This window comes from Barbus barbus (genome assembly GCF_936440315.1).
Source record: "Barbus barbus genome assembly, chromosome: 34".
NCBI classification, from domain to species: Eukaryota; Metazoa; Chordata; class Actinopteri; order Cypriniformes; family Cyprinidae; genus Barbus; species Barbus barbus.
Window position 1 is genome coordinate 9,608,540 of NC_136762.1, and position 288,358 is coordinate 9,896,897.

At 37.6% G+C, this 288,358-nt stretch overlaps 5 protein-coding genes across 21 annotated transcripts in view; 2 read left to right on the top strand and 3 right to left on the bottom strand.

Annotated features, from left to right (window-relative positions):
- Positions 1-38,575, top strand: part of LOC306853891 (RNA-binding protein Musashi homolog 2-like) — a 274,331-nt gene extending 235,756 nt beyond the window's left edge. Inside the window, exons 11-15 of one of the 17 annotated variants that reach the window (XR_013782779.1) lie at positions 24,283-24,328; positions 24,372-24,462; positions 29,590-29,744; positions 33,974-34,050; positions 36,394-37,493. Coding sequence is in view for 16 of the 17 variants with exons in the window: in XM_079391558.1 (XP_079247684.1) it covers positions 13,236-13,358; positions 24,283-24,462; positions 29,590-29,744; positions 33,974-34,015 (500 nt within the window). In the remaining variant the exon portion in view is untranslated. Of the gene's footprint in view, positions 1-13,235; positions 13,359-24,282; positions 24,463-29,589; positions 29,745-33,973; positions 34,051-36,390 lie in introns of all 17 variants that reach the window. The other 16 variants (XM_079391568.1, XM_079391567.1, XM_079391558.1 and 13 more) reach the window with 16 other exon arrangements.
- Positions 38,576-71,450: 32,875 nt separating this feature from the next.
- On the bottom strand, positions 71,451-98,139 carry LOC306853805 (nitric oxide synthase, inducible-like; the record flags this gene model as incomplete). The annotated part of the gene is made up of 24 exons (XM_079391457.1): positions 71,451-72,262; positions 72,426-72,620; positions 73,007-73,155; positions 73,257-73,378; positions 73,470-73,557; positions 73,689-73,899; positions 74,602-74,768; positions 74,851-75,038; positions 75,278-75,356; positions 75,710-75,830; positions 75,924-76,098; positions 76,183-76,232; positions 76,445-76,549; positions 79,093-79,237; positions 79,403-79,485; positions 79,637-79,831; positions 80,400-80,501; positions 80,592-80,766; positions 82,477-82,616; positions 82,917-83,058; positions 83,168-83,259; positions 83,347-83,509; positions 83,748-83,896; positions 97,957-98,139. 24 exons carry the CDS (start codon positions 98,137-98,139, stop codon positions 72,224-72,226), a joined length of 3,258 nt encoding a protein of 1,085 aa, XP_079247583.1. The 3' UTR covers positions 71,451-72,223.
- Positions 98,140-120,495: 22,356 nt separating this feature from the next.
- Positions 120,496-194,895, bottom strand: LOC306853895 (serine/threonine-protein kinase NLK-like). The gene is made up of 11 exons (XM_079391580.1): positions 193,307-194,895; positions 167,609-167,738; positions 167,325-167,380; positions 149,471-149,577; positions 148,878-148,963; positions 146,244-146,453; positions 144,616-144,717; positions 128,179-128,265; positions 127,438-127,636; positions 126,237-126,330; positions 120,496-120,736 (listed from the first exon to the last, which is right to left on the bottom strand). Exons 1-11 carry the CDS (start codon positions 193,780-193,782, stop codon positions 120,682-120,684), a joined length of 1,602 nt encoding a protein of 533 aa, XP_079247706.1. The 5' UTR covers positions 193,783-194,895; the 3' UTR covers positions 120,496-120,681.
- An 8,991-nt stretch (positions 194,896-203,886) lies between these two features.
- Positions 203,887-215,667, bottom strand: LOC306854252 (FMR1-interacting protein NUFIP2-like). Its single transcript, XM_079392111.1, has 4 exons — positions 215,429-215,667; positions 210,816-212,498; positions 208,802-208,834; positions 203,887-207,452 (listed from the first exon to the last, which is right to left on the bottom strand). Exons 1-4 carry the CDS (start codon positions 215,571-215,573, stop codon positions 207,400-207,402), a joined length of 1,914 nt encoding a protein of 637 aa, XP_079248237.1. The 5' UTR covers positions 215,574-215,667; the 3' UTR covers positions 203,887-207,399.
- A 9,431-nt stretch (positions 215,668-225,098) lies between these two features.
- Positions 225,099-225,905, top strand: LOC306854051 (class A basic helix-loop-helix protein 9-like; the record flags this gene model as incomplete). Its single annotated transcript, XM_079391838.1, has 1 exon — positions 225,099-225,905. The coding sequence occupies one exon, from the start codon at positions 225,099-225,101 to the stop codon at positions 225,903-225,905; it is 807 nt and encodes a 268-aa protein (XP_079247964.1).
- Positions 225,906-288,358: the final 62,453 nt, after the last annotated feature.

Consider the following 288,358-nt stretch of genomic DNA (forward strand, 5'->3'; position numbering starts at 1 on the left):
AAGAAGGGTGTTTCAGAGGCTATAAATCCACGAGAAACGCATCTAAAGCTCGGTGTCTCCAGAGGAGCGCAAGTAGAGGTGGTCTTACAAAAGATAGTTTTACAGTGCGACCCTGTTGTTGTTTTGCGTTTTGTTTATTTCCTCCATTTGATCTCGCCCCACGTTGGGCGCCGACCGCTTTTGGTTTTCCAAGCGGCGAATCATCTCTCCCCATCTCCGTTCTGCCGCGATTTCTGGCATTTGACGCGGCTGGTGCTGATGAAAGCTGAAGGATGTTCCAACGTCAAGGTCGCCGCCCCTCTCGGCCCAGTCAGAACGAACAGAGTGTTAGAACACCATTCTTTAGCTCTTATTCCTCCGTTTATCCCTCTGTTCTCCTCAGGAGGAAGAACAGGGAGAGCTGGAATTGATGCTTCACTTTTGATTAGGGCCCAATCAGTTATGCAAACACGGAGGCTGTCAGGCACAGGGCCCCTCTCCATTCTCCACGGCGCAGCCCTCTGCCGGCCCCGTCGTATAGATAACACGACCGGGCTCGCAGGATATTGAAGTGCAAACAAACAAATAGATGCTGCTTTGGCTGACCAGAGACACTCTTTGTGTGGGAGGCGAGGGAGACAGAGAAGGAGAGGAAATTGGGAGATGACAGAAAGAAGGCGCGAGTGGCACTTGCTGAGGGAAGGTATGATATGAGCCCTGTCCCACACAATTTCTTCTCTTTGACCCATTGTGAGGAGAGGATCATAAAAAGAGGAGAAAAAGTGAGTGAGAGAGAGAGAGCAGATGAATAGGCAATAGTGAAGTCTCCTGCAGCTGCACTACCCCATTCAGCTCATCACCCAAATTAGCTCTAATTGAAAAGGCTGCTTATTAACTCAGTAGGCACGAGGTAAACACATTCACCACGTTACATGTTCAAAACGGGGACCGCTGAGCCGGACACACACACGCTTTTTAAAAACGTATCCTGATGTGGGCTGCGGTGGGCAGATGTTGCGTGTGTTTATGGAGTGCATGGTGGCAGAGGTCATTTTGGAGGTCGTCTCGTAGCGATAGATTAGACAGCCTGTCTGATGCGCCTTGCCTGCGGTAATCACACTGATGACTCATCTGCTGTTCCCCACAGTCAGGCTGAATCCCTGTCATATCCCTCTCTGCACTGCAGAGGCGGTTTAACCAGTACGGGTTTAATTATTAGCTTGTATCAGATCCACAACTCAGACACTGCTCTGAATGGAGCAGCTTCTTTTGCCTTTAGGGAGGTGCTGCCAAATGTCGCATGACAGCGCAATCACAGCGTATTTGATGTTTAATATACAGTTAAGTGAAGAGGGAACTGGTCAGATTTCACTGTGGACAGGCAATTACTCTGGTGTCCTGTAGCTCATTGTTTGACATGGTTAATTAAGAGATTATAAAGCAAAAGATGATCAAACTACAGATGTAGATTTACAGATCCGGTGACTTAATCTGTCGAGTGACAAGCTACATTTTGTCTTTTGCTTAGTTTCAATTTCTTGGGTGTCTAAAATCCTGCTTTACACAGCAAGTTTTATTTTATTTTATTTTGCATTCTATTTAATTTATTGTTGAATTTTGTATTGTGTGTTTTTATTTAGGATATTTCATGTAATTTATTTTTTATGATTTTATTTATCCATACATTATTTTATATACTTATTTTATGTTGTTATATATTGTGATTTTTTTTTTTCCAGTTTATTTTATTTTGTTATTTTGTATATTTTATTTTATTTTTATTTTATGTTTTTGTTACGTTTTGTTAGTTTTTATTTTATATTTTTCATAATAAATAAATATAAATATATATATATGTATTATTAGTCATGCAGAATTTTCACTCGGAGTATGAAAGTTATTTGCAGGAAACGCCAGTCAAACTTTGCTTTCTAGATCATTTTTCATAAACTTTATAAAACTTTTAGATTACATTTTGAAAATATCTGAAGAATGGAAGAATAATTCAAAATCTAATTGTCAGCAATGATGCAGTTCTTGGCATGCCTGCTTCAGCTAATAGCCACTTTCTGACATGTCAGCTGGGGCCACTTCTAGCTGTCTCTCATTCCTCTGGCCAGATCATCTCTGCACTTTAGCACTGCTCTTATGCTGCCTTACGAGCACTAATGAATTCAGAAATCTGCAGCACAGCCTTAAAAAATGTATATGGTTAAATGTACATTACTACACAATTAGATTAGCATCAGCCCCCTGCCATTTCTGCCTATCAAACCACAGATCAGCCCCCTCTTTCACACTCTTCAATGAGACATCCAGTGCCCTCAGATGAGCTTCTTAAAGAATCTGGCTTGATGAGAGGGTGACTTTGCCTGCCCCTGCTGGATTAATCCCTGTGCCCCTCTACCAGAGATATAGTATTTGTCTGGCCAGTAATTGCCCTCATGAAGGAGGCGGCAGACTGCAAAGTAGGGCGTCAGGCAGCCAGTAGACCTGTCCCTGGGCTGCAGTCTCATTATATGTGCTCATGCTGATGGCAGTGATTGGACCTGAATCCAGGGGGCCGGGAAGCCGCGGGGGAGGCAGACCGGTTTGCTCTAGCTGTATGAGGTCTCGCTGATGTCTCGGCAGGTTCTGACATTAGCAGGCCGACCAGATCCGGATCTTTCAAATCCCAGATGTCGTGATCTTCAGCGGAGTGACAAAGTTCACCGCTCGTGCGTCGTTCACCCTTTTGATCTAACTTTCTCATCTGAAGTTGAACTTTAGATCCTGAATTAAGATCCTGTTTGCCGAGCACATGGCATTACACATTTATGTATTTAACTAATGGGCTGGTTTCCTCACTGGACATACATCAATATGACATTCAGAGCGGTGACTTTGCCCTATACGTTCCCTGTTGTATTCTTAAGCGGTAACTTGCATTTTCTTAGCTAAAGCCTTACAAGTTATATTTATGCAGTGGTGTCAGCCTGTTCCTTTACTCTATTTGTTCTGTGCACCAGAACTGATATGTATTTTTTTTGCTGCTCATTACCGCTTTGAAAAATGTCTCTCTTTTGAGTGGTTGTAGGTTTTATTGCCTCGTGTATAGCGGCATCTTCTCTGAACTGCCTCCCCTGGCGCAGCTTCTTCCCCTGGGTACAGTTACATTCGTCTTTCTCCAACCCCTCCATCCCCCATTTTCCTGCTCAGAGTGCTGTGCTTTGTGTAGATTAAGCATAATATGTAAACCAGGTAAGATGACTTCTTGTATGCAAAATTTTAATAACTAGCCTAGCTTGTAAGGTAGATATCCACTTAGCTTTTATGTATCCTTTTCTGATTTCACGTGATTTGACATCTTTTGTGATGTATAGTACCCAGCCATACTGCTGTTTTGTGATGCTATTCAGAAAGTCCTCCTGGCCTATTTTATACAGGCCTGAGATAATGGATGTACTAGAGAAATCTGGTCATGCCTTCTACCTTCAGAAATTGCTCTATAAGATGCACTATTAGTCAGACACAGCTTCACACCTTGTATGTGATGCTCCCTGTGGCCGTTCATATATTCCAGTGTTTTTCCTTTTAATGTGCTTCTCAGATCAATGAAAACATTGCTTGTGTATTTAACCTCTGTTCATGAGTGAACCATAGTACATTTTCTCAACCACCAGAGTGCATAGAAAACATGTTTTTTTAATGCCGTGTTGTCAATGCCATATTATATTATGCTCACAGTGGATTTGGGGGTTTTCTAGCTGGTGTTCTCTGTTTCTAAGCAGTTGTAGGATTGGTCTGTGTGGTTATTTTTATACATCAACCTGTGAAAAAAAAAAAAATTTGTACAAATGTGGGCATGATTTAAGGTATCGTTCATGTCCCTAAACAGTGTTCAAATCAGCGTTTGTTTCAGTGCTCATGCTCCTGGACGACAGCAGTGTAATTGTTCTGTAGCCGCACTGAATGTGGTAAACGGTGGCTTCCACCACACTCATCTCGTCGAAATAATCACAGCTAAATTCACACCTCTCCGCCACAAGCGGCCAAACCCCTGCAGCCGGTATTGACCCACAATTCTCACACCTGTAATTCCCAAAGCCGCAGACTCCAGATCTGCGGCACATCTTCACCATCAGCACCCTCATTAGCCATGGATGTGAGCAGGAGAGCGTAATACGGAGGAGTTCTCTGCTGGCGAATGCCACTCGGGCTTGTGCATTTGGAAGCCTCATTGCCCAAGCTCCCGGCAGCCTTTGATAGCTCTGCAGAAAGGCCCTTTTGATAGTAATACAAGTCAAGGGCTTCTACTAGAGAAGCATGACTCACCTCTCGTTTGCCGGATGAAAAGATGGTCTGCGAGATTGCTCTTTTCTTTTATCCACCTTTTTTTCATAAGATGCTCATTTTAGCACACGCATTTCTAATTCATTTCTCTATTGAATGTCTTTTATAATGGCTACATCAACTAATAGCGCTTTTTGAGTGTGGTTGAAAAGCAAGGGCACGGTTCCTGTTCTTTGATCCATTTTCATCAGGGGTTTAAATGATGTTCTGATACATTCAATATCAAATTCATCAGATGTATTGCCATTTCTGTTTTAATGTTAGCAGCCCCACTAATCTCATTTAATGGCCATTATGACTTAATCATGATCGACCGTGTCTAATTATTTAATGTCTATGACTCACAGATTCAGAAAAGAAAACAAACGATGCGCGGTCCAAACTGGAGCGTCTCCAGAGGACTGCTGGCAAGAACAAACAGGCATTAGCGATCGTAAAATAAAAATTGCGCATTCGTAAAATGTACAGAGAAGACTTCAGGAGGCAGAGAAGTGAGGGGACAGCAAGAGGAAATAGCGTGGGAGAGAGAGAGGGGACGAGTGAGGACGGCATCTCCTCCTGGGCTCCGGGGTGGAACAGATGTGTCCTTGTCCCTCCTCCAGGCCAGTCCGGCCCAGCCGAGCACAGCCACTGACAGAGCAAACAGGCTGGAAAAATGGGTAAAAGTGGAAAGCTAAATATTGGCGTTATGTCCTCGGTAATAGAGAGGCCATGAAATTGATTTGATTCTGCCAAGCTGTTCCTGGAGGATAACACTCAACCCTCCACCCCAAGCTCCCCCTCCCTCGCCCCACCGACCCTCTTCAGGAACAAAGCGCCAGAGAGATATGTGAATTAATCTTCTTAATGTGCGGTTTCTGAGTAGGTAATTTGTTGCCAGAACTTTCTAGATCTCTAGCACACAGGTATCCGCAAAAAATATTGACATCTGCCGAATGAATGTAGGGTGGAGAGGTACCCACTCAGAAAAAAAAAAAAAAAAAAAAAGAGTTCAGCAGCACCACAATTAACGTCAGTATCGACGGGACACAGCGGGGTGCATGTTTACCATTGTCTGAGAGATGTTTTACTCATTTTGTTCTGAAGAGGCTGATAAGTGGGACTAAAACTAATATTTACAGGAAGTGAAATGCAGCCTCTCAGATGAGACCAAAAGACTCTCAGTTTGATGTTGCAGAATTAACTTAGAGGATAGTTAAACTAAAATTTAAACAATTCTGACTCGCCCTCCTGTCATCCCAAACCTGTGTGACGTTCTTTCTTCTGTGGAACGTAGAAAGAAGATATTTTGAATGCCAGTGGGGTCCAAACAACTCGAGGAAGAATAAATTATTTTGGGGTGAGCAATTCTTTTAGGTCACATTTCACTCTAAAAAGTAATTCATTAATCATTATTAGCCTGAAAAGATTGATCAGAAATTGTTTATTTTGATTACAAGAATAATGATGAATTTACTTGGCTTGCGCTGTGATTGTGTGTGCTTATTAGAGGATTGTATTAGTTTAGCAACATGCTAACATAAGAGTCTCTCATGCACATAGCTGCTTGTGTGCTGCATGGAATTGCTGCCTATGTAGAAATAAAAATGTGCCATTTTATTTATTTATTTATTTATTTAATTTCTGTTTAATTAGTAACTTTTTATATACAGGTTTTTTTTTTTGTGACGCATTTGTTTTGGCTGTGGATAACAGGTGCATAACTTGTTTGAAATATATTATAGATATTTAGTTTGATTTATAGTATGAAAAAATTTATTTACACTACCATTCAAAAATGTTGGGACAGATATATATACTGAACAAAATTATAAACACAACACTTTTGTTTTTGCCCCCATTTTTCATGAGCTGAACTCAAAGATCTAAGACTTTTTCTATGTACACAAAAGGCCTATTTCTCTCAAATATTGTTCAAAAATCTGTCTAAGGCTACGTCCACACGGAGACGGGTTTCTCTGTATCCAATCTTTTTTTTTGCCTCAAATTCCGTAAACACGGAGTCGTCTCAGGAAATATCTGCGTCCACACGGAATCACTGAAACCGACTGAAAACGATGTAGTACACATGCCAGACCAATATGTGGCGCTGTAATTCTGCTACAGAGATACACAAAAAAACAGAGAAGAAGACTTGGACCATGTGCGTAAACCTTGCGCGCTGAATATAAACTAACACACAAAGCAGAAGATTTTGCTTTAATAAAACTAATGAGCTCAGTAGGTTCTGCAGCATGAACACAGGCACGTAGTCTGACATTGTTGTTGTCGCTGTTATGTGACGTAGCGGTGTCTGATTAGGGGCGAGACGTGGGCTGATGACGTCATCGTTTCAGAAAATATACGGATTCGCCGTCCACACGAAAACATGAAACCGGCATGAAATATACTTTTATATAGCCATAATTTATCATTCAATCTTCAAATGTACAATGTACAAACAACATAAAGACAGTATATATTTAATATTTCTCTAATAGCATCTTTTTTATGATTGAAAGCCTGCATCACTGATATCAATACTACTGATGTCTCTCTAAAATTGTTTTTTCCCCTGAATATTTAACTGTAGCCATTCAGCATTGCAGTATAATTGAGAGTTATCAATTTTAACATTTATTAGACTTAATTTCTTATTTAAGTGATCTTAAAACAATCTTCACATGAACCTAAATGAGCGGACGAGTTGAATCGGGTGTTTTAGATGAGGGAGACAGTGCTAGGGTGCCTCAGGACAGTTTTTAAAACCATTTCAGAGACATGTTTTTAATGTGACGTATATATAATAACATAATGCATGCATGCACAGATTTAAGGCAGCTTTAATCGCCTTTTTGGTAACTTCATGCCTTAACTGACGGCATAACTACGACATTGCATGCACGTAGTTTCTTTCGTTGTTTGATATGAAATGATACAGGCTACTACAGCGCGCCTTTTCCGCGCTCGTTTGACTCGCGCCTGACACGGAGGTGAAGTTGTCTGAAACGTCTCCCGTTTGGGAGATTATTATTATTATTATTTGTTTTTTTTAATTAATTAATAGAAAATTAAAAGAAATACAAATTATTACTTTTATTTAGCAAGGATGCATTAACTGATCTTTATAAATGCTATTGTTTTCAACTTTCTTGTTGTCAAAGAATCATAAAATAGATAAATTGTAAAAATATTTCAAATTACCTTTTTTTATGGTCAAATAGCAGAAGAGGCTTCCCTTTAAATACATTGCAAACCCTTGACATTTGAACTGTTGTGTATTTTCCAAAAAGTCTCATTACAAGATGTGCATTAATTGTACTATGTTACTCACAACACTGTTTATAAGTGATGTAAGCTCCACATATTATCACACATATGCTTCTGTCTTTGCATCGTGATTGTCAGGTTGTCTCATACATGCAGCATATCAGGGTTTCTGCATGTTCTTTCAATGCTGTGAAAACACATTGTCAAAGGCGACAGTGACGCTCTTAACTGAAAGCAACTGTTTCATTTCACATTTAACACTTGCTGCTATATAGGCTGTACTTTCATTTATCTGGATGTTAAGCGCTCATTGCCATTGTTCAATGCTACAGCTAATCTTGTCCTAAAGACTTCTTTTTGATTAGGCATTAGCGGCTCATGAAAGGTTATTAAGGCCACTAATATGAGGGTTTGGAGGGCGTCTGTGCTGAAGAATAGGAGGGAACCCGTAAGAGACAGGGCTAATTACCATCTATCCTTCTATGTGAACCCAACCATCTGCAAGTGTCACCCACTTATTGTCTATTGGCTTTCAATCATAAACGGACTGCTGCAGCCAAAGATGTGTGTTTTAATTAGAGAGCTGCTCTATAATTATATTTATATTATAATAATGACTTTGACGAAGCGTTTGAGTGGATGTCCTTCATTGTTCACTAAAATGATAATATTTAATTATGATGTTTGAACACTGCAGATTTGAGCAAGCTGAGTGGTTCTCTTTCTTTGACATGCACATGTGGGCACGCCACCACACACACACTTGTGTGCTCCCGCGTTCTAGCTCTCTTTTTCAAACACAAATAAATACAGAAGACACAAGTTCTTGCCGTGTACAATAGTTACGTAGCACTCATTTTCTTTATTCTAAAACCTGAGCTGCCTACTTGGGCATCATAAGCCTTAAAGTAGTAGTTCACCCAAAAAAAGAAAATGATGTCAAGTTTTATATATAAGAAGATAGTTTAAAAAAAAATATATATATATATTGTATGGGCAAAACAATTGAAATATTCTTCAAAATATCTAGTTTTGTGTTCCACAGAAGAAAGAAATGCAGCTTTTCAACTATGTGAGGATAGAATATAAATTTTCTATCTTTTTAAAATGCAGCCTCCTAAGATACTTAGCTTTTTCCCAAATTCTATTAAATTGCTTGTTTTAATCAATATTCTTTCAGTTCGATTGTTTTACTCGTTATTCCTGTCTTCCATCAATGATTTACTATTTGTGACATTAGCTTAGCAACATGCTAACATCATGTTAGCAACTCTATTGGAATCAATTGTGAATCGCTTTTAGTGTTGCTAATTGAGTTTCTGGCTATGTAGAGCGTTCCAAATCAGTCAGTTATGAGTTACCATGATGATTAGAATGCAGCCTCAGAAGGCAGCTCACTATTTAGGCAATGAGGCAGCTCACTAGGCTTTGGAACAGAGCTATTGTTGTTAGTGGAAGGTAGTCATGCATAAAACCATTAAGCCAATGTCTTGTAAACATGAATCTTGGACTCTGCAGTCAATGTATTTTCCTACAGTTGGTTTACTCTCTTTCGCACACGTGCATCGCGTCCCCTTCGTCACTGCCATAACATACCTGTTCCCTTCCCCTGTGTAACGCATGCTTAAAGTGAATTAAAGGGCACTTGGAAGCGAGCAATTAATCCCTGATGCCTAATCTCGTAATAACACCATAAAGAGCCACTAAACCGGGAAGGAGATGAAGACACTTTCATCCAGCCCTGCTCACAAATCACGGCCTCCGTGCAGCACCCAGAGCCGGTGTGGCTTTAGCATCAGTTCACACTGCCTGGAGACCAAATTATCCTCCTGATTGATTGAGTTTCAAGGCATATACCGGAGGACGATTCGCCTGCTCGGCTTTACGACTCTCCGTCTCTGTCTCGCTCCCTCGTTCTCCCGCCCAAACATGAGCGGCAGCGCAGAGATAAGTGACTTAAGTGGACTACAAAGTGTCGGGAGCGTGGAGCCATTTCCATATCGCCTTTGTGCTGCCGATGCCGGTCATGGTTGGAGTTAACCCTATAGTGTTGCGCTGGATCATCTTTCTGGCTCTTGCTGGATTTCTCTCTGCCTTTATGGAATTCAAGCTGCGGTTTCTGACTCGCCCCCCTGGTCTTGTGTCTCTTTTCAGCTCTTGTTATACCGTGAATTTGTGATTTGTGAGGTCTTATAGAAGATGGAGCTGCATGAGTAGAAAATTCTCATTTGCTTGATGGAGTGTTTGGTGTGTTGTAATGCTCAAGACAAAATAAAAGTAAAATGACAAATTTGAGTGAAAATACACAGGTAAATGGAGAGTGTAGGGCAAATGGCAATAAAAACGCACATATTTTGAAATGCTTTTAATTTTCATCGAAAGGTCACATTTTTCTAATGTGTGTGTTTTTATATATATATATAGATATAGATATAGATATAGATATATAGATAACTCAGTTTTTAACAGTTCTCAGAAATCCATTTTTTTTAATTGTACGTTCCAATTAATCTCAATCAAACTGCAGTTGGGTTATTTTGAATAGGTTCAAAAATAACCAAAAAACAGCTAACTAACACAATAAAAACATGATAACATAATAAAAAAACATGATTTTTGATAATTTAAAAAATGAAGTTATCTGGGCTTTTTTATTATTTGTTTATTTGAATTTTTTACTGTAATTATAGCCGTAGTTAAATTACTCTTCAAACCTTTGGGCTTGGTAAGATTTTTTTAATGTTTGGGAAATAATTATTTTATTTTTCACAAAGGCTATTTGATCGAAAATGAAATAAAAACACTTTTTGTTTTTATGTAATTTATTTCTGCAATGGCAAGGCTGAATTTTCAGCTTCCATTACCTCAGTCTTCAATGTCAAATGATTCTTTAGAAATTCTTTGAATATTTAATGCATCTTTGGTGAATAAAAGTATTCATTTCTTAAAAAAAAAGAAAAAAAAATCTTATCTGACCCCAAACTTTTGAACAGTAGTATATAATAAATTTTAAATAAATGATCATGATAATTATTTTCTTTATAGGATGTATTATATACATAGATGCAAACTCCTCACCTTTAGGTGTAGGGATCTAACGATTCACTCAACTCACGATTCGATTCACTTTTTTTTTTAACAAAATGAGATTTAAGACAAATTAAATGTGTCATTTTATTATTGCTTGGACAAAATGCTGCACGTTTCTTTGTGAAATTGAAATATAACACTATAATAATATATTAATATAGCACTTGCATATTATTGCTCTTTTGTTGGTTTTGATCGCTTCTGTTGTCCTCATTTGTAAGTCACTTTGGATAAAAGCGTCTGCTAAATAACAAAATGTAAATATGATGTAAATGTAAATAACAAAACAAAATTGAAATTTTAAAACAAACCCCAAATCAAATAAGTAACAAATAAAATAAATCTCTTCATATAAACAAAATAAGGCTTTGTCTGTGCTCTTTCCATTTAAAATTAGAGGCAACCACTGCATTTTAATCATGATCCAAACAAAGATGCTGCATACATGCAACATGAGCAGTTTTTAATCTAAATTAGATTGTATCATTTCGAAATTTGAACCAAAAACAGAATGGTCTGACTTCAGTTTTGTGACAAGGGTAAATAAAGAACTGGGGCCGGTTGCATTACTGTTTAGACTAGTCTTAAAAATTTTGTCATCTAATTTTCTTTCCTCAAGACTGGTCATAACTTTTTTTAATTCAGTTATGAAAAGGTAGATTGGTTTTATGTGTACGGGAAAAGTAAGACTGATTACCCCTTGGCCACTGCTAGTTGGTCATACTAGTTCTTAATACAGTCTTATCATGGTGGCTAAGTTTATGCAACTGACCCCTGGATGTTTCAATAAGTTTTGTATAGTATTTTCTTTACTCTTTACTTATGTCTAAAAAGGGAAATATTTGATGTATTTGAGGTCAGAGATGTGGGAACGGTGAAGAGAGAGAGGGCCAAGATTTTGCATTTTAGGTCAGCATTGCCGTCTAATCAGCCAATATTGTCTCATAGCTTGAATAGCACTTCATCTTATATAACATGGGATTTTGACCAAATATATGGTGGATGGGTGGGGGGTGAAAATGTAGTTTTGGATATATAAGGTAATAAAAATATATATAAAAAAATACCTTGAAAAAATACCAAATGAGCATGTAAAGCATATATCTTTAAAGGAAATTCTGTGTGGAGCATGCAATCAGCATGCAACCCCCAATCTCCGCAGTGTTCTCTCCTTTTTCCCCCTTTACTTTTTGCATACGATTGCAATAAAGAATACCTTTGCATAGACAGGTATCAAGTAAAGCTTTACTGACTAGACTTTTCATATGGCACTGATGTCAAAACCTATCAACAGGACATTGATATAATGTGTCATATATAGCTTACAACCCCTATCGTATTCATACCAACAAATAAAGGGACTTATTTTTATTATTATTATTTTTAAATCTAAATCTTTTATTTATTTTTATTCTATTTGACAAATGTCAGGCCATTGAATAACTGTGTGTACTGCAGCATTATATTTCCACCATTAAAGCATTCTAGTCCCTTTGCATTTCACATGATTGCCAAAATCTAATAAGTTTATCACAGTAACTTGACCGCACAAGCTCAGTAGCATATCTGAAAGTCTGATGCTCGGCCGTGGCCCTTCCGCTGTGTGCTCCAAACAGATAAGTTAAGGAGCAGCGTGGTCACCCATGCAGAAATACCCATAGTGCATTAGGGCCACTGCTGTCTCCTCCGCACTCTGAAGATGCCCACAGTACACAGTGCATTACAGCAGCCTGCTGAACCTGCACAGACACTGCAGCAACTTTATGAGTCAGTAATGTTGTGAGGTAGCTTGATCCTGCTTTTTTTCTAATTTATCCTCTCCTCTCATTTTTCCCTCTCCTTTTTTACCCTCTCCCCTCCTCCCTTCACTACTCTCTATTTCCACCCTGTTCCTTCTTCTGTCCACTTGTGTCTGTGCCTACTTTTTTTTTGGTTTCTGCTCTATTTCACCTTTTTTACCATCTTCTCCTCTCATACCTTCACACTTCAAAATTTTTTGCCCTGTTCTCCATTTTACTTTCCTCTGTTCTATCCTCTCCTTTCATTCTTTTGCGAATGCCCATTTTCCACTTCTTCCATTTTTTTATTCTCACATCTGCTCGTTTTCTCTCCTTTCCACCTTTTTTCTCTCTTCTCTTATTACTTCTCTGCTTAATTTTTCTACCCTTTTTGTTCCCTCTTTTTGTTCTAACGTCTCCTTTTTTCCATCCCTTTTTTGTCTTGTTTCTGTCTCACCACTAATTCCTCACTTTTTGCCCTGTTCCCAATTTTTTTCTCCTTTCCTCTCCTCTTTTCTCATGCCTATTCGTGATTGTTTTTTTACTCCACTTTGATATTCCACCCTGTTTCCACACCTGTTCTTCTCTTATTTTCACTATTCCTCATTTTACACCCTTTTCCCTCTTTAATTTTTTTTTTACTCTCTACTCCTATTCCTTCACTACTCCCTCTTCCTTCCTCTCATTTTCCATCCTGTGATCCTCTCATTCCCTCTCCATTCATCTTCTCCTCCACTTTCCTCTCCTCTTTCCCCAATCCCATCCCAACCACCCCCCCCCCCCCCCCCCCCCCCAACACCCGCACAGGCTTCCCGGCAACAGCGTACGGTCCAGTAGCAGCGGCGGCAGCAGTGGCGGCAGCACGAGGCTCAGGTAGGGGGGCCCGTGGAAGAGGCGGCTACGCAGCATACCCTCAGAGCACAGGGCCAGGTAAACGCTCTGGCCGTAGATCTGTGTGACTGCTGCTCTCTCCATGCTGCTCTTAACTCTAGCCGCCTCTGTCCTCTCTCACACACTCACACATACACACAATGAAGTTAGAAGGAAAGGACAGGACTCAAGGCTCCTGCCTGCTTCCCCTCCTTTCCTGTTGTAGATGTGATTTATGAAGCTGGCAGAAGTCGCCCCACTAGCTGATGGTCCGAGACCAGGTTTTCCCCCGTTTTCTTAATTTAGTTAATGTCAGGATTATTGTCGGTGGAACTGGTAACAGATCAGGGCGCAGGGGCCGGCTTCCGCTCGCACAGCCATTTGTACTTTACTGTAGCTGCTGTATTTGTTTTGCTAAACACCCCCCCACCCCTACACACACAGATGCGCGCAAAACACATCACACATGGACTTGCATGAATGAGCCTTTTCATTTCTCTTGGTTTGTCAGTTTTCACATTTAATCGTTGGTGCTCTCGGCCGTTAATGCCTCCTCTGTCATTCGGACAAACTTGGTTCGCCTTTGACTAGAAAACACAGAGAGTGCACATTAAAAGTTCCCAGTCGCTCCCTCGTTCTGCCGTGGTTATTGATCCGGAGGCTGGATAGCTTAATCTATCAATCTGACTTTGTCTGTAAGTCACAAGGATACTTAAATAAATAAACAGCAGGGAGGAACAGCCCTCGGCCTTCTCGCTGACGTCTGGCCTTTAGCACAATGGGAAATGATGGCCTTGGCTAATTGGCCATCAGAAAGCGATGCCGTAACAGGTGCAGAGTTTATTTACACACATCCACACTGATACGTTGTCCAAGCACGGAAAAAGGCAAACATGCACTTTTTTGCTCACATGCAAGCGTTTACTGCATATTTTGACTCGAGTTCGCTCCATTGACACCTGCTCTCCGGCAGACAGCTATCCACCCCTGTGTAATTGGCAGACAGGCGTAAAAGTGGCTCGGCACACGGTTTGAAGGAAAGCAGTCGACAGAGCGTGAGCCAATCAGTCATGCCTCTCCACCCAATCAGACGTGTTTGATTCTGATTAGCACTCGGCTAAAGAAACCAACTTAGCCTGAAAAAAAACAGCTCTCTGCATCTGCATGTGTGTGAATTACGCCAGACTTGTTTGGAGCGGGCCTCTGAGTTTAAAACGAAAACTACATGAGAAATGACTCTCATGCGATGGTGTCTCCAGACTTTTAAACAGCTCATGGTCATAGTTGTCAGCTCGTAAAAGTTATACTCGAGGCTGGCATTGTGAAATTCAGATCCAGTGAGCTTGATTTTCATTTGAACATTGAAAGCTTGTGTTATACTGTGTGTTTTGGAGAGGAATGTGATTAGGTAAGGTCTTGGCCCACTGGACCAAGTTTATTAGGCCAGCGTAGTTATTTTAGCACCCTCCCACCCCCCATGGCTAGCGTCTTAAGCTGATGGCGCAGTTGCACTCTTTTGTGACTGATGGAGTCGCTCCATGGTTGCGTTGTGACAGAAGTGAGAAAGCCATTGAGACAGAGCACTGACATTTAAGGATGACCTTTTCCGAGAACCTCATCATCTATTACCCAACTGATCTCCATTGCGCAGCACAATTTATACACCCCTGCTGTGCATACATTTGCTGCTAGGCGGAGGATGAGATGTGTTTGCGTGCCGACTGTCAGTCAGTTAACTCCTGCTCAAACCTGCCGGCAAGGGTACGGTGAAAGTCAGAGGCTTCGCTCTGACAGACGAGCTGTCGCACTCTATTCTGCGGGGTTCTCTGGTGAAATGGTGACGCCGCAGACGGCTTTTGCAGATCATCTTCATCACTGCATAATCTCCGTCAGTCACCCGAGAGCTGTTGCACTTCCTGCTTGATGCAATAATTTAAGTATTTAAATCAGAGGTTCTCAACCTAGGGGTCACAATTCTACAGTATGTGGCTCACCAGAGATGCAGGTAAGGTCAAAGAAATATAATATAATATAATTGAATATATTTTAAAATGTAATTTATACCTGTGATGAAATGCTGAATTTGACACAGCATTATTTGTCCAGTCTTCAGTGTCACATGATCATTATAAAATAATTTTAATATGCTGATTTACTGCTCAAGAAACATTTCTTATTATTATTAATGTTGAAAACAGTTGTGCTTCTTAATATGTTTGTGGAAACTGTAAAAGATTTTTAATTTTTTTCAAAAGAACAGCATTTATTTCAAATAGAAACCTTTTATAATATTTATAAATGTAACTTTTGGTCAATTTAATACAAGACACAGAATAAAAGTATTATTATGTCAAATTTAATTTGAAATCCTTAAATGTGTAACTTTAAGTCTGTTATGTGGGTGAATTGTGGTCTCAAGAATCTTGAAACAAAAAAAGGGTTGTGACCTAAAGATTGAGAACCCCTGATTTAAAGCCTGATATTCCATTAGATCTGAGTCATCCAGAGCAGCTTCTTTTTATAATTATTTATTGGCAGTAAGGTAATAAAATGAATGAGATATACTTTAGCTAGGCTAAATGGTGTGTGTAATTTGAATGGTTTTCGTTGGTTACCGACTGGGCCTCTCTGTATCAGTTTGGCCCATGAAACAGATCATCACTTCGTAGTGATTGATCATTATGCTTCAGTTAACAAGGACAGATCAGCAGATATTTTTTTATGGTCTGGAAACATGTTAATTTATTACGAGCTACTTTTCAAATTGGTTTTGCGTTTTAAACTGATTGCGATTTGTTAAATGTACATAAATTCACTTAGAGTCAAGATATTACAGCATGTTTGTTAAAGCTAGAATATTCTGCGGAAGCTCATGAAATGACATGTATCTGCACCCCAGATTTCATCTAGCACTTGAAAATGGCATGTTAACTTTTCATTTGTAAATCAACGATCATAAAAACACCCACAAACCAACCCAGTTGATGTGTTGGTGTATAGTAGCACGCTGGGCCGATGGTCATGTTTCTGTTGTTTCTCTCTTGTTTGGTTTGGTCCTGCTGAAAGCCAGTGTGTGTAAGTCAGAGACAGCACCAGTTGACTTCCTCTCTCCACAATGTCCTCTGGTCACACTCCAGCGGAAGGTTTGTCCCTGCTCCTGTACTTCCCCCTTCCCTTCTTCTTTCTCTTTCAATCTTGTTCTGTTCTCTCATTTATGTTTTCTTTATCTTGGGTTTCAGTATTATTTTTATACCATTTTCCTTTTTTTGGATCTGTTTATCATATAGTGCAACCTGCAGTGCTTGAAGGGATAGTTCATAAAAAATATTAAATTATTTACTCACCCTCATGTTATTTAAACTATATATGGCTTTCTTTTTTCAGATGAATACAAAAAAGAGAAATTAACTCTTTGTCCATGCAGTTACAATGTATGGGTACTGAAATCCTAAAGCTCCATAAACATAAGTGATTTAAAAAAAAAACCCTGTGCAGTGTTATGTTAGTATTATATATGTTCTATTACAGTTTTAGTTTTTTGTTGTTGTTGTTGTTGTTGCTTTCATTTTAACTTGTTTTAGTTTTCAAGGCATTTGTTATTTTCATTTAAAAAGTTTAAATGAAACTTTAAATGATTTCATCTGTTTATTTTTTATTTCAGCTTTGTTTCAATTTAGAAAAACAAAGTTTTAAACAAATTTTTTTTAGTTTTAATAGTTTTAGTTGACGACAATAACCCTGGATTTGTGATGATTCATTCACAGTCCAGTCAAACCAAATTTGTGATCCTTTTATGGTGCTTTTCCATCCTTTTTTAAAGTGTAAACTCTCCAGTTCTCATTCACAGTCTTGGAACAACATGAGGGTGAGTAAATGAAGAAGAAGTGTCGTTTTGAATAAACTAATCCTTTAACACTTGTCAATACTTCATTCTTTATTCCACCCACCTTAAATATATTTTTTGTTCTCTCTTTTGTTTATTCTAGTCCTTTTCTCGTTCTTTGCCATTCCTCTGCTTCTTTTTTTCTTGAACCTATATGTGTCTGTTAGTTGACTGCATGCCTCTCTAGTGGTTCTGGTAGAAACTGTAGATTTAGATTTGAGTAGGTGGTCATGTCTATTAACTTGTATTGGGAAGGAATGCATTATGTCTATCGTCTTTTGTCTTCTGATGCCAAATTTACTATTTACATGTTTTGGATCGAAAGTACTTTTTCTCATTCATTCCCCTTCAGCTTGAGGAGGAGGAGGTGTGTAAAACAATATCTGACTTATTGAGATCTCCTGCAGCATGTGTCAGAATGAACCGGGTGTTTATAGAATGACATTCTGGCAGTGCCGCCCCACTTCCTCTTAGCTCTTTGGCAAACGGAGAGAGATGACTCACAGGAGATGCAGAAGTTATCTGACACTGCACATCTCGCAAAAGCACATCCTAGTACTGGAGACCTGACAACCTCAGCACCTCGGTTCACCTGGGCCGGGGACAAAGGGCCATCGGTGACCCTGGGGTGAGACTTGTCCCTCCCAACTTCTTTCAGGCTCTGCCATCCCTTCCCTCCCTCCATCTGTTCTTCTTTCCTTCTACAGAGAGGTGAAAGTACAGTGTGTGTGCGCTCACATGTGAGTTAGAGAAGCGGGCGGCACAGAAAACCTGTGTCACTCTCCATTAACTGTTGTATCCTGACAGACAGGCCCCGGACTGCAGCTGTGTCTGCCTCGTTCGCTGTGGTGTCCACAGGTGCAATCTAGGCCAGGCCGTCTCTACGGTGCCAGCCACCCAGGCTGCAAATATGAAACGCACTTCATACTTGTCTGTCACGCTCCTGATGAAGATAGATGTATGTTTTCACCATCTTGTGGCTAGCTGTCCGCTTCTCCACTCCACCTATGTGCAATGGTATGAGCGCTAGTCACAAAACACTTTTTTTTTCCATCTGTCGGGTATGTAATTTTCTAAGATTTGCGAGCTTAAATGTTGAAACATTATCTGTAGACAATTTATGCCTCCTTCAGCTAGCAGGGACGTGTTGTAATGATAATTACTAAAATATATGACTAGAAAAGACCATCTCTGAATGGAGAGTGATGCTTTGTGGAGGCAGCAACGAGCAATTGTAATTCTTTAAAGATGACATAGGTGGAAATGAGGTAGCTAATTGTGGACGTTCGGAAGTTTCGAAGCTAATTCACAGGCACATTTGACAAGTTTATTGACACCTTGGTAGAGGATGTGTTAGAGAGGAAGAGTGCTACCGGCTTTATTCAAGTGGAGAGAGATTGAGAGACCGAGAGATAAAACATAATGTCTCTGAGTATGGAATTGCAAGGTCAGTGCTTTTTATAGAACGGCAGTCTGTGTTTTTGTTCGAGTGTACGGATTCCCTCTCTGCGACTGACATTTCTGCCTGGAGTAGATGATTGTGTGAAATGCTATTTCCAAGGCAGGCCGCAGTCCTTGAGCTTTTTTAAAAAAAAGTGTTTGAAAGTCACATTGCAAAATGTCAGCTTTTCCATCGTCCCCCCATGAAAAGAGTCTGTAAATGGCAGTATTTCGCTAACATCAGCAGGCTAATTGTGGTAATAGACTGCTGACAGGTCAGGTGTGAGCCGTTCTGACTGCACTGAGCCTGATCCAAGCAGAGAAAGAGTGTTTTTTTTTTCTCTCTCTCCCCCACCACCACCTTCTTCAGTAGCAACAGTACAAGATGTTAAATTGCAATGCAAACACATTTTAGTTTTACTAAGACTTTTCTGCTGGACGAACAGAATTTTATGTCAGTGTCTCATTGTGAACTCATCTCAATTGAATCATTGTTTTTTTTGCCAAAAGGCCTCAGTAAATGTGGTCTGATTGATTTGGCTTAGTGAATTGCTTCTAAGATCTAAATGAAGCAGAAAACAAGGGATTAGCATACAAAAACATAATTTTTTTTCTTTGCTTTGTTTGTATTTGGGTTTGTATTTTTTTTTTTTTTTGCTTTCTGTTTAGCATTTCATTCAATTTTTTTCGTGATTTTTTTTTTTTTGCTTTTAGTTTTTTTTATTTTATTTTGTAGGTATTTTGTTGCTTTTTGTGGTTTATATTTTTTTCTCTGCTTTTTATTTGTTTTGATTTTTTTTGTAATATATTTTGGCATGTTTTTTTGTTTTGCATATTGTTTTTATTGTGTTGGTGCACTGCAGTATGATTTTGCTGACTATATATGACAACATCAGATGTTGACAGATAATATCTGTCACAGTGTTTTTCTGTGAATAGCACTGCAAACATAGATGTATCTTATTCCTATCTAGTGCTTTAGCACTGTATTTTCCCTACAGCCTTACAGATCAATACAAGCAGGCCTATGGATGATTTGGCCAAAAAACATGTTAGCCAAGTAGATGTTCGTGTACGAGGAAAGATGACTGCCTGAGGCACTGTAGTATCATCCTTAGGGCTAGCATTCACAGTTACTGTCCATTTTGACAAATAAGGAGCAATTCAGGACAGAAAATCTCAGTTTGATACAAGATATGTTTAACCAGAAATGAGCCACTTTATATTTTATTACTGTCAAAGTCTTACTCCTTACTTGTGACTCCCACGTTTTTAGTGTTAAACCGACTGTATAATTAATTTAAAATAGCTCTTAATTGATTTTATTGAACTCATTATATTGACCACTGTCTTAATATTACTCTGGCTGTCGACTGATGCAGTCCTTAATGATACTAGAAAAAAGACTATCCTCCACTGTGTTGATGCATGTAGCGGTGACAAATTGCCGATCTCTGTTCATTAAACAGCTGATAAAAGGGCCTCTTATTTACGTATTCATTTATTTATGTATCTGTTTCTTGATGCTGCTCTGACATATAGTATGTATAATAGCACAAAGCTGGGGGGGGGGGGGGGGGGTGTTGGGGTGGTTGTGGAGAGTAAAAAGCAACCAGTGCTTTCATCTCAGCAACAGCTCTGAAGCACCCAGATGGGCCTCGTAATGGTGCGGTTGACAATCTTCCAGAGTGCATCCATTCTGAGCTCGCTCCCACGTTGGCCCCCCGTCCCTCCCCTAGCTGGGGGGGTGGGCTCAGTGCAGATGTTGCCCAGACAAAGGCACATCTGGATGACCTACTCCCAGCTGTTCAGACACGACCTCGGAGTGTGTTCACGGGCCTCTGTGCGGCTCACAGGGGCGAAATGATGAATAGACGAGGTGCTGTTGTACGCCCACCACGAACGAAAGCTTCACATTTCTATGCCGCTATTCATCAAGTCAGTGGAAGTGAGTTTACGCATCTATCTCCTGTCAACGATGTACGCGCTCCCCCCAAACCTGCCATTATAGAGTAATTAGATTTCTCTTTGAGCAAAGGGGAGAGGCCTGTGGTACACAACAGTTCGTTATTTGTTTTTGTGGAAGGAGAAGAGAAGATATTAAGCTTTTTGTGTAGTTTGACTGTGGGGTTGCAGTTAAAGAAAGTGTTTGCAGTCCCTATTAATGGAAGGACACACATAGACGCACACAAAACTCACACCCTGCGTCCTCGCTTCATCCCGGAGTTATTCACAGAGGCATAAAACATTCCAAGTGCTATTCTCTGTCTGATTGGCAGCGTACAATACCGTGGAACATCACGGAGGAGCCATTATTGTGGCAACTTTTGATGTTTAAAAATGGCAGTGTTTAATTTAGCTCCACTTTTTTTCCCCCTCACTTCCACTTGGTCAAAGTGAATCATTTGCATGCGCTCAGAGAGAGAATTAGCAGGCGAAGGTAATCAAGCAGCCCTATTCCGCCAGATGGCTTTCTCTATAGACAGTAAATGGGCACTTTTTAACTGCGTTTTATTCCATGTTTCTGCTTCAGATAGCACTGTCATTGGACGTGATCTACCTGGATAATAAACGTAATTTCTGCAGGCCGTTATTAGATAAGACCTTTCCTGCCACCGAACGAAACAAACAGCTTTTCAGGTCTAATTTTCTATGTCAGTGCAAACAAAGAAACCAGGTGTGTTTGTTGTATGTGCAGTAATGTCGTATTTTGCGTCCCGCCGTTCCCGCACCACAGAAATTAGGCGGAATATTTATGCAGATTGCGGCAGAACCCAGCCATTGTCGTGCGTGGCGGGCCGGGGAGCGTTAGACATAAAGGACGTCTCTGCGCCCCCCCTTTCATGGTGGGGACGAGGCAGGACGTGCTGCATGCGCCTGTAAAAGGTCTTCATTTGTTTGTTGTTAAAGATCTAATTTGGAGGATGAGGGGAAACAGGCAGCTTGTCTAATTAAGAGGTGCGTCCAGGGTTCCCTTTGAACCTCTAGGACGCCCATCCATTAGAAAGGCCCATCAAAAATGGATTCAGCCTAAGTGCATTTTTTGTTGCTTTCCTTAAATGATTAAAGATGTGCGCATTGGAGTGGGCTTTCCTCTCCTCTCCAGGAAGCCGAAACACTTGAAGATTCTGAGCCATACCTCAGGCATTTCCTCTGTTTTTGCGCAGTTAGCAGGAGAGAGCTTGAACTTTGGGATGCATCTGTGATTTATTCGCATTTGGGAGTGTAGGTACTGGCAGGACGGGGATTTTCATGCTCGTTTCTGTTTACTGTTTGTAAGCATCTTTCCAGTGCTTGTGCCTATGAATTTCTCCAGTCTGTTTTGGCAGTCTCTGAAACGGAATGCAAAACAGGAATTTGCAACATGCATTTTTATTTAGCTTTTTCTTGGAAAGACGCCTAAGAAAGGTACACTACATAGCCAAAAATATGTGGACCGCAAACACCACACCTGTATGTGCTTGTTGAACATTTAATTACAAAACGATTGGCATTAATGGGGAGACAGTCCTTCTCTGGTGGCAGGGATTTGACTTTTCTCAAAGGTCATCAATAGGGGTTCAGGTTTGAGATTTTGTGTAAGCCAATCAGTTTACTCCACACCAGAGTCCTTAAAATGACATTCTTATGGGCGTTGCTTTGGTGCACCTCATTCTACTTTATATGTTTGTGTAAGGAGATTTCAGTTTGTAATGTTTATTTGTCATATTCATTAAGTCAGTTTTACTCATTTTAATCAGTGAAAACAACATTTTATTTGACCAGTGCCTAATTAAATAAAATATTCAAACATTTATGTATTAATTTAAACATATCAACATGAAAATGGTCCTTGTGAAGACTTAAGGCTGACTTAATTTGGTTTAGTGAGTTGTTATGGAAAGAGTATATTTACAGTATTTACTTAAAAAAACCCTTTGTTTACAAACTTTTTCGTTACAGATTCACACTGGTGTCCATTAGGTCATGTAGTGCATAAGCAATAGCAATACATCTTTGGGTCTTTAATAGATGTGTTTGGTGACCAAAAATGTAGCCATTGATGTTTTTCCATTAGAGCAAACTCAAGGTTTGGGCTGAGGTGAGCAGTCAGCAGACTAGTGGTGGATAATTAATGAGTGATTGGAGAAGGTCAGAGCAGCGCAGCTACAGCTTGTGAGAGAATCAGCTTTCCTTTCTCTTTTCTTTTATTTATATTTCTTTATCTCTCCCTCAACTCTTCTTAAATCTAGGCTGGCATAGACCTCGTTTGTTCTGCTGTGTATATCTGAGATCCTCTAAAACTAATTAAAGCAGAGGAAAAGGAAGAAGAATCGAATGTAGTATCTCACCAAGGCTGCTCTAATGAGACGCTCTCTGGGCTGATAGTTTGGCTGATATAAAATTCTAGAGGGACAATATTGACTATTTATAAACAGTTAGTGCAGGTACACTCGAGTTCTGTGAGTTCTTTCCATCCCTCTCTTTAACACCTTCCCTCAAGTTCACAGTTCCACGTCTGTAACAACAGCAGGCAGTGCAGGACGGGGTCAGCTTAATTACACCCCATCAGCTATGGATCATTTTCAGGTGGTCTTCTCAGCTACAAGGTTACATCATCTCATATTTGTCTGCTTTTCACACAGAGAGAGGGACAGACTTGAGTTTGGTAATGTAATAGTTGTTTTTCAATAAATTTATGTTTGCAAGCAACATTTTGAGAATTAGCATATCATTTTATTTCTATATTTATTTGTGTACAGTAGCCCCAAAAATATTTAGATGCTGAAGTCACACTATTAAATGTCTGAATCTTATTGCATTTATGTATGAAAAATCAAACAAAGTAGCATCAAATAATTTTGAGAAGTATTTAATTTAATTTTATTTAAAAATAAATAGATATTCTGATGTCTATTGCAATGACATTCATACATTTCATTAATGTGACCTTACTATTCAAAAGGCCACCGTATGTAATATTTAAAAGCATCTTTTTATTCATAATAGTTTGTTAAACAAATTGATACACATGTACTCACACACAATAAAATATTCTTATATTTGTAAATATTTTGACATATTAAAGAAAAATTAACCTCTATAAATCTCATAAAGAGGATGAAATGATTCAATACATGCTTTGTAGTTTGATTAAAAGTGTTAACCAAATAACAAGAATACCAGACAGTAGTATTCTAGTTATTTTCCTGATTGATATATTTGTGAATGCTGACTCCAAATTAGCATTTCAAATGATGAGTGTTCCTTTCTCAGAACATCTATTAAGGTCAGTCAGTTTTTATGTAATCATCAAAAGTTTATTTTTTTTTAAACCATGGCTTCTGTTTGCTTATTTGATCTGTTGTGTGTCAGTACAACAGTCTGTCTGCAGCAAACCCAAGTATTTATAGTATTATAGTGTAAAGCGGTGGTCTTCACACACTCACAGTCACATTCATACACACAGTCACACAGAAGGGAAACAGCAAGATGTGGCTTTACAAACTCACCATCTATCTTCCCAGTGCACGCTGTATTGTACAACCATGCAAGTCAGATACTAAGCATTGCCTCATAACATTACTATGCAAAGTCCTATTTCCCCCAATGATGGAGTCCCACCCCTCCTCCTCCTCCTCCTCCTCCCTTCCTCTTCCTCCCCTGTACTGTATCTCCCAGGCTTCCCCGATTACGGTTTCTATTCCTCGCCAAGCGACCAACGGGGGCCCCCCTTCTCCTTTGCGGACTATGGCTCCCTGGGCCCCCAGGCGGCTCAGCTGCTGCAAAGCGAGCATGCCACATCAGCCTGCAACTCCCCTCTCCAGCACCTGGCCAGCCCGGATCAGTATAAGAGCCCAGGTGTGTACCCGCCTCTCCTTCATTCAATGATTTATTTGATTCATGCCGTTTATTCATCACCCTGCCATTCATTAAAACAAGAGAGAGAGGGGGGACAGATGAGAAGGGAAAGTGAGGGATTTGTGCATCCTTGCAGTTTGCTGCATGTTGAATTGTGGTAGCATTGCCATATCCTGTGGATTTGAGTGAGTGTATATAGGTGGCCGCTAATGCGTATGTACTGTCGAGATGTATGTGATTTGGCTGCGGTCACAGTCCCTGTGCAATTAACCAGAAGATGCAACATATGCTTGCCAGTTCTTATCTCCTGCAGTACATACTCAGACACGTATATATGTATTACACACCCATCGGCTCCATACCACTCAACTGTCAGCTTGCTGGCATGTGATAAATGGTATCCAAACATCCGACGTCATGTACATGAGTATAAAATGACAAGCCATTTGTTGAAAGTTGATTGTATCGCTTAGTTGCCGCATTTGGACAAAGTATCACATATTGAGATGTATTGTTAATGCATCCCTTTACTTTTTGTTCAGAATGTTCATCTGTGGGTGAACTAACCTTTTAAAATAAATGAATGTCATTGCAGTACATACAAAATGACAAACCAAGTGGCATTTATTCTAAAGACGGATAGAACAAGCACTCTTTTCAAGCAAAATATTTCATAAAAATAAGTTTGTGAGGTTTTAAATGATAATTAAACTTGAAGAGACAGAGTATTTGGGTTCCATAGAAGTTCCATAGAAATCTCAGATGAAGCAAGAAAAAAATCCCCTTGGTTTGCTGTTTTGTTATCTATTGCAAATAAATTCAGGCATTTTAAATGTGGCTTAAGTGTTAAAATTCGTTTTGTGGCCACTGGATATAGAATTACATAAACTAATAAGTGAAAATGGGAAGAGTGTGTAGCATGCATGAAAAGCACATTTAAAGGGAAGAATTTTGCTATTCCCAAACTCTTGGCATATTTTTTTAATGCTTCATGGTAGTGCACCACTGAACTGACGTCCGGCCTTCTGAAAAAAACTGTAGTGCTCCACTTTATATTCAGTAGCCTGTAGTTCAAAGGAAGGCAGTCTTGAGATTTTGGCAGTAAACAAGACACTCAAAAAGAAAAATAATGCCATCAAGAGCCATGATAATGACTAATAAACTGTCTTGCAGACAATGAGGCATGTGTGGATTAGGCAACCACGCCAGCAACCAGACTATTTCTGGTTAGGGAATGCCAAGGAATGTTGACGCAGATTGTAATGTTCTCTACAGTTCTTTCAACCATGTGAGCAATATACTGTACTTAACCTCCAAGATGTGTCCTTTTTGCCAGCACTTTCCTTTTCTTTCTGTAAATGAAAGTTTAAATCATTGCATGATCTTACATTACACATAATAGGAGTTTTTTAGATAAATTAGTCATAGTTGGTAATGTGTATGAATTCGTTTCACAGCAGTATTGACCTACAAAAACAATTTCCTGATCTGTTAATGAGCACATACCCATTGATGGCTTCTGGAGATATAAAAGACAGCGAATCAACATGTCTTATTAGCACTGGTCTATTGGGAATACCGAAGCCAGTCATAGCTCAGGATGTGATGCTAACCAGGGCTGTCACTTACAGTGTGCTGGTTTCCCCTTCTTATTTTAGAAGCCTTTATTCGTGACAAGGGAAAGGTTGATTTGAGTGTGTAAGCTTTGATCCAAATCAGTCCAAAAATTATTTCAAGATGGAAGTTAACACTTAGTAGAACTTTTTAAGTATGTCATTGTTTGTCTTGATGCCGCGAGGCTTTTAAACTGTGCTTGCTCAATTCCTGAACTATTGACCACCAAAATGTTGCCCCCACATGATTGTAAAGCGCTTTGGGTGTACAGCAATACACAATAAAGCGCTATATAAATGCATCATTCATTCATTCAAAATCATTTTAATCAGTATTTATTTTTTTCAGTAAACAGAAACAAACAAAAAAATCTAATAATATATTATACTCATTTATTCTCTTTAGCCTATGATGTTGCCTGAGAATATAGGGGTTTCTTAGTTGTTTATGGTTTATCTGCATGTTTTATCTTCATTTTATGAGCTAGTTTTTGTTTGTTTGTTTGTTTTTTGCTTTTTATATCGCTTAATAATGTTTACAATTGTTCAGCAATTTGGAACAACACCTGTTGTTTTTAAATGTGCTTTATAAATAAACATGAACTTGAACTTGAATTTAATTTACCTGAAAAGAAAAATGGTAAAGAAAAAGAAATGTTGCTGTTGTTCAAAAACAATATGTTTAATTAAGTGTTTCCTTTTTGGTCATATTATTATTATTATTATTATTTATTTTTTATTGTTATTAATATGATTAAAATCATGAATATCAAATTTTTTTTTAAGATTTATTCACATTTTAGTAATAATAAGTGTAATTCAGGATATACTATTATGTTATTTATTATTCTTTTATTAAAATAATCTAATTTTTAATCTTATTTATTTTTTTCTATTTTTTAAGTTTGCTTCTAAAGTAAATGCATTCTTTAAAGATGTTTTGGTATTTTTACTTTTTTGACTTGAAAACAAGACAAAAATACTGATTACTAAATGATTTACCCATTACTTTCCAGGACTGTATTATTGGGTCAGTTTGTTGTCCCTTGCTATTTATGCATCATATTTTGCATCATAGTGGGCTAGCTGCAAACAGGTGGTCCACTAGCAACAGCCATTTTCCCTTCCACTCAGATCTAGCAGTGGATATACATGCTTTCCCATCATCCCTAGAAGTAGCTGATGCTATTTTGATACGCTGACATTTAGAAGTGAGAGCTCTGACTGTAGAGCCGCTCACCTCTCCTGTTGTCTGTGTTCTCATTTGTGTGAAAAGCAGACGGATTGTGTGAGTCTGCCTCGTTCGGTTTACCCACGGCGGCATATTGCCCCCTATCTAACGTATTTGCTCACTTATATGAGCCCTCCAGGCTAATATTCCATTCACACAGATATCTTTTACCCTCCTGAGTTTTTTGGAGGCTGCTGCAGTAATAGACTCCCCTTCCAATGGGCGCTGATCTGAAGGCCTCCGCCTGTGGAGGAACTTGATTTAATATTCGCTTATTAATGGAAGTGTCATAGAGGGCCGCGTGTAGGAGAAAAATTGAGCGTGGCACAGCAAGGGGCCTCAAAGTTTCTGAGAGCATTCATTTAATTTAATTCATGCATTTGTTTTTATTTTCCTTAATTCGCCTCTCAACAGCAATGAAATGGAGGAGTCATCTGCAAATGACAGCAGCCATGGCTCAAGTGGTCTGATATAATTAGTCTAATTGTAATTTTCCCTCCAAAACCCCCGGTCCCTCATTGCTCCTTTTGCACATTTGTCAGTATTTCTGCTTCGTGGATTTTTGTTTAGGCTCAGAGGTTCCAACTTCGGCAAACAAACTTTGCAGCCAGGATCCCTACATCTGACAATCAGTGTTATTTTAGTATTATTTATGTGCTATAATATGTATTATTTTTAATATTACTATTAATATTGTTATTTGTTTATTTTTATTTCTGCTTTAGTTTTAGTTCCGGTTTAGTTTTTATTTATTTCTGGTTAGTAATCTTAATGCTTAAACTTGTTACAGTTAGTTACAAAATGTTTTTTTATCAGGTTAATTTCAGTTTGCAAACATTTGTTTGCCAATTGAGAAATCTTACCCAACTTAAATATTTCTTTCTAACCTTAAAACTGTAATTTGCATTTTTTTATTATTATTATTAAAATGTTTTTCAAACTTTTGACAATTGGATAAACCGCTAATAGCTGAAATTTGTTTGATTGTGTCTTAGTGAAACTGCATCTGTCATAAAAACATAACAGCACATCATTTCTCATATGTTTGTTTTGTGTTTTTGAATGTTAGTTGTAGAGACAACTTTATTAAAAACTTTGATAAACTTCTGATTCCACAACTTATTTGAAGTTAACATGTACGTGATTAGAATTGCCCATGTCAGTTACGTCGGTGAGGGTTAAACTATAATTTTTACTATTTGACTTAAAATATATTTTGTTGAATTTATTAGCAAAATGTCCCAGCAACATTTCATTTATTCACGAAAGTCGAGTTTTACTTGCAATTTGTGCTTGGCAAGTGTTTAATTTCGTCTCCCGGGCTTCATCTTCAACGGTTTCTGCTTTCAGACTCAAATGTAGCTTCAGCAAAAGTAAAGTCACGCTCGCAGTGGAGAGGAAACTCCATGATTCAGTCTTCAACGCGTTTTACCCAAGACACCCTCAGCAATTTCCTGGTTTCCAGGCGGCTGCTAGGCCTGATAGCCCCCTGACGCTAACTGCCAGATAATCACCACCGTATATATTTAAAAAAAAAAAAAATTGAGGAGGAGGAGGAGAGAGACCACTTTCTCAATGCCAGGTGTTGATTAGATAGGGGGTGTTGTGGCAAAATCCCTTGTGCAATTTTCAGAAAGGGACTGGAGAACCGGCAGTCAAATCTGAAGGAGGATGGGTGTAGAGTACTTGATATGAGATTGGGGGGGTGGGAGTGTACGAGAGTGGAGAGAGGGTGAGGTTATGATAATGAAAGGAACCTGAAAGGAAGCGATTCATTCTCACTCACACTTTTAAACATCAAATATGCCCTCAGAGGAGTAAAAAAAAAAGCATAGATCTCCATCACACAGCAGTCCAGCTCACCTAAAACTTACCTGAGTAGCATGCATGTCTTGTGAATGCTGGAAAAATTTGTCCGACACACATAAGCGTACTTGCATCTGCGTGAATGATGGGATGTATTCCTGCAGTAGTTGCTAGCTGCTAAGTATAGCTGACTAGTTTATGTTATGCAATGTGTGTGTGTATGTTTATGTGCAAGAATTAATGACTAGCTTCTTTATTTTTCATTTCATTCCTTTTGGATGAACCATAAAGAAGACATTAGGCCTCTATTCCTGAAACACCTCAGGCAGTATAGACATACACACACAGCTTCCTTTCAAAATATGTTTTGTGCTTATAGTGCATGCTTGTGCTAAGCTTGTTAGTCGTATTACATACCAGCAGTCCTGACTAGCAACCCTGCTCACATCAATGTTGGCACGGCCGCTTCTCCGGCAGGCACCAACCCGCCCCGGCCTGGAGCCTTTCCTGGCGCCAGCAGTCCCGGGCCAGTGGCTGACCTGTACGGCCCCACCAGCCAGGACTCCGGAGTGGGCAACTACATTAGCGCTGCTAGTCCCCAGCCTGGCTCCGGCTTCGGACACAGCATTGCTGTAAGTACCCTATTCACCTCCATCACTGTTTCTCTGTTCTGTGCCATCTAATTCATTCCCCACCCTGCCCAAGTTAGCGCTATTAGACTCATGTAGCTGCTGTTGTAGTTTTCAGAGAGTGAATATTCTTTGCCATAGTTGGAGTGGAAAAAGTCCAGATTGAAAGTTCCTTTGGAAACCAAACAATTGACTCAGCAGGTTGATAAAATTCCTAGTCAACTGAATTGTGTTGACATTTAAACTACTTGAATATGTTGAAGCATCAAGAGGGAATTCACTAAAAATAACTTTTTAGCATTTTTATATTGTAGCATATTTATATCCGTATTATAGCATATTTGCACTTGATGTCAGATTTGTTTTAGCCCTCAGTTCATGTAATTGTGTAATAGTGCAAATACACCCACAAAATGTGCGCAATACAATTTGCATGGCACAATTCACCATTTTGCAGTCCTAAATCCAGCAGAAAAAATTCCTTTGAAGCATTTAGTAGATTTTGTTTAGTAGATTTGACAAATAATTACAAAGAAACAGCAAGAAACACTTTGACTTGTATTTTCTTCTAAAACATACTCTAATAATCTTTATTTATAACTTTTTTTTTTTTTACTGTATACCTAACTTGATCCATGCACCATACAAAATAAAATGATATTTAAATAGAATCCTGTTGTAATTTGCATAGGAATGAGGCATGCTTGTACAAAAAGAATGACAATCATTTAAATACACTTTTTTTCCACCGAAATACCTTGCACAAAAGTGGTGCATCTTTTTAATGAATTCCCTCCACATCATTATCTACTAAATTAATTAGCTAATACATTTTAAAATTGAATTTGTCTTAAAGGAACAAACAATTCTAACACAACTAATAGGACTAAAAGAATGTGCGATATGCAGGTATGTGAAATCAAAAGAAGCAAATACAGGTGAAAAAATTAGTAAATAAATCATCTCAGATGTATTAGGTTGCAATGGGTCCAAAGGTGTGATAGATGTGCATGTTTTACCCATACTAATTATCAGGAATAAGGCTATAAAAATGTCTCTCTTTTGAAGGCTGAAAAATGTGAAATCACGGTCTCATTAGTGCAAAGCAGGTGCCCTGGCAAATAGCTCAAGTTAGATAGCGATGGTTTTTAGCATTACTAACATTTCTGCATTCCCACCAGCATTCCTCTCTCTGTCAACTTCAGGATAACAAACTGTGAACTTGTACAGGCTGTCAGCAGCAGTGTGATGTGTCAGTGTGCTTTTGTTCATGTGCCAGCCCGGAGGACAGAAATCTCACAATTAGTTCTTCTCTCATTTTCAACCCGGTATTTTGTTTCCCGCGCACAATGGCTTTTTTATTTTTCGAGCAGATGATGGGCATACCAGAGGCAGCCTCTGAAAGGTCCCCCACACAAAGTGCATATGTAAATCAATAAGGCGATAATCAACTCTTGTGAGAAACCCTGTCATAAGAATATGCTGTCTTGCCCTTTGAAGCCATAGGCATTCATTATTCCTTCCGTGCATTAGTTTTTAACCTTTAACGGAGCAGAGAGATGGAGCAGGAAGAGAAAAGGAGCAGGGCCGACTCGCAGGGGGTTGATGAGGGAGGCCACACTAAATCACAAGCTGCCGAGGGAATTACCAGCTCCGGCCGTTTTTTGAACCACCGTCCAGATCTGCTAGAAAAATGAATAAGAGCCTTTGTATGTGAGGACACTGTTTATTGCTTATCTGCACACACCTCTGATTCATTCTGCTTTCATTGCCCCTCCAATCTCTTGTTTGTGAGGAAAAGCAAATTACTTTTTTTCTCTCTCTCTCTCTTCTGCCCTTAAGTACAGTTTTCAAAACAGACCGGGCACTCATTAAATCTAAACGGGATTTTCAGAATAACAATGTCACCTTGCGCTTGACTTTCAGATGGAGTTTTTCTAACCTAAATAGAGTCAAATTTAGGTTGGCCTCAAACCCTCAGAACATCTCAATAGTGACTGACAGTGTTCTAGAGGAAGAAAGACTTTTTTCTTCAGCTGTCTGACATGAACTGCTGTTTCTGTTAGCCTCTGTAGCGTCCTCACAAACTGAAAAGCTTTTTTACAAAAAATGTATTTCTATAAATGTATCCACCATTTTCTTATGCCCCTTGATACTTGCGAAAATTATGGGAGTAATTTCTGTTAAACTGTAAAAAATCACCCTGTGAACAATAATTTTGTTTTAAACTGAGTACATTAAGGTGACATTATTCTACTCACCCTTCAACCATTAAAAAGGAATTTAAAATTGTTAAAGCATTAGCAAATGACTTTCTACAAACCACGCATAACCCCCAAATCTCGATTCTTTCTGCAGATATATTACAGACATGTTAAATATCACTGTGGTAATGTCTATATGTTGCCATAATCAAACATTTTCATTAACATTGAGTGATAGTATTTCAAAGTGATTACAAATATTGTATTTACCTGCTTTAGAAACATTCCAGTAAACACTGCTAATAGGGATTAGAAGCAGAAAGGGGAGACAATTACATTTGAAAGCATACGTGTGAAAACAAACCTGGAAAGAGACGTGAGGATTTTTGGGCAGAAAAATTAGCTTCTTAGTGCATTCCAGTGAATTATTCATGGGATGTATCGTAAATTAAATCGGGAGAGCAGACCACAAATGTGCAGTGTACGTTGTCTTTTTTTAATATTGTTACAGCGGAATAAAAGGGAAGAAAATAACCTGGAGGAAAAGAATGCAGTGGATTGAAAAGAGCTCTTGCCATAGATATTCTTCTTATACCAGGTCGCATTAAAATAGCAGGCGTTATGTTATTCTTCTGACATCTGAAAATAGAATATGAAGGAAAATTTACAGCTCGTTCAGTCAAACTGTCGGATAAGGATTATTTGTAGTGCAACTTTATGATTTGAAATATGTTTCAGTCTTTTTGAGTCAAACGCCAAACCGGAAGTGCCTCCCATAATTTAAAACGCAGTAGGCTCTTTAGAAACAGGTGGATGCATCTGGCTAATGTTTACACTCCCCAGTGTTTGGACAGGAGCCTGACACAGGTGAAGTTCACAGTTCTCCTGCTCAGATTGAAGCTTATATGTTATTTCTGACAGCATTTGTCTCTTGCTTATGTTTGCTGCATGAATTGTGATTTTAGATGAATTCATTAATGTTGTTATTGTTGGCATGAATGTAGAAGATTACAATATATGCAATTACTTGATCTTTGTTGAAAAGCATACTTTCCATTCTCTCTTGTTCTTTGAAACGTACATATTTCTTTCCATTTTACTTTATTTTTTGGCAATAAAAGATTTAAATGGGGAGAGCAGGAACAAAAACGCTTTTTGTTTGTTTTGTTTTTTCTCAGAAGATTTTTAGCCTAAATTAACCTCAAATATCTTTGATTGCCAGCCTCTATTAAATTTACCTAATTGAGATGGATAATATTAAACAACTATACATTTTCTGCATCATTTGAAATGGTGATACAGTTTGTGATGTAACAGAAAATAAAAAATGTAATTATGTGAATGATTCTAATTGTTAGTCTACTGTATTATTCTTTTCTCTGTTAAGTTTTATAAAGTTGTTTTATTATAATATCTAGTAGTAGGCTAGTAGTAGTAGTAAAAAAATAAATTAAATAAAAAAATGAAAAACAGGCCCAAAATGTATCTTTTAAAGGATTGTATGATTTGGTTTATTGTAAATATAACTATGATCCTAAAACCATAAATTACATTTTATTTTTTTATTTTAAGTACACTTTTAAATTTATTATAACTTTTTTTGCTTAATTTGCTTCCACGCTACTGTAGCTCTGTTGCTCACTATATATATATATATATATATATATATATATATATATATATACTGTATATATAGCAATGTTTCAGTCATGCAATCTTTAAACGTCTGGCAAAGGTCACAATCCTTTCTATACGATTCGATGTTTGATAAGTTCATTCAGGTGTTAAAATATGGGCACAATAAGTGTATTGTGCATTAATTTATGACCTGCTACAGTTGTTCTTGCTCTCCCCTGCTGTTCACCTAGATCAGACCGAGGAAATGATGTGGACTGATCTTTATAGTTTATATAACATTCATTCATGCTAGCAACGCATGCAATGATAAAAATGACTTGCGAGTGATAGACATATTAGCCTTTTCACTCAGAATGCATACTGACGCCATTACTAACTGTACACTTTTAGGGTCCTTTGATTGCGACAGCTTTTACAAATGGATACCATTGAAACCTAACAGGTGGTTGGTTGCCATCTCATTTGAGGTAGATATCCTGTACCATTTATGTAATATATATATATATATATATTTTGATTTGTGCCTTCATAATTATGTATCTATTCACTACTATCTTCCTGTTCCATCTGCCTATTGATTTTGATTCCCTCTCATTTTGATCTTAGATGAGTTTACGTTGAATCCGTATAGTGCTTTTATTTTTCATCAGCACCATAGGCTTTTACAGGGCTTTTACATCTCAGACAAGGAAATTTAAACTTCATATGCAACAACCTGGTTTTCAGAAGTCTTCTTTCTCATTTGAACATGTATTTTATTATTGGTTCCACATTTTGAAGCCCTTTGAAAGCCTTTAAAAGTGTTTACCGCTTCGCAAACACCGTAAGTGTGGCGGCTACACATTTCCCCCTTTACTTTTTTATCACTAGTTCCTCCTTTATCCTCTGCCTGCCTGTCTGTCATTCGACTGTTCCTTTCATGCATGATGTCTGCGAGCGGGTCTACTCAAAACTGCGCAGTTGCTTTCTTTCACTGCCAGAGTTGTATTGCGACAGCCACGACACAGCACGCCCGACGCACATCGACTCATATCCTCTATGAAGTGCTGTATTTGGATATTATGCACAGGTGTTGCGGCTTTGATTAGTGTGCACCTGGAAGCGAGCCCTCTTTGCTGAGAATCTGTTGACTTAGGTGCCATCTGATGTAATTCATCAGGTTTTTCGGATAAGGCGCTGTTTCCGTAATCACTGCACTTGTATAGCTAGGTCTTAAGGACTTAAAGGTGATTTTGAGTATATGCTGAGATGCCAGATATGGCTAAATCGGTGACAGCTCGCTTATTTAAATGCAGTGTGTGTGGATAAGTGGATGCGCATTTATCCGGTCAAAATCCTTCCCCTATACTTGGTTAATATTTGCACCCAGACTGTTTTTTTTCTCTCTCCTACGGTGAATCATCAAGTGCGATTATGCCAAACTCTGTGGCTCCGTGGCATTTACCTGTGACCTGTCGTCTGGATAAGAGGCCTGTGGACTGCGGTTTGTTGCCCATAATCTTCCTAAAGAGCTTCTCATTTTGTCCTTGAGGCAAAACGGATGATTGATTTAATGAGTAGGTAGAATCGCTCCATCTGTATGGATTCTCCAAACGTTTGATTGAAGTACACGTCAGCAGTCAGAGAAAGCAACAGCAGCGGAGAGATATTGCAGAAGCAGGTTCTTAACTTGTCATTTCCTGGTTGGATGGACATCCAAAGAGTTTCTGCATGCTTGATACACTAACATATGTGTTATGTCGATGTCTGAACCCCATGTAGATAAGATGTGTTCGCATAAAAGTGCCAGTGTGTTCTGTATCTGAGCCTAAACGACTGAAGCTGATAATGAAAAGATGCTGACGGTGAAGTGATTCTGACTATATAACATCTCTACATCAATTTAAAGCTGTTGGCAGCAAACTTTCAGCCGGACTGAATCAATACATGGTTTATACTAGATTTACGGTGTAGGATTGGAAGCTTCAGTTCATCAAACACAATGTACTTCCAAAGCCAATTGATGCTTTTAAAAACCTTGCTTTTATTTGAAATTCATGTGAATTGTACAAAATGTCAGAATTTATAAACTACAAGCTGAAAGTTTGTGGTTCACCCATTTAAAAAAAAAAGAAATAAACAAATACAGTTTAAAAAAAATAAAGAAATAAATAAGGTTTTGGAAGTAAAATTAGTTTTCTTATAAAAAAATATTAGTTTTGAAAATAAAAATGTGTACATACGCTATTTACACTACTGTTCAAACAAAAAGGTAAGTTTTTTTTCCAATATACAGTTAAAACAGTAATATTGTAAATTATCGTTACAATTTCAAATGAATGTTTTTAGCTGATATTTTTTAAATGTAATTTATTCCTGTGATGGCAAAGCTGAAATTGCTTTACTCCAGTCTTCATTGTCACATGATCCTTCAGAAATATGCTGATTTGCTGCTCAAAAACATTCATTTATATTATTATTGTTAACAACAATTGTGCTGTTTAATATTTTTTTTTTTTTTTCAGTATTATTTAATGAATAAAAAGTAAAAAAATCAGCATTTATTTAAAATGGAAATATTTTAAGTTATAAATGTCTTTACTGTTTGACCCCTTACTTTGAACAGTGGTGTATTTGTTTACAAATCTGTCATTTTAGAATGATTTTTTTTTTCTTCTCATTGGAAAAATATGTATTTGGTAGTCAAATGTGTTCAAACTCGTCAACTGCAAGGCTCAGATGCAGCAGCACACTTTACACACACACACACACACACCATTTTACTGAAAGTATGTGTGAATTTTGAGCAGCTTCTCTGTTTGTTTCAGCAGAGTTTATCAGGAGGCCCGGGGAAGACTGGCCGGAGTTTCTAATTGGTTCTGTGTACAGGTAAAGGCCATTAAACTTCAAGCACTACAGCGCTGAACGGGAATCTAAAGCTGAGATGGCGCCACACGAAGAACAAACCGAAACGTCAGAATCATCTCAGAAAGAAGAAAAAAACAACTAAACAATCTGCTGTACTATACTGAAATCTTGGCTTCTGAATATTTTATCCTAGTGTAGCCCTGACCTTGAATTAGGATTTTTTTTTTTCTTTACTGTTTTTCCTTTTAGAAGCATTTTAGTCATCTTTTTATTGTGTACGCGTTGAATCAACCAACGTTTGTTTGAGTTTCTAGATGTTCTTCATTGTTCTTGAATGTTCTCTGATGAGCGCGACTATGTAAACATAAAATGTCATTTTTTGTTTTGGTTGTAATATTCCAATAGCAGTTTTATTTCACAGCCCTCGTCTATCACGTTTCATACAAGCAAGAAAACGGATTTAAATGACTCAGCTTGAAAAGGTGACATTTTTAATTCAAACCTAAACCGCAAATGAGTGGGTAACTCAAAAAAAATCTTAGTAGCTCCGTTCTGTTTATTGTGATGTCTTGTTAACCATGATTACCTATTTTGGGCAATAAGAGGACTACAATATTTTCACAGTCCTTTTTTATAAATGTAAGTTTTGTTGTCGATGAAAAAAAGAAAAGAAAAAGCTTTCCTTTTAATACTTTGTGAAATGAGATTTCAAAAGAAAAGAATTCTGAAACTGTATATATTATTCTCTTCACTGCATCAAACTGTTTCTGAGAGAGAACCATATTTTTGTGATGGTGTCATAGAGGTTGTATCGTGCGCAAGCCGAAATATGTCAGTGCAAAAATATCTTCGAGGCTCAATGCAGTAACCGAGGTCCATCTGTAGCACAAAGGCCGTGATTTACCCCAGTACGGACGAAACTCAATCGAACACTGTTAGCTCGCTTTGTAAATACCGTCGGCTTTACAACTGTGCAGGTGTCATACCAGCATATGGATTAGATAGTATGTGCACAGCTTACAAAGAGAATATACTTTACAAGGTATACAGAAATCAGCATCGTAACAAAAGAAAATCACAACAAAATCCGAAGCACACATGAACTATGATTTCAAACCGTGTCAAGACATTTCATCTTAGCCTTTCATTTGGCTTTTTCCCATCGAGTGTCGAGATTTTTACGCCAAACGATTCGAATAACAAAGGCAAATCAATCATTTGTACCATTACCTCAGTCCTGTGAGAATTACTTTAAAGGAGATTACAAATTAATTTATTTTAGCCTGAGACAGATGTTGAAAAAGATATTAAAGTGTTGTTTTGAAATTAAGTAAATCATTGCACTGTGAGAGAGAATTTATCATTTTCTATTTGCACATGTGAACTGACAGTCTCTAACGTGGGTCATGTGAAGGACCGCTGTGGAAGCCGTTTGTTTCTTTCCACACGGGATAACACTTACGAATCTCGAGTCTTGGCTTGCATTGATTCGAAGACTGTACTTTTAAATAATCTCTTTCCAGGGATTTTATTCTAGAATATCAAGAGATGACAGATGAGTTTATTGGTAGCAATAGTTAATTTCCTCAGAAACACTGAAACTGATTGAAACCAGTAGCTGCTACACACATTTGTTGTACATGTGGGGACTGGATTTGATGAGACACAAATGGCATTTAGAAATATGAATGATATTTACAATATGAATTGACTGATGTATGCTGTTATTCGGTCTTGTTGAAAATGTTTTATTTTCGTTTATTTAATTTTCTTTTCTTGTTCATTTCACTAAACTAACAGGTGAGGCAGAATGCTGGATTCTTTCTCAAAAAGGAGATGTGATAAAAGTAATATGATTTAAAAAAAAAAAAAAGACAAGACAAGAAGAACGTTGTGCTAACTGTGTGAGCTGTTTTAAAAAAGACAAACATACAAAAAAAAAGAAAGAAAGAAAATTATCCCGAACATGTTTTGAATTTAAATAGGGATGGATTTTTATCAATATTTTTGTGGATGTTAATGATTATACTAAATATAACTGGCAATAATACAGATATTATGTACTGTATTTATCAATTGTTTCTCTTCATTCCCTGTCACTCCATTCAGTAATCTTATGTTGATCATTGTATTTTAGTAGTGTGTAAAAAAGAAAAGAAAAAAGAAAAAAAACAGGAATATGACTTTACCTTGTAAAAGAGTGCTGTCTTGATGCCAGTGTAGTGGTCTATACACTTCTTGGTTGGTATTTTTCACATTTCCCCCTCTCATTCTCCTTTTGTCGTTTTGCCCTTTCTCTATATCTCACTCTCTCTTTAGTGAGTAGTCGTAGGTGTTATGTACTTAATGTTAAGATGTAGAGGTATTCATTAGCAATCGTAGGACCAGTAAGGATAGAACTTTCTCTTTATAATCATTTAAAGACAAAAAGACAAAAAATGCTGAGCGTTATTTTCATAGTAATATTTCTTTCTTGGGTCTTTTTTCTCCTATTTGTTCCACTGTTTTGCTGGTCTCACATGGTTTCAACTAACCAAAGCTCTCACTGATGAAATCTAGGAGAAAGAAATTGCTGTACGACAGAATTGTAATCAAGGCATTAATTGGATCCCCACCCTTGAATGTTTTAAAAGGGGTGTGCCATACTACCTTAAATGCTAACGCTAGATATGCAAACCGTTTTACTTTCATTCTTTTTTTAAGAGGGACACAGGCTATAATTATGAAGAGGGTGATTTTATTACATGAATGAAAAATGTTTAGTAAGTTCTAGCAAAGTATTGATGATGATATAGGCTAATCATTATAGATATGGATAAAACTGTTATAGCTTTTTAATATTTATACTCTTCAAAAATATCCCAGTGGCCTACGGCGCTACTTTTTAAATTATTTTTTAGATGCTCCTTTTTTAATTAATTTTATGCCTAGATTAATACATACATACAGTTTAGAGTCACCTGGGATATACGATATGATTGTTTTAGTACTTTTTAATTGCATTGCCAGCTTTTAATTTTAATTCAGCATCTACGTTCGATACCAGACAGCATGTCACACTAATTAGCTTGACTCTAGTGTAAATCCAGTGTCACTCTGAATCTGTATTCCTGAATCACATCAGTTCTCAGGGATATCAAACAAGGGACATTTTTATGCTACTAGTGAGTTACAATCAGCACAACTTTTAATGAAAGGTGTCTAAGTAAGTTTATTCAATACATCTGAGCTAAATTTAAAGGTGCTGTCAGAATGAACCGTGCACAGCGTTTTCTTACTGAAGACATCTTTTTAAACTGCAACACTAGGTGTTCTTAGTTGGATGTCTCTTTCTTAAGAAGTTGAGTATCCAGCATCCATTTAGATGGTCCGCGATTAAGCATCTGAAGGCAAATGTTTAACAGCAGATGAAGCACATTTCCCCTCTGCTGTGACTCTTGATTAAAATGAAGGCTGGCAACCTTTTTAAACCGTTTTTTCCATTCGCATCCGTTAGCTTACCCCGTTTTTGCGTAATTTGGTCTTGTAGCTTGGACTTTAAGGTAGCATGGCTCTGTTGCCATCATTTTGTTTTCCATGGACAGCAGTTTACAGCGGATGAATGTTACACATCTTGCTAGACTAGTTAAATCATTGGAAAATTGTTGGTTTAAAAAAAAAAAAATGAAAATGAAAAAAAGAAAATGACCTGGAAGGTGTTGAGTGATTTTGGGAGTGAACTACCGTATCCATTTAAACTTGAATTTTGCGGCAAGTGCTAGGCAATGGCCAAAACGATCATCCCACTAATAAAGCAGCAAAACGTTCTACACTGTAATGTCTAATGTACATATACAAGATATATATGTATAGTGTATATATCTCTTTGTTAAATTGTTGAAACTGCCTCATGACTCATGGTAGGTGAACTGATGCTAGTGCACACTGTTTGTTTCATTGGCTGTTGAATGGTGTCGTGTAGGAGCTGCAGCAGATGTACCTGGAGGCCCGGTATAGTTTAGCTGCAGAATGTGTTGTGTAAACCTGACGAGGACGTGTAGCTCAATGGGGACGGTACGGTCAATATTGGTGTCTTTAGATGGAGGGTTTTATTTTTTGACACTCGTCTCCCATTTTCTCCTGAGGCCTCGGCCTCGCTGATTGCCTTGCCCATTCCTAACACTTGCCCATTTTTTAATGTTAACGGACTTTTTACCGCGAGAACTGACTGAACGGACTGACGTCTGAAAGCATCTTTCAGGTCTTCTTGTATGGCTTGCTCAAGCCCTGTTGTAAAATAAACTAAAGTGGATGGGGGTCTCTCACATCTCAGATGTGGAAAGTATAATTTTATATTTGTATTTTCAAATAATAATGATAATAATAATAAAAAATGTTTGTGAAAGGTTTCCATCCTCTACTGTGGTCCAGAAATCAATGTGTTTGTCTGGAAAAGATTAAAAAAAATAATAAAAAATACAAATAAAATAGAGTTTTGAACCATTTCACTCATGGTTTTTATTTTCAACTTTTTTCAAGCAATTGATTTGTGATTCAAAAGAAATGAATATACCTGCAAAAGATTGTATGCCAGAACATGCACAACGATTAAAATGCACAAAGTTGAATACAGAGCCCAACAGCTCTTGTGTAAGTTTGTTTTCATTCTCACATTTCTTTACATCCGTAAATTGTACATTGTAAATCGACTTGTTAAAGGCTACATACATTGTTAGATATATATTAGATAATTGTAGAAATATATTTCATTAGAGTAATGCTTTTCCTCTGGTGGGTCATATATTTGTTCTGAAAGGGGCACAGGCATAAAATAAATACAATTCAACTGAAAAAAAAGGTGCATGTTATTTAACAACATAAATAGACTTAAGAGGAACAAGTGTCTTTTGTTGATTTCCAAGTCTGCCCATTATTGTTGTTTTTTTTTGGCACCAATTCATCTTTTACTTGGTAGAAGCAGCTAGATTAGACAGATGCCAACACAGACAGAGTTCTTGACTTGCCCTCATCCTTGATAACCATGGATAAAACTATGCAAGGTAATACAAATATTAAATACAAGTTCACTTGCCAAGAGGATAAACATGGTTTCTGAACACATTATGTGCGGTGAAATATTGGCTGCCATGAGCACAAAACCAAATTCATTTGACATTTAGAAAATAAACGGTCCAACTATAATAACTATAAATCACACTTCTCTGTTGTTTATGCATTTATAACATTTTAGGTTTTGAAATTCTGCCAATTTTTTGCAAGTAATCTTGCATATTGTTGGGCATATACAGTTCATGGTAATATTAATATTTTTAAATGTTTGGTTTTATCAGAATGTTACTACTTAAATAATCTGGTACTGTGTTGGATCTCCATTTGATGTATATTTTATGAGCCTAAAATATGACGATTGTTTTAAGTGAAAAAAAAGTCATAGCGATCTTTATAAAATGTTTTAAAATGAGTGTAGTGAGACATTAAAATTGAATCACTAGAAAAATGTGAAATCCTTATGTAACACCATAGAAAAAAATATGTCGATCACACTTTATATTAGGTGGCCTAAACTACTATGTACTTACGTTACTTAATGTACTTATTGTGGTCACATTGTATTTCAAAACACTTTTGCTGCTATTGAGGTGGAATATGGTCAAGGTTAGTGTCAGTTTTGGTGGTATTGTGTAGGTTTAAGGGTGGGTTAAGGTGTAAGGGTTGGGTCAACAGTGTAATTACAGATGTAGTTTTTAAATATATAAGTACAATGTAAAAGCATGTATGTACACAATAAGTGCGTTGTATCAAATTATTAATTTCAATGCAAGTACATCGTTAAGGCCACCTAATATAAAGTGGAACCAATATTTCATAGTACAATTGGTTCAAATAAAGCTCAAGAGGTGAGAATTTTAAGTTGATAGCCTCAGACCATCTTAAAAAATAAAGTCTGTGGCTTAGAAATCTCTGCTACTGAAATTACACTGCTAAATGTTCTGGTTGTCGAATTGTTTTCAACTATAACAATAGCTACATCTCGATTTGAACTGTTTTTGTCTTACATTCCTAATTAGAAATGTTTTAGACTGCAGGATAAAAAAAAAAAAAAAAAAGACTTAAGAAACAAATAGAGGAATGTTCAGGGGGAAAACATGATTTCAGAAACTACACCCTTTCATACATTTTTCCCCAAGACGTACTGTACACAGAATCCAATCAGACAGTCCTATTGTTGTGTGGTACGTTTGTCTTCCCAGAGCCTAATCAAGAGGTGTTTCAAGCGGGATGAAAAATGCAATGTGTGCAGGCTGGCAGAAATTAATGTCATTTTTAATTTGAGTCGCTGTCCCATTCTCAAATGTGAAATTGCCTTGCTGAATGTAAGGTGTGACAGCTATTATAAATGTGTGGAAATCCATCTTCCACCCTGCCTGCTCTCCTCTCTCTCTCTCTCTCTCTCTCTCTCTCTCTGAGTCCTGGATGAACAAGCTCTCTTCATACAGTCACTATCACTGTAGCTGTCCACCCACACACTTCACTGGAGCCCTTGGATAGTGTCATGACTCATTGTGTTCACTGTTTGCCAGGAGAGAAATACTGAGAGAAATCTCAGCTTCCCTCTTATCAGGAGACCACTTAGACAGGAGAGCTGCAGCACTGCATCCTAACCTGTTCAATAGCAGAAAAAAATGTGATTCTGTCAAACAGGTCCTCTGAAAGTGCGTGGATCTCATAGTAAGGAAGGGGTAGTCTCTTTGTGTCGTATATGTACTTGCGAGCAGGTGTTTGCCATTTGTATGGGAAAAGCTGGTCATTACCTTAGTATAAAGCACAAGTCCCAGTGATGGCAGTCGTGAATTAATATTAAACCCCACCCGATATACGTAATATGCTCAAGTTGGTCCCTTCCGAAAACACTCTGTGTACATCGTGGTGTCACAATGGGGTTAATTGTACCTGGAGACCCTTGTGTCACGATGCCTAGCAACAAAGCACTGGCGTAGGTATCAGCTGACTTAAGTACACCAATTAAATCGTTTGAAAAATGACTGCAGGTGTCGGGAACGATCTCCAGAGAACTCATTTGGAGAGTTCTGGGTTCTCTGGTGTATATTTAAGACAAGAGCTGCCCTATCTTTAAGGTCTGCCGGTGTTGTTTGTACGGGCTGAAAAATATCACCGGCTCCCCTCTGCTCGCTCCCAAAGCCTCTCCGAGAAGTGTTTCAGTAACTCACTTTGCTTTACACAAGGTTTTTAAATACACAAGAAAGAACTCAGAGGGGGTTTCGCCGCTACTTCTTGTTGGTGTTTGTTTAACTAGGGATTTTATTACGCGGTGCTCTGGTTCTGATTGGTCAATTGCAGCATTCTAAAGTTGAATATTATTTGAAATAGTTCCAGTCCTTGAATTTGATTGGCTGACATAGAGCGTAGCCCACTGTGAGAGAGTAGTCCAGCATCAATGAGACTGTTCACTTTATAAAGGCCCATTCACAACAAAGACTGCAAGAATTAGTCCACACCACAGCTGATACAATAACGATACAGAGAAAATATATTGTTGGATATATTATTATTTTCTGAATAGTTTTTTCAGCTGATAAACTATAAAAACCTTTACATCCATTCAATTAGAAGTTTTAAAGAGCTCAGGAATTTAAAGCCGCAGACCTCACTGTGCTTAAAATATTGTGTAGACTCTGTTGATAGTTATTGTTCCTGGTGTGATGGGCCTTAAAGGGTTACTCCACCCCAAAATGAAAATTTTGTCACTCACTTACCCCCATGTTGTTCGAAACCCCTAAAAGCTTCATTCGTCTTCGGAACACAATTTAAGATATTTTGGATGAAAACCGGGAGGTTTGTGACTGTCCCATTGAATGCCAAGTAAATGACACTGTCAAGGCCCAGAAAAGCTTGGGGGTAAGTGATTCATGACACAATTTTCCTTTTGGGGTGGAGTAACCCTTTAACTCCATATTTTCACATTCAAGTGGTGGCTGTAGGTACTCCTTCAGCACGTTACATTGATACACCAGTAGGTGGCAACAAATAAGCATCTTTATGAGTGTAAATCATTCAAAACTGATTCATTCACAAATAAAGTAAGTGATGGTTTTCATGGGTGAATACTTGAATCATTCACTTAAAAGATTAGTTTAGGAATTAATTCAGGAATGGAACAAGTGACTTGTCTTTACGAGCGAATCATTTACTTAAAGGTCCCATATTGTCAAAACTGAAATTTCCTAGCTTTTTTCATTATAACAGAGGACTAGGGGCTATGTAACTACCATATAAGTTTCAAAACAGTCAATCCTCAGTAAAGTGCACACAAGCCTACATAGACCCAATATGGCCTTTAAAATGTATGTTACTCCCTATCAAATTCCTGTTTATTGAACTGTTCTATAAAAGCGATATCGCGATCTGTTGACAGCCCTTTTGCTAGTGTTACAGTAGTATTACTTAAATATAATGACTATTTCCTACTTAGCTCTTTACTCTCATATAAAGTCATTTCAACTCAATCAATCATGATTTCATGTCCATATGTAACAGGTATCTGTCTACTAAGCAGAATAATGTACAATAAATTGTACATTAATGTATAATCAGCCGATCATTATCACAAAATAAACCCCTTCAGGGAGACACAAGACTCATTCACGCTGTCAGGGTTTATTTTGCGATAATGACCAGTATTATATAACAGTTGCGGTCCATTATTTGAATTTCAATGCATGATCAAACTATAATTAACAGCAGGGCCTCTAATCACTCAGCAGGTGTACGGTGCTTGATAAATGATCTTATTGCAGTGTCACTGGAAATGCGCAGGCCAAAGTTGTAAAATCAGATCGTTTCCACTAGAGTTTGTCCACCCACCATGCCTCTTCATATGCACAAGGGAAACTGAATTTTTAGCAGATGACACTTTATAAGTGGGTTGTTGATGAAAAATATAGTGGTGTCCTCATCACTCGCTCCTCTCGGCTGAGCAATCGATGACCGAAAGAGTTTTGCGACTTTCACAGAATGGATATCCGCAATCGTTTAAGGTGTCAGGAGCAGCGTGAGGGTTCGGATGTGATCACACATTAACATCAAGTGCGATCAGGGAGACGGAGACCGTCCCGTTCTGAACGAACCCAGACAATTTTTCAGGATTAGAAACCTGTTCAGCCCCTTGTCTTTGCTGATGAGTATTTGACTTCTAACTGCGAGACATCCCAATCATCTCCACTCCCCCAATACTCCAATCAGGGCCTCATCAGCATCTGACACTACCTGTCATTAACAAAGCTCTCTAATTACGAGCCAATCAGCCCTCTCAGGAGCCCTCTTCTGAATGATGTGTGTTTAAAGCAGGAGCATGCGATGAGCTCCGATTGCAGGAGAGGTGTGATGTTAGAGGGGAGAACAGCGTGCTTACCCACCTAGTGTACTAGCACTCAGACAGATGGAGGGAAATTAAATCGCTCCTGACACTTTTTATAGTCACACAGTCATCTGCCTCTTAACGTCAAAGAGAGAGGACGGCTTTTTCTGAGGCATTATGTATGTCACTGAACAGTTTCCAACAGTGTGTATACATGTATGCAAAATTTAAGCCTAATTGGAAATGACACACAATAAAAATTCTTAGATTACTTAGAATACTTTTTTTTTCTTCTTCAGACATTTTCATCTTAAGCTCTTTTTTCACTCATTATATAATGTTTATTAATAGCTTTCAATACAATAATTAATATATTTATAATGGATTATCACAGTTTTATAGAATATTTGCGCTCAGAACAGGACAAAAACAATCAAATCTATACATAAAAGGCATTGGAATGTAAATGAAGGCAAAATCCACCTCTGGCACAGTAAAGCGTCCAAAAAACACGTCCAAGTGCACACACACAGCAGTGAGTAGTGAACAAATGCACACACACACACACACCGTGAACACACACCCGGAGCAGTGGGCAGCCATGCTGCGGCGCCCGGGGAGCAATTGGGGGTTCGGTGCCTTGCTCAAGGGCACCTCAGTCGTGGTATTGAGGGTGGAGAGAGCGCTGTACATTCACTCCCCCCACCTACAATCCCTGCCGGCCGGGGACTCGAACCTGCAACCTTTCGATTACGAGTCCGACTCTCTAACCATTAGGCCACGACTTCCCCCTCTCACGACTTCCACGACTTAAAGGCTCTCAACCTCTAATAAATCCTCTCAGCTGGCCATACTCGAATCATTCGGTTATGGTTAAATGAGAAATGAATGAACATGAATGTCAAATAATTCTTAGTCGGACTAATTGTGAAGCTATTCCAACTCTACGGAAATTGTAGGGTTTCCGGTGAGATGGGGAGGAGGGCTGGGTTTGCTCACAGGTAATTTCTTAATTTGTGTGGTTTCATTATGCTTAAAAAAACCAATCTCTCTCCTGTGACTGTGTCAAATTGACTCTGTACGGCAAAATGCACTCATCTGCATAGCTGTCACAACGGCTCATAAGATCTGGCACCCAATAACTTCACAATGTGCAGAATTACCGGTGTCACTTTTAATGTGACATAGCAATTTACATCACACACCGTAGGGACACGTGCACATTTCAAGCGGTTTGCATGGTTAATGGCTGGAACGTTATTTGCATTATAATTTGGTGAGTGTGAAGTGTAATCAAGCTACATTGACTCTTGGGGACTGTGGTGGCACGGCGGGCGACGTCGCAGCAACCCGAGAGCAGCGCTGCTTGGGCTCGCATGCAAATTTGCTGTGTGTGGCCAATCTGATGCGCCCCTGACTCGGGCTTAGTTTGCATATTCCACAGTTGGCATGTTAGACCCCACAAAGCCCCTCTAGCCTCTCTTCAGCACCAGTGAAATAGTATGCTTGCTGATGCGCTGGGAAACTTCATTTGTAAGTTAAACACATTTAGATCTGCTTGATACAGAAGAGTTATTTTCAGACTTTCCTAGATCGCTTATGTGAAAGCTGTGTGATGTTGAGAAAAAACGCTGACTGAAGACTTGTTCATTTCCATATGCATTTAGTTCTCATGTCAGTCAACGTTCGTGACGCTTTGTATTAACTCAGCATGTTTCTAAAGAAAGTGGGGAGTCACATAGCCTCTCTTGAATGAAATAACAGTAATATTTTTGTAGATGAGTATCTTTACCAATTATAAGCACAATCCATAAGCATTCTCATTCATTTCAATAGCAGCCGCTCGAACCACCAGAAGTGTGTGATTTGTAATCTGATGTATTTGCACTGTTTTTGAGCCAATAAAGGTCCGTTTTATGCTTGTAAGTGTGGTAAAAAAAAAAAAAAAAAAAAGATTTTCAAATTAAATGCTGCTTGCAAATTTTAAGGACATGGCTACTTCTGAATGTTTGAATGATAAAGATGGTGCAGCCAGATGGTACAGCATCTACCAGCAGTGGATAAATAGCCAAATCTAAACACTTTGGGAAAGTCAAGTATGCAATCATCTGAATATAATTACCTGACAAGAGAGAAATAAATCCTTCCTCTTATGATGTTTCATACACAATTATACATCCTCATAGGTAATCGCATCGCAACCAAAATCCCTACCCAGACTGAATTTCCAATTAATTTGCAGATGTTAACTTTGGGAACAAACAGGTTGCGTTTAGTAGGTTAGGTTATAGTAGTGCCAGGAATCAACATACCGCCCCATTACTTACTGTCACATTTTCTGTATCGCATAGGAGTCGTAATGGCATTACTTTGTTCTTGGCTTAATAAAGAATAAAACAGACAATCAATAATGGTGTTATTATGCACTGCACGGCATTAGAAAGCACCCATCAAAGTTTTCACAATGAATGATAGCATGGTTTATTTGCATTATTTGTTTTAGCACCCGAATCTCTAAAGGAATTATGCAAATCAGGTAACAGCACAAACATGCCCACAAATTCAGTTTTGACTGCAATTTGGGAAGCACAACACAACTCTTACTACGATGATATGCCATACTTTATTGGGACTGGAAATACTTGGAAAGTGTGGTGGTGTGTTGGGGTAGGCCTATGTTTATTTACTGCATCATTTGTTCAATTACTGCAGACATGATTGCTAGAAAATGCACATAAATGACCATTTTAAACCAAATTTAGTTTATTACCTGCCTTGCGCTGGCAGTGAAGTGCTAGTTTTATGTTTTGCGAATAAAATGCAATCTATTATAAGCACAATTTAAACTCAAAGGTGGCATGTTTGTGCTGAAATGAATGAAAATGACTTTAAATTTGAATGTACCACAGCGGTATTTAGCGCCCGATTAAACTGGACTGCAGATGATTAGTGAATAAGACGCAGGTTTTTGCACTAAAATGACGTACTGTAACCATTTGGTGAATTTATTTTAATTCGACATTATGATTCACCTACAAAATAAAATATTCCACTGGTGATGAAACAAAGCAAAAAGACTGAAGAAAGAAGTGGGTGTCAGTTAACGCTCGGCAATCAAAACAATCCAGAAAAACAAGTAAAAGAAAATCAATTTACACAATCTGCAATGACAGAACAAGCCATTGCCTAGGCTTTATGGAGAGCTAAAAATGTATCCGGAGTAAATAATTCAGAAGCCATTAGTGATGCTTTGTAGTTGCATTTATAATAAGAAAGCGAATGCTTGCGCGAGTAAGACTCTGTGGAGGATAGGATCCATGATTGGACACGTTTTTGGCACAGTCAACAGCCGTTGTCAATGTGCACACCATGTGTTTATTTCTATAATGAGATCAGAGAGTTAAATATTTGGTATTCCGCTCGTATAGAACAGGTTGCACAGTGTCACTGTTAATTAAAGGCAGTTTCTACTAATCCAGCAACGCTTCCTGAATAGATTTTGGTTGTCCCTCAATTAAATTATCTTGAGCACTGATAGTCCCTCTCCCCTCTCGCTCTCGTTCTTTTTCTCGTCTCTGTCTACCCATTTCTTCTTTTACCACTCAGGGTATTAATCATGTTTGGCATTTGATTGCAAGACTTCAGGAATTGCTGACACAAACCCAGATCCTTTGTCATGATGCTGTTTCTCTGTAGAGATTTGCCACATTATAAACTGGTCTCAAAGGAAAACATAAAAGCTAATCATATGACATGCTGTGTATCTATCTAGCCGTCTTTCATCTATCAAAGTCTCTATGTAAGAGTATCCAACATCATCATTAGGATAAAGAATGGAGGAATCAGTATTTCACAATCAAAGGATTTGGGGAATGTGATGCATTTTGTAGCAGAGTTTAGCTTTGTACGTCAAAAGCCTAAATAATTTATGCGCTGTACAGAGTCAAAATATAGTTGATCGATATTCCACAAGAAATAGACGCGCTAAAGTGAAGTTGGCAATTATAGAATGAGTGTTTGGGTGTGTATATGTGTGTTTGCATTACTGGGTCTAAACAAGGTGGTGCGTTACAGGCTTGACTCTGGACAAGTTAATTGAGTTTGGAGAAGAGACCATGGGTCGTGTGTTTACAATAGCACTCTTAAGATGAACTGTTATAGGAAAGAAAACATGCCTGCCAGGGAACAGACATTTGGATAGACATAAACAGTTTATTTAGAAAGCCTCCACTCGGGCCAAAGTGCATTATATTGACAGCTGTTATAGTCTGAAATTGAATGCAATCTGTGGAGCAGTAGACGCATAATGCGTCCATGGAGTTTTTTAAATTCAACAGCAAGATTTTTTTTGTTAACGTTCATATGAATGTATAAAGTAAAGTGTGTTACATCCTGAACTTTGCATAAAGCCTTCACCAGTTCATTTTAAATTATCCTGATCAGAAACTACGAAGTATTTTGTATGTGTATTATATATGATATAGATATATGCTATATAGATGGTATAGATATGGTATATTTAAACTGTTATATGCACATACTTTTATATTATTGCAAAATATTTATATTTCAAATAAATGCTGTTTGTTAAAGAACACTTAAAAATGTATTTGCAAAGCAGAAAAGTTCAAGTTCTTTAAAGAATGTTCATTTATGCACTCAATACTTTGTCAGGGCTCCTTTAGCGCAAACTCCAGCATCAGTGAGGAATGGCATGGAAGCAATCAGCCTGTGGCTCTGCTGAGGCACCTTTTCAGCCTTCAGCTCGTTTGTATTGTTGGATCGACGGTTTCTCATCTTTCTCTTGAAAATATACCATAGATTCCATATGGGGTTCAGGTCAGGCATGTTGGCTGGCCAATCATGATAAGTAGCTAATATCATGGTCAGCATACCACTTGGAAGTGGTTTTGGCACTGTGGGCAGGTCCTGCTGGAGAAGCAAATCAGCATCTCCATAAAGCTTGTCAGCAGATGGAAGCATAAAGTGCTCCGGCTGCATTGACTCTGGACTTGATAAAACACAATGGACCAACACCAGCAGACGTCGCGGCACCCCAAATCCTCACTGACTGTGGAAACTTCAAACTGGACTTCAAGCAGCTTGGGTTCTGTGCCTCTCCACTCTTCCTCCAGACTCCAGACACTGATTTCCAAATGAAATGCAAAATTTAAATTGATCTGAAAAGAAGACTTTGGACCACTGAGCAACAGTCCAGTTCTTTTTCTCTTTAGCCCAGGTAAGATGCTTCTGATGTTGTTTCTGTTTCAGAAGTGGCTTGGTAGCCCTTTTCCTGAAGACGTCTGAGCATGGTAACTCTTGATGCACTGACTCCAGCTTCAGTCCACTCCTTGTGAAACTCTCCCAAGTGTTTGAATCAGCTTTGCTTGACAGTATTCTCATGCTTGCAGTCATCCCTGTTGCTTGTGCACCTTTTCCTACCCAATTTCTTCCTTCTAGTCAACTTTATATTTAATATGCTTTGATACAGCACTCTGTGAACAGCCACTCCTTACAGTAATGACCTTCTGTGACTTACCTTCTTTGTGGAGGGCGTCAATGTTTGTCTTCTGGATCATTGCCAAGTCTTCCCCATTATTGTGGTTTCAAAGAACAAGAGATACCCTGAATTTATACCCATGAGCTGTAAGCTCTAATTATCAAAATTAAAACAAAAAAAAACTTTTGAAATGTTTTACTTTACATGTTATGAATGTAAAATATATGAAAGTTTCACTTTTTGAAATAAGTTACAAAAAAAATTAAGTTTTTCACGATATACAAATTTTTTGAGATGTACCTGTATAAACATGATTTCTGAAGGATCATGTGACACTGACGACTGAAGTAATGGGGCTGAAAATTCAGATTTGTCATCAAAGAATAAATTACATTTTAAAATATATTAAAATAGAAAGCTGTTATTTGAAATTGTAATATTTCACAAAATTGCTGGGTTTACTGTGTTTGTGAACAAATAAATGCAGCCTTCATGATCATGAGACATCTTTTAAAAAAATTATATTTATCTCATATTTACACACACACACACACACATATATATATATATATATATATATATATATATATATATATATATATATATATACATACATATTTACAAAACATTGCATGTATTTTGGATCACAAAAAAATACTGACAATTACAAGATATTTAAGCATAAGCATTCCATTTAAAAATCAATATATTTTTTTTTTTTTACATTTTCTTGTCTGATCTAGTCCCACGTTTTTCTCCCGTGTGTAGCCACCAACACGCACCATTGCCATTAACCTCACCCGCTAGTCCCCTGTCCCTTTAACCGCGACACAAATGTCACTCCACGATGAGATGGGCCCCAAAGATTTTGCCGGCGGCATCAAAACAAATTAACCTTCAGATATTTCTTCGATCCAGGATACACCGCCGAGCCTTCACCCCTTAAGGTCTTCCACCCTCCTTCATGTGACCAAATGTAATCTTTCGCATTTCATTTGCACGCACATTATTATTTATATCGGCCAGATTTACTGTGGGCGATGGCACAGATTGGATTCTGGTCAAGGGCTCGGGCAGGTTGTGGTGGGGGGTTGGGGAGAGGCTCAGGTAATTATAATGGAAATGAATGTGGGTCTGGGATGAGGCAGAAGCTCGGCTGCTGGTAGGGCTTTATTAAATATGGAACCGCTGTGATCTGATCAAGGCCCTGAGGATATTGACCGTCTCGGGAGGAGATAACGGTAAAGAGGGCAGGGGAAATGACAAGCTGATGGATGTATTATTTGTGTAAAGGTCTGATCGACGAGGCGGGTGATTTGTTTACGGAGGAGGCATCAGCACGTTCAAATTTGATCAACCCAACCTCCCCCCCAACCTTTTCATGGTACCCCCCTCTATACCCCCGCCTTTGGCTCGGTGCTCTGAAGAGGAGGCCACAGGTGATCATCAAGAGCCAGACGGCATGCATTACCTTTATGAATAGAATATGAATGTAAAGCTCTAGCTTTGTGGAACAGACGTCTCCACTTTTCTTCCAGGGGTGATGCTGTGAGACGAGGGTCAGGGGAGTTATCCTAACAGGTTCTACCACTAAACCATCACAAGTTGTTTTATTTTGTTGTGCCTTACATTAAATCTGATATCCAAATGTAATCTATGTATACTACTAGTCAAAAGTTTGGAATTTGTAATTTACCAGCTGATGAGCTGTTTTGAAAGAAGGCTCACCAAGGCTGCATTTATTTTAACTGTTTTCTATTTTAATATGTTTTAAAATGTAATTTATTCCTGTGATTGAAAAGCTGACTCGCACGATCCTTCAGAAATCATTCTAATATGCTGATTTATAATATGCTGAAGGATCGCATGACACTGAAGATTGGCGTAATAGCTCCTGAAAATTCAGCTTTTCATCACAGGAATAAATTAGATTTTAAAATATATTAATATAGAAAACTCTTATATTTCACAGTCTTACTCATACTCTTTTTAATCAAATAAGCATGCAGCACTGGTGACCATAAGATACTTTTTTGAAAATAATTTAAAATCTTAATTATTTCAAACTTTTGACTCAGAAAAAGCCAGATATTTTAGTTATCTCACAGCTTGCATAAAAAGAGCGCTGCGGGACAAAGTGATTAAGGTTCAAGCTGCAGATGAATTGATGACTCCATTATGGTCAGGCTCATTATGGTTAAGAAAATGTCACAGGTGCAGAAATTACCATTAAGATTCAGTGAAGTCAAACATGTACTTCTTTTTGAACAAATACTCCGGCTGTTGCTCCCTGTAATTCAAGCGAGAGCTGGACTTAAAAAGGAAAAATGTATTCCCAGCTCAGCGTAGTGTGTCGGGCAGACACAGGTCAAGCACTCATATTAATAAAACCCAAAGGGCTCTTGGCACCTCTCCTCCTCTACTCCACCCCAAGGCCAGAGCAGCCATGTTCGTGCAAGAGGGAGAGCAGAATATCTTTGCTAAATCTGATCTTGTTAAAGGCCACATTAAATATTGATCAACCCTGAAGATACTCAATGAGTCTAGTTCTGCAGTCTGCCGGTGCCAGAGCCAGAGCCAGCGTGAGTTATGATCGGATGTGATGGGCCGGTTTTCGATACCGTGTGGAAGTCCAGAGAGAGGGATTGCAATGAAGATAAACGTCAAACCACAACAATGCATGTTGAAAAGTTTATACCAATCCTCTCTGGGCCTGTTCAAGAAGAACACTGTAGAGCTTGTAAGTCTTTTTTCTTTTGATTTAAATGGTTTTACTTAGACTTTTAATTCTTTTATTTATTAAGGATATCTATAAAGGAAAAACCAACAACATCTGCAATATAATTAACTCTAGAATTACCACAAAAAAAAAAAAACATTTTTGGCTTGTACGTCATCGTATATATACATATATATGTATATACATGTGTGTGTGTGTGTGTGTGTGTGTGCATATATATATATATATATATATATATATATATATATATATATATATATATATATACAGTCATGGCCGATAATATTGGCACCCTTGGTAAATATGATGAAAGAAGGCTGTGAAAATTAATCTGTATTGTTAATCCTTTTGATCTTTTATTTAAAAAAAATAAAAAATCTAACCTTTCATTGGATAATAAGAATTTAAAATGGGGGGGAAATATCATTACGAAATAAATATTTTTCTCTAATACACATTGGCCACAATTAACGGCACCCTTTTATTTGATACTTTTTGAAACTTCTATTTGCCAGTTTAACAGCTGTACATTTTCTCCTATAATGCCTGATGAGGTTAAAGAACACCTGACAAGAGATCAGAGACCATTCCTCATCCAGAATCACTCCAGATCCTTTAGATTAACAGCTCCATGTTGGTGCTTCTTCTCTTCAGTTCACCCCACTCATTTTCTACAGGGTTCAGGTCAGAGGACTGGAATAGCCATAGCAGAAGCTTGGTTTTGTGCCCAGTGACCCATTTTTGTGTTGTTTTTGAGGTTTGTGTTTGGATTATTGTACGGTTGGAAGATCCAAACATGGCCCATTATAAGATTTCTAACAGAATCAGTCACTTATTGATTTTTTTATCTGTTGGTATTTGATAGAATCCATGATGCCATATGTCTAAACAAGATGTCCAGGACCTCCAGCAGAAATGTGGGCCCACAACATACATACAACAAAAATACAGCAGTATATTTATTTGTACACATGGGGTACTTTTTATCCCTGTGTTCACCAAACCCATCTTGAGTGTTTGCTGCTAAAAAGCTTTTTTTTTTTTTTTTTTTTTATCTGACCACAGAAGCAGTCCCATTTGAAGTTCCAGTCGTGTCTGACAACTGAATATGCTGTAGTTTGTTTTTGGATGAGCTAGGAGAATTTTTCTTAAACCCTCCCAAACAACATGTAGTGATGTAGGGGCTGTTTGACAATTTTTTAAAGGTGTTCTGACCCCAAGACTCAACTATTTTCTGCAATTCTCCAGCTGTGGTCCTTGGAGAGTCTCAACTCAAACTCTCCTCCTCACAGTGCATTAGGACGATATAGACACGCGTCCTCTTCCAGGCAGTTTCATAACATTTTCTGTTGATTGCAAATTCTTAATTATTGCTCTGATGATGGAAATGGGAATTTTCACTGCTCTAGCTCTTTTCTGAAAGCCACTTCACTAATTTGTGAAGCTCAATTATCTTTTGCTGCACATCAGAAATATAATCTTTGGTTTTTCTCATTGTGATGGATGATTAAGGGAATTTGGGCTTTGTTTTTATATATTTATATTCTCCTCCTATTTATATTTATGTGAAACAGGAAGCCATGGCTGGATAATTTCATGTTCATAATCACCCTGGAGGGCTCAAAACTGTGAATATGAATGAGAATATACTTCAGAGATATTTTACTCATAAGAATTTCTAGGGGTGCCAATAATTGTGTCCACTGTGTATTTGAGAAAAACATTTATTTCATAATGATATTTCCCCCCATTTTAAATTCTTATTATCCAATGAAAGGTTAGATTTTTGTGAATTTTTTAAAATAAAAGATCAAAAGGATTAACGATGATTAATTTTCACAGCCTTCTTTCATCATATTTACCAAGGTTGCCGATATTTTTGGCTATGACTGTATATTTATATGTGTGTGTGTGTGTGTATGTATGTATGTATGTATATGTATATATGTGTATATATTTTTTCATAAAAATAAATTCAATTAAAATTAAATGTAGGTTAATACGTAAAAACGCATTTACATTCGTTTTTCTAGTAAAACTTTTAACTGTTTTATTTGAGCTCTAAAGCTGTTCTTATTTTTAGGTGTTATGTTGTCATTGCAACAAAGTTGTAAATATGGATATAACTTTGCACATACATTATAAGGTTAGTAAGTGATTTATTCACTATAAAATCATGTTATCAGGCATATTGTTTACCTCTTGTGGCTACACTGTTGACATTTACAGATTGGCCCCATTCACTTCCATTGAAAATGCCTCACGATAATCCAGATTTTTGCTTTTTTTAAAGAAAAGGAGATATGTTTTTGTAGAAATTAGCATTTTGCCACAAGCCCTGTCAGTTGAGCTTGTGTTGAACATACAATATTCCTTTAAGCGATTGTGGTTTCATAAGCTTGAAGGGAAAATTCTGAGCTCTAAATCAATCCTCCCACTCATAAAAACTTCTTAAAACATCTATTGCTCAAAGATAAGAAAGAACAAGTGAACTCAGAACTCATTTCCTCTTATAAAAATACTGTACACTTATTTCCTTGCCTGTAATACACCACTGAAGTCCAATATATGAATCCAGCCACCCACATATGTATGTAATATGTCCTATATAGTTGGGTTAGCAGAGTAAGCTCCTCATCAGGCTAATGGGAGTCTGGGCCCCTCAAGCACCTCCAAAGAGCAATCAGAGGGAGATGAACACCACACTTTAGCTTCCCCAATGAAGGAAACAATTCTCTCAAGTGAGCCCAAAATTAGTTTATGTTCAGTGTGCGAAAGAGAGCGTTTTTTTCCTGGATTGGCTGAGCGACTGTCTGCGACCGAACCTGCTTCCCCACCTGGTGATAAACACTCGAGACAAGAGAAGTGTGAGGACAGTAAGAGAAAGAGTGGAGAAAAGCTCTCTAAAAATACCTGAAAAGTCCTCCTCAAGTTGCAGCTGTGAGTGAGTTTGCTGTGAAGCTGCACATTTTTCCAGACTCATTTATCACAGTCAGCGCTGAGGAGGCGACCGGATGCCATGTTGTGTCTGTTGTATTAGCAAACACGCCCTCCCCCAATCGCTTTGTCCTTGCACTTGCAAAATGAGGGAAATATGGTAAAAGATTGAAATCTGGCACTGTGTTCTCTGGTAATACATTGCAACAAGATCTTTTCGTGTCAGACAGTGATGTTAAGTCTTACATTATTATGTAAGTATTAAACATGATGACCTCATACAATTACTTAAGGAAATTACATTTAAGAAACTTACTTTGTATTCAATGTATACATTTTTGTTAATTTATGAAAATCAAACCCATGACCTTGGTGTTGCAAGCATAATACTGCTGTTTTATTATAAACAGCATTTTTACTATTTTGTATTGTTTTTAATAATTATAATAAACTATACAAAATGCATGTATATTCATTCAAATTTTAATTTGCATAAAGCTAAATAATAATAATTAGTATAAGTATTATGTATCATTACATTATGCGTGCTGATATTATTACCTTATATTGAGACTTATTTTATATTATTTTAAACAGCATTTTACTAATTGTTGTTATTAATAATATTAATAATTTAACCTGTGGATATGTTATGTAAATGTAATTTGCATAAAGCTGATTTATTTGTACTTCTGAAAATTAATGTCACATCATCACTTTACAATAAACAAATGAAAGCAAAAAGTAAGACAATAATAATTATAAATCTAAAATAATAATTATAAAAAGCTTAAACTCAATAAAATGTAGTTATTTATATAAATTTTTAACCTAAATGGACATGAATTTTACCAAATGATCACTTTAGAACCATATTACAATCATATACTACAACTTTTGAACTGCCCACACTGAAACTTAGATTCCTTGGTTTTAACGTACTTGGTGTGTTTGGTATGAAAACTGCTACCAAAAAGCCCTAAAGCTGTTCATCTTCTCTCACACACAAATGTTCCTATTCATCACTCCACTGCTGTGCCCGTCCTATCAGGTGGGACACATGTCATTCATCATTTCCATGGCAACTGTCTCTTCTCTGGACAGCTTTGCAATCAGCAACCCATCAGACCTTCAACGTGCCTCGGCCTCTTTTGTCCCCGTCTGCTCGCCATCATAGCGCGATAAGATTATCACAGACAACCTCAACTTTGCACCAGTGCTGAGAAGAGAAAGGAGGAGGCGGTTACTCTTTTATTCATTTCTCTTTCATACTTTATCCGTTCGGCCCACGACAAGCCTTTTCCTGTCTTCCTTTGCCCTGCCTACACTGAAGGCAAAGCGGCTGAACGTGTGATATGTCAAGACAGGGCCGCCTCTTTGACTGCAGACAGTGACAGCCAAATACAAAGGCCGTCCTGAATTATCTGACAATAAATCTGGGAGATTTAAGGCTTGACATCAACAGCACTTAAAGGAGAATTATAACAAAGCAAGGACACAGATGTGAAAAATGGAAAAACATGCCGAACCGATCTGTACAAAGAGCTTGGAATCAAAAAAAGTGTTTAAAGGGAAATCTTGTAGATCTGGTGTAACAATGTCCACATCGATTTAAGCCTTTCCGATACTTGCTGGAAAATGAATATGGATTATTATCAGCATAATTCTTAATGTTCACCTTTAAATCTTAGTTTTCTTTGTTGGAGCTAGACATATTTCTATTAGCCAGAAGTGTTTAGCTTACATCATAGCCTTGAGCCATTTTGACAGCATTTTATTGTCTAAAATTTGCATACGCCCATTAAAGTAAAATGATTGACCTATATTTTTTGTCTGTTTTGCTGGGTTTTGCTCCAGACTGTATACTTTTAGTATGCAGGCCTCAAAACCTAATAGACATTCACAAAAAAAGTACTGTACAATGAAGTTGCATGGACTAAAGTCATCGACGTAAACTGGACAAAAGTTCTTTCAATAAATGCACAGTGCTCCGATTTTATGTGTTGTATACAAGTTCCTTTCGTTTAATAATGTTATATTGATCTGACAAAAATTCAGTATGAAACCACAGGTTTTACAGCACATCGGTGCTTTTTCTCATGACGATACAGGTGCATAGAGACTCATCCTGTCCCAGAATGAGTGCCCCCAGCTGCACTAGCTGACCCTGACCCTACTCAGCTCCAGAGTGTGAGCAGGCCAAAACTACACGTTGGTAGATGAAGTACCCAATACACTTTAAGCCTGTAGTTCTCTAGTCTTAAACATAGAAATATAAATATTAAATTAAGTCAGTATAAATTGAGACAAATGCCACATTCCATGCATTTTTAAGGGGCATTAAGTAAATTAATGATTTGAAAATGTGTTTTTCTAACGTTCCCAGAGATTTATAGTGAGATTTCAAGTATTGTTTCCAAAGTGGAAAATCTTGTATAGTTATTCCACAAATTTGAATACTTTACAAAATTTAAGTAAAATATTTTTAACTTCACAAAGCAGGTGTTCCCAGCATGCACTAATATGCATTAATAATTAATTTGGTTGCAAGCCAGTGTTTTTGTTGATGTTGTTGTTTGGTGTTTGTTTTGCAGTGCCTGGAGTTCATTTTCTACTCAGAATAGTAACTGATAATTAAAAACGTTTATAATTTTACAAAAGATTTTCATTTCAAATTATTTGTTCTTTCTTCATCAAAGAATCCTGAAAAACAATGCATCACAGTTTCCACAAAAATATTAAGTAACACAGCTGTTTTCCACATTGACAATAATAAATGTTACACCAAATCTGCATATTAGAATGATTTCTGAAGGATCACATGAATGCTTTGCAACAACAATAAATTATATTCTAAAATACTTAAAAAAAGAAAAATGACTTTAAACTGTGACAAATATTATTTTAATACATGAAGTGACATAGTGACATTTAAAAAAAACTAAAACCAATTTAACACCCTAAACTGTTGTATGGAAGTGCACAATTTAATAAGGCCATGTTGTTTTGCAGATTAGATGTCAGGCTTTCAACTCTCCATATCACTGGGCTGTTTGAAACATGTCAAAGCTAATTTCAACTATATGATGAATTGACAACAGTATAGTGGGTTTTTTTCCTGACGAAAAATGTTTATTATGTATGACTGAATTTTCAGTCAGTCCAGCACTGAGGTTTTGTGCTATTTTCAGTTTCTGATGCCGAGCGATAAACTGAGATCATCTCCCTGCCAATACTTTTTTTCTTTTAGAAATTGGTGCATTTTTCAGATCAATTCTGTGGTAATGCCAGGAACAAAAGAAGAAAAAGCACTTCGACTGAAATTCTCAAACCTCCGGAAGAAAGTGTGTCTCGGCCATCATCCAATCTCCCACTGTCCTTGAAGGATTGATCAGAAGTGCTGAACTGTGGATGAGAGCGAGATGAAGAGGGCGGATGAACGAGCGGAAGAGAATAGATCCAGACGAGGATGCATTATTTATTTAAAGCCATAATTAATACGAGGGGCTTCATCACCGTCCTCCGCTTCGGACGGTTTCCATTTTTAATGTTATTCATGGGGGGATGAGAGAGAAAATTTCAAATCTCCTTCCCTTATTACTGCAGCAAGAAAGTGTCACATTACTTAGGGGGGTGATTACACAGCTGCCCGAGCCCAACTGTACGTGAATACTGTATTTGCAAACACTCGAGTTCTGAGAGCCGAGGCCGTAATCGCCTCTTCTGTCAGACGGAGACAAGTGACGGAGTCAAATTACTCTCTCAAGGTTATTTCCCTCTTCCTCTTTAGCGATGCAAACTTTTCACATGAGCACTCAGGTCTCACGGACGGAGGAAATGGAGAAGAGAGAGAGAGCGAGAAACCGAGAGATGCCACAGGCCCATCAGAAAATAAATAGTATTTTAGCGCATTCGCTAGTTTAGCCCCAAACAATCTCATCTGCAGCGGAGGGAGACAGGGAGACGATATTAAAGATTCTCATTATGCAGCTCTCCGAGTGTCTTCAGTCAATCCTCCACCCCAGACAGCATGAGAATCACTCCTGACAAACATTAATATAGAATGAACATTGAAGGATGCATTCCCGGAAAAAGCCTGCGAAGCCAGGCGGACCTGAAGATTGGGCGACTTGAGCCTGTTATTGACACCTCCTTATGGGGGCAAAATGTTGCCAGATTCCAGGGCGGGGGTTGTCATATCGGTGGGGCCGTCAGACGAAACAATGCCCAGAAAAATAGCCTTCGCTACAGACCATGGGATCTTTTAACCATCCCCCTGGGTAAAGATGGTGCCACAGAAAGATGTCCTCTACATTTATACTTGAGTAGGCTAATAGTCAAGACACTGAATACAAATCAGTGTTAAGGATGGGTAGAACTTTTCAGGGACGATCAGTGTCGTTCTTCTTGGTAGGTGTAGTAATTGGCAGCACTCCGAATGGACTAGCCCCAGGTGTTTGTCTATTTTTACTGTATGTTTCTCATGGAAAAGTAGGTTTCATTGATATTCAATAAGTCACGATGGAAATAACAAGGGAAGACCTGGCTCTTTCTCCTCTACCACGGTCAAAATATGCCAGATGAGATACAAGTCAACAGGGAGAAGTTTGTGTAGAAAAGTCGTCACCCAGTCAGATTTTGATATTCTCCAAAGCAACTTCTCTTTAGTTTTTTTTTTTTTTGTTAATACCTATAACTGAAAAAAAGTGAAGTAAATGTAGCAGAAAATAACTCCGTTCAAGCATGAACTTCAAAATGTTAAGCATATTCACATATTTTGTTGTCTCACTTTTAGTGAGCATGCATTTAGTTCTTCACATTTGTTGGGTTGTTTGAAATATAAATGTGTTTATTTTGTGAGATATTTCAACACGTAGAAAAATTGTTAAATTGACTGTTATTAGATTATTTTAAGCACCACTGCATTATATTTGTTGGATTTAAGTTATTTTAATTTATTTTATACCACTGATTCTTAAAAATGTGTGCAAAAACATGCAAATTTTAAGACATTTTGTCAGCCTTACCTTTTTATACAGCTCACCCCAAAACACAATGCATTCTGAACATATCTCTTTTTCTGCAAATATACAGCAGGAGAGGATGTTCTTGATACATGGTACGTTGAAGAACACAAGGCTAGATTTCACCTGGTTTATTTTTAGTAAACAGGCTTATGGCAGCAGGTGCTCACTTACTTCTGCTTATGGCATCAATATAAATGAGGGATAATTACTTTTGTTACAATTAAATTAGACTCAGCAAAACAACATAATGGCGATTTGTTATGCTCTGGTGAGCAATAACAAACCAATCATAATTAACAGCTCCGGTTGTGCGAGCGACTCTCTTTGTGTAACAAATACGATCTGATTCCCTAAACCAAATGTACCAGCCAAAAACTTGATGAAAGTCCGGAAATGATATCTAAGGATTCAGGCTGATAGCGATTGGTCTCGCACATCCAAATGAGTATGTTGAAGGGTTAGAAAGGTACTTGTGGTGTCAATAACACAAGTTGTCCTCTCAGAACCAAGAGTGATGGGCTAAATCCCACAAAAGCAGGGTTCTTTCAAAAGTCTCCAGCAGTGATGTTCATTTTATGCATAAAAATGTGTAGATGTCACATATTTTAGTCTCCCATTAGAGCACTTCCTGTCCTTGAAGGATTAAAAAAGAAGATAAGAAAGGAAAAAAAATCCTTGAACAGCTTCTGTCAGGGAGAAAAAAGTGCCTGTGTGGCATCGGCTGATGACACCATGCTTGGCGGCAGCCTGTTGAATTCGGTTTCCATTTATCCCTTTACACCTCTTGCCCCTCCAAAGCTCAGCTCAGACTTCATAGCCTGAGGACATGGAATCATGTAAGAGGGCTCGCCTGTGGCTGCGTCTCTGATCTCAGATCAGTCTGGGCTCACCTGCACCTTTGGGGTAGGGTACAGCAGAACTCACAGACCCTGTAGGGGGCTCAAAAAACGGGAAGCACAACCACACAAGGCCTCGACCACACCAACCACTGACTTCTGTGTGGTCGGTTTATGTTAAAACGAGTACATCGAAAAAAAAATCACTCAGGAATTGCTAGTAAATTTACAAAATAATTACAAAGAAACTAGTAAAACATTGAATTGGAGTAATTCCTCCAATAAAGAAAATGCTGAAAATGTACACAGCCTCAAGTCATCCTAGATTAGTTTGTTTCTTCATAGGAACAGATTTGGAGAAATGTGTCACTGCATTACTTTCTCAGCAATGGATGCTCTGCAGTGAATGGGTGCCGTAAGAATGAGAGACCAAACAGCTGATAAAAACATCAAAATAATCCCCAAGTAATTCACATGACTTCAGTCTATCAATTAACTTTTAGTGAAGTGAAAAGCTGTTTATAATAAACAAATCCATCATTATGGCGTTTCACCTTTAAACCATCTATCCCCTGTTGTCCTCTCACATCAAAATCCAAAGACATATTTGTTTAGAACTGTTTCAGACTGTTTTCAGTTGTAAACAGCGCTTGATTTGAGCACATTTCTCTCCTGATTCAGGTGAGATGAATTTTTCACTGGAGAAAGCTGTATTACAAGACTTAAAAAAAAAAAAACATCTTAATGATGGATTTTTTTTTATTGCAAACACACAGTTTATGGATTACTTACATAACCTGTGGATTACTGGGATCGTTTTTATCAGATATTTTTCTGATGGCACTCATTCACTGCAGCTGGATCCATTGGTGAGCAAGTGATGGAATGCTAAATAGCTCCAAATCTGTTCCAGTGAAGAAACAAAGTCATTTATCTTGGATGGCCCAAGGGTGAGTACATTTTCAGCAAATTTTATACATTTTTGGGTAAACTGTTATAAACATGAAATTTTGAAGTAGAAAGACTAACACACTATTTTCTTGTAAAACCAATAATCTCTGTTTGATTTACAGCTTTGTAAAATATTTTTTTTCACTGTATATTGTCAGTACATTACAGTACTGAACAACATAAGGGTCTAAATGGCAAGGATGGAGCAAGTTATGACATGAACACACCACATGGGTGCAGTTGCTCTTTGGGCTCCGTTTTATCCCCCGAGGCGTTTAATTGTGAGCTTTCTGCTCTGATTTAAAAAAGCACAGCTTAAGTGAAAGACTGTTATATGCAATTTAGGCTTGTTAGAAAACCATTTCACAAGGATTAATTATCAAGGCCAATTATTTAGAATTGTATCATGTGAAAGGTTAGCTCTAGGTGACAGAAGAGAGGAAACAGACCTGAGGCAATGCAGGCGGTGCGTGTGGCCATGCATTTCAATGCCATGTGAAAATGAACTCGCACACAGAGCAAATTGCATTGACCTGGATTGCACGTGTTGACGGTGAAGAGGCAGAACTCCACGGGAGAGCCTTTAACCCTTTGCCTGGTCAACTGAGATGCCTGACAGTTTAAACTGTGTCTTTTAGAAGAACTAAACTGGCCTAAACACTGTATTTTTCATGTCTTTCTTATGACTTTAGACAGGCTATTGTATATCCCGACAGCGCAATAGTGATATAAACAGCAACGTGTACATGGCAGCACTGGAGTTCTTTTGTGTTTCACTCGGTTAACAGGTTCATTCTAGCGACATTTAACTTAAAATTTAGATGAGTTTTCTCCCTATTATAACAAGCAATTAGTGACTAAATAAATTAATCTTTAATGGTGCATATACAAAGTATAATGTTGGCTTATTTGAGATTTAAGAAAAACATTATAGGTTCTCTTTAAAGTGTCAAAGTATAAAGTGTTGGGCCTCCTTTTGCATGAATTACTGCATCAATGCGGCGTGGCATGGAGGCAATCAGCCTGTGACACTGCTCCGGTGGAATGGATTCCCAGGTTTCTTTGACAGCGGCCTTCCGGTCATCTGTATTGTTGGGTCTGGTGTCTCTCACCTTCCTCTTGACAATACCAGTTCAGGTCAGGTGAGTTTTCTGGCCAATCAAGCACAGTAACACCATGGTCATTGAACCAGCTTTTGGTACCTTTGTCAGTGTGGTCAGGTGCCAAGTTCTGCTGGAAAATGAAATCAGCATCTCCATAAAGCTTGTCAGCAGAAGGAAGCATGAAGTGCTCTACAATTTCCTGGTAGATGGCTGCGTTGACTGTGGACTTAAGAAAACACAATGGACCAACACCAGCAGATGACATGGCAGCCCAAATCATCACTGACTGTGGAAACTTCACACTGGACTTCAAGCAACATGGATTCTGTGCCTCTCCACTCTTCCTCCAGACTCTGGGACCTTGATTTCCAAATGAAATTCTAAATTTACTTTCATCTGAAAAGAGGACTTTGGACCACTGAGCAACAGTCCAGTTCTTTTTCTCCACAGCCCAGGTAAGATTCTTCTGACGTTGTCTCTGGTTCAGAAGTGGCTTGGTAGCCCTTTTCCTGAAGACGTCTGAGCGTGGTGACTCTTGATGCACTGACTCCAGCTTCAGTTCACTCCTTGTGAAACTCTCCCAAGTGTTTGAATCAGCTTTGCTTGACAGTATTCTCAAGCTTGCGGTCATCCCTGTTGCTTGTGCACCTTTTCCTACCCAATTTCTTCCTTCTAGTCAACTTTGCATTTAATATGCTTTGATACAGCACTCTGCCACGCCTCTCAGTAATGACCCTCTGTGACTTACCCTCTTTGTAGAGGGCGTCAATGTTTGTCTTCTGGATCATTGCCAAGTCAGCAGTCTTCCCCATTATTGTAGTTTCAAAGAACAAGAGATACCCAGAATTTATACTGTAGGGATGGTCATATAATGAAACTCAAATGTAAATATTCTAATATTTTGAGATACTGATTTTTGACTTTCATGAGCTGTAAGCTCTAATCATCAAAATTAAAACAAAAAACTTTGGAAATGTTTTATTTTACATGTAACGAATCTAAAATATATGAAAGTTTCACTTTTTGAAATAAGTTACAAGAAAAAAATAACTTTTTCACGATATTCAGATTTTTTTAGATGTACCTGCACATCATAATGCATTGTTACCTCTGCAAATATTTTAAATTGTTTAATGCATTACAGCATGTAAGCAGAACATAATTTCTTACAATGCATTATAGGGCTAATGTTTAAAGATTTAAGTACTGCAATGGATTATAAATTCTGTTATTTATGAAAAGAAAAAGATGCACTTTAGAGTGCATTACAAATAATTATTAATCCTTATAATGCATTATAGGTCTACTGTTAAAGGTATTATAAAAGATCACCAAATATGAAGATTAGGAGCATTTTACTTAAGTTTACATAATGCACTGCACAATTCATAATACGTTACAAAGAGTTTTATGTTCTCAGATATAATTAAACTCCATTATAATACATTATATACTGCATGCATGGTTGCTACTTTAAATAGTATCATGTTTTAAAGCATGAAAGGTCTAATATATAAAGATATTACAATGGATTAAAACTATAGTTTTTATTTATGCATATACATAATTTGCACATGAATAATTATTATATATATATGGTCCAGGTTTTGCTTATGTTTACCTTTTGGCATCAGGCTGTAAAACCCTTTTCAGTTGATTTCTTTTTAGAGTGCAAATATTTACCAAATTTCAGATTCCCATAAACCATCTCTTTGATTGTGAACTTTGTGAGTAGATAGAATAGCTGAAACATGCTCTGTCTTGGCCTAGTTTGGGAGAGCATCATATTTTAGGTTAAGGATTGTGAGCTGCCTGTATTTGTGCAGACCTCAGCAGAGAGAGGAATACCATGCACAGTAATTCAGGTCTCTCAAGTAATATACCAGGCTAATTTAAACCATCAGGCATCTTTATGTAATTAATCAGTATAGTATGCTTGCACTGCACAGCAGATTGAAGTTTTTGCAGGCCAGGGACAAGACAAATCAAGCAAATGCCCTTGACATATGCAGAGGAGAAGATCCCAGAGTTCCAGTGCTGAATAAATAAATAAAACAACAAACAAGCAGGTCCCAATCGATACTTTGACCAGGGCAACTGGATGGCAGCCTTTCTTCTGAGCTCCATGGCCATGGAGAAGTAAAACAAACAGTGTTTGTGTAAAGGTCTTCAAACCCCAGCCGGCTCAACCTGCCATTGATTATGGTGATGGAGCACTCAAAGGGATGTTTGGCCACCAGACAGAAGCAGTTGTGCACATCTAGTGTGTACAGATCATGTCTCATTATCAGCACATAACAAAGCAGAAGACATAGCCAGGTATGCTGAGCTTCAAATAAACCGGTTGCATTCTCAGGACATTAAAATAATAAAAAAAATTATAATAATAAAAAAGTGCAAATGAGCCAGACCTCTTCTGAAGTTAGGAACTTAAAAAACTTGTTTGGATTCCTTTTTCTATAATAGTTCATGGTTAGTAGGCCTGGTAAAAGAATGTGGCTTGTTTTCAGGTTTTAAATAATTTCTTAAATTGAAAATATTTGGTTATCAATGTGCAAATCAAATCAGTGAGCAGCTACCTAAACTACATTTTCAGTAGTAAGAAAGCTTTTTGTAGCATTAAAATGCAATGTTTGTATACGATGCAACCGAGCGATCTGAATCAACAATCAAACATGCTCTCTCTCTCTCTGTTAAATAGAGTTAAGAATTCTGTTTGTTTAGACAGTTATTTTAATTGGCTCAAACACTGCAATTTATTAATTTCAGCACTCAGTTGTGTTCCTGAATCTCCTTGTATGGTATTTTACGTGTCAATTTTTTGCAAAATATTTAGTTAGATACTGATGTTTATCACTGTTTTTAGTTAATTCAATTAGAAGTTTATTATTATTATTATTATTGATTTAGTAAGTTTATGATTGTAGCTGACATCGTAATTAAAATCCTTTTTATCGTGCAGGATAAAAAAAAAGATATTTTATCATAATATCAGATAAGAGTAAAAAAATTGGGTTTGAGTAGCTTATAGTTTGCAATATTGAATTGTAATGAATTAATTGTATAAACCAAAAACACATCTAACCGTATAAATATAGTTTTCATTATAGTTGACTCTTGTCAGTGTGGTTTTTTAAATTTAATTTCTCAGTTATATTTGTTTGTTTCAAAACAAATGTATAAAACCACTACTAAAATAATTAAAAACCTTACCGTTCATGAAATAACCACCCAATCTTCTCTATCATGGCTAGTGCAGCCATACTTGGGCTATTATTAGCCAAGAGAGTAATACTCTAAACAGTTTGAGGTCCTATATTAATTCATACTTTTTTTGTGGCAGTAACATTAGGAAGGTGTTTAGGGAGGAACTGTGGTTACAATGGTAATTGTTGAAGGGTTGTTGTTGTGTTCAGGAGCAGGACGCCGTTCATACAGTCGTCACGCGCCTCTGCCTTCACTAATTTCAGCTGCATCTGGGTCCTTCACAACACACACACATGAAAAACACACACATAAAAGCCATTTAAGGCTGACAAAATGACACGAATTGAAATGCAACATCGAACAAAAATAAATTGCTTGTGGGTATAATGTTTTTTGCGTTATGCACATTTCGACAGCTCTATGTTTTCTCAGCATGTCAGGCTCTATAAATGCATGACGGGAAGCATGTGCACAGAACAGCAGACAAATGTCACACTTGAGTCAATAGTTATCACATTACTGCCATCTAGCGGTCAACAGAAAAGGCTCCTTGCTAGCGAGTTTTACAAAATAATACATAAATATTATTGTCGTAATTATTAAGCCTCTTATTAGACAGCAGTGAAGGACCACAACCAAAACTGCTCCACTGTTCCACTCCATGTCCTCATCATGTATCAATCTCAAATTTAAAGACGGGAATGATTAGAATGTGACAAATTAATAATATTAAGTATAAAGAAACAGAACATTTTTGATTATTCATCATGCACACAAAATGTAAAATGTATTTGGATCTGATGTTCAGTCAACATGTTAGCCCACTAATGGGATTTTTTTTGTCCCTAAGTGGTGCTTTTATAGTCTTTGAAAAACGTCTTTAGAGACAAAAACAAACACTAACAATCAATCCAGTGCATGTTCATTTGATGCGTCATGTCTGCAGAAATGATTCACATCCTTAACTCACATTGTTCCTGGTAAGCTTACACATTTAAACATTTACACTAAAATGGTTATGTTAACAAATTCAGCAGTGATGAATCAGTCTATTCACTATCCCACAAAGCCATGCATTTGCCATTTACAAAAAAAAAGTATGTTCTTCAGCAAAAAATAATGCTGTAAATCATCTTGGATATTATGTCTGCTTGAGACATTTCGACTGGGAAGAAATTTCATGTTCTGCCAGATTGGATGGTCAATATCTTCAAGTTTTTTTTTTATTCATGTCTAGGCAATTACAGATTGCAAGCAGTCATTTCTGGGTCATTGTTTAACATTTATATGTTCCAGTTTGGGTCGTCATGACAGCAGAACTGATTTAATCTTTTTAAAACCTCACAAAGTCATTTTGTCGTGATATTATCTTCTGTGTCTAATTATTAGTAAGCACTAGTAAGCAATGAAAGCTCTTAATTTAGCAGGGTTAATTTAATGAAGGGGGTGAGCAATTGTAAACAATTCAGATGATATCAAAATATTTTATTCTAATGTTACCTCTGTGGGGAAACAAGTTAATGACAATGGTAATTCTGAATGAAATTAATAGTTGTCTGTGCAGATCAGCGATCCATAAATTAGATAAAAGTTAAAAGCTAAAACATCACAAAAACAATGAAAATACATAAAAACCTCCTCAAGTAAGTTTCTTTAAGATCCTGTTGAAGACTGCACAGGCAACAAGGATGCAGTGTAAAAAAAAAAAAACAGTTTAATATCAATATGAATCAAAAGTTTATGGTGTGACTCAGAAAATTGGAAATAGAACACATTGAGTATTTACAATGCAGATGCTTTTCCACTCCTGTCGTTAATGGACTTGAAAGTACTTTCGTTAAACACTATACTCATATTTTATTACACAAGACATTAGACACTTTTCACAGAAATTAAACGCTTGCTAGATCTGTATTATAAAGTCGCTCACTAAACCCAAGCTGCTTGGCTATAAAGACCTCAAGCCATTTTGACTATGCAAACATGTCCTCAACATCACTCATTTGACAGCAGTAGGGGTAAAGACACATGCGGGTTTATATAGTGTCCACAACTGTACAATCTATATCTGAGTCCCAGTGTTTGATGCGTCGAAATGCATAACTGACCAGCACATTGATGTGCTAGAGGCAGGTGCAGTGTATGTTATCCTAACAGAGGAGAAGTGGACATTTATGACGATGTCTGTCTGTCAGGGTTCACCGTCTCTGCCTCTGGCTGTTTCTCTCGAATATTTGTCTCTGTGTCTCTTTGCTGCTCGGCCAACATGTCAGTCAATTTCATGTTCAGCAAAGGGTCCCGAGAATGTGGTGCCACCTGCTGGTTATAAAAAAAAAAACCATGATGTACAAATGCAAAATTAAATCATGTAGTCTAAAGAATAATTTAGCTTTCAGTCTAACCGCAGGTCCTCCTCTCTTTCTAAAATAAATGCCCTCTATATATTTTTGTAATATTATAAGTCTATATGGGCACTTTTGATCAATTAAATGCATATAATTGAAGAATAAAAGTATTATTTTCTTTCTGACCTCAAGGTTTGTGTATATAACATCAAGCTCAAAAGAAACTTAGTACAATCAATAAAGACATGAAATACAATAAGTGCATCAATAAAAACATGACAGACACAAAAAAGGGTGAAAAATATGAAGGGCACAGAGTGACCGAAAGACCAATGGTCATAGGTAGAGCAATAATGTTGAAACCAAACCAAGTTTTAAAGGACTTACGCTCGTATTTCATCCTCTTTGTATAATATTTCAGGTACTGTATCTGCTGCATGTATCTTCAGTGGTCTCACAGGTTTCTCATAGAGAGGGAAAAGCAGCATACACATCAAACTTTGCTCGTACTTGATGACTCCAGCTCGCATTAAATGACGATCCCTTTACAAACAACAATCAATCATTCAGCCTCACATTGAGAACTCCAACTATACACTATACAAAAGGTCTCTGGTTTATTATTTCCCATTTAATAAGCTTTCTTGGCATTATGAAAAGTTTTACAAAGTACACTTTCATATTACACAATATATTTTATAAAAAGCCCATCTCTTGTCCTTAGACACATTTTAGATTTATTATTTTTGTAATTAACCTTGAAATGAACTCAAGAAGCACATGCTGTCACTAATGCTTACCGTGTAAACACAGTCCCGAATTTCTCAAGTCGACTTCCAGCCATAATATGTCTATATGACAATACAAATTTAATTAGATACAAATAAATATCACAGAAAAAGTGACAGTTCACACGCTCTCTGCTGTAGCATGGATACACCGCTTCCATTAAAGACAAACTTCAAGAATGCGAAGGAAAAAACAGCTACCGTGGTTTTGATTGTATAAAGTCTATTTATTACCAAATGCAATATATAACATGAGCATCAAATTAAAGATTTATACAACACTTATATGCAACACTTATAGTATTAATAAACACTGAATTGAAAGTATAGTTTGGCATCACTAACACGTAGTCTGAAACTACACTGAAAATGTGGGATTCAAATCTAAGTTAAGTATAAAAATAAACAATGAGGTAAAAGCCGAGAACAAATAAGCAGTTTGTTGCACAGTTTATAGGTCACTAATTAAATAAGCATATCTGTGACATGTACAAGTAAACTTTTGTATAAATGGTCAGACTCAGATAGATAGAGGTGATCCCTGTTGTTCAATTGAGCATGGAAACACTAGATTGCTCCAAAAGAAATGTCCCTGCAATTAGTTAGCCACAAAAGCACTGCTCTAAAGAAGTGCAGGTCAGTCCTCCCAAAAACAAACAAAAAGGCATTAATTTTAAACAAACATACAGGAATAATACAGTAAATAATACAGTTTTACAACCAGATACTAATAGGCTGTTTGTCTATTTTGAGCTGTACATTCCAAAAGTTACTGAGGATCATGGTGTATGGATATTTAATACACTGCTGTTGTGTATTTGTGTAACATTTTTGTGATTTGTTTTTAAGTTAAGAGAGGTTTTGGCATTATTTTGGAAGCTGTATGAAAATCAAAAGATTACAAGTTAAAAGATTAAAATCGCCCCCTTTTTTGGTGTGTTTGGATATTGAAACGCTTGAGGTGGTCCAGGTGATCTCAAGCACTAGGATCCAAAGATGTCTTCATGGTACCGCTTTTCATTCTGTGAACAAAAAAGCATAATCATGTAAAATGATTGCCCATATATCAATAGACTGTAAACGATTTACCATTTCAGGACAACTGAACCCATGCAAGAGCATAAATGCTGAAAGACATTATTATCTGAAGCAGCTATAAAATGTGTCAACAATTTGAAGGCTCACCTTGAGCCTTGACAGATGTTCCTCAGCCTGACTAAGAGAGATGCCCAGCCGGCTGACTAAGATTTCCTTGATAGTGGCAGCCACATCATGGGCCATATTCATTCCTCCACAGATATACAGATGTCCTGGATTATGGTGCAGAACCTCAACGACCTTGTCATACAGTTGTTCTCGCAAGATATCTTGGACATAAACCTGGACCGAGAGTGGAGGAAAAAAAATAGAGTGCAACGACCCCCAAAGAGTGTTAACCGTCATTTGTTGTTGTTGTGCTAACTATAAGTATTTTTTATTATGAACATCAGCGAAAAGATATAACAAAGCACCAATTTCAGAAAAAAATGACATAAGATATTATTTAATAATAAATACTTATTAAATTAAATAAATAATTCATAATACTTTTAAATAATACAAATTAAATATATATTTAAAAAATAGCTGCGGCAATAATAATAAATATTATAAAAATTATATTTATATATTATGATACACTATCGATATTACTAGATATTTACAGATATTAGAGATTTCTTGCTATTTCTATATATCACTACAGTTACAGTGTCAAGTGTGCCTACCTTGCGTTGTCCAGTTTGCCTAGAGTAAGCTGTTATGATACTGCTTAGGGTGCCATTATCTCTCATGTCCAGAGTCTCCTCTTTGTAAAGATGATCAGTATCTGAACCTCGACACCCAAACACGAGTGTCATTGGATTCCTTTTCAGACCTTGAAGAAATAACACAACTTGAGGTTCAGAAACTTGAGGCGAGCTCATTCAATGGACTGTTTGAAACCACTTGAATGTGATAAGGGATAAAAGTCAATACCTGTTTTTTTCATATCATGGAATTGCTGTTGCCAAAAGCTACGGAAGGGAGCAATGCCGCTCCCAACTCCCACAAGAATACAGGGAGCACTAGGGTCGGATGGAAGATGGAATCCATCAGAGCTGGAATTGTTTCATAAATAAAACAAGAAAGTGAGTTATGATCAGAAAAAAAAAGATCTTGTACATCTTAGGAATGTAATATGAAGGGTACCTATGAACAAAACATGGCACCATGTCTCCTTCTTTGATGGTATTGAGCCAGGTACTACAGAGACCAAAATGCAGTGGACCTTTTCCCTCTAAACAGAGCAGAACATATAACAACAGATTAATTTCTTCAGTGATTCAAGAAGTTCTACGTCTAGTAAAGAGTTCAACTGTTCAGGTATCAACTAATAAATGATCGCTGGAAAACACAGGTTTACTGTACCCTGTGTGTGATAGCTGACCACGACCACAGTGAGATGGAGCTCTTGAGGGTGGAGGTCTGGGGAGGAGCTGATGGAGTAGAGGCGTGGCTTCAGTAGCGGCAGCTGGCTGAGGAGAAAGGCAGCAGAAAGTTCCAGAGAGGAAAACTCCTCTAGCACCTCAAGGAAAGTAGGTTTGTGGAACTCCTTCCATGTTTTGTAAACTTGGAAATCCTGTAGTGGAGGGATGACTTGGTATGTTTTTAACCAATACACAAAGTGAAAACTATTTTTTTTTTTTTTATGGAAAATAAGTAGAATGAATTTCTTCATAAGCTTTCATAAACCATTATGTAAATAGTCACTTTCAATATAACGGGACTGCTTTGGATTTTCACAGCGCAACCAGTGTTGACCTATTCTCAAAACGAGTCGGTTCTTTTTAGTGAATCAAGCACATAAAGTGTGACCAGTGAATCAAAAACATAGAGCACAACCAGTAATACCCGATCCTAAAAAATTATGAGCCTTATGAGCTGGGTCTTTAAAGTGAATCAAACACATACAGCGAGCAGTGTAGTCTGATTTCCAGCTGATTGAATGCAACAAAGCAGTTCGTTTTAGTGAGCTCACAACAATGCAGCCAGTCTAGTCCAATTTCCAGAATAACGATTCGACTGAGTTGGTTATTTTTAGTGAATTAAACACACACAGTGACCAATGTAATCAGATTCCTGAACAAATGACTGTAATGAGTTGGTTCTGTGAAAAGTTCTTAAAAAGTCTGTGTAAACACACATTTTACAAGATAAAATGTTTTATTTATTATTAAAATTACCTAAAAAACTTTCAAAGTTAACAAACTGATTAAAGAACAAAAATTATTTGCCAGTTTCATAGTTTTGGAACATTTGTGATTGTCAAAAAGTGACTTACTGTTGCTAATGCAAGCAGGCGCTGTCTGTGCTCTTCCTGCTTTGCCATCTTTGAGAGTTTGCGGAGGAGGCTTTGTGAGGGTGACGTGGTGACATCCAGATAGTAGGTAAGAGCTTGGGCAAGAGGACATGGTGGTATTCGTTCATCTCTCTGCCACCTTTCACCATCTGCAGACATTATTAGGTATCATTATGCTATTATGTGTAAGACTTCCATTATGCAATTAGGTACAGTAAGATGGTTCAGTACCAGGGTAGGCACTGAGGAATTCCAAGCGTAGGCTCTGATTGATTGGAGGGGCATTGGGCAGATGCTTCAGGATGCCAGCTACTAATTCAGGTGAGTTCCCTGGGAAAATCTTTACATGGTCTCCAGGGACAAAGTTTAAGGGCTCCGTGTTCCCATCCATCTCTAACTCCACCAATATTGTAGCACGACTGAGAACACATAAAAAATTAAAAATTAAATAAATACTGTGATCTGAGAAAACAAGGCAAAAGACAACATAAAAAGGTAACTGTTTCTGAAAAATGCCAAGTTAGAATAATAAAAAAAAGATATATTTTATAGATAGATAGGTAGATATAGATAGATAAAACAATTCTAAAAGTAATTATTATAACTATTTTTATTAATAAAAACTGATGCATGAATACGAGTTGGTTTGAGAGTAAACCTTGATTTTGGGCTCTGTAGATTCTGCCTTCTCTTTAGTTTCATGGGAACCACAGCTTTAGAATGGAGAGCTGACAGAGCTGTAAAACCAAGCCAGATAATAATCACTGCAGAAATCTTGCAAATAAATATGTTAATGGCATAATTCTTGAATTCTCATTTCTGATTGTGAAATATGTATTATAATGATTGCTAAACTTCATATTTCGATGTAAAATTTAAAAATGTCACTAAGCAATTTCATATTCCTATGTAATTAATATTGAACTGTATTATATTTTGTTGAGAAAAATGTTTTTAAAAATGAGAAGCAGCATCAAAATGATCAATATAGCATTTTTGTTTCCTTTTTGACCACTCCTACAGGTTTCAAGTTTTTACCATAATTTTCCCTAAATGATGTGATTTTATAAGGACGCGGGTCTAAATGTACCTGTGATTCGGTCAAGTGTACAGCTTTCATTCTGAACTCTGTGCCTCTGTGAATCCCAGGAATCTGCCAGACCTTCTTTTCCTGGAAGTTGACCTTGAATATTAAACTCATTGCATGCATCCTGTACGTACAGAAACCATCTCATTATTTTACCATTCACCAATTTAAAGCTCTGAAAACAATGGATGCTCAATTTTTATTTTATTACTGAGACCTTAAAGGCAGTGCAAGCCCAGGCTGAGAAAGCTTCCTCCTGTCCGTTCATCTCATCTCCCTCTCCTGTGGCGGACACACGGATGGCTCCCAGCGCTGCAAACCTAGCATCCACTGTATGGGCGAATGCACAGAAGTGTGGGTACATTCGAGAGCCGAGACCAAACACACAGTACCTGAATGGGGGAAGAAACAATTTAAACAATATACTCTATCCAGGAGTAGAGAGAAAATAAATGTAAGGGATTTAAAACACTGACCTGACTTTGTTTCTGAGGTTTTTCAGGCTGAGAAGCTGCTTCTTGAAACTCTGAGAGGAGAAGAAATACCATGTCAGCAAACAAGAATCACATTCTAGTTATTGTGGTTCTTGTACAAATAATCATTGCAAAAGCAAATGATTTTTTCTTAAAGACCTTTTCATTTTGACACATTGTAAATTCTGCACTAATTATGTTTGGTGATAATAGACCTTCAATACTAGCATTACTGTAAGGTCACTGAGCATTAATATGTCCACACCTCTCCATTTCCTGGACAGTCTCCATTGCCAAAGGTGCTGGTGACAACAATTAAGAGGCTTTCCTTCTCGCAGTCACTGAAATCGTAGTCCTCCATGCAAACGACCTGTATAATTTATAAATAATTTCTTTATCACAAATGTATGTGTTTGCTGTGTGTGTGCACATGAAAAAATACTATAGTCAATACTATAGTGTTTTTGAACATAGTAAAGTACTTTAATTCATTTATGAAGTGAAGTGGCATACTGCCAAGTATGGTGACCCATACTCAAGAATTCGGGCTCTGCATTTTAACCCATCCAACGTGCACACACACAGCAGTGAACACACACCCGGAGCAGTGGGCAGCCATTTATGCTGTGGCGCCCGGGGAGTAGTTGGGGGTTCAAGGGCACCTCAGTCGTGGTATTGAGGGTGGAGTGAGCGCTGTACATTCACTCCCCCCACTTACAATCCCTGCCGGCCCGAGACTCGAACCCACAACCTTTGGATTACGAGTCCTACGAATTCTGTGGTAAAATAACAACTATAATATAAACAAATTACTTTACCCAATACTGTACTAAGTTTTCTACAACTCTAGGGTATATTATACTACAATACACTACAGTTTACTGTAGTAAAAACTAAAGTACACTGTACTAAAGTACAAGTATACTGCAGCATTTATTACAGTTTATCAGTTCACTATAGTTAATACTATGCTGTAGCATTCATTAACAAAGTGTTGTAAATACTATAACATATAGGCCTACAGTACAATACACTTTTCTATAGTATGGTTCAAAAACTAACTATTACTAATCAAAAATTATGTTTTAATATGTGTACGGTAGGAAATTTACTCAAAATATCTCAATGGAACATGATCTTTACTTAATATACTAATGTTTTTTGGCATAAAAGAAAAATCTATAAATTTGATCCATACAATATTCTTCTACTTTGGCTCTCAACGAAGGCGGACGCATTTTTCTTTCCTCTCCTACCCTTACCCTTCCCTACCCTCGTCTCGTCTACTGTCTAATACTTGAGAGACTCTCTCTGCACTGCTCTCCAAACTGAAAAATCATGGATTTGATCAACTGGTCTCCCAACGCAATTGACCCCATTTTTGGGTTCGGGGAACCTGGCTGTCCTGCTGGAACGTTCGCTACTGGCTACACGATGGACGCATGGGAGAGATGGCGGGTCATGTGTCTGGCGGCTCTTTCCGTGGAGGACATTGAAGACATCTACCTATTCGGAACCATGATAACGGGGTTTCTGCTGATTGGATTAGGCTATGCCCTGGGTTATCGGAAAATTCAGGAGACGGGAACAGCTGTCCCCTCACAAGGCTGCCCGTCATGATTGAAGCAGTGGGCAGAGCGGTCAGCACTGAGACTGAGACTATCAACCGCAATATGGATTCTATCACAGATAAGCTCACAGCTTTGCTGAGAAAAATTTATGGATTTGGAGACCAGAATGGACAAAGAGAGTAGCTGTGAAATTGGTATGCAGCTACTCGCCCCAAGACCAAACAATTTGCAATCTTATCTTCTTTCGGCTTCCCAAAACAACCCCCCGGAAGAGCGCTGCAGTGAGACGCTCTTGCATTCCTCCCCCATTGCACAGACACCTGCTGATTGTCGACTCCGTCTGGGTCCCGATCAAGGCCGTTTCCATGGCAATTGCTGTGTCGCTATCACAATCTGCGGACTGACACAACTTGATTTGAATACCAGCGTGGCGAATCTCCAGGCTTACAAATACACAAACTCACATACATACACACACACATACCCATATACAGTATACAGACATTCCATTCCCCCCCCCCCCACCCCCACCCCCGATCCCTCGCCTTCGCTGCTTTGTTCCACCAGTCCGACAGGCGGGTCTGTGACCGGCGCTGAGAATAGCTGCTGGACCGGATGGCTGTTTGTAGGAGCTGGATTACCCCCCACCTGTTGCAAGTCGTGTGTCTATGGTGTATTGATTATGTGCTTTTGTTGCTGGGGTGTTTTTCCTGTTCTCACACTGTACTCCCATAGGAGCATAGTCTGGGGGTTATTTTTTTTCTCCCCTCCTTCCTCATGTTTAAGCTGTATTTCTTCCTCAATTCCCTGTCTTCCTGTTCTGTCCACCCCCCTGTCATATTGTATTGTATGTATGTTTGTGTATGTATGGACAGGTTGATGGCTAATTTCGCTGGTACTTGTGACTAGTGACAATAAAGGGCTACTACTACTACTACATTTTTTTTTGTTGGCTATTGCTACAAATATACCCTTGCTATTTACGACTGGTTTTGTATATATATATAATATAATTTATATTATATTATATTTTATTATTAAAAAAAATATATATTATATTTTATTATTCAGATCATAAATTGGATATAAACAATTTATATAGAATTTACATTTATTAAATTCAACCCAACACATCATCTACCCAAATGTAATGTTAAGGTTCAGACCAGGTAGACTTAGCTCCTCAAGGAATCAATCTCCTAGTTTTACTTTTAATAGAGGGTGATATTATTATGAATGTGTCACATACGCCCACTTCCTGCCAAGTGTTGGCAATAATGCTCAAATTGAGTCTTAGAAGAGCGATAAATTACATATGAATTAGGGGAGACGGTCCTCTTACCCGGGAGTTGAAGGCACAATTCATCATGGTGTTCAGTTTCTTAGCAAAAGTCTGTGATTTCCCCGTTTCTGTGGCATAGAGAATAGTGCAACGCACCCGCTTGGCCATGGTTGAGTTAATGAGTGTCTGAGAGAAGAGCACTACTCTAGAAGAGAGAAAAGAAAACAACGATTTTAGCCATACTGGCTACTCACCAAATGTTCACAGCTAACCTCTCAAGAATTAATTACATTGTTGCAGACAGATATCTTCTGAAAGAATAACACTGTGTTGTTCTAGTTGAGGAAGTGTGAACATGATATTGCGGTACCTGATTAATCCTTTGAAGCTGATTATATGCCTCCTCTCTTTTCTCTTCTTGTCCTTCCACTTGTGCGTCAACCATGGATCAGGCTTTAAATGGCAACAGAAGAGACACGTTAAGGCAAGAACATCCCAAACATTTGTTTGGACATCCTCATATTTCACACAGCTTCATACCAGTAGTCTGGCAGTAATATTCCAGTAATGCAGCTTTTCTCATGAATGCAGAATAGATACTTACCTGGTAGTAGAAAAAGGGTGACAGGATGTAGTTCAGTGTTTCCTGGTGAAACATGGAGGTTAGAGATCCAGACATTGGTGGTACCAACCAGACCCAATCGGCTGGACAGCCTCCGCGCAAACGCACCTCCATCTCTATGTGCTGCATGAAGGACTCTGATGCAGTATGGTGGTCGGTAATGGTGACCCTATTTTTCTGTATGTCAGTAAGACAAAAAGGTCATAAAAACTGTGAATAAACATTTACCAAAAGGTCAAATTTAATCTTTATCCATATATTATCTTTCCAGTGAAGAATTACTTTTTTACGTTTTGCATAAGTTGGCAATAAAAAGCTTGTAAATATATACATTTAATTTGACTTTAGAAAAAAAACATTTATATTGTTATAGGTTTAATTCCTTGCACATATTTCCCAAATAATGAATTAATGAAATGTAAAAAGTTAGGCAATTTTTTTTTTTAAATATTTAATTTCTGCATCTAACAGCCAATTAAAAAAACAAACAAGCAAACAAATAAACAAAAAACTCATGGCAACTTGTTTTGGTGAATTGGTGGCTAATTCTTAAATCGTATGATCTCATTTGTGTGTTATTTTGTAAGATCTGCTTAGGGCCCCGCTGATGATTAGATTTCAGACCTTCATGCTTAAGATTCCTCTAAAAATGATATGTTTCTGTACAAATCTCATTGCACAAATTCATGCAACTGATTTTACTGAATATACAAAAATCCTCGTTTGCTATGTAAATCCACTTTACCTGAAAACTATGCATCACTGCGACATTGATGGCCACCAGAGCCTGATCCTTCCATAGCGAGGACAGTTTTTGTGTCTCCAAACCCATTTGACGGCCAACCCGCTGTAAGACAACAAAATAAAAGAAAATCAGTATAAAAACAAACATCTAAACTTTCTCTTCTCAACTATAACATTAAGAATATTGTAGCACCTCAAGAACATTGTAGCGTTGGGTATCACAGAAGTCCCTCACTCCAATCTCAGTGCCCATGTACCAACCGTTAAAAGGACACGCTGGGAATTCAAGACCACCAATCTCCATCAACATGTTGGACACCGCAGGCAGTGCATACCATTGGAGGTTCAAATCCTTAAACCACTTGTACCTGAGGAAGTGCATGAAACCATCCAACTTTACCAGAGGCGGACAGTAACTAAGTACATTTACTTGAGTATTGTACACTATTTGAGTACCTGTACTTTACTTGAGTATAATTTTTTTCTTGAAACGTATGACTTGAACTTCACTACATTTGAAAGACAAATATTGTACTTTTCACTCCACTACATTTCTATCAAAGTCCTCGAAGTAGAAAGTCGTTACTATGTAAAACGTGGCTTTCTTTTTTCAGACAGTTTATCAGTAATCACTCTTGTAGGGCTACATAAAGTGATTTCCCAGCATTTTTTGAACACTGACCAGTTGCAAATGTGATATTTATTAACAACAATTCAATGATAAGAAGTGAATATTGTGGTATATATTAGACATAATAAAGTCTGATTTTGCTAAATTGTGTACATGAAAATATTACCTATAAAGCCACAGAAGAACTGTTGTGCGTCTCCTAATAAAACACGATAGGTTTTTGACTTGAAGCAACACTGCACAGACCGTTCTGTGTGTGATATCAAAGTACTCCGAGAGTGATTAGACAGCATGTTTTTTTTGTTAAAACAGTGTTGCTGTTGTAAAGTTACAATTGCGTTGCTGGTTTTTAAAGCAGGTATGATTTTTTTTCTTCCTTATCACTCTGTATTTACAGCAATTTCACTGTCCACTCTGTGGAGGAATACTGTTACTCTATGTGGAGGAATGGCTACACATAGATGTGTGCACACACTGTCAGAGCTGTGTGAGATCACTACCATCCTGCTTTTGTGGGGGTGGGTAGGGGTGTTACATTTTTTTTTTCGTTTTGTTTTTCCCCATAGGGTTTTAACATTCTAAAAGCTCTTTATTCCAAAGATACTACAAGCTAGTCAGCATATTCAGTAGGTGTAATGTATTGTAAGTTGCTTCAGAGGTATTGCAAGTATTACATACAGCAATAATAAAACAGTGCATTGACATAAAAAAAATATTTAGAAGTACTTAAGTACCAAAAGTAAATTTAAGTACTTCTGTACTTTTACTTAAGTAAAAATCTGTCTTTACAACTTTCACTTGTAATGGAGTAATATTTGCAGTATCTGTACTTTCACTAAGTTGTGAATTTTGTCCGCCTCTGAACTTTACTGGCATGCAAATACTTTGGCATATATTTTGCAACAGACCCTTGATCATGTAACTGAATGATTTAAATCAATTTACAAATCCATAACATTTCTAGGTCTGCATGGTTACACCAATATGACTCCATCAACCAGCACTTCAGTCAAATTCACATGGCTCTTAACTAAACTAATTAGGGTTTGAGAACATGATTTTGGGCCTCATTGGTTAAACTCATTTGTTAGGACTGGATGAAAGAATGTAGCATAGAGACAGGCTGTCTTAGGTTTGAAAGGCTTTGCCACTCTAGTCTGATTTTTAAGTGCCAAGGAGCATTTGATTTTAAAGGTCCTTTTAATGCAAGCTCTTAAAGGGAAAAACCTTGCATAATTTTTTCTTTAAGATGCAAACAGATTTACTACAGAATCAAGTGGAATGCAAGTAATTTCAGAAATCTGAGCACCTCAGTCAAGAGTGTATAAAACCATAGATGCATAGTGATGTAATGCAATAGTTTAGAGCGTTATCAATCAACTAGTTATTTTAATCTACTACAAGCATGTTTTCTATTCAGCTGGAGTGCAAAACCTTTGGCACTTACTGTGGGTGCTCCATGGAAACTTCCAAAATCAAATGTTGGGGAATTTCAAAGAAACGAGGGTCCTCTCCATTAGCTTGTAACACCAGTGGAAGCACATCAAATTGACCATATTTTGGTGTCCACCCAAGCTGGATGCAAATCTGTGTGAAAATTACAAAATTTTGTAAAGTACATGAACATTTAAAAATGGAACAAGACATAAGAGTGATTTAAAATGGAGAGAGTTATATCTTTATGTATCTTAAACTAAAATGTGTTATACATGAACTACCAACATACTGTTCAAAAATTTAAGTTATTGCAAAAATCTAAATATAATTTATAATAATTATATAAATAACATATCTAATTAACAATTATATAAATAGCACATATTATGGAAAATATCTACTAGAAAAATATTTTAAAAATCAGAAAATATCTGAGAGACTGGTATCTACCTCTGTGAAGTCAACACTGGCAGCATCTCCTATTATTGTACCATCTGCCATTGTATAGCCAGCGTATCGTATGAGTTGACTATTCCATACACGGAAATCATGTTGGCCATCAGTTCTTTGAGGAAACACAGTGATGGTAGACCTGTCAAAATAAATTATAAATTATTATGACACCTTGTTCTATTTGCAAAGATAATCAAGGTGGTTGGATTATTAAAAAACTGGAATTACACATTCCTGGATTACTGTACCTCAGGTTGCCTCCATTGGTAGCAAACTGAATATGATCGCACAACATCTGAAACATTTCCTCAGCAGTTCTGCAATTACGTGCATCAAACAGCTGTACAGGAAGACAAGACCTAAATGTGAATATAACTATTATGACTGCACATTTCATATATGTTTAGGTCCAAACTAGCGAAACTACCTTCAAATTAGCCCACTGAATTCTGCCAATGCATCTGGGTGCATTTCTCCATGCTTGCTTAGCCCCAAATTCCAGTTCTTTTGTGGTTAGCTGATATGAGCCAGTGGCTTCTATTTCCTTCGCGACTTCCTCCAAACGAGACAGGTGCTCCTCGACTTTTGAGCTGGATAACAAACAAAATTCAGGCAAATAGCCTACCTTTTGCACTCTTCAGAATTAAGCCAATTCATGGTCTACCTTTATTGTGGCATTAAAACAGAGAAAAGAACAAGAATATAAACACTTTGTTAGAATCAACCACTGAAAACCCATAATGATCAACCAATAATCTAAATATTTTCAGGAAACGTGTCCTTCTCAATGTCTCTGGTGAATATATGACCCTAGTAGGTGCCTCCTACTTTTTAATGGACTTGTAGTACTGATTGATGAAGTCAATGGCTTGCATGAGGATGTCATCGGAGCCTGGCACAGTGGAGGAGGGACAGCGTGTCATAGCCTTTGGAGTCATAATAGAGCCTTCACAGACTTTAGACGGGCAAAGCTGGCTCTGAAGTAACAGGGAAAAGTTCAATATTACTCATAACTTTATTACTCATCACTCTATGCAACTGCCAATATGACCTCATTTAAAATGACACTATCTCTGTAAAAACTTGACTAATTCTGAAACTTTACACACATACATAAAAATAAAAATTAAGTTTTTAATATATGACTAGTAAGCCAATTCTCAAATAACTACTATGATGACTTTTGTTCTACCCACTTAAAAGACAGAAGTACTTGCGTTGTCCAATCTATACAGACTGTGTCTGTTCCCCGAATAGCGAGGTCAAAATATAAATTTAACTTTCAGTCAGGTTTCAGGCGTCACCATAGCACAGAAACTGCACTTGTTAAAATGACAAACAACTTGCTTCTTGCTTCAGACCAAGGCTGCATCTCATTGCTAGTATTACTTGATCTTAGTGCTGCGTTCAACACTATAGACCATGACACACTCATAGATTGATTACAAAACTATACTGGTATTCAAGGGCAGGCTTTAAGATGGTTTAGATCCTACCTGTCCGATCGCTACCACTTTGTTCATTTAAATGGGGAGTCATCTCAATTATCACCAGTAAAGTATGGAGTACTACAAGGATCTGTCCTAGGTCCTCTGCTATTTTCAATATACATGTTGCCCCTTGGTAATATTATTAGAAAATACAGGATTAGTTTTAATTGTTATGCTGATGATACTCAACTATATATCTCAAAAAGACCAGATGAAACTTCTCAACTATCTAAGCTAATAGATTGTGTAAAAAATGTAAAAGATTGGATGACCAATAATTTCCTCCTATTGAATTCAGATAAGACAGAGATATTAATTATTGGACCAAAAAACAGTACACAGAATCTCTTGAATTACAATTTGCAACTATAGACGGATGTACTGTTACGTCCTCTAAAGTAAAAAATCTGGGTGTTATATTAGACAGCAACTTGTCCTTTGAAAATCATATTTCCGATGTTACAAAAACAGCATTCTTCCATCTTAGAAACATTGTCAAGCTTCGAAACATGCTACCTGTTTCTGATGCAGAAAAGCTAGTTCATGCATGCATGACCTCTAGACTGGACCATTGTAATGCACTGCTAGCTGGTTGTCCTGCATCTTCAATAAACAAGCTACAGATAGTCCAAAATGCAGCAGCTAGAGTTCTTACCAGGTCAAGAAAATATGATCACATTACCCCAATTTTACAGTCTCTGCACTGGCTACCTATTAAGTTCCGTATCATTTACAAAATATTATTACTTGCCTATAAGGCTCTAAATGGTTTAGCTCCTGCTTACCTAACTCGTCTTCTACCACGCTACAATCCAACCCGCTCCCTAAGGTCGCAGAACTCTGGACTTTTGGCAGTACCTAGGATAGCAAAGTCCACTAAAGGAGGTAGAGCTTTTTCACATTTGGCTCCCAAACTCTGGAATAGCCTTCCTGATAACGTTCGGGGTTCAGACACACTCTATCTGTTTAAATCTAGATTAAAGACACATCTCTTTAGCCAAGCATTCACATAATGCATTTTATAATCTTGTACTGCAGTTATATCTGATCAAATGTACATTATTATTATTCTTTAGCTTGGGTTGAACAAATAATTTTTGCTTAGATGGAACAGCAGCTACGCTAATTATGTCTCTATTTGTTTCTCATTAACATCCCATGGTAACTAGGTATTACAGAAATTTCAGTCTGGATCCAACCCTTAAATGATCTGAGATGACCGAACACCTGAGAAAAGATAATGCTTTGTATCGTAAAAAGCGCTATACAAGTAAACTTGAACTTGAACTTGAACTTGAACTTCATGGGGTTAGCTAAAGCTGTTCATTTACATTTGTTCATTAAAAAATATTATAATGACTCTTTAATGTAGAAATAGCTCACCTTAACCGCTCTGTGATGTAATGTGTCTTGATGGCATGAGCCATCCTGGTAGTTCTTCACTTGTTTGGAAAATTGGCAGTGATTCACCTTGTTCTCCCATTGCTAGGCATACCATCAAAATGTTAAGATACTGCATTTCAATTGTGACATTGCATTTTATGTTAAGGTTTTGCTCACCATATTCGGCATACTCTGCTGTGGTTTTATATTCTTGCTCTCCCATTGCTAGGCAAATACCAATAGAATGTAAGAATAATGCATTTCATTCATGGCATCACATTTTATATAAATTAAAGTTTGGATTACCTTCGGTGTAATCTGCTGCAGTATTATATTATTGTTCTCCCATTGCTAGACATGCATAACAACAGAATATAAGGATATTGCATTTCATTTATGACTCTGTATTTCATGTTAATTAAAGTTTTGCTCACCGTATTTGGTTTAATCTGGTGCAGTATTACATTCTTGTTGGCTTTAGTCGCCTGGTTCCCCATACTGACCTGAAATACTGAATTTAAAATAATTTTAATTAAAACATTGCAGTATTTCAGTTTTTGATTTTTAAATAATTCATAATAAAGAATAGAAATAAATAATATTATATATATATATATATATATATATATATATATATATATATATACACACACACACACACACACACACACACATCTATATATATATATATATATATACACATTTGCAATTAGGATTTTCATGAACCATATGAGTTTCTTACCTTCGTGCCAGGTCCTTTTCTCAGTTTGCAATTGTGTGCAGCTTTCCCACTTTAACCTGCTTATATACTCGACCCAGAGAGCCTGCTGGTGAGGGCAGGTCAAGAGTTGTGCTGGTTGTGGCCTCAAGGAGGGTGGGACAGAAGTCCAATTACAATCTTCATACTCCAGCGTCTGTGAAACTCTGACAGTTTAATGAATTGAAAGAGAAACCATAAACACACCTCAGACACAAGGTATCTGGACATGTCTGATAAACCCAAATCTGTATTTCAAGTATTATTATTATTATTAGCCTTTGAAAAAATGGTCAAGAAATGGATATATGAATGAACAAAATGCAACTTTTACAGATTTTATTAAAAACAAATATTACTTTTTATTCCACCCATTCATGTATTTAAAGTACATTACAGTTTGAGGTTTGCCTAATGTTGTATAGTGTTTATTTTTGCAGATATGTTTTATTGTTTCTAGGAAGTGTCTCTAAGCAATTGGGGAAAATAGTAAGTTCTTTTATTACAACACTGCTCTTGAGACTGCCTTGAATTTCACAAATCCACGTGAGCAATATAAAGTCTTCTTTCTTCTTTCACTATGAAAGTTCTTCAAAATCAAGATTCAAGATTCAAGATTTTTATTCGTCACATACTCAATTATACAGAGTATAACCAGCAGTGAAATGTACGTCCAAAGACAGTGCAATTATGTAGAATACAAATACTAAGAAAAAGAAAAGTAGAAAGAATAAAAGAATAAAATAAAATAAAATAAAATAAAATAAAAGATAAAAAATATAAATATAAATGTGCAGGTCAGTATGTTGTTGACTTAAATAGCAATATAAGAGGAATGTGCAAAAGAATGTGCAAAAAAGTTGTACAGGGTATTTAAATAGCAGCAATATGAGGTAGAAACAATTACGAATAGCTTATTGATACAAGTCAATAAGTTGATATAATACAAGTTGATATAAGTCAAACATTAAACTTTCTCACAGAAATTGCAATTATGTCAGAGTAGTTGAGTCTGATGAAGATTGATTGAGATCTGTATGCTATTTTCAAGGAACAATGAATATACTTTTATGTTTTACTTATATGATGTTTTATTAACAAGGTTCGGGAGGAGCACGATCAGATAATCAACCAATTCAGCACAGATAGCTTGTCTAGTTAATCATCTTAACTATACAACATGTATACATTTGAAGTCAAAAGTAAACTTTTGAACAGAATGAAGATGTGTACATTTTTCTTATTTTGCCTCAATATTTTTTTCATTTAGTACTGCCCTTCAGAGTGAAATGCTGATCTTCAAATTCAAAAAGGGTCTTAATGCATTGTGTGTCCTTCTGGAGCATCAGTGAGCATTTGAACCTTCTGTAATAGTTGCATATTAGTTGCATAATAGTCCCTCAGTTGTCCTCAGTGTGAAAAGATGGATCTTATAATCATACAGTCATTGTTAGAAAGGGTTCAAATTCACAAAAATGCTGAAAAACCACAGAATGTGTGGGACCTGAAGGGTTTTTCTGAAGAACAGCAGGCAGTTTAACTGTTCAGGACAAAGAAGGGACTCATGAACAACTATCACTAAACAACAACAACAAAACAAAAAAGAGCTGTGGATCATTCAGGTAATAACACAGTTTTAAGAATCAAATGTATGTAAACTTTTTAGCGGGATCATTTTTATAAATTCAACTATTATTTAACTATATGTAAATGTAATTTATGTGAAATATCCTTTTCAGGTCAGTACTAAATTAAAAAATAACATGCATTTTGTATGATCCCTCTTATTTTGGTAAAATAATTAACATGTTGCAGATTCTGCAAGGTGTATGTAAACTTTTGACTTCAACTGTACTGTATATACAGCCAACTCACCTCTGTCCCACAACAGTTTTCCAGCATCCCTCCTCCACCCCAACTCCTTACTCTTAACTGTTCTCAACCCAGATTACGGATCATGGGGGAGTTCTCTGGGTTTGGGCTATATTCCGAGCTCAGAGCCCTCCCTCAGGACAGCACAACATATATGCTTACATTTGCTCAATCCGATTATATGTAAGTGTAAACTAGTGAAATTATAATTTGATTGTTTCTTAATAATAAAACTGCATTTTCTGTCAATTGACAGGTTAACAGCAAAAACATTATAATCATAAAGCAATTATAGTGGAGTAGGGATGCGCGGTATACCGGTACTGGAAAAATACCGGTATATATTATATTTCAAACGGTACGATATCATAATTTTGCTCAATTCGGTATTTCCTACGCTGCAGTTGCGCAATGCACCTGTAGGTGGCAGTGCTTCCCAAATTGCTGCGCAACCGGTAAAATGTGACAACAGAACAACGCGATGGATCAAACAGATTAAACTCTGGCTGTGTCCAAATTCAGGGTCTGCATCCTCCTTAGGATCCTTCCTACCCGGTTGAAGGAGGAGGGATCCTCCGACGTCCGCAAAACCCGGAAGTCGGTGTTTGTGAATTTGGACAGCCTACCCTTCTTTCAGTTCCCTCCCTTACCCGTTGCTCATATCCTGTCGCCTAGCAACCGTGACAGCGCCAAGCAAGAAGCGGGAAAATGGACAAACAAAGAGTTATTCTCCTCATTTTAATTATTTTGGAAGAAATAAAGCAATTAAATAAATTAAATACTTTCTTTGCTCGTTGTCGGAGAGTTTTTTTATATCAGACTACAAGACAGTCACATCCAGGTAAGCCATTATAGCCTATTTTTATTAGTTTTTAAGTATTCTACTAATTTCTCCTACAAATTCATTGAGCCGAAGCATAAACTTTAGCTTGTTTTGTCAGAGAAACTCCTCTCCCACTCCGCTACCGCTCGCTTCGTCCGCCATTACGCTCTGCCGAAAAGAATTATGGGATAGGTAGGACGGGAAAGGATCCACCACACCCATCCTTCCAATTCGGGGAAAAGGAGGACGTATTTGTGGGCCGCATTTGAAGGATCCTACGAATTTGGACAGCCTTCGTCGCGGCGCTGTGACGTAACATCCTTCAAATGAGTACTCCGAAGGATGCAGACCCTGAATTTGGACACAGCCTCTATCAACGCACCCGAAATTAATAAACAAAGAGAACAGTAGAAGTGAAATATGGCATTTCTTTGGATACAAAACAGATGACAAAGGTGAAGGAACTGACCTTACTGCACCTTACTGCGGGGAAGTCGTGGCCTAATGGTTAGAGAGTCGGACTTGTAATCCAAAGGTTGCGGGTTCGAGTCCCCGGCCGGCAGGAATTGTAGGTGGGGGGAGTGAATGTCCAGCGCTCTCTCCACCCTCAATACCACGACTGAGGTGCCCTTGAGCAAGGCACCGAACACCCAACTGCTCCCCGGGCGCCGCAGTATAAATGGCTGCCCCCTGCTCCGGGTGTATGTTCACAGTGTGTGTGTGTGTTCACTGATGTGTATGTGCACGTTGGATGGGTTAAATGCAGAGCACGAATTCCGAGTATGGGTCACCATACTTGGCTGAATGTCACTTCACTTCACTCACTTCACCTGTATGCAAGCGTTGCTATAAATCATGTGCTTCCACAGAGACAACACATCAAACCTTTTTAAGCACTTGTCGCTTGCTCATCCTGATCGTTTCAGGTGAGTGCATCATTCATAAATTCTGATTTTATTTGAACTTTTATTTACAACTGATCAACGCACATACAGATGTGATACAGTAAGATCAAACGTGCGTGTGTGACATGCTGGAAACAATGAAGTTTTGGTCACGTAATATATGCACTTGCATTTCATACAATCGAATATTAATTGGATTTGAATTGAGCAATAATTTTGCTATATTCAATTTAGTATCAGTGATATGAAGGGAATGTTTCTGCCGCGCTGTCGACCGCTAATAAGAAGCAGCCGAGAGAGTGAGTTTTATTTAATGCTTTTTCTTTGGCTGAGTCTGAAATCTGAAAACAATCTGAGAGAGAGAGAAATAATAATGTGAATTTGAATATTACTTTGTTAGAATAACACTTTACAATAAAGCAATATTTATTGCCTTAATTGCGCAACTTCAGTTGTATTTTTTTTCTTCAAACTCAGTCAAAATGTAACCTATGTTTCCGATAGGTCAGACATTTGTTTGCACTGAAAAGATAAGAAGATTTGAATATATTTTCATCTTATTACTTCAGTTAGCCTATTTTTTTTTTTCTCCAACATCAAAATGTAACCTATGTTCCCTGTAGGTTTTTTGTTAGTTTGATACAAAGTTATTAAGATATGAATCTGTTTTTATTATTATTATTATTATATTTAATAAAACTGTTCTAAATTCACTTATCTTTTGAGGCTGGTTATTTGTCACCTATGGTATCGATTTAGTATCGATACCGAGGTATTACATTCTGGTATCGTACCGAAGCCAAAATTATGGTATCGAGCCATCCCTATAGTGGAGTCCTGTTGTCAGTCCTATTATCACTTTCATTATACACCACTATATTTTTTTGGGATTTTTTTTTTGTATTGCAGAGCTGTATTTTTTCTTTGTATTACAGGACTGTACATGGGCTTGATTCACCCATAATGAAAGTGAAAAAAGTGGTGTGGCCAAGTATGGTTACCCATACTCGGAATTTGTGCTCTGCATTTAACCCATCCTAAGTGCACACACACACACACCGTGAACACACACTCGGATCAGTAGGCAGCAGTGTTAATTTTGGCAGGCATTTTTGATTTAGTCTTAGTCTTTATCTTGAGACGAAAAAGCTTAATAGTTTTAGTCACATTTTAGTCATTTGAGTCTTTCATTGTTTTAGTCCAGTTTTAGTCGACGAAAAGTCATTGCATTTTTGTCAACTTTTAGCCATTACGTTTAGTCAAACTGCAGTTACCAACATTTATTTTGGAAGCTATTTTATATGTAGTATTCAAACAGTCATCAATTCTTCTCTCTTTAGACCAAATCAATTAAGCTTAGTTATGAGAAATTTGAATCAAGGATTGAATTTGGAAAAACTGATATTTTTCAGATACAGTAGGTTTACTTAACAAGTATACATTTATTTAACATCTTTTGTTGGTTAACATTTATGACAGATAATTAGGAATGCTGTCCATTTAAGACGGAAGGTATGCATGTAATAGCCTACTGACATACATTCAGTTTTCACCCACCTGTTTAAGCTCACTTAAACCATAACAGACTGTATTTCCGTGAGATACTCTACATGAGAGACATGTGGACTGCTGTGTGTGTATTTGAGCACTGAGAACTGATCGCGCGCTGTATGAGAACTGAAGAAGTGGAGCGTGCGCGAGAGAGAGCACTTCTATCAGCGCGTTTCCGCCTATCGCACCTTCACTAACTTTAAGTTAATCGACAATGAATTGTGACTCCCGGGGAAAATGGGACGTCTGGTCACCCACTCCCTAACCCTTCAGGTGCTGAGGCCATTGTTTCAGATCGCTAGTTCGCGTTTTGGTAGCCTATCCGTCCACTGCGGCTGCCATACAAACGCACCTTATCCAATGACAGAGATGCACATTTTGAAAGACAAGGGCTGTATCCGAAATCGCCCCCTATACCCTCATTCACTATTCCCTACATTAGTCCACTCATATAGTTCACTTGAAGGAGTGAATGAAAACGAGTGAGTGAATTCGGACACTAAGTGCACCGGAAGGACTGCCGCTTTTGCATATTTGCTTCCTGTTAAATAATAATTTGAAACGGGCAGCTCCAGTAGTAAGATTGAAGGATTTATCTTGAACTCTGTCACGTAAATTATGTATAAACCCTAATAGTCAATTTACAATTAATTTTGTACCTTTGTTGTATTCCACTGTATTACGCCGTGGACCAGCGCTTCTAAAATCAATGGATGGATGATTCAGCTGCGGGCGCCATCTTCTGGCGAGACGCGGGAATTGACTCGGCGCGCGACTCTCACAGTGCATTCTGGGGATTCTCTAGCCGTTGAGTGTACATCGGTTGTACACTCGTTTTTGCGGTGCATTGTGGGATTGAATGAGTGCACTCGAGAACATCCACTAAGGTTTCGAACACCACTTAAAATGGCCGTTCCCTCAAATAGTGCACTATTTGAGGGTATATAGGGGGCGATTTCGGATACAGCCAAGACAGTTAACTTAGCCTATAGGATGTATTTTGAATCTCTGGTAGTCCTCAAATAACATTTTAGTCCCGTCTCGTCTTGTTAACGAAGATGTGGCATAAATTTCGTCATAGTTTTTATCATCAGATATTAGTTTTAGCTCGTCAACGTCTCGTCTTAGTCACAGAAAAAAAGGTTTGTTGACGAATATTTTTCGTCGTCGTCGACGAAATTAACACTGGTAGGCAGCCATTTATGCTGCGGCACCGGGGAGCAGTTGGGGGGTGGTTGCTTTGCTCAAGGGCACCTCTGTCGTGGTATTGAAGGTGGAAGCCCCAAATATTGAGAGGGTATAGTTTAGTTTGACATACTAAAGTATGTCAAAATTTGCTTAATGACCCATCATTAACATTCCATACCCCCTCCCCACCCACTGGACACCTGTTCATGTATACCTCCAAACAACTGGACATCTGTTTGGGCATGTTTATCCACCTCCATTATCCCAAACTAGTACGTTATCATCCCCCATCTAAAGGAATTTACAACAGTGTTTTGGACTTGCATATGGCAGTTGTCAAAATGGTACAAAGTTAAAGAAAAGAAAAAGAGCTGAGCTTCTTACGCTGTGCCGCGATCAGGGCTGTATTAACCATTGGGCTAGGTGGGGCTGAAGCACCGGGGCCTGGACAAGGATTGCCTGTGATTGCCTGTGGAGTAGATTGACTGGCCATTGGTAGCACCCCTTCATGTCCCCCAATTATTAGCGCTATTACTTAGTGGAGCTTTTCCGTAAATTCCATGCATCACCATTAGAGATTAAAACATCACGTTTGAATTTGGTTTAATAATCAAATGCATTTATTCTATATTTTACTTTTGAACAACCTGTGAACGTATACCTAGCTGTCAGGTGATATCGCTACGTCTAATGTCTGCATTCACCTCTCTTCACTTCGTTCTGGCATAATCTGGAAATGGTCATGTAAAGAACAATCTTCGATAAGTAAAAATGTAAACTATTCTAAAAAAAATGAAGAGAGAGGGGAAAAAATAAGTAAATCCCCAGGTTATTTTACTAAAGCTGATGATGGACTGGAAATTGTGGAACGGCAAGTGGACTGGAAATATGGAGCAGATAAAAACACAGCGTCATCGTCCCCATAGATTTTAGGTTAGTTTGATTATTAACTTGATGGATGTATTACTTTTTGTGTTTGAACAAAGTATATTTGCTTAGAGGTTGAGCGATAACCCGGTAGAAATGTGAATCGTTTTGTGCATAATGATGCAAGATTTTCATTTAAACGCATTTTAAGCAATGTGGTTTAAAAACAAATTTAACTGTTCAGAGACAAGCAGTGGGGAAGAATTCATTTTGGCAAATGTGCGCGTTAAGACGGATTCAGTCTAATAGGCCTACTCACAGCGTGCCCCTGCTCATACAGCGCCTGACTAAACTTGAGTTCTTTTACACACCTTTTACACACCAGCCACAGGAAAATGTTTAATTTTAGTTCATTTAGTTATTCTTACTTAATTCAGTTATTCCTTTATTCACTCTTTGATTTTTGTCAAGCTTAAGACTTGTTGTGTGTTATATCAATTCAAATGCGCCCATGTACATAGGCAAGGCAAGGCAAGGCAAGTTTATTTATATAGCACATTTCATACACAGTGGTAATTCAAAGTGCTTTACATAAAAGAAAGTGAAATAGACATTAAAATCAATAAAAACATGGAAATAAGAATAATAAAAACAAGGAATTTTAAAATGATATAGAAAATGATTTAAAATAAATTTAAAGAAAATGATTATACATAAAATGTATTGCAGTCAGTTCGGACATACAGCACAGTGCTCATTCAAATGCACAGTTAAACAGATGAGTTTTGAGTCTTGATTTAAATGTTGCTAATGTTTTAGCACATCTGATCTCTTCTGGAAGCTGGTTCCAGCTGCGGGCCGCATAATAGCTAAAAGCAGACTCCCCTTGTTTTGTGTGAACCCTTGGTATTTCTAACTGACTCGATCCTAATGATCTGAGTGGTCTGTTTGGTTTATATTCAGTGAGCATATCAGCAATATATTTAGGTCCTAGGCCATTGAGTGACTTATAAACGAGTAAAAGTACTTTAAAATCAATCCTAAATGTAACTGGAAGCCAGTGTAAGGACCTGAGGACTGGTGTGATAGATAAATGTCTAAACTTTTACGACCTCAGATAAACGATTATTTTGTATCTTGCTGTGTAGGCCTAGATAATGAGAAAGGATGTCTGGTCGGGACGAAGAATCAGTAACGTTTGAATATAAGTTGTTCGATGGTTGTAAAAGCATCTAAGGATGTTTTCTGGGGGTTGCAACTGTAATGAGTTTTTGTGAGGGTCTGGCATTGTGAACTTTGATGGTGTGTCAGGTAAAGTTCAATGGGTCAAAACAGTTCATTTTTCTAAGATGTTCAGTGATAAAAGGATGTCCATTGCCTCTAATTTATGGCATGCACCTGTGACATCTGACGCAGTGTCAGGTAAAGTTCAGGAAGAATTTTTTTTTCTTTCTAAGAAAAACAGGAATGTTTATTTATAATGGGGTATCTGGTGTAAATTTTTCTAAGATTTTTTTCAGACTTGATTTTTATAATAGATCTGGATAATTTACATGGGATTTGCTGTGAAATTTATAGCAAGTTCAGGATGATGATAAAATATATCAGAATCAGAAAGAGCTTTATTGCTAATTGTGTTTACATGCACAAGGAATTTGTCTTGGTGCCAGGAGCTTCCAGTAAAGTACAGACATAGTGCTGACATACATATAATTCAAGGTAATAAAACACTAACAATAAAGAGACAATGAACAATATAGTAATAAATGAAAATATAGAGAAAAAGAAAAGGTCAATAGACAGAATTGTGAATGTGCATATGTGCTATTAAGATTACAGTTGATAAGTTAAAGTTGTAAAGTCATGAGAAGTTATGTGTTGATCAGGTGGTATATGGCCTGGGGGGGGAGGGTTGGGGGGTTGTCTTGTGTCTGGCTGTTTGGTGCTCAGTAGTGTCGACCAGAAGGCAACAGCTCAAACAGGAAGTGTGGACAAATATAGCAACTTCTTGGACAAACCTTATCCAATCTTGCCCACTGATCTATATTCATATACATCTAAAAGAATAGAATATTGTGAAAAAGTTTTTTCTTGTAACTTATTTCAAAAAGTGAAACTTGCATATATTTTAGATTCATTACATGTAAAGTAAAACACTTCAAAAGTTTTTTTGTTTTAATTTTGATGATTAGAGCTTACAACTCATGAAAGATCTGTGGGTTACACAGAGTGCTTGTGAGAGACCGAGAAGTTAGGAATAAGGAAGCTTTTCACTAGAAAATGGGCCTTTATTTGAACCCAAACAAACAAATAATACAAACTCATAAATCATACAACAAAAGAAACAAACAAAAAGAAAAGGAAGTCAAACAATTTGGACGGAAACAAACCAAACTAAAAACTGACTTCACAAATGAACAAAGCAACAGCTCATAAAGGGAAAGATGGGCCCATTACAAATGAAGAGGGAAAGCAACAAACTTTACATTCAACATATAACATTAAATAAATCAATTAAATCAAAGAGAAACACCTTAAATAAATAAAGAAAAACAATGCAATTATATCATAAATGTACAACTAAATAAATCAATTGATAAAGAAATGAACTTTCTCTCCTTCCCCAGACAACCTCAGTGAATGGTATGTCCGGGCAGAACCACTAGTGCTTAAATTCTCTGTTCCTGCCCAGATTCCAAATTTCGTCATGCCAGGATACGGCTGCAGTAGACCAGATCGCCACACATCACCGGTAAACTTAAACTCAAAATAGACACAAAAGTAGCAGATAAAACGCAACTAATTTGTGTGCACTCCAAATCAGCAATGATGTATATAAGATGGGTTAAATGTAAACCTAACAATAAAGAACTAATGAATATTGTTTGTTTCATGTGGTTATTAAACTAAAACCAAAATAAAATGCAAATGACAAAGGAAATTTAAATAAAAAAGTTAATCTTAAATGACTGAACATATCCTTCATATAGATGTGTGTGTGTGTGCGAATACATGCAGGTGGATACGTGTGCTGTGTGTGAGAGAGGATACATCCACATTACCACTCTTGTGCGGCCACCACTCAGGCCGTCACATTTCCCCCCTCTTCAGAAATTCCACAATTAGAGCGGGAGATATAATCAGCGGTAACGTTGACTTTACCAGCCACATGTTGAATCTTGAATCTAAAGGGCTGTAGGGCGAGATACAATCTCGTAATCCTCCCATTAGAATCCTTCATTTTCTCCAGCCACTGCAATGCTTTGTGATCAGTCTCCAGGGTAAATTCCCAGCCTAGTAGATAATATTGCAAGGAATCCAAGGCCGACTTTATGGCTAAACACTCCTTTTCTACCGTCGAATAGCGTACCTCTCTTGGAAACGGTTTACGACTGATGTAAGCCACTGGCCGTCGGCTCTCTGGTGGTCCCTGCAATAGAACAGCTCCTACAACAAAGTGTCGACTAAAGTCAGGATTATGTAGTACGGTGTCATTGTCAAAGCTCCCTGGATGTCCCAGAAGGCTTTCACAATCTCTCTTCAGTCCACTGCAGTTTATTTGAGCAGCGTGCTCCCACCATGTCCGTTAGTGGAGCAGCCCTGCTGGAAAAGTTAGGCACAAACCGATGGTAAAATCCAGCCATACCCAAAAAAATAAAATCGCAGGTCCTTGCGGGTCTGAGGCACCACACAGTTCTCCAGGACTTGAACTTTCTTCACCTGTGGTCACACCTGTGGCCCCTTTCTTCACCTGTGGTCGCATGCTGCACATGTTCCTCCCAGGTATTACTGTAAACAACAATATCATCAAGATATGCAGCAGCAAAAGGTAAACCACGTAATACTTGGTTGATTAACCTCCGAAACGTTGCCACAGCCCCATGAAGGCTGAAGGGTAACACTTTAAAGTGAAATAGGCCCCCTGAAGTTCTGAATGCGGTCAAGGGTCGAGAGGACTGAGTCAGTGGAATTTGCCAATACCCTTTAGAAAGGTCCATTGTTGTCAGATATTTGGATTGGCCCGAACGATCAATTAAGGCAGTTATGCGAGGGGTAGGAATCAAACTGAGATACGGAGTTCAGATATCGGAAATTAATGCAGAACCTAATACTCCCATCCTTCCTTGGCACGAGGACTATGGGATGACACCACTCACTATTCGAAGGCTCAATCATGCCCAAGCGGAGCATAAGGTCTAACCATCAGTGACTGCGCCTTCTCAGGACGGGAAACCCACTCCTTCAACAGGTTAACGTGCAAAATTCGACTGGAACGATCTTGACCAGGCATACTAATTTCATAGGTCGTAGGAGCCAGCAGTTTCTTAATTTCATAAGGCCCCTGCCATTTGGCTAGCAGTTTACTCTCTTGAATGGGCAACATGACAAGTACTTTTTTCCCGATCTCCTGATTTCTCTCTCGAGCCAGACCAGGTCTTCTGCTGTTCCCTGTCTTCCGCCAAATGATTCTGAGTCAAAGTAGTCATGCTCTGCAACCGTTCCCTCATTTGCAAAACATAGGAGACAACACTAGTGGGCTCTTCTCTTTCAGGACTTCCTTCTCAAATCTCCTGGAGCAGAGCCAATGGGCCCCTGACATCACGGCCATACAACAACTCGAAAGGAGAGACGCCTGTGGAAGCCTGAGGGACTTCCCGATATGCAAATAGAAGATACGGCAACCACTACTCCCAGACTCGACCGGTCTCACTGACAAACTTTCGTAGCATCGGTTTTAAAGTCTGGTTAAATTGTTCGGTCAACCCATCTGTTTGGGGATGATAGGGGGTAGTACACAATCTCTTAATTCCCAAGAGCTGGTAGACCTGTTTCAACAAAGTAGACATGAAATTTGTGCCTTGGTCAGTTAGAATTTCTGCGGGAAATCCGACCATGGAAAATAACTGGACCAAGGAAGTAGCTACAGGTTTTGCTTTCACAGATCTTAATGGAAATACCTCTGGGTATCTGGTAGCATAGTCGGTTATCACAAACATGAAACGATTCCCGGAGCAACTCCTCTCCACAGGACCAACGACATCCATTCCAAGTCTCTTAAATGGAGTACCAATAATAGGAAGTGGTTGCAGTGGTGCTCTTAACGGACGTCTGAGGGAATCCTTTTGACAAACATGACAGCTCTTACAAAATTCGGCCACATCTACGTTCAAACCAGGCCAGAAAAAACACTTTTTGATTCTTGCAGTAGTCTTATTTTTCCCTAGGTGGCCAGCCCAAGGAATAGTGTGACTCAGATGTAACACCATCTCTCGAACACACTGCGGAACCACCAGTTGTTTCTGTGCCCCAATCTCTCGATAGAGTAGCCCCCTCGTTATCACAAACCTGGCTGTACTGTCATTTAGAGGCCTCTCCCTTACCTCTGCAGCTCTAGTAAAGTACTCCGCGAGACTATCATCTTCCTGCTGCATCTGAATGATGTTAGTAGGCATCTGGAAGTTGTGAAGTGAAGTGAAGTGACATTCAGCCAAGTATGGTGACCCATACTCGGAATTCGTGCTCTGCATTTAATCCATCCAACGTGCACACACACAGCAGTGAACACACACACACCGTGAACATACACCCGGAGCAGTGGGCAGCCATTTTATGCTGCAGCGCCCGGGGAGCAGTTGGGGGTTCGGTGCCTTGCTCAAGGGCACCTCAGTCGTGGTATCGAGGGTGGAGAGAGCGCTGTACATTCACTCCCCCCACCTACAATCCCTGCCGGCCGGAGACTCGAACCCGCAACCTTTGGATCACAAGTCCAACTCTCTAACCATTAGGCCACGACTTCCCCAAAGTTCACGACTTCCCCAAGTTCACAGGTAAGTTCGAGGTCATATTTTCAGGCACCATATGAGCAGCATATTTGACCTTTTCCTGTCCCTTTTCTCTTCTAGTCTTTCTCCTCTTCGGCGCTCCGGCCCCAATCTCTACATTGAAGAAAGGTAAAGTACTCAATGTGTGTTCAGTCTCCTCTGACTGGTTCGTCTTTGCTCTGGTCACCACCATATGGCCCTGCTCCGTCAGGTGCAACAACTCCAGCAATACTGGTATATCTCGACTCAGAATCACAGGGAAAGACAAGTTATCAGACACCCCAACCTCCACCAGATAAGTCTGATCTTCTATCTTGACATAAACGTTGGCAGTAGGTAACAATCTTTCATCCCCGTGCACACAGCAAATAGGCAGTTTGTTCACTGTGCTGATCAAAGAGGGTGATATAAACTTTCTTCTTACCAGAGTCTGGTCACTGCCGGTGTCAAAGCAGTCAATTTCTCGCCATTTATCTCCACATTTGTAGTTCTCAAAGAACTTGGGGGTTTGGTTAAGTCCCTCCTTGGCACCAAACATAGCTGTGCAAGCTGAGCTGATACCTTTGGACAATTCGGTTTAGTGTGCCCTTCTTGACCACACAGATAACATATAGGAGGTCGTTTAGGAGCAAAATTTAATTTGGCTGTAGCAGGTTTTCCCATATAGGGCTTACCAGACCCCTCCACCTTCCTTTGCTGAAAGTGAGGCATGTCAGGGGAACGACGATCATTGACCGGTTTCCAAGCCCACAGCTTATTCGTTCCTCTGGCGGCAACGAACACGTCCGCCAAAGATGCTTCTTCCGCTGCTGTTCTGGGATCTCTTTCACGAACCCAAACCTGGAGTTCGGGGGACAACATTCTAAGATATTGCTCTAGAATGAGGATTTCACTCACCTCCTCCACCGTTTTGCTCTTAGGCTGGATCCACTTTCCAAAGAGTTTTTTGAGCTGACTATAAAGCTCCTTCGGGCTCTCTGCTGGATCTACCGTCATGGAACGGAACTTTTGTCAGTATATTTCAGCGTTGACATCGTATTTCTTTAAAATGGCGTACTTCACTTTGTCATAGTCAGTAGACTCGTTCAGATCCATATTGACATAAGCTGCTCTTGCTTTACCAGTCAGCAAAGGAATTAAATGCCAAACCCAATCAGTTTTAGTCCACCTACAAGCAACCGCAATCCTTTCAAAAGTAACAAGGAAATGCTCCACGTCATCAGTGTCACTCAGCTTCTCCAATCGAGGTATCTGAGATAATGGCGGACCTATATTGTCCTCAACCCGATTACCACCTTGCTGATGGACTGAAGCCTCAGTGTGTCCGTCAGAATCTGAAGGATCCATATCGGGCCTTCCCCAGGCCTCCCGGCTTACATCAGGTATGTGAGGATTAGGAGAGGTGCATGCATGGACCTCCAATTGCAAAAGACCGAACTGGTGCTGGAGAGCTTTAAACCGCCACTCCTGATCTGCCTGCTCTTGCTTTCTTGCTGTCTCCCGGCCGTCCGTCCTGGCCATATGGGCTCGCAACAGATTTGCTAACTCGGTCACAGAAATTTCCCTGTCTCCAGCCCCCTTCCGCACCTTCTGCCACGACCTGGTCCTCCTCACCCCTTTCTTCCTCTTCTTGTAAGGGTGGCGCTTTAGGCATACCTTTCTTTAAGGCATGACTCATAATAACAGAAAAAAAACACTGGCACAAGGCACAAAAAAACCAACAAAAAAACAAACCAGCTTAGTGTCCTTGACTCACTAAAAACATCCCACTGCTGCCACCATCTGTGAGGGACCAAGAAGTCAGGAATAAGGAACACAAGCTTTTTACTAGAAAATGGGTCTTTATTTGAACCCAAACAAACAAATAACTTTACAAACTCATAAATCATACAACAAAAGAAACCAACCAACAAACAAAAAGAAAATGAAGTCAAACCATATAGGACGGAAACAAACCAAACTAAAAACTGACTTCACAAATGAACAAAGCAACAGCTTATAAAGGGAAAGATGGGCCCATTACAAATGAAGAGGGAAAGCAACAAACTTTACATTCAACATATAACATTAAATAAATGTTTAATAAAACTTGAAATCAAAGAGAAATACCTTAAATCAAGATAAAGAAAAACAAAATGTAATTATATCATAAATGTACAACTAAATAAATCAATTGATAAAGAAATCAACTTTCTCTCCTTCCCTGGACAACCCCAGTGAATGGTATGTCCGGGCAGAACCACTAATGCTTAAATTCTCTGTTCCTGCCCAGATTCCAAATTCCATCACGCCAGGATACGGCTGCAGCGGACCATGTCTGAAGATCGCCACACATCACCGGTAAACTTAAACTCAAAATAGACACAAATGTAAGTAGCAGATAAAACGCAACTAATTTGTGTGCACTCCAAATCAGCAACGATGTATATAAGATGGGTTAAATGTAAACATATGGAAACCTAACAATAAAGTACTAATGAATATTGTTTGTTTCATGTGGTTATTAAACTAAAACCAAAATAAATGCACATGACAAAGGAAATTTAAATAAAAGTTGATCTTAAACGACTGAACATATCCTTCATATAGATGTGTGTGTGCGTGTGTGTGTGTGTGTGTGTGTGTGTGTGCGAATACATGCAGGTGGATACGTGTGCTGTGTGTGAGAGAGGATACATCCACATTACCACTCATGTGCGGCCACCACTCAGGCCGCCACATTTCCCCCCTCTTCAGAAATTTCACCATTAGAGCGGGAGATATAATCAGCGGTAACGTTGACTTTACCAGCCACATGTTGAATCTTGAATCTAAAGGGCTGTAGGGCGAGATACCATCTCGTAATCCTCCCATTAGAATCCTTCATTTTCTCCAGCCACTGCAATGCTTTGTGATCAGTCTCCAGGGTAAATTCCCAGCCTAGTAGATAATATCGCAAGGAATCCAAGGCCCACTTTGTCTAAACACTCCTTTTCTACCGTCAAATAGCGTACCTTTCTTTTACATCAGTTTACGACTGATGTAAGCCACTGGCCGTCGGCTCTCTGGTGGTAGATGTGTGTGTGTGTGTGTGTGTGTGTGTGTGCAAATACATGCAGGTGGATACATGTGCTGTGTGTGAGAGAGGATACATCCACATTACCACTCTTGTGCGGCCACCACTCAGGCCATCACAGTGCTGTATCAAGGCATATTAAATGCAAAGTTGTCTGGAAGGAAGAATTTGGGTAGGAAAAGGTGCACAAGCAACAGGGATGACCGCAAGCTTGAGAATACTGTCAAGCAAAGCTGATTCAAACACTTGGGAGAGCTTCACACGAAGCTGGAGTCAGTGCATCAAGAGTCACCATGCTCAGACGTCTTTAGGAAAAGGGCTACCAAGCCACTTCTGAACCAGAGACAACATCAGAAGTGTCTTATCTGGGCTGTGGAGAAAAAGAACTGGACTGTTGCTCAGTGGTCCAAAGTCCTCTTTTCAGATGAAAGTAAATTTTGCATTTCATTTGGAAATCAAGGTCCCAGAGTCTGGAGGAAGAGTGGAGAGGCACAGAATCCATGTTGCTTGAAGTCTAGTGAGAAGTTTCCACAGTCAGTGATGATTTGGGCTGCCATGTCATCTGCTGGTGTTGGTCCACTGTGTTTTCTGAAGTCCACAGCCAACGCAGCCATCTACCAGGAAATTTTAGAGCACTTCATGCTTCCTTCTGCTGACAAGCTTTATGGAGATGCTGATTTCATTTTCCAGCAGGACTTGGCACCTGCCCACACTGCCAAAGGTACCAAAAGCTTGTTCAGTGACCATGGTGTTACTGTGCTTCATTGCCCAGCAAACTCGCCTGACCTGAACCCCATAGAGAATCTTGGTTGAACTTACACAGCTGGCGAAGGAAATACAGCCTCTGCTGGACCTTTTTTTAAACAATAGTCAATGTGATTGTCCCATTTCAGGTCCTGAGGGATGGTGGTGACCAGGAACCTTAATGACTCTACTGCAGCCACAGTGCTGTTCATGATGGTGAGTTGGAGGAGTACAGGGGGGTTCCTCCTGAAGTCCACAATCATCTCGACTGTTTTGAGCGTGTTGAGCTCTAGGTTATAACTGCACCAGACAGCCAGCTCTTTAACCTCCTGTCTGTAAGCAGACTCTCTGTCCTTATATGCAAACTTCAGGAGCTTGATATTGGTGTTTTTAGAGGTGCAGTCATTTATGTACAGGGACAAGAGCAGTAGGGAGAGCACACATCCCTGGGGGGCACCAGTGTTGATTGTGAGAGTTCTGGATGTGTGTTGGTCTGTCAAGGTGTTGCAGGATGGAATGCAGTCCCATGTTGCTGGATCCTCTTCTGTATGCAAACTGAAGAGGATCCAGCAAGGGTCCAGTGATGTCCTTCAGGTAGGCCAGGACCAGTCTCTCAAATGACTTCATGACCACAGACGTGAGAGCGACAGGTCTGTAATTATTAAGTCCAGTGGTCTGTTTTTTTTGGTGTATGTATGGTATGTAGGTTTTCTCTACAAGAACACGATAACAACAAGCTGAAATAAATAGGGGCCAAGGTGATTATTTTTAACAAACCGGTCTATGTTACAGGAAAATATTGTCTCATTTTAGTTAATTTAGTTCATTTTTGTTAAATTTGGTATTTCATTATGCACTCATAGATTTTTCAAGCCTCAACACAAACACTAACATACACACAAACACTCACACAGGCACACTAACACTCCCACAAACACAAACATAGCCTACAGCAAAAACACAAACACACATGCAAATGCAAACATGCATGCACACACACACACACAAAAATACATGCAAACATGTACACAAACACTTATGCAAACAGACATGTGCAAGCACAAGCATTAGAGCCCTGCATTTCGGCCCGGACCCGACGGGCCCCGACTTTTTTACGCCTCTAGGGCCGGGCTTCGGGTCAATTTCCACGTCATAGTTCAGAGGCGGGCCGGGCATCGGGCCTGTTTTGGGTTTCTCCTTATTTTATATTGTAGACGTCTATTGATTAGTGATGAAAAAAATGGCCGTGCTGGTGTAAACAACACAAGACCGTGCCGTGACTGAGAGCAGCTCGATGGATGAAGTTGCTGATCCTGACTCGCCATCTCCTCATTAGTTTTTCATAAGAGTTTTTGTTTTCGATTTTTTTATTTCGTTAAGTAATAATTTAAAGCTTTCTATAGATATATTTATCATGTCTGTGAGGCATGTATTCGCACAGCTTCGGTTCATTTTTGTGAAGCGCTCCTGTTCAAGATGGCAGAAAGCACATCATGTTTGTTTTCTTTGTTTTATAAAAGAACTACCTTTTGTTGGTATTGCGATTGCACACAAATACAAGTAGACCCTTTACAGGTCCAAATGATGTATTACTCTTACCTTTATCAAAAAAATAAATGACGGCGTAGGCTATTTTAATTTGTTTCCACTGAAAAAAATCCAAAGCAGGTGCCTCCATGTCCTGCAGAGCGCGCTTTAGCTTCCACTCTCTGCACAAACTTAGATATAGGCTAGCACACATTATTATTATAGCGCAGGTTTAACATTTAAACATTGTTATATACTTGAACTGTTTTAGTATAGCTATAGATTTTATTTTAGGCAAGTCGTGATGATATGAGAAGGCTAAATTGATCAAACATAGGCTATGATCAGCTCATGCAGCTGACTGCTTGGTCGTTACTTTAAAAAACAAAAACTTATAGGCTATTTAACGAACAAACATGCTCCAAACGTTTTTCTAAATTAACTTAATAAAAAAAACGAAATATAATCATTTTGCCATTACACACTAAACTGAACTATTTTAATAGCTGAAACAGTAGTATAAACTCTTTTAGGAGAAGGGGGAAAAAAAAGATGGGCTCGGGTCAGACTTGGGCCGGTAATTCTGATAAGCTGTCAGACGTGGGCCGGGCTAGGGCCTGAGCATCTCAGGCCAGGGCCGGGCTAGGGCCTAAATTTGAGGCCCGTGCAGGGCTCTAACAAGCATACACACAAACACTCACAGACAAACACAAACATACATGCAAACATTTTTCTGTTTTCATCATCTTTAAAGTGAAAAACTCTGTTCTAATGTTAAACTTTTACAGTACATTTACATTTAGTCCTTTAGCAGACACTTTTATCCAAAGCGACTAACAAATGAGGACAAATGAAGCAATCAAAATCAACAAAAGAGCAATGATATGCAAGTGCTATAACAAGTCTCAGTAAGCTTAAAGGTCCCATGACATGCTGTTTTTTGGATGCTTTTATATAGGCCTAAGTGGTCCCTAGTACTGTATCTGAAGTCTTGTTCCCGAAATTCAGCCTTGGTGCAGAATTTCAGCCACTACGAGCCAGTCCCAAAATGAGCTTTCCTTAGGACGAGCCATTGCTGTGTCTGTAGCTTTAAATGCTAATGATGAGGAGAGAGGCGGGGCAAGGTGGAGGGTGGGTGTGTGTTGCCACGGTACCATGAGCTAATGTTGACAGTGGATGTATGGCGATGGCTGGTAGACACGCAGTCCTTCAAGCTTTTCAGTTTGACCCAGAATCTGATCCGGATGGAGAAGCACCGGATGAAGAAGTTGCAACTCAGCGGCTACAGCAGGACGTCTCCGAATGGTTAGTTTAAAATATTGTGTCTGGATACGGTCAGTGTTTCTCACACATTGACTTTACCTGGGCGGACCGCAACAATATCCACCACCCGCTGCCATCAGCTGCCGCGTCTCACACACACAAGTGCGACTTTACCACAATATTTAGTAACTTTCCGACCCTTTAGGCAGCTTTTTTTCCCATAACGGGTACATACTAACAAACCTAGCGACTTAAAAAAAAAACCTTATCATTCAGTTGGAAGATGTCTCCAGTACTGCCCCGCGAGCGCGAGGTCTCTCTCCTGGCGCAGTGTCCTCTCTCGGCGTCTGTTCTGAGCAGCGAGCGGCAGAGAAGCAACGCTTTCAGTTTGCCTTAAAGCAGCAGACTCATCAATAAATCATTTAAAAAACAGCGTTTCCAAGCACTTGTCTCTTACTGACTGTTTGGTCTTTTAAATATGAACATAATTTGTCTGTTAATATGCGCAATTTATTACTCAGACACAAAACAGTGCTTTGCTTGTTTGCAAGAGACGCCGCCTTTGCCACTCGCTCCCGGCCCCAAGAGGGGAGCGCGTGCGGCCACCGGACTCCGCCCCTTCCCTGGACCCTTCGCTTCTGAACACTACCTTCCTGCACCAGTGTTAATTTCGTTGACGAAGACGACGACGAAAAATATTCGTCAACAAACCTTTTTTTCTGTGACTAAGACGAGACGTTGACGAGCTAAAACTAATATCTGATGATAAAAACTATGACGAAATTTATGCGCGTCTTCATTAACAAGACGAGACGGGACTAAAATGTTATTTGAGGACTACCGGACATTCAAAATACATCCTATAGGCTAAGTTAACTGTCTTGTCTTTCAAAATGTGCGTCTCTGTCATTGGATAAGGTGCGTTTGCATATCTAGTCTCAGTATGGCAGCCGCATTGGACGGATAACCTACCAAAACGCGAATTATAGCGATCTGAAACAATGGCCTCAGCACCTGAGGGTTAGGGAGTGGGTGACCAGACATCCCGTTTTTCCCGGGAGTCACAATTCATTGTCGATTAACTTAAAGTCAGTGAAGGTGCGATAGGCGGAAACGCGCTGATAGAAGTGCTCTCTCTCGCGCGCGCGCTCCACTTCTTCAGTTCTCATACAGCGCGCGATCAGTTCTCAGTGCTCAAATACACACACAGCAGTCCACATGTCTCTCATGTAGAGTATCTCACGGAAATACAGTCCGTTATGGTTTAAGGTTTAAGTGAGCTTAAACAGGTGGGTGAAAACTGAATGTATGTCAGTAGGCTATTACATGCATACCTTCCGTCTTAAATGGACAGCATTCCTAATTATCTGTCATAAATGTTAACCAACAAAAGATGTTAAATAAATGTAGGCTATACTTGTTAAGTAAACCTACTGTATCTGAAAAATGAGTTTAATTTATATCTCTACCAAAAAATGAAAATTTATTCCAGTTTTTCCAAATTCAATCCTTGATTCAAATTTCTCATAACTAAGCTTAATTGATTTGGTCTAAAGAGAGAAGAATTAATTACTATTTTGTTTGAATACTACATATAAAATAGCTACCAAAATAAATGTTGGTAACTGCAGTTTGACTAAAAGTAATGACTAAAAGTTGACAAAAATGCAATGACTTGAACCCCTTGATTAAAACTAGACTAAAACTATGAAAGACTCAAATGACTAAAATGTGACTAAGACTATTAAGCATTTTTGTCTCAAGATAAAGACTAAGACTAAATCAAAAATGCCTGCCAAAATTAACACTGTCCTGCACAAGCCCCGCAGCACAAGGAGGACACCAGATTCCCCGTTTATTTGGACACTTTTCCCCCTTTGAACACTTTATTTGACCTTTTATTGTTTAATAAAAACCTCTCCGAGGCTTGACACCACACCCACTGTGTCTGTCGTTTGCTCCTCCCGCCACAGATGTGAGTGAGTGCAGGTACAACTGAAGGAGAAATGGCTTGAATGAGATAAAGTAAAGTAAAGTAAAAGTAAAGATGAGATGGAATAGGATCAAGCGGACAAGTAGTTGGATGATTAGAAAGGATGAGTTTGGAGACTTCTGCCTCAAGAGAGTGAAGAGAAGGATGTGAACGAGTGTTTATTTGCTGGTAAATTGAGCTTGACAGATTGTGGTGTGGAAAATTGTGCACTGATGGTTTTCATTTTATTAATGAAGAATGTGGCAAAGTAATCAGCTGTTAGAGCTGATGAAGGAGGGGGAGGAGGAGGACAAAGGAGGGAGAGCATGCGAGAGTTAGACGAATTGTTATTTTGTTATGATAGTATGTTCTTTTAGCAGTGGAGACATTAGCAGAGAAGACAGAGAGGAGTGACTGATCCACGTTAAGGTCAGTAGGATTTTTTTATTTGCGCCACACCCTTTCAGCAGCCCTGAGCTTTGAACGATGTTCGTGGAGAACATCAGACAGCCAAGGGGCAGAAGGGGTGGTAAGGGCTGGCCTGGAAGACAAGGGGCAGACAGTGTCTAAACAAGATGTAAGAGTGGAGTAGAAAGTATCAGTAGCACTGTTAGCATTAAGATATGCTAACTGTTTAGGGGACGAAGCGAAGATGAAACCATAGCAGATAGCCGGGAGGGTAAGAGTGAGCATAGGTTACGTCGAAAGATGACATTTAGAGGGGTATGTGTTGTGTGAGGAACCATGTTGAGGTTAAGAGTGAGGAGGAAGTGATCCAAGGTGTGCAGTGGAGTAACCTGTCCATGATCAGTGGAGCAGTGTCGTGTGGAAATAAGGTCCAGTTGGTTGCCTGATTAGTGAGTTGCCATAGTTAACATTCTATTGAGATCACAAGAGGCAAGCAGAGTGTGGAAGTCTGCAGCCTGAGGTTTATCTAGGTGGATGTTGAAGCATAACTAGAGGAGTACCATCCTCAGAAAAAGTTGAGAGCAGCACATCTACTTCATCCAAGAAGTTACCTTGTGGCCCTGGGGGTCGATAAACAACTACAAAATGGATTTTAAAAGGGTGGGTAATTGTGACTGAATGTGATTCAAAGGAGCTGTTAATACCCAGAGAAGGTAAAGGAATAAATTTCCAATCATTAGAGATAAGCAGACCAGTACCTCCACCTCTTCCAGTCAGAAGGGGAGTGTGGAAAAATGAGAAATTATTGGAGAGTGCTGCAGGACTAGCGGTGTCCTCTGGTTTGATCCAAGTCTCCGTCAGGGCCATGAGGTTTAGCCTTGAATGACTAGTAATAGATGTAATGAAATCTGCTTTGTTTACTGCAGACTGACAATTTCAGAGACCAATAGAAAAAGAAAGTAGAGTATTAGCAGACATAGGCAAAGTGCACAGGTTGTTAGGATTGCGCTGCCTATAGTGTGTGATGTGTGTTTTGCGAGTGGTAGTAATAGTAGGGATATGGAAACACATAGCAAGAGTTGGTCATAAAAACTGAAACAGAAGTGAAGCAAGGTGTAGGAACAGGATGAATCAAAAGGAATACATATGTCCCTTGCCGGTGTCCCTGCACGTTTATGGTTGATGGTCTTTACACTCTCCGGACTTCACACAATGAGGCCTTAAGACGAGGGCTGCCGCGACCACTGCCGCGGTATACTAACCTTTTTTATACCCGTCTGACAAAATGGAAATTGAATTCAGCTGAACACACTTTACTGTTTATCACAACAAAGGGCTAAGCAAGTGCACGACACTGACAAGGTATGTGATACAGTACGAGACCAAACGCAACTTCAGCAAAAATAGGGAGAATGCTTTCGTCGATTAAGAATTGACCTTGATTAATTAAAAACATATGGTGGCTGAGAGAGCTCAAAACGCTGCAAATGAAAAAACACATGCAAATTAAGAAAACATCTTCACCAGTTTGACAACACACGTGCTGCAAATACTCACAACACAACCAAATACAGAAACACACTGCAAATCCTCACAACACAACCAAATACACACTCTAAACCCGAATAAGTTTAATTTACTTAAAAAGCTTGAGGAAACTGGTTGCCCTAAAAAAAAAACATTATTGTGAACTTAAAAGTTCAGTTCATTTAACTTAAAATGTTTTGTATAATCAATTAATTTGCAGTTATTATATCTAGTATATTTAAGTTAAAAAGTTAAATCTTCCTAACAGAGGAAGAAACAGATCGACAAAGACATAAACAAGTCAGTTAGATAATGCTGTTGTCAAACACTCAAGGTCATATGCTGCATTCACACGATGTCATAGCTCTCAGAAAATGACAGGTTTACAGACAGTAATTATGGGTTCTACAAGGATTTAAATGCTTTTCCCAAGTAGGAATCTTGTAATTATGGTAATAATTGCAATAGGGTGGTGGGGGTATGGAATGTTTATGATGGGTCATCATCATGGGAAGAATGCACTTAAATGCACCTGTTTACTGTAAAAAGAGCTGGCCTTTGAAGTACCATTCTGGCTGATGTCAGGCTTGTCATTGACAACTTTTCTGTGAAGAGCAAACATTAAAGTTACAGTCTTTATAAGGGCATCTGACTTAAGGGTTTACATTTAATTGTGCAGTGTGCCAGTCAATAAAGTGATCAGATTCTCAGAACAGGTCTCAGTTAACCCACATGACGGCAGATCTGGAGTTTTGGTGTGAAGGATGGCTAAGTGTAAATGTTTTGAGCATTAAGTGATTTATTTATATGTATATACCCAGTGTGAACAAGGAAATTGTTCCGTTCTTATATGACTTCCATTTTTGAACATAGAGACGCGGTTTCACAGACAGGGCTAAGCTTAAACCAGGTCTAGGCCTTAGTTAAAAAAGGATATTTAAATAGCTTTTATAAAAATGCCTTAAAACTTTACTGGTGTCAGTCCTTGTCTTGTGTTTCCCCTCCTCTCGTGTCTCTATTTGGCCATCCTCGTTCCTGTTGATTAGTTAATTAGTAGTTCATGTGTCCCCAGCCCTGCGTTTGATTAGACCTCACCTGTTTCTGTTCTTCCTCGTTAATTTCCCTGTGTTTATAAGCCCTGTGTTTCCTAGCCCCTGTGTCCGGTCTTAACGTCATTGATGTTCGTCTCTCCCCAAGCTCCTCGTCTCATTGTGTGTGTCATCAATAAACGGATTATTGGTACTCCTACGTCTCCTTGCTCCTTGTGTCCCGAGAGGGAACGTGACAGAAGACCGGACCTAAACAACTTAAGTAAGCGGCGCTTCTCCTCCCTCGTGTTTTTTTTTCCGTTTTTGAAAGTTTTTTGTTTGCTCCTTTTTTCCCGCTCCCTCCACGGCGATGGAGTTTACCGCCCGCCTCGGCGCCCTCGTTTTGCGGGACCTCCCCTTCGTGGAGTACGCGGAGGAGTTCTGCGGGCTGGCCAGAAAGGCGGAGCTGCACGACGCCGTCATCCTCCAGCTCTTCCGGCTCGGGGCCTGTCACCACCGCCCCATGAACCTCCCAGACACCACGGGATTAACCTGGAGAGGAGGGATTTGCCGGTGTCTGGGAGACGTCCGGGCCCGAGCCAGTGTCAGCCCGTCCTCGTCAGCGGCTTCCCCGACCCTGCCGCCGCTCGCGCTTCCAGAGCGCCCCCACGAACTCGCGCGTCCAGAGCGCCCTCCAGTGCCTGCTCCTCGCAGGTGGATTCCTGCGTCTCCGCTGGTCCCGCCCAGCTCTCCTGCGTCTCCGCTGGTCCCGCCCAGCTCTCCTGCGTCTCCGCTGGTCCCGTCCAGCTCAGCTCCTCCCGAGCGCCCCCAAGTGCCGGCTCCACGCACGTGCCCTCCCGTGCCGGCTCCACGCACGTGCCCTCCCGTGCCATGGCTTCCCGAATCCCCTGATCCGCCCTGGAGGCTTCCCGTGTCTCCTCCCTGTCCTGGCTCTGCTCCAGCCTCCAGGGCGCCCGAGTCCCCAGATCCGCCATGTCCGCCCGAGTCTCCTGTCCCGCCATGGCCTCCCGAATCCCTGGATCCGCCATGGCCATCCAAGCTCCCAGATCCGCCATGGACTCCCGAGTCTCCAGTCCCGCCATGGACTCCCGAGTCTCCAGTCCCGCCATGGACTCCCGAGTCTCCAGTCCCGCCATGGACTCCCGAGTCTCCAGTCCCGCCATGGACTCCCGAGTCTCCTGTCCCGCCATGGCTCCCCGAGTCTCCTGTCCCGCCATGGCTCCCCAGCACCACTACTCAAAATACAAGCTTGCTTTGCTCTAATGTTTATAAAATCTAATGTAAACATATGGCTTCAAAGTAAATCTAAAATTCTTGCAAACTGCTATTCCTTGAATCAAGAGCTCTCTCTTTTATGATGTATATAAAAAAACTTGCATAGTGCACATTTAAATACTAAATAAAGACATATGGGCAGAAATTGCCAATAACTGATTTGCATGCCCAGGGTGAGGGAGCATCTATGTCGTTTTATTTTCCAGATCTTTGAACACATGAAGTTAATTTTCAATTACATGAAAGATCTGTAATTCACATGTATTTTATAAAATTAAATAGCTGTTACATTTAAATGGTTTCAGTTTCAGAATCTGGCAGAAAATGTTGCTGTTTTTGGTCTTTTAACTACAGGTGGTCCATTCTGTTTTCTGAAGTCAACTCTGTTACAATCAATGTCAACTCTGTTTGTTTAGAGTTTTGCTTTAAAAATGATAATATGTTTTATTGTTAACAATTTGATCAGAAGCTAATCAGCCTAAACAGTAATACTACTATTACTACATGAAATTTTAAAGAATTTAATTCATTTTTAAAACTATGTTTAGAGAAAATGCACACCATGTTGGCAACTTTTCAGAATCAGAATGAGCTTTATTGGCCAAGCATGTTTACACATACAAGGAATTTGTTGTAGTGACAGAAGCTCCACAGTGCAACAGGAAGACGGCAACAGGACAGGACACAGATAATAAAAGAATAACAACAAATAACCAAATAGGCAATGTACAAAGGAGCAAAAACACAATATATAATATAGACAACTATGTATGTACAAGTCAAGTATGTGCAAATTAGAAATGAGAAAATAGAAATAAAATAAGTGAGTGTGGTGAATGGATAGTGTATTGTAGTTGTGTGTTCCACGTTTATTGTTGAGTGTTCATGAGATGGAACGCCTGAGGGAAGAAACTGTTCCTGTGTCTGGTCGTTCTGGTGCACAGAGCTCTGTAGCGTCGACCAGACGGTAACAGTTCAAAGAGGGAGCGGCTTTGGAGCGGCTTCAAAAACAGACCAATCAGTAAGAGAGAAACAGGCTTGTAAATCCCGCTCTGTTTCATTAGTCCATCTTTTAACAGTTCTTAATACAGGCATTGCAGATTTAAGTTTCTGCCTGTAGGACGGGATAAGATGAACCAAACAGTGATCAGAGAGTCCTAAAGCTGCTCGTGGAACAGAGTGATATGCGTCCTTTATTGTTGTGTAACAGTGATCCAATATATTACTGTCTCTGGTGGGACATGTAACATGCTGTCTGTAGTTTGGCAGTTCGCGGGAGAGATTTCCTTTATTAAAGTCCCCGAGAATGATTAAAACAGAGTCCTGGTGTTGTTGCTCACTCTCTGTGATCAGATCAGCGAGTTTCTGTAAAGCTGTGCTCATGTGCGCTTGCGGTGGAATGTAAATACTCACGAGAATGAACGAGCAGGACTCCCGCGGCGAGTAGAACGGCTTGCAGTTAATGAAGAGCGCTTCTAGATCTGAACAGCACATCCTCTTTAACACTGTCTATACACCACCTCTCATTGATGTAAAAGCACGTCCCTCCGCCGCGCAATTTCCCCGTTGATTCCATGTCCCGATCTGCTCTGATCAGCTGGTAATTAGGCAGATGAATTGCGCTGTCTGGAATGTCGCCATTCAGCCTGGTTAGAAAAAACCTTTTTGTCCAGGAGAGCAGAAGGAGTTCATCCGTTTTGTTGTGGAGAGAGCAGAGATTCGATAGATGGATGCTAGGCAACGCCAATCCACTGGCTCGCTTCCCCCGCCTGCGCCTCCTGTAGCGTTTGACCAGAGCTACGGCTCCGCCAACTACAATGTCCAGCAAAACGTCTGAAAAATTAAATTCCGGTAAAAGATTTTGTGGTGTGTTCTGCCGAATGTTCAGCAGGTCATCCCTGGTAAAACTGATCGTATTTGAAAAACAAAAAACAGGAAAAACAAACAAAAACAATACGAACACTGAAGAGCAACGCACAATTCAATTCGATAATGAAATGCCTTTAACTGAAAATTGAATGTTTAATCTTATTATTATACATTACTGACACTCTGTCCTCCAATTTGATACTGTTAAGTGCTTTGACAAAATCTGAATTGTTAAAAGTCTAAATAAAGGTAAGGTGACTTGACTTGACTTGACAATAGCTGCCATCAGCAGCGCCATTTTAGCAGACATGTTAATCTTCAATTAAACGTGTTGATATGTTTACTCTAAAACAAAAAGTCTATATATTTTTAGGTTTATAGTTGAATTAATGGATTAATAGACAGATGTTCTTCTAGGGAGGACAGGGTTTTAAATTGCGTTACATTTAACTGTATAGGTTTGACCCAATTTGTCTACAGCAGAGTTGACACATTTTTCTGTTAGTACATTGATTTTCAGAATAAATATTTAAAATCTTACAAGTTTAAGATCAGCAAATATAGAAAATATTAAATTTAAAGTGTGTTCTATGAAAAAAAAAAAAATCCTATTTTTTTGTTTTCTTTCTAAGCTTAAAATGTACCCGCAATTCTGGAATGAGTCAAATGTGAAGATAACACAAAAAACATTGTTCTGTCATATTACAAAAATATGATCACATTAAAAAAAAATTATTTGAAGGACATAATTCACAATCTAACAAATTGTTTGAAACCAACATAAAACAATCACTGCTACATGAAACCTCCAGGACATTGGACTGAAACCCTGAAACTGAGACCCTGAAACTTAGTCCTGTGTGACAACTAGCCCAACTCGGGTTATTCAGTGAAGGGTTACACTGCAATACCAAGAACAGGAACTGTGGAAACACATGCTCTCATTTATTTTAAATGCAGAACTTATGTTTATGTTATGAAAGTATGCTCATTGTGGTTGGTTATTTAAAACATTTTCTTTATAGCCTACCTAATAGAAAGAATAAAAACCATTATGTAATCGATAAAACAACATAGAACTTCCCGTATGATCATTTTGTTTTACACTTCAGGGCAGAGCCTGGAAACATGTGCAAGCATGCGTAACATCATTCAAGATAATGATATTCTGGAAATAACATTTACAATTCATAAAAATGAAGACAAGTTACTCATTGAAACTTGCTTTCAGTCTGCTGTAACTCATGGCCATGCCAACGTGACCAACAAACTACAAAATATTTGGTAACACTTTATTTAAGCATGCATATTACTAGAATATTAACCATTTATTAGTACTAATTCAGCACACATGCCTTATTCTACAGGACCTTATTCTACATCCCTAATCCTACCCAATGCCTAAACTTAACAACTACCTTACTAACTAGTAATAAGCAGCAAATTAGGTGCTGAGAACCAGTTGTCTTGTTGTCTGCACGCCGATTCACTACACTGTCCAGATGGTGACCCACAATCCCCTGATTTCACCTGGAGACACCAGTGAAAGTGTTCATTGTTTAAGAAGGAAAAGGCCCAGCAGCATCAAAGTCATTCTTACGGCGTGTTTGTGTGTGTATGTGCTCACATGAAGAATTCCCCACTCATTAACATTTGTGAGCTTTCAAGATATTAAACCAAAAAGTCAACCACATACATCTCATTATAAGACATTATAGCCCATTCTCCTGACCTTATAACAAAAAGCGGGTCTGTAAGACTGCTTTTGTCATGGTGTGTAGGCTGATAGGTGACAGAATGCTGTTTTGTTGATAAAATACTCAAACTCTCCAAAAATGTAATAAACAATAACTGAGTAATAGTAGTCATTGTTTATGAATCCCTGGCATCTTCACACTGTGGCTTTATACTGTGCAATTGTATGTTATGTTATCATAGCTGTTGTTTTTGGCATTCACAAGTCAATACACCACTAGCTAAAAAATGTCTGACGTTAGATCTTCACTGAGCTGTCTTACATCTATCACAAATTCCATGGTAAACGAATCCAACTGTGTTGGAATTTTCTGTTTTGTTTATGAAAATAATACTCATATTCCGTGATTTCTATGACACATCATGGTAACATGTTTAAATAGAAAAATGTTTAAAGTAAGATGCATATACCACAGTTGTCCTGATCAAAGAATTTCATGGAAACAAAGTTACTTGAAAGAGGTGTAAACCCTTATAATGAGCTAAACTTTCTGGAAAATCAGTTTGTATACTCTTCCATGATCACATTTAGACATCTTGATTAGATCTCCGTGTTCATGTTTATTTGGAGCAACATGTTTCTTGCATTGACACCTTAACAAAACCTGGCGAGGTTACAAGAATGCTGCATAAAAAACATTCTAAGTTGCTTTTGTTTTGTTTATGTGAATGGAAAAAGTAATTTCTACAATACAGCACACTTTTATGTCCCTATCTATTTTTAAAGAAATCATATTAGATTTCTTTTATCATGCCAGAATTTAAAAAAAAGGGGTTGTTTTTTTCTTTACAGATCCATCAATTCTTTAAAGATTTTCCTCTAATATAATCAAACAAAACAAAAAAAAAGTTTTGAGCAAAATAATATTTTAATTCAGTGGTTCTCAACATTTTTGACTCAAAATGCCCCAAATATGTCTACAATAATCTTTATGATTTTCCAGTTGTTCATGATTTAATCATTAGGGACTAGGATTTTAAAGAATATTTTTCACTCCCCATTTCTGATAAAATATCTTAAGAGCTTGGCATAGCTAAGAAAATGTATATTTATAGAATTAGGCTATTCAGTTTTCTAAAGAGTGGGAACCCTGATTCTAGTTGATTAGAGGTTGAACTAAAGTAACACGTATCTTAATTTTATGTGTATATTCCCAGTCTTATTTTAGATCATCTTGAGGCTGCCTGGTTGAGATTCACTGTTTAAATGACTAGATTTTTTTCCAGTTCCCTCAATTTCATCCCCCAGCCTTCATGAAGTGAAATTAGGAAGGGAAAACAGCACCACAAACATAAGTATTAGCAAGATTAAAAGGGTTGTTTTACTGTGAAAGATTTGTATAGCACCTTCAAATGATGGTTATTCTCAAAATAAACTTTAATTTGGCACCTTCGTCTAGGCTAAGAGCCCGTCTCTCACTGATTAATAGCTACTGTAACTTTAAGTGTAACTTTCTTTTACCATTCTACTGGCATTTGAAGTTTGCAATTTGGCACTCAATTTAACTCGGTCAGCAGTTTTGTTTAGTCTTTTAAAAAAAAAAAAACCCATTAAAACCATTTTACAATGCAGTGCTAATAAATCCACGTATTTGTAAGTAAAAAAAAGGACAGAAACAACACACTTTTTTAAATGTCAACATTTAATGAGCTTCACCACTGTACTTCAAATCTACACTCTGAAAAGAGGCCGGTGATTTTTCAAAACACAGAACACATCCACAGAGTCCTTCCGGTCCCTAAGAATCACCTTCTCAGCTTTCAGGGCATCGAATGCGAATTTTACATTATAGTCATATATGTCGTAAAATGTATTCAAATACCATTAACTCTGAGTATAAACTTCAAACTTCCTTATAAAAACTTAACAGCAAGTGCAGTACCTTCCCCATTTGGCCCGATCGAGCTTGCGTGTTAAGTCTCTTCTCACAGGCTCTGTTTCAATCCACACATTATCTTAGGTACGCCTGCTTCTTACGCCTTAACATTGCCATGTATTTTGTACGTTTATCTCATCCGACGCTCTCGGTGAAGGATACCATGTTAATCATCGTGGGTATGCTGTGTGATCTAACAGTCAGAGAACACTGGGGTGAGAACATGGTACTTTGTACAAGGATATGATGATGGGAACCACCTCCAACCAATTGCAATTTTAATGACTTTGATTTCTCTATACAGGGTTTGATAGGAATATAAAAGTCGGAAGGGACATTCAAGTTTTAAATCTCCACATAAAAATAAAAGCGTGGAGGTAAACAACCAAGTCATTGAGCTCAAGAGGTAGAGACCAACAATGTGAATCCATTATATACATATACACAAACAGTTCAGTGTTTCTTCAAAGGAAATTAATAATAATTAATAATAATAATAATTAAAAAAGGGCTCTACTTCAATACTCATATCCACAGCTCTGCAGCACACAGTACACAATTAACATAATTGGTTATGTGTTTTTTGTTTGTTTTTGTACTTATGCTGATTTGGATTATTTATTTGTCTACACTTTCTAGTGCAGGGGAAAATAAAAAGAAGAAGAAAAGAGAGAGAAAAGAATATGTACATTTATATGCAAGTCTCAAAAATAAAATAAAATTTCACAGCCCTAAAAAATGTGCAGGCTAATTCAACTTCTATACAGCAGTATTACTTTTTTTTTTTGTTGTTTGGCGATTTTTTCTTTTTATTCATTTTTTTTGTAGATTTTTCGTTTCTATTGAAATCTACCTGCTACTCACTTATTTACATACCATACTCAGTGGATCATGGGAAAGCATGCCATAGCACATTGAGGAAGAAATAAAAATAATTCTCTAAAAATATATTAAATATTTTCCATTTGTTTTCTTTTAGTCCAAGAGAGTGCAGAAAGCATTATGGGAAGTTTAACACTATTTGTCGCGCCACAAATAGTGAGTGTACAGTGAGTGAAAACTACTCCAGACCCACAATATACACCATTTCCCAGGCACCCTTTTCAGATCCATCATCTCCATGAGTCTTTTAACAGAAAAAGGGCTTTTGAGGTGGGTCAAAGTAGACGGCACTGAACTGACATCTACGGGATCACTATTGTGATGCCACAGTCAGTTAGAAGCATGCACGGGGTCCATACATGCACTCTCAATGGCGTTCGTCACTTGTCTTTATAGACAAAGTTTGGTAATATACCATTGCAATTATGGAATGGTTTGGTTGACCAACAGTACAACCCATTATTTATTTATTAGCTTTTTTTGTTTTTAGTTTTTAGCCTTTAATTTGGTTTGCATGCTATTCTAGATACTCCATCAGGGAGAGCAGGGTTCAAAGGTAATCTGAAAACATACACCTCCCCATATCGTTTCGCTACATGCTAGTTGGGTTTTCAGTCTCGGTAGGAGACAAACACCAGCGAGATTTCTGGACATGCTCACAAAATCTCCTTCGCTTCCTTCGGTACAAGCATTTTGCCTCAGGCCAATCTTGCATGCTTTGGATCCTTTTGAGTCGTTGTGCCGTTCAGTCACCCATCCGAAGTACTAAATACTGACACAACACATCCACATTCAGGAGTACTGAGAGAAGCTTACGAATCAGTATATCTGCCAAGTGTTGCGCTAAGGAATACTGATTTGAAGAGTTGAATATGAGACGGAAATCGATATACGAACAAAAATCGAGAGAGAAAGAAAGGAAGAGTGCAGACAACAGCAAAAATGGAAGAAAGTTGTAAAAATCACACCGCCGTTGAAGGCAATAAACGCAATGAGCAGCTCATTCTAGCCAAACGAGTAGTCACAGTTCTTAAGATGCGGTCACGCTAGCGATATTTCAGTTTTGCTGCCGATTTTTTATTTGTTTTCGTCGCCAGTAGCTGAATTGTTTATGAAGCAGCTTTCTGTCGGTTGGCGCGACAAATTTACATGACCAACTAGTTCTGCATCAGGAATTTTTTCAAAACACGCAGATTCCTGAAACAATTAGATTTTGCACTCGAAATTACGAGCAGCGGTTAATGTGACCACACCTTTCACAAGGGCAGTCACCTAAATTCACAAATTTATATGGATGGGCCTAATGAATAAGCTACTAATGAGGACAGTGGTTTTTCGCCCTGGTTCTAGCGTGAGCGAAAGACAGATTCAGAGGAACTTGCCTTCTTTCCATACTACATGAAGCACTGCACTTCCTGTTTCCATGAATAAATAAAGCGTGATTACTCACACACATAGTCGTGATGAGTTTTCCTTCAGGGATACTGCACAGACTCTGCCGCCCTGCTGTTCAAAATATAAAATACAAGTCCACAGGGGTCGACTTCGTCTGCCGAAAGTACAGGTTCGTACCCTTCATGAACCTTTAGTATACTACTACAGAGCAGTGGGTGTGTACGAACGGACCCCCCCGTGACCATGCCCACCCGTCCCGTGTCCCACTTGAACTCATCAGCAGTGGTTGCTTCTATAAAACTCCATTTAGTAAGTATTACAGTACACACACACACACACACACATCAGTGACATGGCTAGTCCTAGACTCCAGTGAAATGCTACGCAGGTTTGGGGATGCCTGGGGGTCAGTAGTCCAGGGGGGGCGAGGGGTGGACGCGGAACGGGCCGCCGGAGGGACGTCCACCACCACTGTTTATCAACGCCATCTTCTCCGCCGTCCTCAGCTATTCCCAAACCAGAGGAGATGGAGGCATCTCAGAGGGCTGAGCTACTGTTGAGCTGTGGACAGAAAGAAAAGAGGTTTTGTTATGTTTTGCTTTGTTAAGGAGATGTCTCCATCTAGTGTTGAGACACTGACAAATAAGTTGCAAAATAAGCTTGAAAAGCCCCAGATTTGTCAGGACACCAAAAGTTGCAGTAGTTTTAAGCAGAGCTGGGTAGTAACTGATTCCATGTAATCTGGATTATGTAAATTAAGTACTTGTAATTAGATTAAATAGCATTTTAAAATACTCTTAATCAGACTACAGTTACTTTTTATTGATTATGTGATTACATATGCATACAATAACACACTTTTCTCCCTAATTCCTCTTTTAAATGTTCCTTTCTAAAATAGTCTACCGCTTATATACACTCAGAAAGTCATTCAGTTTTGTGGAAATTCATACAAAGACCAGTCATTAGTCAGGTGGATACACAACATTTGACCATTACAGGTTTAAGAAGAGTATCAATATTGCATCAACTATTGATTAAACACAATTCTTATTTGAATTATGACTCAGTAGGTTATTTAACATTTTATTGCAATGTCATTGGGAGGCTTGTTTCTTTCAAACACATTAAAATGCACAGATTCATGTTATTTCTTGCAATGCAGGCATTCCCAAACTTTTTTTTTTCCATATAAATAACTATATTTATATTTATTTGTTAATTACAATGAATGGAATATATTCTCTGTGTATTTTTATATCAATATGGTACATTATACTATTTAAATTGATGTGATAAACTAGTTAGGCCAAAAGTAATCAAAAAGTAGTCTGATTACACTACCTAAAATATGTAATGTAATGCATTACGTTACTAACTACAATTTTTGTCATGTAATTTGGAATCAGTAACAGACTACAATTTGTAAGTAATCTACCAGGCTCTGGTTGTACACATTAACGGTTAGAAATTACATTATACACTCTTTTATGTAAAAATGTTCAAGTTCAAGTTCAAGTTGAGCTTTATTGTCATTCCGCTACATGTGGGGACATGCAGTGGAACGAAATGTCGTGTCTCGCAGGACCACGGTGCTACATAAATACAGACATACAACAATGAAGTAAGAAAAAAACACTATAAACCTATACACTACTAACAGATTTAACTATAAGTATACTATATATAAGTATTTACCCTATACAAACTAAAAGAATAAAGGATAAAAAATACAACTATACGAATGCTTCACATAAATATTATCCTATACAAACTAAAAAATAGAAGACGAAAAATACAAACTGTACATGTGCAAAGAGAGACATTTGAGTCAGCAGCTGGTTGGGGAACAGTGCAGGATGATTTGTAGTGCAAGAGCATGTAAACATAACATACATATATTGCTGAGTTTTTTGTGAGATTGTGCACACGCAGCAGTGTGTGTAAGTGTCCATAGTGCACCTAGTGTAGAGTGTGAGTGTCCATAGTGCACATAGTGTAAAGTGTAAGTGTCCATAGTGCACATAGTGTAAAGTGTGAGTGTCCATAGTGTAAAGTGTCCATAGTGCACATAGAGGAGAGTGTCCATAGTGTAAAGAAAAATAAGAATAAAATAAATAAAAAAATATATAAAAGTTCCATACAGTTTTTCTTTGGTGTGGTAAGGTTTGGGGTGGGGGGTGGTCCATGTTCAGGAGGTAGGGGTTTGCATGAGGTTTCAGAGGGGGGCGGGGTGGTTTGAGTTCAGGGCTCTCACAGCCTGGGGGAAAAAGCTGTTGAGCAGTCTGGCGGAGCGGGCTCTGATGCTCCGGTACCGTCTTCCTGATGGTAGGAGCTGGAAGAGACTGTGGGAGGGATGGGTGGAGTCCTTCACGATGCTGTTGGTTTTGCTGGAGCATCGTGTAAGGAAGATGTCCAGGATGGAGGGGAGAGGGGCACCGATGATCTTTGCAGCTGTGTTCACTGTCCGCTGGAGGGTCTTGCGGTCAGCAGCACTGCAGTTCCCGTACCAGACAGTGATGCAGCTGGTCAGCACACTCTCAATGGTGCCTCTGTAGAATGTGGTGAGGATAGGTGGAGGGAGACTTGCTCTTTTCAGCCGGCGGAGAAAGTGTAGGCGCTGTTGTGCCTTTTTGGAGAGTGACATGGTGTTGGTGGTCCAGGTGAGATCCTCTGTGATGTGCACCCCCAGGAATTTAGTGCTGCTGACTCTCTCCACAGTCGAGCTGTCGATGGTCAGTGGGGGGTGGTCAACGGAGTTTCTCCTGAAGTCCATCACAACCTCCTTTGTCTTCTCCACATTGAGGGACAGGTTGTTTGTGCCACACCATTCAGCCAGCTGTGCCACTTCCTCTCTGTAGTGCGTTTCATCGTTGTTGCTGATGAGACCTACCACTGTTGTGTCATCAGCAAACTTGATGATGTGGTTGGAGCTGAACTTGGCAGTGCAGTCGTGGGTCAGCAGTGTGAAGAGCAGCGGGCTGAGCACACAGCCTTGTGGGGCACCTGTGCTCAGTGTTGTAGTGCTCGAGGTGTTGTTGCCGACACGGACTGACTGAGGTCTTCCAGTTAGAAAGTCCAGGATCCAGTTACAGAGGGAATTGTTAAGGCCCAGCAGGTTTAGCTTATTTATGAGCTGTTGTGGGATTATTGTGTTGAATGCCGAGCTGAAGTCAATGAACAGCATTCTAACATAGGAGTCTTTATTTTCTAGGTGGGTAAGAGCCAGGTGGAGGGTGGAGGAAATTGCATCGTCCGTAGAGCGGTTTGGACGGTATGCAAACTGGAGCGGGTCAAGTGTGTTGGGGAGGCTGGTTTTGATGTTATGCATGACTAGCTTCTCAAAGCACTTCATCATGATTGGAGTCAGTGCTATGGGACGGTAGTCATTGAGACAGGACACAGGTGATTTCTTTGGTACCGGTATGATTGTTGTGGATTTGAAACACGTGGGGACGACTGCCTGACTCAGCGAGGTGTTGAAGATATCTGTTAGGACATCTGTCAGCTGTGCAGCACAGTCTCTCAGAACACGGCCAGGTATGTTGTCAGGACCCGCAGCCTTGCGTGGGTTAATCCTAGATAGGGTCTTCCTTACGTCGGCTGGGGACAGACAGAGCGCCCGGTCGTTGGGAGGTGTGGGCAGTTTTTGTGCAGGTGTGTCATTCTGCATTTCAAACCGTGAATAAAAGTTGTTGAGTGCATCGGGGAGGGATGTGTCCTCATCACAGGCCTGTGGCGGGGGCTTGTAGTCAGTGATGGTCTGAATGGCTTGCCACAGGCTCCGTGTGTCTCTGCTGTCTGTGAAGTGGTTGTTGATTTTTTGGGCATATGACCGTTTTGCTTTTTTGATGCCACAGGACAGATTGGCTCTTGCTGTTTTGAGGGCTGCTTTATCTCCTGATCTGAATGCTTCATCTCTGGTCTTTAGCAACCCACGAACCTCTGCTGTCATCCATGGCTTCTGGTTTGCACGTGTGGTGATGGTTTTGGTGACTGTCACATCATCAGTGCACTTTTTGATGTAAGCAGTCACAGTTTCAGTGTACTCATTCAGGTCTGTGTGGTTGTTGTAGGTGGCTGCCTCTTTAAACATATTCCAGTCTGTGTCCTGGAAGCAGTCCTGCAGTGCTGAGGTGGCATTGTCTGGCCATACTGTGATCTGCTTTTCAACCGGTTTGGTGAGTTTGAGAAGTGGTCTATATGCTGGGATTAGCATAACAGTGATGTGGTCTGAGTACCCGAGGTGGGGGCGGGGTTCAGCCTTGTAAGAGTCCTTAACTGTTGTGTAAACAAAGTCCAGTGTGTTGTTTCCCCTTGTTGCAAAGTTCACATGTTGGTAGAACTTTGGCAAAACTGTCTTTAAGTTTGCGTGGTTGAAGTCACCGGCTATGATGAAAAAGCCGTCGGGGTTATTTGTTTGTTGTTCACTGATGGCGCTATACAGTTCACGAAGCGCGTCCTTAGCGTTTGCACACGGGGGGATGTAAACCGCAACGATAACAATGGCCGTGAACTCCCGCGGCAGATAGAACGGTCGACACTTCACAACCATAAACTCCACCAGCGATGAACAGTGTTTTGATAATACCGCAGCATTGTTACACCAGTCTTTGTTGATATAAACACATAAGCCACCTCCGCGTGTCTTACCAGACAGTGATGAATCTCTGTCCGCTCGGAAGTTGGAAAGCCCGTGCAGTTGAATGGCGGAGTCCGGGATGTTGTCGTTTAGCCATGTTTCGGTGAAAACAAACACGCAACAGTCCCTTGCCTCATGCTGTGTAGATCGACTGAGTTGAATTAAGTCCAGTTTGTTTTCCAGAGAGCGGACGTTTGAGAGCATGAGTGTTGGAAGAGCTGGTCTTGAGGGGTTAGCTCTTAGCCTAGCTCGTATACCTCCGCGCTTACCGCGTTTCCGTCCTCTCTCACACCGCTTGCGACGCTGCCTTGTGCGGGTAGCGTCAGTAGGCGAGGCCGCGGTCTCGAGGTCCGGCTCCAGCAGTAAACAGAGGCCTCGTAGCTTCTCAGTAGCCGCCGGCGAGAGTTGGTGTACGTAAGCGTTGCTGATATCCAAAAGACTTTGGCGATCATAGATGAATTCTGGGGTGATTTCCTTAAGAGTTAGCGGTAAACTGACACTATTTGGAGACGAACAGACGACATTAAACGACATAAAAGCACCGTCTTTGGGACCCGGAGCAGCCGCAGCGATCGATCGCGCCGCCATCTTCCTTCCATTAATCTTTATGTTTATCTAAATCTTAATTTAGTTTGCCTAAATATTAAACAATGGCAGGTTGCCTTCAACCCAAAGCACTTCCAAAACATGGCTCGCCTTCAAAAAATGACATTCATGCTCACTGGCTTTGATTTGGCATGTCTGTTAACCCGGAGGATGAGAACATGGACGTGAGGGTGAATCTCAAAATCTGTTAACCACTTTCTGGCTCTTATTTAATTTCAAAATTAAAAAAAACAAAAGCATGTGGGACCAATACATTTTTTGCATTACAACTTTATTTAAAAAAATAATTGATCACATTTAAACCCTTGCCAGAATTGTCAGTAGCTTTTGTAATGTTAAAAATCTCATTCTCGTTTCTGAAATGTAAAATAATAATATTAATTACCTGAATAAATAAACTATTAAAATATTTATATTTATATATATATATATATATATATATATATATATATATATATATATATATATATATATATATATATATATATATATATATATATATATGTGTGTGTGTGTGTGTATACAAATATATGTAATTAAAATATTATTTAAATGATAATGTATACATACTAGCTGTCATACTTGTACTGAATTAAATTTATGCTGACTTTAGATATATAATTTCACATTACAGTGATGAGAATTTTTGTGATAAAAAAATATCACAATGCAAAAATCATAATGGACCTAAATACAGGCCTAATTTCTTTAAGCAATTTTTTCTGAGTTAAATATAAACTGGACACTTGATCATGAGATTCGGACATAAGCAGAAGAAAGAAGAAGATGATGTAAAGCGGAGGGCAGCCTCACCTGATAAAGCTTTTGAAGGCAGCTGATTGGGGGTTGATACAGAGCGGTACCCGATTCCCCTTCTGCTGCTCCAGGATGAACTGATGAATGATCTCTGTGTGGGCAAGAAAAGAGGAGAGATGATGAGAAATAAGGAATAAATTACAGTTTACAGTTATGAATAACGGTTTACAAGCTACCTGCTATCATGCTTAAAAGAACAGGAGAAATGTTCTAATTGTTTTATGAACTGTGTTCACGTTAAATAAAATATGGGTTTTATTTTTAGGTCAATTTAATTAACAGGTATAAATGCATCATTCATTCATTCATTTATTCAACCGGTAGACAGTAAGTCAAACCTGTTAACTAGTAAAAGGCTTTTGGTAGTTCACACAATTTTGTCAATATTCCTTGTAACAAAAAAAGATGAAGTGATGTGACTCGCAGGATTAGATGACTCATAGATTTTCATTTAGAACTAGAATTTTGTATTTTCAGGACAAACCTAAATTATGAATGAATCACTGAACGAAGAGCTATTCTAGCAGCAACATTTCAGGTCAAAGAGTCGATTCTAAAGGAAGATTCTACAGGCAGACTCTGATCTCTTTATTTTAGCATACAAGCGATTAAGCTTAAAGCTAGCTCGGCCAACGTGGAAACTCCTCATGTGTCGATCCAAGAGGGGTTCCCCTCGCGTTCCAAACGCGGCTGCCTCCCTAAATCGCTTTAAGTCTCCAGGCGGTCGGCTCCATCCGCACTGAATAATCCTCCAGTGGAAACATGTTGCACGCAGGATGGAGGAAGAGGAGGGAGGGTGAAGGGCAGAGTTATTTTGAGCCGACAGCACAGTAAGCCTGCTTTTAGCGACAGACTCTCACTAATACCCGCTGACAGTGGAAGGCAAGCACAGATCCAGGGGCCCTGAATGAAGGGTGAAAACAAGGGACAAAAACAACAGGAGCAGCAGGGGATCTGAAGCAGGAGACGCCCAGCAAGACTTCTGATTAACACGCACTGGCATGACGGGCGCATGCTCTCAAATAGATTCAATTCAATTAAGACCTTTAGCTCCTAAACACGTTGTCTACAAACCGGGGGTGGATGAAAACAAAAGGTTAAATGAATAGAATACCAATGTTTGTCTCATGTGTTGTATAATGTGTGCTGCAATCAACACAAGGTGTAGTACATATGAATTGATTATAAGCAAGCTCACCTTTGACCTGCCGAACTGACGTCAGGTTCTTCTCAAAACCATCGTCAAACTTGGGATTGGTGACAGGCTCAAAGTCACTGGTGTAGACGCGGCCAGAGGAAGTGGTGTAGCAGCATTTGCACATGCAGGTGTGGTACCGCAGACGCCCCTCGTCCAGATACGGGTGCGCCAGGGCATCCTTTGCAGAGATCCGCTTCGACTGTATTGGAAAACAAACTTGTTCTGACTGAACGTTCCTTTTAAAAATGCAATAAAATGATCTATTTTACAGTTTTATATATTTACATTTATTTTTAAATGAAAATAAATAACAACAAAAACAAACGAACACACACACACACACATTTATATAATATATATTTAATTATTTATATAATATATAATATATTTTTAATTTTGATAAGTTATGTAAACATATATAGTACATTTTTATATTTCAAAATGAAACATATATATATGAACAAGTCTACATTATATAAATATATTAAATTCTATCATATTTTTAATTTTAATAATATATATTCATAATAATGTATGTATGTGTGTGTGTGTGTATATATATATATAAATTATAATATAATAGTAAAAAAAGGAAAAAGTATACATATATATGAACTTTAAAATGTTAATTTTATATGGTCTATAATTGATTAATTTTAGCATGTAGTTTAATTAGTAATGTTCCAATACTTTAGACTGTAATGTTACAGTTTATGAGAATAAAGTGTCAAGAACACTTACTGGGTCAAAGACCAACATCCTGCAGAGGAGGTGAACGGCCTCATGGGTTGCTTGACTGGACAAGGTGTACAGGACAGGAAGTGAGGGCTGCAGAAACAGGAAATGGCATGATCAGTATAGTCCGAGTATCTAATCTATTTTACCAACCTTATACATGAGATAGGAAGAAACAAACTAATATGTGATCAATGGAAAGACCACAAGTAAAATTGTTAAAAAACCCATATTGATCAACCATTACCAAATACCAATAATACAATACTATACAATGTTGTATTGAATTGTATTGTATTGTAACCATTACCAAACAAATGCGAGAATGCTGTAGAGAGTGTGAGAATGAACATGATTTAGAAACATGGCCAGCTCTAAACATTTTCATCCTGTTTTGAGCAGCAGTCAAAACATACAAACAGCTTCCTAAAAGAACGTCATGTGATCCTCAGCGGCCGTTTAGCTGCATGTCTCAAACATGCACAACATTCCTCCCAGTAGTACATGATCCTTGCGCCAATAGTCGCACACATATCCGAGGATGTGGGACAGCGGAGACAATGTGCTGGGATATTTTTAACCGCGTCTAATTATCTTCTCCACCCACCTTCCCCCCCATTCCAAGCCCCCCAGTCGACTCGCCAAAGAGTTGATTGAAAAAGCCCACCGGTAATTGCTTGTTTTCCCTGGTTAGGCTCTTTGAGCCGAGAACAGATGTGAACTATAGCTGGTGATTCACCATTTAAAAAGGGATGACGTATTGTCAGGGCTGACTGTATAGATGATGGAGGTGAAGGTGTCGGGCGAGAGACGGAGGAACACGATGGACGATGGCAAGGATTGAAAGCTCTCAGCCATAACTGGAGCCAAACGGAAACGAGGTGTGCTATTACTTTAAGTGATCAGACCTTCATTGAAGGAAGAATCTGAGTCATATGTAGGGACCAGAATATCATAAAGACTCGAAAGTGGGCAACATCTCAGAACATCCCATAAATTGTATAGCAACCTGCTAAAAATCACCCAGAACACTGCATAGCTACATCATGGCTAGTACCTAAACCCCTAAAGAGATATATTTACTTACAAAAAAGGGAAATAAAAACAAATTCACTGCCAAATGATTTTAATAATAAACTTTAAAAATAACAAATTTAATAAAAATAAAATATACTAATAAATATAATCTAATATAATAAAAATAAATTAACAATAAAAAATTAAGAAAATAAAAAATACATACTAAATAACTAAGTATGCACAGGATTACAGATTTAAGTTTCACACTTAATTTCACACTACTGTTCAAAAGTTTGGGGTCAGTCAGATTTTATGTTTTTTTTTTTTGTCTCTTATGCTCAAAATTTAATAATATTGTGAATTATAATAAAAAAATTAAATGTAAAAAAATAATTTATGAAATAATGTAATAATTAAATTCAAAATTAATTATTATACAAATATTCTCTGTAAAATACTTTGTTAAAATATATTTTAAAAAGCAAAATTGTTTAGGAGACATTACTAGTTTTCATCCTTAAGAAATCATTCTAATATGCTGATTTGGTGCTCAAGAAAAATTTCTTAAAATGATCAATGTTAAAAACAGTTTTCCTGTTTAATATTTAAATTTAAAAGTCTTTTTCTGTCATTTTTAAATAAATTAAAGCATCCCTGATGCAGTATAAATTTCTTTAAAAATGTTTTTTTACCGATCCTAAACTTTTGAACTGTAGTGTTTGTGTTGTGTTTGATTCACTATAAAGATCCATCTTATGAGAGTAATCTATTAAGAAATTAGTGGACATTTTCTACGCTCTACAGTTTTGATTCACTTAAAAAAAAGCTAATAAAAAGCTATTCAATCGGCAATTGGACTAGATTAGTTGTGCCGTATGTTTCTGATATACTAAAAAACAACCTGCTCCCTATTTGTGTCAGAGCATGTGTGCCAACTGCTAGGCTCCTCTGACAAATCTGAAAGAATATCAAATGATGGGCGTTTGAATCCAGTGGGTCAGATTCTGTGTGGGCCAAGCCAAAACTATCCCTGTGCGATTATGAGTCAAGAAGTGTGCAGGGTGAAGCGATGCACCAACGTGGTGAGGCTGCGTGAGCGTATGTGATTAAGCAACCACAGTGGGCAAGTTTTTAGTGAGTAGCTGGCAGTAGCGTGGCGTGTGTGAACGATCATGCCCTGTGGGGTGGTGTGATCGTGTGCTGTTGTATTAGCCTTTATTAGTTAAGGATTATAGCGGAATGTGGCTCTCCCTGTCCCATGATTCAAAGCTCAATTAGACAAATGATGAGTCAGGAGGGTTGACAGATGACATCATCAGCCCAGGCTTTCAGTCATCCCAGGCATGCAGGCAGCTCATGTTCCACCCTCACATTTCTGACAGTGGGAGTAATGGACTGGGCAAATTTTGCTACTTCAAATCCTGGACAGGCTCGTGGAGTCAGACTGGTCACACTTTTAAACCGTACACAAGAACTTGAGCTAGTATTAGTGGACTGAGCCTCAGTATACAACCTGACAAGTGAGTTTTACTTGTTAACTTGTTTAGTAGTCCTTACCAGGTGACCAGTAATTTGCCAGTTCACACCAAAAGCGAGAATGCTACATGATGCAAGACAATATTTTATGTTCTGCTATAGAGGGGGATTCAGGACCAATGAGATTTCACTGGGGACGGGCTGAGCAACGCTACATCAGAGATGTAGAGGTGACGGAGACAAGACGTGGTTGGAATTTTTTTTTACAAGAGAATCAAAACAAAAAGATTTTAAAAGATCGTGGTCAAACAATAAAGGTTTTTCAATGGCTGGTGCCGTCATGATATCTAGTCAGCAGTGTAAGTAATGTCTGACATAATATACAGTACATAATACAGTTTATACATACACTGGTCATTGTATAATGCAATGTAATGACAACAAATGAGATACACAAAGCTGCTCAAATGAAACACTGATATTATGCAGTATTTACTGAAAATCCACCCTCAAAATAAAAAGGTTTATTGAACAAAAAAACCCCACACATTTTACATAGCATTTGCAAACAAAAAATCATTAAAACATTAAAAATAATCTTGAAATAAGCTTGATTGGCTCTATGACTCTCTCTCCTCTCCACCTGTAGCTGGTGTGTGGTGAGCGCACTGGTGCCATTGTGCTGTGGCTGCCGTCGCATCATCCAAGTGGATGCTGCACACTAGTGGTGGTTGAGGAGAGACCCCCACACATGATTGTAAAGCGCTTTGGGTGTACAGCAATACACAATAAAGCGCTATATAAAATATTGTTTATTATAGGAAACAAAGACTTAAAAAATAATTAGTTACTGAAAATTCAACTAAAATTGACTTTTGCTATTATGTAAAAATAAAATTTTATGTAATGCAATATAATTTATAAGTTTTTTTTAACAACAAAAAAATTATAAAAAAGGAAAAATGTTTATTTAATGAAATTAACACTAATTGCACATATTTACAAATTCACACGGAAAGTATTTTAAAAGTATTTTCCTCTTATGCTCACCAAGGCTGCATTTATTGATTCTTTTTAAATACAGTAAAACAGTAATATTGTGAAATACTGTAACTTATAAAATATGTTTTTTAATATGTTTTAAAATGCCATTTATTCCTGTGATGGCAAAGTTGAATTCCTCCAGTCTTCAGTGTCTCACGATCCTTCAGAAATCATGTTAATTTGCTGATTTGGATTGAAAACAGTTGTGCTGCTTCATATTTTTGTGGAAACCACGATAATGTCTTTTTTTTCCCACGATTCTTTGACAAATTTAGTATATTTAAAAATAAAAGCATTTATTTGAAAAAATCTGTTTTCACATTAAATGTATTTACTGTAACTTTTGATCAATTGAATCTATTCTTGCTGAATAAAACTATTAATTTATTTTCCAAAAAAGGCAATTATATATATATATATATATATATATATATATATATATATATATATATATATATATTTTTTTTTTTTTTTTTTTACATAACAATATACCAAAGAAATCAAGCTTATTAGTTTAGCCAGAGGCTGATGATCATTTACTCTCTCCAAATAAGCAAAGTTACTAGAGCGTCACTTTAAGGTAAAACCAGCTTTGTTTTTCCTTTTCCTGACTGGCAACACAAGCCCAGGCTGCAGCTATGAAGGGAAGGAGGAGGAGCTACGGTGTCACGAGAAGGTTGAGAAACGAGCCTCAGCTTCCTGTGACACAGAGCCCATGTGACGTCCGACTGCCCCTCTGGCCTAGCAAATACCCCAGCAACACTCAGCAACAGGTGCAGGCCGCAGCTTTCCCCAACCGGCTCAGTGCTCCTCCTTAACCTACCCCCGCTCGCTGCGGCTGTGTGGTCCGGGCCATCTCTCCCCACTATGACAAACAAGCCATTGATCATCCTGGCAGCAAAACAACACAAAGCCCTTCAGGCCCACAAGTGCAGGGAGAGCAGACCCTGTCGCACCTGGGAGAGGGCCAAGCGAGGACAGACAGGTGGATAGGACTTGTCTGTTTGTTTATTTTTGCAGTTAGCATGCTAAAAAAAAAGCAGGGCACATTTCCTATGGGCACGAGAGGGGGAGGGAGCGCTGATATAGGAGCAGGCCATTAAACGAGCGAACGCTGACAGAGACAACAGTGATTCCAGAGAACGCTGAGCTGTAGAGCAGCTAACAGACTTCTTTCTGTATACTCCGACAGGCAGAATCTGAACAGTGTGTGTGTGTTTAATAGATATTGGGTGTTATTCACTAAAGCCAAGCGCACACCACAGGACTAAAGCTTTTCGTTCTGTGCGAAAGACTCAAGAGTTTCTTGTTTTTTTGTCATGTTTTGTTGCATACTGTACTTTAATCATAGACATTATTCTCACACAAAGTGACACAAAGGTTTAATTCGCACAACATGCACAACTGTAAACCACACTAAATCTTTAACTTGAACCAAACTCTGTCCAAATTGTGATAAGAAGAATTTTCCACAAACATTCATAATAAATAATAACAAATATTCTTGGTATGCATATTGTTAACTCTGTTTGTTGTAAATATATTAATATTTTTAGTCATTTTAGTAGTTTGCTTTTTATATATATATATAATTTAGCAATGACAGAAAAATTGATCAGAGACAGAAAAGACATTTATAATTTTACAAAAGATTTCTATTTCAAATCTGCTCTGTTGAACTTTAATTTTGACAATAAGAAATGTTTCTTGAGCAACAAATCAGCATATTAGAATGATTTCTGATCTTGTGACACTTAAGACTGGAGTAATGATGCTGAAAATGTAGGTGTCATCACAGAAATAAATACATTTAAAAAAGTATTTAAATTGAAAAATTATTTTAAATCAAAATTGTACAATCCATATTTACAACATCTATAGTAATTCACAAATAATGGAAAATATTACTTATTTATGAGCCATTGAAAAGGCTGTCATTTTATTTCTAGAAAGAGATCAAAAATTAAATAAAATAATAATTATAATTATAAAATAAAGTTTAAAGCACACAATCCCTCATTTACAATAATACAGATTCATCAACATTAGAATGAAGGGAATATACACCATATGCCTTTGCGTGAGAACCTCTTCTGTGTGCATACTGTAAGCAAAAACACTTGTACTAAAATGTTATTGAATGAGACTCATTGTGAGAAAAACAGAGAGGAAAACGAGAAAGAGGAAGAGTTGAGGAAGAGAAAGTGGCGTTTTTAAAGCAGAGTGGCGCTCTGAGATAGAATAACATTCATGCAGGTCAGGGGTGTAACTCTTCCCCCCTCTTAAAACACACAGTCAGGCTGTGTGAAAGCATATTTGTTTCCGGTTTCAGTTTGAATGGTAGCACTTAGCGCTGGTTTGCGAGCGGGAATGGAGACGGCTCTGAACACCGTATCTCTCAGATGCACTCAGATGGCCAAACTAATCTGACTAAGTGTTAGAGCCGATATGGTGAGGATGAAGATCCCTAAAGCCCCTGAAGGATCTCATTTCAAAACAGCTCAAATCAGATCTTCTCTATTTATAGCAAAGACACGGGACAGGGCGTAAAAAGTGTCTGAGGCCTCCCGCACTGATGCGAACATCAAGATGAACACATTAATGATGGGGCTTTTAAAATGTAAATTGGGAGCTGTGAAAGCGTCAGCACGTTGTCAAAACAAAAACAAAAAATGTCAGCAAGAGAGCTGAGATTCAGATGCTTCGACAGAAGAGGAACATTATAGCCGTGGCGACTCTCTAATGAGGTTGAGGACACATGGTGGTTTCCCTTCCATTTATATTAATGGCCAATATTAAATTAAGTGCAATATTATGTTAAAGGTGCCACAGAATGGAAAACTGTCTTTACCTTGGCATAGTTGAATAATAAGAGTTCTGTACATAGAAATGACATACCGTGAGCATCAAACACCATTGTTTCCTCCTTCTTATGTAAATCTTGTGAATAAAAAAGACCACTGAAAAATAGGTGAATCAGAACATAACACTGACTGTTACATAACAGTCGGGATCACTAATAGTTACGCCCCCAACATTTACATATACCGCCCATGTTCTATGCCAGCCGCCAGCCGAACCATCAGAAGTGCTGCAGGTATTGTGAAGAAACAAGCGAGGACAACAGCGAAAATGGCAGATCATGGTAATGTTATGTTCCAGACTGTGCAGGGGATGTGAAGTGCAGGGATGGGTTGGTGTCTGCATTCGGAAAGGCACGGAAAGCAAATAATGCGTTCTAATAAAATAATGCGAGCCACTAAAAGGACATGGTTAGCTCCTTGCTAGCGGTAGCCTGTTACATTACATTACATAAGATTTCTCTTACCACATAAACAGAGTAAGGAGAGATGATTGAGGATGATGGCTAAGCACCACTGACAAGCATCTGATCGTGTAAAGTGTGTGGTAAGTACTGCCGCTCCATAGAATAAACAGAGTACATCGAATGTGAAAGTAAAACGCGACAGTGCATTTGAAAACACTTTCAATGCCCAGGCTTCCTGATGCCCGAATTTTATTTACAGTATAATTACCCAGTGACATAACTGCGTGAGAAAGTATTGAAATATATATTTTCCATGTGTTTCCGTCCAGTGAGCTACTGAAATGAGCCGCACTGTGAAACAGCCAATCAGAGCAGAGCTCAACATTGAGCCGCTCTGTGAAACAGCCAATCAGAGCAGAGCTCAATTCTTATTCATGACCCTTCCACATAAGCCAATAACAGACCGTTTAATCCTGGGGACAAAATCCCATTGATATTGTATCAATGCATTCTATGGCACCTTTAATATTTATAATAAGATATTATAAACATATTAATGTTAATATTTATGGGTATTAATAAGAATAATGTTTATAATCTTAAGAGCATTCTCAAAGAAAACTAAATCTGCCAATGCCAATACATGTAGAATGCATCTTGAAAATATGCTACACGTGAAAATGTGAAGAAAAAAAAACCCCTTAATATTCTAGGGTAGGAATTTTGTTTGACGTACTGTAAAGTTACAAAAAAAGGGTTATTGTAGTTAACTAAAACTAAAACCATAAAAATATTTTCATTACTTGAAATAAATGTTAACTGAAATAAAATAAAATATATATTTAAAAACATTATTTCAGCTAGTTGTCAAGGCACATTTCTCATTTTAATTTAGTTTAACATGATGTACTAAAATAAAAATGTGAAATAAAATGAAATAAAAATGTGTGTGTGTGTATATATATATATATATATATATATATATATATATATATATATATATATATATATATATATATATATATATTTATATATATATATATATATATGACCTGATTCAGAATACTAAGATAGCATCTCAGACACTAAAATAACACTGGGTTTAAAATAACACTGTATTTAAAATACATTTAAAATAGGCTTATTTATTGCAATAAATGTATATATTTGTTTGAATAAAAATGTTATTAAGAACATTAATATCAATATGAATATTGTTAGTCTTAAAATATTGTACTTAAAATACCTTTTTCTCCTATTTGTATTTTCATAACTATTTAAAGTGCATAAAAATAAAATAGATGAAGAAAAGTGCATGTATGATTATGCATATACATACCTCATTAGAGAGGACCTATTATGCTCCTTTTTACAAGATGTAAAATAAGTCTCTGATATCCCCAGTGGTTATGTGAAGTTTTAGCTCAAAATACCCCACAGATAATTTTTTATAGCTTGTTAAAATTGCCGCTTTTAGGGTATGAGCCAAAACGCTCTGTATTTGAGTATGTTGCTTTAATGCAAATGAGCTGTTGCTCCCGGAGAAGAGGCGGAGCTTCATGAGCTCATGCTCTGGCAATAGCAGTACTGGCCTTTGCAAATAAACATTCCCCTATTAGTACAAGCCTGTTATCTTTACAGAAAATGTACTCGGTTTCAAAGTCAGTCATCTGATTATACTGTGCATAATAAATTGCGTTTATGAATTACACAGACAGGGAGCACGGCGGGATAAAAATAACAACATTGCTGGTCTCGTGGTGCATGGCATGCTATCACAAATATAAGTCCCACTCGTGATTATGAGCTCAACAAACTGAAGCGATTGCTTTCATATGCAACTTTTAACTACCACATTCCTGTTCACATATTCCTACACGTATTGGCGACTTTACTGATTTTTTCCAGAACATTTCCTTAGACAATGAAACTTGACCAGTGTCCTCAGCGGCTCAGATGGAGGAAGTCTATGGAGACTCCTATGTTCGTTAGTGCATCTCAAAACAACACTTGAAATGCCTCTTTGGCGCTGACATTATATCTCCAGCAGCTACAGCAAGTAATCAGTAATGGCGGAGGGGGACCACAGCTTCTCACTCAGGGCTGTGTCTATACTAACAGGGCAGCATCACAAATGGGTGGGATTTTTCCCACTCGGTGACATGAACAGAGGGAGAATCTGAAACAGCTCGTTCTGAGAGACTTTAATGATTTTTTTATATCATAAAATTTTTTTTTATATCATAAAAAAATGAGTGGGTGAATTTTTACCATTATAGACTGGTTGTTTTCACACACTGCGGTCACACAACTGTGTTCAAACACCTTATAAAAGTGATTTTTGCATAATAGGTCCCCTTTAATTCTTAATGAGATATATAAACTGGGCAAAAAAAAAGAAGAAGAAAAAAGAAGCCTTGAATAAAAAGCAAAACTCTATACAATATGAAGACTTCTGTCTCGTCTTGTACTAATGATACTAGCATAATTTTAATTTATTTTTATGATTAAGTGCAAAAATACATACTTATAAACATATTTTGATTTATTTTTTCCAATGTACATTCAATCTGATGTCCCGTTGTGTTAATTTATTGCACAGGAAATAGTGATTGAATGATTCATCAGCTGACTAACACAAATTTGCAAAAAACCCTTGTGCCTGCCTCAATAAGCGAACACTGGTTATTACGTGGTGCTGTTGCACAAGAGGGGAAAATAAAACATCCACCATCTGTTAGCAGGTGCCACGGAGTTCAGTTTGGGGCAGACATCAGGCTTCGCAGCCTCTGGTGACGTGGGACGGGCCACATCTGCTCTAGCTCTGCACTCAGTCCGCATGCAAGACCCCCTAAAGCCATTAAACAACACCCCCTCTCTACTTTCTCCCTTCTTACTGTAAGCCCACCCAGCACTGGGGTCATCACTTTCTGACCTGAGTGTGTGTGCGTGTGTCCTGTGAGAGAGTGTGTAGGTGGAAATCCGATCTGATCATGTTGCCTCTCTGCTAAGGCGGAAAAATCAGCATGGGCCCGAGCATACATCTGTTTCCAAGAGCTCCCTGCTGGCTTTTAGATACACAGCAGACAGGTGGTGGAACCACATTCAGGTGACTTATACCCAACCAGAGCACAGCTTTAATGGGCAGAGGAGGCACTGGCATAATCAATTAGAAGTATCAATTTTATTCAAGATGTTTCTCCTATCCAGGTTTGCAGTCAACATATGTTTCTGATGTGTTGTCTTCACCCGACTGCACACAAAAACAAACATACAGCACGAGCAGTGCAGTTCAATTCATATACAGGTGACTTTGATGAGCAGTTTCTTTTAATGAATCAGTCAGAATTTAAGTCATCAGTTTGAACATATATGTACATGTACAATATGTTCAGCCTAACATAATTATAAATCCATCATAGCAGTTACCAAATTAACATTTGACTCTGACGGGATGTTTATATGACAATAAGTAGTTTAATACAGACATTTAGTGAAAACTGATTAAAAGAAATTGTTATATAGCATGAGTTATTTATATATTGTAAAAGGTTAATATGTATATATATATATATATATATATATATATATATATATATATATATATATATATATATATATATATATACACACTTGAAAAACAAGTATATATATTTATTTATTTATTATTTATTTATAGATGGGTATAAAAAAAGCTTAGTTTACCGCGGCAGCTGTCGTGTGAAGTCCTTCTCGTGTGATGACCGAAGAGTGTAAAGACCATCGACCCCGGCAAAGGATATAAGTATCGCTTTTGATTTCTCCTCTTTTCTACTACTTACATATACATATATATCGTTTTTTTTTTTTTTTGGTGTTTGGCTTAGTGTTATGTTAGAATCATTATTATACTCATACCTTTTGTTCTTTAATATTTTGAATTGTTTTTAGCTTTATTTTTTGTTTTTCATTTAAATGTTAAGTTTAGAAATTTTGTTGTATGCATTTGTCATTTTTATTTAATTTCTTTATTTTTTAAATGTGTATTGGTAGTATTTAAAAAGTTTTAGCTTTTAGTCTTGGATCTGTTTTTAGTTGTTTTAATACTACAATTGATTGCTTCTGTTGTCCTCATTTGTAAGTCGCTTTGGATAAAAGCATCTGCTAAATGACTAAATAAATAAATATAATTTAATTCATTGTTTATTCGCAATTCAAAAAAATTATAATAATCATAATATTTATTTATATAATTATTTTAATGTCTACAGTAACCACATTCAGACGAGTAACTTCAAAAACAAAAAGAAAAAAATGGAAAGTTTTAATTGGAAGCGATGATATTTGCATAATTAATAAAGTATAATTTCTTCCCAATATTATTAATAATAACTAATAATAAAAATATTATTATTACACTTTATTTTGTTATTATTATAATCATTATTATAGATGATTAAATAATAAAATAACAAACATATTAAATAATTAAATAATAAAAAAGATTTTATTCCATTTATTTTTTGAGTAAACTATATCAGGTCAAGTGTGATTTCATGTCGACTTTATGCAGAAGTCTACAACTAATCTTCAACTGAATTACTTGTTGGTAAGGAGGAACAAATGATATATTAAAGAAACCTTGCTTATTACTTGTATTTCTTATAGGAAGAGTTCCTTGATGAACTAATTTGGTCTTTCCGTTAAAGCTGATTAATCAAGGAACTCTTGCTGGTTAAGCTAGTTAAGATGCCTGGTCAGGACACAAACACGCTAGCATCCAAAACACAACATATGCTGAACTTTTCAATAGAGCTGATACACCACAACCTCTCACTTTCTTTCCTCTCAGTCTATAAATGACAGCTAAGGTAGGGTCTCTTTACATCCTCCCGCTCCAGCGGAGGCTAAAAGCTTCCTCTCTTTCTAGTGATGGTAAGAGCCTTGCAAAATTAATAGAAGTAATGAGGTCCCCTATGGAGGCAGCCGAGTTGATCTTAAGAGTCAGACCTCTTTTTACATCTCTCAAGTCCTGCTCTCTCGGACAGACCTCATGTCTTTCTTCCTCCCGCCTATGCACTCAGCCAAATCCTGAGCGACTGTCTCTATCTTGAGCACAGGCATTAAATCACCACATCTCCCAACACTGTTGTTGAGAACTACGCTGAAATACTCTTGAAATCGCTCTGCCAGACTCTCTGGAGACCCGCTCCTCTCGCTGCCATCTTTTTCACTCAAAAGCCTTCTTGATAAGCTCTTCACCTTCACAAAAGTGGAGGTGGAGGTCTGGTGTGCCATATTCACCAGTCTTTAAGACTCCAGCAATGTGGAGTCTGATCGTAAAGCCACCTCAGCCATCTAAACGCTCTTCATCGCCTTGACTTCTCCAACCTACCCCCATCAAGCGGTGACTAAAAGCAGAGCTAACTAAAAAGAGAACAAACCAGGTCCGTAAGAGCTTGATTGCACATCCTGCTCAGGTTGCGTTCACTCACGGTTTGGTTATAACTTTTAAGCAAACAATACTGTTTATAACTAAAATTTCTTTCAGGAGTCAGACCTGCATTTTGAGAGAGAGTTTGGTAAAAGAAATTCTACTTAGAGTTTGCAGTCTAAAACAACAGACATTTGACTCACTTACAGGACGTTTATATGACATTAAGTAGTTTTTAAGTACTGCTAAAGATTTAAAGAAAAAATAAAAGAAAATGAAATTGAATACAAAAAAGTATGTTACATAGCATGAGTCATTTATATATTATAAATATTTATTAATAATAAATAGTAAAACAAATGGGCAAACATTTGCCAATGTATTTATTTCTTTATATAATTTATTATAATATAATTCTTAATCATCATCATCATCATCACATAAAACATAATAATTTATAATAATAATATAGTAGTAAATAAATTAATAGATGATAAATAGATAAAAGTTATAAGATAAATTATATTTTGATATAAAATTTGTATTTATTATGACAAAATAATAATAAATATAATTATTACCAGACAAATAAATAAATAAGGTAAAGTATTCCTTAATAATAATGACAATAATAATAATAAAAATATAATCATAAAATGGAATATAATAATAGTAGAAGTAGCGGTAGTGAATAAAATAACAGATGATAGGTAAATAGTAATAAATAGGTAATAAGTTATCAGATAAATATATAGTAAATATTACCAGAAAAAAATAAAAATAATAATAATAATAACAATAATAATTATTATTATTGATAGTAAATATTACCAGACAAATAGTATTAATAATAATAATAATTATAATTATTAATACTATTTGTCTGGTAATATTTACTATCAAAACAATTTATATAATTATATCATTACATAATATATTACAATAATAGCAAATATTACCAGACAAATAATAATACATTATTAATACAATAATAAATTTTTACTCATTGTACAATTAATTATAATAACAATAATAATAATAATTATTATTATTATTGTTGTTATTATCATTATTATTAGACAAGTTATCTGTCAACTACCTAAAAACAGAATGCTGTAGAAAACACTGACCCAGACACATGATCAGACCCGTGAAGAAGGGTGTCATCACAATACCCCTCAGAGACCCCTGTTCTTTCAGTTTTCAAAACCTGTTCCATGTAACGGGAAGCTCAGCTGATCTACATGATTAAAACATCCTGCTGTAGGGCCAGTCGATCACACACAGGAGGCAGCGTCGAGTGACAAGGTCAGCCAAATGTCAGTGTGAGTGTGTGTGTGTGGGTAGTTGGCTGGGATTAAGGCTGGCGAATGCCGACCGGAGAAACAAGTGCCTCTTCACATATAGGCCTAAATGGTAAAGACTTTCTCTAGCCTAGCAGGTGCATGTCTGTATGTGTGTGTGTGTGCAAAGGAGGCGGGGCTTCTTGGTGAGCCGCCAGCCATCAGGTCGATGCAAAGCAGGAAGCAGAGGTCCACAGCCCTTGCGCTGCAGTTCCTGTTCTCTGCAGGGTATCGCCTTCTCAGCGTAGCTGTCTAGAGCCACAGAGCCAACACCCAGCGCCGAATCACACATGCACACTCACAAACATGCACATATTCACATTCGCACACTGAGAACAGCTTTCTCTATACTCAAAACCATGAGCTTTTCGCTTTAGCAAACAAGGAAACAGAAGGCATTTGGAGATGAAAAACCATTTCTAGACTTTCATAAATTGGCATTAAAGATATACGACAGAAGATAAACCCTGAAGTGTGCAACTTATGAGCCATGAGTAGTCTCGCGTAGCCAGACCTTCAGACTGAAGGCCTGGAATACATGGCAGCTTTCATTGGCCAAGGCCCGCCCATGATGCCGTTTGACAGACATGTCAAACAACCAATCACAGTTTGTTTCGTTCAGCCTTACGTTTCGGGGTGTGGAAATGTAGCCACAATAACAGACCGGTGTGTAAAACTCTCAGACGTATTTTAAAGATTCTATGCCGCGAACTTTAAATATTTCACAAACGTTTGAAAATCCAGCATTTAGTTGATCCTGATAAGTGCTCGTCGTCACAATTGTAAACACAACGGCTTTCTTCTTTAGTAAGGGGGTTTGGCGCCACCGAATTTTTGTGTCCAGGTGGAACGTTAAAGAATGCGGCACACACGTCTCCCAGAAATCCTTTATAATCTAACCCATTAGTTCTCAAATGTTTTACACCAAGTACCACCTCAGAAAATATTTGGCTTTCCAAGTACCACCAGTATGACCAACATTAAAATGCAGTAGCACTATGCAGTTTAAAAAAAACTTTGTAAATACACAGTTTGAACATTAACACTGCACTGTGCTTACTTCCAGGTAAATAAAAAAAACTTAATTATTAAATTAAAATATATTGTACCTAAAAGTTAAATAAAAACTGTACTGTACTTAAATGTAAAAAAAACTGTACTTAAATGTTAAATACGATACATCTTAAATACGAATCTTTAAGTACAGTTTTTTTAACATTTAAGTACAGTTACCGTTTTTATTTAACTTTTAAATAAAAAAGTACTTGATTAAAAAAAAAAATGAATACAGGCTGTGTGTAGCTGCAAGTAGCAACAATCAGGCCACGTGTCCACCAAAGCCAGCTGAAAACGCCCAGCTGTGAGCGCTTGAGAGGGCAGCGTATTTTTGCTGTGGTTGCTATGATATGGAATATCCGCTGAAGTAATATGGCAGACGCATCGCGAATGAAGTGTTTCTCCAAGCATTATTTTTCATAAAATATAATTCCATCTGGTAAAGACATAAATACTCGGAGACAAGCAATATTAACTTCTCCATTGTTGCTCAGTCGTAGTAAAAGCAGGGTGTGACAGTATTAGTCCCGCCCCTCCTCCACTGTGATTGGTTAGCTGACTAAAAAGTGACAGTGATGAGCGCTAAGTTTTACCCAAAGTTGAACATTCTTCAACTCTCGGTGCCGGGAAAAAAAGGCCCGAGTGCTCAGCATGAAAGAGATGCTCCCATTTAAAACAATTAAAAAAATTTGCTAGCCTCGGAAAAAAAAAAAACGCTTTGGTGGACATGCAGCCTAATTTATATTTAATTCCTCTGCGCTTACCACTAGTGGTAAGCGTACCACACTTTGAGAACCACTGATCTAACCAATCTGATGAAGACTTCAAAACTCCTGAAGTGTTTCCAGCTAAGTGTGCCATTTGCATCAGACGTTTAGCCAACGTTCCGTGGGCGTGACGTCTGAGACTAAGCCATGAATGACTTTTTTAAACCAAAACCATTTTTTTCCAAACACTCATATGACGTTGATTAGTAGTTTAAGATAAATATTCAAAATATTTTTAAAAAATTCTGCCATTTATTGGTTACGGCCAATAACTGATAAATGGCGGATATTAAAATTATATTAGATTTGAATAAGTGAATTAATTAAAAACAGTACATTAAATCAACCATATTAAATGCTGGATGTGAATCTAAGAATTATAACATTATAATGGATATTCATTTTGAGGTTTGCTAAACATTACATTTAGCAGTTAAAGCATGTTTTTACAAATTAACTTCAAGTGAACTTTACATAAATAAATAGATACTAGCAACTAGCATGCAAAATGAAATAAACAATAATGACTGATACCAAAAATATTTTGAAAAAAAATCTCATGACTTTCATTAATCACTAGTATTTCTGTTTTAATATTTAGTCTACACACTGAATTGCTGCACGCAAATGTGTCAGTAACAGCCATCATGTCTCTCTCTCTCTCTCTCTCTCTCTCTCTCTCTCTCTCTCTCTCTCTCTCTCGCTCTCTCTGCTTTCATCAACTGATCAATCAGTCTGTCAGTGGATATGATGCAGGGCAGGAAATGGAGAGACTGCGGGAGGGAGAGTGGCCCAGAGCTCCGGGGGCAGTAGAAGCGACTCGATTCCATAAACAAGGTGCACGATCGGTCAATAGGTGCCGTCACTCAGCGGGAACAGCGAGTCGCCATGGCAGCACCACAGGGCCTGTTTATAATCAGGCTTCCTGGGACCAAAAATATCAGTGCAAGGGAGCGTTTGCACAGCATACAAGCCACTAATGAGTCATTGTCTTTCATGACGCTGCTTCAAACACTTGTGCCTAGATTTTGGGACATGGTTCAATTTCAGACTCACCTGTTTATGTGGTCCTCTCAGGATGTGAGCTCTGGCCCCCTCACACGCTGTCCTCATGGCCTCCAGAGACGGAGTCCCCAGCAGATCTGTGATCAAGTCCAGCTAGTACATAACAAAAAAAGGGAAGAGCAGATGAGTTTTCTGTTAAGAATGAATAAAGAACAACATTTGTAAAAGATGCATAAAACAAGCTCCTGAAATCCAGGAGTTCATTTTTGCCATTGAAGTATTATTATTATTATTTTTTTACATATGAATGTATTTGTTACTATATCTAGAAGCTCACTCTTACTTAATGCATTATACTTTATAAAGGCGTAACGATGAATAGATGGGTATTATAATATATTATAACTGTGGTTATAATTATTTATGAGATCATACAATGCATTATATGGCTCATTCTTAGGCATAATTAATGTAATAAAACTACTTTTATAATGCATTATAAAAACCTTACAACAACAACAACTACAATAATAAATTGTATTGCATAACGGTATTTTAATAACACAGTAAATACAGTATAATACAAAAGTTAAATGTATTAGATTTATTTTTAAAACTCTTTTAAAAACACTAAATAACTGAATGTAACAAAAGAGCAGGTGAAGGACAATGGGAAAGATAAGAAACCAAAAACATGTTCATGATCTGTACATAAACTGGAGTGGAACCATGTTCAAGTAAATCAAATTATTTACTGGAGAGAATTTAATGAGCCTTAAAGGGGATGTCTACGTGCTGTTGGTGCACATTCAAGGCTGTGTGGACATACACACACACACACACTGTGAGGAAAAGCTAGACACTGCAGGGCCAGTATTATTAGAACATATCTATAACCTTCTATGTGAACCACATAAAACTAAAAAGTGTATCTGTAGTCGTACTTCTCAAAAATGTATTATGTTACTGCATCATACTTAATGTTTATGAGACTCTGAACAAAATAAGAGTAGAGGCATCTGTGCATATGTGAAAGCTAGAGACAGGTTCTGCTCATGGCAAACACACAGCCATGGAGGACAGAGGGCTTCTGGGTCATGGTCACACTGGGACTTCAGTACAACAGAGCCTTGAGCTGCCCCCGCTCGCTCATTAGCATGGCTATACAACATTTGCCAAAAATACCGTATATTAAGGTCACATGTTTAGCATCAGCGTCCAAGATTTTCTGTTTTCACTAAGAATGTTACAAAGCTGGGTATCTATAAAAGCACTACTAATGTAACTTTTGTAAATATCATACCATTCTATTAAATTCTTTTTATTTTTAAGGAAAAAAATATTTTTCCAAACAATACCGGATTGAGTAATGGCTACAAAGTTAATTGTAAGTAAATGGAGAGTTAAATATAAATATTTAACACCATAAATGCACATAAAATACTTCTTATTGGTCATGAAAGCTGTAGTCTGCATCAAAAAAAATTATATAAATATATACACATATATATATACATACATTTATATATATATATAGTAAATATATTTATATATCATAAAATCAGAAGGTTCTGACTGGCTGATAAGAATGTTGATACAGGAACATGTTCTACTTGTATAAATCACAATGAGTTGAATGAGTGAATAGGCCGGTTTCTAACATGAGCGTAGGTGAATACCTGTTGGATGGGACTCTGGGCCTGGAAGAGGATGCGTCGGCCAAGCAGCTCGGCAAAGATGCAGCCCACAGACCAGATGTCGATGGCATTGGAATAGTGCCTGCTCCCCATAAGGATCTCTGGCGCTCTGTAGTACTGCGTCACCACCTCCTGGGTCATGTGACGCGACTCGTCCAGCTCCTCCACTCTTGCCAGGCCAAAGTCACAAATCTGTGCAGAATTTAGGATTATTTATACACTTAATAGCTTGATGAGTGAAGTCTGAGGTGTGCGTTTATTGACGTATAGAGAAGATGTTTTTCCAATAAATCAAGCATTAAAACCAAAATTAGACGCAGAAGCTCGTTCACATTTTAACCAAACAGTTAAACAATAAACGCGCTGTAAACACAAGACCTAATTTCAAATCATCTTAAGCCGCTTGAGTGCTCCTTGGAAAATAAATAAATGAGAACAATATCTCTGCCTCTTCTCTCCAACCACTCTCAGAAAGAAGGCACAAAAGGGCCTATCATGCATTGCTAAAAATTTACCAAAGTAGCTCCACCCAGTTTTTCCCAGATGCCTAATTTTATGCATTCCCACAAGACAAATTCAAATCCTGCAAGCAATGCTTAAACATGCAATTTATTGAAACGATTTCTTGTGTCTTCTTGTTCCATTCAAGTAAAAACCACCATTTATGGAAAGAGTGACAAGCTGGGCAATCAAGCTGTTGCCATGTGGTTGCTTGGGTTTTGTAATTGGTTGCTAGGGTGTTGTAAATGTTTGCTGGCATTTTATTACAGTTAGTTGTTTTTCATTTTATTTTACTTTAAACCTAATATTGATTTTTGTTATTTAAATGAACAAAAATGATTTTAATAGCTTTAGTTAACACAATACTAACACTAAAAAGTCATTTGACAGATTAATTTGCTCAGATATTTGGCACCCAAAACTGAAAATTGCCACCAAAGAGATTTTGATCTCTCAAACACTGATATTTATTATTATATAATTTTGCAATTTGTAAATTGGATATAACTGCTAATGATAAGTTATGGTACATATTGAAATGTAATACTTATTCACGAGTCTCATAGAGCCCACACTAATAATAGGAAACATGTTATGGATATAAAATTAATCAAGTTTGAACCTAAATCAGACTTGAGCATGTTTGATTGCAGGACATGGCCATAAGATAAGGTCTGGCATGTAATAGCTAAATGAGGGAAATTTTCTTCTTTTTCGGAAATGGGGATTAAGGACTAAATGAAGCAGCGCATGCTAAATGATTCCCTCTCTGTGGGCCAATAGCACAATCTATTCCCGCTCCCCCTCAAGCACATTTCTCATGCTGCTGGGTAGAGTCAGCACGCACATACACAGAGATTTTCTCTTTTATCTCTCTTTCTATATCTCCCATATCAACCTTGCTTTCTCTTTTGCAGTTGGACTCTCTCTATGGGATCCAAAATGAAGATTTATGTCAGGAACTGAGCAGATGAATCAATCCCAAAGGGGCCCTGACCCCCTAGAGCCAGAGATTGTGTGTTAGTGTGTGTACGCTGATGCTGAAAACCTGGCCTGGCCAGACAGATATGAAGCGTCCTTGCTCCCTGGAAAATAGGAGTTATAAAGACACAATTCAAGGCCCATAGGCTAGAGTATATAATGCTAAAATAGCAGTAGAACACAGAGACAAAAGAAGCCAGTAAAATAGAGCTTAAACAGGAAAAATGTCTCATATACGTATGTATATGGATAGATAGATAACTATAAGTATTACATTTCAGTATGAATCAAGAAAACAAATCTACATTTCTTATTCTAATCATTAGCTGTTACATCCAAATTACACATTTTAAAATTATAAAAATAAAATAACTGTTTAAGACACAAAAATTGTCACTTTTGGTAGCAAATTATTCAGTCACATGACTGTTCAGTATTACATTGTGTTATTTTCATTAATTGAAAATTTATAGATTTAAAATATCAATATTAGATGGAAAGCTTAAACTTAAAAACCTAAAAAAAAAAAAAAAAAAAAAAGGTTGCCTTGGCACCTAACTGTAATAAAATAAGTTGAAGTACTAAAATTACATTCAAAATGTTAATTGTTTAAAAGTCTCTTGCTTGCAAATACTTTAATTTATTCAGTAAAACAGTAAAGATCCTTGCACACTGACTCTGAAATTTTCGTATGCGTTTTTCATTTTTTTCATATCTGTCATCTTTTACCATCAAAATGCTTGCTACGCATGCAAAAAAAGCATGTGTAAATGTGATTGACACTGTATTTATTTTTTAACGTGCAAACATTTCGGATGAGAAAAACACAAATACAATACAAATGTTTATATGCTAATATAAGATTTAAAATATCATTTATTTCTGTGATGGCAAAGCTGAATCATAATTGTAATGATGTGTGAAAACCATACAAATAGAAAAATGTTTTAATAAGAAGTTTGCTAGATTTTAAATTACTTTAATATCCTGTAAAGAACTGTCTTAAGAGTTCAACTACAGGGTCAATTTCAGAAATAATAAATTACATATAACCATTGAAGAAAAAGTACTCGAAAATACTAAATTTCAACATAGGAAAAATCTAATTAATAGTTTGACTAGTATTTCACTAACCTTTAGCACACAATTGCTGTTGACCAACAGGTTACCAGGTTTAATGTCTCTGTGCAAAATGCCAGCTGAGTGTAGATACTTCAATCCTGTGGACACAACATATACATCAGACTGCACTGTTACACTACAGGTTTCTTGTTTGGTTTGAAATCTAATCCAGTTGACATATAAACAGACTTTTGCGCTATGGTGCCATATTTACTCTAAGATGTATAAAACCTTTGTGTCACTTTTAAACACCAAAGTTTTATGTGTTTCATGTGATTCATTAGGAATTAGGTTAACTGGTCTCTTTAAGACCTGTTAGTTGTCCTGCAGTAAACACAATATAAAAGAGGTTTCTTGTTCTCCGATTTGTATTCTTACACTATGAGTGGTCCGCCTGTTTCTCCTCATCGTCTCTTGTGTGAATATGATAGTAAGGAACACGATGTAGAGAGGTGTGTGTGTGATTGTCTGTGTGTTTCTCTACCCATGAGATTTGGTGAAGAAAGACTGAGCGTGGAGAATGTGTGTGCCTGAACTCTGAGGGTGAAGCTTTTGAAATAAAATTTTGAAATGAAGGGCTTAGTGTGTGTGTGTGTGTGTCTCACCTCGGAGGATTTGGTAGAGAAAGACTTTGACGTGGTCAGAGCTCAGGGGCTGTGGAGACACGATGATCTTATGGAGGTCACTCTGCATCAACTCTGTCACCACATAACTGCAGTAAGGGTTATGTCAAGGGAAACAGGCATGCCAAAAATAACAGCAGGAAGTTCACACATACAGCAGCGCTCCAAATGATGGGCAGTATTAGCACTCATCTAAAAACAGAGCCAGTGGAGAGTGAGGTCACAGAGAAGTGGAGAGGGTGAACGTGAAGAGGACTAGTATTTGTCTAAAGCGCCACTCCTAAACTGGAGCACAAAGTCAACAGTATTAGTCGCACATTATTATATTTTTGTTAAATCACTGATTTTACAGATGTAAAATGTGATAGTGGACCATAAATTTTACACGTACCCTGAAGTTTTTAAACAATTTTCCAACTTTAGTTATAGCTTTGTGGAGCAAATTATATTTTTAATATTTAAAAAAAAAAAAAAACATTGTTTGCATTGTTAAACTTGTTAGTTTACATTGTAGCATGAAGCATGTTGACATTTTCTGTCTCAAATTGCACTGTGAAGATCCATTTTAGTAAAATGTGTTTATTTTTTAATTTTTTTAGATGGTTTGTGATTCGCCTTATCCCTTAAAGAAGATTAAGTAATACTTTTTTTAAATAATTTTTTAATGAAAGAACTATTTAGTTAAAACTATCTTACTTTAAATGTCAATAAACTATTTTCTATTTATTATAATAATTACTTTAGAAAAAAAATCTTTATATTCTTATACCAAGAATAATAATTGTATGATTCTTTTATAACCATTTAAAAAACAATAGAAGTGAGAATTTAGTTACTTCAAATTGATGATAAACTATATTTTTGGCAGTATTATTTAACAGTATAATTTATAATATTATTTACCTGTGAACAAATATAAACATATCTTCATATTTCATATTCATCTGTGAAGAATAGTCTTCATTACATACTGTGACGAGTCGGCTGCCTCCCCCCTGTCCATCATCACCACCCCGTCCCATATTCGCCGCCCTTCACCAGGCTCCCGACAGGAGTGGGTGTGTGAGAGAGGAGGGGCGCTGAAACAGCCAGGGCTGGCGGCGTGTGATGAGGCGCACCTGACGTGAATAGAGCCTCATCACCGCCGCCGTTAAATGCCGAACGCGCCTCTCCTCGGGAGACCGGTCTCTTCCCGTGCATGCACGCTGGTGTCCTCGTGGGTCCAGGAAAGGGAGCGTAGAGGGAACTACCTGCCGCCGCCAGAGACGCGAGCGGCCGGACCCGCAGTCCGGCCGACACTGCACCCGCGATACGGCCGTCGGGCAAGGACGCCGGGCCGTGGAATCCCGTCGAGCACCCGGGGATGAAGGAGATGGACGAAGCCGCCACAGAAGCCGCCGCCACCCGCGCCCCGGGACCTCCAGACGGGAGCGCGTGCGGCCGCCGGACTCCGCCCCTTACCTGGACCCTTCCCTCCTGAACACTGCCCTCCTTCACGAGCCCCGCAGCACAACGAGGACACCAGATCCCCGTTTATTTTGGACACTTTTCCCCCTTTGGACACTTTATTTTAAATATTGTTTAATAAAAACCTCTCCGAGGCTTGACGCCACGCCCACTGTGTCTGTCGTTGGCTCCTCCCGCCACAATACATTATAAACCATTCATAAATATATATGAAAAATAAATAAAATGAAATAAAATAGTTATTCTTGAGAACAAAATCTCTAAATGCATTGTTTGTTGGAAATTTTAACATGAACTGTCATGAATTGTTATTGTATACCTGCAAAGAAAAAAAAGAGGCATCGCATTCTGCTTTCGATACACAGCCAAAAACTTGGCAGAGCAGGTTTGTGAGGCTTCACAAGAAAGATCAGGGTGTGATGATGTGGGCATTACGCGGTGATGAATGAAGACGTCGAAAACACGCATAAGAAGTGTTACAACAGTCATTGAGTGAGCTGAATCCAAAAGGGAACGTAATCTAATCAGCACAACTACTATTACTATAATTCACTTCATTAAGTCGAGACTGCCAGGGCTCGATGAAAGACTCCGTTTCCATGTCTAAGGGCATAAAAGCACATATTTGCTCTCTATTACAATTCCCAGAATATAAAACACACAATGATGAGCTGCTCTTTGCCGTACAGTCCAGCTAATAAACACGAACCGGAGAACTGTCACTTCTGAGTATCTAGGTCTGACCTTTATGTTGAGAAGATTATGATGTTGAATAATCTTCACCTGGAGACGCACATTATGACTCATTCATGTGCTAAAGAATGAACAAGCAGCAATTATCTGCCTCAGCGCTACTAGTCTCTCAAAACAAACACCAACTTCAGCAATCAACACATATGAGTGCAGACTCAACACGTCGCCTGTCAGTAAATACAGGCGATGGAGAAAGCGTAGGAGGACTTCCTGGCAAAGACAAACCGCCTGTGATCTTCCTTTTATAAACACACAAAGATGAGATGCTCTCTGCCACTCGGTCCAGTCCAGCATTCGCACTCGCTGGCAGGGAGTCACGCACACAATGCTACACAAGGTTTGACAGATGCAGATCTGTGGTTCAAAAAAGCTCATCCAGTCATCGACACTGCGGCCGAGTCAGCAGAGGCAACCCTCTCGTGTGTGTGTGTGTGTGTGTGATAACTACAGCTGAGCATGCAGGACTACTTGATTGACTGTCTGCTGGGACAAGCTCATCTTCAACACACCCCACGGTTTTCCCTCAAGTTTCTACAAGAGCTACAAGAGTGACAAAAGTATTTCCATGCCATCTTTCACAGTGTCACCTCAAACTGATACGGCTTCTCTTCGCAGCCTTGGAAGAATCTCTCTTCCGCTTTTGTCTCTTAGGCAGGTTTTTTGAGAGTTTTCTTTACATAATTAGTGTTTTTGAACATGTAACCCAAAGTAGTAAACCTGCAAGCAACTCATCTCGCAATTATTCACATCTTGGAGCATGACTGGGAAAAACAGAAACTAAAATACATTTTTATGACTCCAAAACAAACTAAAATGGAATGAAAATGGCCAAAAATGTAGTTTTAAATTCATATTGCTTAACTTTTTTTCGAAAAGTTGCATTAAGTACATACATTTTCACAGCCCTAAAATATTTACAATTCTAAAACAAAATAAACTGAAATTAGATAGCTACGATTGCCCAGTAGTGCATAACACAATGAAATCTCCACAACACAACGAAAACAACCACAATACAACGCATAGGAAATTTCATTGTGTGTACTAATTTCATTGTGTTGCAGCTCATTTCTGTTGTGTTGTTTCCATTGTGTTCTGCTAATTTTGTTGTGTTGTGGCTTTTTTGTTGTTGTGTTGTGCTGATTTCGTTGTGTTGTGGCTTGTTTCCATAGTGTTCTGCTAATTTAGTTGTTGCGGTTCGTTTCCATAGTGTTCTGCTAATTTTGTTGAGGTGTTAGTGAGGCCAGCAGGGGGTGCTTACCCTAATGCCCCAGTATAGTGACGGGGACACTATACTGTCAAAAAGAGCACCGTCTTTCGGATGAGATGTTAAACCGAGGTCCTGACTCTCTGTGGTCCCATGGCACTTCTCGTAAAGAGTAGGGGTGTAACCCCGGTGTCCTGGCCAAAATTCTCTCTTCTGGCTCTTGTCAATCATGGCCTCGTAATAATCCCCATCCACTTGATTGGCTCTATGACTCTCTCTCCTCTCCACCTGTAGCTGGTGTGTGGTGAGCGCACTGGTGCCATTGTGCTGTGGCTGCCGTCGCATCATCCAAGTGGATGCTGCACACTGGTGGTGGTTGAGGAGAGACCCCCACATGATTGTAAAGCGCTTTGGGTGTACAGCAATACAAAATAAAGAGCTATATAAAATGCATCATTCATTCATTCATTCATTGTGTTCTGCTAATTCGTTGTGTTGCGGCTTGTTTCCATTTTGTTCCAGTTTACGAAACCTTAATCTCAAATACTCAAAGTCTCAAATACTTAAAAAAATGCTATTTTCTTGAAACTACATAAAAACCCTTGTCAGACCAACAACATTACTGTTGTCCCAACTAGCCGCTAGTTGTGTTGCGGCTTGTTTCCGTTGTGTTCTGCTAATTACGTTGTGTTGCAGCTTGTTTCTTTTGTGCTGCAACTTGTTTTCTTTATGTTGTGCTAATTTTGTTGTGTTGCAGCTTGTTTCCATTGTGTTGTGGAGATTTCCTTGTGTTGTGCACAACTAATCAAAACAACAACAAAAAACTTAAAGTAAAACCAACAATTTTAGAGGAAAAACTAACACAAACTAAGTTAAATTGAAAACATTCATTGAAAATAATTACAAATTATAAACTATAATAATGGTGATTTTTGTGAACAAAATCCAGTCATTTCAATTGGTAGCTAACCAGTAGATTGCTCAAATTTGCCAAGTTGACCAACACCAAGCTGCTTGATTTGAAAATGTTTTTTTTTTTTTTTAGATTTTTACATGTATTATTCTAAATTTAGTATTAGTGTTTAGTCTAAATGTAGTTTTTGATTTCACCCAGAACATTCTAGAAACCACAGAGTACCAGCATAGAAACCACCTTAAACCCTAGCAGCATGCTATAACCACAAACACCTTAGCAAACATACACCGCGTTGCTGAACTCAGAACGCTCTAGCATTATGGCGGCAAAAAAATCCAGTTATGTGGCTACAATTCGAAAAAAAGTGTAACACATCAACCAAAGCAAGTTAACAAGTCAGTAATATCATGCTAAATGCATGTTACTTTTTTACTACAGGCTGACAGAGTAAAATAGTATTCAATGTTGAAGTGACAATTGACCTCAGACTCAACCTCATGTCAATTCAAACCTGTATGGCTTGCATTCTTCTGTGCTGGTTTCACAAAAAGATGATTTTTTGAAAGAATATACTGGCTGAGCTTTTCAATATAATGAAAAATTGAATGAGGACTGGGGCTTTTTATGCTTTAAAAGGACAAACAAAGCACAATGAAAATGCAATTAAAGGGGTAATAAGAAGCCTGACTAGAGGAAAACACCAAACTTTTAAGTCATACAGAATAACATAAAGGTGAGTAAATAAATACCAGATTCCGCATGTTTGGGTGAACAACCCCTTTAAAAAAAATCACCCCCATGAGACTTTTTAACCAGGCTGGGTGTCTCAAAAGTAGACTTGTAGAGAGCTCCAGGCAGACCTCCACACGATATTTCGATAATCGCCTGAGAACAGAGGGCTTTTGTCATGTGCCTAATTAGCCTCATGCAAATGACGGCCATGCTTGATTGCTTCACTGAAATGCAAATTACACATCTTCTGAGCTGGGTTCTCCGCGGAGCATTAGCGCTGACGCAAAAGACACACACATACAGAAGACCTGAATGGGGACTATGGGGAGTGAAGTCTGTGGCACTCCGCTGGTTCTCTGTGGCCCATGACTTTCTTTATCTCCCCCGTGACTCTCTCTCTCCCCCACTAAATTAGTGTGGAACCAGTGCTGCCGGATCACTATGCCAACTAGCACAGCTTGACTGTGGGTAGAGGTGGAGAGGCACCTGTGGTCTGGAGCCCCCTCCAGAATGACTAACTGACAGTTGAGAGTTACAGAAGGAAGTGGAGTGATTCTACTAAAAGGTTCCCATGGTGATGAGCAGCAGAAAACAAGAATACACTTGCACGTATAGAGAAATGTACACACTTTGTCTAACACACCTAAATCATACAGAATAAATGCACAAATACATAAACTTCAACATTCCCAATGATATTTGGTAAATAGCAATGAGCATCTTAATATATGGCTTCCAACTATATCTGGTTGTTAAAAAAAAAAAAAAAAAAGTTTTCAAAACTGTAAATAAAGATTATTGGAAGTATGTTTTACAAGATAATACTACTGTAGTCTTTCTGCTTTCAAATTTACTTGTCATTTCTTTGCAATTCTTGTGAAATTTACTAGAAATGTCTGAGTAAAAAATTGTTTCTACATCAAATGTAGCTATAAAAATAATATCTGACACACACACAAACATGCTGCACACACACACACACAAACACAGCTCACACGTTCATAGATTTGCAAATTGGTACAAACACACATTGCACACACAGAAAGGGGGGTTTAGCCATGTGTGAGACTGAACATGCTTTCACAAAGTCCTCTCACATAATAGCAAGGTGTAATCATTGCCAGATGCAGATGGAGGGAGGCGTATTTCACAGCTTTGCTGGGTGCTAATTGACCTGCTCGGAGACCTGGAGGGGGGGAATCTGCTAATTCTGCTGCTACAGTCTTTTCGGTAATTAAACTCAGCGCACCTTGCTTCTATCAGCCCACTGGCCATTGTAGCCATCTTCCACATCCTGAACTTCCTGCCTCAGCAACAACCACAGAGAAACGGGACTGGTTCAGCAGGTGAAATCACATTTTATACTTCTAAAGAGTAATTTCTGAACAGCATGTGCATCGTATAACATAACAAATAGAAGTATGACGTCTTCAAAAGAATGGAACGAATAGATGAACACAAAAACAGACATGCCAAATGCACTTTAAAGGTGTTTCGCAAGCAGCCAAGCCAGTTCATTCACTGGCATTAACAATAAATCATTGATGTCTTTGTCCTTAAAACAAACATGACTCATTCTGTAATCATGAAAGCAATCTGTACTTGAGATAAGACTTCTCGCACCTTCAGCATGTGCGCCCAGAAAACACCCGCCGCATGATGCCCAAGAAAACACTTTCATATCATACCACACAAATGCTCACTGGCTGATCTAAATGTGCTTCAGATGCTCCACAAAACAAAAATAAAACCAAATAAAATAAATTGATGAAATAAAATTACATAAATAACAAGATATAATAAAATAAATGCTAAAATACTGAAATAAGATCAAATAAAATACTAAAATAAATAAAATCAACAATAAAGTAAAAAGATAAGCTAAAAATGAAACAATATAGTAAAATATAACATTAAATGAAATAAATTAAAATAAAATGAAAAACAAGCTCATTTTGCATAAACTGCTCCTTTATTAACATATACCTGTCTCACCTACACCAGAACTACAAAACTCAGAACCACCTTACCTAACCGCTGTTACAAAACTGAAGACAACATGGTGACAAATAATCTGAAACAGGCTTGAGCAGAGTTGACACCGTTTAAAAAGGCCTCTTTCAGACATACCACAGAGAAATCCACATCCTCTAGCAACCTCGTGACAACTGTATCAAAGACGAGGAAGATGAAACAAGAAAGTCGCAGATGCATTAAAAAGCTTGACTTGTGTTGAGAACGCAACTCGGCAGGTTGCTTCTCTTGACATTCTGAGTTTATTCAATAATAGATGCATGATAGGGCAGCGTAGCTTGGCAGGTACTGACAGAAGCCTAGAGTAACTGCTCTTGCTATAAATAGCCTGCTAAGACAGCATCAGGGGGCACACACCCTCAGTGTGAAAGAGGTTGTGGTGAACACTGCTTTAATTTCAGATATTTTACTGATCACAGCATCAAACTACCTGCTCAGCCAACACTGCCACTGACTCCACCACAAAAATAGAGACAGCTGATCTGCAGCAATATATTTTATGTGTATGAAAAACATTTATTTTTCATTTAATGTCATGCTATGAAATATAAAATGTGTAAAACAATTATAGAATTTAATAGAATAGAATTTATGAAATAATAATAATAATAAAAAAAAAAATCGAATTTAATTCATTAGGCTTAAAATTCCTTCTTTCCTTCACTCCTTCCCTTTCCAACATTGCCACTGGTTCAACTACAAAAATAGATGCATTTTATATTTAGCTAAATATTTTGTGTGAGAAAAATACACATTTAGATTTTAAATGTCAAGCTTTATAAAAATGATTCATATATAACACTTATAAATGAATAAAAACAATAGATTTGTTGTCATTTTTGTCTGAAAGAAAACCATCTTTAAAATTACAACAACAAATAAATGTTATATTATATATATATATATATATATATATATATATATATATATATATATATATATATATATATAAATATATAATTTTTTTTTTTTTTTTTAATGACCACTAAAAAACACCCTTCATATTGTGTGGCCCCAGAAAGTGTTGTCAGGGCATGAAAAAAATAAAAATAAATAACTGCTAGTCCAAATGGGAATACAAATGGGCACCTGTACTCAAATACTCAGATCATGAAAATGCAATAATGGCCTCTAAAAATTTTTCTCATGATTGGAGACCCTGAAAAAAGTCACGATGCAACTGCCAAAGACGTTTGTCTTACATATATATATATACACAATTAAAATAAGCACAGATGGAACTCTCTCCATCGCCCCCTGTCCCACCCTGAGAACTCTGCTGATTTATCCATTTAGTTCTCCAGTTGACCAAAATGCGCATCCCTAATTCATTTGTGTGTGTTTAACCACGTCCTGCAGGACTGTGCTCCAGAAAAGCGAGCGCATGCTCCAATGGAGGAGAGCCAGCACATCCCATCCCTGGGGATTCTGTTATGACACAAGTACATGAGAACACAAGTACATTTATCCACACATGTACTGTGGCAAAAAAACAAAAAACACCTACTTTTACAGAATACTGTATATACAGAGCAAATAAAAGGAAGCATGCTCTCGCATACATAGTTGAAGCACATTTGAGAATTTGGAAACCCAGTTCATGTAGCTAAACCACTGACACAGCTTTGAGACCAAGCTAAGTTTAACTGTAAGAAGTAAACACAAGTATAACAAAAACAACCCTTTAGGAAGCACCATAAAACCACATAAACAAGAGGGGTTCTGTTCCAAAATCTAGTGAGTTGCCTACATAGGCATTTTGAAGGTCATGTAACCTCCTAAGTGACCAATTTAGAATGCTCTACAAAGAGAGCAACTCTGCACAACACACAAATAGAGTTCTACTCTACTCCCAATTGATTTCAATAGAGCAATCACAAATATTGAGTGAAATATTTCATTGTTATTTATATACTAAGGTATGTTTAGTATCGAATGTCATAAGTTTATTTATCATTGACATTTCTTTCACCTAGTCTAACATCTTTGATTTATTTTTTTTACTGAGTATTATGGATTTCTTTCTTCGCAAAGGATACACACAATGTTGCCTTAAGGCTGGAATACACTACACAACTTTCAAAAACTGAATAGGTTTTAAAATACAAGGTATTATACACTTGTCGATGTTGTATAAGGTTACAGAAAAAACTGGCCATCCTACACCAAAACAACTGAGGATCACATACTACAAATTTCAAGCTGTTCCACAACACAATTTGGCATGTTCTGAAACTTGAGTCATGTTTTGAGCAACAAAAATAGATATTTCATTTTAGCAAGATTTTATGTGAGAAAAACATGTTTTTATTTTTCACTTAAATGTTAAGTTTTCTTTAAAAACAAACATACTTTAATACAAGTAATTTATTAGGTCTTTATAAAAAGTGCCAACACTGCCACTGGTTCCTAAACAAAAATTGATAAATGTTCCTTCTGGCAACATATTTTATGTGTGAGAATATATATATATATATATATATATATATATATATATATATATATATATATATATATATATATATATATATAAATAATTATTTAATTAAAGCTCATATTTATTTAAAAATCACTATACTTTAATACAAGTAATTTATTAGGTCTTTAAAAAACACAATGTCACTAGTTCTACTACAAAAATATATTAATTTTATCTTATGAAACATTTTTATTACACTGAACAAAATTATAAACGCAACACTTTAGTTTTTGCCCCCATTTTTCATGAGCTGAACTCAAAGATCTAAGAAAGTCTATGTACACAAAAGGCCTGTTTCTCTCAAATATTGTTCACAAATCTGTCTAAATCTGTGTTAGTGAGCACTTCTCCTTTGCCGAGATAATCCAGCCACCTCAGAGATGTGGCATATCAACATGCTGATTAGACAGCATGATTATTGCACAGGTGTGCCTTAGGCTGGCCACAATAAAAGGCCACTCAAAAATGTGCAGTTTTACTGTATTGAGGGGGTCTGAGGGGGGTCCGAATACCAGTCAGTATCTGGTGTGACCACCACTTTCCTCACGCAGTGCAACACATCTCCTTCGCATAGAGTTGATCAGGTTGTCCACTCCTCTTCAATGGCTGTGCGAAGTTGCAGGATATTGACAAGAACTGGAACATGCTGTCGTATACGCCGATCCAGAGCATCCCAAACATGCTCAATGGGTGACATGTCCGGTGAGTATGCTGGCCATGCAAGAACTGGGATGTTTTCAGCTTCCAGGAATTGTGCACAGATCCTTGCAACATGGGGCCGTGCATTATCATGCTGCAACATGAGGTGATGGTCGTGGATGAATGGCACAACAATGGGCCTCAGGATCTCGTCACGGTATCTCTGTGCATTCAAAATGCCATCAATATAATGCACCTGTGTTCGTTGTCCATAACATACGCCTGCCCATACCATAACCCCACCGCAACCATGGGCCACTCGATCCACAACATTGACATCAGCAAACCGCTCACCCACACGACGCCATACACGCTGTCTGTCATCTGCCCTGTACAGTGAAAACTGGGATTCATCCGTGAAGAGAACACCTCTCCAAAGTGCCAGACACCATTGAATGTGATCATTTGCCCACTCAAGTCGGTTACGACAACGAACTGCAGTCAGGTCGAGACCCCGATGAGGACGACGAGCATGCAGATAAGCTTCCCTGGGACGGTTTCTGACAGTTTGTACAGAAGTTCTTTGGTTATGCAAACCGATTGTTGAAGCAGCTGTCCAGGTGGCTGGTCTCAGACGAGCTTGGAGGTGAAGATGCTGGATGTGGAGGTCCTGGGCTGGTGTGGTTACACGTGGTCTTCGGTTGTGAGGCCGGTTGGATGTACTGCCAAATTCTCTGAAACGCCTTTGGAGACGGCTTATGGTAGAGAAATGAACATTCAATTCACGGGCAACAGCTCTGGTGGACATTCCTGCAGTCAGCATGCCAATTGCACGCTCCCTCAAAACTTTCGACATCTGTGGCATTGTGCTGTGTGATAAAACTACATATTTTAGAGTGGCCTTTTATTGTGGCCAGCCTAAGGAACACCTGTGCAATAATCATGCTGTCTAATCATCTTGATATGCCACACCTGTGAGGTGGATGGATTATCTCAGCAAAGGAGAAATGCTCACTAACACAGATTTAGACAGATTTGTGAACAATATTTGAGGGAAATAGGCCTTTTGTGTACATAGAAAAAGTCTTAGATCTTTGAGTTCAGCTCATGAAAAATGGGGGCAAAAACAAAAGCGTTGCGTTTATAATTTTGTTCAGTGTATATACTTTTATATTTAATTTCAATGTTAAGCTTTATCTAAAAATAACTATAATTTAATACTAACAATGTATTAGGTCTTAATTTCTACTTTTTAGGTCTTAATAAACCTATATTATTACAAATGCATTTTTCAGAAAGAAATTAAGTTTAATTACTTAATAAATTTTAATAAAGTAATTCTTTGAAAATTAATGCAACAAATTAATACAAACTTGCATCGGATTGCTAGTAAACATCACGCGCAACACAATTTTCTGTGAAATCTGCCAACCCTGACTTCCCAAAATCTGCAGACTGGCTCTGACTTTTGGCTACATGCGTTGACTCGTCCAGACAGCAAATTGAGGCAAAAATCTGAGCAAAAGCTGTGTAGTGTATTCCAGACTTTATAATTTGCCCAAAACAAGGTATCTTGAGCAACATAATTAAGTTGCCTACCTTGTGGAATAGCCTTTGCATTGTGAGCATACCTTAAAAGGCTCCTTAAGAGGGCAGCAAACTAGGTTTTGAACAACAGACCAAAAAAGTACATTCCTGCAACAGAAGGAAATTTGTTTGTAGCACAAACAGTGACTGATTAACTGAAAGGTTTTCACCGCAGGCGTCTGGTAAAATGCAGCATATATGAAACGGCAGTCGAACAGTCAGATGAAGAAGTAAAAGCCATTATGACAAGGAGCACTGAGCACAATTCACACATCAGTCACTGAGAAAGATGCCATTCAACAAAAGATATAATTAGCTGGAATACACTGCGGCAGTGTTGTATGAAATAACCTTTCCAAACAGATCTGCTGAGGACCAGCGGGATCCCCGGGCTCTGGAATATGGCTTTTTAATAACTTTGTGTGTGAATGGTACGTGTACATGTTGAGGAACACACATTTTTGCATGTCTAACCAAGCGGGGCTTCAAAATATACGGCTCAAGGAGCCGACCGCAAAGAATGCATTGATGTTTTTGTTTCTTAATCCATTCAAATGAGAGCACAAAGGTTCTACTGTGCTGTGTACAATCAGAAGGATATGAGTCTTTGTTTAATCCGTTGAGTAAATAAATACGTTAAGCAGAACAAAGATAGTGGCACTGAGGGGGAACATTATCACACAGAATATGAATGTTCCTTTGCACCTGTGTGTGTGTGTGTGTTTAAAAGTGTTTACAATCGCTTATTATGCAGCTTCTGAAACGTAATGGAAAACATGAGCACTATAGCCATCACCACGCTGTGAACACATACCCCCCCTTTAAGGGATATATTGCACTTTTTAAAAAAAATCATATTATTTTCTTCAAAATAGCCAAAATCAAATTTTCTGCAATGATTTTGGGGGTAAAATTTATGGAATTCTGCAGAATGGATAGAAAAGAAGTGTACAAATGTACAACTAAAAGGCAGGAAACTTGTTAGTGTCAGAGAGTCACCACAGTCACCGCAGTCTCCACCAACGACACTCACCAGATCCCAATCCCCTGATTTCTGATCACCGCCACCTGTCAGCACTAATCAGCAGCACTTTATCCCTGCACTCCTCCCGTTCACTCACTGTCTGGTCTCAAACTTTCCATGTTGACTAACCTGACCCCACTTACCTTTTGTCTACTTACCAGTTGCTCCAGTGTTCCTATCCCTGTTCTCCACTGCTGCTTACCTCTGTGTCTATCTGCTGACAGTTAGATCTCCGTTTATGATGGGTGAAATAAATTATAGTATTATTTTTATACTACTATAGCATTTAATAATATTTTGAATTGCCTCTTATTTTTACAGTTTCATTTAAATTTTAGGTTTCAGTAACTGTGCTTTGTGTATTGTATTTTGCTATTTCTATTTAAATATATTTATTTATTTTAGTTTTAGCTATTTTAGTATTTCAACTTTTCAACATTTTTATTTCAGTTAGTTGCCAAGGCAAGGCATTCCTAATTATGTTTTTTTTTTTTTTTAAAGTGTTTCTTCTAATATTTATATTTTATCTTTGAGATTTATTTAAATGAAAGGAAACGAGTTGTAATAGCTTTATTTTTTGTTAACAATAACAACACTGGATAATAATTTCCACTGATCTATATAATAGATGCCTTTTCTGAACCTTAAAATTTATAGCCATTTTCATTTCTATAAATAAATGACCCCTATTATGATTGGCTAAACTCACATACCAATCACATGTTAGTATATTCATAGTCCTATGTCACATCTGTGAAAATTACATATACAACCAATTTTGAAGCTTAGTTTTAGCGTCTTCATGTTATTTTTGCATATATGTTAAATTAAACCTGTTTCCTACGACGTGTACCCTTTAATTCTGGTGCCAAAATTGAGAAGTGCAAGCATGCACTTTGACTGAATGTGCATTACGTCTCTAAGCACTCTCATAGCCATAAAAATCAATCACTGTAAAGGTCTTAAAATGTAAAATGTATGTTGTCTGGCACGTTCACCCTTTCTTTAGTGGATTTACTTGGACACAGCATTGTTTACTAATGTTATACGACTTTTAGATTATTCCAAACACTGTGAAACGAAGCTGAATCCAGACCACAGCCAGCGGTCATGCTGCATGAGAAACGTCTAAAAATACAAAAGCGCAGGATAAATCTCCCAGCTAATTAACACAAACGTCTTTTTTATTCCTGATTTTGAAGAGCTAAAATTCCAGCTAATTTAAGAAGAAGACTTTCCAGCTCAAATCATAGAAAGCTTCTTGGTATTTGATGGAAAAAATACTGTTAGAAAAGTGGCTTACAGAGTGCGTATCAGGTGACCGGGCAAGAGCGGTAAATAGGGAAAGCATGTAATTCCTCTGATTAAATTATATACCAAATTAAGAAGCTGGGGATGCCTTTAGCGTCCTGCAGACCACATCTAGGAAATATCAGAGGAAAGAAAAGGCCTTAAAAATAACATGTCAGCTTTTTCTGAAATCCATCTGAAACGCCATCCCAATATTCCACTATTAGAACAAAACCATTAGGCGAAGGAAAGAAAAATGAGCAGGAGAAAAGAAGGCCCCTTTTAACCTGTGATAATCAGAGAAATACAGAACAGTTTTGCCTATACTGCAGATGGCATACTAGTTCGTATAATTACAGTGGATCATTCCTTTCCATCAAAAACATTCAAGCACAGCATGAGGCAAGCCATCACCTCTCTAAACATAATGTTCAGCTTGATCCCACTTTAGCACCCACAAAAAGGCACAAAAAAAGCATTTGAGCAGCAATTTAACACAGATGCCCTTTCAACGCCGAAGCTACGAAATCTACAAGCTATTGTTTCATACTGCTACTTACAATTTTTTAATTGTTTTCAAGCTCCAAGCTTTCAAGGTCTAAAAACCACAAAGAAAATCTGGGATTTAAAATACCATTTAAACCTGTAAATAAACAGAAAGCTTGAGGATTCTGAAAAATATAAAACAAAGAAATATGTATGATTAACTGCATGATTAACTGAAATAAATCCAAACTGGCTTGGTGTGATTATCAAATTGCAAAAGCAAAAATGTAATTAAATAAAAATATGCAATGTGTGTTTCTGTTACATGTTGATCTGTTTTAGTTTAGTTTCTGTCTTCCTTTGACCTAGTTTTCTTTAGTTGCCCTGATTGGTTAATTATGATGCGTTGCCTAGCATCCATCTGGCAAATCTCAGCTCTCTACCCAACAAAACGGACGAACTCCTTCTGCTCTCCCGGACAAACAAGGATTTTTCTAACTCTGCTGCTCTGTGTTTCACGGAAACCTGGCTGAATGGCGAGATACCGGACAGCGTGCTACATCTGCCTAATTACCAGCTGATCAGAGCAGATCGGGACACGGAATCAAAGAAGATGCTCACAGAAAGGGGGATAAAGTATTGTACAAACAGGCCAAATACACACCGGAAAAGGAGATCAGAGTGGCAAAGAGGAATTATTCTGACAAGCTAAGGAAAAAAATATCTTCCAGTGATCCTGCTTCAGTGTGGAAAGGTATGAAGGTTATCACCAGTTACAAGTCACCATCCCCAGCACTGTGGAGAATCAACACCTGGCAGACGACTTGAACGAGTTCTATTGTCGTTTTGAAAGATCACCCCACACCCGCCCTGAACACCTCTCCACACAACCATTCACACCTTCAGCAACCCTCCTCTCCCCCACACCTATAATTCAAATCAGTAAAGATGACGTGTGCCAGATCTTCAGGAAGAACAAAAGAAGGAACGCACCAGGCCCAGATGGTGTGTCACCAGCCTGCCTAAAAACCTGTGCTGATCAGCTGGCCCCCATCTTCACACAGATCTTCAACAGATCACTGGAGCTGTGCGAAGTCCCCTCATGCTTCAAACGCTCCACCATCATCCCCGCCCCAAAGAAACCCAAAATTACTGGACTTAATGACTACAGACCTGTGGCTCTAACATCTGTGGCCATGAAATCGTTTGAAAGACTGGTTTTGGCTTATCTGAAGGACATCACTGGACCCTTACTGGACCCCCTGCAGTTTGCCTACAGAGCAAACAGGTCTGTGGATGATGCAGTCAACATGGGACTGCACTTCATCCTGCAACATTTGGACAGACCAGGGACTTATGTGAGGATCCTGTTTGTGGACTTCAGCTCCACTTTTAACACCATCATCACGGAAACCCTTCAAAATAAACTAACCCAGCTCTCCGTCCCCACCTCCGTCTGCCAGTGGATCAACAGCTTCCTGACAGACAGACAGCAGCTAGTAAAGCTTGGTAAATTCACATCCAGCACTCGTACCATCAGCACTGGAGCTCCTCAGGGCTGCGTTCTCTCCCCACTGCTCTTCTCCCTCTACACCATCGATTACACATCTAAAGACCCCTCTGTCAAGCTCCTGAAGTTTTCAGACGACACCACACTGATCGGCCTCATCCAGGACGGTGACGAGACTGCTTACAGACAGCAGGTTAAGGAGATGGCTGTATGGTGCAGTCTTAACAACCTGGAGCTTAACACGCTCAAAACTGTGAAGATGATAGTGGACTTCAGGAGAAACCCCCCTGCTCTCCCCCCACTCACCATCATGAACAGCACTGTGACTGCATTGGAGTCATTCAGATTCCGGGGCACCACCATCTCCCAGGACCTGAAGTGGGATATTCACATAGACTCCATTGTCAGAAAGGCCCAGCAGAGGTTGTACTTTCTTCGCCAGCTGAGGAAGTTCAACCTGCCACAGGAGCTGCTGAAACAGTTCTACTCCGCCATCATTGAATCCATCCTCTGCACTTCTATAACTGTCTGGTTCAGCTCAGCTACCAAATCTGACCTCAGAAGACTACAGAGGGTAGTCCCGACTGCTGAGCGAATCATTGGTACAACCCTCCCCACTCTCCAAGAACTGTACTCATCCAGAGTGAGCAAAAAGGCTGGTAAAATCACTCTGGACCCCTCACACCCAACACACTCCCTCTTTGAACTGTTACCGTCTGGTCGACGCTACAGAGCTCTGTGCACCAGAACGAGCAGACACAGGAACAGTTTCTTCCCTCAGGCAATCCATCTCATGAACACTCAACAATAAACGTGGAACACACAACTACAATACACTATCCATTCACCACACTCACTAATTTTATTTCTATTTTCTCATTTCTAATTTGCACATACTTGACCTGTACATACATAGTTGTTTATATTATATATTGTGTTTTTATTGCTTTGTACATTGCCTATTTGGTTATTTGTTGTTATTCTTTTATCATCTGTGTCCTGTCCTGTTGCTGTCTTTCTGTTGCACTGTGGAGCTTCTGTCACTACAACAAATTCCTTGTATGTGTAAAAAAAATAAAGCTCATTCTGATTCTGAATAGTTCCACACCTGTTTTCTGTTCCTCCCTGATTACGTTTAGCATTTAAAGTCTGTGTTCTCCCCTGGTTCTTTGTCTGTTAATTGTTTCATTGATGTGTTTTGCTACCCCTCGCTCCTGGATTACTTCTGTTCCTTGTTTGAAATTTCATTAAAAGACTCTATTTGGATTCTTCTTCTTCGTCATGCGCTTTACTAGCACTACACGTAACAGTTTCAGAGTGAATCACGGCATTGTGTTCTTTTATACGCGAGCAGCTCATGAGCTGGTGTTTTAGTATCTCAGTATCTTTTCAGTATAATAATCAGAACATTTTTTGGTCAAATTGTATAGACCTAAAAAAAAGTACAGCTAACCTGTAGCTTTAAAAATGAATTATAAAAAAAATCTTTAATTTTAAAATCAAATGTGCAAATTTGTGATGGTCAGTCGTTAGATGTTCTTGAAGATTCTCTTTAGATTATTCTCACATTGTGGATTTCAGACCATCAATCTGGTTATCGGCCAGAAATAATTATCAAATTGGCCTTAATGTTTCTTTTTGATAAATTTGTTTTTGGATCAAAATCACTTCGTTTGACAGCACCTGGTAGATTAGCTTTCTGTTTAGGATACATTTCCTCAAAGTAGTCGATGTGTGGAGGCTGCAGAATATCCAGAGCTGACAGCACCTGTGGAGAAACAAAGACAGAGCGCCAGAGGTCAGCTTTGACGCCAGAGAATGTGGGCACTGACACCAGCCTTCATATGACATTTGTTTCCCAGGCACCAGCAGCCCAGGGACAACAAGAGCTAGCCAGGCTCCCGCTAATGGCACCATGGGGACGGCACGTAGATAGCGAGAGTTAGGTAACACTAACTGATTAAGAAAAAACAGTAGGGGATGGTGGGAAGCTCACATTGTCGTGCTTGAAGAAACAAAGCATCTTCAGCTCACGGAAAACCCTCTTGCAGGAGACGAGGTTTTGGAAGACATTGGGCATCTTTTTGAGGGCCACGCGTTTGCCGTCTCTGGGGTCTGTCACTGACCTGAGGAGAAAAGATGAAAAAAAAGCCATTAGGCAGGGCGATATACCAATAAATGTCTACATTCATACCAAAAAATATCTATATACATTGGCATTCAAAAGATTGCTGTGTATATTTATTATGTATAAATACATACACATACAGTATATATTTAAAAATTATTTACATGCATTTACATGTATATATGTATATTCATATAATTTATATTATATATAAATATATTTAAAATATAAACATAAAAATTTTTCTTAAATATATACATGCAAGCGTGTGTATTTACATATACACATAATAAATGTACACAGTACACACACATATATTATGTAAACAAAATTTTTTATTTTGGATGCGATTAATCGTTTGACAGCACTGTGATGGGAAAGCTGAATTTTTAGCAGCTATTACTGTACCACATGATCCTTCAGAAATAATTTCTTATTCCTACCATTGTTGAAACATTTGCTTTGTAATATTTTTGGATTCTATGATGAATAGAAAGTTCAAAAATACAACATATATTTAAAAGAAAGAGCTTTTTTAACATTATAAAATGTCTATACTGTCACTTTGTATTGACTTAATGCATCCTTACACAATATATGATTAATTTATTGTTTAAAAAATGTTACAATTTAAAAGAAACTTGCAAAATTAGTCTCATGACGTGGAAACTTGATGATCAAATAAAAAGTGCATTAAAATAAATGACTTTCATACTTTCCAAATACATTGTGAATATTTGTTATACAGGCCAGAACTAATCTGCAATTTAATTATATATTTTGATGAATTTGACACAAAAAGAAGAAGAGAAGAGCAAGCGAGAGATGATTTGTTGATAAAAAGGCAAGCGCTGAAGGGCCCTCAGTAACGGCCTTGAATGCTGCCGGTTTGTGAACATCTTTTGTCGTCACTGTGCTATGAGCAGCTCGATATGACCTTACTGAGAGATGCCAATTGGTATAAGTGCCTCTCCTTCTTCCCTGAACAGTAACACATTTTCCACAGCAATATTAAACACATTACACAAATGTAGCTATCATTTCCTGAGCATAGTGTGTCATTTCAGCTCGCCACTGTGCAACGCTATACCTGTTTGCCTGTTCATTTTTATGTATTGACTATATATGAAAAGACATTTTCACTCTTGAATTGATAACATCCATGATTATAAAATGGAGCTTGCGTGTATTTATGCAAAGTATAAAGTGCACAATAAGTCTCAAACCAATACACAGACGAGTCGTATATAATGTATGTATAAGATTTTCACAACATGGAATGCTTTAGCTGTTTTTGTCGCATTATAATGGTCTCAAATGTGACTGGTAACCCTCAGAGGTGTGATCAATGCAAGTAGGTCCCTGTACACCTCACCTAAAACTGAATGGAACATTCAGACTTAAAAACAGTTCATGCTCACGCAAATACACACACACGCACACACACACACACACACACACACACACGTTTGTTTTTGTGAATTATGGGGACATTCCTTTGGCGTAATAGTTTTTATTACTGTACAAACCATATTTTCTATCGCCCTACACCAACCCTACACCTAAACCTATCCCTTACAGGAAACTTTTTAAAACAGGAAATGTTTCTTTTATTTGATAACATTAAAAAAAAAAAAAACAGCAATATTGTGAAACATTTTAAAAATTGTAAACTAATGTTTTAATATTAATAATATTGAAGCCATTACATTAGTCTTCAGTGTCACGTGATCCTTCAGAAATCATTCTAATATTCTGATTTGCTGCTCAAGAACATTCTTATTTTTCTTATTTTCAAATGTTGAACATATTGATATTTTTGAAACATGACTTTATTTCTCAGGATTGTTTGAGAAATACGTTCTAAAGAACAGCATTTATTTGAAATATAAATCTTTTGTAACAAAATATCTTTGCTGTTACTTTTGATCAACTTAATGCATCCTTAGAGAATACAGCACTCATTTCTTAAAAAAGCTTATGAACAGTATGTTATAATTACACAGAGTACTTGATGTTTACTGGAGCAATGTATGTGGCAGGAAAGTAAGACAAAGTGGAACAGAGCAGTGACAGATATTTATATATATACTGTATATTAGTTATTAACATTGATAATGAATGATTAACAGAGAAAAAGCTCTATTGGATCGGCACCATGACACACAAAAACTCTCGCACACACACGCCTGGTCACGGCATGTGATTCACAAGCTGGATTAGACAACACCATGAGGGAGAGGGGGAGGAGAGACAGAAAGAGAGAGAGAGAGAGATGTTTCTTTGATAAAAAGGCAGTCGCTACAGCACTGCCATCTCTCTTCAGTATCAAAACAAAAGCTACAGCAGGAAATGAAGATACATTTCTAGGAAAATAGAGCAATAAAGAAAGACAGATATACGCACTAAATGAAAATGTGACAGACAACAAAATAGATTTGCACAGGAAGTTATCCAGGGATAACAAGGATGGAGTTTATTTTCTCACATCCCAACCAGCCTGTCACAGCAACAGCGACTCGACCAATGGTGTGGCTTTAGGGGCGGGACTATCTATGTGTTTGAAAACAATCAGTTTTGATGCTAGTGGCAACACTTCTAATTTAATGTTTTGCATTTAAGAATTAACTATTAATCATATTTGTGATGATGCTAGTTAGTTCCGTTATCTTTCTAAGCTTAGTTCACAGACATACACGAGAGAGTTGTCTAATTGAACTCATTAAAGCTTTGTCGGCAGCCTTGCCTCAAAATCCCTCCCTCTCCACCGTTTCCAGGTGCCAGAAAAACAACGACAACACATAGCCTATTCAAAGATGAAACCCTTTCTGAAAGCAAAAAAGATTATCTGAGTACTTCAAACATGGCTTTTCTCTCTCTAAGAGCATATGAACTTGTCCTCAGAAACAAAAATGGCTCTTTTGCTTGATGTTCCAAAAATCCATGTAGAGGTTGATTTAAGGTCAAGCTGACTACAAGAGGACAAACCCTTTGGGACTAAAGAGTAGTTATATCAATCTGGAAGTACAAAACGGCTCTCTCTCACAATGTTTTCTGCTGTCAGTGCTGGGCTTTTAAAGCAGCCAATCAAGTTCAAAATAATTCAGCGTTTAAATCATCTTTTGAGATTGTTGTGTTCGGTTTCATTTTGTTGTGCGCCGTATAGATGTTTCTGAATGCACAAATTAGCCATGCAATGCAGTTAGCGTGCACTTAACATGTCTTTCAGTCAGTAAGTTAAGCCTTTGGGTGAACCTTATGTAATGTAATTAATTTTCATGTACAAAGACTTTGCTTTGTTTTCACCTTTGCATAAATTATGGCATACAGCGATTGGCAATAAATAATGAGAGGTAGTTTAAGAGCTCCTCGTAGAAGATATATCATTATCACTTTATTATAACTATTCATATGAAAATATTATCAATAATAAAATCCATTAAATTTCTATAATATTTAAAGAACATTATTTAAAAAATACTTAATATGTAAGGGTTTACATACATAACATATACTGTACATTACATAAACATATATATATATATATATATAAATAATTTCCCAGCATTTTAGAAAGGAGTATATATATATATATATATAATATATATTCGTACATGATTTGTTAATCATCATTATTTATTAATAATTTTTATTATTATTTATTAAATCAACATGGAAATCTTTTATATCATTAGAAAATCTTATAATAACATATGTTTTGAATAAATGCTTTTCACGTCTTCAGAGAATCCTGAAAAGATCCCAGATTCCACAAAAGTATTCAGCAGCACAACCGCTTTCAACATAATAATAATAATAATAATAATAATAATCAATTCAGCTTTGCCATGACAATGTATGATTTTACATATATTAAAATCAATTATTTTAAATTGTAATAATATTTCACAATATTACTGTTTTACTAATAAATGCAGTTTTGTGAGCATAAGAGATTTTTCAAAACATAAAAAAAAAAAAACATATTAACCCCAAACTTTTAAACGGACGTGTAAATAAAAATGTGTCTAATCTTTGATTTCCCAACTCTTTTCTACAAGCTCAAAGGCTCGGTCACTGACTTTCTCATCAAATCTGCCAGTTTATATCAACCTTGTTACAGCCCTAATGCTAGAACCATTCATGGTACAATGTACTTTTGAACAAAGGTATCTTTCACCACATTCATTGACACACATAATAACATGCCATCTCACTTTACTGTGTAATTATACAATTATGCTGTTTAGTGGAGATAAGAACTTGCAGAGCTGGTCTAGGAAACATAGAAGAACCTCTCAAGTGCAAAGCTCAAACTCAAGGTGAAATCTGCAAGTGAAAATCCATAAGACAAAAAACCCCCAGATCATCTCATGAATACTACAAGAGCCGAATCCACTTTGCGTAGCAGAGACTCGCTCCTTGAAGGTTTGTTCTAGTCTCAAAGGCTATTGATTCTGCTTGGCTAACACATGCAGATCTGTATCGCAGACAGATTGCCAAGTTTTGTATCAATATAATACCAGTTAGTGGATACAACAATGTGCTGATGAAAATCTGCCCCAAACCAGGAGAACGTGAGCCATGTAAGAAGTGGGTAATTCCTGCTGAAGTGTACCTCGTGATAAAAAATCCTCTCTCTGGTGGAGTGTTTTCTTTGGGTTGGGCGTTCTGAACTGTGTGAAACCTATAGAGATCAGCCTGGAACTGTCCTCTAAGTGTTTGGTAAATTGCACAGTGCTTTGAAAGTATAAAAGCTCTCGCTGTAAACTGCAAACAGACTCGGAGTCTATACTGCAACTAAAATTGCTCACAAAACAACTCTTCAGAAAAATAATGCTGTATGTTCTGTGCATTCAAAACGGCACTTCAGACTTCCTAATAACAGTTTACAGAAGTCAACTACTGTAAAGAACTCATTTCAAAGGCATTTCAGGCCACAAACAATGCAGCACTGAAGTTGAAGTTCTATGTAGGCTGTAAATCCATGTAGGCTGAAGTCAGCCATGGATCTTAAACCGTCCCTCAGAATGAACAGAATGAAGATGAGATGATTCTAATGGGGTTGAATTAATAATGGATACCAAAATTTTGGTTTTGGTAAGATCTCAGCATCTGGTATTGTGGTATCAATACTAAAACAAAACCTTGGTCAACAGAAATGAACAGTCTCTGGTGACTGTGGTATTAGAGCTAATTAGGACTAAAAAAGATCAATACACACAATTCACAATTTCTTTTGTTTTGCTGATTACAAACACACATGCATATAATACACACATATAAATATGTAAATAAATAAAATATTAAATATACAATAGCAACCAAAATGTACATGAAAACGGATAAATTATTTATTTAAAACTAACAAACTAATTAAAAAAATATAGCAAAAAAAATAAAAACATTGAAATATGTATCTAGCTACTATCCAAAGTTTGAGGTCAATACATTTTTTTTAAAGAAATTAATTCATTTATTCAGCACGGATGTATTAAACTATTCAAAAATTCCAAATAAATGCTGTTTTTATGGTTGTTTGTTATTTTTATTCATCAAAGAATCCTGAAAAATATTACAATTCCCACAAAATTATTAGGCAGCAGTAACTGTTTTCTCCATTGATAATAATAATGGTTCTTTAGCAACAAATCAACATATTAAAATGATTTCTGAAGGATCACATGACACTAATAACGAGTAATGATGCTGAAAATTCAGCTTTGTCCTCACAGGAATATATTACATTTATAAGCATATTAAAATAGAAAACACTTATTTAAAATTATAATGATATTTCACAATACTACTGGTTTTACTGTATTTTATCAAATAACTGTAGCCTTTAAGTCATCATAAAATACTTCCAAAATCTTACCAACCCCAAACTTTGGAATGGTAGGAATGTATATTGCCACACACACACACACACACACACACACACACACAATATTTCATACTTGTTGAGCAACAAAATGAAAGTTAAAATGTCATATTAGCAATACAAAATGATTTATCGGATCAATTAATGAACTTTCACTTCAAATGAAAACCAAATGTTTAAGAGGAGTTAAGTTAAAACACATTGTGACCATTCAGTCAGCTGGTCTGAAATTCTCTCCGATCACCGATCCTATGACTTTCTTACCGTTGAGGCCTGAGATCTAAAAGCAGGCAGGGATAAAACACATTCACTTGACAATTAACTGCTTACTTAACTGCATTAATACTTAATGGCTTCTCGCATGTTGAAAGATGACAGACGCTGTTTCAAGTGCACACACTCAGGAAATCACAGCCTGAACACTTCATGGGTAACATTTTGATGAGGAACCAGACATTGTTGATTTATGATACACTGCCTTTTTTTGCAGTCGCAGAGGAAAAGCGCTAAGAGAATCTGGCTTTTTCATTGCGAGCCCTGGGAGGATATAGTGATTGTAGGGTTTTTGGCAGTGCCACATAGCTCTCCGTCCCCAGCCACTTTGATTTTCCTAATTAATCTACAGAGCCCGGCCTCTTTTCCAGCCCTCTGCACAGATTCTTCCCCCCCAACCTCAAATAACACACGGCGTCTGATTCGCTGATGTACACTTCCTGTCAGGGGGGGTGATGAGGGGAGCGAAGGGCCAGAGTTAAAATCAGCACGTCAGTCAGGGTTTGCGTCAGGGTCGTTATGCACGTTGACTGTTTAATACGCCGGTCCCTTGAGGTGGATGGGGTCTGAAGGTTGTGTTTGAATTAGCCTAGCAGGGATTAGCATATGCCTGCATAATGAATCAAAAAGGCAGCAGCACATCGTGTCAGACGATCTGAAGTCCCTGCACGATTCATGTGACACACTTCCACCAGCGCTCAGAACAAGGAGCCAGTGTGAAAACTTCACCTTCCTCACACTGCAGCAAAACAACTAAACTAGAGGTAAAACGTCCTTTTAGCTCCAAATGTGAGCAAATAAAGACCTGTATTGTCAAACTCCCATGGGGAAAACTGCAATATGATGAGAAATATAGTATATATTATGTGGGTATTTGACAAATAAAAATGTCCATAAATGCCTATTTTCAACTTCAAGATTTTAGAATACAAGTTTTTCTAAATGTTTGAACACATTTGATTGAATCAGTGTTTTTCATGATCTTAAAGGCTTGTTGATTTAAAGGCTTATGCTTATATTTTTATATTTCTATATTTTTTATATAAAAATAAATATAAATGACCAATTAGGGACTTAATTACCAATTAAGTAATTAAATAAAGTAAATATCCTTTTAATTTACATTATATATATATATATATATATATATACAGTATATACTGTATATGTATGTGTATATATATATATATATATTAGTAAAAAAGTAATAAATATTAAATATTAAAAAAATATAAGTAAAATAAAAAGTCAATAAAATGCCTTTACTTGATTACTTATTGATATACATTTTATATAAAAAGTAATATTTTTATAATACTCCATATAATTTATGATCTTAAAAGCCCTTTGATGTAAGCTCATATTTATTCATGTTTTGTTTATATTTCTATTCTATTTATCCATCTATCTATCTGTCTGTCTGCCTGTCTGTCTGTCACTGAAGCAAATACACACACATAGAAAGAATGATGAATAGAAATATACAAAAAAGTGCTTTTAAAATCATAAACCATATAGAATATTATAAAAGTAAATATTACGTTTTCATTTTATATCAAATCTATGTGGGACAGATAGTGGGACTAGGGATGTCTTGCAACCTTGTAAAATTATTAGATATACACGAAACTGCATGTCCAATAATCATACAATGAATTGAAAAACAGTTTAAAATAGCTTTAGATAAAGTGCGGCATGTCACATTGTCACTTGCTACCCAATTACACACAATCTGAATATCCCAACATCTTTATATAATGCCAGCCTTTCAAATGTCAGTTTGACTCTGAGAGAAAGAGAAACAGAATTGCTGCAGATCTGAATGAGCCGAGGACCCACACACAGATGTGTGATAACCAGATCGCACACACATCAGTGCATCTGTCCCACAATCCTCCACTATTTAAATAGGGGTTTTAGAATGCAGCTAGTGGCTTTGACAAATCGTTTACTGGCTGGCAGTAGATTTAGGTCAATGACCTAGTTATTTGGGAAATTAAAAGTGTTAGAGAGACATAATGATTTGAGCATGCCCAATAGAAAAGAGTGAGGGGAAAAAAGAACAGAAAAAAACAGACTCACTTTCTCAAATCTAATCTGCCCATAAATCAGATACAGAATATTAAAAAGAAGCGAGTCACATCAAAACAGAAATGAGAAGACGGGATTATTGAAGAGTTATTTATTTTCTCTCACATGCTTCTCAAACAAACTCAAATCAAATGTTCGAGAAATTAGTATAAATTATTTGCAGGTAAGAGTTTTCCAATCTAACTTCCTAATTTGCTTCATTTATGTTACTTTACAGTAGAGAAAGAGAAAGTATGACATGTTGCAGGCCGGATTCAAGCCTGCGTTTCTTACATGAGCACTACGGCTCAATGTGCCTGCAACATGTTGGCTAACCCCTAAAAATAGAAAAAACACCAAATCACAAAATCTATTCTCAGTACATTTACGCATTTCAGCCTCAAATTAACCGCAAAGCGACAAAATGTCAAGTGGGCTGGAGGAAGGATGTGTTCTGATTAACGCTGTCTATCTTGCTAGGAACTGGTGGCTTGCGATGCCATCAGTCTAGAGGCATTTTACATCTAAAATATGAGTCATTTAAAGCAGAAGCTTTCACCAACAGAGATTTGAAGTACTTTAGCCTTACTTGTAGTCCCCATCCCACTTCCACAGCTGTCTGTCTATGAAAAAAACTTCCTCATAATCAAGCATGGGGTACTGATATTATGTTTACAGTGAAGTACACTACAGTTTAAGTTAATCACAAAATAAATGCAATCAAATACATCCCACTACTTGTCTAAATACCAGTGCTTTGGTACAAAAAATGGGTGTTAAAATATTGGATCTGTGCATTAGGTGTAAATGCATCCTAATAAACCTGCCACTATATATTATGTTGTTAATACTAATCAAAACACAATATTGACCAGAAAACCAGAACACTGCTTATGGTTTTGGTAGGATAACTGTTAAAGGTTTAACAAGCCAATCGAACATGAACAAAGCTAGGCCTAAAGAAAAAAAAAGAAAGAAACTGCACAGCTAATTTTAATTACAGACCTGTTCACAGTCAACCGGAGCATCAAATCAGCAATGTATTATATCAAATAATCATGCAGTGGAGACTACAGCAATTATTTAGGTAGTTTTGGTCTACATTTGATTACTTTTGTTCTGTTTTATTTTCTTTTGCTGTTTTTTTTATTCCAGAATTTTACATGCCACTGCTATCAAACACCTGAAAAAAAAAACCTTAAAGCACTGTTCACTTGATTTGCATCTTTGTTCTACTGTTTGAATTATTTATTTATTTTAAATTGTGAACACTTTATGTTTACTTGAATAAATACCCGAGTAAGATTTTGCAGTGTTTACTTAATTGTGACGTAGCTACATGAAGTATACTTGTTAATAATAATAAAAAAAATAACAAAGTAAATAAGTGAATGTGCTTATAATTTCATATCAAACATATACATTTCTTCATGTCGGTATTTTAATGTATATTGATGTAAGTTTGTATTATATGCATGTGGCAGCTCTGGTTTCTCCAGGCCTCTGCATTACTGATGTGTTAGGCTGAGGTAGTGTAGTGCTTGCGTGACAGAAGCCTGTGGGGCAACGAGAAGCACCCACCCCTTAAAAAAACCCAGCCTCTGATCTTTAATCTGTTGTTCCAGAAGCCCGTTCAGCCAGTATAAAGAGAGATTGCACACAACTACAGAATGGTTTTACAGCTGTAAATATTACAGAAACAATCCTCCCTCCTTTATTGCTCAAATGAAAAAAGGAGGAATAGAAGAAAACATAAAAAAGGGAATAAATGAAAGAAGATAAATAGTTTGCAAATTGCAATCAGCTAAATTAAACCATATTAGACTGTGTACTTATTGACCCCAAAAAATAAAAAATACACCAAAGGGAAGCAGTGAAATTGTGAAGAAGAGGCTGAGGCTGTACACAATACAGAGGGTGATATTGCACAGTCTTGTCCAGTGCCAGTAATGCCTATAATGCTATTGCTTGCTGAGAATAATTCTCATTTCTCAGAGAAAAATAGTAAAAAAAAAATGCTTGTGAATCATTTTGGTTCTCTTGGAATATATTTTGAATTAGATTCCATTTAGCAGTGTTTTTAAATTATTAGTGCTTTGCTTTAGTTAACTTTAAGTGAACATTAGATGATGGCAAAGTAATCTAAACATGAAAATATGGGAAGCAATGCATGCATAATTCAAAGTCCAGAATTAATCAATATGTATATCCAATATTGTGCAATACTAATTTCCTGATGCAAAAAACCTATTCTACCAATATATTATGCATCCCTAATTGCATCACTAATATAACAATATTTAATGTTAAAACTGTAAAAGGAACAATATTATTGTTTCCTCCTCTGATTATTCTTCTGAAAATCCCAATTTGAAACTACTAACAAGCTGGATGAACACTAAATGAAAGCACAGAGACAGAACATACAAAACACACCCAGACAAACACACACACACACACACACACACACACACGACAGTGGCACTGTCAGAATCGATCAGAGGGAGATGGTGGAGGCCCAAGGGGAAGATGGCAGATAATGGATTATAGTGCAACTCTTTTGTGCTCCCTCCGGCTCGGCAGCTGAAAAACATAGGAGGACAATGGGAGGGCTCGGTGCCACTGGAAAATTTAGGGGAAGTATTCATTTAAGGGGGGGCATTAATAGTAAGGGAAACATGAAAGTGCTTCTCTAATCCATACTCGGTGTTATTTGTTTTGTTCCTTCCAACCAGAATCAAATATTTTATTTAATCTCTCTTCAATGCACCCCAGAGGATGAGAAAACAAAGCTTGTGTGGAGGGAGGCAGAGTGAGTGAGCATATGCACAGTGGCTCTCCGAGGACGTTAAATACAAAGTGCTACATGTGAGACTCTTTCTCTGCTCCCTGTAGAGTGACTGGTGCCGTTTTACGTAGAACAACTTAACCACCTTTCATTCAAGCTGTTAATACGCAATGGCTGAGATTATAGCATGTGCTGTATGCTACAGCACAACAAAATAGCAAAATATGAGTAGGAAATGAAGTTTTCCCATCATGCAATTTAGTTTGCTCACAAACCTTAGTCAGAATTTATGCAATATTTAGTTTCACATGAAAAGTGCACTCTGTTCACTATGTTGTTCTGTTGCGAGGCATAAACTGACAATTCTGACTTTTTTCCTCAGAATTGTGTGATAAACTCACAATTGCATGTTAGAAAATCCAGTTTTGGGGGGAGAAAGACTAATATTTTCTCAGAATTGTGAGTTTATATCTCACAATTGCGACTTTTTTCTCCAAATTTGTTTTTCTCCAACTCACAATTGTGAGTTTATGTCTCACAATGTTTAGAAAAAAAGTCAGAATTGCGCATTTGTATCATGCAATTACAAGAAAAAAAGTCACAATTGTGAGATAAAAAGTCACAATTATCTTTATTTTTTTATTTTTATTTTTTTATGGAAACGGGTTTTAATACTCCTCTCACCAAGACTGCATTAAAAAAAACAGTAAAGTAATATTGTGAAATATTCTCACAATATAAAAGTAAAAACTAAATAAATAATTTAAAAAATTTTAAAAAGTGTAATTTATTCCTGTGATGGCAAAGCTGATTTTTTTTACTCCAGTCTTCAGTGTTACATGATCCTTCAGATCATTATTCTAATATGCTGATTTGCTGCTCAAGAAACATTATCAATGTTGAAAACAGGTGTGTTCAATATTTTTGCGGAAATCATAATACTTTTCATGTTTCTTCGAAAAGATCATCTTTTATTTTAAATGTAACATTATAAATGTCTTTGTCACTTTTGATCTATTTAATAGATCCTTGCTGAATTAAAGTAGTATATGGTTTATATCATAGTTTTGAACGGTTTAGCTATACAAATACAATGCAATACAAAGCAATACAATGAAAATACCATTATAAAGACTTAAATAACTTATTTTTTTCCTGAAACAAAGCTGTCGTATGCTTAAAGAGACTAATGCACAAGTCAATTGTCATTTGAAGAGTGTTCATCCTTTTTTTAATGGAAGTAAAACAGCAGCGCGAACACCGTGCCATACATCTCCTTTAGTGTTCCACAAAAGAAAGTCAGATGGAATGATAAGAGAGAGTATATGAGAGAAGTATGATGACAGTTTTTCATTTTTAGGTGAATTATCACTTAAAACTGACTCATAAATGGTTTGTCATAATAATGGACTTATTATTCTATTTTTATCATCAGAACTGTTCTCCAGCATTCTAGACATTTCCTCCAGTCAGCCAGAAGCTTGAAACCTCCATGAGCCCATTAGTGGAACTAGACAGATTCTGAATTACAGGCCCCTCTGGCTATACTACATATACATTGAGTGTTCCTCTGTGTGTGTGTGTGTGTGTGTGTGTGTGTGTGTGTGCGCCGATGAACGTCCAAGGGGCCACGGTCAAGCTGCAGTAACCAGCGGCTTAGCTGTGGGACTCACATGCCTACGATGGGAGGGACACCAGCATGCCAGGCCTAGGGCAAGTCCTGTATGTGCCCCACCAGCCACACACTGCACACCACCCTGCCCCCAACCACCTCCCATCCTCCTGCCCCACACAACCCCTCAGGTAAACCCATTCAAATAGGATCAGAGAGACAAACATATGGCAGCCTAACAACAGCGGTAATTTGGAGAGGAATTTCAGGTTGAAAGAAGGTGGTGGGGGAGGCTAAGCACAAACTACACTACCGAGAAAAGTACAAGCTAGAGTATGATAGTCCCGTTTTGTTCATGTCACTTACAGTGTTAATTTAATTAAGATGCACCTTAAACAGACACATCTTGATTATATTGGATTTAAATAAAAATGAATGTTTACTTTAAGCTTTGCAAACATTTTTAAAATATTTAAAATCTATTTAAAATAGGCTACTTTTTACTATTACTAATTATAATAATAAATGAAATGAAATATAATATAAATAAAATATTTAATTAAAATGAAATGACAAAAAGGCATTATTATTATTAATAAGCAATACAATTTATATTATTATTATTATTTAACAATACAACAACAATAATAATAATAATAATAATAGTAACAAATTAAATACATAATTAAGTTACAATAAAAAGTTGTTAATAGTAATAATAATTATTATTAATAATAATAATAATAATGACAAAAGTGATACATTGTTAATAAAAATAAATGATAAATCATTTAATATCTAATTGCCAATAAGTTTTCAATAATTTGATTATTAAAAAATAATTCAATCATTATTTAAATGTATTTTTTAAATAATAATTATTATTATTATTTAGAATAACTGAGACTTGTCATAGCACTTGCATATTGCTCCTTTGTTGATTTTGATTGCTTCCATTGTCCTCATTTGTAAGTCTATCTATAATATTAAATAAATATTAATAATAGTAAATAATTATGTTGTGGCCTAATGGTTAGAGAGTTGGACTCGTAAACCAAAGGTTGCGGGTTCGAGTCTCAGGCGCCGGAGTATTGGCTGCCCACTGCTCTGAGTGTGTGTGTGTGTGTTCACTGCTGTGTGTGTGCACGTTGGATGGGTTAAATGTAGATCACAAATTCTGAGTATGGGTCACCATACTTGACCGTGTGTTACGATCATGTTAATAGTAAATTATTATTATTTGTTTAATAGTAGTAGTATTTACTTATATTAACAGAAGAAGAAGAAGAAGAAAAAAATGATGATTGTTGATATTGGTAAATACTACTACTACTACTACTAATAATAATAATAATATAAATAATAGTACATTAATAATTTGTAATAATATTTAACATGTAAAAATAATAATAATAATAATAATAATAATAATAATAATGTATGGTTTTTAATTATTATTATTATCATCATCATCAATAATAATAATACAGGATTCAAAATTCAAGATTTATAAATTCATATGTTTAATAATACATATTAATTATAAATCAGAACACAAATTATTGCAAAAGGTCTGGTGTGCAACTAAGCAGTAAACACACCATGGCTGTACCAAATTGCCAACAGAGCTTAGGAGAGAAAAGGGACAGCATACATGGACCAGCCACAGTCTGCAGTGCTGGAACATTTTAGTGCATCATGGGAAAAGGAGAGACAGGGAAAGCAAAGAGACTAAAAGATGAGTTATCATCGGAGGCTGATTGTGGCTTGTTTGGCTTTGAAACTGCATGGTTAATTTCCTCACGGAGGGCCCAAGCACTCGTTAGACCCAGTGCCAGCGAAAACTTGGGCTCAGCTACTAGATCTATCCAGGCTCTGTCTAGAGTGGGTATGTGTTTGCGTGTGAATGACGATGAAGGAGAATGTGTTGAACACTGATAACAGTGGCAGTGCGAGCACAGGGTTACGCCCCGAGGTGGAGCAGCTGGACACTTTAGCTCGCTCTCACTCTTTCATGCTCGCAACATCAGAGTCACTTAGTGAGACAAACACAGATCACATTTGTGAGACTTTAGCAGGACATAGTACAAGAACAGTCATAAACTGAGAAAACAGTATTTAACTGGGTTAGATCAGATGCCAACCTTGAAAGCAGAATAAAAATGAGGGTTCACAGTAGGATCTGGCTAAAACAAGCGCATACTTCTGTTCTTATATCCAAACCATGTAGCTGTGAAGGCCAACTGTTGGAAAAGCGGCCCAAAGGAACTATGAATAATGACTACACAGAACACTAGACTTTAACTGCTTAGTATTCTAGACAGGTTTCACAAAACTCAGACATATGGATGTGGTTAATGGGATGCAAAATTCACTTTACAAGTTGTTTGAATATAAATGTGTGTTGGAAGTGTGTGTACACTTCCATCCTATAATGATAAAAATCCACACAGTGTTTTTTTTTTTTTTAAATCCCTATTTTAAAATCCCCTTTCTCAAATCAGGCTGTTCGTCAATGACGTAGTTCTGCACAGACCACTACCACAAGAGTTGATTGACAAGTCTGTCTTGCCTTAGACCCGCACTGAGTGAGTTGAGTGAACTGTAAAGTCCGACCGCCATTGTGTCGACTCCGGTGCAGGGGAAGACAAGATGTCTCCGATGAAGCGATTGAGGTGTTTTGTTGTTGGATGTAATGAATATAGCAGTCGTCATTTACTCCTGACATCTGAGCCACTGAAGACACAGAGGATTAACGTTACTTTCATTTTTGAAAGGAATGCGATGATCCCCGATTTGCCTAAATGCGCCTATGTTTGCACGAATCATTCATAATCCAGCTTCACCTACAGAAGAAGTGAGTATAAGGATTTTTATGAATCTTTGCATACCGCCTTTCCTAATATATGTTAGTTAGCTAGTTTTGTGGCTGAAGTTTACAGTCTGCTCATCACTCCACGGAAGAGAGGGACGGGGTCAGCAGAGCTCATTAGCATTTAAAGCAAAATGGACTAGAATGGCTTGCTGAAAACAGAGCTGATTTTGACAGGTTAAAAAAAAGTTGTTTTTTTTACACTACCATTGAGAAATTAACCAAAGTATGTTATAGACTTTTCATTAAGACCCTAAAGAATCATATCAACTAGGGCTGCACGATCAATCACATGTGATTGTCATGCGCATCTCGTCAGTAAAGCCGGTTCTGTGATTAGTAGCAAATCTCCGTCACGTGCTTTCAGATGGAGCAGCATTTAATACACAGAGCCGTAGATCACTGACAACCGACAGAACACACACAGAACCGGCTTTACTGACGAGATGCACATGATCATCACATGCCATTTATCTTGCAGACATAATATCAACTTGTGGAAAATGGGGATCCGATGACCCATTTAAGGGTGGGTGATCTGACCAAAATCTTATATCACGATGTCAAAATCAGTTTTATGACAGTAATATTATATTACTGTTAAAAAAAGTTTGGGATCAGTAAGATTAAAAAAAAAAAAAAAAAAAATACATTTATTCAGCAAGGATACATTTTATTGATCAAAAGTGTTAGTAATGACTTTTATAGTGCTACAAAAGATTTCTATTTCAACTATTATCAAAAAATCGTGAAAAAAGGCATCACTGTTTCCACAAAAACATTAAGCAGCACAACTGTTTTCAACATTGATAATATTACAAAAAAAAACTAACGTAAAATACCAACCTCAAACTTACATAAAAAGGCAGACATTCAAATTCAACATTATTTTGTCTAAATAAATTACATTTATAGAAAAAAAAAAATCAAATCAATTGTTCTAAAAGCTTTAAATTCTGTGAATTTAGGCATCAAAATTATATTATTTTTGAATTTTTGATTGTAACATTAACACCAGTGTATTCACACAACCAAATTAAAAACATAATACTCAAACCAGCAAAAAAAAATTTTTTTTTTAAATAATTCTAATTTTAAATTCTGATTTAAAAATCCAACCCATAAACATACCTTGGCAACCATAACCAACAGAAACTGTTTATTTGTTTCTCTATCCTTATATGTAAATAACTTGAAACAGGCCAGGCTACTGACAGCTGCACGAATACTGTGGTACAAGTGGTCTAATAATACAGTGATGTGTGGAAGTGAAGTTAATTTAATTTTAGGAGATGAAGACTAACAAAAAAATCAGTCCAGATAACAACAATACTCTCAATCACCCTTTGAAGCCACTTAGGAAGGCCAAAACATGCTTTAGATAAATGGATGCTATTGTCTAGGGAGCTCTCCTATTGAGGATGGTTCCAGTAATTGCAGATAGCGCTGCCACTTCCTCCCGCATTCGCCAAGAACCAATCGTGCTCAGTCTAGCTAGGCGTAGTTTGAGAAAAACTGGAGAGAAAAACTCCTAATCAAACTGTATGCTGACAGGGCCAAAAACAGGGTGGTGTTTGTTGTGCTGAGGAAATGGGTGAAGAGATAATTACGCCAAAACAGCCACTACCACCCATCCATTTCTCAACTTCCTACAGTCCATCATCACTCCCAATCAGCAATCACACTTCCGGATATTCTCTCTGCTAGCAGGACTCCAGAGTAAGCGCGAGGATCACGAAATAATGTTGGTGATGCCCTGAGGACAGTCATGCTTGAGCAGCCCACTGCACACAGCGTGGGGGCATTCCTGGCCTCTCGCCACCACACTCAGAAAAGTGTTAAGGCAAACACTGACTGACTCAAGCCTGAGTCAAGCAACCGTTTGCCTGTGCTTCATGTCATGAGTCCACTTCAGGGCAGCAAGTTAAAGCTAGTTTACAGGTGAGAGCCTGTAACCTGAAACCTCACGGGGATGACCCTCATGTAAATCAACCACTGTTGCATTCAAACTGCCAAGTAAAGCCGGGCTCACACTGTGCGATTTTTTAAAAGTCCTTTAGGATTGTATATGTCAGACTGTACGAACATGTTGATCATGTCACACTATCGGACCTCAGTTGTCATTAATGTCAGACTGTACGACAGTCAAGACGAGTTAAAAACGGGTGCATGCAAGAAAACTTGTCTGGAGTTTTACATTATCAACCCATAGACGTCAAGTGACTGCAAACTGCATTGCACGCAGGACCGAAATGTTGGCTATCATGAAAAGTATATGAACGGCGGCAATACGTCGGTGTATTTAAGAAGAATAGTGTATGCAGCTCTACACACCCACATGAAAACAGCGGCGCAACCAGTGTTTATATAGAAAAGGCAACATATCAGATGAATTCCACGAGCGCTGGAGTTTATGGCTGATAGAATAATTCTCTAGCATTAATTCTGTTCATAGCTTGAAAACAGAGACAGTTTGACATTCATCGTAGGGGTAGTCACACTGCAGGACTGTGCGCCAAATCTTCTGGCACTGCCAGAATTTCAGCGGAGCAACAGCCATTTATCGGCTGATTTTAGCCTAGCATTATAGGAATCTTTTACGATTTTCAAAATGTGTCTCAGACGACCAAATTGTGGCAAAATAAATAAATAAATAAATAATTGCACAGTTTGTGCCGGTCTTAAGGCTGCATGATATGTGAAATAAAATCGATACCGGTATGGTTTAATGTGATAGTCAAATCGCAAATGCTGCAATTTAATGAAATAAATATATGTGCTGCCGGTTAAAGATTTAAGCATGGCACTGTGTTCATTTACATGCGTACAGCAGTGTTACTTTACTATCACTGAGATACTATTATAGTTTTTTATTTTTATTTTTAAGTTTTAGTAATTTTGTTGTGTTTTTGTCAATTTTTTTCATTTATGTCTATAAAATATACTATATAGACATAAAATCTATATAAAGGATATTTTATTCATTTTTATCTCAGTTTTAGTTTATTACTAAAAAGAAAATGAGAAATGATGCCTTGAAAACTAGCTGAAAATCTTTCATTTTTTTTACTTTATTTTTTATGTTTAACATTACATTTAGACATTGAAGTATACTATGTTTTTATATATCTTAATGTTTAAATAATGAACTGTAAATATTAGTATTGTAATTTTACAGTTATACTATTGAATACATTTTTTTTTTTTAAAGAAATACACATTTTTACTCATTTTTCAATTTACAATATTATAATTAAATGTTTTCTTATTTTGCTTAATTTTTTATATTAAAAATAATGTTGTTTTTTTGGAAAATCATAATTTATGGGTCAAAAGTTGAAAGAGATTTCTTTATAAATTCACTTTAGCCAGAATTAAGTGAAGGTTTAAAGTTAAAATGTTAAAATTTTTGCTTCACAAGGTGTTAATTGAAGGACTGTTGTCGTGTGAATTACTATCTGGATATCTGTGATGTTTTTATCAGCAGTTTGAACTCTAATTCTGACGGCACCCATTCACTGATGAGCAAGTGATGCAATGATGCAAAATTTCTCCAAATCTTTTCTGATGAAGAAATGCCAGAGGGTGAGTAAATGTTTAGCAAAATTTCATACTATTTTTATAAAACATTTTCTTTATGCAAAATGCTATTTTCATTTTTTTTTTTTCTTTTGAATTTGGGGTGAAATATGACTTTTCTTTGTGACATTCACTCAAACATCAAGGGAAAGAAAACAGATGTTGACTCATTCTCAGCAGTGCTGTCAAGTTGACTACATAAGTGCAGCCCAGAATAGGCTGAGAGAGGCAGGTGAGTGAAGGGTTAATGTACACACTCCTGCACGCTTTCACCCCCAACACTTCAAAGGTAAGTCATTTCTCTGCTCGGTCTCTGCATCTGCCAAACCCAGAGCCTCTTAAGAGCTGCTTTTGACTGTTGTGGTTAAAAAAAAACTAAAAAACTTGTTCTGTATGTGAGCCTTTCAAGTTCAGGGTATAAAAGCTCCAGGCCGCCAGCCATTATAATATGCCTAAACACACACACACACACACACACACAAAGCTGCAGCAAAACCACGGGATCAAAAGAGAAAGCTCAAATCTATTTGACAATCATGTAATGACTCTTTCAATTATGGGAATGATATTGACAAATGATCACATCTGACTAATTAAGACATTATTAGATTTCAGATAATAGATGATGAGAAAAAAAAAAAAAAATCAAAGATTTTCGGGTTCAGTCATGCTGTTCATCACACTGGGAAGAAACACACTCTGCATGACAAATCATATTTAATATTATAACGTTGTTTAAGCATGTTTGATCAGCGGCTAAATGACTTCATTTTCATTTCAGAGAGACAATCGAGGAGGATATGAGGTTCTTCTCCCAAAAAAGAAAACACATCAAACTTTAATCATTCACATTTCATTTAAATTTTACATTTACAATGGAGACGGGAATAAATGAGTTATTACATCAATAGCAGCTACCAGTAGTGCTCATTTTCTTGAAGCTCTCCCAAAACTTCTCATGTGCTTCAAGAAAACTCAGAGATCTTCAGAGATTTGGAGTCTATGCAAACTTAAAGTCATCATACATCTTTTAAAATTCAAGCCTTGATATTGTTTGAAAACTAGTAGACAAACTTAGTTTCACATACATCATCATTCTATAAAATTTTCTTTTTCTTTTGAAAGAAATGCAAGGACACATTATGTTAATGTTACAAAAGATTTCTGCTTGAAATAACTGCTGTTTTTAAACTACTCATCAAAAAAACATGTGGAAAAAAGGAATCACTGTTTCCACAAAAATATTAAGCAGCACAACTATTTTCTACATTGATAATAATAAGAAATGCTTACAAATCAGCATATTAGAATGATTTCTGAAGAATTGTGACTGAAGATTGAAGTAATGGCTGCTGTAAATTTATCATAGCCATTACAATAAGAAATTACTTTTCTAAATATACTCAAATAGAAAACAATTCAATCAATGCAATCAAACAGATGCAGGCTTGGTGTGCATAAGAGACTTCTTTAAAATTTTAAATGTGCTAGTAACTCACAAATCACACTTTTTCTGTTCCATTCATTCAAACTAAAGCACTTAGTCAACAAGCGTCATGTTAAATGATGCTAATCAACAAAACAGGATACAGACGTTTCACCAGTCTACAACTAGAAGAGACTCTGCATATTTTTGGTGCACCAATCTGCCAGACGAGATCTTAAGAACATCCCGCTTAAGTCAAGCTGTCTGTGACCACACTAACATTCCTCTTCAGACCAAACCGTGAGCGCAACAGACGCGGACTGATGCTTTAATGGCCAGCGAAGACAACATTCCTGTGCAGCACCATGCCTCTTCCCTGAGAGACAGGGGCCAAAGGGGGCATAGTTGAGAACTGCAGTTCAACCCATTGCTCCTTTAGCTATATCTGCACTAAATACTAGAAATTTGGCAAAACTACACATTTTGAAAACCCAATGACAAACATATAATAGCCTATTCCATAGGTCACATGAAACAAGAATGCATGTGTCTAGAATTTCATCTTTATCAGCACTGGCTCTAACAGCTCATGGATGGAGGCTGCATGTGTAAATACAAGTAAGTCATGAGGGCTGTGATTAAGATGGAGACAGAGATAATGTTATCTAGTAGGTCTCTGTTTTTGGATCTGGTTTGAGCAGCAGGAGGCCTGTGGGACGCAGGTTGAACAGGCCAAATCTGTTTTTATGATTTGTATTGTTAATATAAATATGAGCAAACTGTTGGCAACAGACTTGCTGTCTGTGTCACTCCACTCCCTAGTTCCCCGTGTTGTGAATTTGAGGACTAGCAAGGGCCTTGATTCACAAAACATTAAGACACGGACAACACAATTACCTGCAACATGACTGCAAGGTTATATATTAAATATAGCTAATCATACATTAAATACAGCAATAACATTGCTGCATTAAATGGCAGTATTCTTCATTGCTGTTTTTACGATGCAAAAGTGTTATTCAATATTAAAGGAATATGTTAAAAAACACAATTGCAGAATATAATTTTTAAAAATTAGCAAATGAAACAATGTATAATAATGTATAATGATAGTGCATAATATCAAAAAATAAATAAACTTCATTTTAATAAACTTAATAAATAATAATAATAATAAAATAAATTTCCCTATCATGCACATTACGAACAAAAACGTTTGTAAAGTCTGAAGAATAAAAATACACTTGTACTTGCAAAATTTTCAATTTGCTGTAACAGTTTTGATTGTGAGACAGGGTTATAATTGTTAACTAATAGTAAAACCGTGAAAAATGACTTGAAATAATCGTTAATTGAAATAAAACAAAAAAAAAAGGGCCATTTCTCTCATGTTTGGTTTAGGTTGAAGCACTAAAATAACAAACTAAAACAATAAAAAATATAACCCTATTAACATGAAATAAATACAAATGACAAACACAATAAAATTACCAAAAATGTAACTAAAATCCAAATAAAATTGAAAATAACTGATAATATGAATTATAAATAACTATAATAGTATATCAGTGACAGCAAAATAATTTGCAACGAGACAGCCCTAGACATGTCTGACTTCCTAGTGCGCTTACTTAAGAATTAGGGAGCAGGTTGAGAATAACACACAAATCTACTGTGGCGAAACATTTCAGTGTAAGTGCCTTCCTGTAGCTCAAATAGTAAGCATAACTCTAAAAATGCCAAGGTCACGATAGGTCACTGACAAAATGTCTACCTTGCAATGCAATGGAAGTTGCTTTGGCTAAAAGCATGTACCAGATACAAAAATATAAAACGTATGTAAATGTAAAAGTCATCAACGGTCAAGAAGTGACCACAGCTGCATCCTAAACCTGGCTTACAACGTCACATTAATAAGCCACGCAAAACATAATACAGGCCACACATGGAATTCCCAGAACCCACAAATGAGGCATCACCGTCAACTGAAGCCTTCTAAAATTACAGCGGTTTAGCATTTAGCGCTCCTGTTTCCCATAACTTTGTTCACATACTCTATGAGTCAATCTCAAACTACAAGCGTAAACACTACATGCAGGCCAATAGGTTTCAAAATAAACTTTTTGGCTGAGCACCAAGACAAAGACTTATGCCATTATGTCCTCCACATAAGTACTCCATGCTTTTAAAATCATACTAGTGACAATTTTGAGGGCAGTGTGAATGACAGATATGGGTTTTTCTCAGAAAGCATCAGACCCATCAGTTTGCACTTTGTTTCCTGCAAACTAGAATATGATCGAATAATGCTTTGCACACAGGGTCTCTTTAGCATAAACCATCAATAATATTCCATTTCATTTTGCTTTCATTTTCATTCTGAGGACAGGATGTAGTCCAAACCTGTTTGCAAATTCACTGCACAATGTGCTTACTTTAATAAAGCAATATTTCCAGCAATTAAGCAGATGCAAAATGATAATATAGATTATGTATAGTTTAAGTCAAAGATAATTAAAATCCAACGCCATCTGCATCAGAACCAAGTATGTGACACACACACACACACACACTTTGCTGCAGGGCCAAAGCCAATTTATCTAAACTTTTGCAGCTGCACGACTGAAAGGGCACTAACTAGGATGCACCATCCAAAAACAGCCTTCTATAGATAACAGGGACTAAACTTAATCTTTTCCTCTTTTTTAACTTTTCCTTTATGTTTTTGACCATAGATATCACACAAAAGCGCTAGCTGAATGATAAATGTCTGTTGTTAACATGTAATATGAAAATAAATGTGGTTATATTTGGTTATACTAGATTTGTATTTTATCTTATTTAATGATAATCATAATCGTTGCATTGTAACGGTCACATCCCATGAACTATGGCGTACAAACCGCACCTGGGACTAATTAAACTAAATAATGTTAAAGCCTTATTATTTTTACTGTTTATTTTCATCCAATTTCTTGAAGCACTTTGGGCAATGATAGGTGGGTAAATTTCCTCATCCTTACTTCCTGTGATGTATGGATACACTAACAATATTTAAAGAAATAGTTCACCAAGCACGAATATTCGGTAATTCACGAGTATTTTTCTTCAGAGAAGGAGAAATTTTGAAGAATGTATTGTTGACCATATATTGGTTGACCAATATGACCATATTTACTTTAAGTCTTCTCAAACCAAACAATAACTTTGTGACACAAACTGAAATTTAAGCCATTATGCATGGAAAGCCATGCTTTTGCATCATTTCCAAAGCACGACAGCTCCAGTTATTTGTTCATTGTGATTGTAAGGAAAAGCACAACCAGCACATTTCATCAAAATATCTTCTTTTGTATTCTAAAGAAGAAAGAAAGTCCTACTACATAAAGGTGAGTGCTGTAAATATAATGACGGAATTAACATTTTTGGGTGAACTGTCCTTTTAGTTAACCATGGATCTGTCCATGCACCCCCTTTCCAGAGGGTGCAAATTTTAAATGATTATTCCTCTATGGCCGTGCCTCTGGAGGACATCTATAAATATACCAGCAGCCAACAGTGCAGATTAAAAGCAGACAATGAGCAACAGGAAGCGATTTTGAGGAAAGGTCAGGCTAAGATTACATGGGCTGAGGTAGGCAGGGTGGCTGTTGGTGAAAGCTCCCCTAGGTTTGTGACCCCTCTGCATGCACCAGTTACAGGTGATTCCTTTGTGGATAAATGCACAGAGAACCTAAATATATGCTAGAATAATAATATGTCAGAGAATGAAAACTGTCCATTTAGTTTTTTTATAAATTTATTGCAAAGTCTATTGCGTTTAATACGTTGCTCTCCCAAGAAATTAACTCAGATTAACCTCTGAACAGAAGCCATGGCTAAAACTTCTACAAGGCAGGAGGGTGTGTGCTTAAAAGGATATTGCATTTCCTCTGAGTTACAAACTCATTCTGAGAACACAGACTCTCTCCTTCCTTTAAGCATTACACATATTACTCAACTTTTCATTTTTGATCTGAATTGTACGCCACTGGAGATGTAGCCTTGTGAACCACTTTTGTTGCGGCTGGAAAAACGTTTTAATAAGCAACCGACCATATATATCAAAGTTATTCACTGAGCACTTGATAATGTGACTGCATTATATTCAACCACACACTCAACCAAAAGTTCAATGTCTATAGGTTTAAACATGGAGTGGAGTAAACACCTGGGTTAGGAACTATTCTCAAGACACTCAAACTGACATGCACTAAATCTTGAGCATTTAAGTCTGAGCTTATCCCTTAAGCACAGCGATGTTCCCTTAGTGTACATCTTAAATTCTTTGTCAAAAGCTGTTCCTCGTTCCCCTTGAACTGTCACACAGAAATCTAAAAATACAGTACCTCTCCCTCCCAACAAGCCTGACAGTGAAACTCTTTAAAGGTGCACTCAGTAAGTTTTGGTTTAGGTTTAGTTTGTTCTTACTTGTAACAATGGGGAACTTTGATTGTTGTTACACTATTTGTCCACCTATTTGACGGAACACAAACACTTTGATCCATCACTTCTTTGCTGTTGTTGTTTGTAAAGCACTTTTTAAAGAAAACCAACACACTCTCATGGGAATCTGTTACTATTTTACAGTATTTTGCACAATCAGTTAGATTTGGGGGGGGGGGGGGGACTTCATGTTTTTTTGTTTCCATACAAAATCACATTTACAAAATTGTCATCTTGTAAAATACTTACTCTTTCATAACATTGCGTTGATTAACATTAATATTGTCAATATTTGTGGTAGTCACCTGCATGCCACAGTTGGTCATGTGACATTAATATGGCGGCACCCATGAGGGGGAGACCAGCTCTGTGTGGAATAACAGCTTTTTTACTAGAACATTTTGAGACTTCCTCTCATGAGTGTGTATATCATTTTAATTGAGCTTCCCAAAAAGTGTCTTTATTAGTAAAACTTATTAATTAGCATAAAGTTCACTTTTAGAGTCACAATCAAAGTCATGCGCTCATTTCCATCATTCACTCGCAGAAGTTGTTAGAATGGTATTTAAACGCTTACCAAACCACACCGAAAGCTCCGTATCCGATCGGTCTGTCCGGCTCTATATCCAGCTGTTGTTGTAAGTGATGCGAGTGTTGGTGGTGGTGATGATGCACCTTCACGGCGGCCGCGGCGGCGGCTTGAACTTGCGCTGGGGCTGCAGCGGCCGCCGGCCCCGGAGCTTGTCCAGGAGCGGGCGAGGGGAAGTACGGCTGCTGCTGGCTCGGGTTCAGCATCACCGCCGCCGCGGCGGCAGCTGCAGCGGCCGCGGCCGTGGAGGCGTGCTGCTGTACTGGGTGCACGGCGGCGGCCGAGCCGGGGTGCTGGAGGTGATGCTGGCCCGGGTGGTGATGGTGGTGGAGATGGGCGGGTGGCGGGAGATGGGGCAGCTGGTGGTGATGGTGCGGGTGATGCGCTGCCACTGCCGCGGTGCCGCCGTTGTACGCAGCCATCATTTTCGCGGCATTGGAAGCCGTCGTTCCGCACAGAGCCATTCACTCACTCAACAGCCCGAAATGAGAGGTGGAAAAACAAAACAAAGAGGCGAACGAGATGGAGAGGGAGGCTGCCAAGATGTCAAACTCTCATTTGGCTGTCATCGAGCCAAACGACGGGTCAAATCAAAGCAGAAATGTCCGGCATACATCGAGATGAGCGTGAAAAGGTGTCATACTAACAACTCTCCAGCTTTGATCTGACCTACTTCGGAGGATCTTTCGCGTTATATGTTCCAGACTAACAAAATGACAACCGCGGACATCCGAGAAAGCCCTCCCGAAGGGTAAACAAAAGAAAAGTAAAAAGGGAGAGAGGGATCAAATCAAAATAATGCGCTCCCCCCATAATAAATCAATTCCGCACGGCCTTAAACATCCCTCATGTTGAAGGCATGAGGAGCACCTTGCTTCGCTCGAAACTCAGGCTTGTTATGGAAAGGGAAATTAGGTGGATAGTACGAGTTAAGGGGGAAATGCAACATTCATCTTTTAGATTTCTTCATATTTGCCATTTTGGGCGCATCCAGCCCTGTTTCCACCGCCAGGGCTGCATGCAGTCTGCAGAAGTTACGTGGATCTCAATCAGGCCACCGTTGCTGACTTGGTACTTGCTCGCCAGCTTACTTGTTTACATTTACATGAAAACGCGCAATTCTCTCGTACGAAGAGACTGCTACACTGTATATTTGCAGTATGGCGCTCTGTTGCCGCTTTCAGTTGCACTCGAGCCCGAAGCTGTAGATGGATAGCTCCAGATCCGCTCCAAATGTCAAAATCCCCTCGAAACACCCATCACGCTGATCAACAGAGCAATCCGTTTTCCTGAAACAAGGAAAACATTCTTCCGAAGCCTTCAACTTATTTTCCCCATCGATAGCGTTGTGCTCGTTCACCGGCGTGCCGCTTTCCTGCGCTCAGTATCGTGGGCATGTATATCCAGTGAAGAAGAAATCAAAATAAAAACATCCAGTGTTCCTTGCAGTCATAAAACAGGCGGCCAGCGTCCTCGCCCCCTCGCCGGATGGTGCTGCCAGGACCTGGGAAGGCACACGCGCAACCCTGCCGTCTTGGGTACCCGTCTGTTCCTCTCCTCGTCCAATCGACAGGTCTGTGAGCCAATCGCGTTCCGCTTCGGAAGTAGCACAGCCAATCAGCGGAATTGAGGAAGAGACGGCAGTCCAGCCATAATAAACAGGCCATTGTTGCATGTGGAAGCTAGCGCCATTACGGCTACAAGATACTGTAAAAGACAGTGAGAGTCTATGGAGGCTTTGAGCCGAAATGGAGAGCGAGGGGCCCCACTTACCCAGCGCTATTACGCGAGACATGCCATCCAATTAGCACCTACCATTTAAGTGAGTCCCTTGTCTGAAAGGAGAGCCATGATTCGCTGTCCAATCGTTTTTCAAATCGAAGGAAAAATGCACAGTAACAAGGACGGTCAAACATTATACAATATATATAACAGAAATATATAGAGTTTACAAAGTTTATAGTTTGTTGTTAAAGTATATTAAAATATATTTAACTTTGAAAGATAACGTGTACATTTTAAGTCTAAATGGGAATACTTAATGAATACATTGTTCATAATGATAAATATTTACATTATCACGGAACCAATTTCTCACTATTAATGGTCAACACATCTAAACTTGTGGGAATGTTTATTGAATGTTTGTTTATTTTATAAACAATGTTTATTTTATTTTTTAATAAATGTTGAGTCAATTGAAGATGACAATTGCCTACAATGTTTTAATGCCTACAGTGTTTTTGCTGTTTCATGTTAATAGCCCAATTAATTTACTGTTCCATTATTATTATTATTTGCACTGTTCAATGTGTCAAACCTTTTTTTTTCTAGTCATTCGATTATTTTGCAGCAAAGATGTTTAGGTATGTATCTACACATCAGTTCAGTTGACAATGAGAATTATTCAGTTAATAAGTGTGTACAAAGTGTGACAACTAGCCCCATCATAAATCTCTAAAATTAACATATTGGGTAACATAATTTAATAAATCAGCTTACACATTTTGCACACATTTTTTCTTTCTTTTTTTTTAGACTATGCTTGATTATGAGACTGGAAAACTTAATCAAGTTGACTTGAGCAGTTTAGTGTGTACAGCTGTACATTCCACACCTTTGACCTCAACTCTTATGTGTTTGCTTAAGGATAAATGCTTCATCTCAGCTGGCTCTCACAGCACTGGCTGTGTACTGAAGCATGCAGGTGACGTGTTTATTTGTGATATAACTTAAAGCTCTGTTTAAGCATTAACTCAGCCATGGTTCCACTGAAACTCAGAATCTTTGAGTAATTTTCAACAATTATTTGATAATATATGAGGTTATAGACCTTGTTTAATCTGCTTTTATGGCCTTTTAAAAATGTTGGCAAACCAGTGTTGCAGTATGATGCTGCTATATGTAATTGTAGTAGTTTCCTGGAATTTAACCACCAGGGCATTAAAGGCTGAAACTAAAGCAAAGCGATCAGCTGCGGAATCTTCCAGAAAGAGTGACTGCTGTACGTGTCTAATTAACCACTGGAAATATTTTTAACAGAATAATTAATCCTCTTGTCAAGGTCCAAAATAAACTGGTGCCCTCCTTTAAGTGCAGGCCTAGTTCTTATGGATGAGTGGGACGTGCTCTACATTGAGTCCGTCTGCACCAGAGGGAGGATGCTAACTGTCCCTCAAAAAATAAAAAAGACATTCCCAGAACTAAATCAGGCCCCATTGATTTGGACATTGTTCTGTCTGAAAATGTAGCAGCTGCAATATTTTAATCAATAATGGCAAGGCATCATCCACATTGACTTCACATCTTTTCAGTTGAAAGTACTGTGCTGAATTTGCACTTGCAAATTGATTTAATTGACCTTAGTCAGGTTAGACATCATATGAATTTAATGTGGATGAAAATGAGTCTGGACTAAAAAAAATTAAAACTGTTTTATGGAGTTTGACTACATTTTCTTTAATTATTATTATTTTTTTTCCAGAAAGACTTTTATTTTTCAGCTGAACAATAGGTATGCTGTCAAACAACAGTACAATCCATTGAACACACTGTACTCATTTTCACAGCTGTCAAAAATTAAATATGGCGCTACCCTGACTAAGGTCTATTGGTCTGGTTACAATCCTAAAAATGTGGCTTTTCTTGAAAGCAGCGTCATGACAGTGACATGAACAAAGCTTTCGGATATTATTAATGCAATATTTAAATTACAGTCTATTATGATGATGCCTGTATTCTGCATCCTGTCTCATCTTTCTCAGCGTTTCATCTTTTCATCAGGCAGCATATGGCACATGAAAACTTCCAGAGATTTAGTTCATTCTTAGTCACAATGTGCATGAATTAATTGATCACTGTCTGTTCAGCAATTGATCCATGACCCTGAAAGCTTCACAGTAAGATATATTTGTTTTAATTAATTAACACTGCAAGATAGAAACAAAACAATGAAACTATTATTATCTTAATTTTATTAGCATCCATCTGTCTCTTCAAAGTGAGACTTTATTCTGAATGCAAACACATAGAGCTGGGCAATTATAAGGACATTTTTGTAATACCTGCAAAAAATTAATACTGCTAACCAATTAATTAGTCTGGTCTTAGCTACTAAAGGTGATTTTCCACAACCTAGAAATAGTCCACCAAAAATTTAAATTCTGTGATTCGTTCTTCTGTTGAGCATAAAAGAAGAGATTTTGAAGACTTCCATTGTATTTTTTATCCAAACAATGGAAGCCAATGGAAAGCGAAACTTCTTCAAACATTCTTCAAAATCATGTATTTTGTGTTCCACAGAAGAATGCAGGTTTGAAACAACATGACAGTGAGTAAAGGATGGCAAAATTGTAATTTTTGGGTGAACTATCCCTTTAACTACTGGATTGCGGTGAATAATTTAGGGTTGAGAGTTGATAGTGCAACATGAGCGCTGATTAACTGGATTAAAGGCAATATAGAGGAACCCTGCTGATTTTTACTGTATAGAAGAAGATACAGCAATAGGCTGCATGCTGTTACTAACACCAAGTCAAATCAGTTATTGGGTACATTGATGAATGGGACATGTCCAGCCAAACCTTATTAAGCTTTCACAGCAAAAAACAATACCTGATAGATTTATTTTGTGCATTTTCAAAAGCAGTAAACTTCAAGGCAATGATCTTGGAGACCGAGACAAACGCATGTTGTTCCTAGGTAAACGCATCTCAGCCAGAAATAACTTTTAGGCTGGTGGGTTATCAATGAAGTAAAGGTGGAAGATAAGAAATGTTTTGTCACAGCAGCAGGAGTGATAATACTCATGCAGAGTCCATATAGGATGTTGTGAAATTCAAGAATAGCTTAAATTTGAATCTCACTGTTGGGTTCTCAACCAAATCTGAATTCTGAGTCATTGCAATATGTATGATTATTTAGGGAAAATATTAAACTGTTATATTTGCTTTTATTGCATCTGAATACATAATGTGTATTTATTGAGGCCACGGATATGTATTTTCATCTATGTAGACGGTTTCTGCAAAATATATCTAAAACATTTCTATTTGGAATGTGTAAGGACATTCAATCTGTAGTTCATCCAAAAATTAAAAATACTTTCATCATTTATTCACCCTCATGTTGTTCCAACCCTCTATGACTTTTTTCATCTGTGGAACATAAAACAATATATATTGTAGAAGGCTGGTGACCAAACAGTTTCGATTCCCAGTGACTTTCATTGTATGGACAAAAAAATACAATAAAAGCCAATGGGAACCGAAAGAACTGCCATTTTTCATATCATGCTTCTTTATGTTCCACAGAAGAAAGAGATACATACTGGTTTGGAACAAGGGTGAGTAAATGACAGAATTTTCTTTTTTTTGGGTGGATTATCTCTTAAAGACTTTTATGATATATGTAATGCTTTTAAATGGTGCACTTCTTAACAGACACATGTGTGCTTAGTGGCGTTTATGCTTTTAAATTGTGGTTTAAATAAACTTCATTATGTACGCACCATGTTTAAATGCATTAAACTGCCTTGAAGTGGTATGCAAAATGCAAGCTTTTGTGTCCATGGATTTTGATGAGAGATTCTCAGGCTACACAACCCAGTTTGGATATTCAGTTTGCATAAGATATCTGTTTGATGTTTGTTCATGCCAAGAAAATGCAAGCACAATGCAGAAAACAGCATCGCCCAGAAAGGTAAATCTCTTTTTAATTGTATTCTGACTAGATTGTCAAGTTTGTTCAAAAAACAAACATTTTAAAGATGCATGCACTCTGTAATTATGTACCATTAATAAAAGCATTGGAGAGATATTAAATCAGCTGATGTTTCACTGGCAAATATAACTGAGGTCTTAGACTTTATACTGACACCTACTGGCACGGAGACAAAAGTTTTCCAATGCCATTGTAGAAATGCTTCTTTGATAGGCATGGGTGCACGACTCCTTTATTCTTAATCATATTTTTCAAAATGTTCAATTTTCATTTGTTAAGGGCTAAAACCTTTTGTTACTAAGTGCAAGGTTTGACATATTGACTAAGATATACAGTATCACAAGAGTGCAAAAAGTGGGAGAGGATGTCATCAATACAGCCCATAATTTTCTACACCACGCATGATCAATAATTCAGTAACATGCATTTTTCATTGTTCATTCAGTTTGACCAGCTACTCAGACACACTCATCCTGTTGAAAGAATGAAGGATGCAAAGGAAAAACATGATTGCACTCTTAACCATATCCCATAATATCTAAGCTTGTACCCACATAAATCTAATAGTGGACAATGATATAGTGAAATTCTCTTTGCTACAAGGATTTACTGAATGGTTGAGGATAACCCAGGCGTGGGGATCTGCACAGAGATTCGGTGTCCTAATTAGGCCCTGGCATTGACAGTGAGTACTGCTTGGGGCACTGCGGCGGGGAAGCTGCAGGAATGTAGTGCTGAATAACTCCAGGCAGACCATAGTATGTAATTGGAGCAGAAAACAGATGGTCCTGAGCATGCAAAAAAACAACAACAACTCATTGGATATAATCATTCAAATCGATGGTGCATTATGATTAGGGATGGAAATCGTAAAGATTACAAATCTGGTTCCTTAACAGTTCCATTAAACAGTTCCATTCCATCACAGTGTGAAATGTGTTAAAAATGGAGGTAGCAGGAAAATAATGTGCTATCAGCATAATGTTCATAATGGTGCGATATGGCGTTAGGCTTTACTACATGCTGTAATCCTGACCTTAAAACCACGTGGACAGTGTTGGAAACGCATCCTGTTATGCAATCCAATAATTGGCATTATACTATTCAACAACAATAAACAAAGAAAAATGTAGTAACATATTTCAGAATACTGGCACATCTCATAATAACTGCATGCTGTTTCATAACAACTACTAATTTAAGTTATATGAGCTCTGTGTGTGTACCTACTTAACCATATTTTGGAGACAAATTTGTATCCAGAAGAGAGCTAAATATGACGAAACCTCTTTTTTTCTTAAAACTGTAAAAATACATTACGTTTTCTGTACGTTTTAGGTTATATAAAACGTATATAAAAACAATATGGAATATGGAATGTCCACATTTACTTTAGTTGATGCCTGTTAATGTGATTGCTTGATTAAAAAACTGACTCATGACAATTACGTCACAAATTGTATTACATTGGTTGCTCTGTATGCTTTTGTTTACTAAAAAGAATTGTCTCATAATTTGTTCAGGAGTCGGACTTCACTGATTGCGCTATATGTTTGTGATTCACTAAACAGAGCCATCTCACAAAAGTCATTCATTTGGGAGTCAGACTACACTGATTGTGCTGTATGTTTTAGATGAATTAAAAAGAATTGTCTTAGAGTAATTTTTTCACGAGTTGGACTACACTATGCTGTTTGATTTTGATTCACTGTAAAGAATCGGCTCACTAGAGTAATATGTTGACAGAACCAGATGTCATTTGATTCGGGTATTTACATTTTCTTTTTTTTAACTAATCAGATTTCAATAATAACCAGGTCAGGTTATCGTTTCCCAATCATATGATGTGCACCAGCAATGTGCTCAATCAGAATCATATTTCAGCTCATAACTATAACTATCATATTTCAGCTCATAACTCATTATTATTAAGATATTCGGAATAAGTGTTAATGGTATAAGACTTTAAATTCTCACTATTAACTAGTTGCATATTAGCACATATTATTAACATATTGGCTGTTTATTAGTACTTATAAAGCACATATTCTGACACCCCTAATCCTACCCAATACTTAAACTTAACAACTACCTTACTAACTATTAATAAGCAGCAAATTAGGAGTATACTGAGGGCGTAGTTAATGGTTTGTTAATGACAATGTGAAAAATAAATTGCAATGTGTCCAAAATATTGCCTATAATCTGTCCTAAACTCCACAACACTATCAAAAGTAAGTAGACACCCAAACACCACTCCCAAATGAGCTTGATGAACACTTAATTTCAAAGCCATTGGCATTAATAAGAAACTGCTCATCCATGTGTGGCTTTAACTGCTTACACTCCCATAGGAAGGATTTCCACTAGAAGTTGGAGCATGGCTGCAGGGATTTGATCCCATACTGCTGAGGCCAGGTGGGGACCCAGTTTCATGTTTTGTGGTGTGTACATGTTCTTTCGGCCACCTATTGTACATGCAAATCATCCAAACATAACATGTAGTAAAGATTACAGAGCGGAACAAAAGAACATAATTCGTACATGGCTCGAAAACAATGAAAAGACCACATGAGGAATGTCATGGAAGTATATAATTGATTTTTTAAATTATGTGTATGTAAATTATTCATGATTGGATTTAATGAATCGAATACTCTAGGTACAAGTTTTAATTGCAAAATCAGGTTGTATAATGAAAAAATGTCACCGTTCATGCAGCTAGTCACAGAAGCCTTCAGGCCTTCTTTCAGAGCGAAACGCTGTGTGCTCGCCACACATCACAGTGGTACTGTGTACATAGTGACTAAGGCTGCAAGTGTTACACTGGTGAGAGACTGAAGCATTGTTGATCAGCCTGTGGCAGAGAGAAAGGGAGCAGGATCTGCTTGGCTTTAGTCACAGAAGCATAGAATAAAGCCTACAAAGACATTCAGTGACGCTGACCTCATACTCTGAGAGTCAGCTCTATTTAAAGCACAAGGATTCTTTCTGCTGTCTATTTTTACTTTCCCATCTTGGGCATATTTCTGATGGAGGGACAGGGGGAGGAGACTGAAATCACTGCCGTTTGCGACAATTCTATCCCTTTGGAGGAAGCACGCTTTGCTTTTATTAGATGCGTCAATCATGGTCCAAATATGGAATGCTGTTTTGATGCAAGTAGGTTTGTGTGATGTTTAATGGTATTATTAGAAACTAAAGACTGAAGCGTTATGTTCTACTTTTATCATCTGCAGATTTTCACAGGAGATGCTGGGACACGTCAGGACCCCTGGGGGCTTCATACATTTATCATTAATGTATTTTCCTAGGCATGTGAATCAAGATCATTCTCTTTTCTCTCCACAGGCATCTTTGTTCTGGATAATAGATGCCTATGCATATATAGTGAGCAAACACACTTTATAAATCTAATGTAGCCTACATTTTTTATGTAGATATTTTCATTTTTAATGGATTTTTAGATAGATATATATTTTTAAATCAACCCCACAACTTTGGCCTGATTCAATACAAAAATACTGACCTTCAAATGTGATTTAAAGCAAAACAATTCGTTTCATCTTGTCATGTTTTACACTGATGTTCTTATAAACTTCTCATTTCGCGAATATTTAAATCTGGGAACCAATACAGTGGTAAACAAAAAAAGAAAGATCCATTTAATACAGTCATTATATTATATAATTCTGTAAGATTACTTTCTTGTTAACGAAGTTCATCCAATATTTTCAAGATAAATTATAGTATGACTGAATTAGACCATTATTTCCACTTGAATATATGGCTGAATGTTTTTGCATACGCTTAGGGGGATTTCTGTACGTAAGCCTATTTGTCTTCCATTAATCATCTTGTAGTACACTTCTAACTCTTGATGGTGGCTTATGTACTTACCTTTCACTTTATGATGGGCAACAGCGACATCTAGTGTCGCACTTTTCAATTCCTACTGAGGCGAGAGCATTTCTTATGAAGCACTCTAATAACATTTAACGTGAGGCAGTAGTTCAAATGGTCAGTTTTCTACATTTAGTGTGCATCAAATAATAACTAAATGCGTAGACAAATAAGAACGGACAAATAAAAACAAATAACCACTAATGTTTTAGTTTAAGACAAGCTACCAATCATCCTATGTCCTTATAAACACCTTACCCTCCAGCATTCTCTTTCCTTGACTCACCTTTACACCAGTGCCAGCTCAGAGACGCCAGAGGGGTGTTGGGACTTTCCCTGGGAAAACACAGGTTCCGTCTGGTCTGTTTATAATGCTATAATAACAGTAAGTAAGGGTTATAAAGAGGAAGATGGAAATAGAAAGCGGGTGTGCTGTAAATCCAAGGAGCAGGTCAGGTATGCTTACTTCAAGGTAAAAAAAGAAAGAAAGTTGAGCCAACTTCATTTCAAGGCAACCAGCTTCAGCAGATTTTTGAGAAGCTGGCTGCCTTTATTTTAAGATGGCCAAACTTTTTGAGTATTATTAGGCTGCATAAATATTCAGAGTTTTATACAAGTTAAGAAAAATCAAAATAGCATTTGTGGCATAAAGATTAAGCATAAAATAATTTTGACTCTCTTTATAAAATAAAAACAAGGTTACAGAGAGGCATTTGAACGGAGCCAGTTTCTGGAGGATTCATTGGTCCATTCACTTCCACTGTAAGTAATTCACTATAATTTGTATTTTTCCCGTTTCTTAAAATGAGGGACAAAATGAAATTTGGGCAATCAACATTAGGCCTGATCAAGCCTAATCTGTATCAAATATATTCCTTTGTTTCAATAGAAAGAGACAAATTTAACAGTAGACATTCAGAAGACTAAGAGAACAAGATCTTTTTCAACAAGTTTATTAGCAGTGACAAAGATTCTTGAGACATAATGTAACCCCCTCTTCATATCCACTTTAGGAAATTCAGAGAGAGCAACATAAAATTAAATATTAATTCAAACTTTTAACAGTCAAAACATGGCACAACTGAAAATTGTTGGGGGGTAATGGGGGTGTAGGGACAGGGGAAAAGGAAAAGCAAGAGTTTTTCATGTTCTGATGTGATTCCGTTTAATATATCGCTTAACACAGGCACCCTGAACTTGAAAAGTTTGCAATATTAACGTTGCATATAATTGAGCGTGTGAATGAAGACGAATACACATGCTTGCACACGAACACACATATGCATCCACACGCAAAAAACCAGTTGAGTTGTCAGGACAGGACAAGAATCATTCATACATCAAGAAAACACGTGAAATTTGAATATGCCAACAAAGATGCATTTTCTCGGTACAGATTTTGCAATCAAACACACCATTTAAGTATCTCTGTACCTCTCTCCCATCCATACGGTGCTCTCATTGCTTTAAACACTAAGGGGAGCCATTTAAGATTTATGTAAATAATTTATATTGCAATTATATCATTTGTGGGGTATAAGTGCTCATTTAAATTGAAGAAATTAAGCTAATGTGCAACCCCCCAAAATATAAACTCTGTTCTGTTCGCATTCTGTGCATAGAACCTCTATATGTGCATTTGACCCCTGGAGTTGAGTTTTTTGAAACAAAGGCCAGGTTCAGTTCATTCTGCTGACAGCTTTTACAAACATGTAACCAAGTTAAGGAGACAGCTCACCCAAAATCTGAATTCTGACATTATTTACTCACCCTCATATTATTCCTAACCGGTTTAAACTGTTGTCGTCTATACAGTGAAAGTCAGAGGGGTCCGAAACAAACAGGACATTCACTAGATGTTGGGACAGGGTCAGAAAGTCTTAGAGGTTTGGAATGACGTGAGGTTGAGTGATTGATGACAGGATCTTAATTTTTACATGAACGATCCCTTTAAGGGGAAATGGGGATACCGGGACAATGCATGTTCACAGAGGTATTTCATTATTAACTTAATGTAATAACAGATGGTTATAAATTATGCCTACATCAGTAACTCCTTAAGCAAATCCCTTGGATATCAAAAAAAAAAAAAAAAGCTCTATGTGAGTTGAGATAACTCAAAGTTGAGATAAAGACAAAATTGAGATAACTACAATAAAACTCAAGTGAAGCAATGAAGAGATGTGCATCTAAAAAGCCAAGGAACAAGCTAATTAACAACCGCAGGATTTCTCCACATTGCACAAAGCTTTTAAGTGGAACCCAAATGGAATTAGAACAGATGAAGCAGAATTTAACCTTACATCTGTTTCATCGACAGCTGCAATATCTTTTGAACCAAGACATTGAACAGACGTCGGATACCTCAAGAACAGAAACAGATTAAGAACTATCATGAAACATCCCACGTTTTCTCAAGACAGACCACATTGGAAACCATTACATGCTGCATTTAAAACATGAGGAAAAAAATAAATAAAAAACTCTTGCAAAGGAAAGACACAGATACGTAGTGTGGTTAACGTCTTCCATGTGTACTTAAATCTTTTCACCTGGCAGTGTTTCATGGTCATGTACAGAAAACTTTAATGCCAACTGATACCTGTAAAGACGCAAGCATTGGCTTTCAGTCAAAAATTAAATCCCTCAAAAGATTACAATTTAAAAAATAGCTGGTACAAACATGGGACGTTCTTTTCATATTTGGCAATAACACTGTTGGTGCATGTTTTTGTTAGATAGAAGAACACTGCCCTAATTCTACCTGAGTGTCTTTTTTATTTTATTTCCTTTTTCACTTTTTTTTTTCTTTTTTTTTCTATTGTTTAGATTTATTTTCTTTTGAGATTGCGGACCGACAGTCCTTAGGTAGAGGTTAAAGTTAGTAGCCTATGATTAATTACTAGAATTTCAAATATGTACTGATATGTCAACGTGTAAGGAAATACAATTCAAGAACATAATACATAAAGTGCTACTGATTCTTATGTATAAATCAATTAATCTGTGAAATGATAAAACAGAGGATAGACTGTAAGTTTAGAATGCATTTTCTGACATTAGAAAGAGAAACATTTACACAACGGCGGTTCTATTGATGAGACTCATATGTGCTTTAGCAAGCGCTTAACCGATAAGCATGGAAACCCAGGAACAAATTAAAACATACAAGAAATAAAAAAGCATAAAATTGTGATTGTGGTGCTCAATAATAATAATAAAAAAACACTAGGGGCTTCTAGTCTCTTGAGTGAAATAAAAAGTCTGGATCATTCGACAGCGACTGCTCTCTAGGTTCCCTCTAAATTGTGGTGTAGTCCCAAATGAAGCAATAGTAGTCGCTACTGCCTTTCCAGGCAAAAACAAAACCCTATTTCGAAGTGTAGCTCTACAGAACTTAACCAAAACGAACTAAAGCCTCCATAATGTACCGATAGCATTGAAGCTAAAGCAATTCTGTGGTGTGGCACATCTTATCGATTAGTTCTGGGTTCTAACCACTACTTAAAAATTAAAAACATAAAACACTCAAGATAAAAGAGTATAGCGTGATCTTTGCCCTCCGTTTACAGACTCACACAATGAGCAAAAGACTCGAATGGCTGTCAGGTGACAGAAGCGTGAAGAGACGACAATAAGACTATTGAACGATAGCACTTTGAACTCTTCCAAAAGAGGACGCACAGAGCAGCATACTGCACATGCACACTACAGGGCGTGTGGTTTCCCAATCTGAGTGTACCTCATAACCTGCCCTGGGAGTTTTTAAGTGTTTCAATGAAAAGAAAAAGAACGAAGTGGAGACATGTCACTAACAGGACTGTCCAGAAATTAAATTAAGACAATTATTTAATCCCAAAGGCTTGAACTAACTGCCCCACACACATAAATGGAGTTCGATTCCCCTGAATCTCCAAAAAAAAGAAAAAGAAAAAAAAAAAGCCATGTAGTTCCTCTGGCCACAGTATGCTAATTCACCGTAGAGCGACACTCTTCAGTTCTGTGCCCAAATTAATTCAATGTGACCAGTACATGATTATTTGAATTCAAGAGGGCACAAATAGTGACATGCTTTCCTCCTGGACGCTCTCTTTAGGTCCGTGAGTACTTAAAGGAGAAGCTTCCGCCCAACCAAATGTCATGACAGGGTTATCATCATGAGTGTTTGACGTGCGAGTTGCATGTCCAAGTCATTGAAATTGTCTTCAGCAACATATCCGCATTAGAGTTGAGTTCCACAGCTCCCGTTCTTCCATTCTATTATTCTAAAACCAGCTAACCCGTGTTCCCAACCGCACTCTGTTCCTCTGTGTTCAGCCTTGACTGCTGATGGGTAACAAGGTCCTTTCTAAACCACTGGATTAGTTCTGATTCAGGATGTTCAGAGGCAGCAGCCATGTACCTCAAGCACACCTTTTTGCAGCAGAGTTCATCTGAGATAGTTTCCAGACACAGCTTCACTGAGCAGGTCCGTCCCATGACTCACTGAAGAGGACTACTCGATTTGGATCTGCGAGAAAGTGAGAAAGATGGATGTAGGTGAGAGCTGGGAACTCTAAAACCACAAACAAAAATGATATGGGAAGGGTTGAGGGATGTGAGCAGATGGGGCATTGGGTTGCAATATCTAAATGCTGAATCATTTAAAAGGTCCCATATTGTCAAAACTGAAATTTCCTGGCTTTTTTCATGATAACAGAGGTCTAGGGGCTATGTAACTACCATATAAGTTTCAAAACAGTCAATCCACAGTAAAGTGCACACAGCCTGCATAAAGTAGCTGTGCCTTTTCACGAGCCCTTGTGTCGCCTTCAGTCACCATCCCGAGCACCGCCCACCGTCCTTTTGCCAAACCCCCAGACAACATCGTGTCCATACCATTGCTGAGCAACAACACGGAAACATGTCGAAAAGGTTAACTTTAACGGACAAAACCAGATTGGCTGACCTGTAACATTACACTCTCACTCAAAGTATGGACGATCTGACTATGAGGTGGATCACGTCTAACATGTATAGTAAAGACAAACTCATTGTGTATCTAGTCATGATGAAGATGTAAATACACTTCAATTTCAGCAGGCAACTATTTTTACAGCTACAATTAATCACAACAATGTATATACAATTACAAATGATATATAAATCGTCAGTTTGTTGTTTTACACACATGCACACAGACATTAACGTATTTAATACACTAAATAGTCGTGAGATGCAAGAAATCTTCAGACGCGCCCATAACAACAAAAGACCACACTTTATTGAATCTTTTCTGATAAGAAGCGTGCGCTGCAAACTTGAGCATTTTGATGATCGTTTCTGTCCAGTCCGCTCTTTTTATTGCTTTTAACCACAGCTGTCGTTGTTTTTTTGTCTGGCAGTGGCAGCAGTATGCGATCAAATTTCTAATCGATTCTGAGACCCAACATCACAACATGATATTTTAAGCTCCTTATGTAGCCGAATCTGTGCTGGTTTGAATGGGCCGCCTCCAGTTCTCCTTTTGTTTTGCCTCCAGCTAGCATTGTGACCCTACATGACCCTAGTTACCTGTGGTTGGCATAGCCGTGCGTCACTCAGAAAACAACCAGCCAATCAGAAGAGAGGCTCATGAATATTAATTAGACAGGCCAAAATCGACCTGTTCTTAGCAGAGCTCCTGAAAGAGGAGCTGTAAAAATATATCAAGATGGTTTTTGTACTTATATCACAAATATATATTCTTAAGGACATCAAAACCTAAAATAAAACTCCATAAAGGTGTACAATATGGGACCTTTAAGGGTTTATTCACATGCTGAGGCAAGAGTTGTCTATAAATGTGTCAACAAACACAAGAGGTAAATGGTAGCTTACCTTGTTTTTGCAAATTCAAAATATATTCCATTTCTGCAAAGAAAAGAAAGATGAAAGTTCAGTGTAAAAATAACCAAGTGCAGCTACAATTCAATCAAGATCTGTCATTTTTATTTAACTTGAAAGAACTAAAGTATTGAGCTGTTTCAAATAACAGAAAAGCTTCAAAATACTGCTATTTGCTGCTTTATATAACCACACAGAAATAACATTTATATATTCAGTCCCATAGTATCAATTGTGTGCAAGAGTAACAACCTTAACATTCTAATTTGAGAAGGCTAAGTAACAACTCAGGATACAATCTAAACCGATTTAACTGCAGCACAAACTGATAACACAAAGCCCAATTTTTGTACATTAGAGAGAATTAGTAACAGCACCAATCAGCAGTGCTGGGTAGTAACTGATTACATGTAATCTGGATCACGTAATCAGATTCCAAAAATGAAATGATTGTAATTAAAATCTATTAGGTTTTAAAATGCTCAGAATCAGATTAGTTATTTTTTATGGATTACATGATTACTCACACAATGTCAGTAAATTATAATTTATTGATTCACTTCAATTTTTTTTCTTTTAAATTTTCCTTTCTAAATGAACATACCACTTACACAGTTTGAGAAACGCTGCTGTAATGTAATGTTAGATTCATTTTATGAGGTTGATAAAGAATGGAATATATTTTCTTTCTCTTTGTTTATCAACATGGTACACAATCCCATTCAAATCTATGTGATAAATGAGTCAAAAGTAATCTAAAATTAAAAAAAGTAGTAAGACTACATTACCTAATGTGTGCAATCCAGGTTATGTTACTAACTACAATTTTTGTCATGTAATTTGTAATCAGTAAGTAATTTACCCAACACTGCCAATCAGTATGTCTCTAAAGCCATGTGCCCCAGAAATTATTTGTATTATGTCTTTTCAGATAATTACTCTGTTTTTAAAGATTTATTTTTGGTGTTTTTGCCTTTTTATTGATAGGACAGTAATGAAACAGGAAGCGAAGTGGAAGAGAGAGTGGGGATAAGATCGGGAAAGGTCCGGGACTCAAACAAGGGAGGCCCGAAGCACAGCGGCGCAGCATGTCAACGCACTGCCCACAAGGATATCAGCGCTGGCATTAAACAGCTCCAACTTAAAGTTACAATGAAATGGAAGCAGCGACAGACCTTTTCTGATGTACATTTGAGATTTGATGTACATGGAGATTGTCGAAAAGCAAACAAGTGGGGCTGGGATTTGGTTCTATTAATCTGTTGTTGCATTTACAAAATTTTTCATAGAGACTTTAGCAATTCAACAACCAAAAACAGACAAAAAAATAAATTTGTGACAAACAACTTTTTATAATTACAATGGTATAACCCTAACTGACAACAAGCGATTATTATCAGTAGTAGAAAAAAAAATTAATTCATGTTCTGCAAATTGGTTATCAGATAGTTAATAAAACATTTGTGACCCTGGGCCACAAAACCAGTCATAAAGGGTAGATTTTTTTTAATTGAGATACGTCATTATATGTCATTTGAAAGCTGAATAAATAAGCTTTACATCGATGTGTGGTTTGTTAGGATGTGGCAATATTTGGCCGAGATACAACTATTTGAAAATCTGGAATCTGAGGGTGCAAAGAGTGTCAAAATATTGAGAAAATCGCCTTTAAAGTTGTCCAAATTAAGTCCTTAGCAATGCATATTACTAATAAAAAATTAAGTTTTAATATATTTACAGTAGGAAATAAAAAAAATATCTTCATGAAACATGATCTTTACTTAATATCCTAATGATTTTTGACAAAAGAAAACTGCATAATTTTGACTCGTACAATGTATTGTTGGCTATTGCTACAAATATACCCCAGCGACTTAAGACTGGTTTTGTGGTCCAGGGTCACATTTATTGTATTGGTCCATCTCTAATGTACATTCATAAGACAGTATATCCTTGTAGTACATAATAAAGGGAAAGTACTTAAGAAGAAACTTAAATAGTAAGTTACCTTTAGTGTGATAAATTACAGCAGCTTTTAGATCAAACGACCCCCAACTAGACCTCCTGTCAAAGCCCTTAGTATGGCCATGGTCCTTGGCCAAAGCCACCTTAGGTGCAGCTGGGGAGGTGGGAGGCAGCTCGGCACAAATGTCCTTAGAGGAAGAACAAAACACTATTGCACCATGAACCCCCGTCTCATCTCTCTGAGCATCTAGGCTAAGGACGGAGGTCTCGGGTACGGCCCCGCTTGCCGCCGTGGCACCGCCGCTCGCACCTCGACTCAGATTCTGAGCGTTAGTTCGTTTGTCTGGCTTGTGAGCCTTGGGGAAGGGTGGTTGATCCGGTCTCTGAGAGGTACTGGAAGTCTGAGTGGCCACTGTAGCGGGACAGCCTCCCTGAAAGCTCACCTCCACCGGCACGTCCTTTCCGTTCGAGTGGCACGCCACGCCCTCTGGTCCGGCGCTAGGCTCATTGATAAAGGACAAGCCCCACTGATTCTGAAAAATGTCCCCCAGAGACTTCTGATTTGTCGGAGCAGCAGGGGGATCGGCTTGGCGGCCGCTAGGGAGCGAGACTTGCATATTGGGGTAAACGAACAGACTAGGCTTCCTGGGCTCAGCCACAGAGGTCGTGGAACTTCCAATGGCCGAAGTGCCGCTACCATGGGGAGATGCTACATTCTCAGCGGCAACAGCCGGGGTCGCCAGCAGAGGACCGGCACTGAAATAGGGGCCAGGCAGGGGACAGCCATTCCCTTCCCCCAGCAGGGGACCGTTGGTAAAGCTAGCCGAGGTGATGGTTTTCATCGCAGACATGGGGACCTGTGGCGGTCTCCCAGGCACCTGGGGAGGAGGAGCGAGAGCCTCCCCGCCAGCTTGGGCAGTCTTATTGAGGTTCTCCTTCACTTTGCTTGCATAACTGATCTTAGGCACAATCTTAGCGCTACTATTGTCCACAGGAAAGACAGGCGGAGGCTTGAACAAGGTCCATGAGTCCTCTTTGGTGGAGGTAGCCACCTTAACTTTGCTGCAGCGATCCTCGAACCGTTTGCCAGCCACTTTGCTGTCTGAGTTCTTGCGCTGAAGTTCAGCCACCAGCAGAGGAGGTGGGGTGGCGGAGGCAGGTGGTTCCTTGGCTTTTAGGTGCGGCTCAACTTTTGAACCAGTTCTGCCACTCTCCACCTGAGAGCCAGAGGCCGAGTCCGGCACCACAGGCCCGTGGTTTTGTTTGTTGCCCTGCTGCATGGCTTTTCCCTGGGCAGAAGCAGTCACATTGTCCCCAGCTTTGCCATTCCTCTGGGCCCGACGCTTCTTGGGAGTAGTGTATCCACTCTCGGAGCCGCTGCCGTCATTATCAGCTCCAGGTTTGCTAGGGTAACCGTTGGTAAGTGGTACAGAGTTGAGCGAGACCACACCGTTCAGAGTAGCCAAAGCCTCTTTTTTGCCCTCAATTGTGTTCAACTCTGAGGGCTTGTCATTTTTGAAGTCCATGCTGTTTCTGCTAGTGTTTCTACCTTTTCTGTCCCCTGTTAAGTCAGCAGTGAAGGCCCGTCGAGTGGGCTTCTGTTTCAAGTTGATGTCTAGCAGGTGTCTGTCACCATTGCTGTTCTTAGGGTGCAGGGAGCTGTCTGGGTTAAAGGAAACGGGAGTCACCTCTCCCTCCTTCAGAATTCCATTTATTTTGCCATTTTCTGCACAGAGGAGAAACAAAAAGCAATAAATAGATGGAATGCAAACCGCAAATCTGCATCAATTGATCCACTGAACCAACAACTTTTGGCAAACGTCCAGATCAGATCTCAAGTTCCAGTAAGTGGGTCAGTAAACGGGTCAAGTCTAGTCAATGTTTGCACAAGATCAAGGAATATTTAGACTAGGTATGTTCTGTGGAAACAAGCCAGGGTCAGGCAGATGACAAGCTGACTACTTCAACTCCCACTGAACAACCATGGAGGGTATTCAGTGTATTATCAATTAAAACCAGTGTAAAATGACTCAAATGTTGGAATATCTGTGATTCGATACCCATAACCAACCTACATCTGAACAGAGCTAGTTTATCAAATTAAATCTCTGCCAATAAAGTGAAATCAGATATCATCGGTTTTCATACTGGGTCTGCAGATAATTAATCAGAAAAAAAGGAAATAAACTTGTTTTTTTATCTATTGTGAGAAATATCTGCATTATATGTATGTGTGTGTGTGTCTGTGTATATATTATTATTGCAAATATTCTGTCAATTTAAAATAACTTTTTTCTATTGTCATATATTTGAAAACGCCATGAAGTCATTCTAACATGCTGATTTGGTTCTCAAGAAACATTTCATAGTATTACGAATGTTGATAAAGCTTGTGCTGCTTAATATTTTTGTGGAAACAAATTTTTCTAGACTATTTGACATTTCAAAAGAACTATTTTATTATTTATTGTTGTTTTTTTCATTATGCGCTATATAAATACATTTGATTTGAACAAAGTCAAAAGTTTCTGTAGAAAAATATATTTCACATACACACAACTTAAAATATACAATAAACATGTTGTCTTTATTTTATTTGCTTACTGCTTTCAAAAATGTACAGTAAAAACAAATAAGTCTGTATTCAGAGGGATCCTCAACAACATGATCATTATATTTGGATGTCCTTGAAATAAAAAAAAAAAAAGCAAGTGTGCAAGACTGTCTACTTGACTTCATGATTTCTACGGAAACTATTTATGGCAGCTGATGGAATGTCCTCATAGGAACGTAAGACTTGCATTAGCAACAATTCATTCTGGCAAACAGATTCAAATTAATACACAGAGGAGAAAATCTGTCTTTGTACAGTATATGTAAACAAACTGAACCAACAAGGCATCAGGGGAATGTAATACCCAAATCAAGGGTGCAATGTTTTAATGCGGTAAAAAGTGTTTTGAGCACTAAAACCTCTGTCCTTTCAGGCTGAAGAGAGAACCCCATGCAAGTGTGCTTTCATCGTCCGGCTCAAGTCTGACATCGCCCTATTTTTAACCGGAGGTATGACGTGTCAAAATGGAGTACTCGGTCATATTTGGGTAGTTCCACAGCATTGGTGGACACGTCTTAAGATCCCGAAATTAATGAAAAACGCAAATCTGAATACAAAAACTCCTTTAACACATTTGTGAGCTTACATTAGTGTGGTTTGTTTGCTTGTGTCTGACGCCATGCCAGCTTCTGTGGCTATTTTCATGTGGTAAAGCCACCCTCGTTGAAGTGGGTTAATCGCAATATGGCCAGTCAGCAACGTTTATACTGCATGAAATCGTTCACTAAATTGTTTAGCAATGTTAATGTTAAGGTTTGTGTCAACAAACCGGCCAAGTCATCAGCTAGCTTAGCATGCTAAGTGGGCAGCCTGAATGATTAGCTACAGGAAGATGTGATTGTGTGTACATCACAACGCTTTTACAAAGTGACAACTGCAAAGATACATTTCAATAGGCGCTTTTATGGACCGTTTTAGCGGTGTACTCCTGCGAAACATTTTACGTCACAATAGCCAACAGAACCGTCCCAAATAGCTTGATATCTACAGTTAACCCCACGCCTGTGGTGCATTTCAACACAGGCTCACAGTCGCGGGAGAGAGTGCACACAATAAAGCTGTTTGTCACTTTTTGATTAAAATCAAGCATACGTGAGAGTTGTAACGTTACAAGAGTTGGCAGCCTTCGTCGCCATGAGCTAAGCTGCATACACAAGTATAAATAATGCAGGTTAAACGGGGTCAAGAAAATGCACTTTAAAATAAAAATAACAAATGTCACTCTATTATGAAAAGATTTTGTAAGTCTAACGTTACATGTCATCGCGTGTATCTTGACACTTTGTGTATAGGATTTTTCGGTTGCTTCCATTCACGGGTTTGTAACGTTTGTATCCGTAGAGCTTTAGAATTTTCCGACACGTTCTATTTAGGCCACTTGGTGCCGAGTTCGAATAGACGGTAAGCGCGAGCCCAGACACTGCCAGGCCCCTCACATGACTGTCAAAGAGCGATAGGCCGCGATTCGAGCTAAGCTGGCCAAACGTGCACCCCTAAAACAACATTAATAGCGACTCTGACAGCAAAAGCTAGCATGGCTGACCGCGTCGCCCGAATTGTATTTCCAAAGTATTCGGGTTTGTGCGAGAAATGGGCAGCGGTGAAGTTTGTGAGATTTGTCCGTCCATCATGGCGGACAGGAAATAACAGAACAAGCTTAAGCTACGAGCAGAAACATTCCACAGGAGCCGGTTCATGTTGCTGTGGCAGCGTCGGGGCAGAGCTAACAGGCTATTCTGGATCTCTGACGGCCGCGTTGCTTTTAAAAACTACCCAAACTGAGAGACATGTTTGCAAATTAATTATAAGTCAGGGAAATGTGTAATGCGTGCTGAGAGACCGGTGCACAAGGTCAATGTCCCTTTATGCTAGCTAGCTTTGCGGCTAACACTGGATATAACTATTTCAAACAGTACAGTCAGCAAAACATGCTCCTCATTTGACTTAACTAAGTTAATGCCGTATTACTATAAGCAGACAAACTGCGACTTGTATTTGAAGCTTGTCAGAGGGAGGAACAATGAACGTTGCTGGTTACCAACCTGTTTTCTTCGTCTGCGTTTTCTCGTTCTGGAACTGACTGTGGTTCTGATCATTGTTTACCGATATGTTCGATCGATCAGGGCCGTTTTCTGCTCCATGACTGATATATACTCCGGTTGCCCTTTCGCAGGGACGTTCCTCCATTTAACGCTAGCGCAAGTGACAAAATGTGCTCAACCGGTGCTCGGTGGACGAGGGGAGTTGAGACATTTGCACTGCCCAATCACCGCCTGCGTTTGGGGGTGCCAGAGAGAGGCGGGCGGTGTTTAGTGCGTCGCGATGCAAGGCGTGGAAGCTTCCCAGTCAAGGCCACAGGAAGCTGTCACGCAAACTCATTCAATCACCCTAGTGCTGTGTCTGTGGTGTAGTGTTGGGAAGTTTCATTCGTTTGCGAGTTAAATCTATTTGGCTACTATTTGGTGCCCCTTTCTGCCAGTAGGTGGCGACAAATGAATGTTTTATGAGCGAGCCATTGAATCATTTAGGCTACTCCTTAATTGACTGGCAATCAGGATCTCCGAACTCTGTTGTCCTTTATTACAATTGATTTACTAAGACCACAGAAAGAAGAGCCGTTTAAGCATTGCACGTGTTCCTCACAAATGACAGAAATTTCCTTTATTCGTTTTGTGGATGCCTTATCAACCTATACACATGTACACACACACAAAATATTTGTTCCCACATGGCAATTAAAAAAAAAAAAAAAAAACTAATATATATATATATATATATATATATATATATATATATATAATAAAAGCCAATATATATGTTTAAAAATTTATTTAATATAAGTAAATATATTTTTATTGGCCATTTTTAGTATATTTTTTAAAGTATATTTTAAATATATAAATATATATTTTGTAAGCATTTAAAAATATATTTTGTTCTCCATACTTAAGAAAAATATGTTTTGTTGTCTTTGTGAACACATAACACATAAATGTAGGCTATGTATTTTCGTGCCACTGAATTACATTTTTATATTTTGGTATGTGATTGTTGAAACTATATAATTAAAACATAACAATCGTAAACAACCACCTATTTTTGGTCAGCAATCTCCATTAATTGTTGGCTAGTGGAAAATCATGGCTAAAATTGTGTGGTGTGAGGGCAGCACAACTATGATAATAAGAAAAGTTGAACTATATGAAAATTTACAACAGTTACTTAATTTCACAATGTTACTGTTTTTATTGCATTTTTAAACAATTAAATGCAGCCTTAGTGAGCATAGAAGACTAAAGACTTTTTAAAAAATGCAACTTTTGAACAGTATTGTACCATCAAAGTAACCCCTTGACTTCACATAGTCTCACAATATAATTTCTACTAAATTAGATTTATATGTTTTCCCCCAAAGACTTATTTGCTAGATGTGATTTGCTATTTTTAGATGCTTTAAATTCCATGCATTCTTTTAAATTAACCAGAGGGGGGCAGACAAACACTGTTATGACAATTGGTATCTTTATATATTCATACTAAATATAGCATCGTATTATATTCATAGTTAGATCACACTTTTAATTAAGCCGTAATTGTTTATTACAAATCAGTTTCAAATCAGTTTTGTTAAGGAAGCCCTTTGTAAATAACTGTATTTTCACTTCTTTTTTATGGCTCAAGAATTCTCTTTAGCCTTCCCGTACTGATTGGGTAATCGGCATTGGTGGACCTTTGAGCAAAACAACTCCAATTATAGCACAAACAGTTGATGCATGATTACAGTGTTTGTCAGACACCAATGTGTCTTTAAACGCAGTTTTAATAGTGTATTCAAAACACCTTTTATGGTTGAGCATGTCAGAATGTGTTTTTCTATTAATCTCTTGGACTATCACAGTTGAAAATAATAGGTTATGTGTTTTATTTAAAAGAAAACAAATATGTGCAGTAAAACTATCATTCTCAGTATAAACTGATACTTAAATGAGAAAGATGAAGAAATTTGAATACGCTTAGACATGTAATGTGTTTATCTTCAGGGCAGTATGAACTATGAAGAAAGGTTAGGCTACAACTTGCATTCCTAGGACATAACAAGTATTACCTACAGGCCATGTCATCGCATCTTAAGTTCTGTCAAACACAGACTCCAGCCAGAGCATAAATCACATAACTCGGCTCTAGTAATCTAGCAATTTAGCAATCCTTGAGTGAAAGGCTGGTTCTTTTAATTGCACAGAGCCGCTCAAATAATGCTAGTCCTCTGTCTCTGTAATGCTGCTATACAGGTATTGGGGCGACTAGCCTTGAGCATGTCATTTTACCGCTGAAAGGCCAGGAGTGATTTCAGATCCCTCGCGTCTTGTCATCACGCTTTCATCTGAACGCCAGTTAGTATCATTAACAGCTCATATTTCACTCTTCTGGAATGTTCTGATACAGTACTGTTTCAAAAACAAATGTGAATATTAAGAATTTGCTACAGTATGGATCAATTCAAGCTTGTTTAATTGTAATGCCTGTTGTGTTGTTGTGAAGGTGCGCTCGCGTTGGTAAACCTGAAAGGGAAATCATTAGGGTTGTTTACTTGATGTCAGACATGGAAAAAATGAGGTGCAGGCTGTAAAAAGTCAGTTTGACTCTTGCACCCGCTGGTTGTCACCATGGAGATGAGCCCATCACAAATATAGCAGTACTTAGTGAGACAACTTTCATCTTAATCCAGGTAGTATTGTCTTTATGCATTTTGATTTGCAAAATCAGATTATGTGTTACAGCAGTAAACGTTTAAAAAGCAAGGCTTGCAAGCATTACCAGTGATACATGGGGTTTAAAACCAATACACTAATACACACACATGCATGCACACACACACACACACACACACACACACACACACACACACACACACACACAAGACTTCTTTTCTTCTCTGCAATTCTTCTCTTCTCTAGCTTGCTTCTTCGATTGGTATAGGATGTATTTTGAAACAATTTTCACTCAGAAATTACTAATAAATTCCAGAAATAATTACAAATAAACTGCAAGTAACACATTAAAGGAATAATTCATCAAAAAAATAAAATGTGCGGAAAATGTACTCACCTTTAGGCAATTTAATTAGGCATTACATCACTTGGATTACATTCATGGATCCTCTGGAGTGAATGGGTGCTGTCAGAATGAGAGTCCAAACAGCTGATAAAAACATTACAATAATATTCTTCCTTTAAATGTAAAGAAATTTAAAGTACAAAGACTAAAATGCATTTTTCTTGTACAACATCAAAAATCTTTTTTTTTTCAACTTTGAACCTATTTTACAGTGTATTTGTCTAAACTATTATAAATATTGTTGACTTTTTGTTCTTTTGAAAGTCACTTTGAATAAAAGCAATTTCTAGATGAATAAATAGTTGTAATGTAATTTGTAGTGCTTGTACATTACATAATGGCTGTATAATATATCAACAAAGATCTGTCTTCATAGAAGAGTGAATGAAAGCTTGTATAGCTTGTATAACTCAGTGATTTTTTTTCTAACTCTGTCTGGGAGTGATTCATTTCTGTAGATGGAACAGAAGCAGCCAGTGCTGTGAGTCAGGGGACGAAGAGAAAGATCAGCCCATCCTCCCCTGACAAGCCACAACACCCATCTTTAACATAACCTCATCAAACCTCAGACAGCCGTGCCAGCTAACAAGGGCGAGTGCAGATCAGGAGGCATGTGTCAACAATGTACTGTTATACTCTTTTACAAGGGCCAAGGAGGTCCCAGACATTTCCATTACATCGCTACATGCGCCCGCAGCGATCACAGCATATCGTTTGGGAACCCCCTACTGTAAATGAACAGTATAGCTAATCAAAACAGACTACGAAAGGCTGGAAGCCTTGCTAAGCCTTTTGTTGTATTGAAATGAATGCACTTAGCCAAAGGAAGGATTGTGATGTTAATTTGTGTTTCTTGTACAGTTAAAGCTTCAAGAATGTATATGAGCATGCCTGACATGTTGTAAATGCATTTTTCCAGCCCTGATCCTGCAGAATTTTTTATTTTATTTTTTCAGTTTATTTTTGTTTTAGTGTTTTATTTATCTTATTTTTAGTTATCTTAGTGGACTATTATATTAGGGCTTCCAAAGTTAATGCGCTAACCATTATAAATAGTTTTTTTTAATGCCATTAAATTTTACAGCACAGTTTAATGTTATTATAGAGTCGAGTCTACAAATTGTATTTGTATAGAATTGGATATAATAGTCAGAATTACTTGTTGATTCACTGCTATGATTAATGTGACGTATATCATGGTTTACGATATTGATTGTTTGTTTCGTGACATGTTAATTTCCAGCTTTACAGTATACTGTCTATCAAAAATGAAAACTAAAAATAATTTGTCATTTTTATTTATTTTTAGTTAGTTTTGGAGTCATTTTAGCTTGGCTTCAGTATTTTCCAGTTATAGTTTTTATTTTTATTTCAGTTAACAAAATATTTTGTCTAGTGTTCTTTATAAATTTTGAAAGATGCACAATATTAACAATGCTTGAACACATTTAAAAACAGAATAGCACAAATGCCAGCACTTTCATTAAAGCATTAGTGGCTGGTAAATGTAAATGTAAATGGTAGCCTACAGTAACATAAAGCCAAAAATGTTCTAAAGAATGTTGTAACAAATTCATGTTTTCCATGTGGACCTCTAATTTCCCTGCATACCTCTCAAGCCTCACCACCCCTTTAAAAGCATGAATCTAAATAATTTTGTCACTGTCTTCTAATAACTGCCAGAAAGCAGCTTCTCATTATCTAACCTCAGACTCAAGATTTACAAATCTTTAGACAATTCACAGTTATGGCCGGGCTATCTTTGCTTCTCCCAGCGAGCGCACGGCTATCTAAAAGGACCTTGATTTATACATGGAGACTGATAATTGCTAGTGTCTTCCCATTTGTCAAAAAAGGACTAGGCTGGGATGGGCTTTAAGAGCATGCTTGAAGTTCTCCATACGAGACAATCTGCCAACCCTTCTTGTAAATCATCATTGTTTATGTACATCACTTAGACTTGGGCAGTAGGTGATTCAAGTGTGCAAATGTTTCCATTACAAATTAATCACACATTGCTGGTTGTGGAGTGCAGAGAATCACACCCATGAAGTGGAACAACTGACTTAATATAAATGCAAGGAGGTAGAGAAAATGAAACACATATTTATCTTGAGAAATGGTGCGAATACTTCTTCAATACAGGGCTGTGAAAAATACAGAACTGAAAAATTCTCTCACTTTCAATTCATTTAGTTTATTTATCTGTCTGCCTGTCTGTATTGCATTCCATCTGTCCATAAGATCTGCAAACTTTTAAATCTGATTTATTTCAAACTTTTTTTTTTTTACACTTCCAAACACGCAAACTTTCAGACTTAGCTTTTCATATACAGTTAATACTGTACTTCCTTATACATTCAAATTCAATTCTGCATCTTCCCAGCAGGCACCAGACGTCTGTGTAAAGTCAGGTTGACGTTGGACATGACGTCGGACAGACGTTGCATTTTGGTTGAAAATGAAAATCGGGTAGACGTCAATTTGACGTTGACTTAATGTTGGATTTTGGTTACATAAGCTAAAAAAAATCCCAACGTCAGCTGAGGTCGGTATTGGACATAAATGTTGAATTTACCTTCAATTTTGGTCACCTGACGTCGCAACCGAGATTTTACCAAATATCGTCTTATGGCGTTGTGTGCCTGCTGGGCTGTTTGCTTCCTTAGTTCAAAATCTATTTAAATTACAATTTAAAAGGCAATTTCAGTTTTGTTCTAATAATACTAATAATGGATCTTATGAGCTGGGAATCAATTCTATGGTTTGAAGGGCAGTTCAGGTTAAGTGTCCAGCTCCAGGGTGCTCTTTAACCTTTGACATGGCCATCAACAGTTCAAAGCTGTTACTATTAAAAACCACTCTTTGGCTGACAGGTTAGATATTGGGTGACACTGAGGAACTGTTTTTGATACCTACAAAAGAAAAAATCCTGTTGTTTTAAGTATTTCAGTTCCCAAACCTTGCAAACAAACCCCTCAATTACCAAGTACCTTTCTGTGCTCATGACCCCTAATTTTTCCTCTCATGGTCATTGAGAAAAAGCACCAAAAACAATTACACTGACATTCCCACGCTCTCCTCTGTCTGGCTGCTGTATGTCTGTTTTTTTGTCTTTACTTACCTTGGTGTTCTCTGTTGCATTTGGGGATCATTATATTTATTATGTTTATCAGGTCAACAAAGCTGTCCGACATCCAAAGTCTGATTAACTTTTATTCCCGTTTGAGTGTAAAGTCCCAAAGGAGCCTGTAATTAGCATGCAAAGGTTGTGGCATTTTACAACTAATTTCAAATTATAGAGCAAACACAGTATGACACAATCCAAAGCCCTATGTTTAAACAAACCTGCATTTTGGATTATAATTGCAGAACAAGATAAGGAAGAGGATGTTGTAATACCCACTTAAGCAACTATATTTTCCGCTAACAAAAACTGATTTGCCTTTCACTGGAGATCTGGAAAACACCCCACGCCCATGAGGGACATCACGTCAACACGTCTATCGGTCAAAACATGTTATACAGTTGCTAAATGACTACTAGGCAAGTTGTTAATATGTATATGCTTTTTGTCTTTTTTCCCCCATCACAATGTAAAACTGCAGATGAAGGTGCAAATAAGATACAATTTCTGTTATATATCTGTCACTGTAAATATCTGAATAGACTTGGTCCGGCTGATTGTGTCATGTTAAAAACTGGGTTGAAAGATGGCTTAGTCACTGCAGTTTTGGTCTAACATGAGCCAGTCTATTGCATTGTGTGCAAAATATCAGCCGGACATGAAACCTACATGGCTGAAGTCATGATTGGGCAGTAAAAGTTGGACAGGAAGGAAGCAATATCTGAAATGGCGTCTCTTTCTTGTTTAAAGGTTATTGCACCACCACCCACTGCTGTTATGATCTTAGCTGTTAGAAAGCACTCTTGAGCCACTGGTTTGACTGGAGGCTTGAAAATTGTAAAATAGGTACAACCCAAGAGAAGACGGAACACTTTTGCTATCATAACCTGACAGCAGGTCTGTCTATAGTAGCTTCCTCAGTTCATTGTGACTTTATACCATTCTGTTAAAAGGATTGTTCAGTCAACAATGAAAATTCTGTCATAATTTACTCACCCTCATATCAAACCTGTATGACTTGTTTTCAACTGCAGAACATAAATTAAGCTATTTTGAAAATGTTGTTAGCCAAACAGTTTCTGTTCCCACTGACTTCCATTGGAACTTTGTAACCCTAACTGTTTGGTTACCAACATTCTTCAAAATCTTCTTTCATGTTCCACAGAAGAAACAAAAGAAAAAAGAAAAGTTTAGATTTTTGTTCTTGCCCTGCCAACGTTTTCCAGGCCCCAACACAATAAATAGTTTTTCATTTTACATTAGTTAAAAAAATAGATATTTATATTTTTCATTTAATGTTAGCCTAAACAGTGCAATACGTTGGGAAATGCTGGCATACAATGCATACATTTATTAGTTGAATGTTTCCAAGACTACCAAAAGTCAGACCAAAACATTGCCAAAGTCCTGTTTTGAGTTTATGTCTTATTTCTTTCTTTCTTTTTTAATAATTTTGGCTATAATAACTATATAATCTTGACTTGTAAAATTTTAAAAGATAAGAGAAAATGCTTCCCATGTTTTGTTTTTGACATCAAATTCACATGATTTTAATGATTTTATTTATACTACATGAATTTTATTAATACAAAAAAAAAAAAAAAAAATTTCTCAGACATTTGTTTTATAGCAAATTATTTGTTTTTGTTATATTAACTTAAAACTTGTTAAATTTCACACTTTCAGTACAAAACACATTTTTGGATTACAAAAACACATCTGAGTTCAAGTAGAGGATACAAAAGCTGTTTGCGAGTGAGAATAAAAAGGCAACCGAAGCCCTTAACTCACAGTCATCACAGGTCATAATTGTAAAATATCTGTGTTCCTTTCCCCAGCTTTGAAGTGAGGTGGCTACTGTCTGTTCTTGCCCTGTAGGAAGCGCACATTAGATTTATGACTTTGCAGACAACCAAATTACACTGTCCCTCGCTGCGGCCCAGGAAGGCCAGTAATCGCTTAATACACAACAGCTAATTGTGACCATGCAGAGATATGGAGTTTATGTGACATATGATAAGTGTTTTTCCATCCCTCTGGCAGAGAAAAGGTGTAAAGGCAAATTGGTAAAAGAGGCTTATCTGATAAAGCTGTAATTTGTCATGAATGTTCCAGTTTTTTTCTCAACACCCAGGACACAGCTTAGACAATCCATCTGGATCAAGGTGGAGGAAAACTATGAATGCATTATGAGTGACCAGAGTTCATAATTATGAATTCTACACTGCAGGATTACTACCTGCGCTTTCATAGTTGCTCTTAAAAAAAAGATGGTGTAGAGGTTCTATAATTGTAATCATAGTTCATATGGTTCTAGAAAACCCTTTAATGCTGAAATGGTTCTTTATGCTGGGGATAAGGGTTCTGTATTCCAAAAAATCTGTAACTGTCAAAAAATTCTTTCAAAGCAGAATCTGATTGGTTTTCTTGAGCTCAACCATCCAACGGCAGACTAATACATTTGAAGTGCTTCTAAATATGTCTACAAATTGGAACTTTTATATTGTAACTGCTTGTAAATTGAAGAATCCTAATCTGGTTCGTTTAGAACTCCTTTTTCTTCAAATAATAGTTTACCCCAAAATGCTAATTGTGCATTAATTTGCTTAGCCTCATGTCATTTATTCATTTTCATAATTGGATCAATTAAATAATAAAAATTGAATTCCAAAAGGAGAGTCCAAACCTGTTCCTGCAGAGTTTAGTTTCCAACCCTTATTAAACACACCTAAATAAGCTAATCGAGGTCTTCAGATCCTCTAGAATTTCCAGGCAAGTTTGTTGGAGCTAAAATCTGCAGAACATTGGTCCTCCAGGAGCAGGTTTGGACACCCCAGCCAAAGAAGAACCATTTTGGGGTCCCCAAAGAATGTTTTAGTAAAAAGTTGTTGTTAAAAGAACCATTTTTTTGCTAAATGTTCTTCATGGAACCATGGATGCCAATAAAGCACCTTTGTTTTTAAAAGTGTATCCCTCTATAGTGTTTTTTTGCTGAACACAAATATGAATGAACCCTGATTTCATAATATTTATGAGGAAGCATATGCAATATCAGTACATAACTGTCTAAAGCAAACATACACACCTTGGAGTTACATGCATCTGTCAGCTTTGCAAATGCCATTCCTCATTTTCTGCACGGTTTAGTGGGAAAGATCAGATCCTGTGTGTTGAGGAGGTGTGTCAAAGCCTGTTGACTGATGTCTACGCTTGCCTGGAGGGCACTTGTAAACACAGAATACACCTTTGCTTATAGGCAGCTGGCTCACGTGACACATCCACAGATTGCCTTTAAAAACCCCTCTTGCCTCTCCGAGACTGACAGATCTGATCTAGAAGGTGAGGAGAGGATTTCAACATGCAGTTATTTTGCAAAGCTAACTGTTTATAGTTCACACAGGCCACAAGAACTCTCATCTCTCCCACCAAAGCTAAGATTTGCATTTCGCAGAGGACAAAAGTCGACAACGATGAGTCTGGGCAGCACCAGTACAGAATCTGAAGTTTCAGAGGATGAGTTGGAGGATTGTCCTTTGGGTGAGGAGGACGACTGTGGCAGCAAAAACCCTGCAAAGATTTGTACAGAGTGCTCAGTTTCATCCAGCCCCAGTGACACGGAGGGCTTCAAAGCAGCTAAGAGGCGTACTCGGCCCAAGCGGTCCAAAGCACGGAGAGTCGCCGCCAATGTCCGAGAGAGGAAGCGCATCCTGGATTACAACCAGGCCTTCAACGCCTTGCGCACTGTCCTTAAACATGACCTTAGTGGAAAGCGTCTCTCCAAGATCGCCACTCTCCGCCGTGCCATCCACCACATTTCAACACTGTCTTTATATCTGGGGACACATTTAGACATTGAAGCACACGCACCTCCGTGTACCCGCACGGAGTGTTACCGGCAGCCAGAAGAGAACATTTCCTTGCCCAGGAAGACAGGAACTTTCCATGAACCGATGGAGAACTACATTCCTCATCAGCCAGAGCCTCTCACAGTTTCTCCAGAGATACCTCCTGGGATTTTGTACCAGGACATATCGAACTCTGTACCATCCCCTCACAACAGCCACTGCGCAACCAACAGCAATGAATGCTTCAGTCACCACTGGGAGGACCAAAGCAGTGATTGCAACAGTGGAGGACCTGGATATCAACATGGGACGAGGGTCACCTGCCATCAGAACCATATGAACACTTATGCAGACTCTGCTAACCCGTCTTTGGCTTGGCAGCTGGGCTGCCTTCAATATCATGGATACCAGCAATCCCTGAGTATGCACTGACTTTTCTCATACTAGAGTTATGTTGAAAAGCAATAGCAATTTGTTAATATAATAATGTGAATATTATGTTTGGATCCACTTCTCAGGTTAAAAAAATATATACTGTATATTACAGCAAATGCCTTTGAAAAAAAAATATTCTGTAAGTTTTTGTTTATTGTACATTCTAGATTTTGTTAGTACTTAATAATTCATACAATTTTTTTTCATATGCATAAATCCCACAAATAAAGCAGCTTATTATAAACCTGACTCGAACCACTGTAGTTAAAAGTATAAATATCTTTTAAATGTAATGCATTTTATGTACTCCTTCTACCAATATGATATAACATATTAAGTGCATTCAAATTCATTTAGATTACACTGAATAAGATTCACATTATTTTTATACTGATACCTGACCCTGATTCATGTTAATATGGAAGTACGTTTCTGCCTCATAGTAAGTGGCATGTCACAACTGAAACTTTATTTTTCCTCATTGAAATTTTATTTCTCCCAATATAACTTTTAATCTTGCTTTGTGACTTTACGTCTTGCAATTGCAGATTTGTGTCTTCCTACTTTATTTCTAATAGTCCTTTTATATTTCACAGTGTTATTTGACTATTTATAGTTTTTATTACCTTTTTTTTGTTACTTTGAGTAGCAGGTTTTCAAATGTCAAGCACTGCTGCAGTATGTAGAACAGTCAAGAGTGCTAGTAATGCAGAAAATGTGATAACTGAAATTCTTTGCACTCTTGAGGGAGGGAGAAGACGGCAAAATTCCTTTACGGAATGTGTTTAACACAAATATATAATTTCTGTCAGTGTCAGTTAAACTTTGCATTGCATATTGTGGCGTTACGCTTGATTTCTGTTATTGCTTATGAGTTAGAATTCTTGCAAAACTTTGCTGCATGTCAGTATGGGTGTCATAATTTTCACAATTTACTGTTAAACAAAGTGGCCACAGTCAATAAATGGTTACTGACAGGGAAAAATAGAAAATGACAGCAAGATTAGTATCTCTGTAACAAACAATACAGATGCAAATAAATGTGTAGCCTAATATTATTGAGTACAAAGCATGATTACTGATACATGAAGTCACAGTCAGGTTTCTATTGTCAAACTTACTTGTTCTGTACTCATTCGGACATGAATTGTTGTGCATCTTTGGAAATCTGACTTGATGCAGTTGAAGAATTCAACACCAAAATGCATTTCCACATTAAGTGCCAGAAGGTCCTTCTTACGATGGTTTTCAGGCTTTTTGAGATTTGCAAATTAGCAAGTGTCTTAAAAAATAATATAACAGAGAAGTTATTCCTGCAGAAGGGGGGCAGTGATGGTCTCCCCCTCAGGACGAATAGAGGGAGGTAATTCCAGTAAGAAGGGGGAACGAGGAACAGAAAGGAGCTCAGCGCTCCCTTGAGGCAGATATGACTCAGCTGTTTCTCTTGATCACGTCCATTCAAGGGAAATTCAGGTTCTGTTCCTCTCCACCCCCTTCACATGGTGTGGTGACATGTCTCTCGCTCTTGACAGAACTAGCAGCCAAGTTAGTAACAAGTAACAACTGCCTATTTTGTACAGTAATTTCAAAAGCATTGCCATTTGAGTCAGTAGGGCTCAAGTTTAGTCAGACTGAACTAAATAACGGGTTCAGATTGCAAGGAAGAATTGTGGGAAAGTATTTGTAAATGAAGTCATGCCAAACACCCAATGAAATCAGCGTGTTTTTGACTTGCGGGTTACTATGTTTTTAGGTCGTTACACAAGTGGGGCACTTGAGGGCAGCAAATACATGCAAGACCAGTCTACATCGCATCATGTTTTTATTCAAAAAGACACACAGTTTAGATTTTTTTCTGAACTCAGTTAACCTGTATATTTTGGGTTAATCTTGCTGAAATTACAAGCTGTCATTGGATCAAAAGCGAAGATGATCAAATAATTCACCCAAAAATTATAATCTCCTCAATTTCATGTAATTTATTATGATCTGTAACACGTATAGTTTGATATCATTAATATTTGAGTGCTAGTTTGAAATAACACGACAATGAGTGAATAAATGATCAGTTTTCAATTTCTGAGTGAACTATTCCTTTGACCTTTAGCTTCTCAAAATCCTTAGCCATTGCTTCAGATATACCACTGATTTGTATTAAACCCCCTCACTTGAATCCCATGATACCATTAGCACAAAGTTCACATTTATTTTTACTTAAAAGTCAGACTGCCCACACGTCAAGGGCTTATTATCATTTCATCAAATGGCAGGGTGGAATAAGTTCATGTCTTTGCTACGAATCCTTTTAAGACCTCAGTTCTCTGAGAACCTTCTTTCAGACATTTTATATGACTAATACAACATGTCAATGGGAGCATAAACAGTTTAAGACTAACAAAAGCCAGCTACGGCATAGAAGACAGATGAATCCATCGCCATATAAACAACCCTGTGAGCAGCAAGTCTCATGTTTTTCAGAGTTCAGCTGACACTAGAGCGCACACACTCCCTGATGGATTGGGCAAAGGCTAACTGCTAGCCAGCTAAATGACAGATTGCACAGTGACAGTGGAGATGATCACCTTCGGGTACAGAGGAGGTTGTTTGAGCTAGTCTGGTCTAATGAGCCCATTATGGGCTTGTGCCATTACGTTCAAGACTAAGAAAATGACCTATGTGATGCTGTTTGAATGAAAATTAGGATATTGATCAGTGACCTACAGCAACTCTAAAAGGGTATTTATACTGAACGATTTGCAGCAAGGTTTTTTGCTGCTTATTTTGTAACAAGTGTGTATTTATAACCATGTGAGTGACAGCAACCTGTGGGCATGTTCAGCGATACAATAAAGTTTAGAAGAATTTAACTTTATGCAAATTAGTACATATTTGATGTGGCAAAGTCAGTGAAGTTCCATAATCTAATTTCTGCATATTTAAGCAAGACAATATACTGGGAGCATTTTCACTGTTCTGTATGTTTTGCCTCTGCCCACACACAAATCTTTCAAAAGTTTGGGGTCAGTAAGATTTATACTAATATTATTAGTATATTAATACTTTTATTCAGTAGTGATGTTTACTGAAGTTTCCATAACAATTTTAAGCAACCTAACTGTTTTCAACATTGATATATATACTGTGATTGTGTGTTTTTATATATATATATATATATATATATATATATGCATATTATTATAATTTTTTTCTCAAATCAGCATATTAGAATGATTTCTGAAGGATCGAAGACACTGAAGACTGGAGTAAACAGCTTTGCCATCATAGAAACATTACATGTATATTAACAATACAATTCTTGTGTAATATTTCAAAATATTACTGTTTGTTTTTTTTACTTTTCATCAAATAAATGCAGACTTGGTGAGCATAAAAGACTTTAATATAGAGCAATTTTAATTTAATATATAATACTTATAAAAAATAAATGATGCATGGAAACCTGTGTCAGACATTGACACCATTCTGAGTGAGTTTGATTCATGCATTGATAATCGTTCATCGTGTTCATGATATGATTTATTATGCGCTGGTGCAATTTATGTACAGACACTTCCTAGAGCTAGAAAATTGATTCATTGTCAAAGCAAATGACTTTCTTTTTTTTTTCTGCCAATGCATCTCATTTGTAAAATTTGATTTGTAAATCTAAACTTTCAGAAGCTATTTCCAGTTGTACATCTATACAATAATGTTAGAGCATCTAGCAGTAGGAACGTCTAGTAATACATTATATTGCTGTCCTATACTGTCTTTGTGACTCTCAAATTATGATTGGTCATTACTCAGCACCAGAAATCACACATTGATTATAATTAATTTAATTATATTATTTATTTATGTTTTGTCTCTTTCATTAGACCGTTTATTAGAAAGTAACAGGAATTTTTAAAAATTGAACGTCAGAGTTAAACTTACATTGGTCACAAGAACATATGCGCTAACTAACTGCTGTGCTATGGCTCAGTATTTATCTCATGTTAAATATTCTTTATATCTTTTCTCTTTTTCTACTTGAAGTTTCACTGGAAGATAAAAGCAAACAATGAATTACAACCATCAAGGTAAATCAGTTGGGAGATGAGGTCACCTAAAAATCAAAAGGTATTTTCAATGCTGTTGACTACAGTTCTGGCACAAGGTCTAACTTAATTTGCAATTTGCTCCAAATATAATCCATGGATGAATAGAGAGAGATAACAGAACAAGGCTATGGCATGTCCACGGAGAGATATTAAGTATTTCCATCTCTTTTTTTCACACCCCCTCCCCTCCAGCTCCCCTTCCATGAATTTGTGGAGGCCAGTCAGGAGATTTGTGTGAGAGCCTGATACAGAAACCTGTCTGCTCTGCTGCAAGTTTTTTTGAGTTTGTCCTTCCTTTACCTCTTACAAAGTCATTCTTGTCATTGAGCTCCTGTGACAGATCAGCACTTATTCCCACACCTCAACACACACTCACACACACACACACAGGCCGCTACACAGTTATACATGCACAAAGTCGATTCTTTGATTTATTGCCTTGAGGGTAAGACACAAAAAATATGCAGAGAGAACTTTTCTCTACAGTGCTGAATGGATGACGGCAGGAGACAAAAGTGACGTGCACATCAACCTGTTCTGTCTGCACAAATCTTACCCTTCACTGACCACTAACCTTTATCAGTTCCAGGTGATTGCTTTGAGACTGATTTGAAATGCTGCTGTTTTCATAATGACAGATAGACTACACACTGTAAAGTGTTTTGTCAGGTAGCCTAAAAATGTGATTGTTTGGTAACATCTAAAATATTATATTATATTAGATTGCTATATGTTAAATCATTATGTTACATTAAAGTGATAGTTTACCCCAAACTGAAAAATTCTGTCATCATTTACTCACCCTCATATCTAGGAACAAACTAATTCCTTGAGAACTAGCCTATAACTTTCCGCTCATGTCCATTGCCGTCACCATAGCCTTCACATTCTTTCTGTTTTGAGTGATCCTTCTCTATCAAGCTAGCTAAATATGTTTAACGTGAATTCTTGCTAAATATTCAGTTATGTTATGGGCTGTTGGCATGAATTGTACTCGTGATGGAGCGGTGGTGTTGCGCTCTTGGAGCGAGTGAAAACCACACTGCTCTGATTTTTAAAAAGTCCGCTCCTCATTCCATTCAAAATCACACCGCTCCACTCCACGTTCCGCTCCGCTCACGTACTCTGATTGTGAGTAACTGTTGCTGTCATGCCAGATCTATTTCAGAACCAGCCGCTATCAAAATAATCTGGCTGTGGGCGCGGGCCAGATATTATTGCTGGCGGGACAGTTTTGGCCCACTGGCCGCCTGTTGCCGACCACTGGTTTACAGTATAATAAACAGAACATTATCATCCATTTGTGTTGACTAGGGGTGTCGTGATATTGATGATAATTGTGGTATTCAAATAATGAGATATCGTTATCAAGTTTTAGGGGTGTCGCAATATACTGGCACTGGCAATATTTAAAAATTAATAGTATGCTTATGATAAAATCACACGCAATAATCTAGTGCCGGTGCCATTATGGAGCATTAAACTCTCATGTGTTTCATTCATACTCGACACCGGAGGGCACCCTTGCAGAAAGTCCACAAGCCTGACTCACAGGAGTAATGAAACCAATGACTTTCCAGGAACTCCCTTATATGGTCAAAGGCGTCCAGATGTCACTGTAGCTGAATAAAGTGCAGAAAGAAATGTTTTCTATGATGAAACATGATGAGAATCCTTTTTGTTAGCCCAACATAAAGAGCAAATAGTAGGCTATTGATAGTCACACATCCCATAGAGAAACTCACCATCGGTTACACTTGCCTCTGATTGCTCACTGAGAGTTAAGTGAGCCTGTCAGCACAACAAAGCCCAGTTTGTGCCTCATCACAATACAGACAGGATCTGTTAATCATTAAATAACAGTGGCATAAACACATGCCAATCCACAGAGACGTGTCAGATCTGGGCTGACACACAGTATGAATTAGTCATGCTCTGTACAGGGAAACAGACAGCGTGTTATTTCAACATGACACTCGTTCTCTGAAATTTGGACTGGGATTGTGGCGTTGATGCCAGTTTGATGTGGCAGACATATAGGAGGAGGTGGATGATCTGTCTGAAATGCGTTTAAACATCAATGAAATCATTTATAACTAACTTTGTTCTTAGCATATCGCATTTGAATAAAAAAAAAAGTTAGGTTCAAGTTATGTAACATTATATTCCCTGCATTTTGAGAGGATGTCAAAGGTTTTTAACCTTTAAAATTTGCTTGAGATTAAAGCCTTTTTTCTTTTGGGCAGCATGCATGCACTTTAATTTAACTCCCACTTTCCTGTTTCAACAGGAAATACGTCAACAAACAATTCAGGATATAAATTGTGCTGTGAAAGTCATTTTTATGGGATTTTGTGCTGTGCTCCGGGCAGCATTAGTCGATTCAATCTCAGAGACAGCCGGAGTCATTCAGCCCTCAGTCACAGTCTGTTCAGAGCGGCACGGCAGGAAGCGAGTCTGGCTGAAGATGTGTTCCTCTGATGCCGCCGTGGCTCCAAAGAAAGACGACACCTGATCTTATATCAACCTGCCAGAGCTCCTGACTGATATCATTACCTTCTTTACTCCATTGCCTTTTATCTTCCAGGGGCATTTAAAAGGCTTTGCCATCCGTCTAAACTATAAATGCACCGTCCTTGAATCTAAGGCTGTTGCTGCTTTTACTCTCTCTGTTATCTCTCTCTGTGCTTTACAGGCAGCATGAATATATAGTGGAATCAACGTGTTTGGATATTTAAGTCACACTTCATGTTTGAATGTCACTGCATTAGATAAAATGTAAAACAAGGTGGCATTTATTTGGGAAAAAAGGACAGCACAAATATTTAAATAATGTCTCATAAAAAGGTTTTAAGATTTGAGGATTGCTCACAATGTTCCTGCAAACCTTTAATTAATACATAGGAAGAGTTGTTAGAAAAAAATAAAATAAAAAAGCATAAATATGTAAAAAAAATTTTTTTATTATTGTATTATACACAATCAACAATTTGGGATTGGAAAGTTTTATTTATTTATTTATGTGTCTTCTATGCTGTCAGGGCTGCATTTATTTAGTTAAAAATGTAGTAAGAACAGTATTATTTTAAAACATTATCACAATTATATTTGTCATTCTGTTCATAATTCTCTACGCATACATATATACATATATAACACCTTCAGACATTAAAAAAAAAAAAAAAATGAAATTTCTGTCAATTACTCACCCTAATGTCTTCCAAACCCGTAAGGTTGTAACGCCACACCAGCAGAGGGAGCCCTCGCCTAAGTACTAACTGTTACCACCATAAGATATATATATATACACGTAGATGCCTCATTAGCGACTGTTTCTATGGGCCGCGTTACCTAAGCCAACCGGCATTTTTGGAACAGTCTGCGAACCTTTGAGCGTGTTGACTGTGTGCGTCTACAACAAGAAGTTATAAGCTTGTATATCTATGAATATTCATCAATTATTATAGTGAATTACATTAAGTTGACCATTCCAAGAATGAACGTTTCTGGAGCGGTCGAATAGGACATCTATACATATCTCTGCTTCCTCTATATGGTTACTTCCTGTTTGGCAGCCATATAAGGATGGCCATGCCAAACAGGCCATTGTGAAGTATTATTTTGCTGTAGCGGACTCTACTGAGCGGTTTCCTTGTTTTCCATTGTGTTGTTTCATTGTCATCGTCATTGCCTTGTTTCCATTGCCTTGTTTATTTTTGTTACTTTGTACTGCTCCCTTGGATTTTGACCTTGGACTGTTACCTTGTGTTTTTTGTGGATGTTTTTGCTGCCTGCCCTGACCATTGCCTGTTTCTGGATTACGCTTTTGTCTTGCCCTTGGATATTAATGTTTGCTGGTATTCGGACCTTGCCTGTTTTGACCACAAACTGTTTTAAATGAAGCTTGCATTTGGATCCATCGTTGTTGTCACGTCGAGTCCCCATTACAGAGATCTTTGTTCATCTTCGAACACAAATTAAGATATTTTTAAATTCTGACATGGAAGAAAAGAAATTGTTAAATAAAGTCATATTTTTGTTTTCTTTCCACACAAAAGTATTTATCACTTCATAAAATTAAGGTTGAAAAACTGATGTCACATGAACTACTTCAGTGAAGTCTTTACTACCTTTTTGGGCCTTGAATGTGGTAGTTCCCTTGCTGTCTATGCAAGGTCAGAAAGCTCGGTTTTCATCAAAAATATCTTAATTTGAATTCCAAAGATGAACGAAGGTATTACAGGTTTAGAATTACATGAGGGTGAGTAATAACAAAATGTTCATTTTTTGGTGAACTATTCCTTTAATTTCAAGAATGGCTCAGAAAAGTCAAGGTAATTCTGAGCTCTAGCGTCATTTGTTTAGAGATGGTGTTATATTTTGTATCTTATGCAATGACATTCAGACGTTTTTATCTGTTACTAATGTTTTTTGGGCTACTGTATGAGCTGCCACTCAGGCTGTGTGGTGACATGGGCTGCTCAGAGGAAGCAGGTGTAGAGGTGTTGAGGCCAGTGCTCGCGGGCGTTGTGTGCTGCCTTCTGCTGACTCTCCTCAAGCACAGATTCTTATCTCTTTTTCCTCCCTGGGGACATCCAGCTTTGCCTATTTGCCTGGCAGACAACACAGAGGGGATGAACCCAGCTGCTTGGTGTTATTTGTAACTGTGATATGCCAACCAGGATAGCATTTGTAAACAGCCTGCAGTTGAAATACTAAGGAATATCACTAAACTGCTTCTTTAATGACCAACACTGCTGGGTACTTATTATGTTTACATTTTGAACTATTATAAGGTCATTATGTGATGTAGAAACAATTTTCTCTCAGAAATTGATAATACATTTGACAAACAATAGCACATTAAACAAAAACTGAAATACTATTTTCTATTTTTTATTTGTAACACATACTTCAATAAACTTTGTTTTAATTGCAACTATAAAAAAATTACAAAACTAAAAAAAAAAAAATCAATAAATCAATTTAAAAAATCATTTATCAGCAAGTGCATAAATAGATAAAAAATCTGCAATTTGACAATTAAAACTAATTTCATAAAATATCGATATTGTATCTAGCATTTTGTATTTTCAGTTTACTTATTTTTCTGTTTTATTAATTGACTGTTTTTGATTATCAAATTGCATATGTCTCTGTCCATTTATTCATGTTGGTAATTGATTGCATGATTGATTTATCAGTTTTTCAGTTGATTTATTGGTTTTCTCACTTGATTTCTTCATCAATTTATCTACACTGACATTTTGAGGTAGAAAACCTAAAATACAAATTTTATTTGGCGTTTTTGCATTTTTCTATGCAGGACAGTATAGATATGACAGGAAGTGAGTGGGAGAGAGAGGTGAGGGGTGGGAACAGGAAAGGTCCACGAGTCGGAATTCGTTCTCGGGACACCCAAAGCGCAACTGCGCCATATGTCGGCGAGCTGCCCACAAGGCTATCGGCGCCGACAACAGTGTAATTTTTGTGGCTCATTTCCTTTGTGTTGCTTATTAGCATGCATATGATATTACTAGCATATTGACTGTTTATTAGTATTTAAAGAAAAGTTGAGATTAGTTAAGAGGTTGAATTGGTCCCCAAACTACAGAGCGAGCTTTCTTTCTTTTTTTTACTTTTGTAAACAGTTTTTTGTAACAGTTGTGTTGTGCACCTTTGGACTGTTTCTTATTTGATTCCTCATGTTCTCAAATGATTATTAAGTGTTACATTTGGCCCCCACACTCTATGTACAATGAATACAACCAAAAAAGATTGTCAAAAGAACCGAAAATCTTGTTCATAGATTTTTTTTCTAAGGAATAAATCCTTGAACATGTCCAGCTGCCGATGATGCAATGCATTTACATTTACATTTATTCATTTAGCTGACGCTTTTATCCAAAGCGACTTACAATTGCTATATATGTCAGAGGTCGCACGCCTCTGGAGCAACTAGGGGTTACGTGTCTTGCTCAGGGACACATTGGTGTCTCACAGTGGATTCGAACCCGGGTCTCTCACACCAAAGGCATGTGTCTTATCCACTGCGCCATCAACACCCCCCCATTTGAAGCAAAGAGATATTTTTGACATTATCTCTTTATTAGATTCAAGTGACTCCCCTTTCTACTTGCTAGACCCTCAGTCTTTTCTCAATGCTTATTTACCACAGAGCTGCAAGTGGCCAGACGCACGGTGATAACCTTTAAAGCTCTGCGATCCAATTTTCCTGCACTCTCTCATTTGCATGTGCTGTGCCTGGCCTGATACGTTAGAGCATTTGCTACATATATCCAGTTGACTGTTTTGGCATCCTCATAGAGTAAAGCACAGCGCTCAGGGAAAAGCAGCTCATGCCTCATCTGTCTATGAAATGTCACTGTTCCCCAGAGTTAGTGTCAACAGCATGCTATGACTGTGTTAATTAAAAGCAGAGAGTAAAAACAGCTTGTTAGCACCCACCGGGCAAGTGAAGGGGTTGTGGTCATCTGCTTGACATAATCTGTAATTGTAAGCAAGGTTGAACCATGAGATGCAGTCATGTAGAATCGTCTAATTGACAATAACCAGTGCAGACACCGTGTGGTTATTTTTGTGTTCTCAGGTCAATTAATACACAACAGGAATCATGAGACTCCAGCCTGGTAAATTGTTCTGCTAGAACAAACATAGATGCAAGTGACTCTCCAGAGAAAAAGCCCTGATATTACCATCACTTCCAAGACAATGAGGTCTGTGTCTTATTATTTGGGCCTTAGGCACTACAATCCATCCACTCCTCCCAATGTAGAGTCCCAGTTCATGAACTGTTAACAATATTGAAAGAGTAGGCATGCACTGATATCACAATTCTGGTCAATGCATACAAGCAGATAATAAGTTTCATGTTATTATATGATATTGAAATTTAGGGATGTAATGATTCACTCAACTCACAATTCGATTCGATTCACGATTTTGAGTTTACAATTCGATTCACTTTTCTTTTTTTTTACAAAATGAAATTCAAGACAAATTATAAATTAATTGTCTCCTTTTATTATTGCTTGGACAAAATACAGCACGTTTCTTTGTGAAATTGAAATATAACACTATAATAATATACTAATGTAGCACTTGCATATTATTGCTCTTTTGTTGGCTTTGATTGCTTCTAATATTCTCTTCATTTGTAAGTCGCTTTGGATAAAAGCCTCCGCTAAATAACAAAATGTAAATGTAAATAAAAAAAAACTAAATTTAAATTTTAAAACAAGCTCCAAATCAAATAAAAGAAATCTCTTCATATAAACAAAATAAGGCTTTGTCTGTGCTCTTTCCATTTAAAATTAGAGGCAACCACTGCATTTTAATCATGATCCAAACAAAGATGCTGCATACATGCAACATGAGCAGTTTTTAATCTAAATTAGATTGTATCATTTCGAAATTTGAACCAAAAACTTCAGTTTTGTGAAACTACTGTATGCATAAAAAATATCTGCATGAAATGATACAGAAGACGAGCTGAATGAGATGCAGATTCACTTTCTGCCGCTCAAAAGTTTGGGATCAGTAATATTTTTAATGTTTTTTAAGAGAGTCTCTTCTGCTAATCAAAGCTGTATTTATTCAATCAAAAACACGGAAAAAACAGTAATGTTGTGAAATCTTATTGCAATTTCTAATATATTGGTTTCCTATTTTAATATACTTTAAAATAGAATTTATTTCTGTGAAGCAGCGCTGAATTTTCAGCATCACTACTCCAGTCACACGATCCTTCAGAAATAATTCTAATATGCTGATTTATTATGAGTGTTGAAACTGTTGTGCTGCTTAATATTGTTTTTTTTTTTAGAACCTGTGATACTTTTTTCTTTGATGCATACAAAGTTAAAAAGAACAACATTTGTTCAGAATAGAAATCTTTTCTAACAATATAAATCTTTACCATGACATTTATTCATTTAACACATCCCTCCTGAATAAAAGTATACATTTCTTAAAAAAAAGAAAGAAAAAATGACTGAAATTACTAAGTTTTGAATAGCGTTGTATATTGTAACACAAAATAGATTTTTTAAATTAATGCTACTCTTTTTTTAAACTTTGTATTCATCAAAGAAAAAAATACCTTGTGTAATGTTAAGTATTAAACATTATAACATTATAATGTAAAGTATTAAAAAATAGATGTTCATTTTGAGATTTGTTTAGTGTTAAGTTAAAATAAAAAATGTTAAGTTGCATTTCTAATGAACATTAAAGGGATCCTATTATGCTCTTTTACAAAGTCTTGATTTTGTTTTGGGGGTGTACTAGAACATGCTCTCATGCTTATTTTTACGGCTCGATTAGTTCTGGGTTTGATGAAGGCCCGCCTTCCGAAAAACGTGTTGTGATTGGTTAGCTGTCCCAGTGCGTTATGATTGGCGAACAGCTTAGACGTGTTTCAGTATTGCCCCGCCCCTTGCCGAAGCAGCAAGTTCGTCAATATTGCAACATCTATTTAGACCCCGAGAATATTGAACAAGAACCTTTGCACGCACGGATATTACAAGACATATTAAAGTGGTAACGTTGTTGTTTTTTGTTTTTTTTACTAAATCACGTTTTAGATTTAAAATAACTGCATTTACTATGTACAGATAAGTGCAACGGTAATATGTATTATGTTTATTTATCTTTAATTCTAACATTATAACATGAATTGCACTGAAACTGTTAACAGTTGAATTTATTTATACCATAGTACCACAGACTTTATTTGTGGCGGCATATATACAAATTCATTGTACCAGCAGAAGGCGCTGTTTTTAAGTGGTAGAAAGCGAGGTTTCCCCGGTAAGGCTGTACACAAAGCAGCGCTCCTCTCACAAACGCTGCTTTTTCAGACATTACATGCAAGATGAAATGAAAATGACATCCATAATTTCCTGAAGACAGTCGGTTTCTTTCAGAAACACAGTGATATAAAAACACCAGTATGGGATTTTAATTTTGAAACGTGCAGTGCTCAACCAAGCATTCCCCCCACCCGCCAACCATTTGAATTTCCGTAGGTAATTTCAGGAGCTCTGCTAAGAACAGGTCGATTTTGACCTGTCTAATTAATATTCATGAGCCTCTCTTCTAATTGGCCTGTTGTTTTCTGAGTGATGCACGGCTAGGCCAACCACAGGTAACTAGGGTCATGTAGGGCCTACGTCACAGTGCTAGCTGGAGGAAAAACTGGAGGCAGTCCATTCAAACCAGCGCAGATTCAGCTACATAAGGAGCTTAAAATATCATCTTGTTGTGATATTGGGTGCCAGAATCGACATAATACAGCCTCAAATGACAAATTTGATCGCATAACTGCTGCCACTGCCAGACAAAAAAACTGACAACAGCTGTGGTTAAATGCGATAAAACGACCGGACTGGACAGAAACGATTGTCAAAAATGCTCAAGTTTGCAGCGCACGCTTCCTATCAGAAAAGATTCAATAAAGTGTGGTATTTTGTTGTTATGGGTGCGTCTGAAGATTTTTTGCATCTCACGACTATGTCGGGAATGAAATAATGTCTGTGTGCATGTGTGTAAAACAACAAACTGATGATTTACATATAATCATTTGTAATTGTATATACATTGTTGTGATTAATTGTGGCTGGAGGATGGATGGGACGGTGGGCTGTGCTCGGGGTGGTGACTGAAGGCGACACAAGGGCTCGTGAAAAGGCACAGCTTCTTTATGCAGGCTGTGTGCATTTTACTGAGGATCGACTGTTTTGAAACTTATATGGTAGTTACATAGCCCCTAGACCTCTGTTATCATGAAAAACCTTTAATGATATTCTAATGGACCGCTTTGTGATATCACAAACACTGGAAATCAACGCTGTAGTCTAAACGAGACGTTGGTTTTAGTTCTTGAAAAGGTTTTTTTTTTAAACAAAATATTTCCCTTTGGAGTGGACTTTGAGATCTGTAGTCTCGCGAAGCCAGACTTTCAGACTGACAGCTTTTTCATTTTTCATTGAATTTTTTTTTAAAGATTTTAAGTTTTTAAGAGACATCTCTTATGTTCACCAAGGCTGTATTGACAATAAAAACAGTCAAATTGTTAAATATTACAACTGTTCTATTTTACTAAAAAGCTACATTTTCAGCAACCATTACTCCAGTCTTCAATGATCCTACAACAATCGTTCTAATATGCAGATTTTTTGCTTATGCATGCACAACAGAATATCCAATATCAGCTGATACATTAAATGATAAAATGTCTAACATTGGCAATAACTGGTATGGAACACATATTGTGCTTCTGTGAGTGTTTTCTGTGCAAGTCTGGGCATTTGTGCAATTGACTTGGCTTTGCCAAGTTGGTCTGTAAAATCCAAACAGGAAGGCTAGAGGAAAACACTGAGAAAAAAAATAGGACGGAGAAAGTGATGCAGTTTGTATCAGTGACAAATTAGATTTTTTTTTCTTAATTCTTGACCCACTGTTCCATTCTGATGCAGGAACCTATTTCCCAGAGTGTGGTTCTCATTAGGGAAAGCAATCAGGCCGTTCATTAGCCCATGGCGCAAGATGGAGGGCTTCAATCTACGAGGGAAACGGCAGCCGAACTGCGTTCTTGCGAATTCTATGACCCATGCAGTTTGCTCAATCTGCAGAGCTCCATTTATAATTAATTGCGTGCACATTTCCTTAGCCTTTTGCCCCCGTCCCACCTCCCCATTCTCCAGCAACTGTTAAGCCAGCCTGAGGCAAAACTATCGATTAGAAAGCAGAACTCGCAGGGAGAGCTGAATGTTTCAATTAAACACTCATATTATATCTGCAAGTCGAAAGCTTCCCATGCATAGAAATAATTTCCTGCTATCTTCATCATTACATCTCCCATTCACATTTCATGCAATAACCTTGTTTCGCTGCACCCATTCTTTCTGATTGTATTCTTAGCTACCTCCTCCTGTGCTACATGTTAGGTTAGATTAACGTTTGAAAGGAAAACTGGGTTTAGTTGGTAGTTTGTCAGCTCTGGCTGCTGTTAGGATGGAGTTCCTCCCAGCTATTGATTTGTTATTAAAACATAGTGCCCTCAGGCCTGTCAGATAGCGAGGGTGTGAAAATGAAAGCCGTCATCGCCTGCTGATTTCTCCACCCGTGTGGAGGAGAGCGAGTGGAACCCTCTCAAGCTTTAGTCTTTGTGACAATTATGGAAGCTTCTTTTTGCCACGGGATAAAAAATATAAAGGTAAAGGTAAAAGTGAGTTTTTATCTCACGATTCAGATTTTTTTCTCTCAATTCGGAGTTTATATCTCACAGTCTTGTCTTTTTTCTTGCTAACTGAGAGATGTAAACTCTGAATTCAGAAAAAAAGTCAGAATTACGAGCTATAAACTCAGACTTGCAAGTTAATAACTGTAAAAAAAAAAAAAAGTTCAGTTGTGAGAATAAAAAACTGAATTGTGAGATAAAATGTCTAAGTCAAAAAGCTACACCAACTACTTCAGACATTGGTCGTAAGATAATAAACCCAAAAATGCACTATGACTTGTTACTGTAGGTTTAAAGATGCAACCTTTTCAGCTCACCCACTTTCTACCTGTCATTGCAGTGTCCCTAATTGGTCTCTAGTAGAGCCCTTTGTGGCTGTTTGGGCCACCGTCTTTTCTCTAGGGATCTCATTTTGAATAGGCTGCCTTCCAGCCTGCGTGCAGTCCAGGTTCTTCTCTCCACAGGGAGGCCTGTGTCTCCTCATTACCAAAGGAGACGGCATTCCTGATCGATCTGGCTCATTTGCTCCCCGAGCTTAAAAACCTCAAGAGTCAGCCTGAGTGTAAATTGACCCTTAGTGCAACTCTGAGTTTTATTTCTTTACTGTTGCACTGTGGATTAAAGGCGAAGTTAAGAGTATTGCATGTCATCCCTGAAGACTTGGTGGCAAAATAGAAGCAGTCACTCCAGGAGTTTAGCGGGGGAAAGAAAAAGCAGTTGAATAGAGTGGAAAGTGTTCAGTTTAGTTTGGCAAAGCTCAGGTTTCAGCACCGTGGACAGCTCCCGGCAGACTCTAGCTCGTGCTCGCACAGGGTGAAATGGAAAGAACAGGCAACTTTGCAGGAAATTGCACAGACTGCACAAAACTCAATAAGGTGTGAACTGAAGCTTTCAATCAGAGATCGTTATATCTCTGATATCTATCTATCGTTCGTTCGTTCGTTCGTTCGTTATGTCATTCTCTCTATTTTTCTATCTGTCATTCTATCTCTTTCTATAGTTCTATCTGTTGTTCTGTCTATCAGTTTATGGTTCTATCTAGCTATCTATTGTTTTTTCTGATGTTATATTTATCGTTCTGTCCTTCCGTTATTCTATCGTTCTATTTAATTCAATTCAATTAAATTCAATATTGCTTTAATGGCATGACTGTAAAAAATACAATATTGCCAAAGCTTGAAATATAAATAGAGAAATATAATAACAATGAAAATATCAAAATAATAGAATAAAATCATTATAACAATATAAACTTAAATAAACAGTGTAACAAATAAGAACTTAAAACAGAACTTAAACACACACAGGCTGAGGGTAACTGTGGTAGACAGTAGGGAAACACACTGAGGTCAGACATAATACACACATTACACACGTTCACCTGCTGTCTCTCAGGCTGTGGCATGTCCACACGTATCTCGCAGTCAGTGCTGCTGTCTGTCCCTCTCCTAGTATTATCTTTATTTGCTCCTCTTCTGTCATGGCTGTAAAGTTCTTTATGATGTTTGTGAATTTGTTGATGTATATGTCTCTGATTGATTTAAATTGGTAACAGTGAAGTAGGAAGTGTGTCTCTGTCTCGCTCTCTCCTGTCTCACAGTGAGCGCACACTCTTTGCTCTTTGAGTAACCAGCTCTTTCTGTGTCTGCTGGTCTCGATGGCTAGTCTGTGCTCACTGAGCCTGTACTTGGTCAGGATCTGTCTCTGCTTTGTGTCTTTGACACTCTGGAGATATTGTTCTAATTCATATTTTAATTTTACAGTTCGATAGAGTTGTAATTTACTTTGTGTTTTGGTTTCTTGATCCCAATGTTCCAGATATATATTTTTAGATTGTTTGATAATTTGATTTATTTTGATGTTTGGGTGAGAAGCAGTGCTGGTCTGAGACTGGTTAGTGTTAGTAGAGTTAGTCAGGTTAGTAAGTCTCAGAACCGGCTGACTGAGTGGACTCTTTTCAGGGTTCAGTTCTTGGGTTTGTAGTGCTTTAAAATGTAGCAATTCTGTGGGACTTGATTTGAGATGCATCCAGATTTTGAGCGATCTTTTTTGTATATTTATAATCAATGTGAAACGGCCTAATTCTGCCCTACATGCATTATTGGGTGTTCTCCTTTGTAATTTTAGAATCATTTAGCAGAATTCTGTGTGTAGGGCTTCCGTTGGATGTCTGTCCCATCTAGTGTAGCTCTGATCACTGAGTGGACCCCAAACCTCACTTCCATACAGTGCTATGGGCTGAATTACACTATCAAAGATTTACACCAAATTGGAAGTGGTATTTCAATATTTTGGAATTTTTTCTTGATTGCGTATAAAGCTCTTTGAGCTTTATCTTTGAGAGCATTCACTGCCATACTGAAACTCACCGATGCATTGATGATCAGGCCGAGGTAAGTGTACTGCATTGTGTGTGGTGGTGCTGCCTAGACTGAACTGGTATCTGTGTTCCTGACATCTGGGCTTTTTCTGAAAGACCATAATGTTGGTCTTTTTGAGGTTTACTGCCAGGGCCCAGTTCTGGCAGTAGTTCTCCAGCAGGTCTAGGTGTTGCTGTAGTCCCTGTGGGGTGGATGACAGCAGCACTAGATCATCTGCGTACAGCAAAAGCTTGATGTTTTTGTCTTGTAGAGTGAGTCCAGGGTCTGTAGACTGTTCCAGCTGCACTGCTAATTCATTAATGGAAATGTTGAACAGTGTTGGACTCAGAATTCCTCTGAATTCTGTATGTTTGTTGCCAATTCGTATTGCACATTTGTTGCTTGAATACATTGATTTAATAATGTCATAAACTTTACCCCCTACACCACTTTGTAAAAGTTTGTAATATAATCCGTCGTGCCAAATAGAATCCAATGCTTTTTTTAAATCGACAAAGCATGCAAATATTTTTCTGTGTTTAGTCTGTTTTCCGTGTTTATTGATTAGGGTGTTCATGTGGTCAGTAGTTCTATAATTAGGAAGAAAGCCAATCTGACTAGGGCTCAGGACACTGTGTTCGTTAAGGAAGTTTACTAGTCTATTGTTTAAAATACGGCTAAATAACTTCCCCAGATTACTGCTCACACAAATGCCTCTGAAATTATAGGGTCCACTCTTGTGAATAGGGGTAATAAGTCCTTGGCTCCAGATGTCAGGAAAACAGCCTGAACTAAGTACAAGGTTGAATAATTTGAGCACAGCTGTCTGAAGCTCAGGTGTGCTGTGCTTCAGCATTTTACCCAGAATGTTGTCAGGGCCACAAGATTTTTTACATTTTTGGCTTTTGAGTTTTTTCATCAATTCTTCATGTGTAATTGGGAAGTCGAGAGGGTTTTGATTATTTTTAATTATGTTTTCATAAGTTTGTAGACTTTGTTTGATCTGATCAGAATTGTTAATGAGTTGTTATGGAGAGATTTCTTTATATAAATTTTCAAAATGTTTTGTCCAAATGTTTCCATCTTGTATTGGCAAGTCTTGTGGTTTTGTTATGCTCAGATTATTCTACATATCCCAGAACTGATTACGATTTATTGAATGTTCTATTTCTTGTAAACTTTTGGTCAGATGGTGTTTCTTTTTTGCTCTGATAGTGTCTTTGTATTGTTTTAATTTTGAACAGTATTCAGTTCTTATGTCAGCGTAGTTTGGTTCTTTATGTTTCATATTTGATCATTTTCCTAGTTGTTTTCTTAATGTCAGATTTCGTAATTTCGTAATGTTTCTTAATGTAGAGTCAAACCATTTTTCATCTTTTTATGTAATTTTACAAAAAATTTTTTTTCTTTTTCAACTCAGTTTTGCAAGCTGCTTTTTTATATATGTAATTTATTTCATTTAAAGCCAAATTAGCACCATCTTTAGTTGTTTCAATTTTTTTGTTAATAAATGTAGTGATTCGATTTTTCATTTCTTCAGAATTATTTATCTATATTATCTGTTACGTATCTATCTGTAAGGCTGATAAAACTCCAGCAATCTAATCTTTTTTTACAACTTTCTACATTTAAAGTTTGTCTTTCCTCCAATGCTGCCTCAATTCAAATTCAGTTCAAATGTAGGATCTGAAGTGCAGTTTAAGAGACCTTCTTGAGTGCACAGCCCTGTTATGAACATGCACGTCTCTTCCAAAGTACCCTCTTTTCATTAGGGAGGTCCTGGATAGTTCACCCATGACACCCCGCTGAGGCCTGACCGCTTGCAGATAGCGTGTATAATCGGGTTGGCAAAGCCCACTGGAAATGTTACCACTGGGGCATCACTTCTGTCCTTGCCCTTGACAACCTTCTGGAAGAACCCCTCTGACAGAGCATGGGAAGAAGGCCGGATCTGGCAGCAGGGAGTAAGAAAGTCACAAGAACCGCCGTGCCAATCCCGCTCGCTTGCCTCCCTGGCTTGAGTGATGAAGTTGGCGATTGTTCCTGACAAAGATGGATGGCGAACTTAAAGCAAGTTTTCTAGGAGCAAATTGATGACTTGTGTACCAATCCATCTGAGAAGAGGTTAATAAAGCTGGTACTCAAGAGCGATTATAGTGTATGGCCTCTATCATAACAGAGCAGCACTAGTATAATAACACCCATCCCATAATGTTAGCGTTATGTGCGACATGAAACAAAATATTGAAATACTTGCGGTAGTTAATTATGTGGTTAGGATTTAGAAGCACATGTTTAATGTGTAAGCTTGGAGCTATTTGAAAGTCTCCTTGCCTTGCTCTTTTCTAGCTCCAGCTCAGTTCAACCGATCAGTGTAGCACTTGAAGCTAATCACATTGCTAATGAATTATGCACTGAGCTCAAGGCTTTTACATTGACTTAGTGAAGGCAGGCTGGCGGAGAGGCAATTCATCTGGCATGAATCAACAGACAAGCAGCAGGAAAGGAAGCAGCGCAGAGCACTGTGTTTGACGGAGGGCCCTCAACTTATTCCATTACATTAATGTCTTTTGCGACATGCACCACCACTACCTTGCCTTCCTATCTACTTATCCATCAGGACCGAGATAGAGGTTATTTCTGCTCTCAGATAGCACCCGCTGCCGTCGTATGTCTCACCTGACATATTTTTTCGCAAACAGCTGTAATGAAATGCTGTGTAGGCTGCTGCTCGTTGATGCAGGCTCTGTGAACTGGCGTTGGAAAAATTGTCAGGCTTATAAAGGTTGATGACCTCTTACGCTGTAAAAAGTATGTCCTTTTAAAGTGACAGCTGTGAAATTACAGCCCAAATAGCAGAGGCAGATTAAGAAATGCCTGGATGGATGTAATCAGATGGAGGTCACTGGGTGGCCGTACTTCATGTAGATCTAGATGGTGCAGAGACCTTGTAGCTATCCCATGCAAAAACAATCTAGTAAGCTACTAGTATGCTTTCTGCATTTTAAAGGTTATTCTTCAAAACAGGTGCCACTTGTTTTCCTTAAATACATGTATAAAAACAGCAAAATAAATGTAAATATTTTATTATTGTATTGTATTTTTCATTTTGTGTGTAAATTCTGATTTTTATTCTAGATACAGCAACAGAAATATAATACTTTATTATTTTGTGTGTTAAATACAGATTAATACAGCAACATAATAATTTAATTTAATTACATTTTATTTGTATTATATTTCATTTCATGTGTTAAATACAGATTTTTTTTTCTAAATACAGCAACAGATATTTTGTTTTATTTTTTTATCCTCGAGATCCATAAATCAACAGAATTATTTTATTTTATTTTTGTGTTAAATACAGATTTGTTTTCCTAAATACAGCAACAAAATTATTTAATTTATTTAAATACAATTTTTATTTTATTTATGTGTGTTAAATACAGATATTTTTTTTTCCTAAATATAACAACATAATTATTTAATTAAATTTTATATTATAGTTTATATTATGTGTTAAATACAGATTTCTTTTCTAAATACAGCAACAGATATTTTGTTTTATTCACTAGTCTATATCTAGTCTAGATAAATAATAATAAATAAAATTAACAACTCATAATTATTTATATAATTATCCCATTAAACTCTTATTTATTTATTTATTTAATGTATGTATGTATGTATGTATGTATGTATGTATGTATGTATGTATGTATGTATGTATGTATGTATGTTGTTGTTGTTTTTGTTGTTGCTGCTGCTGCTGTTGTATTAACTTTATCATTCTCAATCTTCAAATATTCATACCCATCAGCACAAGGCGTGCAATCTATTATTAATTAAATTTATTATTTGTACAATTGTCAGCTTTCTGAAGACATAATTATGTCCCAATAAATATTATATATAGACATTATTTATAATTTATGCATTTAGTTTGAGTTGGCACAAACCAGTTTAATAATACTTTAACACATTTTTTATCTTATAGAATGTTTACTTTTAAAATCTCCTTATCAAACCGCAAAGGCACCTTTTTACAGAATGACTCAAAAGCTCATTGACTTTTCAGGCTTTCCTGTCCAGATGCATGGCTTGTGATAAAACACAGTGGGACACAGAGAAGATAAACGGCAGAACATATTCATCAACCCTTCCTTCTGCGTCCGTGACATAACTTTCAAAATTTTCCCTAGTGCTAAAAATAGATATGACACACAAGCAGTCCGTATATCAACATCAGTGAAATGACAACGGAGACCTCTACTTGCAGACCACCATTGCAGGAATTTGAAATTGCATCTTTATCACTGTCTCAGCTTGTTGTGCCTGGCGGCTGCAAGCAGGTTAGTTGTCACCCTGATGATCTGAGTAATGTGCTGATCGAAAGAAATGGCACCGCACTGTCAGCCACTGCAGCCAGTATCCTGCATCCAGTGGTTCTTTCGGTGTAACAGATGGGGTTCGGGAAATGTGACTGCTCTTTGGATGGCAGTAAGCAGCTATTGCCACACAGGCTGGGCCAGTGTTATTTCCCTGCTGGCCTTCTCCGCTGATATGGGACATTGCTTCTACCTAGACCCCCTGCGTTATGAGATAGGGGGAAGTAAAAAATGGACTCAAGTTGGACCCAACATGAATTCTTAGTTAAAAGCGAATTTCTTTCATGAACTACTAACTAACTTCACATGTTATCTGAAACAGTCATTTACTTATCACAATAATATTTGATTAGGATGTTTCAGGATGATGATGATTATTATTAATAATAATAAACATATTGTTCATAATAAACTGACTATTATAGTGTGGAATGTTCAATATTTCTAATGATTCAAAGTATTTTATTTTAATTAATTATTAATTAATTTTTGGCCTATCCCTTATTGTAACGGAACGGGTCGGACACAGAAGGTAAGTGAAATCACAAGGTGTTTATTTACAGGGTGAAACGGCAAACAGCAATCGTGCGGATTCTTCGGACTTGGTGAGTGTCAATTCGTGAGGTTAAAGTAATAGGAATGTCAATCACAATCGGTCTCTCTGTCTTGACAGATCCTGGAGTTTGGCAGCGTCAGAGAGGCAGAGACATCCGAGGATTCAACAAAGCCACCGGGGACAGACGAGGAGGAGGACTGGAAGAGGACAAGGCAGAAGGTAAGTAAGGACAGGTAAGTTATTTGCAGGTAGATATATTCAGCTTATGGGAAGCAGAGACGGTCCATTTAGCAATCCGGATATCAGACTTTGCAGTGCTTGTCACGTCACTTCAAGATCGGACGATCTAGTGAGCTGAGGGAAGTGCTTTTATGTGGCTGGTGATAATGAGGTGCAGGTGCCGGTGATGATTGGAAATAAACAGGTGATAGTGATGAGTGACGGGGAAGACGGGCCATTCTGTGACACTTATATTATTATTATTGTTGTTATTATTATTATTATTATCATGGTTGTTGTTGTCTTATTTGTCTTATTATTATTTTTATTGTTGTTGTCATCATTATTGTTGTTGTTGTCTAGAATGTTCAATATTTTGAATGTTTCTAAATTATATTATATTATATTTTATGAATGACTTTTTGGCCTATCCCTAGTCTTGTTGTTGTTGTTATTATTATTATTAGTAGTAGTAGTGTTGTTGTTGGAAAATAAATAAATAAATATACATACACTCACACACACACACACACACACACACACACTCAGGCACACACACACTCACACACACACACACACCAAAGAACATTGATATTCCATTTTCTAGACAGGCACAGATGTTGAAATGGTACAGAATCAATGCTTTCTCTCTTCTTCAGAAGATACTGCAATGCAGGGACAATCTCTGCACACCCCTGTTAAATAGTCGTATCTAATGTGAAAACTTTCCCAACTCTTAAGTTTGTTGTTCTGCTGAACAAGTCAAGCCCTGAGGTGCAGAGATCAATGCAGATGTAAAATACTGTATTTAAAAGCATTATTGGGCTCCTATAATACTGTTGCTGTGGCTGACAGAAAATCCATGCATTAATTAATATCTGAGTCAACGAGGTTTGTGCATGCGGCTCCAGGCTCCAGCCGGCCCCCGGGACCATCCCTATCAAACACACAATCAGAGCCATCGATCAGGCAGTTAAATTTAAATTATTCTGTAAACAGACTCATTCATTTTGGGAGTATGCAGTTCCTGTGTGGTTGCAGTTGCTTCTGGGCTATTTGCTGCAATAAACAGCAGTTAATTGTGATGGTTTTGATATAGCACTGCCGGTAAGATCTCACCTTCAATAGCTGGATCATGTAGGAGACTGGGTTTTAGAAGATCCTTTCTTGTGTTTTATTTATCCCAAGGGCCTTTAAAGTATCAAACTGCTATTCATTGATGCAGTTCACTTTCACTAAATTTAGCAGAGTTTATGATGTGCCTCTATGGCAAGTGACAAAAAATAGAGATACGTATCAAAGTCAAATGTTTTTATGCTCCCAGAAATACAACAGCTCTGGAATAAGCTAAAAAAAACCCAAGATTTTGGTTGCAGGCTCTAGAGGAAATACTGATTCTAAATGGCAGCTAATATGAAGGGATACACTTGGGAACTAGAGAAAGATATGGTAAGGTTGTATTATAAGGAAAACAGCAGAGTAGCAGTTTTATCGCAAATCTCGAAATATCATTCTTGTGACATTCCCACCACAATCAGTTCGGACAATTGTGATGCAGAGCACGGAAGTGGCTTAAACCACAATCTGTTTTATTTTGATTACACGGCTTGAATACAGAATTCTGATTGGTGAATCACAGCATTCAAAGGTCAAATATTTAATATTTCATCATCAATAAAACAGCCATTACTTTTACGTCTGTCATATCGTACCTCGGACTACACATGCATCAGTTATTGATTATTGTGAAAAAAGTTCCTGGTGAACTTTGGTATTACACTGTAAAAAATGATTTCATTTCAGTTTTCATGTCATTTCAGATATGATTTCATATTTTCAGATTTAATGTGTTATTGCTGCATCTATGCAAATCTTATTTGATAAATTTAGCCTGTATTTTCTTGTGAAATATTCTCCAATAATCAGTTTTATTTACAACTTCAAAATACTCATTATATTAGTCTATTATTGTTGCAGTCTTCATTTAGTTGTTGACACACACACACACACACACAACCCAAATTCTGGAAATGTTGGGAGTTTTTTAATTTTTTTATTTGAATAAAATGAAAACTAAAAGACTTTCAAATCACATGAGCCAATATTTTGTTCCCAATAGAACATAGAGAACATAACAAATGTTTAAACTGAGAAACTTTACACTTTTATCCACTAAATGAGCTAATTTCAAATTTGTTGCAGGCTATAGGTCTCAAAAAAGTTGTCACGGGGGAAACAAAGGGCTGAAAAAGCGAGACATTTTGAAAAGATATAGCTGGGAGAACATCTAGCAACTAATTAAGTTAATTGATAGCTATAGATAGCTATAAAAGGGATATCTTAGAGAGGCAGAGTCTCTCAGAAGTAAAGATGGGCAGAGGCTCTCCAATCTGTGAAAGAGTGCATAAAAATATTGTGGAATACTTTAAAAACAATGTTCCTCAACGTCAAATTGCAAAGGCTTTGCAAATCTCATCATCTACAGTGCATAACATCATCAAAAGTTTCAGAGAAACTGGAGAAATCTCTGTGTTTAAGTGACAAGGCCGAAGACTTTTGTTGGATGCCCCCGGTCTTCGGGCCCTCAGACGACACTGCATCACTCATCGGCATGATTCTGTCATTGACATTACTAAATGGGCCCAGGAATACTTCCAGAAACCACTGTCGGTAAACACAATCCACCATGCCATCTGCAGATGCCAACTAAAGCTCTATCATGTGAACATGGTCCAGAAGTGCCGTCGTGTCCTGTGGGCCAAGGCTAATTTAAAATGGACTGTTTAAAAATGAAAAAGTGTTCTATGGTCAGACGAGTCCAAATTTTACATTGTTGTTGGAAATCATGGGCGCAGTGTCCTCCGGGCTAAAAAGGAGGGAGAACTTCCAGCGTGTCATCAGCGTTCAGTTCAAAAGCCAGCATCTCTGATGGTATGGGGGTGCATAAGTGCATACGGTATGGGCAGCTTGCATGTTTTGGAAGGCACTATGAATGCTGAAAGGTATATAAAGGTTTTAGAGCAACATATGCTCCCCTCCAGATGATGTCTATTTCAGGGAACGCCTTGTGTATTTCAGTAGGACAATGCAAAACCAAATAATGCAGCTACTACAACAGCATGGCTTCGTAGTAGAAGAGGCAAGAATGGGACAAAATTCCAACACCAAAACTCCAGAAACTCATAACCTCGATGCCCAGATGTCTTCAAACTGTTTAGAAAATAAGAGGAGATGCTACGCCATGGTAAACATGCCTCTGTCCCAACTATTTTGAGACCTGTCGCAGGCATCAAATTTGAAACATGCTCATTTTGTGCCTAAAATTAAAAAAGTTCTCAGTTTAAAAATTTGTTGTTATCTATGTTCTATTGCGAATAAAATATTGGCTCATGTGATTTGAAATTATTTTAGTTTTCATTTTATTCAAATTTAAAAACGTCCCAACATTTCCGGAATTTGGGTTGTATATATTTCAATAATTAAATAAATAATAATTTATTTATTAATAATTATAATTATTTCAATAATGAAATCAATAATTGATGCATTTATTCAGTGTTTTAATTTGCGGTAATGACCATTTTCTTTTACGAAACACAATACCAATTATATTATTGTTTATATGGCATTGAGCTTCAAACATGGATTGTCGCAGTCTGTCACAGAATGAGTATCAAAGCATTTTCATTTCATTTTGACTGGTAAAGGATTATGGATATGAAGATGGACAAATAACAGTTTTGCCAAACAAGATGTAAATGGCCCCTGTCAGAAAAAAATTTCATTTCTCACACAAATTTTAAGAGACGTCAAAAATATCTGCAAAATCAAGAGACTTAGAGGGAGACCACTGCTTTCATTTAGAGTGATTGATATATTTAGAGGTGGGTGTGTATGTTCATCGAATACATCAAGCAGCATAGATGGATTGTCTGAGGCTTGATTACAGCCATTTACTTTCCAGCAAGCCAACGCCTCATTTTTAAAAAGGAACATTTACTCCAATCAGAGGGAGTGTGTAATTTGTGAACTCTTACAGTGCGAAATCTGAAGCTATTGTGCAAGGGGTCATCAAGATCTAATCAGCCACAATTTAACCACTTGTGTGGCAGGTTTTTTGTCGTCCCTGTCTGGGTTTGTCATTTCCTCTGGTTAATAGCAATCCTGAGGCTAAGAGTAAAGAACACTTTTATTGTTGGTCAGAAAGGGGCTCAGTTCAGTTTCCATTATAATATATAGTTATATTTTTAATTTAGAAGGTTTACACTTCACTTAAGAACTAATAAATTAAAGGGTTTCTAGAGGTTAAAATTTACACATGTAAGGCTCGTTTATTGGTCCAATGGAGGTTTCCAATAAAACGAGGAAGGTCTCTCTGCGTATTGCTTGTCTTTCCTTTTAGCAACACAACAAGATTAAATGCAATATATTTCTTTCACATATAATAACTCGTTGTTTCATCTGACTCCATAAATGAAAGGTTTTAATGATATCTGTGCATCATTAAAGTGAACGAATGTTTGATTGTTCTGTTAAGCTCTGATTATACTTTACCCGCTTAGATCAGGAAACTATATCGCTTCGAGTTCCTCACCAGGTCTCCGGCACAATTTTGTCAGTTCCAATGACCCAAAACAGAGGTATTTGGCTAAATATCTGAGATTTGCCGTATTCCCACGTGCACAATCGAAGATATTTAATACTTAGCCCCCTTGGCTGCCCCTCAGGAACTTAATTCAATCGTTTACTTTAGTAGAGTCTTCCTTTTGGCCACCATTTAAGAACATTAGTCGATCAACTTTACCTTTCTTCAAAATGGCTTTGTCTGGCCAAGCTCGTGGCTTTTCCCACGTAAACTTATCTAAAGTAACATTAAATTAGAACAGAGGTCATCGACGCATTCAGATCTAGGCTGATCAAACAGCATCTGCTGATTCTAGACAGAAACTTACTCGTCTCCTCATCCAAGCACACGTGAATTTAGGTATTGGGTATTAGTCGTCACTAATCCCTGACGCAAACTTGTGGAAATATACGAATCCGACAATCTACTTGGGAAAACAAATCTCAGAGTCGGTCAGAATACAATCAAACGTTTACAATTTATTGATCAGGTAATGAAGCAATAATTCAAAATCCAATTCATAAGGATAAAATCATCAGTTGAACATGTCATAACAACAATTCAGAAATAGAGGAATTTGTAGAAATTATTACCTGTCAACAAAAACTACACACAGCATTTGTGTGGGAAGTCAGCTTACAGACTCCCCGAACGTTTTTGCACCTTTTCCTTATATATCCAGCTAATTCAATATTCTTACCAAATGGTGGCATTTGTCATTATAATTACAGTTTGGTTCCCTGTTGAGGGATTCACGCTGTGAGATCAGAATTTGTACTTGAATGGGTTCTTGTTTTACATGCAGGAGGTATCTGAATGGGGGATCTGGGGAGGGAAACACCTTTTTAAGAGACACATGACTTTTCTCATATTTTATAACTTCTTTTAGCTTTTCATTATGGTTGGGAGAATGAGACCATTTTACCAGGCGCACAGGGACACTTTAAATGATATCAAACATGTATAGTTACTTCTTGTGCATACCTAACATTGCATAGGTTTCAGTGTATTTTATGTGAGGAGGAGGAGGGGGGTGAAGGGGAAATAGTGTGTGTGAAGTGTGAGCTGCACTGTGTGCTGCATCTCTGAAGTTCCTTTTACATCTGCAGGAGATAGTTCAAGTGTTAATTTTCAGGAGAGCCTTTTGTTTCGTCGAGGGGTAAATCAGACATATTGGCACCAGCCTTACACACACATACTGAAACACAAACAGAACCCAAATTTGTATTTTATATACATAAATAAATAAAAACTGATATAAATGTGTGACAAAGGCTGCATTTATTTGATCAAAATTACAATTAAAAACAGTTATATTGCAAAAAAACTTTCATTTGGGAGCGATTTTTATTTAAATAACATACATATGTTTTATTTTATTCAGCAAGGATGCATTAAAATTGATCAAACATGACAGTAAAGATATTTATGATGTATAATGTTACAACAATAAAGCAGTTCTTTTCAATTTTCTATTATTCAAAGAATCTTGACATGATTTCCACAAAAATATTAATCAATTTTGATAATAATAGCCACTATTAATACATGAGTACCAATAATTGAGCACCAAATCAGCATATTAGAATGATTTTACTGAAGGATCTTGTGACACAGAAGACTGGAATAATGATGCTGTAAATATATATATGTTTTGTTTTTGTTTTCTTTTACAATTTATACTGAATTATAAATAAATAATAATAAATGCAGTGCTGGTGAGCATAAGAAACTTATTTCAAAAACCAAAAAATCTTATTCCAGACTGTTAGTGTTTATACAGACAAACACAAAATTATGGTTTTATTTTAATTAGATTAAAGCCAAGTAGTTTATTAATACTTAATTGTGAAATGAATTCAAATGTCAGATTGCAACCTTTTTTATGTTTCAATTCCTAAGCAACAATAACAAGAACTAAATGTGTCAGAGACCAAAAAAATCCCATTTTGATTGTTGTTTCCTAAAAAGATTGAGAAGCCAGTCTTGCCAGCATTTCATCTTTTCAAAGGATTTAGTTATTAATGAGGCTGCATTTCCATCAAATCCAGGGCTTTTAACAGCGCCTGTCGATGAATGGATGACATCATTGGCAAGCTGCTAAGAGCTCAATAGGCCTAGTGACAGACATTGCCTGAGCAACACAATTAATTTCTCTACACACACCAGGCGCTATTGGTCAATTTATTCATCACAATCTTTACATTCAGCTTTTTTTCTCCATCGACCAGCCAGACATGGGATAAAATAAAAAGCAAATCACAATTTAGAGGGAGCAAGAGAGAAAATTGTCCAAAAGTATCTCAGTATTGTCCCATTAAACTCAATCAAACCTTTCTGGGTGAAATAGCTCAATTTTCCAAATAATGGCAAAGAAATAACAAACTTTAGTTGAGGACAGTAAGAATGTGAGGGCTGTAGATACTGCTTTGGATGCGACTAGCTCAGGGAGTCCTGTACATTGTTCGCTTCCGGTAGAGCCCGTGCAGCAGGGCAACTGGGTGACTGTGAGGCGGCCTAGTCGCGGGTCAAAACACCACTCTTCCGTTCCGATCAAAACATCAAACAGGTTCTTCCCACTCAGTGATGCACCCACTGAGAAACCTGATGAAAGTGGTCTAGTTATTGCCGATTGTATTGTACGGAATGTGAAAATAGAGACACCAGCCACCATAGTCCAATGTTTACCTTGCCTGACATCTTGGCAAATTTAAAAGTGCTGGCTAATGCTAAACATAAATTCAGTAAGATTGTTATTCACGTCGGTGCTAATGATGTTCGACTTCGCCAGTTGGAGATCACTAAATATAATGTTAAAGAGGTGTGTGAACTTGCAAGTACGATGTCAGACACTGTAATTCAGGGGTGGGCAAACTTTTTGACTCAAGGGCCACATCAAGTTTTCCACATTAAGTGAGGGGCCCATAGATCAGTGGAGGGGCCGCATAATGCTTATGACAAATGATGCTTTGATTTTTTTTTTTTTTTTATTCTAAATTGACACTCACTTACTACTGTACTGTATGTATACTTGTACTTACATGGCAGTTCTTTTCATGTACCATCTCTACCTATTTTTATGAGCACTTTAAGACACACAGGTAAGTTGGATTGGTGTACAAGTCTATGTATAAGACATATTTTATCATTTCATTCAGAAATAATGTAAAATAAACGAAACGTTTACAAACATTATAAACATGTTTTTACCCCACCCTCCACAAAAAATCCTGTAAATTTAGCAGTGTTCAGAATAGAAAAAAGAACGAACATATAAGTAAAAAACCAACACAAATTATAGTGGCATTCATTTTAAACATATATTATAAACGCCCAGCCTTAAATATTTAACGCGAAACTGAAACTAGCAGCGTGGTTGCTGGAAAATGCACAATACAAACTCAAAACAAACTCACTTGCCTTTTCTCATCCATCACCAATCCTAATGTGTGCGCTTTGCGCTTGATTTTTTTTTTTTTTTTTTTTTATTGAATGCCATAAAGAACATACAAAAAATTAAGTAAACAATGCCAGGGGTAAGTGCAATTAGGAATACAGTTAGTTACAAAATCGTGAAAATATTATGAAAATGACACAATGAGACAGTTTTAAGAGCTTTGGAATTGTTGGATGTAAGAAGAGTGTCCAGGTAAGATTTAAGGTCCTTACAGAAAACAGGAAAGTGAGGTTTAGCACCTTGAAACTTACATTTATGTAAAAAGAATTTTGCAAGAAAAATGAATAAGTTTATCAAATAATATCTGTCCATGTCTTCTTTAGTAAAGTTATGACAACCAAATAAGACATCCTTATATAACAAAAATAAACTTTGTGAAGAAAAAGCATATACAAAAGTACAAAAATCCTTCCAAAATAAATTAACATATGTACATTCCCAAAAGAGATGGGACATAGATTCATCTTCAGCCTCACAAAAGGAGCATAAAGAATCAATATCTGGAAACATTTTTTTCATATAAAGCTTAACAGGGTAGAAAAGATGAAGTAATTTGTAAGAAACCTCCTTCACCTTATTAGTTATTAAATATTTAGATGACAGAGTCCACACCTTCTTCCATGGAATATTATCGTATAGACCATTCCAGTGGGATAAAATATATGGGAGAGAAGTTATCTCAGCCTGAAACAGTTGTCTAATTCTTTTGTTCCGACCGGAAGAGGGAGATAAAAAGCAAATCTTTCCAATCACTGTATCAAAAGGATGAATCTCTGACAAAGAAAACTGGGATCTAACGAAGCCTTTGAGAAGAGTTATGGCCCCACAGGGAATGGCATCCATTACAATGGCCAACTCTCGAGGAGTGACGGGAATATTATATTTATTTAGAAATTCAGAGTAAGAATATAAATAACCATCAGAGTTTAATAACTGAGAAACTAGAATAATATTATTATTGATCCAATTTGGGAAAAATAAGGATTTATTTTTAAAAAGAATATCACCATTGTTCCAGATAAAATAGCTGTGAGGGCTAAAATTATGTTTATAAATCAGATGCCATGCCAAAAGCACTTGTTTATGAAAGTTTGATAATTTAAGGGGTAACTTAGCGATATTGTAATTACATAACAATAAGAAAGGAAGACCTCCCATCTTAGAGAAAACAATATTAGGAAGAGTATTCCAAAATGAGTCAGGATTTGTTAAATACTGCTTTAACCAATTTATCTTAAATGTATTATTTAAAGAAGCAAAATCTAAGAAATTTAAGCCACCATATTCATATTTATTTATAACAACAGATTTCTTGACATAATGTCTTCTATGCTTCCACAGAAAGTCAAATAGCATTCTATCGATTTCTGCACATACAGGTTTATCTACATATAAAGAAAGAGCGGGGTACGTCACTCTTGAAATACCCTCAGCTTTAGCAATGAGGGTTCGGCCTCTTAATGATAAATCTCTCTGTAACCATGAATTGAATTTCCTTTTAGCTTTTCCAACAACTGGGTCAAAGTTTAACCTGCATCTGGCTTTATCATCCTTACATATAGACACACCAAGATAGGTCACCTGTGATTTAACTGGGATACTGTAAAGAGAATCAGCACCTCCAAATCCGAGGCCATGGTCCTCAGTCGGAAAAGGGTGGTTTGCCCACTTCAGGTTGGTGGAGAGTTCCTGCCTCAAGTGGAGGAGTTTAAGTATCTTGGGGTTTTGTTCACGAGTGAGGGAAGGATGGAACGGGAGATTGACAGACGGATCGGTGCATCTTCTGCAGTAATGCGGTCGATGTACCGGTCTGTCGTGGTGAAGAAAGAGCTGAGCCGCAAGGCGAAGCTCTCGATTTACCGGTCAATCTACGTTCCTACTCTCACCTATGGTCATGAGCTTTGGGTCATGACCGAAAGGACAAGATCCCGGATACAGGCGGCTGAAATGAGCTTTCTCCGCAGGGTGGCTGGGCGATCCCTTAGAGATAGGGTGAGAAGCTCGGTCACTCGGGAGGAGCTCAGAGTAGAGCCGCTGCTCCTTCACATTGAGAGGGGTCAGCTGAGGTGGCTCGGGCATCTGTTCCGGATGCCTCCTGGACGCCTTCCTGGGAAGGTGTTCCGGGCGCGTCCCACTGGGAGGAGACCCCGGGGAAGACCTAGGACATGCTGGAGAGACTATGTCTCCCGGCTGGCCTGGGAACGCCTCGGTGTCCCCCCGGAAGAGCTGGAGGAAGTGTCTAGGGAGAGGGAAGTCTGGGCATCTCTGCTTAGACTGCTGCCCCCGCGACCCGGCCCCGGATAAGCGGAAGAAGATGGATGGATGGATGGACTGTAAAGAGAAGGAGAAGAACAAGTTTTAATGGCTAATAATTCACATTTATCAAGATTTAGCTTTAAACCGGAAGCTTTAGAAAAACTTTTAATGACTTCGATAGCGACTGGAATTTGTAATTTATCTTTAAGAAACAAAGTAGTGTCATCGGCTAGCTGACTAATAAGTATATGCTTATTGGCAACAGTAATACCTTGCAGATCACTACTTGAAAGGGAGGAGGAAAGAAGTTGTGCCGCTATAAGAAATAAATAAGGAGAGACAGGGCAACCCTGACGAACACCTCTTGACAATTGAAATCTAGGAGAGGTACCCCATTTAAGATTGATAGAGCAATTGGCGTTATTGTAAAGAGTTCTTACAAATTTACAGAATGGGTCACCAAATCCAAGCTTTTTGAGAGATAAGAAGATAAATTCGTGATTGAGAGAGTCGAACGCTTTGTAGAAATCTAAAAAGAGAATAAAACTATCATCATTAACTAACTCAGAATAATCTAATAAATCTAAAACAAGTCGGATATTATTAGCTATGTGTCTTTTTGGCATGAATCCTGATTGAGTCTCGTCAATAACAGAGTTTAAAACACTCTTAAGCCTTTTAGCTAAAATCCAAGCTAATATTTTATAATCGTTATTGAGCAGACAGATAGGCCGCCAATTATCTATCAGAGTAGTATCCTTTTTGGGTTTAGGAATTAGAGTTAGTAGTCCTTGTGTTAAACTTGGAGGCAGATTTTCTGACTGAATACTCTCTGAAAACATCTCTAGCAGGAATGGTGCCAAGTCTTCTGCAAAGCATTTGTAAAATTCAGCCGTTAGGCCATCAGTACCGGGAGACTTATTATTTTTAAGACCTTCAATACCATCAATTATATCAGTAATATTTATATTTTTATCACAGGCAGACTGCTCATCTCTAGATATTAGATTAATTTTCTTTAAAGATTGAAAGAAAAGAGAAGTAGATTCTTTACAGTAATTAGACTTATAGAGTTCTGAATAGAAGTTACTACAGAAAGAGGCAATTTCCTTAGGATTATTTGTCAAAGTACCATTAACTTGCAATGAATTAATAGTAAGATTCTTAGAATTATGTTTTTCCATTCTGAAAAAATAAGCAGAGCTTTGCTCTCCTTGTTCTAACCATTTCCTCCTAGAACGAATATAGGAGCCTTCAGCTTTGTACTTATAGATATTATCTAATTTAGATTGAAGCTCTGCAAGTTCTGTTAAATCAGAATCGGTTAAGTCTTCCTGAATTTTGTTCTGAAGTGTTATGATCTTTGAAATTACCTTTTCCTCTTCGTACCTTCTCTGTTTTGCTAAATTGCTACTGAAATGCCTAACACTCAAACCTATTTCATATTTTAATAACTCCCAGTTAGAACTAAATTTTTTGTCAGATGAGGCTTTGGTCCAATAGTATTGAATCAAAAAGGAAATTCTTTTTTTCAATTCATCATGTTTAAGCAGAGAGGAGTTCATTTTCCAATAAGAAGCTCTAAAATTAGCATTTGAGTGTCCTGTGGATAAAGGAGTAGAAAGGAGAATAGTGTGGTGGTCAGTTAAAGGTGAGGGAAGGATACTGACTGAAACATTAAAGTTTTTAAAGGAGTATGGTAAAAGCCAATAATCTAAGCGAGAAAGCCTTGAATGGTTCTTGTTACTCCATGTGTAAGATTTAACATTTGGAAACTTCTCTCTCCAGATATCGATTAAATCGAACTTCTCCATCAACATTTTCAATTTAGAGTTAGAGGAAGCAGACTGTCTGGGAGGAAATCTGTCAAGACTGTTATCAGGAGCGATATTAAAATCTCCGCCAATGAAAATCAAAGCATCTGGAAGTGTATTGGACCATAACAAAATTATTTCTCCTATCTCTTCAAACAACAATTCGTTTTCTCGGGAGGAATTAAAACCGTAAATGTTAATCAACAATATAAAAATATTATTAACACAAATTAAAAGTAACAGAAAATGCCCCTTAGGATCAGTATAGTTCTGTAAGACTGAACCAGCAAAATGGTTTTTCATTATCATTACACCAGCAGAGTGCTCAGAACCATGAGCCATCCAAACCTCATTGCCCCATTGGTTTTTCCAAAAAGTAGAGTCATTGAACACAGAGTGAGACTCCTGAAAAAAACAAAAATCCGTTTTAAAGGATTTAGCATACAGAAACAGTGCTTTGCGCTTTACATTATCACGTAACCCCCTGGCATTAAGAGAAACAATTGAGATAGACATAGAAAAATAAAAAACAGAACAAAAATAGTAGAACAAACTTTGTTGAACCTTCTAAAGAGAAAGTGCATCAGTAGCTGACTAACAAAGTCAGATGAATCCAATCTTCGGCATAAACGCAGTCAGTCACTCAGAAACTAAGTTTCATCCACTTAAATCAAACAGGTTTACCGTGCTAAGGTGGAAATATTTCAGATCCATCAACGAAGGCACGGGCTCCCACGAAGTGAGCCCTCTTCCCCTCCTTTCGAGCCTTTTCGACAGCGGGCCAAAGCAGCTGTCTTCTTTCCCGATCAGGCGCGATGAGATCCTCCGAGAAACGAAGATGATTGGCACGAAGAAACTCCGATGTCCTCGCTGCTTTCCATACTCCGTCCCTCGCCACTCGCGAAGAAAACTGAATAATGATGGGTCGAGGTCGTGAACTATTTTGGAGCCTTCTTCCAATTCGGTGAACCGTGTCAATTTTGTCAGCTAGGCTGTGGCCTCCCTCAGCAAACGTAGCTTCACAGACACGGATGGACTCCGCTCTCACATCCTCTCGTTCCTTCTCAGGGACACCTTGCAAACGCAGATTCCATCGACGGGAATATCTTTCCAGGTCAGTGAGACGTTGTTCACAGAATCCCATTTTTTTCTCTTCAGTGTCCAATCTCGTCTCAAAGTGATTAACTTTGCCTTTAATGTCATTTATTTCGGTACATACAAAGTCCACTGTTTTTTTCAGACCTTCAATTTTTAGTGCATTTTCACTCACCATTTTCTCTATGGTGTCTGAGCGGGTGTTAATTAGCTGAGAGAGCGTTGCAATAACAGACGAGATGTCATCATCTTTCTTGCCCTTTTTGGATGGAGGTTTAGCTGGGCTATCTGGAGGCGGCGTCTTAGCCCCGGACAGAGTTTCCCCCTTAACGTTAGATGAATAACTATGAAAGTCCATCTTGTCAGAATGCTGCGAAATACGCGACATATCTCTCCTTCTGTCAGTGGTCGACTTCATATTTTGAATCATAGAGTAGGCGGAAAGGTAGAAGTGGATAATTTTGCGTAAAAGTAGCTTAAAAGAATTAAGTGTATGCCGTTATACAAGTTTGTCAGCAGAGCTCAGCAAAGAACAAGTTAGCAGGACGCCATCTTGGACCCCCCCCCCCCCGCGCTTTGCGCTTGACCTTAAGTCTATTTATGACAAGTCATGTCACTCGGCGGCCATCTTTGAATGGGGAAACATCAAATTCTCCAAAACTGCTCACTAATCTTACGATTAAATTTCATATTTGAAATCACCAATGAAATCAAACAACTGTGTCAAAAATGTTTCTTTTGCTCAAATAGCGTTATAAAAAGCTTTCTCAGGGTAGATCAGCCAGTGCGCATGCGCAGTCCTGAGCGCGCGTCTCGGAGCGCTGAATGTTTCTATAGCAACCAGGACTTCAGCTGCAGTGACGCGCTGACTTTACCGATTAGCGATTGACTCTTTCATTCAGAACGCGGGGCTTCCTGCGATTGAGTGGCCATATTGAGAGTTGCATTTTCAGTATTCTATTGTCTTTGACTTGATTGCTTTATATAAGTAGCCTTGGAAATTACAGCACGTTTCAGATGAAAAAAAAACAAAAACAATTTATAATCCAGAAAAACAGTAGGCTACTATATCCATTTTCATAAAAATGTGTGTGGAAAGCAGAAGAAAGCAAATCTTTGCAAGATAAACTGACAAATTATTTCCATGTTTTCCCCACAAAATTACAGCACCATGAGCAGGAGGATAACGGGATAACGCTGGCATTTGTTCTGATACTGGAAAGTCTACAGAGCATTTTAAGCATTTTTAAAACGGTTCCAATACAAGGAATTTTTCAAAACAAATGAACACTTTCACATTTTTAAAACAAGTAACTTATTTACATCTGTGCCAGTTTTGTAGCGTATATAGCTATTTTGACTTTTTATTTTGTATTCGCTGTGCGGCTTGAATGCGGCGTCCGTCAAAAATAGACTAGGCGCCTATCTTTAGTGAAGCCAAGAGGCGCTTCTGAAACATGCCGCGGATAATTTTTAAAAATCCCTCGTGGGCCGCCACAGGAGTAGCGGGCCGCAGATGGCGTTGTAGTGGTTGTAGTTTGGACACCCCTGCTGTAATATGCTCTGGTCCGCTCCCTGTTTACCGTGGCGATGAGATTAATACCAGACTGTCGTCACTCAATGGCTGGAAGTGGTGCCCGCAGAATAACATAGGTTTCATAGACAATTGGAAGAATTTTTGGGGCAGACCTGACCTGTTGAAAAGAGATGGTCTTCATCCCTCTTGGGGTGGTGCCGCTCTTCTCTCTAGAAATATGGCACATAGTCTTAGAGTTTGTACTTGACTAACTGGGGCCCAGGTCAGGAAGCAGACAGACTGGCTAAACCGACCATCTTCTAGCCGCCTCACGTCACAGAAGTCAGTTAATTCTCAGCACATAGAGACTCTTTCACCTAGATATCACACTATAGAGACTGTGTCTGTTCCCCGAACTAGAAAATACAGAAAACATCCAAACCAAAGTAAGAGTAACAATTTAATTGATGTTCAACAAATAAAAAACAGATATAATACAGATAAACAAATTATAAAGCTTGGCTTATTGAATATTAGATCCCTTTCTACAAAAGCACTTTTTGTAAATGATATGATCACTGACCATAAACTAGATGGGCTTTGTTTGACAGAAACCTGGCTAAAACCAGATGACTACATTACTTTAAACAAGTCTACCCCCCAAGATTACAGTTACAAACATGAACCGTGTCCAAAAGGTAAAGGGGGAGGTATTGCCACAATTTATAGCAATATTTTCAGTATTTCTCAGAGGTCGGGTTTCAAGTATAATTCGTTCGAAGTAATGGTGCTTCATATAACGTTATCCAAAGAAACAAGTGTTAATAATAAATCCCCTGCGATGCTTGTACTGACTACTGTGTACAGGCCACCAGGGCACCATACAGACTTTATTAAAGAATTTGCTGATTTTCTATCTGAGGTAGTGCTGGCTGCAGATAAAGTCCTAATTGCTGGTGATTTTAATATCCATGTTGATAATGAAAGAGATTCGTTGGGATCAGCATTTATAGACATTCTAAACTCCATTGGTGTTTAACAACACGTTTCAGGACCTATGCATTGTCGAAATCATACTCTAGATTTAATATTGTCATATAGAATTGATGTCAGTGGTGTTGAAATATTGCAGCAGAGCGATGATATCTCAGATCATTATCTAGTTTCGTGTATATTCCATATAGCTAAAGCTGTAAAGCCAACTCCTTGTTACAAATATGGTAGAACCATCACTTCTACCACAAAAGACTACTTTATAAATAATCTTTCTGACTTATCTCAATTCTTCAGCATATCCAATAGCTCAGAGCAACTTGATGATGTAACAGAAACTATTGACTCTCACTTTTCTAGCACTTTAGAGATGGTTGCTCCTTTACGCTTAAGGAAGAATAAGGAAAAGAGTCCAACACCGTGGTATAATTTTTTGCCCTGTTCCATCTAAGCTCCTAAAAGAGGTGCTTCCAGAAGTAATAGATCCTCTTCTGAATATTATTAACTCATCATTGTCATTAGGATATGTCCCAAAAAACCTTCAAACTGGCTGTTATTAAGCCTCTCATTAAAAAACCACAACTTGACCCCAAATAATTAATTAATTACAGACCGATCTCAAATCTCCCTTTTCTGTCAAAGATATTAAGGTAGTATCATCACAACTATGTTCCTTCTTAGAGAAAAATTATATATGTGAGGATTTCCAGTCAGGTTTTAGACCATATCATAATACTGAGACTGCTCCCATTAGAGTTACAAACAACCTGCTTTTATCATCTGATCGTGGTTTTATCTCTCTATTAGTGCTACTGGATCTTAGCGCCGTGTTTGACACTATTGACCACAACATTCTTTTAAAAAGACTAGAAAATGATGTTGGCATTAGAGGAAGTGCACTGGCATGGTTCAAATCGTACTTATCTGACCGTCATCAATTTGTGGCAGTAAATGAAGAGGTATCATACCAATCACAAGTGCAGTATGGAGTACCTCAAGGCTCAGTACTTGGCCCCTTACTTTTCACGCTTTACATGTTAGCCTTGCGAGATATCATTAGGAAACATGGTGTTAGCTTTCACTGTTATGCTGATGATACCCAGCTCTATATTTCTTCGCAACCTGATGAAACTTACCAATTTGCAAAACTAACGGAATGTATAGTTGATATCAAAAACTGGATGACTAGCAATTTCTTACTGCTAAATTCTGAAAAAACAGGTGTTAATTATTGAACCAAAAACTTTTGCATGTAATAACCTAGATCACTGTCTAATACTTGATGGCTGCTCTGTAAATTCTTCGTCATCAGTTAGGAACCTAGACATACTTTTTGATAGCAATCTTTCCTTCGAAAAACATGTTTCTAACATTTATAAAACTGCATTTCTCCATCTTAAAAATATATCTAAATTGCGACCTATGCTCTCAATGTCAAATGCAGAAACATTAATTCATGCATTCATGACCTCGAGGCTAGATTATTGTAATGCTTTATTGGGTGGTTGCTCTGCACATTTAATAAACAAACTCCAGCTGGTTCAAAATGCAGCAGCTAGAGTTCTTACTAGAACCAGGAAGTACGACCACATTAGCTTGGTTCTGTCGACACTGCACTGGCTCCCTATTAAACATTGTATACATTTTAAGATCTTGCTAATTACCTATAAAGCCCTGAATGGTTTGGCACCTCAGTATTTGAGTGAGCTCTTATCGCATTATAGTCCTTCATGTCCGCTGCGATCTCAAAACCCTGGCCATTTGATAATACCTAGAATATCAAAATCAACTGTGGGCGGGAGATAATTTTCCTATTTAGCACCCAAACTCTGGAACAATCTACCTAACACTGTTCGGGAAGCAGACACACTCTGTCAGTTTAAATCTAGATTAAAGACCCATCTCTTTAACCTGGTTTACACATAATACACTATCGCATTTCTATAATTGAAATCCGTTAAAGGATTGTTAGGCTGCATTAATTAGGTAAACCGGAACCGGGAACACTTCCCAAAACACCGGATGTACTTGTTACATTGTTAGAAGAATGGCATCTACGCTAATATTAGCCAGAGGAGAATGACACTATTTTGTCAAACTATTTCCCCGTCTAAATACTGTAAAGCTGATATAAAGACACCCAGCTTTATATCAAGCCGATTTAAAGCTGCTTTGACACAATTTGCATTGTTAAAAGCACTATACAAATAATATTGACTTGACGTTCAAAAAATTGGGACAATATACAGATTCTTGCATGCATGGAGCACAATGCCAAGTTATAATGTTTAACCATTTGCTAAGCTCCACCCACTTTAGTTACCTTCACTTGCTTAGACGAACCTTACAATATGTTCGGAATGAACTTAGATTTCTATGAACAGCGTGAAATTAAGTGTGATATTACAATGTAATTAAAACTGGAGAGGCAAATCAAGGCAAATGCTGCCCACAGTCAACTGAAAATAGAAAACCCTCATTTGAAAGTGATTACAAACAATAACATGAAAGTATAAGTAAAGAAACCGCTTCCTAATGTTTCTACAGTCAGTTCACTATGGTACTTTCAACTCTGTAGTTTTTGTTACCCCTAATAAAACCTGAAGCAATCATTTTGAGTCACTTTGACACAGACCACATTTTGTGCTTTAAGCCGGGCTCAAACTGTGCAATTTTTTTTAAAGTCCTGTAGGATTGTACTTGTCAGACAACATGATGATCATGTCACACTATCGGAACTCAGTTGTCATTAATGTCAGACTGTACGACAGTCAAGACGAGTAAAAAATGGGTGCGCGCAAGAAAACTTGTCTGGAATTTAACATTATCAACCAATACACGTCCAGTGACTGAAAACTTCATTGCACGTGAGACCGAAATGTTGGTTATCATGAAAAGTATATGAACGGCGGCAATACCGGCGTATTTAAGAAGAATAGTGTATGCAGCTCTACACACCCACATGAAAACAGCGGCGCAACCAGTGTTTATATAGAAAAGGCAACATATCAGATGAATTCCATGAGCGGAGGACGGGAGCGCTGGAGTTTATGGCTGATAGAATAATTCTCTAGCATTAATTCTGCTCATAGCTTGTCTTGAAAACGGAGACAGTTTGACATTCATCGTAAGGGTAGTCACACTGCAGGACTGTGCGCCAAATCTTCTGACACTGCTAGAATTTCAGCGGAGCTGAAACATGTCAAACAAGCGATCAAAGACTACAGATTTTAGCCTAGGATTATAGGAATCTTTTAGGATTTTCAAAATTTGTCCCAGACGTCCAAATCGTGGCCAAAATCGCACAGTGTGAGCCGGGCTTATGCACTAAAGTAAAAAGAGAAATTTTAGCCAATGATTGTATCCTAGCAACGGTTTGGAGTAAGGCAAGGCAAGGCAAGTTTATTTATAAAGTACATATCATACACAATGGTAATTCAAAGTGCTTTACATTAAAGAAAGTAAAATAGTCATAAAAAATATAATAATATTGATCACAACAATAAAAATAAGGAATTTAAAAAAAATAGTAATAATGATAATAAAACAAGAAATGTAAAAGCAAATATTCTTAAGCTTTGTTCAAACTCTTCCGCACTAAGTGAAAAAAAAAACAAAAAACAAAACACCCAACTATTCCACTACTTCACCCCCTACTTACTTTGACCATCATATCTGACCTATTCGCTAAAACTCGGGCGTGCCCCTGTCTGTAATGGTAGGAATTTAGAGTTGGTAGAGCGATTTAGAACTACAACTTCTCTTCTAGCGTCTCACATTCTCTCGATATTTCCTATACCTTCAAATGCACTATTTGCCTCTACGGCTCTTAGTGCCTTAGAGAATGCATTTTGTCTGGATTTTTGATAATGTTGTGTATATCCTCTCAAAGTAGCCCAGTAATATTTTGCCATATTTTTACATATATTTTTGTGTGTCTGTAAGGGAGAGAGAGCGGGATAAATAGAGTATGTGCTTTATGTACATAATAAAACGTAATTTTGTGGTAAAACATGGAAATTATCTGTCATTTTTATCCCATTGCTTACTATATTTATGTGTTTGGCCAGTATCGTTGTGGGTTTAAGTTATTTTGCTGTTGTGAAACCTTTTGAAATAATGGAAATCATTTGGAGAATTGATATGTATCTGTAATGCGGTCAAGGGCTGCCTGGAACTACGTTCGCCGTGCGTTTCCCTGAAAATAATTGCATGCCTTAGAGCATTCGTCAGCCAATCAGATTGAAGCATTCAATGGCCCTGTAGTATAATTAGTAATATTACATTTAAACCATGCACACAGGTATTCCATAGAATTAAGCTTCTCTGTTAATGGAATAGTTTACTCAAAACATAAAAAAAAAAATGGTGACATTTTACTCACCCTCAACCTGGAAAAATTTAGAATTACATTATTTGGTCACCAATGGATCCTCCGCAGTGAATGGGTGCCGTCAGAATGAGAGTTCAAACAAAGCAATAAAAGCTAGAGGAAATGGTTTAAAGATAAAATGCCTTGATGGACACAGCTTTTCACTTCACAAGACATTAACTGATGGACTGGTGTTGTGTGGGCTATTGTGATGTTTTTACCAGCTGTTTGAACTCCCATTCTGATGGCACCCATTCACTGCAGAGGATCCATTGGTAAAAAAGTGATACAATGCTAAATTTCTCCAAATCTGTTCTGAGAAAGAAACAAACTCATCCACATCTCAGATGGCCTAAGGGTGAAGAAATTTTCAGCAAGTTTTCATTTTTGGGTGAACTATTCCTTTAATATTATTAAAGGAATATAATTATGGATAGCAATAGTGGCTAGTGTAAAACAGGTCAGTAAAAGCGGCACTTAGTGAGGGATCAATTACAGAACTTCCAGACTCAAAGAGCTGGCCAGAGTTATTTTTAGTTAAAAGGGGATGTTACAAGAGTGTAACATTTCAAAGAAGCAATTGCTAGCATAGGGCTGTTATTTGTTGAGGCAGTGATATATTTGTCATGCACAGAATCTGGCAGATAGGAAAGTGCTATCTGACACCACAAGCATTTTTATCTACTTTGAGACCTGGTTTATTCTGCAAAGGCTATTAGTTCAGTAGGAGTTGGGGGGTTAGTGTTGTTGGCAATAAATCATTTCGGTGGAGGTGATGGAGGATGGCCGCACTTTAATCTGACACTCCCCTGAGTTTTCATTAATGCCCTCCCCAGAGGTCCAAGGGACAGCATGACCTGATTGTCCAATACAGAGCAGTGTGGAACTGGCAAATTGGCTGATATTTTGCCAAAATGTGATGACATACAGCCTGGCCACTCTCCTGATAGCCAGCAGAGAGCTTTAACTCACAAATACAAGTGGACAAACAGTGGAATTGCTGACACCCAACTCTTTTAGCTTGCATTTCATCCAGATCATCATTGCCTTTTCCACGGCATAACAAAAAAATTAGCGCAAAGAAGAATAAAGTGGACTTGATTTATTTTTAACAAAATTGATTTGGTGCTTGCAAACAATTTGACCCTGTATACACTAGTTTACACTTTTTTGGTGATTGCAAAAAGGAAAAGAAAGAAAACTGGCACTCTCTTTCTCCTAAATGTACTTTTAATGTAAATTTTAATACTTTACTTGATTTTAAGAGTTATCAAAGTACCTGCATCATATTTTGCCAACATTTAACGTAAACATAAAATATGCAAACATAAATTATTTTTCCAAATATGCTTTTGCCCATTTTTATTTTCAATTTGAATGCATGTAAATTGTCAACAATTATTTTTGTTTTAAATATATATTTTGCATTTATCCAAAATGTATTTTTTACTTTCATTTGAAGTTTTAAATAGCATTTATTTTCAAGATTTCCTTAAGCTGCACTCTCTCTCTCTCTCTCTCTCTCTCTCTCTCTCTCTACTATAATGAATGAAATTGTAGTTTATGTTTAGTGGTTGACTGACAGATTATTTCAAGTGGAACGCCAGGTGTAGACTATTGACTTTTAAAAATGTAACAGCATGGATTGAAACCGTAGCTATAATATACTGTACAGTTTGAGTATTAGCCAATGTGTCCGTCAACAAAATTTTGTTCGACAATGCAAATTTTTTTGTTGATACCCCTGAAAGAAAAACATCTAGAAAGCATTTAAGTTTTTTATGAGGCCAGGGAACGTTCCAGCAGATGTTCTTCATGCAGCACAGTAAGAGAGGAGCCGCCTTGAGCTTCCTGGTTTGGAAACAGTAGGACAGCTGGGGGGAAATAACATTAGGAATATGCCATCATAGAGAAAATATCACCTCAGCTCTTCTTAGATGAAATAAATCAGCTAAACTTCTTCCCACTGTGACTGGCATCATTACAATAAAGCAGATGCACAGCAGGGGCCGTGTTGTTGTTGTAAAAAGCCTAATAATCAGATCAGTGTGGGCATATAACACTTACTTTATCACACCATTACAGATACAGCAGGATGTCAAGATGATCAGGGACAACAACATGTTGTCCTCAGGCCTGCATTTTCTCATTTCACATGCAAACTAGGATGGTATTAGCCATCAGTGAGACACGGCAATGCATGAATGTGTTCACACGTGCATAAGTCCACTCGTTTCCACAGAGACATCACTATTCCTGAGAGAGCTCCAGTCAGACTCATAAATCTAAATGTCTTGTATTCGTCAGTGATGAGGGTAGTTATTCTCGCTTCTCCAGTGATGATGGCAGGCGCGGTGTCCTCGCTCTCCAGACATTTATGACGATATGTATGCACATGCCGCTTCCAGTTAAGTGCACATTACGTGAGTAATAGTTTGATAAATTACTCTTGTCATGTCATGCTCGCGCTGCACCATGAGCCACTGGCACACTCCGTGGTAGTTCTGGAGCCACATCAACCTCCTACTGTTCTTGGACACCTGGGGATTATGGGAAATGAACTGATTCGTAATGCGCACACTGCTTGAGATAAATTCCTGCTATAAAAGAAGATAATGCAATTCAATTTAGCATGTTACACAACTATGCTAACAATTTAATAACCAATTAAAGGAGTAGTTCACCCAAAAATAAAAATGTGATGAAAATATATTCACCCTGAGGCTATCCAAGATACAAATGAGTTTGTTTCTTCATTGGAACAGATTTGGAGATATTATTACATCACTTGCTCACCAATGGATCCTCTGCAGTGAATGGGTGCCGTCAGAATGAGAGTGCAAACAGCTGATAAAAACATCACAAGAATCCATAGGTAATCCACACAACTCCAGTCTACCAATTAACATCTTGTAAAGCGAAAAGCTGCATGTTTGTAAGAAACAAATCCATCATTAAAACTTTTTGAACTTTAAACTGTTGGTTCTGGCCAAAATGCAAGTCCATAATCCATAATAATGCTGCTTTCAGTGCTCCGTCCCCTGTTGTCTTTTCACAATAAAATCCACTGAACTGTAAACGGTGCTTGATATGTGCATATTTCTCTCCTGATTCAGAAAGCACAACTTTTTCACTGGAGAAAGCAATATTCTAAATAAGGGGACAATGGTTTGAAGTTAAAAACATCATATTGATACATTTGTTTATTACAAACACAAGCTTTTCACTTCACAAGAAGTTAATTGATGGATTGGACTCATATAGATTATCATGATTTTCATCAGCTGCTTGGACTCTCATTCTGACGGCGCCCATTCACTGCAGAGGATCCGCTGGTGATGTAATGCTAAATTTCTCCAAATTTTTTCTAGTACAGAAACAGAAACTCATCTACATTGTGGATGGCCTGAGGGTTAGTACATTTTCCACAAATGTAAATTTTTTAGGTGAACTGTTGCCTTAATCATATTAAAAGAAACAGAAGAATTATGTGAACTGTTTTATAACATGCATCACACTTTCTAGATGGTGTCATTAAGGCAAACAGTGTTTTTGTGAATATGATGCAAGATACAATATGCCTGCAATGCATGAAAAAGCTTGGTGTAAAAAAAATGACTCAGAAATTACTAGTAATTTTCACAACTACATTGAATTAAACTTGAATATTTGAAAGACTGAAATGCTATTTTCTTGTAAAATGTACTCCAATAAGTTTTGTAGTTTTTGAAAAATTCTTTTTTATAGTGTAGAAAAGTGTTTGCACTGTAAACATTATATACAGGGCAGATAACACAGAACTATACTGTATTACGATTATTAACATTTTTAAATTGAAGTACTGCATGCAAAAGAGATTAGAATGTAATTTTCACCCCTTAGTGTTTTCAGACGTTTGCTTTGACCATTTCTGCGCCAGTTCTGTGTTAGTGTGTTAGAGAGCTTGTCTATTCCGTTCACCATAATCTTGTGTGGAAACATCCATTCATATTTAGTAGAAAAATGATCAAAAGAAGGCAGGAAATAACAGAAGGCAGGAGATTTGTTTGATGATTACATCTGTGCTGCCTTCCTGTACTGCACAGTATCTCTCATGGCACATCTCCCCTCACTGCAAATAACTAAAGCTGAGGAGGAAACATGACAGAAATGTTTGTGCTGGGAAAGTGCACTTAAAGATGGCATATGCAGCTGCCATACAATTACTTACATAAAATATTACAATTATAGAAATCCACGTTCAAGTTCATTTTAACAATCAAAAATATTTAGACCTATTTCAGATGTATGCATTTGAATTGCATATAAAATTCCAGTGCGTTTGGATTTCACAGTTTTAACATAAACTAATCAATTTAAAGCAAATGTAGGTTTTTTTTCCGACTTTGGAGCCCCCTACAGTTAAGTGAGCAAAGTTCACTGTCATAAATTTTTCAATGTTGCTGCAGTAAAGCAATCCGCCCTTTTTACGAAATATCTGAAACAGACGTTTTGGGGAGAGCGCGGGAAAGAAGCCATTGGCCTTATTAGAAGTCAGTGTACCATCAGAGTGATTTTGAAAAACGATATTTCAAAGTAAGAAAATTACATACATTACATCATACTCATCATAACTAATATATATATATATATATATATATATATATATATATATATATATATATATATAATTATAAATTTGTAATTTATACTTTAATAAAACAGGTAAGATTCTGCTCTCAAAAACTCATGGCATAGTTTATTATTAACTCTTTCTATCTATTCAATTTTATTTAAATAGTCATATTGGTAACACTTTATTTTAAGGTGCCCTACGTTACATGTACTTACTATTATAATAACAATAAATTATGCATAATTAAATGCAAGCAACCCTAAAACAAACCCTAATCCTAACCCTAACCATATAGTAAGTACATATAGTAAATTAATATCACTCAGTGCTTAAATGTACAATTACATTGTAACAGGGACACCTTAAAATACAGTGTAACCATCATATTTTGTATGTATGAGATACGATACAAATTTTGAAATGTGTTGGTGAGAAATATATAAACCTGGTTATTAGTACTATCACAGAAATTATAACCTGTTTCTTTCATTTTTGACTGACAAACATGCATTATGTTTATGTTAAAAATGCATAATTCAAATCAAATTTATGTTAGATGGACATTTTATATGCAACGAGTACATAGCCTACACTACATAAAATTATACATAAAATGATGTTTCGATACATAAAATTGGGCAAGTGAAGAATACAAAAAAATGGTAGCAATATAATCATAATTATAATAAGTATATGTAATGAAGGCTCTTGTTTTATTATCTTGTTGGTTTATTTGCCACCACGGGTGATCATGCACACACAAAACAACTACAATAAGGGTGGGATGTGCATCTTCTGTTCCAGATTATGGAAATATAATCATGTTTTTAAGGCTACATTATATTAATTTGTATGCCAGACTATCCACATGCAGCAAGTCTGAATGGAAATTTGAGGATTTAAATCGTTTGATTTTTTAGATTTTTTTATTTATTGTATTGTAACAGGTGTTGTTTGAGTCCAGATTGATGTTACTAATCACTGATTGTTTATATGGAGCTATTTTTGTAATTATGAAAGGGTTAATTATAATATCAGGATGATTGCCAGTATAGGCCCCAATTGCTCGTTCTTAAACAGCTGCAAAGATCGCTCTCATAATCTCTCAGATCTCTGCATTGTATTTTCAGGATCCTGGCAAGAAGTGAAGTGATTTCATAGATGTTCACAGGAATACGGAAGCAGACTTGAAACGCACATGCTTCAATGCAGATGAGCCGCTGTTGTTGTAGAGTCTTGGTGTGAGGTACTGGCTGATGAATACTTTATTACAGAAGTGTTTTAAGGATATTCTTGACAACGTTGTCAGCTGTCACAGCGTAACCGGACTTAAGGCGATCAGAGCAACACTTAGACACCTCTCACAGCGTTGTATTGTGTATATATGTGTGTGAATTTTGCCTACCCAGACATCAAGGGACTTTTCTCTCCCGGCTTCTCAAGGACACACAGAAGTGCTTTTTTCCAGACGTGCTGTCACTTCAGTCAGGCTTCAGCTCTCATCTTTCCGGTTGAAAGCAGCTGTAGCAGGAGATGTGAGGGCAGGACTGCTCTCTGTCGTCATATTCACATGAGCCTCCCACAACCACAGAGTCATCTTTACTGTCACATTCCTCCTGTGCAGATCCACTCTGGGATTTTGAAGCATGTCCCTCAAACTGACTTCATGCGTGGTTTGGATGTCTTTCTTGTTTTGCATGACTCAGAGTTAGCCATCTTTGTGTTTAGCCTCAGATATCCATCAAATACAACAGCATGAAAATAGAATGAGGCAAAGATTTGCAAATAATATGTTTCAATAGTTTCTCTCTCTCTCTTTTTGTTAAGATCATATAAAATCAAATTTTCTCATTTTTCAGTTTTGAGAAATATTAAAGTCCACAATGAAAATTAATTACATTTGTATTTTCATTTATATTATTTATATATTTACACTGCTGTTTGGATGATAATATTTTTTTTAAGTAGTCTTTTATGCTCACCAAGGCTGCATTTATTTAAACAAAAACACAGTAAAAACAGTAATATTGTGAATAGTATTACAACCTAAAACAGCTGCTTTCTGATTTAATATAATATACTTAAAGCTGAATTTATCAGCAGGCATTAGTCCAGTCTTCAGTGTCACATGATCCTTCATAAATCATTTTAGTATGCTAATTTGCTGCTCAAGAAAGTTTTCTTATTATTATTAATTTTGGAAACAGTTGTGCTGCTTAATATATTTAACCCTGATAATTGTTTTCTATATCAGTAAAAATGTTCAAAATAATATTATTTGACATATATATTAACAATGTAAATGTCTTTAGTCTCACTTTGAAGAAAGTGATGAGTGAGTGATGACTTTGATGAATTTAATTAAAAAACATCTTACCGCTCTGAACTTTTGAATGGTAATATATATATATATATATATATTAACAAAAAATACTAAAATGTCAGTGAGCAGCATACCTTAGATGAAATATGTTAGCTATAACAGACTTATAGCAAGACAAATGAGCTTTATTCCAAAGATCTCCCTGTCACTTCCCCCTCAGAATTCAATTAAACACAATATATAATTTGAAATGTTATGGAAATTACATTTTGGGGGAAATAATCAAGATTTATCACAAAAATGACAGAATTCATTAATGTGCATTCTCACAGACGTTGCTGCTGTACAGTTTAATATGCTGTGCAATTGTTCGATGTGTCAGGCAGTATTTGTTTTCCTGAATACTGGCTTTGTGTGATTTTGAGTTTGTTCTCAGCATCATAAATTCAGTTTGAAATGTTTCCTACAATATCAGAAAACCTTACTCTTTTTACTGCAACTCCTGAAATCCAGAAGCTTCTCTCACTGAATTAATTTGCTCTCACTAAATTCCATGAAGCTGAACTGTCATAATCAATGGACATTTGTTGTAGTCATGTATTTTCTACCTTTTCTTCCTTAATGTGGAGATAAACCTCTGTCTGCTTGCACTCCTTTCTCTTGCCTCATTAAACTGAGAACGGTGGTCCTTAAAATCCCCAAATTACTTACAAAAGCTTTTTATTTTTGCAGTGATATAAGCTGGAAATGTTGCATGCATGGCAGTATAAAAAAAAAACAGCGACTCAAATTATTAAAATGATACTCGTCTTTTGTGACATACAAATGAGAAACAAGAAAACAGCAGCAAATGATTTCTTTAAAACCAAGGCCACCCCGTACCGTGAAAGATTGCATTCTTTGATCCAATTTACAGTCTGAGGAGTGTTTGGGTGTTAGGCTCTGAGAACCAGTTATTGCTTTCCATAATGTAGTCTACAATGTCACCATTGAATTTTATTTTTTCCTTTCTTTGTCTGCTTTGTTATCATATTCAATATTATTTTGCTAGAAACATCACATCCTAGAGCTATATGGAAGCTTATGGAGCTTATAGTAAAAAATGACTTCATAATGAGTGCACAGATCTTTCCAATATCATATATTTCTTATTTTCCATTCTTTTTTCCATAGTCAGAAAATAGTTATGGGTGTAACAGTATAGTTCACCCAAAAATAAATTGATCTAATTTCTTTCTCTCATGGAAAACCAAAGTAGAGCTATTTTCTATACAATGAATGTGACTGTCAAACTCCACAAATAATAAAAGTTCTGTAAAAAAAGACTCATGCACTATATTTCAACTATACTAAAGCTTACAAGTTTTCCTTGAGAAAATCTTTTTCTTGTGTGTCTCATGACCAGGGTTTTTCAGTATTTAATGATGATGGCACCATACAGTAAATATGATTTGACAGCTACAGTATGGTGGATTTTCCCCATGTTTTAATTTAGTGTTTAAAACATTTGAGATAATTAGGGATGTACAGATTTGATTCATGACATTGCCTAACAATCATCATAATAACTACTCTTTGTTCTGCATTACTCAGTTTCCTGGGTTTGTGTTTTGGACATATTTGGCTGCATAGTAGAATTATTTACTTTGTCTTTCTGTACACAACCCCTGCCAATCTAATACCCTCCTTTTGTGGCTCTTTACTCTCTTCTAGCGTTTCAGTATCTCCTTCTACTTGTTTCACTTGTCTTGCTTAGTATGATTCTCTTTCCCCCTGAACTAGTTTAGACCAGATAGAATATCCATTCTGCTCCAGGCTTTGTTGATAAAGCAGGTTAACCAAAATAAAAATGAATAAATAAATAAATAAATAATAAACCTCAAAACTCAAAAACATCTATTAGAAGATGTACTTTACAAAGAATGTACACTACTCTTTAAGACACTGGGGTCAGAAGTTTTTTTTTTTTTTAAATAATGTAATACTTTTATTACTTAAGGATGTGTTCAGTTGATCAAAAGTGACAGTAAAGACATGTACACTGTCACAATATTTATATTTTAAAGAATGCTGTTCTTTTGGACTTATCAAATAATTTGTTTTTAGCATCGATAAGAATAAGAAATGTTTCTTGAGCACCAAATCAGTATGTTAGAATGATTTCTGAAGGATCATGGGATTTTGTAATAATATTTCCAAATATGTTTTTACTGCATTTTTTGGCAAATTAATGCAGCCTTACTATAAGATACTTAGCATTAAAAATAAAAAACCTTAACAGTAAATTTACTTCAAAGAAAATATATTTTTTATTGTTAAAAACCCTAACCCTATTTTGGGTAAATGCAAAATGTATTATATAGATTTAAAAATTTTGGCAATTTTTTGTAAGATTCGAATTTCAAAATATATTGTAAAATGTATCTGAAAATGTTATGTTTGCCATATTTGCTCTATTAAACTATAGTTAAGAAGTCTGGTGGGTCACCAGCCTGCTGGAAACCAGCCTCCAAACCACAAGGGTGACTAGCGATTTGTGTAATATCTTGTCCTCATGTTGCCTCTTCTCTCTGCCTGTCTCTTTTCCGTCTTTCTGTCTCTTTTTTATCTCTATTTTTTTCCTCTCAATCTTTACCTTTTTGGTAGGCTCTAAGGTGGTCCCAAGGCATGATGGATCCCCACACGGCTGATCAATACAGTCCCAGGCATCAGACGGCTGAGGAGATAAGCCTCTGAAATGAGGTCACAGCGCCCTGGCCAACTTTATCTTGCTTGTCTCCGTCAGCAAACAGGCAGGTCAATGCTCACCACTGGGCAGCTTTTACCTCGCTACCTGCAAACGCCTTCAATATTGTGCAATTTTCAAACATCTTACTCCGAGTGCCACTATTGATTGGTCTGTGTGTGTGTGTGTGTGTGTGTGTGTGTGTGTACCTGCCATACGACAGATGTAAGACCACTGGGGGAAACGCTGCATCTGCTCTATCATGGAGGCCGTACACATGCGCCGTGCGTTCGATAGTCCCAATGAGCCGTAAAATGTAAAACTGACTAATTAGAAACATTAGCGCTCACAAGGGAAGCGATAATTACAGATATAGAGTTGAGTCTTTAAAGAAGACCGATTTCCACACCTTACAAGTGCTACGGGCTACAAATGATTCACTCCAGTAGACTGGCAATTCTTTCTGTGTTGCGCTGCAATTAAGTTTGCCTCACTGTGGACTCCAGGACCCAAGAGTGTGTGCTAACAATACGCGTGCACGACCTTATGGAAGCCCATTTCCTCCACAATTTCCTCAAAACATGATTCTTTAAGTCATATTAATGAGAAATTTTCTTATAATAATGACTTAGTTTCTCATCATTACTTTCTCATAATAATGACTTAGCATCTAAACTTTAGCATAATGACGACTTAGTTTCTCAATATTATGATATATTAAGTCATTTTAAGACTTCAGTTTGTCATAATGGCTCATTATGAAGTACAATATGCCATAATTATGCAATTTATGTCCTCAGCATTGATATACTCACAATTATGAGAACATTTCTTATTAATATGAGACAGTCTTAATTATGAAATTTATTTCTCAGTATTGACATTAATAACAATTATCTATAAACTTTATCTTTATGAGATACTGAGTCATGATTATAAGACTTTTTCTCAATAGAAACATATTGACTTATGAAAAAGGGTATTATGAGATACTTTCTAATTTTAATGGCTTATTTCTCATTGTGATGAATATTTTCTCATAATAATGACTTGGCATCTTATAATAATGATAAACCTTCTCATAATAAAGATTTTTAATATTCTTAATATTATGAGATATTAAGTCATTATGCCAGAATTATGAAATATGATTTTTTTTTCATAGGTTTTCCTCTATTATGAAACTTGCTAATATTATAATAATGTTTCTCATTATTTAGAGAACGTGAGTCTTATGTCATTTATTTTACATTACTGACATTTTTACTCATGTTTCTCATAATCATGACAAAACTTATTATGAGATACTTTTTATATTTCTTTATATTAATGAGTAAGTTTCTAATAATAATAACTTCTCAATGTTCCCATCATGAAATATTTTTAAATTCTATGATTTTTTTTAAATAATATGACATTTCATCATGAAAACACCTCTCAATATAATAAAATAGTGAGTCTTAATTATCACATTTTCTCAGTATTGACATATTTACTCGCAATTATGAGAAAATTGCTCATTATGTGATACAGAGTCATATTCTTCTCAATATTGACATTTTCTCAATATTATGAGAAATGTTCTTATTGTTATGATACACCAAATCATAATTACGAGACTTTTATCGTTTACAGAATCACATTTGTTCTCAGAAATGGGCTTCGGCACAAACCCAAGCCTCAAATTTTAGAATCCTTGACTGAACATTGAAATAAAGGATGTATTCGATTCAAACGTGTTGCTTTACTCAATTATATACCAGACTGCCTCAGCATCTCAAGATCATTCAGGCATGTGCAAAGTCCTCTCGCATTGTGATGTTTTAATTGGTGGGTGGCCACAACCGATACAAGACCGCCGAGCATTAAAGCAATTGCAGCTTACAAATACAATAAGTTATACTTTATATAATTGCCTGATGTGGTCCAACAGCCGGCAGAAGGACGAGAGGAATGTGTAATTAAATTCTCTTTACAGCATCGTAATTTTTGTGAATAATTACAGCACACAGAAAGTGAATACACAGTAAAACGTGTCATCTGAGGACATGGGGGCTGTAAAACATTAATACTTGCAATTAAGCTAGATCTCTGTGGCATGCTAATCATCTGTGAAGACGCCCAGTGTCAGAACAGAACAGAATAACATCCAACACGCAACTAAATATGTCAGCAGCCAGGCTAAATATTGCTGCTTGCTTTGGCCACGGAGACAAAGTCAATTACGGCGCAGGACAGCTCATATCTGAATGCACACGGGGGTTTTGGGGAAATGTGCTTGAAATGTTAATGTGGTAGTTAAGAGCAAAAAAGCAAAAATTACCTCTTTTTATTCCCTCATCCTCGCCTCATCAACTGTTCTAGAGTCAGCGCTGATGTCTGATGCCTCTGTCTGGCGCTGTTAAGAGGAATAGCTTGGCTCTGGTTCAGACGGTAATGACACGAGGGTTGAAATGATGTACATGTATTACTGAGCTTTCAGTTTAGCATTCATTTTGTAAGACTGCATATCATTCAGTAACCTTGCAAGTATTCGTACTTGAAATCTGTGGGAAGGTTTTTACACGGAAATCGTGATTCATGTGTTCAATTGATTTTTATTGACAATTTAGAAATGTTCTTAGAAACATGTTCAGCTGAATGTTTTGTACAATCGTTTACACCCCCCCCCCCCCCCCCAAGTGTTGTCTTAAGAGTTTGGCGAATATATCTCATTCCGTTCATGAGTTATAGCTATTTTACTAAAAGTGGCCCTGCCCCCTCAAACTTTTTCGCAGCCCTTTGCCACGGTGAGTCGAAAGTTTTTTGATAATTATTAATATTCACTCTCCAGAGAATCTTTCTGCACTGGTTTGGTTCCAATCGGGCGAAAAACCTAGGACTAGTTCGCAAAAGTACATTTAGCAAAAAATGTGAAATACCCGACAATTTTGTGAATTTTTTCCGGCATGAGCTATGGATTCCAATGACATAAGACACTTGAGCCTGCGACTGATGGTTTAGGAGTTATGAGCGATTTTGTACTTTTGATCGCTGTAGCGCCCTCTTCAGGCCGATTGGGGTGAGCCTCGGTTAAGTTGTAGGTGGTGAAAGTACTACCATCCCTCCAAGTTTCAAGTCTCTACGACTTATGGTTTGGTCTGCACGATCAGTTTTACATGGAAATCGCTGATCCGTGACCCTTCTAAGAATGACAAAAGGGTTTAGGCGCTACGCACTTGAACCCCTATAAATCTTACTGATCCTTAACTTTGGCATTGTATTGTTTAGATATGAAATTAAAATGTTCATACTATATAGTTAAAGTTAATAAGTAGGTATATGATGCACTCATAACTGCATAAAATCAGCAAATATTGTCTTAAAGGATAAAGAAAGGAGTGCACTCAGTGCACTTAATAATACTCGAATAGTTTTATTAAGAGTAGGCACCAAACAGAGGTTCACCCACCAAAATAGAGATGTATTTTGAAAGTGTTTCTGTGATTTATATGAAAGCAAATTACTTGTGAGTGTGCTGTGGTGAGGTCACAATCTGAGTGGCAGACTATTAACATGCAGCCAATGGGTGCTCTGCTTGATTTCTTAGGGCTGATTATTCCCACAGACGATCTGGAGTCAGCTAAATGCTGTTTCACATCAGCTTTGACATCTGCTCACCCTTCTCAGGTCAAACTCCCATTTGGTAAAACCTTACGTCATTCAGATAAAAATGGCGGTCACCGAAACATTGAAATAAATTCTCTCAGCAACAGTTTTAGTTTCAATTCGCAGCTTTTCAGTCTCATTGTCATTTCCCTTTCCCATCTATTTTCTCACCCGTAAAGACAGCCCGCTATAGCTAACTCAAAATAACTCTATTTTGGTGGGTGATGTCAGACCTACCGACTCTTTTAGGTTGAAAGCTCATCCCTCTTCTGTTGGAGGTCTGTCACACTTACCAATTAAGAATGAAAGGGGTGACAGACGAAATGACTCTTGAGCCCGATTCTTTGTCATGTGAAGCTCCCTGAAATACACGCTGCAAATTGAAACAGACTGAATTAGGAAGCAATTTGTTGGCTAACTTGTGAATCTGATTGATTTTTGGTTCTATTAACAGTTGTTAAACATGAATTCTTCCACCAACGTAGATGAAAGACCACACTTAAATACTTACCTGCTATGTTCAAAGTCAGTACAACATGATTAACGAATTTAGAGCGTGAAACAGCGAGAGCAGCATAGTCTGAATACAGAACGAATGAATAATGAATCCGTTCTTTTAAGTGAATCAAAACAACACAACCAGTGTGGACCTGTTTAGAACGAATGACTAATGAATCAACTCTTTGAATTAAAAACATACAACCCAACAAGTGTACTCACAGAAAAGTATGACTTCTGAATCGTTTCTTTTAAGCAAATCAACAACAGTGCAACCAATGCTGATCTATTAAAATTAATAACTTTAACGAGTCAAAAACATACAACCCAACTACTGTAAACCAAATAGACAACAAATGACTTTAATGAATCAATTCTTTTTAGGGAATCAAAAACATACAATGAAACCAAGGTAATTGAGTACAGATGAAAATGACTCTAATGAGTCTGTCATTTAATGAAAATGAAAAAATATAGTGCAGCCAGTGTAGGCATACTTGCAATTAGTGAATGATTCTAATGAGTCGATTTGTTTTATTGACTCAAACATTCAGTATACACTGTATAGTGAACAACAGAGCAGAACCCTCACCTGAACTCAAGGAATGTGCGTTTTCATTTTGTCATTTAGTAGTTCGTTAGACTTCTAGCCTCTGTCAAAGCAAAAATATTCTGTCCCCAAAAAAAATGTCAAAAGACTGTGTGGGTGGTTTGTACAGAATATGTGTATTAAATAGTCCAGTTTTTATACAGAATCTTAAGGAATTCATGTATATTTTTCCCTTGACAGCATAACCTGCAACTGAATAGGGTTTTTGTAATAAAATGTTTCACAGGGGCTTTTAAACTTCTGTTATGAGACAGAAAGCAATTGATAGTGACTGAAAGGGACATTTCGGTTTAGCACTTCAACTTAACACTTAATTTTAGAATTTGACAAGCCCAATATATATTTTTGTTAAGTGTATAGGTATAAAATAAATGAAATGTTTAATTCAACACTGCTGGCTATACAGCTCAGTAAGGCTAGTAACTGAAATGTTACTGGTGCGATTGAAGCCTTTTTGAATACATTAAGTCTCTGCTTTTACTGCATTTGTTTTGTTGATGAAATGTCCCTGTTGAGCAGTCAAAATAATTATTAGACTTCATCTATGTCTGGAACCAGCTGTACAAGACAAATGCTCATTCAAATACAACATGAGCAGTTTCAGCTGGCAGCATTAGTGTAGTGATATTACAGATTGAGCCCGTGACTCAGCGGCACTCCACTAAACAGAATTACGCCTTTCTTTGGACCCACAAAACTTCTTAATAGCACATATTTATCTTAGAAATATGAAAAAACGTCAAGTGCAAATAGAGATTAATTATAGATTCCTCTCCGCTGACATTCACATTTGTGAGTGAACGGTCTCCCTTACGGAAACCATAAGCAATCCTGTATGTTAATAATAACTTTGAGGACATGATTTAGAAAGATGCCGTTATAATTACAGCTGTTCTGTTGTGTTTTCTCAGTCTAGCTGTGTTAATTCATTAGAATGCGCATTTGCATTCGTGCCTCATGAAAAATGTAAATGACAAATAATTCAAAACGTGATTCCTCATCCCCGCTTTCAAACACGTCTGTGGAGTTTTTGTCGTCGCTAGATCATTTTTATGTCAAATTATGAAGAAGGACACATTTACATCATTAAGCGAGCAGGAACGGTTTTCAGTGGCAGCTCACAATGGCAGACAAGCACATGCTGCAGCTAACCTCAGAGGAACACTGCCTTAATGAGGCCTGTAATTAGTGCAAGTCATAATATGCAAATTTGGCATGCTCACAAAGCACAAAGTGCTAAGAAAAAAGGCTGGGAGTTTGATGGAGTTTGCGGATTTGAGATGTTTATGTGCACGGCTATACGTCCATCGCAAATATGTGCTAATCTCATTTGCCATGTGTGCTTTTCCATTGTTTACCTAAGTTTGACACTGTTCTGATTAGGGGAGAACACAAATCCCATGAGTACTTGCAGAACCAACAACACTGAGCAATGAAGGAGTCGGAGCATTGTTGTAACTTCAATAATAAGGCTGAATGCTAAAAATAAAATTGCCATGAGGTGGTGTTGTTAGATAAATACAGCTGTAATGTTACTATCTTTGGGATCCACCCACAGTGTGTGTGTTTACTTGCGTGTGGGTGTGTAGAAGAGACACTTTTTAGTTTGATGTGCACATTGTGGGCAGATTCTCTCGCTGTAAAATGTCCCAAAAATATTTGGATCCTGTTGTGATTATGTGATGAGAATCCAAATACAGCATGTAGAGAGACACTGTACATTTTCATTTGTTAATGATCCAGTAAACCCATCTAGAGAATCTTAGCGAGGTAAACAAAACACTTTGAGGCAATGCAATACAGTATATATATTTTTCACAACAATATTATTCCCCAGGAATTCATCCCGATACTCATACAGAAAATAACAACTTGCAGCAAATATTCCTCTGGTCATATGGGAAACATGATAAATAAGGCTTTAAAAGTGTGAATTATTGTTCAGTAATGACATTTTTCCCCTCGAGAATGGATAACAGAAGCACAATATAGATACACATTTTTCCTTCTTGTCAGCACACCACTTTTAAATGGCAAAACACTGGACAGATTTTTGTGCATATATATATCTCGATATTGAATGCCTTATAATAAATACAACTCATGGTTTATTCATTTAACACAATTATTATTTATGTAACTTAAATATTGCATACATTTCTTTTATTAAATCATTTAATATGGATGTTCCTACCTCCGCTTACAAAACTATGTTCTGAGAACATTTAGCTAATTGCTGATTGTTCTCTGAAAAATCTAAATGTCCAGTTTTTAAAATGGAAAATAATAGATGGAAAATAATAAGGGAACATTCCATTTGGTCATTTTGCAAACAATGTGTTCTCTGTGCATTCTTAAACAACTAGTACAGTAAGGAGTTGAATATCCAACTACAACATTTCAGAAAACATTCCATGAAGGATTTATTCTGTGCTAACATTCTGAGAACGTTATTAAAGACCAAGTAACACTGAACAAATGCACTGTTAACATCACTGCTTGTATGTTTGTTCATAACTTTGAGAAAACCTGGCTAGAAAGTTTGAACAAAGAATATTCCCTGTTAGCTGAGTTATTGCTGCATGCATTTCAATGGACGAGACACTCAGCAACAAAGGCACTGTTATTTGTGAGATGCTTTTAGATTAACAGGAGAGATGAACTTTAGACACTTTCAAGTACTCATTTTAAACGCTGTCAGCATTTAAGATAAAGCCGTCTCTAACACCTCACCTTCTGAGTCTCGTTAATTTGTATCCATGGTTAAATCTCAGTGCTCTTGTCACTTTCTTCTAGTGACCTGCTTTTGTTTGTAGTGCCATTAAATCTGGAGGTTAAACATACAACTATGGACAGCATGTGCGTCATGTTCTTGATTACCACTCAATTAGCTAAACTGAGATTAAAGATAGCCTTTAGACTAGAAGCTACACTAAAAATATATGGAAAAGTATAATGGATATGAAATATAAAAAATAGCAGCCAAGAATAACTCCAAGACTCCAAGAATTGGGCATTTTATGGAGTTAAACTTCATCACGGACAAGCAATATAAAATGTATTTGCTCTTTTGGTTTCAAATTATTGTTGGTAAATATATTCACTTCATCCAAAGCTGTGTTTTCTCGCTGTGAGAAACCTCAGAAACTGTTGAATGAATTGTCTGAATCATTCAGACTGAATTGTAACCCGATTCACACTCTTTCACAAACCAATTTAACTTTGTGTCTCATTTTGAAGGCTGTGTCCTTCGGAGGTCACAGTTATCGATTGCAGACATCATAGGCTCTGATTTCAGGCAAGCAACCATTCTAAAGTTCTAAAGTTAGAAATAAATTACAGTAATTATGCCTCATGAAGAATAACGGTCAATTTTATAATATGGTAGTTGCTTCTCTGAAATGAGACAATGATGCATTTGGCCAACGAATGCGACCTCCAGCCTTCAAAACGAGACACAGAAGAGACTATATATAGCTTTGAGACTGGAAGTCTACATAATTTTGTTTGAGAATACTGTTTGTAAACATTAAATGAGAATTGACTTGAGATAGATTCATTATCAGTGTAGTACTGTTGACTCGAAACTACTGCCATTGAATCACTGATATATTTCCAGTGTTTTATTTGTTTTACTTTACACTGTTTGGAAACATTTTTTAGGCCGTTCTCTGTATGTTGGACATGTCTGAAAGATACTGTTCTCTGAAAGATACTGTTCTGAGCTTTAATTGATTCAAAGTGATTTAAAAGTGAGATTTGAGGTGGTACCTTTTAGTTCTGTGTTGACTTGAGCCGCAAACTATTTAAGGCAGCTCAGGCCGATTTGGTTCACTAAAATGAATGATTCTGTTTAAATTTTTTTAAGCCACTGACTGATGCAAAACATTTATCAATGCAGTTTTTGATGCTTCAGTACTGTACACTCTTAAAAATAAAAATGCTTCACGATGCCATAGAAGAACCTTTTTTGTCTAAAAGGTTCCATAAAGAACCTTTAACATCTGTTTCACAAAAGGTTCTTTGTGGTGAAAGAAGGTTCTTCAGATTATAAAAAGGTAAGAAAGAGACGGTTCTTTAAAGAACCTTTGACTGAATGGTTCTTTGTGGAACCAAAAATGGTTCTATGGCATCGCTGTGAAGAACCTTTTAAGCACCTTTATTTTTAAGAGTGTACAAGAGAGTAAATAGCAATCTGTGTCTTGTCAATTTCTTTATGTTTTACCATTTAATTACAAATTAAGTACATTTCTATCACCTAATAAAAAAATATGTCAGGGCATTAATCAGTATATCATGTTCTATCAGTGCATTTGTATTTCTGGAAACTCCATGGCTTGTTTTGAAGTACAAAATTCATGGCTTCCCCATTTTCATTACCTCTTGTGCCTGCTAAGTAGAGACATCTCTGTATTATTCTGTCCTCAGTGGAGGACTTTATCGTCCTGAAATATGCAGAGCCATATGGCTCCACATCACTGCAAGTCTGTGTTTTTTTTCTTCCCCTCTTCCCTCCCTTTTTTTCAGCTTTTCCCACAAGACTCCCCAAATTCTTGACAACTGTTGCCTGGGTTATTAATGGAGCTTGCGGTGTCTATAATGTGAGGGATTTGTTCTCAAACGGAGAGGAGGGTACATCACATCTTCCGCCTCCACGCAGCAATATTTCACTTTAATTACTTGGAGCATCCTACGTGACTCAAGGATACGGCATGCTAATTAGCCGGTGCCCTTGTGACTACGTGCAAAGCGAATGGGAAGTTGGGTCTAAGCATGGATGGGTTCGGAAGTTTTACCGAATCTCCGGACCATTAAAAATAGAGCTGTTTGCATGTATTGAATCTCATGCAAAACGATTTCCATGGCAATCAAACACTTCTCCGTGACACCAAGCCAAGTTAATGGAAAACTAGAGTCACAAGCCATAAATTTTCATCTTTACATTGACAGTGTCGTGCTGAACAAGTCTCTTGGCGAACCTCTTGAAGGACTCGGTGCTTCAAGAGTAACGTTCA

Bases quoted from the DNA above. Each gene is read 5' to 3' on its own strand.
- LOC306853895 (XM_079391580.1), bottom strand. From the start codon at position 193,782: ATGGCTCTGTGCGGAACGACGGCTTCCAATGCCGCGAAAATGATGGCT. The intron at 149,578-167,324 runs GTATCCTAAACA...CCCTTACTGCAG, and splicing joins ATCGACTACTTTGAGGAAAT to TTATGTGGTGACAGAGTTGA. The intron at 144,718-146,243 runs GTATTCACCTAC...GTTATGTACTAG, and splicing joins CCCAGAGTCCCATCCAACAG to CTGGACTTGATCACAGATCT.
- LOC306854252 (XM_079392111.1), bottom strand. From the start codon at position 215,573: ATGGAGGAACGTCCCTGCGAAAGGGCAACCGGAGTATATATCAGTCAT. The intron at 208,835-210,815 runs GTAACTTACTAT...TTTTCTTTGCAG, and splicing joins TGTAATTTATCACACTAAAG to AAATGGAATATATTTTGAAT. The intron at 207,453-208,801 runs GTAAGCTACCAT...ACTTTCTCGCAG, and splicing joins TTTGAATTTGCAAAAACAAG to ATCCAAATCGAGTAGTCCTC.